Below are 247642 nucleotides of genomic sequence, written 5' to 3'. Positions count from 1 at the left end.
GTTAGCAGAAGGAAAGAAATCATAAAGATCAGGTCGGAAATAAATGAAATAGAAACAAAGAAAACAATAGCAAAGATGAATTAAACTAAAAGCTGGTTCTTTGAGAACATAAACAAAATTGATAAACCATTAACCAGACTCCTCAAGAAAAAGAAGGAGAGGACTCAAATCAATAAAATTAGATATGAAAAAGGAGAAGTTACAACAGACACCTCAGAATACAAAGCATCCTAAGAGACTGCTACAAGCAACTCTATGCCAATAAAACGGACAACCTGGAAGAAATGGATAAATTCTTAGAAAGGTACAACCTTCCAAGACTGAACAAGGAAGAAATAGAAAACATGAACAGACCAATCACAAGTAATGAAATTGAAATTATGATTTAAAATCTTCCAACAAAAGTCCAGGACCAGGTGGCTTCACAGGTGAATTCTATCAAACATTTAGAGAAGAGGTAACACCCATCCTTCTCAAACTCTTCCAAAAAATTGCAGAGGAAGGAACACTCCCAAACTCATTCTACGAGGCCACCATCACCCTGATACCAAAACCAGACAAAAATACTACAAAAAAAAGAAAATTACAGACCAATATCACTGATGAGAATAGATGCAAAAATCCTCAACAAAATACTAGCAAACAGAATCCAACAACACATTAAAAGGATCATATACCATGATCAAGTGGGATTTATCCCAGGGATGCAAGGATTCTTCACTATATGCAAATCAATCAATGTGATACACCATATTAACAAATTGAAGAAGAAAAACCATATGATCATCTCAGTAGATGCAGAAAAAGCTGTTGAGAAAATTCAACACCCATTTATGATAAAAACTCTCCAGAAAGTGGGCACAGAGGGAACGTACCTCAACATAATAAAGGCCATATACGACAAACCCACAGCAAACATCATTCTCAATGGTGAAAAACTGAAAGCATTTCCTCTAAGATCAGGAACAAGACATTGATGTCCACTCTCACCACTATTATTCAACATAGTCTTTGAAGTCCTAGCCATGGCAATCAGAGAAGGAAAAGAAATAAAAGGAATACAAATTGGAAAAGAAGAAGTAAAACTGTCACTGTTTGCAGGTGACAAGATACTATACATAGAGAATCCTAAAGATGCCACCAGAAAACTACTAGAGCAAATCAATGAACTTGGTAATGTTGCAGGAAAAAAAATTAATGCCATAGAAATCTCTTGCATTCCTATACACTAATGATGAAAAATCTGAAAGAGAAATTAAGGAAACACTCCCATGTATCATTGCAATAAAAAAGAATAAAATACCTAGGAATAAACCTACCTGGGGAGACAAAAGACCTGTATGCAGAAAACTATAAGACACTGATGAAAGAAATTAAAGATGATACCAATAGATGGAGAGATGTACCATGTTCTTGGATTGGAAGAATCAATATTGTGAAAATGACTATACTACCCAAAGCAATCTTCAGATTCAATGCAATCCCTATTAAATTACCAATGGCATTTTTTTTACAGAACTAAAACAAAAAATCTTAAAATTTGTTTGTAGACACAAAAGACCCTGAATAGCCACAGTGGTCTTGAGGGAAAAAAATGGAGCTGGAAGAATCAGACTCCCTGACTTCAGACTATACTACAAAGCTATATTAATCAAGACAATATGGTACTGGCACAAAAACAGAAACACAGATCAATGGAACAAGATAGAAAGCCCAGAGATAATCCCACACCCCTATGGTCAACTAATCTATGACAAAGGAGGCAGGGATATACAATGGAGAAAAGACAGTCTCTTCAATAAGTGGTGCTGGGAAAATTGGACAGCTACATGTAAAAGAATGAAATTAGAATACTCCCTAACACCATACACAAAAATAAACTCAAAATGGATTCGAGACCTAAATATAAGACCAGACATCATAAAACTCTTGGAGGAAACCATAGGAATAACACAGCAAGATCTTTTTTGATCCACCTCCTAGAGTAATGGAAATAAAAATAAACAAATGGGACCTAATGAAACTTCAAAGCTTTTGCACAGCAAAGGAAACAATAAACAAGTCGAAAAGACAACCCTCAGAATGGGAGAAAATATTTGCAAACGAATCAGTGTAGAAAGGATTGATCTCCAAAATATATAAACAGCTCATGCAGCTCAATATTAAAGAAACAAACAACTCAATCCAAAAATGGGCAGAAGACCTAAATAGATATTTCTCCAAAGAAGACATACAGATGGCCAAGAAGCACATGAAAAGCTGCTCAACATCACTAATCATTGGAGAAATGCAAATCAAAACTACAATGAGGTATCACTTCACACCAGTTAGAATGGGCATCATCAGAAAATCTACAAACAACAAATGCTGGAGAGGGTGTGGAGAAAAGGGAACCCTCTTGCATTGTTGGTGGGAATGTAAATTGATACAGCCACTATGGAGAACAGTATGGAGGTTCCTTAAAAAACTAAAAATAGAATTACCATATGACCCAGCAATCCCACTACTGGGCATATACCCAAAGAAAACCATAATTTAAAAAGACACATGCACCCCAATGTTCATGTCAGCACTATTTATAATAGCCAGGACATGGAAGCAACCTAAATGCCCATCGACAGACCAATGGATAAAGAAGGTGTGGTACATATATACAATGGAATATTAGTCAGCCATAAAAAGGAACGAAATTGGGTCATTTGTTGAGACATGGATGGATCTAGAGACTGTGATACAGAGTGAAGTAAGTCAGAAAGAGAAAAGCAAATATCATATATTAATGCATTTATGTGGAACCTAGAAAAATGGTACAGATGAACCGGTTTGCATGGCAGAAATTGAGACACAGATGCAGAGAACAAACGTACGGACACCAAGGGGGAAAGTGGTGGGTGTCGAGGGGTGGTCGTGTGATGAATTGGGAGATTGGGATTGAGATATATACACTAATATGTATAAAATGGATAACTAATAAGAGCCCGCTGTATAAAAAAAATCAATAAAATAAAATTCAAAATTTCAAAAAAAGACAGCAATGGTTACTGCACATAAAATAAAATATAATGTCTCCTTACCCACATTAAAAAACAGGCAAAATTAATTTTATGTTTAATCAAATATAAAAAATTTTGTCATTTTAACATGTAATCAATATAAAATTATTAACGACATTTTACATTATATTTTTCATTATAAGTCTTCAAAATCTACTTCAACTATAGCTCAATTTGGGCACTACATTTTCAGTGGTAAAGTGAAATCTAGTCCTTCCCAAACAATAAAGTTTGTGTTTAATGGAAGCATGTTATCCTACTTCAGGTTTTAAATTTAAATTAAACTTACATAAAACAAAAAATTCAGTGCTTCAGCCGCAGTAGACACATTTCAAATGCTCAATAGCCACACGTGACTAGTGGCTACGGGTTTGGACAGAGCATAGTTTTGGGTCTTCTCTAGAATTTTGTTTGCACTTCTAGGAGACTCACGGACCCCATGAACCTTGCTTTACATGTCCCTTGGTTAAGAATTGTCCTTTTCACATTTTATAAGCCAATTCACTGTTTAAAAGAAGCCTACAAGTTACTTTCTGTATGTTCACTGAACATTATTCAAATTTGCTCATGAATAAATTCCTTGGGCTAAATCAAGCAACTTTACAGAAACTGCGAAGTGAACTATTGATCTGGATTTAGAAAAATAAGCTGAGGCTATAATGGTTGAACCACTTTTGGTCGCTGCTGTTTATCACGGTCTTCTGGTTTGATAAGAAGATTTAACTTCTAGATATTAAAGTTACTGATTTTCACTTTCCTGACAAGTAAACTTTAAGCGTCTTCACTTTTCAGGGCACATAAAGCTCACCCAAAAAACCAGGCAGTGGCTGCTGAACTTGCATAGACAGGAATTTATCCAAAGCCCTCTCCTATTTTAGCCAAAGCAACTGCTGGCCAATTCAAAGTTTCTTTAGAGAGAAATGCATCCACTATAAAAAAGGCAGGGGGAGCGGACTTTTGCCAGGTACTGCTCAAAACCCCCTAAGACTACTGCCACCGAAAGTCTGTAGTGCAATTGTTTTACCGCAGGGGCTTCTGCTCGCCGCAGCACCCTTCTCCCAGCGCCTCCCAGCCCTGCTCGGCCCGGGGGCGTGGCCGGGGAGGAGGGGGCGTGCCTTGGCTCGGGGGCGGGGCCTGTGGGGGTTGGGGAGCCAGGAGGCGGAAGTTCCCGGGGGCCGTGGGGACGGCGTACACACCACGAGTCACTTGTCAGCGCTCGTCTGAGGCGGAGGCATCGCCGCGCCGGACCCGAGGTGAGTGGCCGCCCGCCGGCGATGCGCGTCTCGGATCCCCGATAGGGAGGAGGGAAAGAAGGGGTCGCCGTACGCAGAGCGCGTGGAGGGAAGCCCAGCTAGTGGAGAGGAGGGGGCGCGCCTCGCGCCGGGTGGCTGCTCAGGTGTTTGCCGGACGCCGATCAGCGGAGGTGGGAGAGCGGCGTGGGAAGAGGAGCGCCCGGGAAAGGGCGGCGCGGGAGCGGGCCCCAGGCCAGAGGACGGGCACTGGAGCTCGGGCGGATTGGGACGAGAGCGGCGGCGTCGCCGGGCACGCACCTAGGCGTCCCGAGACACTCGCGTCCTGCGCGAGTCTCCCGGGGGTGTGGGGAGGAAGCGGGTCTAAACGGGAACGGCGTGCTGATTTTTTATTTGCTCTCACGCTACTGAGAAGCATTTATTTCCCCCCGAATATTGAGGATTGTGTAACCTGTTAGGGGACAACTTCCATGCGTCCAGAAATAAAGCTTGTTTAAAAACAAATCTGTCATGAACGCCAGATTTATTAGTGCTCGCGTACTTGGTGAGGCTGTTTTTAAAAGACTGTGGTCCCGTTCGTTTGACAGTAAGTGGAAAAAGGAAGGACGTATGGACAGGGCAGTCCTTGGAAAGAAAATTCGTGGCTGCGCTGGGCAGGGTAGGTCTCGGCTGTGATCGCCAGAGCCTCTCCCAAGTCTGCCTTCCTGACCACGGGGACGTTGGAAGCCGCCTGCCTAGGGAGCAGCCGGCTCGGGAACCTTATTTGGCAAACAGGGCTAGGCGTGAACCTCTCTGCTGGAAAACTGTCTCGTCGGCTACTTTCACCCGGTGCCTGTGGCTTTAGTTCTTACACTCTACCTCCACAGTCGCTCAATCTGGGGAAGAAGAGGATCTCAAGATACAGCTTTAATTTCAGACCCTTCTCGGAGAAATTCATCATGAGTTCTTTTCCTTTTCCCACCCACCGAAGAAGCTGGGCTAGGAGTGTGGGAAATGCCAGGCTTCCTGCCTAAGTACTAGAGCGAAGACATTGTTTGGACTTTCCCCTAAAAGACAATCCAGCACGGTACAGAAGTGCCAACATTTTCTACGTGCTTGAAAGCAGAAAGGCTGCTCAATATTTCCTGCCTGCTTGGTATTTAAGGAAGAGTTTGGGCACTAATATTACCAGACCTGGAAAAGGGCAATAGTATTAACAGTTGCTTCGGTTTCAGAATATTTTAAGGCACGTGAAGCTAGCAAAGGGAGAATACTGGAAGGGAAACGACACTAGAAATGAACTGACACTGGTTCTGTAGTGGGGCTGTGACCTTGCCAGTGCTAGAGATTTTAATAACAAATGGGAGAAATCAGGAAGGGAACTCGTAAGTAAAGGGAAGCTGCAGGTACATAGGTTGATATATGAATTAAACACATTTTCTTGTAGGGAACATTGGGATTAGAGGAAGTGGAACCTAACTTTCAAATTCTTCTCTTGACAAAAAGTTAAAGATTAAAAAAGAAGGAGGGGTAGGCTGCCTGTGAAATATCTGTTGGCTTTACACACTTTTGATTTATATTGTGTGCCATTATCCAGTCTTTCTCTACAAGTTCTCTGAAACTTTTATTACAGTGAGAAAGCAATTAGACTATGTGGCTCCTTACTATTTGCGTTTCACATATATCAAATAGCTTGATCTCTGGTTTGGCCTTTTCATCTTTTTAGTGTTTGTTGCATCAGTATTGACGTAATGTATTATTGGCTAGTAGTTCAGTCAACTACTATGCCAGTGGAAAAGCCCATTTTGTTTCTGGGCAGATGCAGGGCAGATTTTCACTGATTTTTCTTTAAGAACTGGACTTATATGAAAGTTTTGCCTCATTTTCCCCATATGAGAAGATGGAATCTGCTTGCTTTTAATATACCCAGTGATTTGCATATCTACATCTGCCACTATTAATTTGGTGTGATGGAATAGAAATTTTCAATGGGTTAAAAAAATGGAATAATATTTTAAGACAGATAATAGGTGATGATTTGGCTGAATAGCACAGATTTTCCAAGGAAGTGTGTCTGAAACAGCTTTTTTTTAAAAAATGTGGTTTTAAAATTATTACACATGTGTCACATTATTTTTAAAGAGGGAAATAATAGGTGTCTTAGTATTACATTTTAGAAGACCTCCATTCCTCCCAGTTTCTCCCACTCACACATAACCACCATAACAACCAACACCAAACTCCGAGTCACACTTTTTTTTCTTTAGCTTTTTTTTGTTATATAGAAGTACTACCATGAGAGTCATTATGAGCGCACTTCCAGCAAAACACAGAAGAAAGAAAGCACTGAAGCGCTGGTTCTTTTCTAAAGCTCTAATTCTTTCATGCATTAAGATTCACCTTTTATTCCTACCATGTTTAGTCAGACTTATACACCGTGTGGTAAATGCTCACTCCACTTTGCCTGATGAGGTGTGTATATAAAACAAAAAGCAGGTTCTGATTGAAATATCATTGTGCTAGAGTATTGCCCATCATTGCCTGTCCGAAGGAAATGTAAATAATTTCTTTGCGTGGAAAATAACATGTCCCCAGAAGAGGAAATACAAGTTGTACTTTATAATTGGAGAGAATAGTTTTATGCATTAAAAAACAACTTCTCGTTTTAAAGAATTTAGAGTTTGGAAAGCATGAATGAGAGTCTACCGATTTGTAGTTCTTTTCATATGTTAGGATAACTTAGAATTTAAGTAAGTGAAATTGAAGGACTCTTGCTAACTGCAGGCAGAAGGACAGGGAAAATCATTTTGAATTAAACCTGAAATAAAGTTTTGTTGTTTTTTTGTATAAAATGAAGTGTTGTAAAGTACTTTGAATTAAAGTTTGTATGCAAGAAGCCACAAATTGTAGTGTAGCAAGTTGTAAAACTGATCAAATGTCTAGAAATATACTCTGATATGGAATTTTTAGACTATGGAAATTGGCATGAGTTTAGAGATTATGTATTAGCTCATAGATTCCTTTTCTTTGACTGAAATGAGAACTTAATATGACTTATTTTGCATATCCCCTCTTCCCCCCAAAACAAAATACTGAAGATAAACATTTTTGTTAACCATCTCATTTTCTTTCACAGTTTCTTTCATTTTTGGGCGTTGGACTTTGAGCCATTAGAACCATGAGCAACTACAGTGTGTCCTTGGTTGGCCCAGCTCCTTGGGGTTTCCGGCTACAAGGTGGCAAGGATTTCAACATGCCTCTGACAATCTCTAGCGTAAGCAAACTTTACAGATTTTATTGTGGATGTTCATTCAATGCATAGTCCTAGAAACATCACGGCCGAGTTGTCGAATTCTCTGGATGACCTGCGCTCTACTTAATAGAATTGCTTATGGAATATGATCTCAGCAAACTTAGTTATGTATAGTAAAGGATGGGCTGGGGAGGGAATTTAGCAAGGATAATTGATTTCAATTAAGCTTATTTTCCCCCATCTTAATAATAAAATTGAAAGCATTTAACTGGGGGGACAGACTCCAAGTCTTTGAACAGTGGCTAATTTGGGGAGTTCTCTGGACCTTAGTTTCTTCATATGTAATAGAAGTTTACACTGGGATTTTCACGGTCCCTTTGAGCTCCAAAAGCTGTTTATTAGAAACTGTTGATCAATATTGAATAAAAGGACTGTTTTTGGTGTTATTTCCTCAGCTCGCTCTCTGGTGAGGGGTTAGTCTACAGTAAAATGGCCAAAAGCTACTTACCTATGAAGAGAAAACGAAGGGCTTGGATGGCCAACCAGATAGTCAGCCTTTGAATGCTTAAGATTTGGCTGTTTACCTCATGGATTTAGTTTGAATGTATTCTGCGTATATATTTTAATGACATGTTTTCATGATGATAATGACACTGATGAAGGGAGTAATTATAGCTTTCATTTATTGAGGTTTGACTGGGTGTCAGGCATTGTTTCACTTTCATCTCCAGTAGATAATTATTGCTGTTAATTACTTGTATAACATTTCATAGGGTTTTTTGTATATTCAAATAAATATGAATATCTATTCACCTTTTACTTACATGGTAGCATCTTAATACACACTGTTCCACACATTGCTTTTTTTCTTAACAATTTACCTTAGAGAGCTTTCCCTGTTACTATTTTTCTTTTTCTTTTTTTTTTTAATAACAGATGTATAGGATTCTTTTGTAGGGAAGTAAAATTTATTTAAGTAATCCCCTATTGAAGGGCATTTATGCTGTTGCCAGTATTGCTATTACAAGTAATGCTTCAGTGGATATCATATATACATAATTATATATGTATAATTTTGATAGGTTATGCCAGTTTGCACTTTTGTGTAATACATAAAAAAATCTATTCCCCCAACAGCATTACCAGCAAAGTTTTGGGCTTTTGCCAAGTTCTTTACTTCATCTCAGTTAATTCTCACACCAACCTGTGAAGTAGTGGTTTTATTCTCATTGTAAAGAACTGTGCTGTGAGCTCCCATGGCTGGTGTGGAAGAACTGGCTTTCAAGCAGTTAATGCTCTGCTTCCTCCCCAATAAGCTTTATCATAAATTTAGGTAGATTGCTTCTCTAGTTAGATATTTAGAGAGTTATCTTTTGGTTTAATTATATAGGTACTTATTATTTAATTATATATGTGTATATATATATATATACACACACACACACACACACACACACACACACACTGCTTCTTACAGTATGTATATCCAACTCGATTTTGAAAGATTAAAAATAAGTTTGTAACAATTACGTATCTCTATTAAAATACTTCAAATCCCAGTTTACTAATGAAGTTTTCCTTGTTTCTTGGCTCTGGATTTTTAAAATAGTTATCTTTATCAAATTCCATCTTGATTCCAGTTACTCAGATTTTACAAGGAAACACATGTATGTAATCCAGCCTGAAAGTTTTAAGACTTTGCCTGGTTGGATGAAATTTTAAATGTAAAGCATCTGTGTGAAAATGTGTCTTGTGATTTATTCCCGTTTGAGGGGGGCAGTATCTTTTTGCCTCCTACTGAAGAGCCATCATGAAGAAAGGAAGAATATTTGAATATTGTCTGTTTTTGCATTCTGTTTACATTATTTTACATTAATTTTGAATATCCTAGTTTATGATAATGGACTAAAGAAAATTATGGTTTAAATGCTTCCATTTTTTGCTGCAAAAAAAGTGTAGAAACAAATTAACACCTCATGCAACACACTTTGTTGTTTGATTGTAGAAGTGCAAATGGAGTATGTAAATGTTGTGGTACCATACCTTTAAAAAAGTTTTCTGTGCTTCAGTTTCCTGGCAGACAATCTGAGTTCCATGTTGTGATGCTGATACAACAGAACACTGTGTACATACATATGTGCCCTCTCCTGGCACAGAAGAAATGCTTTCCTTGTGTAGACAGAGTGTTAATTAAAGGATTTTGAACACACAGATTAAAAGAGACTACGGTAACAAAGCTGCTGAGTTATTTCTGTTCTCTTACAAAAGTCTCTGCCATCTCCTGTGACCTTTTTGGGCCTTGTGCAGTGGGGCATGCAATTCATTCTGGATTGGCGAGGAGAGGGAATGTTGGTGCAACTGTGCAGCTAGGCTGTTGGCCTTTCATTGTAGTTATTTTTAACCCCTTGTGTGGTTCAGTTTAAACAGGCCTAGAAACATTGCCTAATAAAGATGGGTGCCTAATAACTAATCCATATTGTGGTAGTAAGATTATTAATGTTATACCTCATCTTAATTAGTTCTCTGGTTATATTTATTCTGCCTTAATTATGTAAAATTATTGGGATATATTTCAGTGGTCACCAGATTATTTAATTAGTAGTATCAAGAAGCAATTAAAACCTGAAAGCATGCCTTAAAATATGTAATTTAGTGATTCTCTTACTTTAATAATGTATGTGGAATTCTTAACAAGGTCTGGCATGGTATTCTCTCAGTTGTTATCTTTTACAATAATATGAAATTAAAAAGAAAAAATTTAGAGACTTGAAACATCAAATCCCCCATAATTTTAGGGAACATAGCAGTTATGTATTTTTTTACTTACAGTCTGTTGGAATTGATAAAGAAAAATAAACTTACAGGTTTGTGCTTCGCTAGGAACCTGCATCTATATATAGTTCAAACGTATACAGTATTTCCTCCGGTCATGTATTATTATGATGAACTCCAAAGGGCTCTTTACGTTTCCTTATAATATTGGAACTCTGTGATATCAAATGTATTTGAGATAAATAAGCCATTGGCTGGGACTTGAACATTCTGTTTTCTTGAGATTTCGTTACCAGCATAGGAATATATGGATTATGACTTGCTTCGTAAAGCATACAAACTGTAAAATTTTAACATTACTCTCAGATTTTGTTCCCCGTCTCTTCTGTATGAGTTTTGCATACATTTTTAGTAGGTGGGTTTCTAAGATAAGATTGGTGATTGTTGCAGACTTTTTGAAAAGATCATCAAATTGCTGTAATTGCCTGATCCCATGTCATTGTCTTCAATTTCCTATCCTTAAAGTGGTGTGTTGGCTACTGGAGTTTGCAGGCTGTCTTTTTATGACCCTGTATTTATGGAATTGCCTTGAAGCCATGGTATGTGAGGATGGGTTTTATTGTAGCAGTGTGGGTTTGTTGGTCTTTGCCAATATATTTTATAAGAAGAAATAGGAGACTTGTTGCACAATTCAAGGCCGTATTTTGGCAAGTTGCTGACCCTCATGATGGAATTACAAGAAAGATAGTGTATTTGTGAATAACATTTTAAGTACAGCATCCTAAAATTGAAATACTCTCCTTGTGTTATTTTCTGATGTATGACATTAGAATTTTTCCCTTAGCTGTCAGTATTTGGATTTCCTGAAGTTGATCTCCCAATTCTCTATAAACACATCTATGGTGTTTCTTTAGCAGATAAAATCAGGTCAGACATTTTAATACCCAAATAATAGAGATTTTGATTCTCAACAGTTAGGGGCGGATCATTTGTTACCAGGTCAGACAAGATTTTAGTTGGATTTGAAAAGCAGAAGAAATGTACCATTTCCTGGAGTATGGAGTCCCGTTTAGGAGTATTAATAGAACAGAGAAAGAGCCGTGAAAACACTTTGCTGTGAATTCATTCATTCAGTAATTAAAAGGATACTTCCTAGAAGCCATTGAAGAAGAGACAAAGCATTGGGGAGTACAAAGGTTGGGGAGAAAAATAAACACAGTACTAGACAATGTCATAAGACCTGTCACAAGACAATATTTGATGGAATGACAGAGATACAGATAAGTGTTTCTCAGTTTCAGTGGGCACAGACCTTTCATATCTGTTTAGGGGTAGAGGGTTGGCTTCCTACAGGAGAAATTAATTGAACTGGTCCTTGAAGAATGAAATCTGAACACCTCAAAGTCAGTATTTCTCTGTGTTGGTTTTCAGTTCAAAGTGAAGACGAAGACTTTTCTTGCCATTGCTTGAGTCTGAGTGAAGCTGTGAATATAGCTGAGTGATTCTCCAGACAGGCCAGCTGCAGAGTTTCCCTCCTAGAGGTGGGCAGAAAGAGACTTTCAGTCCTCAAGCTGAAATGGGAGAACCATCCTCCCTTGAATAAATGGGCCCATTGTTAATTTTAAGCTGTTGAGTATTTTCTTTTACATTCCCTTCCAACTACCCTGTTATTATGCCAAGTGAGAAAGTTGATAATTTAGCTTGTTTAACTGCATAATGTGCATTTCACATGTATGTTCACCCTCTGCTTTTAAAATATTAATCACCTTTTGTGGGGGGCTCAGAGACCTGTCTTTTCCCACGTGGCAGTTTTCTGTCATTTGTGGTCCCAAGGGTCAAGAATCTCAAGATAATTCTGAAGGTTTTTTTCTGGTTTGTTATTTGTAAAGAAATGAAAATCTTTATCAGTATGTTTTATTGTAAGTTAATAGTTTGAGGAAAAAAAGGCTTTTTTTTTTTTTTTTAGTTTTTAATGAATATTGGGCATTTTGGAAAGTTATTGGTTAAAAGGAATTTTACTGGTATGCAGGATTTTTGTATCTGATGGAAGAAACAATATTGTAGAGATTGGGTGAAGTAAGAATAGCACTTTAGACCTAAGTAAGGGAGATTTTCATACAAGCTATTCAGCTACTCATGAGTTAGGTCTAATATTTGCTTACTTAAACTCAGAATAACCAAAGCCTATAGACTTGTTTTCAGTCATTTTTGAGAACTTTCAATGCAAAGAGCTTGTGATGATTGTTGGTTAGGCTGCAGTGTGAATATATAGTTAATCTGAATATACAGTTACTCTTTGTCTGAAATATCCTGTTTGCAGTAGTTCTTACCCAGGTTCCCATGCACTGCAAGACTGGTCATGGCCTTTTCCCCCAGTTACAACTGCATGGAGGAGAAATACGATATGAGCTAGTTAATCTAGGAGCAAACATTGCTCCAGATAAAAAGGGGTTGTTTCTTTGGCATCTTATTATTATTATTTTTAATTAATTTATTTTATTTTTGGCTGCGTTGGGTTTTTGTTGCTGCGCGGGGCTTTTCTCTAGTTGCGGCGAGCGGGGGCTACTCTTCCTTGCGGTGCACGGGTTTCTCATTGCGGTGTCTTCTCTTATTGCAGAGTATGGGCTGTAGGTGTGCAGGCTCAGTAGTTGTGGCACTCAGGCTCAGCAGTTGTGGCTCGCAGGCTCTAGAGCACAGGCTCAGTAGTTTTGGCTTACGGGCTTAGTTGCTCTGCTGGATGTGGGATCTTCCTGGACCAGGGCTCGAACCCGTGTCTTCTGCATTGGCAGGCGGATTCTTAACCACAGCACCAACAGGGAAGCCCCTCTTTGGCGTCTTATAAGAGATAATTATGTTTCAGCTTTAGGAGGTGAGACTCTAGGCCTTTGTTTGAATTTTTGAAATGTAGAAATATTGAGTATACGATATAAAACTTGACAAAACAAGATCCTCACATGTGAAATGTTAATATATGTATGGATTTGCAAATAAGTGATATAATATTGGGAATGAAAAGAAAACATTAAGAAAGTAATGAGCAGTGACCATGGTGTGGTGACCCCTAATTTAGGTATTCTGGGTGCAGAGCCACTGTATAGCCCTGCTGGGAATTCAGGTTTGTTTTTCAAATTACAGAGTGGGAAAATCACTTTTATAGCATAGATACTCTTTTTTTTAAAGGTAATAAAATATTTAGGTATGGACAGAACAGACAGTATTGAATGAATGTTTAAAGTCAGGCTTGGAAGAATTTTTTATAGTATTAAAATGGAATCTCTCAAATCTTCACTTCCCCATCTTCTATCACCTTATTATCATTTCTTTCTTGTTGCATAAGTGGAGTTATCTATCCTTCTGTAAATACTCAGATTTCTGTTACAGCTGAGTTTGTTACCCATTTTGTATGATAATTACTGGAACAAAGTTCATCAACCTCATTGGCATTTAGTCCACCCGGCAGGGCTAAGCAGTTGCAGCAGATGTCCTTGTCCAGCCTAAATGGAGGAGAGTAAAATGAACCGGGGACTTGATGGGAGGGAAAGAACAAGTTAGATTGAAAGAGAAAAAGAAAGAGGCAGTTTTAAAAAGGTCACAGTGGGAACAGTTATTTACTGGGTCAGATTTGGTACTCAAGAAATCTTCACCCTTCACCCTTTTCCCCCTTCTAAAGTTTGGTTAATTTATGCTTTTCTTTAGGTAAGATATTCATATGCGTTGAAAGCCAAATGACTCAATAGCGTTTAGAGGAAAGAGCCTCCTGTTGTCCCGTCATTCATTTCCTCTGCCTGGAAGCAACCAGTGTTAGCAGTTTCCTGTGTATACTCTCAGGGATAATCTATACAGATGTGTGAAAATACATATATATCCTCATCATCCCCCTTTCCAACACAAATAGTATCCTTAAAAATCTGCTTTTTTTTTGGCATTTTGCTTTTTTCACTTAACCCCAAGTCAGTAAATATATCCTCATTCTTGTACAGCTGCATTGTATTTGGATTTATCATAATTTATTTAACCAGTTCCTATTGATGGACAATTAGGTGGTTAGGTTGTTTCTAATCTTTTCCTTTTAGTAACACTGTAGTGTAATTTTTGCATCAATAACTATATCTATCTGTATATGGCATATATATGAGCATACCTGTGAGATAGATTCCTAGAAATGGAATTGCTGAGTCAAAGAGTTGTATGCAATTGTAATTTTGATTGATATTGCCAAATATCTCTATAGAGACACTCCTACCCACAATGAGAAAGCCAGTTTCCTCATACCTGTGCTAGCACAAGTTTGGACAGACTTTCATCTTTTCCAATCAGATGGGCCTATTTCCATCTTTCTCCTTTTTTACAGGGCTTAATCACAGGTATTCTACAGAGGATTCTGTATGTTTTTAAGTGGCTCTTTTTTTTTTTTTCCATTTTGCATGAGAATGTACAAAATAAAGATGTGCTGACCTTCTTTAAATGATTTTTTAACTTCTGGGGGGATGCTATTTATTTGAATTTTTTCATTTAGAGCTTTGGTTAATAATTATCCTCTATCATTTGTTTCCTATTTCCAAACGGATTTCCTCCCTCTGTTAACATATTACTTCCAATTACATGGTGAAAGGTTTTTTTGTTTTTTGTGGAATAGTTTTTGGCATAGTGCCCTGTCATAAACTTTCTGAAAAATTAAGCAAATCACATTTAATAGATTTCACGTTGTTGCCTTTGGAGTTTCTCCAGCAGCCTGATATATTGTGGAATTTTAAATCCTACTCTTCTCTAGCTCCCCTTACGGATGTGACAAAGAGACTGACCATAATGAGGTATTTGGCCTGGTCCCTGGACATAGTAAAATTCACCCTTAGGAACCTCACTGTTTTCATATCAACTGTTATTAGCCAGTGGAGCATAACAAGTCACAACGGTTTCCAGTGTTTCATAGCATAGTGAGTCAGGCATGTGAAGGCATCCTAACGTGTGGCACGATATATTTCTTCATTTTACCTGGGTGTAAGCAGCAGAGAGTGTAAGTGTTGGTAACCTTGGTGACAAGAAGAGTCAGAATGCCAGGGATGTTTGTTTATGTGCTTAAAGTTGAGGGAAGGAGGAATTTCCCTTTACTATGCTGTAAAATTTTTAATATGATGAGAAGTGTTTGGAACTAGATAAGTTGCACCATTTGTTATTTGAATTCTGTGACTTGTTAAACACTTTTTCCTAGGATTCAAAAAGTGATTTAACAATGACCACTGTTCTTCATTGTAATTATCTTGGGTAAATTTTGATTTACCAAAAGAGGAAGTGTTTTTTTTTTTTTTTAATGACATTAACAACCGAATCCCATTTACGGTTGATTCCTTAGGGGCTTGAGTGTTGTGATTTGGTTCCATTGAGAATCCAGTTACAGTATTAGACCAGTATTTCTCAAATGATTTCTGAGATATTAGCTTTTAGAGATGGTGAAACTTAAAAATTTAGTAAGGTTTTATAATGCTAGCCAGAGGAGATTGTAGATATGTTCTGAAAGTGTTTTCTTCTTGAGAAAACATACTGGAGGACAGATATCCTTTAGAAAGCAAATGCTTTGTTCCTTAACTAGCAACCCTTAGGGATCATCTGGAGAAAGAAGTTTGTAAATAAATACAAGCATTGTTATACATGTAATTTTCATGACTTTGGACATTCTCTTGAAGAATCTCCATGCTACTGACTTCCAAATATTCTATGATTGGTTCTTTTGATCTTTTTATACTAGGCATTTCTGTTTATATGTACCTTTATTCATTCTGGAAGATTCTAGTTCGTATCTAATTCTCAGAGTGACACTTTGATAGCTTAGCAGACAGAGGTGTTTCCAAACTTCATCAATGGCTTGTTCCCTCCTAGGCTGTTTCCTCATCTTCAGGGTGGCACCTTGCCGAGGCAGGAATTCTAAAATCCTGCATTTAATATATTAATCCCGTCAGACCCACTTGGCAGAACTGAGTTTACAGTCCAAAATGCCTGTTTTGAACCCTTAAGTCCTTGGTCTCTCTATTCTTCATGCACAGTACCTTTAGCCCTACCCATCCATCAGGGCACATTCATATACTAGGTGCTCTTTGAAATGTTTGACGGCTCCAACTCACTTGGGTCTCCACTTTCTTTCCTATATTAAATAATAATAATGACAATACACTGACATTTATTGAGCCCCTGTTATTGTCTAGGCCCTGATGTAGATACTTTGCACATGTTCGATTATTTAATTCTCATAGTGACCCTCTGAGGAAGTATGATTTAAAACCTCTGATTTGCAGATGAAGAAACAGAGAGACAGAGCAGTTACATAAGATGCTCAAAGTTACACAGCTAGTAATTGGTTAGGCTTAGGATGTGATACCAGACAAACTGAGTAGTAATACTGTAATGCTTTTAAACCAGTATACTCTGTTTTCTGGGAATAGGTGACAGTTTTTACTACTGACAACCAAGTTTGTTTGTGTTTCTTAAAGAGAGAATCAAAGACTTGTGTAAATGGGAGTAACTGAGATTACTTTTAAAACTATGACTAGTTTCTAAACTAATCATTAGCATCATAAGAGATTTTTAAAATGTACCTTCTAGGCCCAGACTTTGAATTCAGGATGTTTAGGGATTCTCACATGCCTTATGGGTGTTTCTTGTGTACCATCGAATCCCATTTTGTACGCTAATGTTTGCGAACATTATGTAGCTTTTATTTCTTAAAAATATTTTTAGTATGGATCTTTTGTTATTTAGATCACTTCATCAAAAAGATTAAGGCTAAATTGCAGTGGAACTGCCACTGACTAAATAATGTGACAGATCTGCTTTTCTCCGACTACTGGTCTTTTCACTTTTTTCAGGGTTCAGTCAACATAGGTCAAATCCTTTTCGGAAATAAATGTCAGTGTTAATAATATATGATATCAGGCTTCAGTTCTATTTATGATGCTGAAAGTATCTTTAGAACACTTTGAAGTTGGCACATTACTTATAATATTTTAAGACTATAAAATTTAATAATGAATGTTAAATTTACCAAAGACGTCTGGAGGAATCTTTAGTAAATTTAACCAGTATATAACCAAGTATATAACAAGTATAGTTGGTTTTGTTTCATACCTCATTGTTAAGATAAAGTGGTAAAATTTATGTTAAAAGGAACTGCATATAGTCTTTTTAAGGCCACATTTTTGGTCTTCATATTATGTTTCACGGTGGTACAGTTTAAGAACATACAAATAGGTCATATACTTTGTTAAATCATGAACCTCTCTCACCAGGAAAAAAACCGCTACAGCTCTGGGTCTTATTTACTCAAGATAGTACTAAAATTCCCCGTACATGTTCAATAACTGTTGACTGATGATTGTAATGATGATGGGGACAAATGGGAAGCTGGGTTGCAGTTATAGTCGTTTCTTCTAGAATTGTTTCGTTAATGAAAATGATTAATAGTTATAGTTAACTGATGAGACATTTTGGTTTTCTTTGTTTTTAATCCTAGTCAGGGTTGGTTTCTAGGAAACGCCCCCTATGTTACTTAATGTAATAGCCCTCTGCCTCCCTAGGTACGGAGTCTTCCTGTGTGTCAGCCCGAGTTTGTTTTCTGTGTATTTGACCCAGTAGTTCTCTTTCTATCCTTTAGTGTCATGCACAACAAAGGATAGCCCTCGCACACATTACAGCCTTTCCAGTAGGTGACTGACTTGTATTTCCTTTTAAGTCTTGTGGATCTTCTGTTGGAAGCCATTTCTTCAAGTGTTTCTTTCTTGACGGTTGCCTCTCTTCACACCCCTGAGCATTTGCCTTTAAAAGTAGTTCAGTTTTTAAATGTCTCTTTATGTGTGACTCCCAGAACTGAACCTAACACTTCATACATTAAGACCAATGCAGAAATATAGTTACTAAGTAAGGAAACTGATTTTTGTGACCAGACAGTGCAGGATTTAGAACTGCCCTGGGCACTGGGCTTGATAGAATTTTTACTGTTTTCTCTGTATACTATTATACTATTTGCAGTTTTTACAATGTGTGTGTCTTTTGTTTAAAAAGTGAAAGGAAATTAAAACTGCCCTGTGCTTTGTAGACATGCAAACTCAGGCTTGTCTGGACATATATGGAAGTTAGGAGAGCCTGAGAGGGGCAGGTGTTTGTGTATGTGTGTGCTGTTTGCATGAAAGATAAAGGGACTTCATGGGAAGGAATTCAAGAAACACGTAAGTGAGGTGTGTTCAAGCTTAGTCCTTGGAGATTTTATTATTATTATTTATTATCTTTTAGGAGAGATGGGTAAATTCTTGGTACAGCAGAGTACGTCCTCTTGGTATTGTCTTCTGATGCTGCCCTTCTCCTGAATGACTCATGCCAGAGCCCTAAGAGAAGGTGTTAGTTAACATATATTCGTTAGGCTCTTACTGTGTATTAGGCTTGGATAGAGAGGGTGGTTCTCTGTTTTCTGACAAACAGGTACATGGAACATGATGTGGAATATAAGAAGGAGCTTGGAAGTAGGAGAGGACATATATGTAATGAGACTTGGTCAAAAACCACAGTAATATGAGCTTTGATCATACAGCCTAGTTAGGATGGTAGGGAACTTCTCGACTAGTGTCTGTGGAATCCATAGAGGAGATAGAAGTAGCAGCGGTGGACAGAATTTACTATTCCTACATCTGGGCATGGAGCCATTTATTCAGTATCACTATTGAGCACCTACTGTGTGCTCAGTCCTGGTCTAGGCACTGAAAGTACACAAAACTAAGTCATTATTGTTATGAACCTTATATTCCAGTAAGAGGGGCTGTTAACTCACAAGTGTATAGATAAATAAGCAATGTAATTTAATAAGGTGATGTGCCAGGGAATAATTGGGGGAAGGGTATATGGGGGAAGGGTTTTACCTTAAGTCCGGCCGTCAGGACAGGCCCTTCTGACTGAGGAAGCAACATTGACTTAAGGATAAGAAGCCAGTCATGGGAAGAGGAAGGAGAACAGCACTGCAGGCATCAAGAGGCCTGGAGGCAAGAAAGAGCTTGGCGTGTTCAAGGAGGAGAAAAGGAGTGGCAGGAGTGCAGGGAGCGAGGAGGCAAGTGGAATGAGATGGGGGATGGGAGGGAAGCCAAGTGTCAGAATAAGAGATAAGGAGGCTTAAGGGAGTGAGGAGATGTCACTGGGGGTGATGGTGGGACAACTGGGGGTTTGAGAAGGATTCTGATGCCTCTGGATCAGAGCTGAGCTAGGAAGAGTGGGTTACTATTACTGTGATTTTAGCATATCTGCAAGCTGGTGTGTTTTTAAATTGGTTTTGATAGAAATTTCAGGGGAAGAATTCCAAAAATATTTTGAGCAAAGGACTAACCATATAACCTTCCAAGGTGGCTACTTGGAAGTAAGATACTCATTTTAATATGTTTGTTTGGAAAAGTTAATTATAAGTTGTAACACATACATTATTATTTTCTCATTGTTATTTGCACACTGATTACAGTTTTTCTCTTTTGTGTTCTTTTAAGTTTTATTATCACTGTAAGAAGCGGCTTGTTTCCCAGATGGCTTCTGTTTTCAGTTACTTGTGATGTTATGACCTTTTCTACTTTAATAAGGAAATGTTGCATACACCTTCAGGAGTTGTATACAAATTATGCTGGTAACACTTTTTCAAGAGTCTGCCTCAGAGATAAAGTGAGTGTTAGGGTGTTTATTCTAGGTCAGATATGTTGAGCTGGAAAATATTTTAATAGTGTTTATTTTTAAAAAGAATGTTTTAGCCTGTTGGTTAATGTGCCCCATGCCAAAAGTTATGTTTTGTGGCCCCTTTATTATTTCAAGTGGAGGGAGTTTATGAGATTTAATGTTTTTCATTTCTGAACCTTTCAGAGAGGTCACTGGAACAGGATTAACATCTCATAAGAAAAGACTGACAGTTGACACTTCAGTAAATTCAGATTTTCATGCCTTAAATACATTGTTAATGGGTAAAAGTGTTGTCAATATCATGTAGCTCTAGGTCTGTAATAATAAATCATAATGCTTTAGCAAATGATGTAACTTCATACTTCATATTTAAGGTCAACTTTTTATAAATTCAGGGAATGAATGAGTTTCCTATGAGTTTTGGGGTATATTTGCAAAATAACACTTTACAGCCAACTTAGGAATATCTGTGTTACATTAAGTATGACAAAATAATAATACTAGTGTAAAAGAACTGTCAGTCTAGATAAAGTTTTCTGAACAACTTTATCTTAAGATTTAAAGTAATCTAATAGTAATTAATTTCCAGCCTAAAGAAAAACACTGCAGGCAGTTGTGATTATATCATGATGAATGGTCAAACGTCCATGACTGTGTTTTATTACCAAAGCTAATATAGTAGTATTGTATTTTTTATTAATTTTTTTTACCACAGTCCTTGGAGGTTTAGTTTTTCTCCCAATATACCATTTTAAGATTATATTTTTAGTGGACAATATTCTACATGCTGTTTAGTGTAGTTGTTACCAGTGCAAGCTCTGGAGCACAATGTCTGCGTGTGAATCCTGGCTCTGTAATTTACCAGCTATATATATCTGGACAAATTACTCGACTGTGCCCCAGGTCCTTAACTGTCAAATGGGGGAAAAATAATATTTACATCATAGGTTTGTTGCATTGAATAAATAAACACCTGTAAAGTGCCTGGCACATAGTAAGAACTCAGTGAAGTTTACCTCATAAGAACAGAGGTTATCTTATAGTAATAACTATTTACTAGTAATATCTAGTTGAAGCAGTTTTGACACTATATATTTCTAGATCCCTCACTTCTTAGATAGTGTCATCTTCCAAATTAATTCTGGTTTTCTTTTTCATAAGTTTTTATAGAAAATTCTCTAGAAGCATCCTTCTCAGTACACACACAGACATACACATGCACACGCACACACATACACAACATACACACACTGCAGTTTGAATTATTTCATGTAACATCTTTTTAGAAGGTATATAATAAATATTTGTTGAATGAATAGCCCATTTCCTTCTTCCATCTGTCATGATCTGGCATAAACTCTCAAAAAGATCTGAAAGGAGAGTTTGCACCGGTAATAACCTCCAATTCGACATTCTTCCCTTAGTGATTGCCATTCACTATAGTTTTTTGTTTTTTTAATTCTTCTAAAGAGGCATGGTAAGCTGTATTGCTGGTGAGAGACAGTCGCTCTAGGGAACAATTTTCTCCTCCAGTGAAGGATAGATTTGATTATAAGAGAGAATATGTAAGTGGAATGTAGACTAGGCAAACTTAGCAGTGTGTCTGCCATTTGTACCATTTCTTTCCAGTTTTGGTGCATCAGCCTTTGTGTATTGGTCTCTGATCCTTACCTTGCCCTCTTGCTTTTCTGGCCATAGCCAGCTGGACCTGGGATGGGTGCTTGACCGTCTATAGGCAGTGTAGCCACCTATAGACAAAGTTAGCAGATCTCTGTATGTGGTCATACTATTTGCAAGCCTTATGAATTTTATGAAATATAAAATTTAACTACTCTGAACTTTAGCCATACAAATCAGTATAAATAAATCATTGCTGTTTCTTCATTGACTTATTTATACTTACTCCACAGATATTTACTGAATGTTGTTATATGCCAGGCACTGTCCTAGGCCCTGGGGATACAGTGGTGTGAATAAAACAAAGTCTGCCTTCCCAGACTTACACTTTAGGGAAGTGAAGAAGTGACAATAAATAAATAAAAATAGTTGGTGATAAATAGTTTGGGGCAAAGCAAAGGAGTATGGGGAAAGGGAGTGGTAGTTGAATGTGAGTTACTGATTTATAGAAGGTGAGCAAATAAGACCTCATAGATAAGGTGACATTGAACAGAGACTTGGATGAAGTGGGGCGGTGGGGAGAGTATTTTGGGCAAAGGGTAAAGACCATGAGATGAACATTTGCTTTGCATGTTTCAGGAACAGCAAGACTTGAGTGGCTGGAGTAGACTAAGGGGGAAAGTGGTAGAAGATGATTTTAGAACGTTGAAGGTAGTTATTTCCTAAGATTAATTGTATTAAAATCTACAGCAGGTTAGTTGATAGGACAGAAGCATTTTGCCGCTAGTTTAAAATAAGACCTTGTCAACAAATTGATAGGTTTGGGTTTTTTGGGGGGTTTTTTTGGTTTGTTTTTGGAAAACAGTACTGTGGTACACAGAAAATATTTCTCTGAAGTCTGAGAAGTCTGCTGACTGCAGTGTTATTTTATTCAGGATTGATACTAATTGTTAATGTATTTGAGGCTTAAAAGGTTGTAAATATTGGTATTTGTATCCTTAGTACTGTTGTTTATCTGTAGGAAGAGTAACTAGAAATGAGAAGTGGTGTCAGATTTAATATATAGTTCAGTGATGGTAACTTTTGTGGAGTGGTGAGTGCTCACTAATTTCATTGCTGTCACCCTTCCAAGAATATTTAGTTGGAAAGATAAGGTGAAACAAAAAATGATTTTTGTCTTTTCTCCAAGATTTTGGTTTTACCCTAATTTTTCAGTTTTATAATGGAGATCGAGAAATTTTGGTATCTGTTGGGTAATTACTAAAGTAACAGGCAGATTATTAAAGGCATATTAGTATGTAAAATGATTCAGTCTATTTAGGGATTGGTCAAATAATATTTGAAATTGCCTTTTAAGTTTTACTTCCAGAAACATTTCCTGGGAAGCTTTGGTCTCATTACAATGGATGATCATTAAAACATTTCATTTACACCTGGCAGGAATGACCTTTTGAAGTCAACTAGCTTCTCAGGTGGACTGGTAATTATTGTCCAGTTGTCTTCACTTCTGTTACAGTCACAAGACTGTGTTCTGTTGAAATTTAAAATAAAAATAGCTAAATATTTTCTTGGGGAAGGGCAGTTTTCCCAAAGTGTTTATTTTATTATCACCGTTAGCCTTCATCTTTTTTTAAGCTTTAAGTTTTATTATTGCTGGACAATTATCTGTTATCCCAGTGAAAAATTTCGTAATCAGTTGTATTACCTTTTCCGTCAGTGAAGCCCCGCCCTTTGAATTTGCCTGAAGCAGGGACAAGAAGTGTTATAAACAGAAATTTTCTCATCAAAGGAGATTGCTGTGTAAAGGACAGATTTATTCTAATGGAGAGCTACTTTCTAATCTAACTGTAAAGCTCCAAACGTAATCAAGGTAATTTGTTTTTCTAGAGTTGGTAACAATTTAAGACTGATTTTTCAGTGACTTTATGAAGCAAGTGTTTTCCTCAGCAACATTTGGAAGTTGATTTAGCAGGCTGTTTAAATAATTAGGTCTTGTGCTTGTCTGGTTTTGATAATTCACATTTTGGCAAATGCAATAGACTTGAGTTTCACGGTCAAATTCGGCCTTCGCCAGAAATGGTGATTATTATTTGCATTGATGTTAATTTTATTTTAACCTCAACAAAGTCATAGTTTTTCTTTAAAGAGGAAAATAAAAATTAAAAACAATAGCAGAAAAGTAGAATGGTGGTTAAAGGGCCTAGGGGGAGAGGGAGATGGGGAGTTGTTTAATGGGTATAGAGTTTCAGCTTTACAACATGAAAAAGTTCTGGAGATCTGTTGCACAACAGTTTAAATATATTTACCACTACAGGACTACACGAATTGATATGACTTTTATTTGATCAATAGAAAATGACCAGCTTATAAGCCTTTGCTATTTCTTATGTGTTACAAATATACATTCTAAAAGAAAGATTTATTTTTTCTTGAAGTGCCAGAGATATAGTAATAACATTTAGACAGGAATGAGCAGACAGCAAATTACTAACTTTTACTTGAAATTGTGGGAACTAAAATTTAACTTCAGGGATTGGTATAGTTATGGTAACATGATTTCTTAATGAAATTGAACAGATTTACCAGGGAATAGCCTCTATATTTAAAGACAGTGGAAAGTTTGTCAGAATTGGCAAACCATCTCCCAGTTCAGTAACTCTAAGGCAATTCAGTTCTGTTTTCTCTTCAAACACATGTATATATCACAAATATTGTATTTATATATAATATATAAATATATATATGTCTATACTCCCAGGTCTTTTAAACTATTAAATAGTAACTCTTAAATTTGCATCATATCTAAACTAAAAAATGTTGTAAATATGCCTACATATCTCATGAGTATGACGTATGAATGCACTTGACAATTTAGTGTTAACTGATTAACACTCTGAAGCTTGATTCTTCATATATTGGTGCAACGTGCATACAAAGCTTACACATGTGTGAGGAAGCCAGTGTCGTATTTCAGTTCTGATGGTCTAGAATCATTCCCCTTGTTTCCTCTATAGTTTTGTGGCACATGTTATTTCTGATTGGATGTTATTTGTAATTCTGATATTTTGAACATTTTAGTGTAGGTGGCTAAGAGTGTTACTTTGTTTTTTAGGTAACTCAAACCTCTTCCCACTTCTTTCTGCCTAAAAATATAGTCTGTAGAATTGTTTTGAAGAATTGTTATATTTTAATTAAAGGTTGTTCTTTGTCATTGTCATCTTTTTTGTAAGTAGTAATTTATTACAATCTAATTTTCAAGAGGAAAAAATTTTTACTTTCGATTATAAAAATTATATATATATATACACACACACACACATACACATTCTAGTTGAAAATGCATAGGAAACAATGACAAAAAAAGCTGAAACCAAAACAAAACACCTCACCAAACCTGAAATCCAGCTACTCAGAAAACTGTGGACATTTTCCTGAGTATCCTTAAAAGCAGACACTTTACCAACATTCTTCATGTAACAGTTCATCTTGGATCTTCTTCCATCATCAATATATAAAGACTTTTATCATCTCTTTTTTTTGGTTGTATCTTGTTTTACTGTGTGTCTCATACTTAAATATTTTGAGTTTTTATATTGATAGTTTAGAAGAGATATAACAAGTATAGGGATAGAGAGGCAGGATATCATAGTGTGTAAGAGTATGGACTCTGGAGCCAGTCATTGTGTGTTCAAATCCCAGTACTTACACTTTCTTGCTGTGTGACCTTGACCAAATTACAAAGCTTCTCTGGGTCTCTCCTTTCTCATTTGTAAAATGAGATTAATTAGTAGTGTACTTATATTGATTGAGTTCATATTTTTTAAGTACTTGGCATACCTGGCAAAGAGTGCATGCAATATAAATATTAATATAAACTATTTTTGCTGTTATTATGGGTATAATGGTTGCTAAAATTTAGTGAGAGGTAGATACCAAATGATTTTAGGTATTTAGTCCAGGCATCAACACATATCCTTTTGCCAGTTCCCTATCTCTTCAAAAGTTTGTGCATGATATTATTAGGTATTTGTTGGATGGAGGTAGGATGAGGGGTGGGTGGTAGAAAGGAGGTTTCGAGTTTCAGAGACCTGGATAGAAAAGCTGTTGGCAGTTATTCAAGCTTTTCTGGCCATATTGCCTTTGGCATATCTTGGGTGGCCTTTGACTAGAGCTGCTCTAAGTAGAGCCAGCCCTACTTGCTGTATCTTGGAATTTAGGGAATAGTTTTAAAGGTTCTTGATCCAGTAAAAGGCAATTTAAGTTAATATGAGTTAGTGAATTTTGGCATGTAGTCTAGCCTGGAGATGCACTCTGTAACCTTACTGACTATTTACTTTCTTTTTGTGTTTAACTATTCTTAAAGCATTAAAAGTAGCATGCGTTATTTGAGAGACACTTCTTTTTTTGGAATTTGCCTTTTTGACTTCTCCACGTATATAGTTTTCTTTTTTTAAGTTTAAATTTGGAGGAAAAGAACCGTGACTTCTAGTTTTTCATATTAAAGTGGTTTTAAAAAATGGCCTGGAATAGATGAAATGTAACGAAACAAAAAAGTTAAGAAAATTTGGCCTGTGGTTTCATGGATTTGTAAAATTTTATTTTAGTGTAGTCTTCTATGAACCTCCTTAAAATCAATGAAAAGTTATTAATCAAACGATCATTTTTTATGGTAAGTATACATTTAAAATATTTGATTTCTGCTTACTAATTTTTAGGTATATTTCACTTTTGATAGCACGTCAGGCACATAAGAAGTTAAAGAAGCTTACTGTGACCAGTAGAATATGGTTTAGTGTAGTATTTAGTGTACAGTCAGCCCATATATCTGGGGGTTCCATATCTGCAGATTCCGCATCTGTGGATTCAACCGAACCGAAAATATTCGGAAAATTCCAGGAAGTTCCAAAAAGCTAGATTTGAATTTTCTATGCTAGCAGCTATTTACATGGCATTTACATTGTATTTACAACTATTTACATAGCATTTACATTAGATATTATAAGTAGATGATTATTATAGAGGTGACTATTAGAAGTATTATAGAGATGATTTAAAGTATATGGAGGGGCTTCCCTGGTGGCACAGTGGTTGAGAGACCGCCTGCTGATGCAGGGGACACGGGTTCGTGCCCCGGTCCGGGAAGATCCCGCATGCCGCGGAGTGGCTGGGCCCGTGAGCCATGGCTGCTGAGACTGCGTGTCCGGAGCCTGTGCTCCGCAATGGGAGAGGCCACAACAGTGAGAGGCCCGCGTACTGCAAAAAAAAAAAAATAAATAAAATAAAGTATATGGAGGATGTACATAGGTTATATGCAAATACTATGCCATTTTATATAAGGGACTCAAGCATCCCTGAATTTTGGTATCCGCAGGGGGTCCTGGAGCCAATCCTCCTTACTGAGGGTTGATGACTGTACCAGGTGACAGTGAAGTTCAGTCTGGCTATCTGGCTAGAAGTGTTTTTTTTTCACTTCTAGTTCTGTAAAAACATGCCACTGGTAATTTGAGAGGGATTGTATTGAATCTGTAGATTGCTTTGCGTAGTAGAGTCGTTTTCACAATATTGATTCTTCTAATCAAAGAACATGGTATATCTCTCCATCTGTTTATACCATCTTGGATTTCTTTCATCAGTGTCTTATAGTTTCCTGAGTACAGGTCTTTTACCTCCTTAGGTAGGTTTATTCCTAGGTATTTTATTCTTTTTGTTGCCGTGGTGAGTGGGATTGTTTCCTTAATTTCTCTTTCTGATCTTTCATTGTTAGTGTATAGGAGTGCAAGAGATTTCTGTGCATTAATTTTGTATCCTGCAACTTTACCAAATTCATTGATTAGCTCTACTAGTTTTCTGGTGGCATCTTTAGGATTCTCCATGTATAGTATCATGTCATCTGCAAACAGTGACAGTTTTACTTCTTCTTTTCCAATTTGTATTCCTTTTATTTCTTTTCCTTCTCTGATTGCCATGGCTAGGACTTCCAAAACTGTGTTGAATAATAGTGGTGAGAGTGGACATCCTAGTCTTGTTCCTGCTCTTAGAGATAATGCTTTCAGTTTTTCACCATTGAGAATGATGTTTGCTGTGGGTTTGTCATATATGACCTTTGTTATGTTGAGGCAGGTTCCCTCTATGCCCACTTTCTGGAGAGTTTTTACCATAAATGGGTGTTGAATTTTGTCAACAGATTTTCCTGCATCTGTTGAGATGATCATATGGTTTTTCTTCTTCAATTTGTTAATATGGTGTATCACATTGATTGATTTGTGTATATTGAAGAATCCTTACATCCATGGGATAAACCCCACTTGATCATGGTGTATGGTCCTTTTAAAGTGTTGTTGGATTCTGTTTGCTAGTATTTTGTTGAGGATCTTTACATCTGTATTCATCAGTGATATTGGTCTGTAATTCTCTTTTTTTGTAGTATTGTTGTCTGGTTTTCATATCAGGGTGATGGTGGTCTCATAGAATGAGTTTGGGAGTTCCTTCCCCTGCAATTTTTTGGAAGAGTTTTAGAAGGATAGGTGTTAGCTCTTCTCTAAACCTTTGATAGAATTCACCTGTGAAGCCATCTGGTCCTGGGCTTTTGTTTGTTGGAAGTTTTTTTTTTTTTTTTCTTTTTCAGTATGTGGGCCTCTCACTGCTGTGGCCTCTCCCATTGCGGAGCACAGGCTCCGGACGCGCAGGCTCAGCGGCCGTGGCTCATGGGCCCAGCCGCTCCGTGGCATGTGGGATCTTCCCGGACCAGGGCACGAACCCGTGTCCCCTGCAACGGCAGGCAGACTCTCAACCACTGAGCCACCAGGGAAGCCCTGTTGGAAGATTTTTAATCACAGTTTCAATTTCAGTGCTTGCGATTGGTCTGTTCATGTTTTCTATTTCTTCCTGGTTCAGTCTCGGCAGGTTATGCATTTCTAAGAATTTGTCCATTTCTTCCAGGTTGTCCATTTTATTGGCATACAGTTGCTTGTAATAGTCTCTTATGTTGCTTTGTATTTCTGCGGTGTCCACTGTAACTTCTCCTTTTTCATTTCTGATTTTATCGAGTTGGTCCTCTCTTTTTCTTGATGTGTCTGGCTAAAGGTTTATCAATTTTGTTTATCTTCTCAAAGAACCAGCTTTTAGTTTTCTTGATCTTTGCTATTGTTTTCTTTGTTTCTATTTCATTTATTTCTGCTCTGACCTTTATGATTTCTTTCCTTCAACTAACTTTGGGTTTTGTTTTTTCTTCTGTCTCTAGTTCCTTTAGGTGTAAGGTTAGATTGTTTATTTGAGATTGTTCTTGTTTCTTGAGGTAGGATTTTATTGCTATAAACTTCCCTCTTAGAACAGCTTTTGCTGTGTCCCATAGGTTTTGGATCGTTGTGTTTTCGTTATCATTTGTCTCTAGGTATTTTTTTTTTTTTTTTTTTTTTTGCGGTACGCGGGCCCCTCACTGTCGTGGCCTCTCCCGCTGCGGAGCACAGGCTCCGGACGCGCAGGCTCAGCGGCCATGGCCCACGGGCCCAGCCGCTCCGCGGCACGTGGGATCCTCCCGGACCGGAGCACGAACCCGCGTCCCCTGCATCGGCAGGCGGACTCCCAACCACTGCGCCACCAGGGAAGCCCTCTAGGTATTTTTTGATTTCCTCTTTGATTTCTTCAGTGATCTCTTGGTTATTTAGTAACGTATTGTTAGCCTCCATGAGTTTGTGTTTTTTACCTTTTTTTTTCCTGTAATTGATTTCTGATCTCATAGCATTGTGGTCAGAAAAGATGCTTGATAGATTTTGATTTTCTTAAATTTACTGAGGCTTGAATTGTGATCCAAGATGTGATCTATCCTGGAGAATGTTCCTTGTGCACTTGAGAAGAAAGTGTAATCTGCTCTTTTCAGATGAAATGTCCTATAAATATCAGTTAAGTCCATCTTGTTTAATGTGTCATTTAAAGCTTGTGTTTCCTTATTTATTTTCATTTTGGATGATCTGTCCATTGGTGAAAGTGGGGTGTTAAAGTCCCCTACTATTCTTGTGTTACTGTTGATTTCCCCTTTTATGGCTGTTAGCATTTGCCTTATGTACTGAGGTGCTCCTATGTTGGGTGCATAAATATTTATAATTGTTATATCTTCTTCTTGGATTGATCCCTTGATCATTATGTAGTGTCCTTCTTTGTCTCTTATAATAGTCTTTAAAGTCTATTTTGTCTGATACAGAATTGCTACTCCAGCTTTCTTTTGATTTCCATTTGCATGGAATATCATTTTCTATCCCCTCACTTTCAGTCTGTATGTGTCCCTAGGTCTGAAGTGGGTCTCTTGTAAACAGCATATATATATGGGTGTTGTTTTTGTATCCATTCAGCAAGCCTGTGTGTCTTGCTTGGAGCATTTATTCCATTCACTTTTAAGGTAAATATTGATATGTATGTTCCTATGGTCATTTTCTTAATTGTTTTGGGTTTGTTTTTGTGGGTCCTTTTCTTCTTTTGTGTTTCCCACTTAGAGAAGTTCCTTTAGCATTTGTTGTTGTAGAGCTGGTTTTGTGATGCTGAATTCTCTTAGCTTTTGCTTGTCTGTAAAGCTTTTGATTTCTCTGTCAAATCTGAATGAGATCCTTGTCGGGTAGAGTAATCTTGGTTGTCGGTTTTTCCCTTTCATCACTTTAAATATATCGTGCCACTCCCTTCTGGCTTGTAGAGTTTCTGCTAAGAAATCAACTGTTAACCTTACGGGTGTTCCCTTGTATGTTATTTGTCATTTTTCCCTTGTTGCTTTTAATAATTTTTCTTTGTTTTTAATTTTTATCAATTTGATTACTATGTGTCTCTGTGTGTTTCTCTTTGGGTTTATCCTGCCTGGGACTCTTTGCGCTTCCCAGACTTGGGTGGCTATTTCCTTTCCCATGTTAGAGAAGTTTTCGACTATAATCTCGTCAAATATTCTCTTGGGTCCTTTCTCTCTCTCTTCTCCTTTTGGGACCCCTATAATGCGAATGGTGGTGTGTTTAATGTTGTCCCAGAGGTCTCTTAGGATATCTTCATTTCTTTTCATTCTTTTTTCTTTATTCTGCTCTGTGTCAGTAAATTCTACCATTCTGTCTTCCAGGTCACTTATCCATTCTTCTGCCTCAGTTCTTCTGCTATTGATTCCTTCTAGTGTTTTTTCCATTTCAGTTATTATATTGTTGATTTCTGTTTGTTTGTTCTTTAGTGCTTCTAGGTGTTTGTTCTTTAATTCTTCTAGATCTTTGTTACACATTTCTTGCCTCTTCTCAATCTTTGCCTGCATTTTTTTTCTGAGGTCTTGGATCATCTTCACTATCATTCTGAATTCTTTTTCTGGAAGGTTGCCTATCTCCACTTCATTCAGTTGTTTTTCTGGGGTTTTATCTTGTTCCTTCATCTTGTACATAGTCATCTGCCTTTTCATTTTGTCTCCCTTCTGTGAATGTGGTTTTCGTTCCACAGGCTGCAGGATTGTAGTTCTTCTTTCTTCTGCTGTCTGCCCTCTGGTGGATGAGGCTGTCTAAGAGGCTTTTGCAAGCTTCCTTATGGGAGGGACTGGTGGTGGGTAGAGCTTGGTGTTGCTCTGGCAGTCAGAACGTGTGTCTTATGCCATAAGGAAAAGGTACTGGATCTGAAATCAGATGTTCTGGCTTCTCATGCTCTTCATTAGTTATGTAGTATAAACTCGGATAATTTATTTCAAATCACTAAGCAACATTCTCATTATAAATTTGGATAATTTGCTACAGAACTTTCTGGGAATTAAGTTGAAAAATATGTAAATGAAAGGAATGTAATTTATTTTTAATTTGAAGAATAAGTTCTGAGTTCATATTGTCATTTTTTCCATCTTAGTAATATAATCTTTAATAAGTACTTGGAAGTAAGGATTCATTGCCTTTTTAAAAAGTTTTCATAGAATTCTAACTAACAAAACAATAACTGGAAAGCATCTGTATATGTTTTCTAACACAATTTGTTCTCCGTGGAGTTCCTTTTTCTGTAATTGGGAAATTCAGTGTATTTACATTTCATTCATTTGGTGAATTTTGATAGGCTCTGGCAATACAAAAATGCATAAGATGTATTTCATTTCCTTGGAGACATCACAGTCACATGGGGGATACAGACTTAAAAAAAACAAGTGAATTTCAGCAGAGCATGAAAGAGCTTTGTTAGAAGATGAAAGAGTGCCGTTTAAGTTTTGGGGAGAGATTAGTTATAATTGTGTGATATTATGTACAGGACAAGACTCGTATATCTGTTATTTATCTAGACATGAGAAGGTTGTACCCATATGGGGCTGTTGGATGGTAAGTTGTCACGAGTAGCTTTGTGGAAACCACATGTCATTAGTCAGGTGGGGTCTTCCCTCCACCAGAAGTGCCTCTGCTGTTAAAAGGTGGGGTGCTCTGAAGGAAAGGAGTGACAGGGGAAAGAGAAGCTAATGTTTTGAGAACAGAATCACAAGGTGAATACATGCCTTAATGGGCATCTGTTACTTGACAGAAGGACAGAAGAAAGTACAAATCTCTACCTTTATCTCTTTGAATCTGGCCAAACTCTATTTCTCTCTTGTTTGTCCATCTTTGCTAGTTTCCAAGTTTATTTCTCTTAGGCTTATCTGTTTAGTTATAATAGCACTCTAGGATTACAACTGCAATATGTCTTCTTTTGGTTATATATTATTATTGTGCTAGAACTATGTCATCAAGTGATATAATAAAATATTCTACAAATAAAAGCATTTGTTTCACACATTGCGTGACCAATGTAATATATATGCAGTTGGGAAATTATGTGGTTAAAGTGAGGTGAACTAGTGCATACCTCTTATGCTTAAGGAATATTATCACCACCAGTGGCTATTCTATCTCTTAAAAAACATAAATCATGTGACATCTGTGTGGTAAAAGGTGAATGGATTAAAAATCTCTGCTAAGGATTATAGGTGGTCTCAAAGGTTTTCCTCAAGGTCAGGAAGGCAGAACTGGGGAGTCATTGTGCTTCTCAAGATCCCTTAGATTCACCTCTCAGATGAATCGTACACATGTAAGTTCTGCCACCATGATATTAGTTGTATTTCTTATGCTCCAACCACTCAGAGTAGATCTGTAGATTACTACCTGTAAGTATCTACCTTAGCACTAGAATTTCTTTCCTTAAAATAGTCTTTACATTTTTTTGTACTTGGAAATACTACCAAATAATAAAGGATACTATTCAGTAAGGATCCTTTTGCTTTTGATAAATTAGGGTAAGGTTTACATGTAGCTTCCAGATAAAAACGCTATACTCACAGCATTAAGGCTGTAGGAGATAAAAGAAAGATCTTTTGTCAGTAGGATAGCTTGGTATGTTAGACCTCATGGTGAGCTCTCTAGAGGGAAATGCTGACATGACTTTTCTCATAAGAAACTTTTGGGTGACAGACACTGCAATTTGCTTATTTAGTACTTTTGATCAACGCTTTTCCTTACTATAAATTCTTTTGGGGTGGCAGTGTGCCCAGGTAAGAGATTTGCCTTTGTAGACTCACTGCAGTGCAGTCTAAGTGGATGTTTGCTAGGGTATGTTTCTGTTTGCCTGAGTGAGGTGCCCCCCATTCCCTATTGATTGTCTTCTTCTCCTTGTCAGGAAAGTGGACATGGTGCTTGGACTTTCTTGTTACCGTTTGTGACAATTAAAAAGTAGATGAAATCTATGTATGTGGGTGGCTGAGGAGAAAGACTGAGGAGCCTGCGACAAGGATGCGTGGAACTGCCTTGGACTCCTACCTTTACACCTCTCTTTACGTGAAGAAAATAACAATTTCTTTTTTATTAAAACCACCGTAGAAGGATTTTCTGGTATGTGCAGCCGAATATAATCCTAACTTTGCTTCATAAGAAACATTTTGTTTATCTTCACACCAGAGCCTTTGTTACTAAAAGCTATTAGTGCACGCCAGATACAGATTTTGTCAGTGAACTTCAACTATTGTTGAACTTGACTAGCTGGGATGGAGGGATTATGAGAAAAAAGCATATATTTCAATGTAATTTGAAATTAACATTTCATCAGGAATCATGTGATTCAAGACCATTCTCCTCCTGAACGGGAAATTGAAGAAAACATCGAATCCAGATAAGTTCTTACAGTTTGGATTCTGTAAGTTGTTTGCAACTTTCTGATCTCTTGCAGCCTGGCCATTCCTTAAAAGATCCACCCCTTAGACGATGGCACATGCACGTATCCAAAACGTTGCTGGGTTTCTCCTTGCTGAATTTAGCCTGCTGGTACTCCACAGGAGTTATTCCGAGGTGTGGTGGGAGTATTCACTTTCCTTTGAGTACTTGCAGATGGCTGTGTGTGTTTCTTAAGAAACTACAGAGGGTGTAGGGGAGCCTCTGGAACCGTGTTAATTGGCCCACCTGTATCAGAATTACCTGCGGCTCTTAATAACAGTACACTGAATTTCTAGGTTCCCCCAGCCTCTTTCACAAAACCTTCAAGTTGCGTGTTTGTATTAAGATGCTGAATTAACCTGTTCCACCGGTGAGTGCATCCTTCACTGCGGGCATTTGTTGTCGATGGCTTCCAGCTTCCGGAATGGTGGCTTTGTGTGTGAAGTCAACTTTTCCATCGATTTTACATGAGTGTTTAATGTTTGAGGAAAGTATTTTATCATGGAGTAATTGATACTATTCTTGAATTGAAACAATTTTTGTCTACAAATAGCCAGGGAACTGTTTTTTCTTTAATGGTGCTTATTTGACTTGCAAGATTCATATTCGTTCAGGTTTTCCAGAAATTCCTATTACCTTCATTTTATTGAGGCGATCTTTGTTTTCTTTTATAGGTGTTAAGTTTTTAGTCGCTCTTGCCCAAAGTCCTTTAGAAAGGGAGATGTAATTTTTAAAAATCAGTGCCATCCTTAAAAAAAACTTATACCTTTGAAAAAATGCAGTGTCACTTTTAAATCATATCTTTGCCATTAAATGTGTATTATAAGTAGCCATAAAAAAACCTCTTGTTATTTTTTTGGTACAAATATTTCATTTCCAGGTAAAATATATAAGCAAGCAAAACCTTTCTCTGAACCTGAATCTGTACATCTGTAAAATGAAACACTTAACACATTTTACAGTGTTTGTACTTTTTGAGTTAGTTCTTCAGCCATGGCAAGTTCAGCTTAGCTAGTAGGTGTTTTTGAGACCTTCTGGTGAGCACGTGTTTTGCATTCCCCCTTACCACCTCCTTCTTTATTGAGCTGTTTCCGTCATCGTAAAATGCTTTGCCCTTTACTAAAGCGAATGCCATAAAGGATTTGCCTCAGGGGCAGTTATTTCTCCGTGAGTTAAGGTGGAGTAAGAGTACTAAGGAAGTGAGGTCAACACAGAGTACAGCTCATCTCCTTTTATGGAAAGTAGTTTTGCCGCAAGAATTACTTTGCACACCACCCACTGAGAGTGAGGCAGTTCAGTAGATGCCCCTTTTGGAATGGTCATAAACATGTATTTTCTTCTGTTGATGAAATGCAAGTAGTTCTTCCATCTCAGATAGTATGTGGGCTCTTTTTAGTCATGGGGGGGATAGAACGGATGATCGAGGCAAGTAATTATCCTAGGAGCTGTGAACCAGGCACACTTCAGTCTGGGACACTGTGTCCCTGGTTCTAGAATTTGACAGGCTGATTGGGAATGTTTGATCGTCTTAGGTTACATGAGATGCAGTTCCTATGAATGCATATGCATGTAAATTATATATACTTTAGACACACACTTGTATGTGAATGATAAATATCATGTAAATGGTGAAGTCATTCTACAGTTTGATTATCAGGCAGTTAAAATTTGTTGCTTTTATGGTTTTGGTCATAATATGAACCTTACTGATTAGGTGTAGAATGTCAAGAATATTGCCTACTATCTGGTAATATCTTTTAAAACAAGTATCTTTATCTAAAAATTAAAGTTTAATGAACTTGTAAAATATTCAAATAATATAAAGTATACAAAGTATAAAGTAAAATTTCCACAGACTTTTCCAGCCTCCTTTCTTAACCGGATGTATTCTTTCTGACTTTTACTCTTTATTTGTCTATTCCAATGTGCACCACTCTCCCCCACTAATACATGTTGTTCTGCAACTTTCCTTTTGTTCTTTTTTTATATATAAATTTATTTATTTATTTTTGGCTGCGTTGGGTCTTTGTTGCTGCGCGCGGGCTTTCTCTTGTTGCGGTGAGCAGGGGTTACTCTTCGTTGCAGTGCACGGACTTCTCATTGCGGTGGCTTCTCTTGTTGCGGAGCATGGGCTCTAGGTGCCCAGGATTCAGTAGTTGTGGGTCACGGGCTCTAGAGCGCAGGCTCAGTAGTTGTGGCACACTGGCTTAGTTGCTCCGCGGCACGTGGGATCTTCCCGGACCAGGGCATGAACCCGTGTACCCTGCATTGGCAGGCGGATTCTTAACCACTGTGCCACCAGGGAAGCCCTTCCTTTTGTTCTTTAATATGTATCATGGATGTTTCCAGGCCAGTACATATAGGTGTCTATTATTGATGTACATAATTTATGCATCAATGTTTTTGAAATAATTTTATTTATTTATTTATGGCTGTGTTGGGTCTTTGTTTCTGTGCGAGGGCTTTCTCTAGTTGTGGCAAGTGGGGGCCACTCTTCATCGCGGTGCACGGGCCTCTCACTATCGCAGCCTCTCTTGTTGTGGAGCACAGGCTCCAGACGCGCAGGCTCAGTAATTGTGGCTCACGGGCCCAATTGCTCCACGGCATGTGGGATCTTCCCAGACCAGGGCTCGAACCCGTGTCCCCTGCATTGGCAGGCAGATTCTCAACCACTGCGCCACCAGGGAAGCCCTGAAGTAATTATCTTTATATCCAGATTTTTTAAATGAATGTTTGCTTATTTTTGCCCAATACATATCTTTATGTGGCTGTTAATAACAGAAAAAGTTAAATATAAAAGGTAATCTTATTAATGAGTGTTTTGGTGAGTTATATGCAAATTTCCAATTAAAATTAAAAAGAATCTGAAAACAACCTAAACATTTTTGTCAACAAGGACTGTAAAATATTATAAACTCTGTTTATGAATATTTTTCTGTATATTTGATTCTATGTAAAATAAGACTCGAATGATTCTAGATTTTTTTTAAATCTTTGAAATTTTGACATCTGCAAATATGCTTTCCATTCAGTTTTTCTCGAAATTAAAAATGTGTAACTAATACATTATACCTCTAAAAATGTTTATTTAAAGATTTATAAATAAAGTAGCCAGAATTACAATCCCATATGCTATATATTATTTATCTATAGTACTTAAAATTCCTGAACATGTCCTTCCATATAACAGTGGATAAAAAATTAGTGAGATGACCCAAAGGAGTAAATGGTCAAAATTAATTTCTTTTGTATATTGCATGTATTGTCTTTCTAGAATTTCTCTTTAGTTTGATATTTATAATCCTATTTTATGTAAGCTGCTATTAAAATAAGTCAGTGTTTCTGATAATTGTGCAAATGGTAAATGGCAGCAGAAGCCAATTTAGGATTGAAAAAAAATGTGGCTGGTCTGCTTATCATATGATCCAGATATGAAAAACTGAGAGATGATTCAAGAAGTGATGATGCGATTAGGTAAATGATTCTTTTAGACTAGCATTTTACTGAATAGCCAGTGTTGCAGTGTTAAGTAATTCAGTAAATTAATTTGGGTTCTACCCAGAAGAAGGTAAGAGTGGATTCTTAATATACCTTTCAGTTCTATGTTTGGTTCTTTTTGTATTATATGTGAATATAAATTTTGTTCTGAAATATTAAATGACCGTGTACTGTTGTTTTTTATACAGCTTTATCTGTCAGAAGCTCTTTATTCTCTATCTCAGTCACAAAGCAGCACTATTTATTCCCAGTGGGAATTTTTACACGCTAGTGTGACCCTTGTTTGAGTTCACTAACAGAGATCCTTGATATTTTGATTTAGGGGTATGGTCACTTGCTCATTGTAGAAAATGCAGTGATCATCACCTTATTCAGAATAAAAGCCAGAAATGGATTCTGGCATTGATTTAATTGGCCTCTAGCATTTGCATTTGAGACGAGAAACTTAACCCACTTTCAAGCTCTTGAGCTATTCAGGTGTTTGATTAAATCATTTCCTTTCATAACTTCTTAGCTCTGACATTGATTTTGGTATTTTCGAGTTAATATGACTATATTAAATAATGAACCTTTTACTGTTGCTAGTTCATACGTAAATCCTGGGACAATTTCCTTTTCTTTTTGAACTGAGAACAAATTGGATATTGAATAATCTCTTCAGAATGTATCTTCAGTGTTTGGCTAACTTGCGGAATACATTACTTGCATATTATATCGCTATTCCTTTATGCCTTCACAAGTTTTCAGTGACAACCAAGGCTCATAATCTTTACAACTGACATGTATAAACTGAGCTTTATTTTTTCATAGCATTGGTAGGATGAATATCCATTTCATCATCTCTATCTCATTTAAGTTAGAGATTTCTTATGACAGAATCAGATAAGGGAAGGAATATCATTTTTATAGTAACATGGAGATCTTTCACCTACTTTTAAAGTATGCTGCTATAAAAATAATTACATAATTATCAATATAGGTATACTTTTTTCAGCTTTAAGATCCTGAACTAATTCCAGAGGAGCTATTTAGTTTTAAGAGGTGCTTTTTTCCCCCCATTTCCCAGTGGTTGAGAGATAATAGGACCAAATTAAATGTATGAAGCAGAGTCTCCTATATGTATTTTGTAGATTAAAAGGCACTCCAGAGTTTTATAGCACAGTGTGTTGGAATTAACTGATTCTTATGTTGAACTAAGCTTTCTTACCTAGTAGAAGTTTAGGGTTTTTTTGGTTGAATTACAGACAATATTCAAGTACATCTGTTTAAAAAATTTTATTTATTTATTTATTTATTTATATTTGGTCGCACTGGGTCTTAGTTGCAGCCGGCCGTCTCCTTAGTTGCGGCTCGTAGGCTCGTTAGTTGCAGCTTGCTGGCTCCTTAGTTGCAGCTCACTGGCTCCTTAGTTTCGGCATGTGGGCTCCTAGTTGCAGGAGGCTGGCTCCTTAGTTGCAGCAGGCGGGCTCCTTAGTTGTGGCATGCGGACTCTTAGTTGTGGCATGCATGTGAGATCTAGTTCCCTGACCAGGGATTGAACCTGGGGCCCCTGCATTGGGAGCACACAGTCTTAACCACTGCACCATCAGGGAAGTCCCCAAATACATCTGAGTTTCCATGATGGAAATAAAAAATAAAAAATACCTTATAATCCTAGTAGGAAATATATACTACCAAGAAAACTGTTCATATAAATATTTATTTTTAAAATGCAGAAATGGAATCACTATATATGTTTTGTAGCCTAAATTTTTAGCTTTATTGATGTTTAGTTGGCATGCAATATAGTGCTCATATTTAAAGTGTACGATTTGATAACTTTGGACATAATCTATACCCCCCTAAAACTACTCACCACAATCAAGAGAATGAACATATTAATCACCCCCAGAAGTTTCCTGGGAGCTCTTGTAGTCCCTTCCTTCCACTCTCCCACCTCCCCGCTGTCCCTTCATCCCAAGCAACCACTGATATGCTTTCTGTCACTATGTTACTGTAGATTAGTTTGTATTTTCTAGAATTTTATATAAATAGAACTATATCGTATGTACTTTTTTTTTTTTTGGTGTGAGTTTTTTTCACTCAACAATTATTTTGGGATTCATGCATGCTGTAGCTAACAGTAGATCATTACCTTATATTACTGAGTAGTATTCCTTTGTGTAGATATAGCATTGTTTGTTTATTTACCTGTTGATGGGCATGCAGGTTATTTCTCATTTTTGACTATTAATTTATGAAGAAAGCTGCAGTGAACATTCACGTACAAGTCTTTGTAAGGACGTGTGCTGTCATTTTTCTTGGTTAAGTACCTAGGAGTGAAATGGCTAAATTATATGGAAGGTATTTGCCTAACTGTTTTAGAAATTGCCAAACAGTTTTCCTAAGTGGTTGTACCATTTTACATTCCCATTAGCAGTGTATGAGAGTTCAGTTTCTGTGCATCCTCATCAACACTTGGTATGATCAGTATTAATTTTAGCCATTCTAATAGGTGTATAGTATCTTTTTTTTTTAAATCAAGATAAATTACTAGAGTCTTCAACATGTGATGCACTGTTCAAGTTTTCCTTTTTTAATTGAAGTGAAATTCACTTAACAAAAGTAACCATGTTAAGCTGAGCAATTCAGTTGCAGTTTAGTACATTCACAGTGCTGTGTAACTACCACCTTTATCTAGTTTCAAAACATTTCATCACCCCAAGAGGAAATCCCATCCCCATTAAGCAGTTACTCTCCGTTTTCTCTTCCCCTCAGCCTCTGGCAACTACCAATCTGCTTTCTGTCTCTTACATTTACCTATTCTGAATATTTCATATGAATGGAATCATACAATATGTGCTCTTTGGTGTTTGACTTCTTGAACTTACCGTAGTGTATTTTTATTATTATTATTTTTTTGCGATACACGGGCCTCTCACTGTTGTGGCCTCTCCCGTTGCGGAGCACAGGCTCCGGACGCGCAGGCTCAGTGGCCATGGCTCACGGGCCCAGCCACTCCGCGGCATGTGGGATCCTCCCAGACCGGGGAACGAACCCGTGTCCCCTGCATCGGCAGGTGGACTCCCAACCATTGCGCCACCAGGGAAGCCCTGACCATGCTATTTCTTGACTAACTTTCATGTCTCTGGGGGCATTGCAGCTTTTTTTTTTCCTTCTGATACATGTTTCTTACATATTGATAAGATTTTTATAGCTACATTTCTTGGTGCTTTTGAGCTCTGTATATCTGGAAATTCCCACACATCTTTTAAAGTTGAAGCCAGTGTGGCCCTCCTCAATGAAGTCTTTCTCAGTTTTAACCCCAGAGTGTAAATTTATTCTAAGCATGCAGTACATTTTATATATTCATCTTTGAATTTCAGAACCTACCACTGTGCCTGGCATCAATACTGACTAGTTAAACTACGCATAGATCAAATCAGGTTTCTGGTCTATATTATTTATATTCTACAGTGTATCTTTCATATTAATGCTAATTTCAACTTGAAAAGTTTATTGGTGTGATTGTACCCCTAACTTCTAGCATTAAGTGAGAGATCATAGTTAGGTTTGGGAATCTAGATATCATCAACATATATGTAAGAATAATTTTTTGTTTGTTTCAGGGTTTTGTAATCTCAAATGATACAACTGTATGAGCCTGGTCTGGTTTTACTATTTAGAATTACAGAATAAAATGTTTTGTTAAACTTTAGCCTCAGATTTTCCATTAAGTTGCAGTAAACTGTAAATATGGTTCAATTAAGGTTGTGTTCTAAGTTGACCTTGACAACGTCTTCAGTTAGGTAGCATGCCAAAATTAAAATGGAGCTTAGTTATTTTAAAAAAAAGGTTTAGTATTGTAGTTATTTGTCTATCGCCTCTAGGCTTACAGATTTGTCCATCAAGCAGTGAAGACATAAATTTCATATAACCAACTGTCTAGGAAATTTTTAAAAATTAGAATCTTTTGAATGTTAAATTGAAATTAGTAAGTAAATATATTAGTTGCTTTGTATGTAAAAACAGAAAGGACGATTCTATTAGAATTCTTGTAGAAGTCTTACTGACTTGATGAATATGTAAGCGGACATTTTTGTGAAGATCAGTACAAGCTGTTTCCCAAGGTAAGGCTGGGGAGGTATTTCTGCAACTTGAACAGCACTCATGCAGCAGGTTGAGTTAGTGGGGGTTGCTTTGGCCAGCAAGCACACTGGTGCCCAAGAACATGGCCGGGCTGATGGCTTGCTGGATGCACATTTGACCTGATAAAGGAGAAACGAAACTAACTGACCGCTCACTGCCAATTTCAGTTTCCAATTGACTTAATCCTGAAAACTAGAGCATAAATAGATAACAGCCTACACATTCGGGTAGTTCCAGAAAAACCAGATTTATCTAAAATTATATCTCTCACTGTAGTATATAGTTCCTCTGTAAATTTTCATTGATGGTAGTAAATAAAAAGGCATTAACATTTGAGTCTTTCTGATTTCAGAAGATTTATGCCTAGCAGGTGGGACACTTTCAAACTCATACTAAATTAGTGAGCTGTGATTTAAGAATTGCTTAAGACTATCCTCTTGTGTAGGTTTCTTTTTTTGGAAGACTGCTTTATGTATGATTCTTTGTCATATGTATTATTTCCCTCTAAGGAAGGTATTGTCAGTGGATTTAATTTAATTAACACTTTTCTGTTATGTTTTTGTGTTCCTAGTGATACTGCTGAGCATTATGAGGGCATGTCTTACCAATAAAATATTTACTGTCAATAAAATCTTTCTGCGTAGTATTTTAAAATTGAGAAGATAATTTTTTTATCCTGCTAGTAATGACTACGTCTTATTTAAAGAAGTGAAAATAATAATTCAGACACTTAATACCAGTATCCTAATAGAGGTAAAAAAGTAAAGGAAGAGTTTATACCCGATGAACTATATAAAACATGGTATGATCCTGATAGAAATATGGTTACCAATTATATGATCAAAATTCATTTTGGAAAAGTAAATTGACTGTGCTCATTTGTTAATGAGGATTTTGGCATTCCTATTAGAGAGATAAAGTGGGAAAAGCATCTTGGTGAATTATTCTGGAGTTCAGGCTTCAATCTTATTTGTAGTGTAACTTGTCTATGTAGCGTCACAAAGAGTTATGTAGAGATCGTGAAACAGCTTCATTTAATAAAGTGGGCATCTCTTTCATGTTAACTATATATGTTATTGTAACATAGGAGAATGTGTATCTAGTGTGCCATTGTCCAGTTTCAAATCATAGATTTCAGATCACTGTTTGCCACCAATACTTTTCTCTTCAAAGCTGCCAGACTGAGTGTAGAGCTACAAGCTGTAACAGAGTTTTAACTTGCTAGATAGTCTGAGAGGAAAAACTACATTCATTGTTATATCTGTTATTGGAGAATCCTTGGAGAACTGCTTAGCTAAACCTAGATGTTCAGCCAGTAATCCAAATGAGGAGTGACCTGGCCTTTGAGGTCATTGCTAAGCACTGGGAAATCAAATGTGTGTGCTTTAAAAAGCAGGTTCTGAGGTTGCTTCATGTGCTGTTTTCCCATCTAGGTTTTAATTACTCTCGTGTCATTACTTTGTAAAACATCATCTATATAGTTACATACTAATGTTTAATGCACTTTTCTCTGTGTGTGCTTTACTTCAATAAGTATTACATTAAAAAATCAAAAATGGCTGAATGATTAATTGGGTGTGAGGAAACAATGAAAAAATAAATAAAAATAAAAAGCAGGAAACACAAAAGACCCCGAATAGCCAAAGAAGTCTTGAGAAAGAAAAATGGAGCTGGAGGAATCAGGCTCCCTGACTTCAGACTATACTACAAAGCTACAGTAATCAAGACAGTATGGTACTGGCACAAAAACAGAAATATACATCAATGGAACATGATAGAAAGCCCAGAGATAAACCCACGCACACATGGTCACCTTATCTTTGATAAAGGAGGCAAGAATATACGATGGAGAAAAGACAGCCTCTTCAATAAGTGGTGCTGGGAAAACTGGACAGCTACATGTAAAAGAATGAAATTAGGACACTCTCTAACACCATACACAAAAATAAACTCAAATTGGATTAAAGACCTAAATGTAAGGCCAGACACTATCAAACTCTTAGAGGAAAACATAGGCAGAACACTCTATGACATAAATCACAGCAAGATCCTTTTTGACCCACCTCCTAGAGAAATGGAAATAAAAACAAAAATAAACAAATGGGACCTAATGAAACTTAAAAACTTTTGCACAGCAGAGGAAACCATAAAGAAGACCGAAAGACACCCCTCAGAAAGGGAAAAAATATTTGGAAATAAAGCAACTGACAAAGGATTCAATAACAAAAAAACAAACAACGCAATCCAAACATGGGCAGAAGACCTAAACAGACATTTCCCCGAAGAAGATGTACAGATTGCCAACAAACACATGAAAGAATGCTCAACATCATTATCATTAGAGAAATGCAAATCAAAACTACAATGAGATATCATCTCACACCAGTGAGAATGGCCATCATCAAAAAATCTAGAAACAATAAATGCTGGACAGGGTGTGGAGAAAAGGGAACACTCTTGCACCCCTGATGGGAATGTGAATTGGTACAGCCACTATGGAGAACAGTTTGGAGGTTCCTTAAAAAACTACAAATAGAACTACCATATGACCCAGCAATCCCACTACTGGGCATATACCCTGAGAAAACCATAATTCAAAAAGAGTCATGTACCAAAATATTCATTCCAGCTCTATTTACAATAGCCAGGAGATGGAAACAACCTAAGTGTCCATCATTGGATGAATGGATAAAGAAGATGGGACACATATATACAATGGAATATTACTCAGCCATAAGAAGAAGCAAAATTGAGTTATTTGTAGTGAAGTGGATGGACCTAGAGTCTGTCATACAGAGTGAAGTAAGTCAGAAGGAGAAACACAAATACTGTATGCTAACACATATATATGGAATTTAAGGGGAAAAAAAATGTCATGAAGAACCTAGGGGTAGGACAGGAAAAGACAGACCTACTAGAGAATGGACTTGAGGATATGGGTAGGGCAAAGGGTAAGCTGTGACAAAGTGAGAGAGTGGCATGGATATACATACACTACCAAATGTAAAATAGCTAGTGGGAAGCAGCCGCATAGCACAGGGAGATCAGCTCAGTGCTTTGTGACCACCTAGATGAGTTGGATAGGGAGGGTGGGAGGGAGGGAGACGCAAGAGGGAAGAGATATGGGAACATATGTATATGTATAACTGACTCACTTAGTTATAAAGCAGAAACTAACACACCATTATAAAGCAATTATACCCCAATAAAGATGTAAAAAAAAAATATATATATACAGGAGTACTTCATTTTATTGCACTTCACTTTACTGTGGTTTGCAGGTACTTCATTTTTTATAAATTGAAGTTTGTGGCAACCCTGAGTCCAGCAAGTCTATTGGTGCTGTTTTTCCAGCTGCATTTGCTTGCTTTGTGTCTCTGTGTCACATTTCAGTAATTCTCATAATACTTCAAACTTTTTCGTTATTGCTATATTTGTTATGGTGATCTGTGATCATCTTTGATGTTACTATTATAGTGGTTTTGGGGTGTCATAACCTGCGTCCATGCAGAACAGCAGACTTAATCCACAAATGCTGTGTGTGTTCTGTCAGCTCCACCAACCTGCTGTTCCCCCATCTCTTTCCCTCTCCTTGGGCCTCCCTATTCCCTGAGACACAACAATATTGAAATGAGGCCTATCAGGAACCCTACAATGACCTCTAAGTGTTCAAGTACAAGGAAGAGTCAGTCAGTGGGCCAAACATCACTGTGGTCCTATTTCAAGAAGTTGCCACGCCACCGCAGGTCCCAGCAACCACCCCCCAGTCGGTCAGCAGCATCAACACTGAGGCAAGACCTTCCCCCAGCAAAAAGATTACAGCTCACTGAAGGTTCAGATGACGGTTAGCATTCTTTAGCAGTAAAGTATTTTACATAACGGTAACTACACTTTTTAGCCATAAAGCTATTGCACACTTCATAGACTACAGTGTAGTGTAACCATAACTTCTATATGCACTGGGAAACCAAAAAATTCATGCGACTTGCTGTATTGCGATATTTGTTTTCTTGTGGTGGTCTGGAACCGAAACCACAATATCTCCAAGGTTTTGCCTGTATACACATACACACTTGTAATTTTAACACGTATATTGCCAAACTGCCCACCAATATTGTATGAAAGTGTGTATTTCCCCACATCCTGGCAACACACAGTTATCAAATTATAGATCTCTGATAGGTGAAAAATAATTTTAGCATTTATCTACTTTTCATATGTTTTAAGAGCTGTATATATTTTCTTTGGGGGCAGATTCTTTTAATATTAAAACCTTGTACATAGTAGAGAATCCAAACGTGGTATCACTTTGCCAATGGTGACTATTCACACCTGACAGTGTAATTTTTTTCAAAGTATAATTTTTTTTCTGAACAAGTTACTGTGCCTGTCAGCAAAAGCAGCTCCTTTCAGAGCATCTAAAACCTTGTAAGAGTATTTGAAAAGTTGTGAATTTTATTAACATCTGTGAATTCTTTCATTAATTTTTAGCCAAAGGGACAGGTGTAAACACAGTTAACATTTTAATAGATCTTCCAAGCTAGGGGATCCGTACCCATAATCTGCAGCCTCAGGAAATTTTACATAAGTTACGCATACAGTTTTCTTTTTACACTGGGGGATTGAAGGCTGAGTAAAGAGAGGAGGAACACACAAAAAGTCTAAAAAGATAAAAAGGCAGAAATGATGTTTTGGGTATTCAGGCTTTTATGTATCATAAAACAAGTTATAGCAACTGAAATGATATTTGTTTTTTAAAATTTTATTTACTTCTACTAATTTAAAAAATATAGAGTATAAAGAAGAAATATTGTAAAGTTGCCCATAATCACGTTGTCTAATCCCTTCTGGTAATTCCACTTAGAAAAAAATATTTTTCTAAATTTCTAAAAAGAATTTTTTTAACTCTTTTAAAATATCATGATATTTAAGGCACAGAAATTGGTCTTTGATGTTCTAATACAGTGTTATTCGAAGTGTTGTCCAGAGAGTTGTCAGTTTGTGATAACGTAAGTTCAGAAATTGAGAGTATTTAGAAATTTTTATAGCATTTTGACCCAGTAATTTTATTTTATCTTATTTTAAAAAAATTTTTATTGGAGTATAGTTGATTTAAAATGTTGTGTTAGTTTCAGGTGTACAGCAAAGTGAATCAATTATACATATACATATATCCACTATTTTTTAGATTGTTTTCCATATGGGCCATTACAGAGTATTGAGTAGCATTCCCTGTGCTATACAGTAGGTCCTTATTAGTTATCTAATTTGCATATAGTAGTGTGTATATGTCAATCCCAGTCTCCCAGTTTATCCCTCCACCCCTTTCCCCCTGGTGACCCAGTGATTTTATGTCTGTTGAATCTAATAGTAGAAATATGAGACTTTTATTTTATAAACTTTTTAAATTTTTCAGATAATTTTTTTGTTGTATTTTTATTAAGGTATTGGTCTGAAACAGATTGGAGATTTAGAAAAATAACTGGCTCTTCACAGATGCTTTGAGGAGATGTGCTCTGTATTATTTCATTGATCAATTATATTTCATTGATCAATCATACTCGTACCTCACCAGCCTCCTCTGAGAGAGGCTTCTGTCATCATTCATCAGCGGCATCTTAGGGAAGATCCTCCTACCAAAATTAAAATGTTGGGAGGAACTATGGTACTGCCCCATCTTGGAAGGTAGAAACTGGGCGGGCTACCTTGTCTCCCCCCTAGGTGAGCCTATGAGTTGGATTTTGGAGTAAGATTAGCTCAGTAAGAGAACTGATTTTAAAATGAGGAAAGGAGATTGGGTGGAGGGGGTCCTGTCTTTTCTGCCACTTTTCGTCTCTTCCTTTACTTTCTCTATCCTCTCCTTTTCCCTCCTTTCTCATCTTGCTCAGTTTCCCTTCTTTTTTGGTCTGCATGGTTAGAAATTTTGACTGAGGAATTTTTTTTAACTTGTGTGATGTATGGATACCTATTTTTGGATACCTGAGAGTTAATCAGGGTAATGGTTTAGAGCTAAACTTTAAGGGAGAGAGATTTCCTTCCTGCTTTATCCAGCCTAGTTTATCTAAATTGGAGGGACAGATGGATGGGATTTAAGGGAATAAACTGTGAAGAGTAAAACGTGTACATTTGGCTGGAGGGTGCAGTGTGTTATCTCAGGAGGGAGTGACAGATGATGTGCCGGATGGGAGAGCAGCCCAGCTGGGGTCACAGGATGGACCTTGAAATCACACTGCCTGGGTTCCAGCCTCAGCACTGTGACTTCCTAGCTCTGTGACCTTAGACTAGTAACTCTCTGTCTTAGTTTCCTCACTTACAGATTAGGAATGCTAGTGCTTTATCGTGTCTTTCTGAGGTTAAATGAATGAATACCATCTAACTCTCCTCCTCTTCTGTATTATCAGCATCAAGCCTGTACCAGGCAGCATGTGGAAATAGGTATCTGTGTGGATGTTGTCACTGGTGTGAGTACCAGCCAAGTATTTTGCAGGATGGGCACGTAGTCCGATTTCTTCCTTCCTACTTTACCATTTTGAAAGTTTTGTTGTTGATTTTTAAATCAACAAACAGAAGTTTGTGATAGTGGCTATCTTTTTGTTTTCAAGATCAGAGGTATTAGATGTATCAGATGTTGGGTATTTCTGAAATTATTCAATTATTTCCCATCTCCTTATGGAACCAATGGTCACAAACAGGCATAGGAAGTTATATTGTTAGTGGCAAGACACCTTAGATTATATAGTCCAAACTATCTCCCTTCCCCCGCCACTTATTTTCTTAAATAGCTGAACAAGCTCAGGAGAGATGCATTCAGTGTGGGTGTACTTCCTTTTAAAAATAACTTTCTTGAATATTAATTCAGTATTTAAATTATTACTACAAGAGGATTCCTTAACCTTTCTTTAGCTGGTAGAATTTTTAATTAAGATGGGTATTTTTCACTGATCTCTCCCAAAATAGTATTGTTTTATAGTAGCCTTTCATCATGTAGAAAGAAGATGTTTTTGATGGTGCAAGTTCACATTGGGACAAAAATAGCAGTAATATTGTCCAGGTCAGATGTGGATTTATTTTAGACATCTGCCAAGTTTCTCCTGCTAGGTGTTTGTATCTGTCACTTGGCCACCAGAAGAAATTCTTTTCTTACCAATTAAACCATTCAAAATCTGATAATAGTCCTGTTTTAAAAGGCCCAAACATCTTCCTACCTTTACCAGGTTTGCTCTCTGAGACTTGCTTCTTATCTGTCAAACACTCAAGAAATGTCATTAGAACATGTAACTCCAGACCACTCAGAGCTCTACCCCTTTTATGGTTTTACTCTTTTGCTTGTTTCTGTGAGCTCCTAAACTGCAGGTTGTGATTTTGACTGTCTAACATCAGTTATTTAATATGAGAGTTTATATTTATTCTATACCGAATGATAGGGAAATCGACTGCGTTTAGCTCACACAGCATCTTTTTATTCCTGTTTGGAGTGATTACTGTTACATCTTTATGGGACAATTTAAATATTCAGTGTAGAGATAATTTATAGTACCCTGAATAATCAATTCTTTCTGACCTAGGAAACGTCCTCCTCTCTCGTTTCTTCCATTTACCAGTGTCATCACATTTTAACAGAAAGTTACTGTACTTCTTTTTGAAATTATTTTGAAGCTATGCTTATTATTTATTTTAATAATATAAATTCAGTTTCTCTGAACGCTAGCTAGATTGAAACTCAGTTTTCATTTTCTAGCACTTGCTATGGTAAAACAAAAAAATTTTTGCAATCTGATTGAGATGACTGATGTGTAATGAGAATCAGAACTTCATGATTTTATTACTCTCATGGAGAAAGACCATTTACAATGTGTGACTAAAATTATGTAATGGTTTCTTGCATCTGGCTGTTTACTCACCAATAATTTATTGTGTACTTACTCTAGTTTTCATTTTCAGATTCATATATCTCCTGTGCAGTACCCATGGCATGTGGCTGTCTGCCTTCTGCGTAGACATACCCAGGAATAGGAATCTCATTACTTTGCAAGGAAACCATTTCATTTCTGGAATGTTCTGAATGTTTTCAAGCCCTTATCTGTGCTGAGAATTGAAATCTTTCTTTCTGGAACCTGTACCCATGGACCCTCGTTCCTGCCTAGAGGATTATTAGATTCCTGGATTCTCACTCAGACTTTCTAGATGAGAATCTCTTGTAATGAGTCCCCATCACCTATACTTTTAAAAAGTGCCCTGAGAGATTTTGATCAGCTGAGTATGGGAATCACTGCTTTGTAAAACACAGTAATTCTAGTCCACTATCATATACACTCAGTCTTCTCACTTTTCAGCAGTGAACATGGGGGTGCATATATCTTTTCAAATTAGTGTTCCCATTTTCTTTGGATAAATCCTCAAAAATGGAATTACTGGATTATATTATAGTTATATTTTTAATGTTTCGAGAAACCTCCATAGTGGCTGCACCACTTTACATTCCAACCAGCAGTGCAGGAGGGTTACCTTTTCTCTACATCCTTGCTAATAATACCTATCCTTCTCAAATGATTCCAAAAAATTCTTGCTGATTTTTTTTGTGATTGTGGAGTAATTATCAAGTGAAAATCAAGAAAGATTTCATTCATTTACTTAAATACCTAAATATAGTTTTAGATTTTGAGTGAAGAAAATAAATATACTAAAACATCCATTTCAACTGGGGCTGGGTCATGTCTGCCAGTTTTTAAGGTTTTTGTGTATTTTACATTGCCTTAAGGAGACAAGTTTTTGGTTTGCAAATCACCTTGGTAGGGCAAAATGCCTACTGTCTCTGCTTCCTCCCTTGTTGCTTCCAAACAAAATGAAATATAACAACAACAACAACAAAACCCCACAATACTTACTGAAAAAATCTTTACCCTTGAAACTTGCTGTAACTCTTCGGAGAATTCTCAGTAAAAATTTATGTTTCTATTCCATTGGTTTTGTGCCAGAACAGTTTTTAGTCCATGAAGTGTGCCTGTGATTAAAGAATCTGTTGCAAGGAATATGTTTCTTTCCTGAGTGTTTCTGAGCTATTAGACGTTACATGTGAGCACATTGGTCTCTAGTTTATGTCTATAATGTTGAACAGTGTTGCTGGAGAACTTACAGACTAGTTACAGGCTTTTACGTCAGAGTAAGAGTTTTCTAACTCAAATAATATTGTAATATGGTGTGCTATTTTCCATCTTACTTGGAAGTTGGGGAAATGGCTTACAATAATTGTTAGCAGAGAATAATACCTAACCTAACCAGGGGTTTGCCAGATATATTTTCTTGGAAATGTATTCTTAATGTTTAACTTTTTGAATAGATGTTTGCATATATCGAAGAAATTTTAAGGCAAGATGTTAACCCATGAGATGAAGAGCAAATGTGGTATTTTTCATTTGTTATCTGATCTTTGTCGTTTTGCATATGGAAATGGAAGGTTTTGTAAAAAGAGAAAGTCAACAAGTGTCTAGTATAGTGCCTGGCATGTGATGAGTACTCAATAAATGATAGTTAGTCTTATAAATATTATGTTAATTTCACATACTTCTAACAATTAAAAATATAACTCTGTTACCTCCCCTTTCCTGCCCCTCTCCCCCACATTCTCTCTCTCTCTCTCTCTCTCTCTCTCTCTCTCACACACACACACACACACACACACACACACACATACATGCATGCAAGGTACCTTATTCACTGGTATAATCAGGTACTCAATAACCATTCACTGAAAGAATGGAATTTATGTCAACTACTGGGTTGGCCAAAAAAGTTCGTTTGTTTTTTCTGAAAGATGGCTCCCGTAGTGCTTAGTTGCCTTTAACTGTATTCAGAACAATTTTGTTAGATTGTATTGTGACAGCTGTCATATCAGCATGCATTTTTTTTAACATCTTTATTGGAGTATAATTGCTTTACAATAGTGTGTTAGTTTCTGTTAGTTTCTGCTGTATAACAAAGTGAATCAGTTATACATATACATATGTTCCCATATCTCTTCCCTCTTGTGTCTCCCTCCCTCCTACCTTCCCTATCCCACCCCTCTAGGTGGTCAAAAAGCACCGAGCTGATCTCCCTGTGCTATGCGGCTGCTTCCCACTAGCTGTTTTATGTTTGGTAGTATATATATGTCCATGCCACTCTCTCACTTTGTCACAGCTTGCACTTCAACCTCCCCATATCCTCAAGTCCATTCTCCAGTAGGTCTGTGTCTTTATTCCCGTCTTACCCCTAGGAACTTCATGACCTTTTTTTTTTTTCTTAGATTCCATATATATGTGTTAGCATATGGTATTTGTTTTTCTCTTTCTGACTTACTTCACTCTGTATGACAGACTCTAGGTCCATCCATCTCACTACAAATAACTCAATTTCGTTTCTTTTTATGGATGAGTAATATTCCATTGTATATATGTATCACATCTTCTCTATCCATTCGTCTGTCGATGGGCACTTAGGTCACTTGCATATCCTGGCTATTGTAAATAGAGCTTCAATGAACATTTTGGTACATGACTCTTTCTGAATTATGGTTTTCTCAGGGTATATGCCCAGTAGTGGGATTGCTGGGTCGTATGGAAGTTCTATTTGGAGTTTTTTAAGGAACCTCCGTACTGTTCTCCATAGTGGCTGTATCAATTTACATTCCCACCAACATGCAAGAGTGTTCCCTTTTCTCCACACCATCTCCAGCATGTATTGTTTCTAGATTTTTTTATGATGGCCATTCTCACTGGTGTGAGATGATATCTCATTGTAGTTTTGATTTGCATTTCTCTAATGATAATGATGTTGAGCATTCTTTCATGTGTTTTTGGCAGTCTGTATATCTTCTTTGGAGAAATGTCTATTTAGGTCTTCTGCCCATTTTTGGATTGGGTTGTTTGTTTTTTTGTTATTGAGCTGCATGAGCTGCTTGTAAATTTTGGAGATTAATCCTTTGTCAGTTGCTTCATTTGCAAATATTTTCTCCCATTGTGAGGGGTGTCTTTTGGTCTTGTTTATGGTTTCCTTTGCTGAGCAAAAGCTTTTAAGTTTCATTAGGTCCCATTTGTTTATTTTTGTTTTTATTTCCATTTCTCTAGGAGGTGGGTCAAAAAGGATCTTGCTGTGATTTATGTCATAGAGTGTTCTGCCTATGTTTTCCTCTAAGAGTTTGATAGTGTCTGGCCTTACATTTAGGTCTTTAATCCATTTTGAGTTTATTTTTGTGTATGGTGTTAGGGAGTGTTCTAATTTCATACTTTTACATGTACCCTGTCCAGTTTTCCCAGCACCACTTATTCAAGAGACTGTCATTTCTCCACTGTATATTCTTGCCTCCTTTATCAAAGATAAGGTGACCATATGTGCATGCGTTTATCTCTGGGCTTTCTATCCCGTTCCATTGATGTATATTTCTGTTTTTGCGCCAGTACCATACTGTCTTGATTACTGTAGCATCGTAGTATAGTCTGAAGTCAGGGAGCCTGATTCCTCCAGCTGCACTTTTCGTTCTCAAGATTTCTTTGGCTATTCGGGGTCTTGTGTGTTTCCATACAAATTGTGAAATTTTTTGTTCTAGTTCTGTGAAAAATGCCAGTGGTAGTTTGTTAGGGATTACATTGAATCTGTAGATTGCTTTGGGTAGTACAGTCATTTTCACAGTGTTGATTCTTCCAGTCCAAGAACATGGTATATCTCTCCATCTATTTGTATCATCTTTAATTTCTTTCATCAGCGTCTTATAATTTTCTGCATACAGGTCTTTAGTCTCCTTAGGTAGGTTTATTCCTAGATATTTTATTCTTTTTGTTGCAGTGGTAAATGGGAGTGTTTTCTTGATTTCACTTTCAGATTTTTCATCATTAGTGTATAAGAATGCCAGAGATTTTTGTGCATTAATTTTGTATCCTGCAATTTTACCAAATTCATTGATTAGCTCTAGTAGTTTTCTGGTAGCATCTTTAGGATTCTTTATGTATAGTATCATGTCATCTGCAAACAGTGACAGCTTTACTTCTTCTTTTCCAATTTGGATTCCTTTTATTTCTTTTTCTTCTCTGATTGCTGTGGCTAAAACTTCCAAAACTATGTTGAATAAGAGTGGTGAGAGTGGGCAAACTTGTCTTGTTCCTGATCTTAGTGGAAATACTTTCAGTTTTTCACCATTGAGGACGATGTTGGCTGTGGGTTTGTCATATATGGCCTTTATTATGTTGAGGAAAGTTCCCTCTATGCCTACTTTCTGCAGGGTTTTTATCATAAATGGGTGTTGAATTTTGTCGAAAGCTTTCTCTGCATCTATTGAGATGATCATATGGTTTTTCTCCTTCAGTTTGTTAATACAGTATATCATGTTGATTGATTTGCATATATTGAAGAATCCTTGCATTCCTGGAATAAACTCCACTTGATCATGATATATGATCCTTTTAATGTGCTGTTGAATTCTGTTTGCTAGTATTTTGTTGAGGATTTTTGCATCTATGTTCATCAGTGATATTGGCCTGTAGTTTTCTTTCTTTGTGACATCCTTGTCTGGTTTTGGTATCAGGGTGATGGTGGCCTCGTAGAATGAGTTTGGGATTGTTCCTCCCTCTGCTATATTTTGGAAGAGTTTGAGAAGGATAGGTGTTAGCTCTTCTCTAAATGTTTGATAGAATTCACCTGTGAAGCCATCTCATCCTGGGCTTTTGTTTGTTGGAAGGATTTTAATCACAGTTTCAATTTCAGTGCTGGTGATTGGTCTGTTCATATTTTCTATTTCTTCCTGGTTCAGTCTTGGCAGGTTGTGCAGTTCTAAGAACTTGTCCATTTCTTCCAGGTTGTCCATTTTATTGGCATAGAGTTGCTTGTAGTAATCTCTCAGGATCCTTTGTATTTCTGCAGTGTCAGTTGTTACTTCTCCGTTTTCATTTCTAATTCTATTGATTTGAGTCTTCTCCCTTTTTTTCTTGATGAGTCTGGCTAATGGTTTATCAATTTTGTTTATCTTCTCAAAGAACCAGCTTTTAGTTTTATTGTTCTTTGCTATCGTTTCCTTCATTTCTTTTTCATTTATTTCTGATCTGATCTGTATGATTTCTCTCCTTCTGCTAACTTTGGGTTTTTTTTGTTCTTCTTTCTCTAATTGCTTTAGGTGCAAGGTTAGGTTGTTTCTTCGAGATGTTTCCTGTTTCTTAAGGTAGGATTGTATTGCTATAAACTTCCCTCTTAAAACTGCTTTTGCTTCATCCCATAGGTTTTGGGTCGTCATGTCTTCATTGTCATTTGTTTCTAGGTATTTTTTGATTTCCTCTTTGATTTCTTCAGTGGTCACTTCATTATTAAGTAGTGTATTGTTTAGCCTCCATGTGTTTTTATTTTTTACAGATCTTTTCCTGTAATTGATATGTAGTCTCATAGCATTGTGGTCAGAAAAGATACTTGATATGATTTCAGTTTTCTTAAATTTACCAAGGCTTGATTTGTGACCCAAGATATGATCTATCCTGGAGAAGTAACAATTCTCATATCAGACAAAGTAGACGTTAAGATAAAGACTATTACAAGAGACAAAGAGGGACACTACGTAAGGGATCAAGGGATCGATCCAAGAAGAAGATATAACAATTGTAAATATTTATGCACCCAACATAGGAGCACCTCAGTGCATAAGGCAAATGCTAACAGCCATAAAAGGGGAAACACAGTAACACAATCAACAGTAACACAATCATAGTAGGGGACTTTTAACACCCCACTTTCACCAATGGACAGAACATCCAAAATGAAAATAAATAAGGAAACACAAGCTTTAAATGATACATTAAACAAGATGGAGTTAATTGATATTTATAGGATCAAGTGCTCAGCATGCATTTTTTAAAAAAACTTACCAAAACTGGTGAATTTTTGTGTAGCCATTTCCATAGTGAAGATGGAAGAAAAAAAGCAACATTTTTGGCATATTATGCTTTATTATTTCAAGAAAGGTTAAAATTCAAGTGAAACGCAAAAAAAGATTTGTGCAGCTTATGGAGAAGGTGCTGTGACTGGTTGAACGTGTGAAAAGTGGTTTGTGAAGTTTAATGCTGGAGATTTCTCGCTGGACGATCTCCACGGTCGGGTAGACCACTTGAAGTTGATAGCGATCAAATCGAGACATTAATTGAAAATGTTACACCATGTGAGAGATAGCCGACATACTCAAAATATCCAAATCAAGTGTTGAAAATCATTTGCACCAGCTTGGTTATATGAATCACTTTGATGTTTGTGTTCCACGTAAGTTAAGAGGAAAAGGCCTTCTTGACCATATTTCCCCATGCGATTCTCTACTTAAACGTAATGAAAACGTTTTTTTTTTTAAACAAATTGTGATGGGCGATGAAATGTGGAAACTGTACAGTAACGTGGAATGAAAGAGATAGTGGGGCAAGCGAAATGAACCACACCAACCACACCAAAGGCCGGTCTTCATCCAAAGAATGGGATGTTGTGATTGTGGTGGGATTGGAAGGGAGTCCTCTATTCTGAGTTTTTTCTGGAAAACCAAACGATTAATTCCAACAAGTACTGCTCCCAATTAGACCAACTGAAAGCAGCACTAGACGGAAAGCGTCTGGAATTAGTCAACAGAAAATGCATAATCTTCCATCAGGATAACGCAAGACCACATGTTTCTTTGATGACCAGGCAAAAACTGTTACAGCTTGGCTGGGAAGTTCTGATTCATCTGCCATATTCACCAGACATTGCACCTTCATATTTCCATTTATTTTGGTCTTTACAAAATTCTCTCAATGGAAAAAATTTCAACTCCCTGGAAGACTGTAAAAGGCACCTGGAACAGTTCTTTGCTCAAAAAGCTAAACAGTTTTGGGAAGATGGAATTATGAGGTTGCCTGAAAAATGGCAGAAGGTAATGGAACAAAAGGGTGAATACGTTGTTCAATAAACTTCTTGGTGAAAATGAAAAATGTGTCTTTTATTTTTACTTTAAAAACCGAAGGAACTTTTTGGCCAACTCAACACCTTAACTCAAAGACTTAAGTAAGACATTGGTCTTTCATCATTCAAGAGTGATCAACAGCTGGTAGTAGTGATATTTTTGATTTATACAAGAAAAGCTCTGAGACTAGATTTACCTGTAACCTCTGCCAGTAAATGTTTGCTTTCTTTAACAATAATGGCTTTAGTCCTGTCCTTATAGTTAAGTGACCCTGGGCTCTTACTTTGAAGGGAAGAGGTGGTTTGATTCATCGAAGTGCTGGCGTAGTAAGTGGGAAACAGGGTGAAGATGAAACAGCAGACGATATGCTTCAGGCGTATTCTACCAGGGAACCAAAATCTTGGCCCCTTCCACTCCCTCACTCCCACCTCTGTGCAGGCTTTGCGCAACTGGAAACAGTGACATTGCTTAATAGACTTTCCCTGACGGCTGTCAGCACCCTGCCCCCTGCCAAGTCCCATGTTGCCCAGAGCTCAGACACATATGGTACACCAGTCACACTGAAACAAGAATTCTTCAGTGTTGCTCCAGTCTCTTTTAGTTTAAAAAAGGAAAAAAAAAAAAAATAGTGGCACTGACGTAAGAACATTTCCTTTTCATGTCTTGCTGCTGTTTGTGATCACGTGTTTGCTTTCTGTGGAGGGAGTAAAGCCTCTAGGGTAAATCAGTGTTTTGTGACTAGAGACCCGAGTGCTAGACGTGATCTACCAACAATTGGTGCCCTCTCAATGAAAGCCATCTGTGCAGGCTGGATTCCTGGGCTGGAAAAATAAACCTGGGATGGCAGGAAAAGGCATAGGAGACCCATAAAAGGGTATTGGTGGTAGTTCTGACCTAAAGAAAGAGAGCTGGAAGGAAAGGATTCCCAGGGGGTTTTGTTTGTTTGTTTGTTTGTTTTCTTATTCCCCCTCAACAAATCCCAAGCGGGATAAATAAAATAATTCCATGTACAGCAAGTGTTAAATCCTTGGGTCCAAGTTTTGATGAGTCTTAGTTCTTAAAGGCTACAGATGTACAAAGGAAACTGAGATCACACTTCCGGAGATGGGAATGGAGTGAAGACTTACCCATCTTCTTTAAGGGATGAGAGAAAGGGCATGGTAGAAACAGCACTGAAAGGAGCCAGGAATTGACAAGCATGGATTTCTTGGAACAGTATGGTGTCCAGGAGTAATAGTTGTAAATGTAAGCAGTCTGTTCTAAGCAATGGAAACGTGAAGAACACCCACATGAGTTGATGTGGAAGCAACTTGTGGACTTAGATTCTTCTGAAGTTACTTATTGTCACTTACTGTGCCCTTTATTATAGGCCTGACATTTAGTTAGTTATCTGCATGTTTATATGTTGACTTTCTCTTTCCAGTTGATTGAAGTAAAGTTCCATGAGGGCATGGATTCATTTTGTTTGTTGTATCACGGTGTCTAGAATAGCCTGGCACATAATAGACACCTGGCAAGTATTTGTTAAATGATGGAATAAATGAGTATTTGGTTTCCCCATTAGCCTAATAATTTATTCTTATAGTCATTAGCATCTGGTCCATACGTACTCACTCGGTATGAATGAAGGCATAACTCAGCATTAAATGCCAGAGGGTTCAGCTGCTACCAGTGGAAAGGAGAGTCTTGTCATTTAGGCTAATTCATTCTAAAAGAAAAACTCATTTGGGATCTGAAAAAGTAGATAAGCTAGATTCTCTTCTCTCCTAATTAGCTCCAAAATCCGACCTTTTGAGTTTCTAATGTTGACACAGTTTCAGGTTTTTGAAAAGCATGCATGTTTGCCATTTTAGTGTTTTGTAATGAAGAAATAAGTGTAATATGTATGAAGTAATTGGAGAATAATACAAAATTCATTTTAGTGCCTGAGTAACGGATACTGATTGTAATGACTTTAATGAGAGGTTGTAAAGTCTGTGTAAATATTTATTATGGTTTAGAGTTGAAAGGGACCCTAGAACATTTGATCCAACTCTCCTGTACAGCTGAGCAGAATGAGGCCAGAGGGGTAAATGACTTGCCCAAGGTCACAGGATTTGTTAGTGGTGGAGCTAGAATTACCCTCAGGTTTCTTTTATAAAACTAAGGGTCGCAACGGTGTGGATAACGGACATTCTCATACACAGTTTGCAGGATTGTAAATGGCTGCAAATATTCTTGCCGGCAATCTAGTGTCGTGCATCAAAAATTTAAATGTGCATACCTTTTTAGAAATAATTCCTAAAGAAAGTCAGATAAGTGTGCCAAAATAAATGTACAGTATCATTCATCACTTTGTTTAACATAAGAGCAAAAAAAAAAAAAAAGGAAATGGGTTAAATTATTAAATAATAGCCTATTTACTAAATACCTTTAATTTCCAGTGTGGTGATTCATCACATGTTTATTGTGTATTATGTTTAAGTCTTTGTACAATGAACCTAAAGAGAAATAAAAGATGTAGTCCTTGCCTAGAAGGAGCATCCTTGCTGGTCTTCAGATCAGCAAACTGTCAGTTGCAGTTTGAGATGAAATAAGGATAGAAGTGAAGAGTAAGTATCTAGAAACTTTTGTCTTTTGACAGAGTAATTTTATGTCTATTGAATCTGATGATAAAGAATTTGGTCTTATAATTTGAGTGGCTTCTTTAAATTTTGTTTTTTCAGTAATTTATTGTAGATTACAGAAGAATTGGTAAAGGCAAATGGGGGGAAATCTTTCCCCACAGATGGTATCTTCCACCACAGATAGTTTGAGGAGCACTGCTTTCTGAAGAGTTGCAATACAGGTGGGAAAAGCTAAATAGTAGAAAACGGTAGATGAGGGGAAGGGCCATGCCTGTTCTCAGAATTCCATATTGAATGTAGTGCCTCATTGGAATAGAGACCCTTATTAGATGTTAGTGATTTATGCTATGAAGACTTTAAAAGTTTAAAAGCGAGTCCCCGCTTTTTTAAGCTATACTTATCTGCCGTTAGCATGTGAAGTCATGATTTTGCACCACTTTGAATAAATATTAATTCTGTTCTGAGTTCTTAACTTTTCTTGATGCTAACAGATTTTTGTTTTTGTTTTGAAACATCTTTAGCATGTGGGTTTTGAAGGTCTTGTGATTTGTTTCCCCTGTCATTGAAGTATGCTGGCACTGGTGGTTTAGGAACCACACTTTGAGAAACAGTGTTCTAAGATTTCACTAAATCATTAGTTCGTAACATTTCTTTTGGTCATAGATACCTTTGAGAATTTGGGGAAAGCTGTGGACCAACTCAGTGGAAAATACATGTATACTTGCACACAATTTGCATACAATTTTGAGGGGGATTCATCTCATCATTGAAAAGAACCTTAAGAGGAGGGAGGGTTGAAATGTGTGAATTTCAGTGTTAATCTGTTCTCAGGTAAACTAGAGTTGACTAATTCATTTTGAACCTGTATAGCTCTCTGACATTTCTTACCATTTTCCTTATAATTATAGAATGGACTATATAGAAACACTAGTTTCTCTGTAAGGAACAAATTTGTTTGATTTTGAGATGTTTGTGGATGTGCTCTTTTTTTTTTTAGCAAACCGCCATACTTTTCACATTTCTGGTAGAATTATATTCACACATGGACTACAGAGCACATTAAATCTCTGGGCTTAAACACATATGGATTAACTGAAAGAAAATGTTATGTGGCATCTTAATAGTGAATTGCAGTTTAAGAAGGCGTGTTTCTATTTTATTAGGTCACTGGTAGAGAAGAATAAAGATGTTGTTTCAATTAAGTAGGACTCATCAAGGAAATACGTTTAGACTACTAGAACAAACATATTAGCAGAGCAACATATGTTTTGAACTAGGTAGCTCAGTGACTACATAAGGAAAGAGGAGTAATCACCCTCACTTCCGTTTGGTTTTGTAAGGCATAATGACACATACTTTGAGGTATTCTCTTCGTTGCTACCATATAAGGTGTATTCTCAGACTTTTGGGTAAAATTGATTACTGTTTGACTCATAAGCTAAAAAATAAGGCCCATAGTTAAAGTAACCAGTGCCCACGAGTCAGGATTTTACAAACGTACTCACTGAGAGACATCAGTGATTGTTTGTTTTATCTCCCTATTCTGACCTATAGAAAGCCAAGTCAGTTTATTTCACAAAAAAGGTGTTCAAATGAATTCAAAGTAGCCTCCAGGTTTAAAGGGGCACATTCACACTAGACATCCAGGCCAGAGACTGACATTTTGTACGTAGCTGAGTTGCATTTGTAGGCCAGTGGAGGTGCCAACATTATATAACAATAAACAGTGCAAGACAGAACACCTTAAGTGTTGAGTGTAGTAACATAGGGCAGATTAATAAGCACTGGAGCGGTAGTAAATAAATTGGGATTTGAAAAAAAGCCTTGAAGGATATGTTTGGAAAAAATTTAGTACTTCTCAGTGTTCTTCGGCTCATTTTGGTGGCTGAAAACTCTGACCATTTTTCTTCATTTGTGATATTTCTTGGTAATTGAGTAGCATTCATCATTTGGCAGGAAAACAAGTTCTGTGAGTTCTCTCTTTTGGAATAATGCTCATTTAGTCTTAGGTATTTTTGGGGGGTGGTAGTGCAAAAAAATCATATTCACAGTATTCTGGGAAGTATGTGGGAGATAAACACCTAGATACTTTTGACCATAGGCCCCTAACTGGATTCAGATTTTTTATTCTACAGTAGGTACTACTAGAAAATATATTTTAAAGCAAAATTAAAGATTGCCCATTAATTAGGTATTTTTTAAAATGAGATTTTTCTCTGTGCTTTCCTCTGCCTCACGAAGATCCTGTTGGTCAGATGGATATAATTTTTTTAGTATATGTATTTCTCTGAATTTTGGTAACGGCACTGTTAGAAAAACAATAGCTTTTCTTTTCCCATGGTTTAGTTCCCATGGTTTTTGGACATGGGAAATTTCTGTTAGTGTTTCTTTCTGTAGCTGTCATATTTATGTGTTCCTTTTTTTACATTTACTAAGCCTGATGGCATTCCTGTCATACCCATGGCGTTAGGGTCACACATTCCCAAGCATTCCATATTTGTTGAAAATATGCAGGAGGTTGAAAACTGGACGTTGGCAGTGGCCTATTATATAGGTACCTGTCTTCTATTTGTTACCTGTAGCATATAATAGGATTAATACCAATCTTGATCTTATTAATCAGATTAATACCAGTTCTTTTGAACCAGCATAGATTGTTCTCAGTAAACATCTGACTGATACAATGTTATCTGTATTATAAAATGATCTCTAATGTTCTTGGGCACATATATTTTCAAAAAATATTTCTATTGCTGGCACCTGTTTTCTGAGGTTTGGAACTGCTGGCTTATTTCCAAGGGAAGACAGATAGCGGTTTCTATGTGCATACTGAGAGTTCCCTATGATTTGGAAGGATACATTTCATTAGGGAATTCTAAGATAGTGTTGGAGTCACTGCTATGACTAAACATTTTGCCTTTTTATGAAAAGGCTGCAGACAGTATAGCAGCTGTGTTAAATGTTCATTTTAGACAGAAAGCTTAAGCAGTTAGACTTACTTAAAATGATATCTGCCATACTGTGTTCTAACTTTTAAAAATGAAAGCTCTATACTGCTTCCTTTGATTTTGTTTGGTTTTTGCTATGAGTTCAATGATTGGTTTGCTTCTATGATATGCCTCTTAAGAGGTAATAGCTATGGGGCAGGGTTAGTTTAACAGGGATAGCTATAACCCCTTATGAATCCCAAGTAGTTTACTTCTTTATGGATAAGACAGATTTTTCTCTTCAGTGTGTCTTTGAGATCCTCGTCTAAGTGGTATGCTATCTTGAGATAGTATTTTACTTTCAATGCAGTTTTATAAAGACATAGTACTACTTTCCTCTTTTGTTAAAAAGTTTTAAGAAGAAATACTGTTGGATCCGCACATTTGTATAGAGGCTAATAAGCATTTGGGAGTTTAGTTATAAATTTTACTTGAGTCCAATAAAGATAATGACATGTTTGATGACATACATAAATATTACTGTGAGTTAATTGTCTCTACATCATAGTTATAGTCATTTAGGTTATTTTAGTTATTCAATTAAAGTATAAGATCTTCTTGCTTCTATAATTAGTTACTATCTTGATGTTCTGTTAAATATTTCCATTATTTTGTGCACGTGCACGGTGATGTACAACACACCCAGAGAGAAGGCCTGGACCCCAAACCAGGGACATCTCATGACCCTTTCTTTGCTCATGGCCTTGGTTCCCTATTCTGCCTTCTTCCCAGTGCCCTCCCTTGTCATGTATTCTTTTGTTTTCTTTCCTTCCTGCCCTTCCCTGACCCCCAGTTCAAGATTTCTTCACCAATATCACCTTATTGATTCTTTTTTTTTTTTATTTTTTTTTTGCTGTACGCGGGCCTCTCACTGTTGTGGCCTCTCCCGTTGCGGAACACTCCGGACGCGCAGGCTCAGTGGCCATGGTTCACGGGCCCAGCCACTCTGCGGCATGTGGGATCCTCCTGGACCGAGGCACAAACCCATGTCCCCTGCATCAGCAGGCGGACTCTCAACCACTGCACCACCAGGGTAGCCCACCTCATTGATTCTTATCCTTTGGCCTTTTGGCACAGTGGCCAGACTGTCCTGGAAAGTGGTGATCTTGAGGCCACCATTCTGTGGGAATGGAGTTTGGAAAATTCAGACTTGAATAGTGGTAAGCAGGGAAGGAGGACACGGGGAGCCGGGGTTCTGATTCGGTGGCATATCAAGCTCTTTTGGTAAGTGAAGAGAAAGTTGAGGCTTAGAGAAGCAGAGGGAAGAGAAGAGGGGTGTTTGGTCTTCCTTTAAGGAGGGAAGGGAAAAATCAGGTCTGACTGGTCAGTTTGAAAAGTTGTCTTCTCTGCCCTTAGGTGCTTGAGGTAGATGTCCAGCCTATGTGAACTGATGGCGTAGTCTGATAACAGGTGGTTGATATTAGATCCTTTCTTATCTAAGTCAATGGGGAGGCTCAGTAAAGAGACCATTCTCTTGAAGAGCATACAGTTGTCCTGGTTTCTGCATCAGTAAACAGAAGTTCAGAGGTAGTTCTGACATCTGCAGCCATGTCTGCTTGCAACTTAAGTGAGACCACAAAGCAGTGTTTTTAAAGAAGCATACAGCTACAATTAAGTTTATGGAAAACTGGACAACAGTACTGAAAAATGTATTGAAAGATCAAAGGAGAAGCATTTGCCTGTGATTAGTTTGAGTTATAATGAAGCTGACCCAGGAGCCTCCCATGACTGCTTCCTTCCTACACATTGTGCATTTATGAGATACACACGCATTTATGGCTGTCACATAGTATGGACAAGAGTTACTGATGCCAGAAGGTTATTACTGCTTCAAACAAATGCAGACTATTTAGGCTTGAAAAAACAAAGGAAAAAATGAACTATGCAAATAATGAGTGACCTTGTAGTCTTTTCTTAGCTGCTCACAATTCCTAAGAGTGATACATCCTACCCAATTAAGGCAAAAAATTTATCGTTCTATTGAGTGGATGCCTTGAGGAAGTAGTTCTGGGGATAAATGAAAGCTCATAGGAGTTTTCAATGAGATGCCACCTTTAACAAGCTTTACATTTGTTTCTGTGCATTGGGCCTTTCCCACTGGCGTTCGTTTAGGCTCTTTCTGCACTTTAAATAGTGAGTAGAAAGCCTGAGTATTGAATAATAAAGATGGTTAGAGATTTAGAAAAGATGTTAATGTCAGAAATCCAAGATGATTAATATCAGTAAGCTCAAAAAAACTGTAGACACAAAGGAGTTTGTTTGACAGTTTAAATAACATGAAAGATTGTACAGATGGCAATGAGCATTTGTTTACATTTCTGATAACTGATTGAGAAAGGGTTGAGATTAAATACAATTAAACTCTTCTTAATACTTGTTAGATAAAGTACCAGGGGGAGTTGTGACACCTCTTTGGAAATCCTAGGAAAAGTATATTAACTAACTATCCAAAATGGATTTACTTTGTTCTATTGAAAACACAGTTTGATTTTTGACCTTTCTTAGGTTAGCTCAGCCTAATGTTTAACTGAAGATTCTCATTTTCAGATTATCTATTTTTCTCTTTGGTGAATTAAGTATATTTATACCAGAATTTCACATATTAAACTGATGGATAGATTTATTGATTTCTTATTTACTGTGGTTTAATCATCTGTTTTTCTAGTACCTACAATCTTCAAGGCTCTTGAGAACATAGTATAAAATATGATCCCTGACCTTATGGCGCTTGCTTTGAAGTTGGAAACAGCTTGATGACTGGTTATAGATTGCTTCTATTTCAGGCTTCAGCTTTATTCTACACTGTAGGAAGTAGAAGATATTTGAAGTTTTTCACCCTCATTTTATAAATAGTGGACATGATGGAACTCCTCAGTGTGAAGTGGTAGTAGGGTCACCATTATGGAAATACAGTAAGATGGAGGAAAGGGCAAGGAACATGCAGAGTTTGGCAGTAAGGAGGTCTTTAGAAAACTCTACTGTAGGCAGCAGGCAAGATCAAGGTGACAGATGATCAGGGTATGGACTAGCATGGGAGACAAAAGGAAGAATCAGCAAAATTTAGTAATTTCCCTAGATGTGGTGCTCAAGGAAACGGCAGAACACAGGGGCTATATGATTTCTATGCTCCATGTTTTGAAAATAAGGGTGGCAGAGTAAAAGCAAGTCTAAAAAGATAGGTAAGTCTGAGAAGTTGGATTTGAACATCTTGAGATCATAGGCTCTCAGAATCGAGTAGGCAGCTGCAACAAAGGAGTAAGTTTTATCTAGTGTATGACATTTGATTTGATTAGATTATTTTCTTTTTTTAAAACATCTTTATTGGAGTATAATTGCTTTATAATGGTGTATTAGTTTCTGCTTTATAGCAAAGTGAATCAGCTATATGTATACATATATCCCTGTATCCCCTCCCTCTTGCATCTCCCTCCCACCCTCCCTATCCCACCCCTCTAGGTGGTCACAAAGCACCAAGCTGATCTCCCTGTGCTATGCAGCTGCTTCCCACTAGCTATTTATTTTACATTTTGTAGTGTATATATGCCCATGCCACTCTCTCACTTCATCCCAGCTTACCCTTCCCCCTCCCTGTGTCCTCAAGTCCATTCTCTACATCTGCATCTTTATTCCTGTCCTGCCCCTAGGTTCTTCAGAAACTTTTTTTTTTTTTTTAAGATTCCATATATATGTGTTAGCATACGGCATTTGTTTTTCTCTTTCTGACTTACTTCACTCTGTATGACAGACTCTAGGTCCATCCACCTCACTACAAATAACTCAATTTTGTTTTTCTTTTTATGGCTGAGTAATATTAGATTATTTTCTTAATTGCTCATTACCTTTATATTACTGGACTGGGAGTGTTTAAATTGCTTTAGTTGGGTACATTTTGAGCAAATGCCCTTAGGTTTCAGTGTTTCTATTTTAAGGCTGCCTTACGTGAAGAATGGTGAGGTAGGTAATTTAGCTGTGTTCTATTTCTGGTTAAAAAAATTTTTTTGGATGCCCTTCTTGGCTAAAACAAAATGTAGGATAAATTATGTTTATTTTTTGTCTTATTATCAGGATTCAAATTTCCATTCATTTATTTTCGTAGGGAATAGATGTCCCTTTGCCCTACCATTCAGATATGACTCTTATTTTAGGATTAGAGTTATACCTTTGTATAGACAGTTCACAGATAGATAAAACTTTTAAGACTGGAAGGGACCTTAGAAGGCCTTTGACATCATCCAGTACAACCTCCACATTTCTTGGATTAGTAATCTGAGGTCAGGAGAATAATAATAGCTAACATTTATTAAGCTGTTATCTCACATAATCTTTATAAAACCCTACAAGTAAGTCCCATGGAAAATGGGTGGCATTGCTAGATTTAGGAGTTGTTTTCTTTGTAAATGTCCTTCACAGTTTGAACAATTTAGTTCTGTGCAGGAGAGACGAACAGTTATTTGTTATTAAATTAAATTATTTCTTTAATATTTATATTAATAAAAAAGAAATACTAATTATTAAGACAGTCCACACCTATTATTTATTTATTTATTTTTATTTTTTGGCTGCGTTGGGTCTTCGTTGCTGCACGCGGGCTTTCTCTAGTTGTGATGAGTGGGGGCAACTCTTCGTTGCAGTGCGTGGACTTCTCATTGCGGTGGCTTCTCTTGTTGCAGAGCACAGGCTCTAGGCGCGTGGGCTTCAATAGTTGTGGCACATGGGCTCAGTGGTTGTGGCTCGTGCGCTCTAGAGCACAGGCTCAGTAGTTGTGGCGCACGGGCTTCAGTAGTTGTGGCACGCGGGCTCAGTAGTTGTGGCTCGTGGGCTCCAGAGCGCAGGCTCAGTAGTTGTTGTGCACAGGCTTGGTTGCTCCGTGGCATGTGGGATCTTCCCGGACCGGGCTCGAACCTGTGTCCCCTGCACTGGCAGGTGGATTCTTAACCACTGCACCACCAGGGAAGTCCCCACACCTGTTATTTAATACAGTAAAACTGTAATATTTAATGTAGATATTATTATTTTTAAAGACTTTTTTCTTACTCCCACCACACGCATACATTACTTTCATATTTTAATAAATATATCTGTCTATACAGTATTTTAAAATATACTTAATAAAGTTCTATCTTAATTTTTTTCTTCTTGATCCAGTGATCCTGGAATTCAGATTAACTTTATTTAATTTTCATTGAATTTTGGTATTACTTCGTCAGTCATATAATATATAATGAAAAGTGTGTCTATATGTATGTATATACATACACATGTGTGTAATATAGCTATGTTGATAAGTTTGATATGCATTAAATTTTCATCTGTTTTATTACTCTGGAAATTTATTTCTTTATTGTCAACATTTCATTAATTTTTCTTACCTTTAAATATCTGGGCGGCTGAGAGGAGTTGTTTTGTTTGTTCACATTAGTACAAAGATGAAAACAGAATCACTACACTTGACCCTTGAACACTTGGGGATTAGAGGCACTGGCCCTCTGCGAAGTTGAAAATCCGCCTGTAATTTATAGTCTGTCCTCCGTACATATAGTTTGGTTCCTCCGTATACAAACACGCATATCATGTAGTACTATAGCATTCACTGTTGAAAAAAATCCGCATGTGAGTGGACCCACGCAGTTCAAACTCACGTTGCTCAAGGGTCAACTCTATGTACTATGTATATAATAGAGAATATTTCATTTGAAAGGTTTGAAATCTTTTATTTTATACTTTGTATCTGTTAGATTTTACATATTCTTGCTCAAATAGATATTTTTTCTTACTAATTCCAAGAACTATGTCCATCATTTGATAGTTATGTGTTAAATGAGATAAATTTCAAATTATTTAAAATTTTAGTTCTTCCTAATTTTGCACTTTAAAACAAACCATAGATTTTGCCAGTGTTAAATAATAAATACGTGGCATCCATTCATTCAGTATATATTACAATGAAGGTCTATAGTGTCAGGCACACTTCTAGCTTAAGGGTAGTTGGGGAGAATCGCAGACATGGGTGCTGACTGGATGGATCTAGCAGTCAATACTGTTTTCTTGATTTTAGATCCAAAGAGTTGTTCTTGTACACTAGGATTGATCTGCCTTGATCATTATTTTTAAGGAAAGGATTTGACAACTGATGGTAATCAAAACCTATCTGAGCATACAATATCCAGTTGTATTTATTGCTTTGCTTCCAGATTATGAATTCTAGCACTCACCCCTTGTTCAGTTTGCTGAGGGATGTTTTTCTTTTAATCAAAAAGTAATTTTAGTAAAATGTTCTCTAAAATATTTAGTTTTTGTTAGTTTTAAAAAAATTGTGGTAAAATATAAAAATTAGACATTTTGGGCTTCCCTGGTGGCGCAGTGGTTGAGGGTCCGTCTGCCGATGCAGGGGACGCGGGTTCGTGCCCCTGTCTGGGAGGATCCCACATGCTGCTGAAAGGCTGGGCCCGTGAGCCATGGCCGCTGGGCCTGCGCGTCTGGAGCCTGTGCTCCGCAACCGGAGAGGCCGCGGCAGTGAGAGGCTGGCGTACAGCAAAAAAAAAAAAAAAAAATAGACATTTTAACCATTTTTAATTGCACAATTCATTAATTGCATTAAGCACATTTTCATTGTTGTGCAGTCATTACCACTATCCTTTTCCAGATGTTTTTCATCATCCCTGCATAAAATCTACACTTTTAAGTATTAGAGAAATAGTGGTTGTTTTCTTTCTTTCTTTTTTGGGCCTAGTCTCACCTGTCTTCCAACAGCTCAGTATTCATTGTGATCTGCTTGTACTTACTGAATTCTAAGCTTGTCATTTTAATTAGAATGGTTCCTTTTGATTTGTACTTGTTCCATGTTTCTGAGTATCTATTAAAATTGTATCATCTTTCATTTTACTGTCATTTTATATTTGTTTGCTCCTTTTGGAGCAATGAAATAGATACACATGAAGTTTGAAGGAGATCAAACTAAATGTAAACATGTAGAAAATTTTGTAAAAAGGGAAAAAAAGATTGGGGATTAAAGATCGTGGTACACAAAAGAGTCTGACAGTCTCAGACACAACTGGTTTTCGTCCCCTCGTTCTAAATGCCTGGAGCAGGAAGCACAGCCAGCATAAAAGATATTTGGGCCTGTGATCTTAAAGAATTCAGTCCCTCAAACGCTGGATATGAATTGGACTCAACAGGAAGGATAGTTCAGTAGATCCTCCATCTGTATTACTCTTTGTGCTCAAACAAAAATACAGCTGTTTAAAGAGTTTTAAAAGTTATTTCTAAAAGAGTATTAAATACCCTATTCATATTACTTTCTTTTTTTTTCCTGCTAAAATGTAGTTGCCTTGCCTACTTCTCTTCCTTATTTGTAACAATCACACACTACTGTTATACAGTAAAGAAATGGAGGACTTATCAGGGACCTTTTCTCAGACAATTAGTTCAGTTTTTTAGAAAACAAATAAGAATTTAAGGAAATAAGTATGAAAGTCATTTGAATTTTAACTTTACCTGTTAAGCAAGATAATTTGTATTACTTTGTCTAATAGTATATTAATATACTTCTCTTTTGATATAACAAAAGTATAATTTTCGTCTGTGTTTATTTTTAAAGAGTGACAATTCTAATGAAATATATTTTTTACAGCTAAAAGATGGCGGCAAAGCATCCCAGGCAAACGTAAGAATAGGTGATGTGGTTCTCAGCATTGATGGAATAAGTGCACATGGCATGACTCATCTTGAAGCCCAGAACAAGATTAAGGGTTGTACAGGCTCTTTGAATATGACTCTGCAAAGGTAAATTGCTTTTTGTTTGGCTCTGAGAGAAAAGACAACACTGAGGAATGTGTTTTCGTGTGTCTGATTCATGGTGTTAACTAAGAAGCAGTTTCTGTTGCCATTGTTTCAGGTGGGTAAATAAAAAATAGAATGGCTTTTAAATTGGGTAATTGAGCAGTATGAGAATTGGTGAAAGCTTTGGATTATAAGGCATGTATTCACATACGCATAAAGATTGTGTGTGCAGTTTCAGAGAGTTTAAGAATTCCTGAAATTTCTCAATGGAGTGCAGCCTAAGAATTCTTGTTACGGGGTAAAACTCTTGGCCTTAATATTCTGGGCAGTATATTAGGGGTATTCTTTTAAGATATGATTTGGCTTTTCTTAGTATGTCCTTTTCCCTTTCTTTCCCTGGGTAGAAAAACAGAATTTTAATATACTCATTTGAAGTCCAAATTTTCTGAACTCAGTTTGGCTTCAATTTAAAAATAATCATCTCATTGATTGTACTATATCAGATCTTTTCAGCATCCCAACATTTGAACTGTATTGAGATCACCTGGATTGCTTGTTAAAAATAGTGATAGGGCTTCCCTGGTGGCGCAGTGGTTGAGAGTCCGCCTGCCGATGCAGGGGACATGGGTTCGTGCCCCGGTCCGGGAAGATCCCACATGCCGCGTAGCGGCTGGGCCCGTGAGCCATGGCCGCTGAGTGTGCGCGTCTGGAGCCTGTGCTCCGCAGCGGGAGAGGCCACAGCAGTGAGAGGCCCGCGTACCGCAAAAAAAAAAAAAAAAAAAAAAAAAAGTTGTGATAGGAATCAGAATATCTGGAAGTAAGGACCAAGAATTATATATGAATAAGTTTTCTATGATTATTATGAAATATGAAGTTAGAACTACTGCAGTGTCTTGGGTTGAGGGGAAGGGAGGAGAAAGAGGGGATAGAGGGAGGGTGATTGAATGATGGCTCTGAACCTTTAGGTTTATAAGGAAGTAGCTATCATTTACCAGGTGGTCATGGAGGGTTTTAAGCAAGTCTTGCTTTTGATAATTACATAAGTGTTCTCTGGTCTATAAATTTTGGAAAATGCCATTTTCCCCAAAAACGTCTCATAGGCTTCCGTAAATTGTTGTCTTTATTATAAATCTTTAAGAGGGGAACAACATGCCATACCTTCCTAACACTTATAGCTAAGAAACCTTTTTTTTCTTGGAGTCTCTCCTGGGAGTATTTAAAGGATATATACAGGGCAAATTATATGTACTTGTCTGGAAGAGTATCAATTTGGTCTTAAAACTGAATAGGAAAAATTTAGAAAAACTTAGACTTATAGATTTACTTTGTTGTAGCATGACTTTCTGACCAGTTTTCTTTTGGGGGAGTGTGTGTGTGTCTGTGTGTGAAATTGCTTTCAGTGGAACTGTTGAATCAAAGGTCATGTGTATTTAAAATTTGAAAGCTATTAGCTATACATTTTAATTCATAGAAAAGTGATCAATGAGAAAAAATAACCTTGCTAAAAAGTCCTGTTTCGATAGTATCCTTTCTGTTCTATATATTTAGACATGTAACACAAAAATTGTTACTAATTAAGTGAAAATAGTCATTTTTACTCATAGGCATTTTTGCTAAGTATGAATTTTGAAAGGAAACCAAGAAGTCAAGAAGCTTAACTTGTCTGAGATATCAACAAAGCAAAACAAATACAGATGATGTTGGGCTGTTTCTCAAATTCTAAAGTGAAAGTTTATGTAGGGTATAATCTTTCCTTCTGGGCTGTGTATCATTTCTTTCATAGTAGCCTACTTGTTTTCACATTGTGCTCCCTATTTTACAACCTAGGACTCAGTATCTTATTTTCTATTGACAGCACTTCTGGTTCCATAAAAGTAGATGAAAACCAGATGTTACCCTGTTTGGATGAATTTGCAATTTAAGTAATCTGCTACTGACTCTAATACAGATTCTTTTAAGCTACTTGAATACAAAATCTGACAAACCAACTTGTTATAAACATTTGGAGATACTACTTAATCTTATCTTCGTATTTCTGAATATGGATATTCAGAGACTCAAACTATGAGAGAGAATTTTAGAGTCCTGTTGTTATTCATTGTTATTCTCCTTAAGGTTTTGAACACTTCTTGTGTTAGGTAATGTCAGCCTAAAAGAGATTTGCGTTTAAGAGAATTCATGGTATAACATTGACAGTACTACTGAAGAAAGACTTTTTGTTTTTTATGGAAAAAATAAAACTTTGAAGAGTTATCATCAATTCTTCCCTATACCAAAGCCATTTTCTTCTTAAGTTCTCTCTTTCTTATATCAGAGCAAATATTTTTTCTTCCACTTATTTCTGAGTTTGAACAACAGCACCCTTAATTGGCCTCCAGTCACCTTACCCTCTTTATTCCATCTGTCACCAGCCAAACTGCTGAGCATTCTTCTTCCAAATTGAGTGACCCACAACAGTATTTTCTCTGTGTAACTGTTTTCTTCATGAATATCTAGGTATTTTCCTTTACAGACTAGTCTTAGTCCAGTTTCCCTAGAAACAGAATCTGAGATGGTATTCATATGCAAATGATGTATCAAGAGAGTTCTTTCACATGTTACTTAAAAGGGAATAAGTCAAGCGGGATTGGGAAGAAGAAGAAACTGAGATGAGGAAGGGTTTGGTTTCATTGGATGTCTAGCCTCAGCTTGACCCAGGAGGGAACTTTGGAACAAAATTGTACCATAGAGTCTGTCTTGCCTTGAGGCAAGGGAACTGGGCTTTTGTCCCCTCTCCCCTTCATTCGTTACTTATTGACCACCAGCTGTCCTGGAAATATGTGTGTGTGCAGGAGTGCAGAAGAGGTCTAGGAGGTAGCTTCTGTTACTTCCACAGGAAGTTGCTGGTATGAACCATTAGCAATGCAGGGAGCACCTTTGGGACTGGATGTACCAAACCAGTCGAAGGGTTCCAGAGGACCCAAGCTGGGCACCAGTAGCACGTGCTGTGAGATTCCTTCCAGACTGGAGTCCTTTGCTCAGAGGATTAGGCTCTCTGTGACCCAGGCACACTCAGATTGTCCTCCCCCTAGGACTTCCCTGGCAGTCCAATGGTTAAGACTCTGTGCTCCCAGTTCAGGGAGCGATAGTTCGATCCCTAGTCAGGGATATATGCCGCCTGGTGCAGCCAAAAGTTTAAAAAAAAAAGAAAAAAAAGAAAGATTGTCCTCCCCAGATCATCACTACTCGTCAGCAAATACCATTTTTCCATTTAAGGTAGGTTTCTTACTGTCCCTCACATGCCTTTTTTGTCCTCTCATGAAATTTGCTTCATCTGGAATGCCCACCCACCTTTTCACTGCCAATACATACCTCCACCTCCACAAATCCCATATCAAACCTCATCATCTACCCATGGTCTTTTCTTACTATTGCAACTTATTCATTTTTTTCCCCTCTAAACTCTTATGACAAGTTTATACCGCTCGACTCAGCGTTTAATTGTACACTAGGTATAACCAGGAATGACAAGGCAGATTCCATGAATCATATACAAATAAACCTCACTGGTTAATAGTCATACCTAATACTGCCTATGTAATTAACTAATTATTCTGTTTCACCAACTAGACTCCTTGAAAGCAAAGACCTTGTTTTTTGTGCTATTTGTATTTGGCATCTTGTATAGTTTTGTGCTTTTAGTGTCTAATAAATATTTGATGGGCACCAGCATTATTTCTCAAACTTGGCATCATTTATTTATTCCACAAATGCTTTTTGAGCTATTGCTATGTGCCAGGCACTGTTGTAGATGCTGGGGACATTCAGCAGTGAGCAAAACAAACAAAATCCCTGCCTCCTTGGTGCTGACCTTTTAGTGAGCAGAGGCAGACAATAAACAAGTTAAGTAATGGGAATTCCCTGTCTGTCCAGTGGTTAGGTGCTTTCACTACTGAGGCCCAGGTTGGATCCCTGGTCAGGGAACTAAGATCCCACAAGCCGGGCGGCACAGCCATAAATAAATAAATAAACAAACAAGTAAGTAAAAATGTATAGTATATCACATGGAGGTGGTAAGTGCCTTGGGGAAAAATAAAGCATGTAAGGGACATAGGGAATGCAGGGGTAGGAAATTGCAATTTAAAATAGAGTGGTCGGGGGCTTCCCTGGTGGCGCAGTGGTTGAGAGTCCGCCTGCCGATGCAGGGGACACGGGTTCGTGCCCCGGTCCGGGAAGATCCCACATGCCGCGGAGCGGCTGGGCCCGTGAGCCATGGCCGCTGAGCCTGCGCGTCCGGAGCCTGTGCTCCGCAACGGGAGAGGCCACAACAGTGAGAGGCCCGCGTACTGCAAAAAAATAAAATAAGAGTGGTTGGGAGAGCCTCAGTGAGAAGGTTATTGGATATCTGGGTCACGAGTGTCCCCGGCAGAGGGAAGAGCTGGTGCAGTGGTCCTGTCAGGAGGCCAGTGGGCCCGGAGCAGAGGGGGTGAAGGCAGCAAGGTCAGAAGTGAGGTCAGAGAGATAGCAGGAAGTGAGTGGAGATGGGACAGTACTTGTAGGACCCATGCGTCACTGCAGTATTTGTAATCGACTTTAAATTTTCCTGGGCCTGTAGAAAGTTGTGAGAAAGCCTTGAAGAGTTATAGCTGCTTGGCCAGCTCTACAGCAGGATTTGGGAGAGAGGTGGTTTCATTATTGGAAAGGGGCTAGAAGGAAGAGCAGACCAAGCCTCACCCCAGTCTTGATAGCCATGGCACTGCCTTTTTCTTCTAGTGCGGTAGAAATACTGGACGATTACCACTTCTTCTGATCTCCACCCAAGAACCCCCAGCAGGAGACTATGACAGAGAAAACCCATCTTTTTTTAATTAATTAATTAATTAATTAATTAATTTTTGGCTGCGTTGGATCTTCGTTGCTGTGCGTGGGCTTTTTCTAGTTGCGGTGAGCGGGGGCTACTCTTTGTTGCAGTGCATGGGCTTCTCATTGCAGTAGCTTCTCTTGTTGCAGAGTATGGCCTCTAGGTGTGCAGGCTTCAGTAGTTGTGGCACGTGGGCTCAGTAGTTGTGGCTCGTGGGCTCTAGAGCGCAGGCTCAGTAGTTGTTGTGCACGGGCTTAGTTGCTCTATGGCATGTGAGATCTTCCCGGACCAGGGCTCGAACTCGTTTCGCCTGTATTGGCAGGCAGATTCTTAACCACTGTGCCACCAGGGAAGTCCCCCATCTTTGTTTTTGTTTCGTGAATTTTTTTTGTATTAAGTATTATTGTTATATATTTGTTCATTTTATATATATATATATTTAATTGACCTCTTGTTTAAGCCCAACCTCAAAATCCTAAAATAAGGTTTAGATAAGAAAAGGTAAGATAAAGATACTTGCTTGCATAAGGTTATTTTGGAACTTTTTTTTCAATCTTGTCTTATTTGGGGGTATGTAATAAAGCAAACATATGCTCTCTCATTGATATCCTAAAAAAATAAGACTTGACTCACTATATTCTAGTATCTAATGAATATAGAGGTGTGGAAGATTTCATTTTGATTTCTTTTATCGTTGGGAAAGATGGGAAAATATTTTTTTCCCCCTGAAACTGGCACTGATTCTAAGAGTGCTACAACTGGACAATGAAAAATTCTATTTGAAATTATTTTTCCTCTTGGGAGAACAGGCAAATAGTAGTGTGCTTGTTTTTAAATATCAAGTGCTTTTTGCCTATGCTTTTGATCCACGTCAAAGTGGATCATTTTAACAATTACATTATTTCAGCTAATAATAGAAGAAGACTACTTTCTGAAGCTTTGATGTCAAATAAATCTATGAACTATATTAGAGTTGGAGTCTATGAATAAGATTTTTAACTATTTCATTTTATTTCATTAATTCTTTGCATAACATAGATAAACTTGCTACTGACTTACTGTATGAATTGGGGTAAGGTGCTGAACTTCTGGGCCTTAATTTTCTTGACTATAAAATGAGGTCATGAGTGATTTCTAAGTTCTCTTAAATTCTGGTTCTTGTTCTGGTTTTTTAGCTGTAAATGGATAAGTTCCCTAAAGTTTGCTATTAGATCAGACTAATGTCAGTTTGCTTGTTTTGGCTGAGAGAATCAGGAAATTGGACTTTCTTCACTGGAGTTATCTTAAACCATGCCAGGTTAGCAAAGTGACTTGTACTACCCTGCCGACTTCAAGGTGAAAGGTAGGTCAGCTGGATATTCAAACAGAACTTAATCATAAAAAAATACTTTATATACTTGTCCTTATTTTATATTTTAAAATTAATCCTTTCAGAATCACAGAGAATATATATAACTTTCTAATCTTCCTTGTTTTTTACATTATCAGTAGTGGCATATCTGTGGGTTTATTTACTTATTTACTTTGGTTCCTTAAATTTCATTTAGTGTATAACTTGTTATGATTGGAAGTGAAAGATCTAGAAGGATTGAGTTTTGAAAAATATTGATGTACTCTCTGCCTCCCCCTTCTTCCTCATCCTTCAAACAGCAGAAAAATTGTCAGAGGTCCGGTAACTACTACTAATGAATGACAGACTGGAATAATTTAATAGGCACAGTGAGTTACAAAAAGAAAAGAAGTAGCTGTGGTACCAGACTGAAGCTATTAGCCATCTTTTGTTTCATTTTAATGGATTGCTTAACATCCTGTTACTGTTAACTTTAATGAGTTCACCTCTGCTCTTTCTTTCACTATTAGCACAGAGGCAAGATATTAAAAAATACTTTTTAAAATCCAAGTTTTCAGTTCTCTATCTGGGATGTTTCAATTCATGTGAATTAAAAGACATTTAGTTCGATTACCTTTTCATTTAATTGGAGTTGCACATTATCCCACCTCAGGTTCCTTTTTTCCCCCGGTATTTCACATACTTTTTGAATGTGTTTTCTGCAATAGAGGTTTTACTGTTTGTTTGTTTGTTTGATTGTTTGTGTTGGTTTTAGTTTCATTTTTTAATTCTTTTCCAGAAGGACTGTCTGATTAATCCTCCCTCTCCCTCATTAAAATTAGAAGTGCTGCTTAGGAAAGGGGATGAGGACAAGCAGGCATTGACATCTCTTTTGTGCAAGTCTTTTTTTTTTTTTTTTTTTGCGGTATGCAGGCCTCTCACTGTCATGGCCTCTCCCTTTGCGGAGCACAGGCTCCGGACACGCAGGCTCAGCGGCCATGGCTCATGGGCCCAGCCGCTCCGCGGCATGTGGGATCCTCCCGGACCGGGGCACAAACCCGTGTCCCCTGTATCAGCAGGCAGACTCTCAACCACTGCGCCGCCAGGGAAGCCCTGTGCAAGTCTTTTCACATATACATTTAATCCTTCTATCAGTCCATTGAGAAAGGAGTTAACATACCCATTTTTCAGATGATTAATTTATGGTTTTGAGGGTTTATGTGACTTGCATAACAAACCCAGGTCAGTTCAAAGACTATTTCCTTCCCCACTTTCTTATAGCTAGGACTTAGTGACTATAGTCTCCTAATAAAATTTGATAAGACAGGATAGTAATTCAGTAGGGGTAACTCTTTGACTCTTTCACTTGTAGGCAACAGTGTCTCTGTTTTCACACTCACCTGTTGGTATTCTGTAATAAATATTATGCCTAAATTATTTTCTATGTGTTTCGTAGACCCTGTAGGTTAGAATAAAAGTAAAAGAGAAAAAGGAGGCTAAATAGGTTCACGGGTCACTAGATAGGAGCATTCATTTGGATACTGACTTGTATATATGGTTGCCTGTCCTAAGTCATAATATCATCTTTTATTTTTCCCTCCCAAGTTTATAAGCCTGTTGACTATATTTGCTAAATTATTACTGTATTAAAGTTTGAAGACTTTGTTCTTCAGCAGGCTTCTGTGTATGCATCCCATGAGTAACTAAGGATTCAGCAATTTAAAAAAATACGTTTTTAAGACTATTTGCTCAATATGACACTGACTGGAAAAGATACCAAAACTGTCCATCAACAGACATGGAAGAGAAGTATTTCTCTTCTGTGTCTTTTTCTTCAATTCAGTAGGGATAAAGATTGCTGAAAATGAACTTGAAGGCTCAAATTAGTACATCTTGTTTGATAGTCTGTAGCAATTTGAATATCGGTTCATCGGGGTGTATTTTGCATTTTTAAATTCTTCCCTGAACTTTCCCTCTTGAAAGTGCTCAGTTATCTTATATAAATTTATGTATTTAATTTTTGGCTGAGTTGGGTCTTCGTTGCTGCGCGCAGGCTTTCTCTATAGTTGCTGCGAGCCAGGGCTAACTCTTCGTTGCAGTGCACAGGCTTCTCATTGCGGTGGCTTCTCTTGTTGGAGAGAACGGGCTCTAGGCACGCGGGCTTCAGTAGTTGTGGCATGCGGGCTCAGTAGTTGCGGCTTGCGGACTCTAGAGCGCAGGCTCAGTATTTGTGGTACATGGGCTTAGTTGCTCCGCAGCATGTGGGATCTTCCCTGACCAGGGCATGAACCCGTGTCCCCTGCATTGGCAGGTGGATTCTTAACCACTGTGCCACCAGGGAAGTCCCTTTTATTTTTAACTTTTATTTTTTAACATAAAAGTCTTATTTATTTTTCTAAAGGAAAAATTACTTCAGTTATAATCCTTTGGGGAAAAAATCCTAGGAAATAATATATTTAAAGACATGTTTAAAGCTTTATTGTAAAATTTTAATTTGTAGAACATTTCATCTGTGCAGAATTTTTTTTTTTTTTTTTTTTTTTTTGCGGTACTCGGGCCTGTCACTGTTGTGGCCACTCCCATTGCGGAGCACAGGCTCCGGACACACAGGCTCAGCAGCCATGGCTCACGGGCCCAGCTGCTCCGCGGCATGTGGGATCTTCCTGGACCGGGGCACGAACCCATGTCCCCTGCATCGGCAGGCGGACTCTCAATCGCTGCGCCCCAGGAAAGCCCTCATCTGTGCAGAATTTTTAAACGAAACCATGAAATAGAGATATAAAGAAGGGGAAAGGTAATAAAACTGACTTTGAAGTTAAACAAACTTGGTGCAAACCTTGATTCTACCACTTGTCTAGCTTAGGCAAGTTACATAAGTGAGTTTCCGTTAACCATTTGTAAATGGGCATAGTAATAACTTGTAAAGATTATTACAAGTAATAACTTGCAAAGATTAAATAACAAATGTAAAGAACCTAGGATATAACAGAGATAAGTTTTCTCTTCTTTCTTCCTATTTCTCCAGTATAAGTAAGTATTAATATAGTATCCATTGTAAAGTTACTTCCAGGAGGTTATATTTATTTTGTTTCTTAGCAACAAAATGGGTGTGACTGGAGGGAAATAGGGAGAAAATGAGAGAGCAGTCGGGTAGGTAGTTATCTTGGAAAGTCAGAAAGATGATTATGCAAGTGTTAGAAGAAAGGATTGTTTAGTCAAGTGAGTGGTTTTTGATCACACAGTTGTAATTAAAGCTTTTTAAAAGCATGAGGGGATACAAACATTATGCTGAGTGCCAGCTAACTACTGCTTTGGTTAAAAACTCTCAACCAGTAATTTATGGCAGCGAAGAGAAACCAGTACATACCTAGTCTTCTTTTTTCTGCTGATTCCTCTTGTTCTCCTTAGAGGAAAAAATGCAGGTGTAATTCTCCTGTACTGTGGGTTAAGCCAGAAAGACAAACAAACAAAACAAGTGTTTTTTCTGTCACTCTCCCATCCAAAATCATGTGTATTCCCTTTAAAGTAATTTAAATTAGTTAAATTGCTAACTTTTGGACTGTGTTAGGATACTTTTAGAAATAATTTTCTCTTGTAACTTCTCATCAACACTACCATTACTTAATTAGTTGAAAAATCTCATTATGTTCCAAATTTTTGAACATTGGACTTCTCTAGATTTACCTTATGACCAGAAGCCATAAGGGGTAGATATAAAGAGAGTGATTTATGATTTCTGCCTTTAATGAACTTATATCTATTTATTAGGACATTCATTGAGATAAGAAGACACAGAAAGTGTAACAGGGGTTCAAAGAGGACAAGATCTCATTGAAACGGAAAGCCTTCCTGGAGGTGCTGCATCTTGGGCTAGGCTTTGATGAGAAGGCCATCTCAGATGGAGGTGGCCAGTCCCCAGGCACCTGTAGGGAGGAGTATGTGAACCAGTTGGAAATGGAGAGATAAGAATAAGAGTTAGATTCAAATAGTGCTTTGCAGAGTCTTAGACACTGAGATATTAAAAGTTTTGATCAGAAAAGTGACATTTTCTGGATAATATTTAGTGAGATAGCTTGGAAGAAGGTGGAGAGGCGAGGCAGGGAGACTGGTCAGGCAAGTATTACAGTAACGTGGCTATTTGCGGGCTTGGAGTGGAAAACAGAGGAGAAATGGGAGAAATGAGAACTTGTGAACAGGAGTTCTGAAAGCCACAATAATGGTGTGGATATGAGGGAAGAGGGAAAAACCGAAGACAGCTCAGGTGCTCAGCCTGCTGGACCCAGGCTCCGTTCTCCTTTCATCTTCCCCTCGTTCCTCTTCTCACTGGAGCCTGGCTTCTGCCGCTGTCATGTCACTGAAACTGACGCTTGGACGTCTCACAGATTCCTCAAGCTCAACTGGTCAAAACTGAGCTCCACACTGCGTGTCACCAATTTGCATCTCCTGCTGCGCTTATCTTGGTGAAGGGCCCACCATCCACCCTGTTACCAGATCAGAAAGACTCATTCCTTGCTGAACCTCCCACGCCCATCTCTAACCACCTGTTCAGTACAATTTGCATAGATCTCCAAGCACACTATGAATAGAATAGAATAAATTAGCATGGCCTCAGGGTGGGTTGGTGGGGAGAGACACAACTCCTAGCCCTAATGCCTATATCTTAAACAGAAAGGTTTAAGGTCCATCTAATTGAACAGTTGCTGTGCTGGTCGCTGGGGAGGGAAAGGAAGTCCTCACACATGCCCTGTAGGAGCTCACAGGGTAGAGCAGTGGTTGCTGACCTTAAATAAGGACCTTTTTTTTTCAATGTCAAATATTTCATGGGCAACCCTTCCCCCACCATGTTAAGATAACAATTATTTTTAAAGTAACTGCAGATTTTGTAAATATTGTATTGCAGTTTTAAATGAAGAGGAAGTTTTTTTACATTTATGTATAAGAATCTACATTTATTTAAAAATCCAAATATATAATACATGATTTAAGCAGACTTTAGTACATAGATGAATTCATGAATCATTTGTGAAAACTTAGAACTGTGTGCCTGTTACCTCCAGCTGCTTCAAGTGTGGTTCACAGATTGGGAACCACTGGTCAGAAACATTTAAGCCATTTGGAAGTAGAGAGACAGGGGAGCAGAGACATCCACAGGGAAGGCGAGACTGAGGAGAGACCGCATGAGGATGGGGAGGGAAACAAAGACAGAAAGACACAGACTGCAGGACCGTTGAAGGAGTAGAGTAACAGGAGAAGATTCTCCTGGTCACATCGGCTTATAGCAGATTAAAAGGACCCATGGTTCCACAACATCGGGTTCTACCAAATTTACCTTCAGTATCATTTTAAGAAAAAAAGCTAATTTCAGAGTTTAAGAGGAGAAGCATACAGTTATTTCCTTGTATAAAAAGGAATAGCTGAGAAAGATGTAACATGCACCCTAAGTGGAAAGAATATCATGCCCAACTTTTGAAGGGAAGAAATAATATTCTATTTTTACACGCTCCAGTGCCTATCACCGTGGCTTGGACATAGAAGATACTCAGTAAATAGTTATTGCCTTGAGTAGTAGAGACTGCTACTTTTAAAAATACAGTAATTTTTCTACTTTTGCATAACAAATTGAGAAATAATTTATGAGGAGTTATTAGTGAGGTAGAGTGACAGACTGGTCATTCTTGTGTTTTGAATGGCAGCAGTCTCCTTGGAATTCAAAATAAACATGTTGTCCATTGCATTGAGAGCTTTTGAAAGGATTGAAATTCAGGTCACTCCCAACTGTTTCCAGCGGCTGTTGTTGCTATTAGGGTCTCAAAGGCTGAAATAGCTTAGGCTTTATATGAGTTGGAAAGTAAACAAGAGTGAAGGGCTGTGCAGAGCACAAGCAGCAGAGTATTTATACAGTTGAACTTTGCAGCTTACTTTTTCTTTCATGTATTTCAAAGGCTGTATTTTCCTAGTAAACCAGCTTTATAAATAGATTTCTAAATATTACTAGTCCTAATAATTTCTTTTATCAGCTATGATCCCTATTAACATTTGCTCTGAAATTTAAAGCATATGAAAGTCTTTCATTCATCTGTTTGTTGTATGTATGAATTTTAATTTCTTGTATAATACAGCAGGAGTTCATTTCTACATTACAATAAAAATCCATAGATGATAATCTTGAGTTCAGTGACCTCCCTTACAATCGAGTCTGCCTTTATCTTGACTGTTGTGGCTGAAGTTTATGGCACTGTTTTCCTGTGTAATTCATCCTGTTACAATGAATATGAGGGGCTTTCCAGATTCTTTTGTTTTATTGGAATTTTGTCATATAGACTGTGTTTTGAAATAGTGGATTATTTATTAGTCCAGAATGTTTTTGTTATCCTGAGGATATGTCTGGTCACTAAGTTATTCTTAAAATTAAGAAAAGTATTTTTGTATTTGAAAGCTAAACTAGTTAACTGCCTCTTTCAAACTAGGATTCTAATCTCTTTGACATACTGAAATATAGAACATCTCTTTTATAGATTTCATAGATTCTGTAACGTTCACGTAGATTTCATTTTCTAATGAGAACCTCTTTACTTTAGTAAGGCAAAGAGTTATGTCCAAGGGATCAAAGTGAATTGTTCCTTTATTGAAAGTTTGCTGTGATGTTTTTGATTTTTATGTGTAATTTTTATTGCTATATAATATTTACAGTTGAATTATTTTAGTATTATGCAGAAAAGTGTTCATTTTTATTTTCCCTTTATAGAAGCTTATATGGGTTATAGCAATATTCATGTTCCCAAGGACTTTAGATAATAGTTTTTCTTCTGAGATATCTGATGGAAAAAGTGTTAAAGTTGCTAGGGATGTCAGTGTTCATAGCAGCATTATTTACAATTGCCAAGGTATGGAAGCAACCTAAGTGTTCATCGACTGATAACTGGATAAAGAAGATGTGGTATATATACACAATGGAATACTACTCAGTCATAAAGAGGAATGAAATCTTGTCATTTGCAGCAACACGGATGGACTTGGAGGGCATTATGCTAAGTGAAATAAGTCAGACAGAGAAAAACAAATACTGTATGGTATCACTTATATGTGGAATCCAAAAAAATACAATGAAGTAGTGAAAACAAACAAAAAAGAAGTAGACTCACAGATACAGAGAACAAACTTGTAACCACAAGTTTGCCAGTGGGGCGAGGGAAGGGGGAGGGGCAATATAGGGTAGGGGATTTAAAAAAGGGTTATTATGGGATTATATGAAGTCACGTGTGTGAAACTTTTGAAAATTATAAAGCACTCTAGAATTTAAAAATAAAATACCAAACACTTAAAAAAAAAGTTCCTAGGAATGCTATTTCAGTCATGTTTCTTAGTACACAGTAGGAATTTAGCAAGTAAAGCATATTAAAGAAAAAGAAACTGGAATTTTAAAGTTCTACTCCAACAAGTTACTAAGCTAGGAACTTTGTATACTTTAGTCATTTAATCTTCACAGCTGTTATTGTGGCAGATATTGATATTATCACTGTACTTTACAGGAAAGTTAAGTAAATACTTCAAAGTCACACAACTTGTAAGTAAGCCAGAAGTCAAGCTCAGATCTGTTTCCCTCCTAATATAATGATTTTTCTACAATGTTACACTGTCTCTTTAAACAAAGGAATTTAAAAAATATTTTTATTGTACAATCATCGTAATACATGTTGTCTAAAAGTTCATTTTGCTTTTCCAAATACAGCACAAAATAAGCATTTTTGCCATTAACTTTGTTTGATATTCCAGTAAATTTCAAATTCCATGGAAAATACTAGCAAGGAGTCAATGCTCTTTGAAAAATTTGCTTTTTTAGAAACTCACAGAATATTCTAGCGGTAATATTACCTCATTCATTCCTTTAGCAGCTCTAATGTATACATTTTCTGGGTAAATTAGAGCAGCTTTAATAATACCTTCATCTGTGGAACAGTTTTTCAGTTGAATTAAAATGCATGGCTAAGTTCAAGTATAGGGAACAGACTTTGTAGGTTCACAGTATTTTAGAGTTTGAAGCAACTCCAGCTGTCAACCTGTGGAGCCGTTAGTCCACCTACACAATTTGTCTCTTTTTGTATTTCAAAATTTCTTTTTGATGTGTGTAAAAAATACCTACGGTGACCACTCTGTGACAGTCGTGACACTGCGTTGGAGTTGTACAGCAGAGGAGCTGAGGTCAGCCTATGAGCTGAACCTCCGCACCCCAGCACCTTTCACCTGGCTCTGCTCTTTTCTCATGTGTTTTGTGGTCTAATTACAATGTTCTCTTAGGTCTCTCATCGGTATCTTAAGCCGAGAGTGGGAAATAATGCTGGATTTAGTGGTAAATTGGTTTATAGGAAATACCGTAACTGTTAAACAAACCAATATGTTTCCTCTTTTCTCTAATCTTTTCTCCTACTTTCTTTAAGTTGCTTATCTTCCTGCATTTCTTTCTTTCTTTGGAGCCTTAAAATCCCTCCTCTTGACTCTAAGGTGTCAAAATGTCCTCCCCAAATTATACATGTCTGGTGCTTGAATAAACCTTATGTAATTGAGCTACAGAAATAAGTAAAATGTTTATGTTGTTTCAGTGGATATCGAGACCTTAGAGACACTATGATACAGCCACCTTCACCTCACCGCCCCTCCCCCACCGTAACACACACACACACACACACACACACACACACACACACACGTGGGATGAGTGGTGATGGCAGGAAGGAACAGAGTAGCATTGTTCAAGCACCTGAAGTTTCAAATTCTGAAAAGGAAGAATTGTTTAGACTAAGGGCAGTGAGAAAGTTTGCCGGGACCCCAGGGAAGAGAGATCCTAGTTCAGGGTGATTCCATGATTAAAATACAGGGCAAGTTATAAGTTAGTACAAAAAGAACTCTGTTTTCTCAGGAATCAAATGAGATGAGCTGTCCTGGAGGTTAAAAGGACTGTACAAACTTCAGCAAGATGTGCATGAGTGACAAGATGAACTGAGTTTTCTGTAACTTGTGCTTATGCATGTGTATCTATATGTAATACCAAATTCATACCCCCAATTCCTTTGTAGTGTAGAAAACTTTGTAGTGTAGTGAAAGGAACTTTGTAGTGTAGAAAACTTTAGGCTGCTGAGTGAATGTGTTGACTAAAGAGGACATTTATGAGAATGGAGAAATGTCGGGGAATCTTGGGGCCACTGAGGCCATGATGTATGGGAGAGAGAGCGCCCTCTTTTCCTCCCTCCCTTTCCCCCTTTCTTCTGAAAGCGTATGTTTAACTATAGTTAAATATATGGGCAGTGACTATGCTAGGATCAGGGACTAAGTAGAGTAAATGCATCTCTTAGTTCAAGAAGCCCCTAATGGGAAGAAGCAGACATTTTTATAATACAGGTAAGTGATGGTCAGAATGCAGGTGTGTACAAGTAGCATCTGGGACGTAGAGGAAGGAGTCAGAAGGAGGCAGAGAAGATATTCCATGAGCTAAGGCATGAGTCGAAGCTTGAATTTAGAATCGGGGCTTGCCGGGGGGTCAGCAGTAGGAAGAGAGAGGGGCATTCTAGGTAGAGAGGGCGGCACACCCTGCTCTGAGAACTTGCCAGTAGTCCACTATGGCTGAAACGTAGTTTTTTGTTTGTTTGTTTGTTTGTTTTTGCGGTACGCGGACCTCTCACTGTTGTGGCCTCTCCCGTTGCAGAGCACAGGCTCCGGACGCGCAGGCTCAGCGGCCATGGCTCACGGGCCCAGCCGCTCCGCAGCATGTGGGATCTTCCCGGACCGGGGCACGAACCCGTGTTCCCCTGCATTGGCAGGCGGACTCTCAACCACTGTGCTACCAGGGAAGCCCTGAAACGTAGTTTTTGAGAGAACAGGAGGAGTAGGACATGGTTAGAGGGCTCAGAGGGTTCGGGTTATTCTAAAAGGTGCTTAGCTGCCATAAGTCACATTTTGAATTTTGGTTCTTCGTCAGTGGGAAACTGTGGGAGAGTTATTGGCAATAATATGTTTAAAAATAATAGATTATTGAGTAGGTACTGTATGTCAGGCATCCTTTTAAATGCTTTACGCATAACTCATTTAATCCTTTCGAGAACCTGCGAGGCTTAGATGCGGTTCTTCTTCTTCTATCGAAGATAAGGCAAACTGTGCCTGCACTCAGCTGCGGAGTCAGGAGCCCAGGCGTTCGGGCTGCGTGCAGGATGTGTAGGGCCTGGAGAGGAGGATGCCAGTCAGGAGACCGTTCACAGGTGCAGGTGGGAGCTAGTGAAGGCCTGGGCTGGACAGAGGTGGTGAGAGTTCTGCTGCTGGTGAGGAAGAAAGTTCCAAAACTGCTTGGGTAACTTTCTGGTGAGCAGCTATGCTGATTCCGGTCTTCCTGCCTCCTCGCTTATTGCTTCTTTCTCCCATTTAGAACTTGATTCTGTTCCTTCTGTTTAGTTCTCCTCTCTTCTCTCTTCTCTCCTGTTAGTAATGCTTATTTCCTCATTCTTTTAACAAATATTTGTCAGGTTTTTAGTTGGTGTGAGGCTACATTAATTACTGTGCAGTTACAGAAAAGAAAATAAAAGAGAGAGACACACACAGTCCCTGCCTTAACGAGGTGTATGACAGGTCAGATAAGTGCAGAACCTGTAATTCGAGTCACTGTGAGAGGGGCCATCAGAATGATACAGACTTCTGGGAAAGCCATGGTTATTTGTATGGTTCATCTTCTGTTTGTATTTCTTAAGCGATTTGAGGGATTCATCTGGGCTGAGGAGGTCTACAGTTCCCTAGCTTCTCAAAGGTCAGAGCTGGGCCCCTCATTGAGCCATTATGTAGCTATTTTTAGGGGCATAGAAGACTTACTGTCTGTGTCTTCTCCTCTTCTGTCTCTTACATGGAGATTTGTCATTGGCTATAGGGTCTCCTCAGGATGATCTCATCGCCAGATCTTTAACTTAATTATATCTTCAAAGACCCGTTTTCTAAATAGGTAGCATTCACAGGGTCTGGGTATAAGAACATGGACATATCTTTTTGAGGACCACCATTCAATCCACTACAGGTGCATATTCTTATTACCCCAGTTTTCCAGGGAGGCTCTGAGTGAGTGAGGGGTAAATCCATTATGAGCAGAAGCTTTACCTCTCCACAACCTCCGGACGCGCAGGCCCAGCGGCCATGGCTCACAGGCCCAGCCGCTCCGCGGCATGTGGGATCTTCCCGGACCAGGGCACGAACCCGCGTCCCCTGCATCGGTAGACGGACTCTCAACCACTGAGCCACCAGGGAAGCCCTCTGCTCTGTTTTTAGATGATCTGTTTTGAAGTATTACCTGTATGATAGCTAGTCTTTTATTTAATTAGGAATGAATTCACGCTTGGTAAGTTTTTTCTGCTTGTTGCCTAGTATCTGTTTTGGGACATATAAGCGTAAGATTCATTGATGAATTCTCTTGATAAAGACTGGAGTTACTGTGCCATGGGTAACTCCAGCAGAGAAGAGGCAACATAGACTGGTTTTTCTGGTTCAGCGGGACCAATCAGCAACCTCAGAGCTTTAACCCTGACTTCATCACTTACTAGCTCCAGGGCTATGAGCAAGTTACTTCCGCTCTTAAAACCTCAGTTTATTTACCCATAGATTAGGAATCTCTATTTTGTAGAGTAGATAGATTAGTCGAAAAACTAAACCTGAGCATTTAATAAGTAGTTTGCTAAATCAACTGTACTTCAGTTTAAAAAATTAGTTTGCCTAAATTAAGCATATTAATTTTTAAAAACTAATTCCAATGTCCATGAATTTTTACGGCTTGTTTCGCGCTCTTTACTAACAAAAGCTATACTTTTTAAACAGTTCTCTGTATCACAAATGATGGAGCTTGCTGCTTCTTTTTTTTTGGCTGCCCCACGCAGCTTGGGGGATCTTAGTTCTCTGACCAGGGATTGAACCCGGGCCCCCGGCAGTGAAAGTGTGGATTCCTAACCAGTGGACCGCCAGGGAATTCCCGGAGCTTGCTTCTTTAAATTAAAATTTTAATACATGAGCATCGTTCATTATCCATGTACATATATGGTATTTTTTAAAGCCTAGATAATATTTGCTTTACCTGTTTGTGGTATCTCCCTCAGCACACTTTGGTTTTATGGTTTGTTTTTTTTAAAGATCATTTCTCTTACCCAGTGCCTGACGCACATATCAAAAAGGTAGAAATTACAAGAAAGAATGTTGCTTAGGTCACAATATTGGATTATTGTACTCTCAGCATTTTGTGAGCGCTAGCTTCTTCCTGAGGAGACATTCTTGTTAAGGTTGGAGGTCACTGTTTCTTTTTAAGAGCCCTATGTTCCAATTCTAAATAATATTTCCTAGATGGAAAACATGACCATCTTTCATTTTATTGAGATGAATGTGCAGGCTCAGCGGATGCACAGGCTCAGCAGCCATGGCTGACGGGCCCAGCTGCTCCGCGGCATGTGGGATCATCCCGGACCGGGGCACGAACCCGTGTCCCCTGCATCGGCAGGTGGACTCTCAACCACTGCGCCACCAAGGAAGCCCTGCCCTTTTAAAGTAGATGTTTACTGAGAATACTGGATGCCGGATAAAACAAACTGCCCCAGTCTAGTCGTTCTTACTTATTCTTGTTTGTTTTTCACTTACTTATTCTTGTTATTCTTGTTGTGTAAGCCTATTTGATAATAAGGTTATGGTGCTTGGCTATATTTTTCATCTATTTTTCTGGTGAAAGGACTGATTTTTTTTTCAATATTGTCTTCTCTTATCCTATTAAATTCCTGACAACTGAGAAAATTTCAAAAATAGATATTTTAGAAAACAGTATTTTTTGAAACATGTCTTATTTTTTGGTGTTTTATAAAAACTTTTAGACTAGTCTTAACATAATCTGTCTTGAATAGAACTGTTGTTTAGATGATGCGAAACGCTGTGAAGTGGTAGGCCCAACTGAGTAGTATTTGTAAATATTTGTTTTCTACTTTTGTGCAGATAGTACAATAATAGCTGCAAAGTTTTTGACCATTAGCATTTATGATGCTTGCTTCGGGCAGAGTATATTATCACAGAGTTGAATGGAGTGATGGATTTTTAAAAAATTAATTAATTAATTAATTTATTCTTGGCTGCATTGGGTCTTCGTTGCTGCACGCGGGCGTTCTCTAGCTGCGGCGAGCGGGGGCTACTCTTCGTTGCTTTGTGCAGGCTTCTCACTGTGGTGGCTTCTCTTGCTGTGGAGCACGGGCTCTAGGCACGTGGGCGTCAGTAGTTGTGGGACGCGGGCTCAGTAGTTGTGGCTTGAAGGCTCTAGAGTGCAGGCTCAGTAGTTGTGGCGCACGGGCTTAGTTGCTTTGCGGCATGCGGGATCTTCCCAGACCAGGGCTCGAACCCGTGTCCCCCGCATTGGCAGGTGGATTCTTAACCACTGCGCCACCAGGGAAGCCCGAGTGATAGATTTTTTAAAATATTCTGACCCAAATGATATTGCATTACTCATACTGCTCCTGCTATTAATCTTTTCCTGGAGTAGAAAATGGTTTGTTCCTACCGCACCCCATTTAAACATCTTCACCCCCTCCTTCACACATACATAGACACCCATGTGTACACACCCACATTTCTAAGTGGATGTAACAATGTAGAAAAAGAAGATAAACTCCACTTAGAGAAGTATATGTAAGTAACAGTTTTCCTCTCTGCATTTACTTTTTCTTTAAATTGATATCAAACAAAAGCTACAGGCATACCTTGGCGATACTGTCGGTTTGGTTCCAGACCACCGCAATAAAGTGAATATTGCAATAAAGTGAGTCACACAAAATTTTTGGTTTCTCAGTGCATATAAAACTTATGTTTACACTATGCTGTAGTCTGTTACGTGTGTAATAGCATCATGTCCAACAATGTACATACCTTAATTAAAAAATACTTTATTGCTAAAATATGCTAACCATCCTCTGAGCTTTCAGCAAGCCATAGTAGTAAAAGATCATTGGTCGCAGATCACCATGACAAATATAATAATAGTGAAAAAGTTTGAAATGTTGTGAGAAATTACCAAAATGTGATGCAGAGACTCGAAGGGAAAAAGGCACCAATAGATTCACTGTTGGTGCTGTTGGAAAAAGGCACCAATAGATTCACTGGATGCAGGGTTGCGACAAACCTTCCATTTGTAAAAAACAAAGTGCAATAAAGCAAGACGAGGTCTGCCTGTATTTGGAAATCTTTTGGAGTTTGCTCTGAAAAGTTTCCAAATGTGTTGTTTTCTGTACCCTTACTCTTTAGGAAATACATTAATGGGTTTAATATTTAATCTGATATTAAATATAAATAAAAATTTCTGTTATTAATAGAAGATGTTTTGAAACATGTGTAGGTGTTCTTGATTATTTAACATCCCATCTATAATTTGAAGTAACTTTTAAAACATAAAACTAAATTTAATCTATGGTAAGAGATATGAAAGCATCAGGGATGTCAAATTTTTAAACTTGAATATTTTAGGATATTTTACACACACACACACACATTACTTATACTTTTTACTTAATATATTCAACCCTAACATTCCTTTTGGCAACAGGCCATTCCTTTTTCAAATCTAAATATGTAATGGATTTAAAGTATTAGAAATTGCATCTGGGTTTTGATGTGGTTATCTCAATTAGCATCGTAACATCTAGTTTTACGGTTACTGTTAGTGATTTTAGGCTTAAGGAAACAGCATTTATCAAAAGTTAGTGGTAAAACTTCAGTTACCCCCCAAACCTCAGGGCATAGCTAATTCTGAATAACTGAATTTTCTAGATAAATTGACATTAAATACCTCAATTCTTTTAAAATGTTTACTGTAACATTTTCATAGAAGTCTTTCAAAAATGATTTCTTTGTGTATTAGTTTCCTATTGAGGCTGTAACAAATTACCACAGACTTAGTGGCTGAAAAAATCCCACAAATTCATTATCTTACAATTCTGGAGGTCAGAAGTCCAAAATGGGTCTCACTGAGCTAAACTTACGGTGTTGGCAGGGTTGCCAGGGTTCTGGAGGCTCTAGGGGCAAGGATGTTCTCTTGCTTTTTCCACCTTCTAGGGGCTGCCTGCTTTCTTTGGCTCCCATTCTTTCCATCTTCCAAGGCGACAAAGACCACAGACTATATCTCACCTCACATCATTCTAACACTGACTCTTCAGCCTTCCTCTTCCATATTTAAGGACGCTTGTCATTACATTGGGCCCCCTGAATAATCCAGGATAATCTCCTTATTTTGAGATCATCTGATTAGCAGCTTTAATTCCACTTTAAGGGTACCTTAATTCCCCATTGCCACGTAATTTAACATTGTTTACAGGTCTGGAGATTAGGATAGGCACATCTTTGGGATGTCCATTTGGGCCATTATTCTTCCTACCACACTTTGCCTTCTTAAAGTGTCGAACCATATGTACTGAACTGACTGTAATTATGTAGATTGCACAAGATAGGAGGTCCGACTGATTTATTTTATCACCATCTACTGCCCCAAAGTGAAATTAAAAGTCCCTTGCAAGCTTCCTCAGCTTGGTTGCTGGGCCTTCTTTGTGGTTCACTAGTACTTTTTGTAGGTGACTATACTTCTGCAGACACAGTAGAGATTTTCTCTACCAGAGTCACTAAGGGCTATTTTTGTTGGGATACAGATCAGTGTTTTCACACCGCTTCTCACTCCTGGGAGGTACAGTGCTATTCAGTAATCTTTCATTTGTCCACTCTGTTTATTACCGAAAAGCCTGTTCCTGTCCTTATCATCACATCTCTCATCATCACCACGGTTGATGTATCTGCCTTCTGGTCACTTAGGGTGCCAGTTTTTTAAGACGTCTGATCTTTGTCAGATTCTAGTCTTGCCCTGGTCTTTTTGCTGTCTGCTGCACCCTTTGTTCTTCATATTTTTTTTTCCTTTGTGTACCAGAGTACTTTGTGTGTGTGTGTGTGTGTGTGTGTGTGTGTGTGTGTGTGTTAAGGTGAAGAAATGGAATTCTGAGTAATTTGCACAGTTACTCATCAATGGCTGATTCAGGATTTGAACCCAAGGTTACTTAATCCGGGAGAGCCCGGGCTTACCGCTCTATTGAATTGCTATCCAACGTTCATTCTAAACCCTGAGCTTTTTCTTTTGAAATCCGTTTGTCATGACATTTTAATGAAGACGGCTTTGCAACTAGAAGGGAGAAACTTACATTGAACATAATTTCATTTACTAGCAGGAAGATAGGAGTAAGATGGACTGATGCTTTCACTCTGCCTTGCCCCTTTAGAGGGCTGAAATAGGAAATCTGAGGGATGATAACTTTGTTTTAGCAGATTAAGTAGAAACAGTTCATATAAACCGAATTCTCAACTTGGGAAGAGATAAGGAATTGGGCTGTTTTTGTGACAGTCTTCTAAGGGAAGATAAGAGAGGAAATAAAGGGGTGAACTGAAAGACATCAGATATAAAGTGCCTGTTTACTCCCTGTGAGTCACTCACAGTATTCTGCTTTAAAAACATGTTAGGAATTCATCTAATCTCCTTCGAGGCACACCCACTTCCCTCTAAGCCTAGTACAGTTCACAGATAAATTGGTCTTTCTCAGCTCACCACTTTTGCTATGCAGTTACCTTGCCAGCGGTGATTTGATGTCCTCCGGCGGGCCAAACTTCCTATTCTGTCTCAGTTTCTTCCTTATATAAATGAGTACCTGATGACTAACAAATATTTTGCCCAATCCTGAATGTTCCATTGCCTTGGCAATATTTCTGGGAGCTGAAAGTCATCTAAGGTACTAAGTACACAGTGATGGTCACTTTGTCTTCTAATTCATGTTTTGCTTTATTTGGCCACTCTTCTTCGTTTCTACATTCTTGGTTTCCACAAATGATTATTTGCAGAAAACATCCATTTTCTGCATATTTGCTCTCTGTCCTAAAGTTTAGGACACTGTATGCAGAGTTAATTTTCCTTCATTTGCGTGCTTTTGTATTCTGTTTGGGCCAGTATAATGCCTGAACCTTCATATTCTTATGTACAGTGAGGAGATTTTATACGGAGCATATAGTTAGTTGCTAAATGACTTCTATACTCCTTAATTCCTTCCCTTCCCTTCCCTCCCCTCCCCTCCCCTCCCCTCCCTCCATATGCATTCTCATTCTCTTGTTAGGTTACCTGTTTGTATGCGTTCTCAGAAAAGGCCCTTGATGGACATGAGCTCTGACAGTTGGAACTGATACCTTAACATATTTATATTTCTTTAGTTTTAAATTTTTCTTTTAGAAGAAGAGAATGCATAAAAAATATTCTCTATATTAGAAACTGTACTCGAAATCAGGAGTCCTAATTGGAGACTGTACTAGAAACAAGGATTCACGCTCTTTGCTTCTATTGTCAACTTTTTCAGAAAGATCTAGAAATCTTTTATGCCTCATTGATTAAACCATAAGAATGACTGAAGTTACTTAGAGATTTGGCATCTGAATAGTCCAAAATATTGAAGTCGTTATTCTTGAAAGTAACTACTGCCTCTAGCAAAAATGTTTTGAAACTATATATATGATAATTTGGAGCTGGGAAAATTTAGTTAAAACCTGAGAAAATGTCTTGGCTATAGCAAATTATTACTATCTGAATCTCCTGGATAAATGAGTTATTCTCTCTAGCTGAAGGAGACTACATGGTACAACGGAAGGAATATGAACTTCATTGTCAGACAGAGCTGAAGTTTATCTGGGTAACATTTACTTGATTTCTGTATTAGAAAGTGCATGATTAAACATTTCTAGGAGTTCAGAATCTTTTTATAAGCAGCATTTATTATAAGGTGCCAAAGATGCAGTTGTAAGGTAGCGGCATGCTGTAATGAAAAAGTTTTTGATTAAAAAAATTGCTAGCAGAGTAGAAAGCAGGCACCTTCTTGTCCCCCTACTCTTCTGTGTCATTTGCAGTGTCATGGAGTGTGAGAGGCCATCCTTGATGCGCATAAGAATTTAAGCTGACCTTTATTCCAGTGCTTGCAAATTTTCCTCAGGCTTCAGAAGATGCATCCTCTTCTGCTTTTGGCATATGACCATGTCACAGGCATCTTGAGGGTTTTTGTTTTTTTTTTTAATTTTTCTAGTTTGAACTGAATTCTGGGTATTTGGCACATTAACCTTTCGTAATAGTCTGAGAGTTTGGTATTTTATCTATATGATAGATCAGTTCTTGAACGAACTTTTCTAATAACATTCATTGTCTGAGGTACACCTTGCACCTGGGTGCATAGGGAGGTGGTGAAGATCAGGACAAGAGCCAGGTACTGGAACACCTGTCACGTAATTAATAATAGCTAAACCATTGTTCTAACTGATTTATATATATGAACTCATATAACACTCACAGCATCTTTTCTGTGAAGTAAATGATATTCAGTAATTTATATCCAAGCCAAGTAAAGCACAGAAGGATTAGGTAACTTGCCTGAGACCATCCCTTTAGTAAACGGCAGCACCGTGCCTTTGAACCCAGCCAGGCTCTCCCTCTGTGATATCCTACCCTTAGGTTAACAGATGCATCTTTAGTGTGACATTCTGGTGCTCTTAGGGACTGCTGAAATCTAAATGACTGTCAGCTTAGCCCCCTCCTGTCACCTATCTCTACCCACCCGTTCCTTCACACACACCGCCACACACCACACCCTGCACAAATGCCCTGTGGTGGCCAAAGTGCTACTGTGCTACTAAATTTAGATTGTACTTTGACTCACTATTCTATTTTCTGGTTCTCTTCTCTGAAGTTAGCATTGTAGAAAAGTTATAACCTATTGGAGCACCCTCTCTTTCGGCACACTGAACGAAGCAGTCACTTTTCTAAGCCATGTTTACTTGCCCTGGTCGTCAGAGGTGGCTTCTTTATTATTGAAGAAGGGGTGTTTTGCCAGCTGCTTTACTCATTTATTCTTAACCATTTATTAAACATCCCTGGGCCAAGTTCTTTACAACTGTTAGGAAAATGGAGATTGGTAAATTGTAGCATGACCAGAAGGCTTGGAGTCTAGAATACCATGATTCTAAAATTCTTCAGTAAATCTTCAGGAGCATAAATCTTCAGGAAAATGACAGTGATACCAGTACCTCATATCTTTCAAATGGTTTGCAGAATATAAAGCTTCTATTTATATGCTTCCTTGCTGAAGTCAGTGGTACAGTATCCGGCATACACACAAACATACACATATTGATTTTATAATAATATAATATTATATAGTTATCTAATGATTCAATAGGATTATCATCTGAACACATTTTCTTAGTTTACTTATTTATAAGGCTTGATTTAAGACATCTCTGTAGTCTTAAGTACCATTTTTGTCCTAATCTATGATTGCATATGAATTATATTTCTATATGAAATACATTTTATTCTCACTTTTTGGATTCAAAACTAAGACATTTCAGAAAGATTTATGCATTATCTATTTAGTAGAAATCTTTCAATCACTTTCTAATATGTAAAGACTAAATGAATCACAGAAGAGGAGGAATTTACAATAAAAGACTTGTTAGCAAGCGTTTAACATGTACTGCCGTCCTTGTAAAATTATTTTAAGCTCTATCTGTTGTCACACACTGAAGGATGAAGGAAACAATGTGGCTTTGGCTGGAGCTTATCACTTCTCAGAATAACTTTGGTGTATTATCTTCAGTGGCATTTTAGCTTAGTTGGCCCTCTTCAAAATATCCATCAGAGACACTAGAGATTGACTTAAGCATTGATGACTTGCAGCTCCATACATGTCTAATTTTGGAACCCTCAAAGATTGGAATTCTAAAACTCTAATTTTGAAATTCTGCCATGTCCAACAGCAGTTCTCCCTACTTGAGGGGCAAAAGGGAATAATAGTTCTGATATTTGTAATTAATGATTTTTTTTATTATTCTCATATTAAAAATTACCCATTATAATATTTCAGCATTTTATTTGCACAAGCATTACTAGAAAGAAGTCCATGAAGATAGTGTGTAACCTTTTATGAAATTACACTCTACCTGAACTATGAAGTCAGGGTCCTTATCAGAATAAAATTAAATAGGTATAGAAAGAACCAAGAGAAGGAGAAATGCCAAAAAAAAACCCCAAAGAATAGAAGCTTGAACTTTAAACATTGCCTATTTAAAAATTCAAATGGAAGAACAAACACTCAAGAAGAGTTTAGAAAATTTTGAAGAATAAAGTGAGAGGATTGTCCTACAATACATCACAATATAAAGCGAAGGGCAGTGTGGAATCATCGCTATGAGGCTGCGGAATCATTTTAATGCTTCTGCTGGAAAAGATCATTCTCATCTCAGAGTTTTCTGGCTGATCTGTCTCTAGTTAAATCCACAGGTTTCTTTCCTAGTGAAGCTATTTCATTTACTAATTAACATTTATTTGGTAAATTTACTGTGTACCTCTTTCATGCCAACCATTCTGCCAAATGCTTAGGAGAGAAAAATTGGTAATCTGAGTGAAGACTGCTGGATTTACTGTTTATACGGGGCCCCGTAAACTGCTTGTACTAAAACGGGATCCTAGTGAATTTATGAGTGTGCAGTAAATCAAGGGGCATCCCTTAGATCCTCCAAAATCAAGGCCCTGAAACTTTATTGAACTTAAAAAGCTCGAGGCAGATTACTGGGTTCCATCCCAGAGACTGATTCTAGAGTGAAGTCTCTCTCACTCCACAGCCCATGTATTTACTGGCCCTTACTGCTTGTTTATTTCATCTCCCCCAGTAAATGGTAAGATCCTTGAAGGAAGGATTCATTTCTTATTCTGCTCTGTGATATCTCCAAAAACCTATAACAGAGTCTTAACGTGCAAGAGATGCTAAAATATGCGTACACGTGAGGAATTAAATCCAGGTAACACAGTGGTTTACCTAACCAGCCTCTATGGCCAGTATATGACCCGTAAAGGAAAAACTGAAAACAACTGAGGTCAGCTCAGAAGGAAAAGTCTTCTGGTGCAGCTGTATATAAATCGTTCTCTAAGAAGAAATGGAGGAGTGGAAGAAGCTTCCTTTCTTTTTGCTTTAGGAAATGATATTCATTCGCTGAAGAAGGACTGATTGACTTTTTGACTCTTGATGAACTGATTATTTCTTATATGATAAATAGGCAAAGATATTGTATAGTAAAGTTCACTTAAATATGGTAGGATTTTTGGCTCTGCCTAATGATTTTAAAGCTTGCTTAATCAATTCTCAGAAGCTACCTATTGGCTAACAAGAGTGTGCTTCTCTAGCTGAGATGATGTGGACATACATGTGTGTTTTACTGCTGTTGGAAAATGCATACTTTGATGATTCTTTTTTATGTATCATCAGTTAACTATTTTCAGATATGAGGAGCTCAGTCTCCTTTATAAGTCATATATTCCATTTGGTGGCAACTGTTTCTTGACAGTGTAACATATACTCTGGTATAATTTAAAAATATCCTCAAGTTGTCAGGTTGAGTGGCTGAGAGATTTGTTTAAAGAAATGTGGGCAACATTCTTGTGGTTGGAAAAAATAGGGAGAAAATGAAATTATTGTTCAAAAGATGTTTTTAAACTAATATTATGAAGTGGATTATATCTGAGATTTAGGGTCTGTTTTTAAAATAAAAATGAGAACAGACTAAATGCTAACTGTAAATATTGGGTTGGCCAAAAATTTTGTTCGGGTTTTCTGTAGCATCTTATGGAAAACCCGAACGAACTTTTTGGCCAGCCCAGTGTCTTCTAAATAGGAGTTACGTAAAGAGACAGTATTAAAATTAACTTCTGATTATGCATTCTATGACTTCAGTAGAGCATTTGTTGACTAAGTGAATTAAAATAAGGTATAAAAATCTCTTAATATATAGCAAAGTTTACTATAGGTAAAAATCTCATTTTAATGTATACTAGTATTATGTAAGTCAGAATAAGAAACTTTCCCTAAGCAAAAAGATACAAGAACACAGAGAAGGAAAAGATTTTTGTCCCTCAGATTTTGCTTCATAAAATAGTAGTATTTGAAATTGGCTAAAAAGGGACTGATCTAGTTTCATGTAGTGGCAGTTGGAAAAAAAGGCCCATCAGAGATACATCAGGCCCATCTGTGACATGGTTATAGAGCCTGGAAACGGCAAGGCAGGGTTGGGTAACTTTAGGTGGTCTGGTTTGAAGTGCTTCCGGAGCAGGAGGGGAGTGGCGAGAAATGTAGTGAAGTTGTGTGTTGGTAGATATGGGTCTCCTTTGTTTTGCTTTGTTTTTTAGTAAATCTAATTTTCTTATATGATATTTGAAATTATTAGGCATAAATTCTCTCTTTATATATATCCCTCATGTTTCTACCTTATTTTATATTTTGAATCACCAAATGTACTTCTTAAAAGTTGGCTTTGGGCTTCCCTGGTGGCGCAGTGGTTGAGAGTCTGCCTGCCGGTGCAGGGGACATGGGTTCGTGCCCCGGTCCGGGAAGATCCCGCATGCCGCGGAGCGGCTGGGCCCGTGAGCCATGGCCGCTGAGCCTGTGCGTCCGGAGCCTGTGCTCCGCGGCGGGAGAGGCCACAACAGTGAGAGGCCCGTGTACCGCAAAAAAAAAAAAAAAAGTTAGCTTTTTTTTAATCAAAATGTTTTATGCAAATAGTATACGAAATTAAAAGCTTTATATACAGAAAAAGCTCCTCAGCAGTCCCTTTTTTGCACCTCCACTTACCTGGTCTCTTCTATCAGAGGCAACCAATTATTTCTCCTGGTATTTACCTTTGTATTTCTAAATAATAATCATCTGCTAACTCTTGAATCATCAGTTTTAGTTATTATTCACTGACTTCCTCTTTAGGTAGGTGAGAATTTTACCTTACTTCTAGTTCTGTTTCTCTTCCAGTTTTGTCAAGATCATCACTTTAGGACGATTATTTAACAGTAAATTTTAAAAAAAATCTATATTCAATCTTTTCATTGTTAGGACAATATAAGTATTCAGTGCTGAGCCAAAGTTTGGGAAGTTTCAGTGTATCAGAATTCAACAAGAGGGTTGACAGTGTCCCACAGAGACCAATTCCAGGTATTGTGGGCCCTAAAGGAGTGTATGAGCCATGGCCCCCTCACTCTGTGGATTAGCTTAGTGTGCTGGGCCCGTGATTGCAGGCCTTCATTTCCATATATATATGCGTATATATATAGCATCTCAGAGAATATATATAAATTGGTATTGGAGGATGACTGGATTAAGTAAGCTTGTGGGAAATGGGATAATATTTTCCAAAAATACATTTTATGAAAAAACTCTTCTTTCACATTCTTCATATATTTATATTGTTCTACTGTGTTGTCTGTACAGATAATGTCTTTGCTAGGAATGAGACCTGCATCTTCCCTTTTGTTATTGGACTTCTGTCTTATCTTTCTATTGTCTTTATACAGTGTTCATTGTTTTATTACTTAAAGCTACTTAATTGCTTTTCTCTGTCCCTTTATGTGAGTAAAGGGACATGCCTTAATCCCTTTAAGAGGCCATCTTCCATCAAGAGATTACAAAATCATTTGAGTTGAAATGGCTTTCAAATTAATGCTGTTGTGTTCCTTGTTCTTATTATTTTTTATTTCAAGCACTTTTATCTTTAAAAAAATATTTTGTGGCTTCTTCCTATTTGTAAAATAGTTACACCTTTCTTGAAGAATATTTGGAAGATACAGAAAATAAGAAATTCGTATGCCATCCAGAGAAGACAAACATATTTTGGGATGTGCTCTTCTAGTCTGACTATATACATACACGTACACAGATAGTGCATTTTTTTCAGGAATATAGAGGTGAACGAGAGAGATATGGCCCTGCTATCATGGACCTGCTACACTAGCTAATAAAGGAGATAATCAACATATAGTAACATAATTAATTATAATTTGGACAAATGCATGTGGTATAAGAACACAAATAGCTTTTTAAAAAATTAAAGTATAGGGAATTCCCTTTCAGTCTAGTGGTTAGGATTCGGCACTTTCACTGCTGCGACCCCAGGTTTGATCCCTGGTCAGGGAACTAAGATCCTGCAAGCTGCATGGAGCAGCCAAAAAATAAATAAATAAAATAAAATAAAAATTGAATAGTTGATTTACAGTATTATATTAGTTTTGGGTGTACAGCATAGTGATTCAGAGAACACAAACAGTTTTAAGGAGGGGACTAGCATTATCAAATCTGCGAGCAGATTTCATCATTTAAAAAAAAAACATTGTCATAATACATACTAAAATGCCTCTGTAATATATATATATATATATATATATATATATATATATATATATATACACACACACACATACATTCTCCAATGTATGTAAATTTGTCAAAAGTTATTTCTCCTTAGGAGATATTATAGAATCGTGACCTAGTAGAATTGAATACTAACTAATGTGAAGAATCCTTCTGCTTTTAACTTTTATCTTTTGTATATAAACGTTTTCATTTGAATCTTTCATTTCAGCCACTGGTCAAGTGGCAGAGTAGTGGGACCTACTGCTTATACTGAACTTGCCCATAAAAGTACCGTATGATGATTTTAATGTTAAGTAGATTTATTTTATAAATACATGGAAATGCCATACATATTCTAGGCTATTTTTTTGTTCACTACAAGTTAAGGTATAGTGCTAGATAATTTACATATATTACATCATTTAATCCTCAGAATAACCCAGTGAGATAAGTAGTAACCTTTTTTACAGATGAGGAAACAAATTTAGAGAAGTTAATTAACTTGGACTAACTTACTGTTGTGAAGATCTCAACAGTAAGTCTTGCTTGGCTCCAAATAAAATTCATGCTTTTAATTTTCTTGATACTATGCTCTCATCTTGTAATGGTGAGGTAGATGAGTAGGAAGTATTATACCCACTTCTCAAATGAGAAAACTGAAGCAAAGAAAAGACTAAGATTTCAAGTATAATGTAAAAGGCAATGAAATAGTAGTCAGCCTATTCTTCCTGAACTTGACTTTTCCTGTCTCTGTATAAGGGGATTCGTCTGTATCAAACTGTGCTACAGTGGTGGTACCAGGAGGCCAGTGGATGCATTCTGCATTTTCTGCTTATACTTTCAGTTCAACTAGAGAAGCTGTACTTTTAAAATTTGTTTTATATACTGAACCTTGAAACACACTTAAGCATAACGAAGGATTATGTTCCTAACCTAGCTTGGAAATAAAAATTTGGACTTTCAGGTTTGATTTGCTACTTTACTTTTATTCTAGGTGAGATCATAAGTAAATCAGTTCTCTATTTTTCTATTAAATGACCTGTCATGGCCTTTTTTTGGATAGTAAAAAATTTAATGAGAATTAATTTATATAAGTGGATATTGATCTTTATGAGTGTTTTTAATAACAACATGCGTTGGATTTCCTATCCAAGTAGTTATGATGAATTTTTTTTTTTTTGTCTAAAGCATTTCATATATAACAATGATATTGAGTCTGTATATAGATACCCATGCTCCGTATTTTTGGTGAACTAAAGAAAATAAATTTATATTATAGAATGAGAACTTTTGATTAGACTAGTAGGAAATTGTGATAATTTGACATTGACTAAGTTATTATTGTTTGTCTATCAGGCAGCCTGAAAAAATGAAGATTTCATTATGATTTTGATGTTGATATTAAGGAAAGTCAGTCTAGATGACCAGTTAAGATCTGTGTGAGTCTTTGATTTCTCAAGCCTTTTCTGAGAATTTTGTCAAGTTTCAGAAACTGGCCTAGTTTTCTGAATATCCAACTTTATCAAACATAGGCTATACAAATATCTAAGATACAGCAAATATTATTGGTTATTCTGAAATGAAAAACTGTAATGATCTCAACTGGACCTTCTGTCTAGTGCTATTTTTACAAGTCTGCTGTACCTCAACAAACGTTCCTACTAAATAAGTGGTTTCTTACAGCCATACACATCAATATTCCAGCACATTTAACTGCTAGTCTCTTTTTTTTTTTTTTTGCGGTACGCAGGCCTCTCACCGCTGTGGCCTCTCCCGTTGCAGAGCACAGGCTCCGGACGCACAGGCCCAGTGGCCATGGCTAACGGGCCCAGCCGCTCCGCGGCATGTGGGATCCTCCCAGACCGGGGCACGAACCCACATCCCCTGCATCAGCAGGCAGACTCTCAACCAGTGCGCCACCAGGGAAGCCCAACTGCTAGTCTCTTTTTTCAGAACTAACGTAAGACACATAATTCAACCAGAGCACAGTGAGTCGTGCCACGTTTTGTTTTCATAGGAGCGCCAAAGCATAAGCATATGCCAGTGTTTGCTTTGGGGTAGGTTTCCCTAGAAAACAGGAGATCAGTGAGGTGCTAAATTGCAATTTTATGTGACAGACAGCTGAAAGCAAGGCCATGTGTGAAAGCAGCCAAACCCTTAGATGTTGTGCATATCAAAATGGGAACAAAGGTTATAATGCAAGTTTAATTTCCTTAAATATGGATCCCAACGTTAATTGAGGTCTGCAGCTTATCCACAGCCTTGGGTGTGGCCTGTGAACGCAGCTGCTAACTCTGATCTGTAATTTTTATGTATTTTTTTGCCATGTATGACTGGGCCTTTGGGTTGTAACCATTGATGCAAATGAAAATGAAGGAAACATAACATACATATTTCTGGCTTTGGTGTTTGTGTCATCAGAATTTTTTTTGTTCATAGAACTTCAGTACTTGGAAGCACTTTTGGAGAAAGTTTAATATGCTGGATTTCTTTGTGGGGATTGGAAACAGCTTGTTCTCTGGCCAGTCTGTGATAGTTTTTTTCTATGCAAACTCCATTGCTAATCACTGTGATGGTTTCAGAGGCATCCAAGGCCCACACTGTCCCCCATACATGACCTCTGCGGGCAGGTGCACATAACTGCCTGCTTTGGTGAGCCTAGGTGTTGTCCTTGTACCTTGGATTCAGGGAAGTGCCTGAGGGGAATTCAGAAAAGGAGAGTCATTGACCTCACCTTTCTCCTCCATCTAACTTTTCAGAAACAAATGTAGCCAGCACCAAGTCCTGCATTGTTGTTAGGTGAAAGAACTGTCTAGAAAACCAGTTCTGGGAATTTAGGGGTGATTCTGTATCTTATGGATGATTTGTAACTGAGTTATCTCTGCCATTTCCCATTGCCGCCAAAACTCCCCCAGTTACTTTCCCGTGATTACAGTGGCCAAGAACTGACGTTTTCTGAAATGGAACCTGTGAAGTGGCTTTCACAAAACTATATTGTGTTTAATGTTAGACTCTTCTCTTCTCTTACAAAAGCCTAGAGCCTGAAAGATTATAATTGCCATTTATGTTCAGCTTTCATGTCATGGAGAGTGATAAATATCATGGCTGACACTCTAATAGTGTATATTTATGTGGCAAGCACTATTCTGAGCACCTTACATTTTTCCTTTTGTTTTCACAATGGCCCTGTAAGATGGATTAGTGATGGATTAATATTGTTATTATTCTTATCTTACATGTGAAGAAACTAAGAGAGAACGCCTAAGTAACTCTTGTTCTAGGTCGAACAACTAGTGAACGGAGGAACTAGTGTTTCTTGAAAACTGGGTTTGCCTAGTGGTGGGTGTCGAGCCAAAAGACACAACCAAGCCAAAGATCAGAAGGAGGATTTATTACTTGCAGCCAGTAAGGAGAACACTGGGGATCTTTCCCACAGCAGTGTCTCCCAAACAGCAAAATCGGGGACCTTTTAAGCTAAGGATACAGACATATTCATGAAGGGGTTTGAACGGAGAAGAATTCAACATAGAATTGGGGAAGCGGTTCACAGAGTGCAAGCTTTAGTGGATTGAAGTCACAAGGGTCGGAAAAGGTCAACATCATCATTCCTTAGGTTCTGACCAGTCTGCGGTTTTGGCATCCTCCACCTGGGTGGGGGGCCTTAGTGCCTGCAGAGTCCAAAGATATGGATCACATGGTTATGTATATCCCTTGAGGAGGAGCTAGGACTCGGTTTTATCACTGAACTAGTGTTTCTTGACTGCTTTCCCTCTGTTCCTGCATTCCCTCAATTTCCTTAAGATCACTAATTACTGAGACCCTTCAAAGGCAAACATTGTGGCCAGGCTTAGATCACAAAATGGCTTAGGCCAAGATGGCTTCTCTTATGTCAAAAACCATGCCTGGTTCTCTTTCTCTGGGGACTCCCCACACTACCTGCTTACACTAGGATTTGACTCAGAGAAATCTGCTTCTCAACTCTGTGAGATACTGGACATTCTAGGGACTACATTGCTCATCAAAGTGACCAGGCTAAGAATTTCTATTTTTTAAAAAAATATTTATTTTATTTTTGGCTGCATCAGGTCTTAGTTGTGGCACGTGGGATCTTTGTTGCGGCACATGGGATCTTCGTTGCAGCGTGCGGGCTCTTTGTTGCGGCATGTGGGCTCTCAAGTTGTGGTGTGTGGGCTCTCTAGTTGTGGCGCGTGGGCTCTCTAGTTGTGGCTCGTGCTCAGTAGTTGTGGCATGCGGGCTTAGTTGCCCTGTGGCCTGTGGGATCTTAGTTCCCCGACCAGGGATCGAACCTGTGTCCCCTGCATTGGAAGGCGGATTCTTAACCACTGGACCACCAGAGAGATCCCCAGGCAAAGAATTTTTTAAATTTACCTATGGTTTGCTTGTCTTTGAGGCCAGTATTAGTGTCGGGGTTATTTGCCAGTCTGTCCTGAGTCTCACCCCTGTCATATATACCTAAGGGAAATAAAAGAATTAGCTAATATTGACAGATTTTCAGAAAGAACAAGAACACTGTATGATACAAACTGTGTTATAGAGGTGTTTGTGTTCCCCTGAGCTTGAAGGGACCTTGTGGCCAATTGGTCTTGTCTTCTATGAAAGAATCCCTGCAACAGTATATAGGTCCTGTGTGAACATCACCACTGGACAGCCCATTCCAGTTAGACACTTCTCATGGTCGGTGTTCAGCAAGAACATTTTAGAAAAAGCAGCCAAAAGAGTTAAATATCAGAATAGTTATGGAAGAAAAGAAGCATTGTTATCTTGAAAGGAATCAGGAACTTTGGTGTCAGAGTTACATAAATGCATATTCATTTATTGTAAAGAGTTTTTTACGGATCACAGTATAGAGCACACTGTGTGTTTGTCTCTGAACTGGTTCTAATCTTTTGTGAGGTCTCAGGTCCTTCTGTGAATTTTTGAAAAGAGGAAGTAAATAGGACAAGAATCTCCTATTTCTGTTCTCTAGAGATGTTTTAGGGGATGCTTAGCACCAGCTTAAGGGAAACATCACATTAGAGGTTGTGTTTTTCTTTCACTAAAGAATCAAATGCACTTCAGATTATTTGTCTTAAGAGTTAAGTATTAGTGTTTGGCTTCTCTAAATTTTCACACATTTTCAAATAGGGAAAATGTTCATTATCCACTTGAGTTTTTAAGTACTTGCTGGAGGATGTCGTTGTTGGAACAATACGTGTAGTAACCTATGGTCAGCACTTCTGTTCTTCTCAGTAATTATAATTCTGTCAGAAGCAAATTTGGTGAGATGGAGCTTTAAGACATGTACTAGCCAGAACTTTGTGTTAATTATTGTTGTTGCTACATTTGTTTATTTTGTGCCTTTAAGGATATTATTGAATGCAATACTTCTCACAAATTAAAACCAGCTTAATATTGTTTTGTGAATGGGCTGTTTCAGTTCAGTGAGGATTTTTGTGTGACCACTGTTAGGCAGCCATCATGTTTATTATATGACCTATCAAGCTTCCAAACCCTTCTGAGTTCTCTGCCCACCCCCTGCCCCCCATCAAGATTACTCTTTATCAAACTGAGGCTTATTATGCATTCAGTTTATGGAGTCAGGGCCAGCATCTGCCCTAACCTCCTTTTTTTGTTTTGTAAATAAAATAGACTAGAACAAAACATAATAATGGATTGCACGTGAAAATATGTTTTTATTGGTTCAGATTTGTACCATGTAGGTCATGATATAAAATATATCTCTGACTGTGTATTGTGATGAAAACTTTGAAAACAGTAGTCTACTTCGGTGCTACTAAGTTTGCAGTCCCTGAAGTCTGGTGCCAGTTTGAACTGTTTGTCCCTGGTCTACAATGAGATAAGTACTGAAATTGAGAATAAGCATTTAGAAATTTTGTAGCAATTTGACATAGCCACAATTGTCAAGCTTTGGATCAGTGGATTTGTCCCATTGAAAGATGTAGAACAGTTTGGGTGTTGTTGAACGTGCATGATGAGCCACACATGTTTTGAGTTGTGTATTGTTGAGAAGCACTATTCTAGGGTCATTTTCTAATATATTAGATTCACACTGTGGTGGAGGGAATTAATTCTCTCAAGATAACAAGCATGCTTTTTGGTAAAATAGGCAGAATGTGTTTCTAATTTGCTAGTTTCAGATTTTCTTCCTGTAATGACAGAGGTATTAGAGAATATAATGTTTTATATTGTCTCTTTGTTTAAAAAAATATTTTGTTAACATTGGAAAACTTTGGAATTCTAATATAGCTTAAATTTTACAACAAAATCCATTGAATTATCAATCAGAAATATAAGTAATACTGTCATTTTATAAACAAATTTTTGTCTCTATAAACAGAAATAGTTTCTTAAATTAAAGAAACAATTGAATGTGTTTCAGCCCTTTATGTGTGATAGTATAAATGTGAAGTTAATCACAAATAATATAAGAATTTTCTTAAATGACAAATATATGAACACTTGCTTCAAATTTTCTTTTTTCAGATTTAGATATTATTATATAGAATACTTTGAATTAATTTAATAAGACTCAGTGATGAAGATGATTCTACTTCTGAACTGATAAATGTGAAATTTACAGCTCATCTTAAAGTTATTAAACAAGGACAGACCTGGCTTATCTATGGCTAAAATAGCCACATTTGATCACTAATTTTTAAATTCCTAGACTCTGAGTACTCCAGATTTTTAAAAAACCTAAACCCACCCCCAAGTTATTTTTTAAGAGTTAAATAAATAAATGGAAAAACCTAAGTTTAGACTACAAAGAATGAAAAGTTTTCATTTCTGTGCTTTCCACAAGACAGCAGACTGACTTTGTTTTCCTAATAAGGCTGTGCTAAATGTTGGAATGCTTGTCCCCTTGAATTTTATTGAATTACCTAAAAATACCCACTTTACCAAAAAATTTTGCAATTGAATGTGCTTAGCCTAGACAAGAATAGAAAAAGATGTATCTGGAAAAAGTTAGTGCCAAAATTGTGCCTTCAATATTAGCATAGGACAGAGCATATAAAAATGAGCCTCAAAGAGCATTTTCTTACCCTTTGGATGTTTGAAGGACAAATTAGATATTTTGCTATTTTCCATTTGTATTCTATTTGTCTTGATATATTTAAGATTTGGGGCAAGTTTTAGTCCCTCTCTCTTCCCTTCCTTTTGTTAGTAAGTAGGCTTATACAGTTCAAACATATTTATAGGCTAATTTATTGGTCAACACTGTATTTAGATTTACTGTTCTGTAATTTGAGGTTTGGGTTAAACTTTCTTACAAGATGAAGTACCGTATTTAGAAATATGTTTCCGGGGCTTCCCTGGTGGCGCAGTGGTTGAGATGCAGGGGACACGGGTTCGTGCCCCGGTCTGGGAGGATCCCTTATGCCGCGGAGCGGCTGGGCCCGTGAGCCATGGCCGCTGAAGCCTGCGCGTCCGGAGCCTGTGCTCCGCAGCGGGAGGGGCCACAGCAGCGAGAGGCCCGCGTATCGCAAAAAAAAAAGAAAAGAAAGAAATATGTTTCCGTCTCACTTAGAGGAGGGAAAGACAAAGACCGTATAGTGGCATGGAGTAGCTTATGTGTCCTGGCTCCCGGTTAGCTTTCTGGCTTCATCTGTCACTGCTGTTTTTGCTTTTACTCCCATTCTAGCTCGTTGTCACATTCCTGCCTCTGAGACTTCACACTTGCTGTTTGGTCTGCCTGGAATTCTCTTCTTCAGGTCTCTGCTCAGATTTCATATTATAGAGGCCTTCTCTGACTTCTTCATATAAAATAATGTATCCGTGCCCCTGTCTTGCTTTATTATACTCCACTACACTCATTACCATGTGACATTCTTTGCTTGTTTGTTTTTAATCTGCCTCTTCCAAGTAGAATGTAAGCACATTCAAAGTAGAGGTTTTGTCTGTTATTCATTACTGTTGATGAACCTCCTACATCAGAGCCTGTTTCGTTAGGGGCTCAATGAATATTTGTGGAATTAATAAATTAATTTAAGGAAAATGTATAGTACAAGTATTGCCCTTGAACTTGAAGTGGCATTAGGTGTAACACATATTGGTCAGGAATGAGAAGTGCTTGGTTAAAATAATTTATGGTAATAGAGAAGCCCATACTAATTATAATAGATCTGGAGGGTTAACAGGAGTTAGAGTCTGACTATAACGTAAGAGTGTGTGTTTGTTTATAAAAGTATAGGCTGATTCAAAAAGAATTGAACCCTATTAAAATGTATTATTCAGTGACTAGGTATATATGAATGTATGTAGCTAAACCAAATTGAAAAGGAAGCATCATGGTTATTTCTGTAATCTTACATGTGCGGTATACACCCCTGTATCACAGGGCACACATCAGACCAGCAGTCTTACTTATTCTGTGTTATTGGTAACATATCACCATCAATAGCTGTAATGGGGACTACAATGGTCCTTTATTTTCTCAAGATCGTCAGGAAGACGAGATATAAACATGAGGTTCTCGACACATACCCACAAGAAGATCTCATGATGTGGTGTCTTGGGATCTGCATGGCTGCTAACTTCAGAAGCTGGCTGCTATTTTGACCAGAACACCTAGTTTAGCACCATAGGTGATGTTCATTAAGGAACCTCCAGCCCCATCCTGCTGGAAAATGAAGTTATTAAAGAATTCCTATTACTATGGGGAAAAATATTCCTCTTCTCTGGAACAATAAGGAAGAATGGACTTAAGGTGCTTGTTTCTTTGTTTCTGCATGTTTATAAACCTTTAACTGGGAATTTCCTGAAGTACTTAAACTCTTACTTATGTGTATATTGTTCATGCTGTAAAATGTGTACTTTCTATAGATCCGAGAATCAGATAGGTAGATAGATGTCCACATATATATCCTCTCTCTATGTATATCTATATGTTAACTACATATGTACACATATATGTATGTATTACCATGAGTAACTTCAGTTTTTACATGAATTAATCCAAAAATGACATTCTATAAGTAACATGATTGAAAAATGAATAGTTACTAGTTAATAGAAAATTAATAGTCATTCATTGTTTGAAAGCATTTCTAGATCTCTGAAGTTCTTTACCAAAGTTACTTTTATGACTTTCACTTTGATATTATTTTTAGAAGGCAGAGTGTTAGAGTTGCATTTAAAGTATCTGGAGGACTTGTGTTCAAATCTTGCCTCTGCCATTTTCAAATTCTAAGTTGTGGTCAAATTATTTAACCTATTTGAGCTTCTGCTTCCTATAATTAAAATGAGCACAATACTACTTGCTCAGGAAGAATAAATGAGATAATTTACAGAATGGGCCAAATGAAATTATTGCCATTTGGTACGTACTCGATAAGTGATATTTTCTCAATAATTTCTAGTTTGTTGTTGTTTCTGTTGTTTTCTCTTGAAACCTATCCTGGTAGATAATTTGGTTTGGTTATAACAGTATATAATCAGAAACAGAGAATAATTTCCAGAACTCCAGGGTCGTATCTTCTACATAAGGGGTAGAAAAGTAGTCTGTTACTGCTTACTTTGTGCCAGTCACCGTGAGGTGTGTTACATACATGACCTCATTCCATCCTCAAAATAATTCTACAGGGGAAGAATTACTGTCCTCATACTAGCAAAGAAACTGTAGAGTAGCTATTTTATTTTGTTGGTGACCTAGACTTGCAACCTTCATTAGCTATTTCTCCTGTTTGTCAAAGTATTCCTCTATCAAGGAAGAACTTGATAAGAGAAACCCTGAATATGAAAGGTAGGAGGATCTCTCTGTCTCTTTAAGGCTCTAAGCTTTTCCTAAAAGGAAGGAAAAAATAAATAGACAAACATCAGGGTGTGAGTCGTACCTACTTACCTTTTATCCTACTCTTCAGTATCTGACTCTTACCATGCATTGCTAGATATCTGGGAAAAGCCAATTATGCATATGGTTTGTTATTGATGCCTACTCTCTTTTTTTTTTTTTTTTTTGCCGTATGAGGGCCTCTCACTGCCGTGGCCTCTCCCATCGTGGAGCACAGGCTCTGGACGGGCAGGCTCAGCGGCCATGGCTCATGGGCCCAGCCGCTCCGCGGCATGTGGGATCTTCCCGGACTGGGGCACGAACCTGTGTCCCCTGCATTGGCAGGTGGACTCTCAACCACTGCGCCACCAGGGAAGCCCGATGCCTACTCTCTTAATGTGAATTTTAACCACATTTGTTGTTCAAGGGCATTTTAATAATGTCACGAAAGAACCAGAAAAATGTAGATGTATAAATGGAACTCCTAATTTTTCACAGGCAGATTATTTGCTTTGCAAATCTATTAGTTTCTTATTAATAATGAAGTATTATGTTGATAGTACTATGTTGATAATGTTTTTTTCTCTACCGGATGAGTTGGAAGAGAAGATATATTAAATAGAATTATCATCGTGCCCTAAGGAAGGTATAAACGTAGTAGGTTTTGAGAGAATGCAACTCTGTTATAGATTGCTTGTTTATATTAATCCTAAAAGTATTATAATCTATGTCTGTTATGAAATAAAGAATAGGGTTTTAGTGGGAAAGAAGGAAATGATACTTCTCAGTTTCTCTTACAGAATGTATGGTGCGTCCTTTTTAGTTGTTCTTTTAGAATTAAAAAAAATTACTAATAGTTGCATTTATAATATGTAGAAGCAGAAGGTGAGAGAGGTTTTTAGTAGCCTTTATCATGTATTAGTAAAGGAACTGAGGTGCAGAGTTAAAAATACTGCTTAAAATGTCATCCTTAATCCAATAATATTACACCTGTCCCTTTACCAAGCTTCAGTATCAGTGCCCTGTGGTGTGAATTTTATTTGAATGGGTGGTTTGGAAGTTTAGATGGATCATTTAACGGCTAGTATGAAAGTTGGAGTAGAGGAGTTAAGAGGGATTGAAAGGTAGTGTCCTGCAACCACAGAAGGAATAATGGAAGCTCAACTCTCGTTTCTTATGGCAATCAGTGGCTGAACAAATTGTAATCTGAGGTTTTCCGTTATGCAGAATGGTTATGAGGTTTAGACTCCAAAAGAGCCGTGGTCATGTAAGATATTTCCTAGAGTGTTTGTTACAGTCAAAACCATAAAATAATCTAAACGAGGGGTTGGCGAACTATGACCTACAGGACAAATCTATCCCCCTTCTGTATTTATAAATAAAGCTTTATTGGAACACAGTCATGCTCACTCATATTTTGTCTGGATTGTCTTCCTAGCTATAATGGCAGAGCTGAATAGTTGAATCTACAGCCTGTGACCCACAAAGTCTAAAAGATTGACTGTCTGGCCCTTTGCGGTAAAGTTTGCCATTTCTTAACAATGGGGCATACAAAAATAGCCTCCTTGTATAAAACCCTTTATTGAAATGGTATTTTCACTCTAAAAGAATTTTACTTATAATAAGTATGAATTATCCTGAACTTTGAAATTACTTTTATGTAACCTTGAACACATCTAAAATATTATATAATTTCTTCAACAGTCTTCTTTATAGAAATTATTTTATAAATACTAGTTAGAAAAATGCATTTTTTTTTCCTTAAATGAGGCTGAGGTTATTGGGAGTGTGGACATGAGGCACGACAGACAAATGAAACTTTCTTTCCCAATAAAAATGTTCTTTTGGAAATAAACGTAGGGTAAAAAAACATTTCTTGTATCTAGAATCAAGTAGAATAATGGGAAATTTTGGATTTACCACTTTATAAAACTACCTTACTTATTGACTTACTATCTGCCACCTCCATTAAAATGTAGACTCTGGGCAAGGACCTTCTTTGGCTTGTTTTTACCACCGTGTTCCCAAACTTGGAACAGTACTTCAACCATAGAAAATAAAGTAGCATATCATGAGATGAAGAAATATTTGTTAATTTGTTGGCTTCTGCTAAGTGAGATGGATATATTAGAGGGAGGATAATGTAGAAATTGGCATTAAACTTTTTAGTGGTCCAAGTTATTTAACATTTCTAGACTTTATTTCTGAAACTTAAGAATTGTATATAAGGCCTTTAATTCAGTATGACCGACCCCAATAAATGGTAGCTGAATGCTGACACCAATCCTCTCATTGTTCAAATAATGGGAAATATGTTATCATTTTAAGTTTAGCCTAATGCTCCCTTCTCTCCCCTCCCCGCCATCCCCTTTTTTTCCTCCTTGATAATACTGTAACCGTGTGGGTCAGGGAAGCTCAGTAGAAGTCCTTTCCTTCCTTCCTCACCCTCTCTCCCTCTGTGGCTTCATTTAGAACTGGTTGCTGAAAATTTCTTCTCAAGCCCCATCAACTCTTGTGACCACCTGAAAAGGATCTTTACAACAAAAGCCCTTTCCCTTACCTAGGGAGGTAATTATCAAGTGCTAACTGCCTGTTCTGGATTTCTCTGAGCCACACCCAATTTCAAGCCAAGCCCCAGCAGAGGGGGTCCTGGGTACTCAGATGGGCTCCAGCAGTTCCTTTGCTTCTCTCTTTTTACCTTCTTTCTCCCACTCTTCAAAGTCTGTCCAGCTTTGGGTTATTTCTTACTCTCCAGAGGAAAATATATACTTTACTTAGTACCCATAGTAAAATAGAGAAAATGCAAAGAGAGAGAAAGAAAATGAGACTGTGTATGAATGCATGTGTATGTGGTGAATATAATCTTCTATAAGCTAAAAGGTGTTATAACATGCTGATATTAAGTACTATTTTGTTCTTTATGTGTTCTCAGATCATTTGGAAAAAACCACTGATGCATTGCCATAAGTGATTTAAATGTTTAAGGTTTGAGTTTTTAGGAAAGCCAGCTGACTAGAAGTACAATTAAATATAGGGAAATGGTTTAAAGAGACATCCCTCTACACACTTGAGTGCTCACTTTTTTCCCCTCTGGAGTTGCTTTGTTATTGTAAATTGACAACTTTGCAATTAAAGTGATTAATGATGTGCCCTAGTGTTTATGGGTCCTGAGGTCAGTGAGCCCAAAGATGGCCATGCTGTGGGAAACTTAGATAGAGCTCATCTCACGGAAGATGAACTAAAAATCCTCCTCTTTTCTGTATGATTGTTTATGAGTTAAGTGTATTAGATATGGTTGAAGGCTTCACCAAGACATAATGAGTAATGTGAGTAATCTTTATCACTCCAGTTCTGTTGCATAATTCCTCATTCTTAAACACTAATGTGAACATTCATTGGCAACTTTTATTAGCTAAAAACGTATTACTTTATACAGCAGTATTGGAAAATTCATTGAGCGTTCGAACAATGCAGTTTTTCATGATTCCTTTGAATCTAATCTTTAATAGATCTGTCGCTTATTTATGGTATTATTTTTCCTATACATTATTCTAACCAGGGCACCACAATTCCAGTTTTGAATACAACATTGTAATTTAGAACTCCTTTCAACTGTTCAGCCAGAAGTTCTGAAACTGGTTGTAACGCATCAGGGATTTTTATTTTGGATACTGCTCTCACAAAAGTCAATCAGCTTTCAAAATAGATTGCTGTAGCCACACTGACGGCTTTGTTCTTTGAATTCCATGAGCTGAGGATAGTACCGGGCCAGGGCACTAGCCTCCCGCCATCGTGGCTTACTCCCATACAGGGGCTTCGCACTAAGGGAAGAGAGAACAATAAGAAGACTGTTGGACCCGTGGCACCAAGCCATTGCCAGGATCTCTTCTGGTTTGAAACACACCACACTGCACAAAAGTGACTTGTGTCGCTCGCTGCGGTTGAAAGGGAAATCTATTATCCCATTGTGTATTTCCCAGGATTTGAACAGAAAAATGTAGCAATAATTTTTAATAATTATACATCAGGTTTTAAAACTTTATTTTAAAGTCTTTATAAAATTATTTGCTTTTAAGTAATCACATTTCTAAAGTAAAGGAGCAGATGCTCAATCCAATATTGTTCTAAAAAAAAGAAAGACAACTATAAAAATTTTAATTTTGAGAACTAGCTTTCCTTATTCATATATTAGGATTTTCTCCTCAGGAAATATGGGAAATACATATTTCAGTTTGGTGAAGGAAATGAGATTTTCCTCGTTAAACATCGATTAAATTATGCTCAGAGGCTTTGGGTATCTTATTTAACCAAGTCCATGAAAGCACCATCTCAGTAAGAGCGATATTCTGTATGACAAAAGGTTTCCAGGATTTTGTGGACTGTAATGTTTCTCTCCCTTAATTGTAGCCACCTGGAGGAGACTTAAAACTTTTCAGGCTGACAGAGATTTACTCTCTTTACTGTTTCTTTAAAATAGCATTTCTCAGAGGGTTTTTCCCTTTCCTAACTCCAACCTTGAGAAAGGTTTCCTGAGCAAATGAATATTCTGAAAACGAGTTCCATAAATGAGTATTCTAAACTCCAAATGGGTGTGGACCATGATCCACAGTATTTTCTTCCTGGGCATTTAAAGGCTTTGAGTAGTCCCTTTACGTAACTTTAACAATGCTTACGTAACTTTAACTTCAAGTTTTCTAGATATCTTTGATAACAGAACCTTTGTTTTGGGGGGTGGGGCGGGGTTGTGTTTTAGAAAGTAGTTTTCTGTGAAGCATGCTTTGAGAAATAGTCTTACTTATTATAAAAAATAGCACGTGTACAGTGCATAAAATGTGGAAAACACACGAAAGAGAAGAAAACAAATATCATTCATAGAGAGCTTCTACTAAATGTTGGTGTGTTTCCAACCACTTTTTTCCATGCATTGATCATGCTCTATATGCTATTTTATATTTCTCTTTTTTCACTTAATATCGTAAAGTAAGCATGTTATCATGCAATTCAGAATTCTTTCTCAAAATGATTTTTAATCATTGCATAATGTTTCATCATTTGGTTATATTACAGTTAACCATTTCCTCATTGTATATTTAATTGGTTGTTTCCTATTTTTCACTATTATAAGTTATACTGTAGGGAATGAGTATATTTTTACGTAAAGTCTTTTTCCTCTTTTAGGTTATTTCCTTATGATAGACTCCCAGAAATTGATTTAATAAGTCAAAGGGTGTGAGCTTTCTTCAAGCCTTTTATAAATAAATGCCAAATTATTTTCCAAAAGAGCTGTAATAATATATAATTCTTCCAGCAACAGAGTATTCTCACAAACATTATGCATTAATATTTTTTAAAAATCTTGACACTTTGAAAATAAAAGGTGTTGTATCTTTTTATTCTGTTGTTTTGTGATAATTAGTAAAGTTTGATTTTTAAAAAGCTGGTGTGATTGCTGTTCATTATTCAGATTTCAATTGTCATGTATTCTAAATTTCCCAAGCCACAATAGTTTGTGTTGTAAGAATATGTAATCACACTTAAATATGAGATTTATGTACCCTACTGATCTTTTAAAATGTAAATAATGTATGTTATAGATTTGTATATGTATTTTGTGTGTTAAAAATGCTTTTCCAAATATTTTTAATGTGGACCAGTTGACTTCTTCTGTTTATTCCAAAAAAGCAAAATAACATTACAATGAAGGCCATTTTAAACAGGATTCAAAAATTACATGTCTTAAACTGTGAGCTCCTATATATATTCAAACAGAGGTCAGACATGTATCTGATTGGCATGTGATAGAGTAACTCTAAGGAACCTTCTAAGTTTTAATGATTCTAGGACTCATTTGGTAGTTATTTAAATAGTTAAACCAGAACTAATTTTTATTGCATCTAGTGTTCACTCTTCCATTTGACATTTACTTATAAGCCATCTTTTTTTTCTTCTTTCCACCTACAAAATGATGCTTGTGTTTCTAACATGTAGTGGATTCAATCCTGGAATTTTGAGGACAGGTTGTCCCTCTTTGACTGCTTTTCTTATTTCATGTCATTGCACTTACGGGACTTTATCAGAAGGCAAGCAGGGCAGATATTCAAGACCCAGTTTAAAATTTTTTTGTGAATTCATATTTTAAGAAGTATTTTTGTAGAACTTTCATTCCATAAAATATGTTAAGACTCATTACTCTGCGTTCTCAGCAAACTAAGAGGTTGGGCTCTAAAGTTAATGAAAACTAACCATTCTGGGGCTTTTGTTACTGTTGTTGCTAACCTGTTTAAATAAGAACTAACACCTAGAAAAAACTAAGGGGTTTGTTTTCATAGATGTAGGATATGTGCGTTTTCTTCTGTTTGGAAACCTAGTGACTGTTAAACATCCGTCTTTTGTATAAATTGTTTTTGTGTTGCTAGAAGAGCTCCATGTACCTTTAAGTGTCCAGATGAAAAATGAAAAAGAATATTGTCTTCTCTATTATGGCAAGCTTTCTTTTTTTTTTTTTGGCTGCGTTGGGTCTTTGTTGCTGCACGCAGGCTTTTCTCTAGTTGTGGCGAGCGGGGGCTACTCTTAGTTGCGGTGCGCAGGCTTCTCATTGCGGTGGCTTCTCATTGTGGAGCACGGGCTCTAGGCGCACGGGCTTCAGTAGTTGTGGCACGTGGGCTCAGTAGTTGTGGCTCCCGGGCTCTAGAGCACAGGCTCAGTAGTTGTGGTGCACGGGCTTAGCTGCTCTGCGGCATGTGGGATCTTCCCAGACCAGGACTTGAACCCGTGTCCCCTGCATTGGCAGGCGGATTCTTAACTACTGTGCCACCAGGGAAGTCCCATGGCAAACTTTCAATCATGTCTTGGGTAGTTTTAATGAGTAGATCCTTTGTGATTACATCTTACTGTGAAATTTCAATGAAAGGAAGATTCCACTGTTCTGTATTTGAACTTGTTTCCTTTGCTTGTTATAATAACCCTATAAGCTAAAAGAGAAATTGTCTGATTGAGACCACACGTGGAAAGTTGTACAACTGCCAGAGGGTAATTCTACACGGCACTAACCAAATGTTAGCATCCATTGTGGTCTCTCCTATTAGGTTAGCCAATTATTCAGTCTGTGCCTGCCCTGGCTAACCAAATTAGTTGTTATTGGGAAATTCAGTTGCTGCTAAAAATGTTGATCAGAGTTCATTACTAGGTTATGATCATGGAGACCAAATATCCTGTGTTAGCTTCTCTGTAAGTCAAATGATCTCATGGTTTGCATCTTAAAATTATCACTTATTATTTACCTACTATGGTTACATTTCTTGAATTCTGCACTTGCTGTCTTATCCTCAGGCTTATGTGTTGTAAGAGGAGTCAGACTGCTTCTGACATTATTAAACATAACATGTACCTTAATTCTGGGAAAATAGCCTTTAAATCATTAGAAGCTCTCCAATCATTTAGTTACTGTCCTTGACTACAGCCAGTGTATTGTAATATATAAGGACCGTTGGCCTTAGTGCCATCCTAGAAGTAATTTACTTTAATTTTGGAGTTTCTCATGTGAAGCATGGGGATAATGATAGTTGCTACTTTGGTTGTGTCTTGATTATATGACATACTCACTCCAAATCAATTATCGTTATTATTAGTCCATGATAACCAAAGGGACAGTAATAATGCAAAAAAGCATAGATTAAGAATAATATATTTGAATATGAGAATAGTTCTGTGCATGGATTTTTGTCCTTCTTCCCTGTTCTCTCCTTTCTACACTCATTACTGATGACCTATTACACGCCAGGTGCAGTGCTGATACAGACACAAGTGGGGCGCGGTCATTGCATTCACTGAAATTATAGCCTAGTGGAAGAACTTAGTTTGGTTTTAGTAGAACAGATACAGTAATGTGCACTGAAGAATATAAATACAAAATTAGTATGCCTTCAGTGACCCAGTTCAACCAGAATTTATTCAGTATCTTCACAAAAACATCCAATGTCCTCTGGGCATATTCATGGATGATAGGAGAAAAGGCAGATACTATTGGAGATAGAGATGCAGATTATTTGTTTCAGGAGCCATGCAGGGATCAGAAAGTCATGTTTATTTTACCTTACCCTTTTTGGTAGGGAATAGCCTTAATTTAAAGGTTAAACATGGATGCATTAGCAAACAGGACTGGTGTTTGTCTTTCCTCATTCTTGAGTGGGTAGAGTGGATATTCATACACTAATGAATACCTAGTATATGAGGTATTGGATCTTACGGCATTTGAGCTGCATGAACTAATTAGATTGTGAATAGTAAAATCATGAATTATGAAACTGTAAATTCTGATGATTTAGTATATTGAGGTATATAATAATAAAAATTCCATTAGTAAGAAGTTTGCAAAAATTCATGTTTTTTTCCTTTTTCTTTTTTTTCCTCAGAGCATCTGCTACACCCAAGCCTGAGCCGGTTCCTGTTCAAAAGGTGTGTTTCTAATCTAGCATCACTAGGACATTATTTGACTGTCCCTCTTGAACCACTGTAACTTGCGTTCCTGTCTCCAGTCATACTGACAATTTATAGTTTCGATGCAGTTCTCCGCATAGTTCTTCTTTAAAGATGACGAGGGAAAGTGGAAATCAACACATACAGAATTATCATCTGAAATTATTCCTCATCATTTAAACATTATTTCCAATGTCGTATGTTATCAATAACTCATATCCAGATTTCTTACCTTCACTTTTAATTTGCCTATCTCTATTCACATAATCTAAAAAGATGAATATCACAGTAAGTCTTTAATAACATTTTATTAGGAATATTAATGAGTTTTTAAATTACATTTTCAGAGTATTCTTGGATTAGGTTATTGGCAAGTACCCTTTTTTTCTCATATATATCCTGAAATTGTCCTAAGCCATTATTCATATAATCTGGTTTTGCGTTTTGGGGGTTTTCTCCTTAATTTTACTTGTGCCTTTCCATTGAATTTATTTATATTGATTCCCAGAGGCATGAAGGTACTTTATCCCCCGCAGTTAGCTTTATTATTTCTGTAACATTAATTTAGATTACTTTTTTTCCCTTCAAATTAAACATAATAGAGCCACCATTGTATGCTTTTTAAGGAATTTTGATTGTTTTTCTTTGGGGATGGTAGGGACTTATTCTTGAATGTCATAGAAGCTTAAGCTGTTGTTTTTTTTGTTTTTTGTTTTTAACTTCATACTTACTCTGGGATAGGGATTTGCAAACACAAATTCTGTTAATTTTAGGAGGAATTGAGCTTTCTTAGTTGTTTTTTTTCTTTGATGGCAGTGAAGAAACATCTAAGGTCTTTTTTTTCCCCTCATGTAACTACTAAATATTAATTTTAGAAAAGGGAAGAAATTTATTCCATCTTTAGTGATATCTCACAACATTCCAGAGAGAGAAACAACAGGTGGATTACAGGAAAGGGAAAGGATTGATTTTGTTTTGTTGATTTGTTTGCTTTTTTTGTTGAGTTTTTTTTTAAAGGAGCGATTTCTTGATTCAAAATAATTAGAATGTGCACATTTCTGAGTCAGATGAAAATGAACATTCCTTCGGTTGTTTTGTTTTGTTTTGTTTTTAATTGAGTTAGAAATGTGCTGCTGCTTCTGCATGAATCAAATAATTGTACTCTGGAGAGTAATTAAACAGGTTTGAAAGATGGAATTATAATTGAGACTCTGGATATTTTAAAATAAATATTTTGGTTAGTGATGTTTTGTTTACTGTGGGGTATTTAGAAAATTTTCCTTTGGAATATGCCTGAATTGGTACTTATTTTGGCCTTTAGGCTTTTTGATAACTTTTCTAATCTACTTCCTAAATATTTTGAACTCCTTTCATTTTTATTAAAAAAAAATATCTACTCAGTATGTGCATCCACGTTATGCATGTTGGGACCAGTTGGCATGCATACTGTGTTATATCAACTCATTGTTTTTATCTGAAAACGTGTGAAGTTTGGCCTGCTAACATGATTGTGTTTGTCTTTTTACAAACTAGCTGTGTGTTCTTTTCAGTGGATCTATTTTGCATGTCTTTGGCCTGTTTTTGTGTATGTTTATTTTTATTTTACATAGGGAGAACCTAAAGAAGTAGTTAAACCTGTGCCCATTCCATCTCCTGCTGTGTCCAAAGTCACTTCCACAACCAACATGGCCTACAATAAGGCACCACGACCCTTTGGTTCTGTGTCTTCACCAAAAGTCACATCCATCCCATCACCATCGTCCGCCTTCACCCCAGCCCATGCGACCACTTCATCACATGCTTCCCCTGCACCCGGGGCCGCTGTCACTCCTCCCCCATTCGCTGCATCTGGACCGCATGCTAATGCCAGTGTTAGTGCTGACCAGCGGTCATCTGCACTGAGCGCTGGTAAACCTGCAGTTAATGTCCCACGGCAGCCCACAGTCACCAGCGTGTGTGCCGAGACTGCCCAGGAGCTAGCGGAGGGACAGAGAAGAGGATCCCAGGGTGACAGTAAACAGCAAAATGGGTAGGTGGCCAAGGGTGCTTTCTGCTCTTATCAAAACTCTTCTTTCAGGCAATTTCCAAGCAAAACTTAATTTCCATCCCCCCCAAAATCAGCTGTTCTTTGAAGGGAGGGAGATGAAGTTTCATTTGCTTCATTAACATGTAGCGTTATGTTACATACAATACAACACTTTCTGCAAGGCGATTATAGGTTAATCCAGACCTAATTATGCATTTTGACCTGTTATGAACCATGTAACAGACTCTGTAACTCTTTTTCTCCAAGTCCTGGCACAACGTGGAGCAGCTGGCCCTTATAATGCAAGGCAAACCTTGAATCTTTCTTCCTCAATTTTTCCATCCTTTTATGAGCCACCAAAAGTTGAAACAGAGTGGTTGCAGTCGTGTCAGCTTATGTATCTCATGCTAAAGAGAGGAAATGAGAAGTCTGTAAGAAGCTTTTTTTCTAGGAAGTAGTTTTAAGACAGAAAACAAATTTAGTTTTGACTCATGTCTATGTATGATGCATTAGCTTAGGTCAGCTGGCTAAGCAACATTCTTTTCAGATAAACTTATGCTGGAATTTAGTCTTTAAAATCGAACAGTGATGAGAGGACAGTAACATTAAAGGATGCTTAAAAAATATCAGAAGCAAATTAAAGGATATTTCACTGTAAAAATATTTCTAAAATTTAAAGCAGTGGACACTAAATATATAATGTTAGCAGAATTTTTTGAAAATCCATTCCTTATAATTTTCCCCTCTTTATGGTACAGATTTTTTAAAAACTGGTTGAAGTCTGTTTTCAGCAGCCTCCATTTATAGACGGTTATTTTATTCTTTTTGGAATCCAGTGACCGTACTTTAAGCCAAAGTCATTTTTGTAAAATCATTTTGATCAGATTTATTGTGACAAAAGTGTCTTTTAAAAGGAAAACAAAAGGAAATAATCTGCATGCGTGATTGTTTTTACCAATGCCGGTTCCCAGGAAAATATAATTAAAATAATTGTGTAGATAGGTCCTTTCTGAGATAATCCCTTCTGAATGTTAATTCATGTAATGAAGGGGCTGTGCTTTCATAGCACTGCTGCCATGGCAACTTGGGGGCTTTGAAAAAGAAGGTGGCAGGGTTCCAGGCTGTTGCTGAGAGGAAGGGGCAGGTCTGGAAGGACAGCTACTGGGCCCTACATGCGGTTTTGTGGTGGTGGATGGCTTTTGAAAGTTTCGATGTATAAATTGAGGAAAACTAGTGTCCTAAGTTATCTCTTCTTTCATGTGAGGAAGAGAAGTAGTATGTAGTGTTGAGATGCGTTTGGTTATATTTTTTTTGGTATGTCTTTTTTAAGACAATAGATTTTAGAGTAATCAAAGTAGTACCTTGAAAAAACAGATGCTGCCTGTCAAATGCTAGCCCCACAGAAAACTAAAAGCAGAAGTTTATTGTGTTTGTTAAATTCCAGGTTCAGTAGAAAAAAGTCCTTTGAAGGAAGTATTTGAGTTAAAATCTTTTCTCCTTGCTAACATTTCTTGAAATTTTATAAGAAAGCCTTCTTAATGGAAACTTGTAGAGATAAAAGCAAATTGAGGTTACGGAAAGGTACTACATTGAAAACATGTGAAAATACCAAGCTGAAATTGTGTTTTATGAGTACAGCTTTGGTGATCAAAGTTGAAATGATTTAAAGCTTATTATTTTTCAACTGAAGCTGTAGGCAGCAGAGGTATGGTTACAGGGTCTCTACAGTGGCTTCTTAATCAGTCGACATGTGGTTATCGAGCACATGCCTGGTGTTCAGCGCTGCACAAGGTTCAGGACAGAAGGGATTATTACATATTTTGCATCATTAGCAAGCAAATTACTGCTTTGGATTCGTAAATTGATTGCATTTAAAAATAGCTTAATTTCAGATGTTGTCCAGATATGTTAGCACGATGAAAACTTGAAAACAAAGTATCTATGAAGTTCTGAGACATATTTGCAGTGCTCTTTCTCTTACTACATTTAGAGCAGAAAAATCGAAAATACATCACACATTTTACTATTTACTAGTCAGTGATGTGTCATTTTGAAGAGCAGGTGTTTTGTGATATTGATGAATTTCCTGCATCCGGTGTCAAACTATTTTCCTGAAATCACTGTCAGCGTTTTTACTAATTATGTGATTATTGAATTTTCCACATTTTTATAGTGTGACAAAAGATCTTCAGCAAAACTCTTTCACAGTTGAGGGTTGTTCCTTTTTTTTTAAGAGAGAGTTGTTACTTTTTATGAATTACTTTTTATTTTAAAACTAATACATGCCAGTAACCAAAAATTTAGGAGTTTAGGAGGATGTGAAGTTAAATGCATAAGTTATCTTTTTCTTCAAAGCAGGAGGACTATTAGTTTTTAAGTGATTTATAGGCATCCCACCCAAATTTGTCTAGGGTTAATAAACATAAGACAAATAAGTGCTTATGAATTATGCATCATTACTGAGAAATAGTTATTCATCCTAATGGTATGAAATCTAACGATTGTGTTGCTATCTTTATAATATTTCTTAATAATACTACGTTAACATTCCTATTCCTTCTTATAAGTAATAATGAACAAGGTACTTCTAAGAAATTTTTAGTCCATCTTGTACATATATGAATTTTTAGTTTTGGCTCACTGTCTTCTTTATTACTCTCCTTACTCTACTTAGAGCAAAATGGAACTTTATATTCCAAACTGGAAAGGAGTCTATTTTACATGAAGTAGTTTAACTGATTTACCTTTTCCCTTTCCATATGCCCTTGCATTATAATGTGCCACTGCTTTCAAGAGGTAAGTCTCTCATGCATCCTTAATTAATTTTAATTTCATTGGACTGCAGTTTCTTCTAACAGTTCTTATGTGGGATTTTGAAGAACCTGACCTTGGAAGATACAAAACATGATATGACAGTAATATTTTTAAATGCTTTTCTCTTTACAGAAAACAAAAGTGACAGAGTTAGTATCCACATTACTGGAGAGAAAATATGGTGACTTATATATGAGTAAACAGCATGAATGCCCGATTTTTGCAAAATTAGGCTAAATTTTGCGAAATAGCTGTAATTTAGAATAACCACATTTAGCCTTTTCAATAAGTTTGGTTTTGCATTGCTGTGTTGTGGTGAATTCCTTTATGGTAGTAAATAGTAGTGTTTAACTTTTATCATAAAATATATGTGGGGTTTGCTGTGTAATGGTTTAAAAGAGGTAATGTTCGGGGTAATTTGTATCAGTCAAGACTATTAGAATACAAAGATAAAGACAGAATGTAAAGCATAAACATATGTACCACTATTGAATAGTACATATAAAACTGAGTTGTTTTCCAAATTCATATCAAAACCCAATATTTCCCAGGTAAAATCTTTAAGAACCATTTCGATTTTTCAGCCAGTGTTACTGAAAGTTTGAGAACTCTATATATGCAGTTGTGTGTCACTGGATGATAAAAATTCTGTGCACCTTGGAATTTGTTAAGAGAGTTAAGTACCAGTTTGTTAAGTGTCACAGGTAGTTGGCATAGGCATTGAAAATAACTGTGGTATAACTTCAAAACCTTGCTTTTGTGTCTGTTGGTATTGATGATAAACTGGTGATTACTAGCTTTAAAAATAGATAAAAATCACATTAGGTAAGAACTTAAATTAATTTTATGTTATGATTATTCTGAGCATGTGCTGAAATTTCCTTATCATCATACTCTAGAGTAGAATTAGAAATATGGAATATCTATCTTAGACACACTGGAGGGATTAACTATTGAATTATTAGAGCAACTTTCTTCCAGCGTGGCTATGATCTCACTAATTGAAGAGTTTCATGTTATAGACACATAAGAATATTGCATAATGCACTAGAGAAACACCCCCAAGCCCTGATTTATTGTTTGTCTATTTAAAGTTAAATTCTGTACACAAAGATTTCCACTAGTTACTAGATTCCAGTGTAACAATTTGACTTATAAAGGGGAAAAAAATGGGACTTGGAAAAATAAATTTAAGCATTTAGGTTAAATATACATTTTTTAAAATGCAGATTAAGATTCATTAATTTTTTCATTATTACTAAGCATTGTGCTAGATGTTTTTAAATGCAGTATGTGATTGAATTCTCAGGTAATAGAGCTAAGATTCAAACCTAGGGTTTTTTGAAGCCAAATTTTGGTGTGTCTTGCCAAATTTTTGGTTCTGTCACCTGTTTGTGCCCTGGGCTTATTTCTGTTACTTTGAATTAGTATTTGTTTTTCATGATTATAGACTTGAGGATAAATTAAGTGAATTGAGGCTACATGAGTGAATAATGTGCATAAACTACAGTTGAGTTTGATAATACTTTTTCTATGTTGAGTCGCTGGAGGATCTATTCTAACAACAAATCTGTATTTGTATAGTTTTCAGAGTGCTTTCAAATACAAAAACATACACCCTTACAAGAATTCTGAGAGATGAAGACATTGTAATCCATTTCACCATTGAGGAAAAGGAGGCTTCTTGGGGATTGCCGCTTGTCCAGGCACAGAGGAAGTGGGTGGCGTAGCTAGGGTGAAAAGCCACGTCATCTGACTTGTCACGTTGGCACAGATGCCACTGTGGTGTATGATGGGCTATTCCACTTGGGCACATTTTCTAAAATTCATGAAAATATCTGTTCAAAGTATTAAAATTGGCATCTTCAGGTTTTAACTAATCAACCCTCTGCTGGCTACCCCTTACCACATCATAGAATATTTCCCCCCAACTTCATTTTGACATAAAACTTCTTCCCTAAATTTTAAAATGTTTAAATATATATCTAAGATTTTATTCTGAGGTGATTCAGAGGAGGTTATTTTGAAAAACTGTTTCCCTACTATTTAAAATAGCAAGGCAGAGGAGAGAATGCTTTGCATTATGGTTTAGAGAAGACTAAATACCCATAAATTACTGAGATTAACTTAATCCTGCATCTCACCCCCCACTCAGCAAAACTCAGCCCTTTATTGAGTTAATGAAACTGACTTTGACGTGCGGAAATACCGCTTAGCTACAATGCACAGTCTTAGTATTCAAACTGGTAGGCAGCTTTTCTCACTGCGTTTATAATGAGTAATTAGTTACTCTGACCAAACATCATTGCGGTAGGATTGATTCAACAATGCGTAGAGAAGCTGTGTAGCATTTTATACTTTCATCGTCTCTATACATAATAGAATGTGAATATATTTGTTTTTAATGATTTTATGCTTAATAGGCTATATGAATGAATTATGTCTTTCCTCTTTAGGTGCTATTAACCTAGTTCTTTTATCATCTCAAACATGCCTTTCTGGGCAATAATTAGGTTGCTGATAACACAGAACTCTGGAGTTCCTCCAAGTGAGCTCTAAACTTCCTGGAATTTGCTTCTGAATGAGGGCGGTGGTAACGATGGACAGGGGAGAGTATGAAAATTGAGTAATAGACTATTATTTATGACCCACTGCTTCATATATTTTTCATCATAATCACTTCATTTTAAAAAATAAGAGAAAAGTTTCATATAGCATATTATTCCTTTATAATGTATGGCTCAGGATAATTTATGTGAGAAGATTACACTTGCTATTAGTAATGTATACTTCTTATCTTATGTGAGACTGAAAGATTTTCTCTTTGTCTGCTCTGATTTTAAAAGTGATTCTAAAATGATCTGTTTCTATATCTGACATCTTATTTATATTTTAATCTCTGCCTTTTATTAGGAACCATGGTAGGAATTTGGATTCACTCTAAAATAAATTTTGTAAAAACCTAGAAAAAAATTTTAAATAGTGAATCTTTCTTGGTATTAGTAACTTGAGACTTCAACTAGCATTAATATATAAAATATTTTTCAGTGTTTTTTGGAAACAAACAAATACAGATAAAACTGTTCTCCAAATAATAACAGTGTAACAGAATTTTGACTAACACTTGTTCATTTTTGTTTGTCTGCATTTACGTGATTATTTTGAAGCATGATGTTTGGTGTAATGTCTTCATTTTTTCGAATTTTGTTATTTCATTTTTTCTTCTTTTTTTTTTGGCCTCATCTTTGTTGCCCATCATCCTGGGAACATCACTGTCTTCTCTACTCTATCACATCTTTCTGTGTGTGTGTTATTCCTCCTTCAGTAACCCTGGCACTGTGTAAGTACCTCATCAGTGGTTTCTTTTCTAATTTTCATCATTGTCTCTCTGCAACTTTTCATCTGGCTTTCAACTTAACACCATCACCAAATTTTGTTAGTCTCTTCTCATTGCTTAGAATTTTCAAATATATTAGCAGCCTAGGAAACTTGTTTTCCATGCTAGAAAGCTAAACCTTCAGAAAGATAGATTATTATTATAGACAGTATATACTGGAGTTAGAGATATGGTTGGGGCCTCCCGTGTTTAATATTTTTTAAAATTTTGAATAAATTTGCTAATTTTGAATGTATTTTGAAATAAATTGTTTGCTCTTGATAGTTGAATTTATATTCTATCCCAAATACATTTCAAAAAATCAAATTATTGAGATTATTCCCTTCTTTAATCATAGTCATGAGAGTTTCAAAGGCAGTAAACGTTTAGAAACTTTCTATCACTTGACACAGACCTTAAGCTGTGGTGAATGTCACAAAAGAGTCTAAGACGCACTGTACTTTTCACAAGTGTGTTGTGGCTAAAAAATATTCTTAAGTGGTGACATTTTATTAATCTTGGTGTCTTAGCTTAACACTATTTTTTTGTATTTTTGTAGTCCAAACCCTTTGTAGAGGATAAAATAGTCTTATAGCTGAAATTGGCACCATTTAAGAGTAAACACTTACTGATTATAGAGAAATTTAAAACTATAAGTTTAGTAGCTTAAATATAAAGTTTTTCAAGTAATTGCATAAGATAAAGTGTTGTCTGTTTGGGAATCTGCCAGAGACAGTGTATTTATGAAATAGCGTATGTCTATTATTTTGTAATTAAAGAAAATTAGGTCTATTTTAAACAGGGTTAGGAGGTTTTGTTCCATATCAGTAAAAGGTATTTTAGGTATTTCACTCCTGGAATATTAAAATTTTATCATAAATAATAATTTGAATTACTATTAAAATATGCTACTAAATATACCATTAAATACTATTAAAATACTATTATTAGTATTATGTGTAAATACTATTGATTCTGTTCTTTACATATATGATGACGTGTAGTCTTAGAACATGCATTGCAAATAATTTTTCCAATAATCATAAAAGAACACATTATGTTACTTTGTGTTAGTGTGGAAAGCACTTTTACATACTTTACCTACCTTATTTATTCCTCAAAACAACCCTTTAAAGTAGATGCAATCCCCATTTCTCAGGTGGTAAAAATCGAGACTTGGAGAAGTTAAATGACTTGCATAAAATACACACTGAATGGAGGATGTATGCTTAGAACTACTACCTGTCTGACTGCAAAGCTAGTGTTAACGTTAATTCTACCATGTCACTGGGCAAAAACTGTTCTAGTGTACTGCGACAGTTTTTGATGGTATCCCTATTACAATGACACCAGTCACGTGGCATTCTGATAGCAATGTGATTTTTTAGCAGTGAGTTAACCTAGCAGGTGTTGCCACACACATCTGCACTCTTAGGGGACTTTCTCTGCTTGGATCTTGTGCCACTTGTCTGCTAGTCCAGGCTCAGGTTCCTTCTTCTCTTCTGAAACGAAACTCATAATTTAGTTTGCATTTATCCTATTTGGGGGGCGGGGTTGAGAAGGGAGGAGTATTTATAAAGTTACCTAGATCTTAGGTTAACGTGTTAATAAAATAATGTACATTGTAAATTCCGTAATATTGGTATTTATGCTTTCTTAATAGAAAAATGAATAGTCTTAGCAAACTCAAAGTTCTTGAACTCCGTAGTTTACACATCCCTTTCACATATATTATTTCATTTAATCCTGAGAACAGTGCTACTTTATATGTGATATTCTTATAAATGAAAAAACTGAGGCTCAGTGAGATGGACTAGTCAAAAGTCATAGAGCCACAATTCATATCTTGATCTTTTGATGAATATTTCATTGGTTTCTGATAGACCACAGCTCTTTACAGCAGTGATCCTGCACCCAGCTTTATTTAGGGTTAGGGATATCTGTACACATAAATGAGAATACTGTAGAAAATAAGTTCTGACCCTTTTCAAAATTGTGTTTGGAATTGTTGGTTTAGCCTGTACTACACCATTCATGGCTTCTGGGCCCGGTGAAGAAATGATCATTTAATTTTGTGAAAGCCAACGTATTTTAGCAGCATATGGGTATTTAACAGTGGTTGTGGATGTAGTCCATATCTGCTTCGTTAGCCATAAGATGAACAATACCAGTAATTTTGAATTGTTTGATTTTAATTACTGTGGACTTTGCAATTTCTTGTTATTTTCCTTCTTTTCTTATTCTTTTCTTTTTCTTTTCTTCATGTTGAAATCTCTCTTCTGCTGCCTTCTTCTGTCAATTAAAAGGAAAATCCTACCCAAACGGTAACCTTTCTGTTGAATAGCCATCTATACTATTATTTTATATTAGCATATAAGTACCTTTTTTAAGACTAATTTAAAAAAATAACCTAGTCTATTCTATTTTAGAAGGATGCTTTCTTTTTTTAAGAAAAATTGTTACTGAGTATACTTGAAAAAGCAAAATACACAAAAGGAACATTGAGGATTAAATGTATAAGTTATAAATAATATGGGAGAAGTTATTTTGTTCTTAACATAATTATAAATACTTTAATCCTTTTTTTTCCTTTTGAACCCTAGCCCACCAAGAAAACACATTATGGATCGTTATACAGAGTTTTATCACATACCTACTCACAGTGATGCCAGTAAGAAGAGACTGATTGAAGATACTGAAGACTGGCGTCCAAGGACTGGAACGACTCAGTCTCGCTCTTTCCGAATCCTCGCCCAGATCACTGGGACTGAACGTAGTAAGTGAATACCTAGGGATTCTAATGGATGAATATTTCTCTGCCACAGAGAGTGGCATTTAGACTGATGGACAGTTATTGGAAAACAGTAATTTTCCTGAGACAGTTTGCTTTTAAATTATGCCATGCATAGTGGTACTGTAAATAAGCAACCAGCTCAGGAGAGTTATATTGAAAAGTGTAGCAGTAGTAGTAGTCATAGTACTGACTATAGCATATAGCCAATGCCAACGTGATAAGGCACTTTTTTAGCGGCTCTGTGTAACTTGACCATTTGGTATTAATCGATACAGGTAATTGCTTAAGTGATTTTAAAGTTAAAAAAAAAGCAAACTGACATTGGATGTTGCTTATTTTATTTCAGTGAAAGAATCTGAAACTGATAATACAAAGAAGGCAAAGTAAGTTGTCCTTTCTTTTGGTAAATTGAATGCTTTCCTTTTATGAATGGTCTCAATTTGTGGTTTTTCAAGTGAATGGTATGGCATTTTGTCTTTGCACCTAGGAGCTAAGCTTAACTTTGGTGCCTTTTGTGGGACTGAAATGTACAACTTACAGATTTTTAAATTAGTTGATGCTGTCTGGATTTTTTGTCTGTGGCTTGTTTTCTTCAGTATTGAAGTGAGTGGGCAGAAGGGTATATCTGGGGACGCTTCGCTAACACTACAGATGTTTGTGAATGAGTTCGTGTGTTATCTTGCAGTCGCTTTGTTTGGGGAAAAAAAAATGGACGTTTCCAAGAGGGCTCTAGAGATTAATTTCTGTACTTCTAAACATGCTCTACCCTTGAAATCTTCTCTGTTAAACAAAACAGCTCTGTGAAATTAAGCTTTTGGAAGGCACGTTTTCTGCATGGTGATCTAAGTGTAGAAACCTTTTCTTTCTCTTTCTTGTGACTCTTCTATCACTCTCTTTTCTTCTTTCTTTTCTTTTTATTTCCGCAGGGAAAAGACACCCCTTCACGTCTTTAGTCCCAAATACACAAAATTACGTGACTGGCACCATGAAGTTTCAGCACGCGCTCTTAACGTACAGTGATTTATGAACCTTGCCCCAAGAGCAGCCAGCACATGCCTTTTCGTTCCCTTTTTCTTTTCCTCCAACTTCATAGCAAAATCCGTTTTAAATTTGCCTTATGAAAGACAAAATAGAATCTTTTCTATACTTCTCAAACCATTTCCTGCCATTGTGAAAACAAGGAGGATGAACACGTTTTGTGCTAGTTGGTAGCTCACAAATGTTAAACCGAGAGAGCGAAGTAAGGAGCCAGATTGATTCAGTGGATTTACATCTGTTTTTATTGTTATTATAGGAGTAACCTTGGAAAAGGAATTATTTTCGTAAGTGGAATCTGGTTGGTTGGTTGAAGCAGAGGTAGATGAGCAAATAATGTCCTTGTCTAATTTGGAAAATACTTCCTTTATGTTACTGCATTTCCCAAGGTTACTTTATTGTAAAGTTCATTATTACGTGATGTTCAAAGTGGGCTGTAAACGCTTCTAAGTAAGCAAATATGAGGAGGCAAGATAAAAGAGAAATGACTTTGTTAGAATAGAGTTCATTACAGATTTGGGTATTTTTGTAAAGCAGAAACTATTGAGGGTGACTGTCTGAAGAGCAGGAGGGCCCAGATTTGGCTCCCAAAAAAGGAAAGAAGAGAATTCTGCCCCTGTTTGCAATGGGGAAATAATAGTGTTCGTTTGGTTTCATTAGTTTTAAAAATCCTGTTTTCTACCAAAGCAATTATTTCTAAGCTGGTGGATGTGTTTAGGATATAGACAACTTCTAGGTATAAGCTAGTAAGTTGAAGAAAAGATAGCTTTGCTTTATTTCTAAATCAGGGGAAATGAACATAAAATAAATTGCAATATGAATGATTCTTTATGCAACATCAGAGAAATATTTTACTTAGTGATACAAACTATTATGGTTTTTGCTGTTCCAAGGAAGCTCTGTATTGGGCTTTACATGCAAGCTAAATATCTGACCAGAAATGCTTTCTGTCTTGTAATATAATGTATTATATATTAGATTAAATTCAATAATAAATGCATTTTGAAGTTTGGAAAAGTATTGTAATAAAGTTGCCTTTAACTTAGCTTTGTAGTTGTTTTCTGTTTCCTTGAAGCTAGTAACAAGCCTTTCAAGACGTACATTATCACTTTGGTAAAATAAATAATTCTCCTGACATTTAATTTGGACAACGTTTTTAATTTTGTGAGGTTGCTAAAATGTGAGTGTGGAATATGACAAAGATCCATATTTTTTTTCCTGCATTGTTTCATTATTTTACATAACGTCTTATGTGAGTAACAGGTAAGATCAGTTAGACTGGGGCACAACATAGAATGAGGCTTTGTGTGAAAATTATTACTGAAGCATCTTTGCTTGCATTCAAGGTTCCGTTTTTTTTTTTCCAGGTTTTCTTGATTTTAATGTCACTGTAAAGTAGGAAAACTGCCTGATAATTTTGAGAAACTAACATTAATTTCAGTTAGTGATTACTATTTAAAATTTGGCTTGCCAGATGCATTTTTTAAAATAATTCTAGGATTTATCTATGTTCATTTTTACTATATAATATATTACGATGTCTTTCTTTTAATTATATCAGTACTTTTTCAGATGCTTCTTATGATTTTATGTTTCTGACATCAATCCCAGTTACCACTGTGTCTCTGGCCTCTGTAAGAAAATCTATTTACTTACACCAGCTTTTCCTATACCCTTTAATTCTTCATTGATCTCAAAAGATGATTCTTGAAAGAAGAATCAAATTCTCATGAAAATAAATGGTCTGGGTAGAGTAAACATGGTATTTTACACCAAGAACCAAATTTCTAGAATAACTTCAGAGTTGAGAGAAAGAAAGAGCGTTTTAGGTAAATAAAAGAGTTTTTCCTTAATAAAGACAAGAGAATGTATATGCATGTATGTAGAGCTCTATAACTTGAAATAGGTGCAGTTGAAAATAGGAGTTTAATGCCTTGCCTAATTAAAGATAAAATACTTGATGTCTTACTGAAAGCATAGATTTAGGTAAATGGAGTGATCCACATTTGAGCATGAGGGTAAATGTTCAGCCAGGCTCGCAAAGGACATTCCATGTGACCCTGTCAGAGGAGAAATTCCTGTGCTCATTTAGCCTCCTGGGACATCTTATAGTCCAAGCTTAAAAGCTAGCCAAAACTTATAAAAACTTCTTGCAAAAATATTGTTGTAAGTCTAGTGACCTAATTTATAGCTTGTTTTTGTTTGTCTCTCTTATACAGACTTTCTTTATCACAGGCTTGTTTTTCATGTAAAATTAGAAAGTTACTCTTCAGAATTCTCAACAGTTTTTTTCGTGTAATATTTTACCAGCCGGAAGATAGAATGTCTCCCACACAGTCAGTCTTTTTGCTACTTGAAAAACAATTATCTGTGGAAACAGAAACCTACTCCTTTTATACATCATTATGCCCTTTAGGAAGACTCAGGTAAAAAACGTCTTAGCGAGAGTGTTTAATAAAAACTGTGGTGTTAAGAAAGAGAGTAGCAGTCCCTTCTTTTATTCATTTTTTTTTCCTGAAATATAGGATGAATTGGTTTCCCAAGACAAATAATTTTGCAGTAGTTGTGCTGCTGATGTGGATTTAAAACCTTATAAATTGTAAATATTCATTTGTTGCCTGCATTCATTCTTTCACATGAATAATTACTGAATGCTTAAATTCCAGGGACTGATGTGTGCTAGGGATTCAGAAGAATAGCATATCAATATATAAACAAGATAATCTAAGATAATTGTGTTATCAAGATAATAAAATAAGTTAATATAAAGGAAGTTTGGCTTAGGTAGAGTGGGATTACTTAGATTGTGTGGATTTCTGAGGAGATGACCTTAATGCCATCACCTGAGGGAGGAAAAGGGGTCAACCATGTGATGGCTTGGGGTGAGTGCTCAAGGCAGAGGAAACAAACGTGGGAATCCCGAAGTGGAAAGGAGCATGGCGGGTTCACAGAACCAAAAAGACAGCGTGGCCCAAATATGGCATGTGAAGGGAAGCGTTATCCAAAAACACAACGCTTAACGTGTAGAGGCAAATAATATACGTTCCCAGTACTATCCACAGCATTTTAAATGGGAAGTTGTCTAATTATCATATCTAACCACCTTCAAGTAAAATTAGAAAATGAAGAATCGGGGAGGTTATCAACTTGCTAAATAAAGTATACCCACCTAGTTAGTGCCAGCCCTGGGCATAATGATCAACTTAATGCTTTTCCCATTGAGACCCACTGAAGTCCTAGAAATGTAGTAGATGTTGGTAACATATTTGTAGGGAACAGAATGCCCCTTAAACACACATGAAGTCACTCAAAAACAAAACTTTCATGTGTAGAAATGTGACATACAGTGCTCTCTTCATAATTTAGTGATGAATTTGACAATTTAGTCTTCTCTATAAAAACCTGTCTCGGTTTTCACATGTCACCTCAGCTCCAGCCACCCATCCCCTCCTCCAAGGCCGCAGTCTCCGTGAGTAGCTGCCCACATGCAGTGAACTGAGGGTCGGGGGGAGGGTGGAGAGGAAGCCTGGTCGCTGTCAGGCCGGCTGACTGGGGAGGACCTTGCTGGCTCTGTTAGGTCCTGGTTTGGACCTCAGTTGTATCCATTCTCTTCAGCGTGGGCCTTGTCTTCACCTTCTCATCATTCTCTCCGTCTGGGACACTTCTCATCCCTTCTCCTACATTTTGAAACCAGATCACAGACACTATTTAGGGAGATCATTATTAAAGTGAAAGATCAGTTTAGGGTAGCCTGAAACGTGTATGGAAGTCAAAAGAAAGACACTTTTCTTTCTCTCGAGTAAAGGATGTTTGTCCTTTACATCCTTACATCAGAAGCACCCTGGGAGTAATGAGTAGGTAAAGGTATTTCTATTATAAATAACTTTTGTTTCCTACCTTGGTGTTTGTAGGGTTTTGTTCTTTATCCTTGCAATAAAGCAAGTGTACTGGCAAAACAAAAGAAAGAAATCAAATATAATCAGGGCTCTATGAATGAATGAATGAAGGAAGGAAGAAGCTTCAAGACAGAAAATTAAGATTAACTCTGAACAAATGTGATAAGATCTTGGAACTGGTGAGTGGCAGGATAAGTTTTGTAGCAGTAATTTTCCATATGCCATTTTTAGAATCACACGTGTTAATCATTTAATGGGTCATGTAATATGTTTTATTTGAGCACCTCTGCCATTTCCTTCACATCTTTAAAAGTTTACCTCTAGTTCTTCTCTCCTGTGGGAGACGCTGCTGCTGAGCAGCCTTTGGAAATGTGTAAGGGGATATTACAGATCTTACAGGGTCAGGAGGGTGCTACTGGGGGACCAGGGGGACCAGCCGTCTTGCAGTGCTCTGAGTAATCCCATGGGATCGAGCGTCATCTGCCCGAACGGCCAGTGCTGGGCCCCAGAGAATGCGGGCCAAGCGCAGATGCTCCCTCATCCCAGCTCCCCTGCTGCCTCCTGAGCCCGTCGCCTGCACATCCTTTCCCGCAGCACCCCACCCCCAACCCCACCCCAACACCTACCCCAACCCTGCCCCCAGCCCCAGCCCTGCCCCCAGCCCCAGCCCCACGGCGGAAAGAGCCTCACTTCTGAAGTAGCAGTTGTGCCGTTTTTACCACTCCCTGGCACCTCCGTTTCTAATTTGTACTGTGGATACTTGTCTGCATGTCCTAGATCTCCCAACTAGAGTACGAGCTCCTTGAATACCAGAGTCTCCGTGTAATATAAATTGGGAGGAAAAGGCATTCTAACAGGCATGCTACTTCTTTCTAGACATTTATACACAAAGAGATATGTAAATATACCATAAAAATATAAATATTTACGTATGTAAATACAGTTGCCCCCTGAACACAGTGGGGGTTAGGGGCGCCAACCCCCGTACAGTCAAAAATCCACATATAACTTTATAGTCGGCCCTCCCTCTCTGTGGTTCCACACGCGTGGATTCAACCAAGCATGGATTGTGTAATACTATAGTACGCATTTAGTGAAAAAAATCCACGTATGAGTGGACCAGTGCAGTTCAAACCCGTGTTCTTCAAGGGTCAGCTGTATATAAATATACAAATTCAGTTTGAAGGTGGGTGTTAGGAGTGTAAGCTTCATGTCTAGTGAACTACTTCTTAAATTACAAATATTCTATATTAGTCAGCTGAGGCTGCCATAACAAGATACCCAAACTTGATGGCTTAAACAACAGAAATTTATTTTCTCCCAGCCCTAGAAGCTAGACGTCTAAGACCGAGGTGCTCGCAGGGGTAGGTTTCTGGTGAGGCCTGTCTGGCTTGCAGGTGGCCACATTCTCGCTGGGTCCTCACATGACCTTTCCTCCAAGAGCTCTGGTGTCTGTCTGTTCCTCTCCTTCAAGGACACCAGTCATTTTGGATTAGGGCCTCAACTGTTATGACCTCATTTAACCTTGATTACCTCTTTATAAGCCCTGTCTCAAAAATACTATTGCATTAAGGGTTAGGGCTTCAACATGCATCTGGGGGAGGGACACAGTTCAGTCCACAATACACACCAGCTACCGTTCTGTATTAATATTCATTTTGGCTGATGAGCATTTAAGAAAAAGTTATTCTGCAGTAGAGTCACTGACTTAGACCCAGTTGAAAGTAGCATTGTTACCTCTGTTGTGGTGCATCCTCTTCTAATTTGGTGACAGGTATTTGTCTCCATGTCCTGTATACTTAACTAGAGTATAAGCTTTTTTAACACAAGTTGTTGTAGTCTTCACCACCCCCCACCCCCATATTTGGTTCTAATTAGCACTTACTAATGGTACCAACTGTATATAATTGCATATTTCTCCAATTCCCTAATTGTTAAATTTTAGGGAGATTGTTTACAATATGGTCTATGTAACTTTTAATCTAATAAAAAGTCAACATAAGGTCATAAAAATATCAAGGCATTAATATCTATACTGAAGGTAAAGTAGAATCATACCTAAGCTGCTTGAAAGGAGAACTGTGCTCTGGACAATGTAACTGGCAAAAGTTGATGCTTTTCCCTTGGTATTATCTGTTGAGTAGTCGTGCAAGGTATTTTTTTTTTAATTAAATGAACGTTTGTTCCTTAATCCATCTTCCTTTGTGTTTTTGATCTGTTTTGACATGAATAGCTCAGTGACTCCTGTGAGGTGACAATACCTGACTAATTTTAGAAACAGGCAAATGAAATGCTTAGTGCTGTGATTGGAACAACCAACAGAAATTTTTATCATTACTAAGGAAACATTTAAAGTTAAGAGTCTAATCTAAAACATTGATTAAAAAGAAACAGCTGTTCCTGCAGCTTGTAGACCCTCAGGCTTAGAGTCATTTGGAGTTGGCTGGACTATGAAAACACTGAAAGTTACAGCTGCTGACCCATCCAAGAGAAGATAGAACCCCTGGCCTGATTGGATGGATTTTCCTACCAGCATTGATGAGACCCATTCTACAATCTTCTTAACTGGTGAGTCATCCACCAGAGAGCAGAGAGCAGAAGCAAGAAGAACTACAATCCTGCAGCCTGTGGAACAAAAACCACATTCACAGAAAGACAGACAAGATGAAAAGGCAGAGGGCTATGTACCAGATGAAGGAACAAGATAAAACCCCAGAAAAACAACTAAATGAAGTGGAGATAGGCAACCTTCCAGAAAAAGAATTCAGAATAATGAGAGTGAAGATGATCCAGGACCTGGGAAAAAGAATGGAGGCAGAGATCGAGAAGATGCAAGAATGTTTAACAAACATCTAGAAGAATTAAAGAACAAACAAACAGAGATGAACAACACAACAACTGAAATGAAAACTACACGAGAAGGAATCAATAGCAGAATAACTGAGGTAGAAGAATGGATAAGTGACCTGGAAGACAGAATGGTGGAATTCACTACTGCGAAACAAAATAAAGAAAAAAGAATGGAAAGAATTGAAGACAGGGGCTTCCCTGGTGGCGCAGTGGTTGAGAGTCCACCTGCCGATGCAGGGGACACGGGTTTGTGCCCCGGTCTGGGAGGATCCCACATGCCGTGGAGCGGCTGGGCCCGTGAGCCATGGCCGCTGAGCCTGCACGTCCAGAGCCTGTGCTCCGCAACGGGAGAGGCCACAACAGTGAAAGGCCTGCATACCGCAAAAAAAAAAAAAAAAAAAGGAAGACAGCCTAAGAGACCTCTGGGACAACATTAAACGCAACAACATTCACATTATAGGGGTCCCAGAAGGAGAAGAGAGAGAGAAAGGACCAGAGAAAATATTTGAAGAGATGAGAGTCGAAAACTTCCCTAACATGGGAAAGGAAACAGCCACCCAAGTCCAGGAACCGCAGCGAGTCCCGTACAGGATAAACCCAAGGAGAAACACGGCGAGACACATAGCAATCAAATTGGCAAAAATTAAAGAAAAAGAAAAATTACTGAAAGCAGCAAGGGAAAACCGAAAAATAACATACAAAGGAACTCCCATAAGGTTAACAGCTGATTTCTCAGCAGAAACTCTACAAGTCAGAAGGGAATGGCATGATATACTTAAAGTGATAAAAGGGAAGAACCTACAACCAAGATTACTCTACCTGGCAAGGATCTCATTCATATTTCATGGAGAAATCAAAAGCTTTACAGACAAGCAAAAGCTAAGAGAATTCAGCACCACCAAACCAGCTGTACAACAAATGCTAAAGGAACTTCTCTAAGTGGGAAACACAAGAGAAGAAAAGGACCTACAAAAACAAACCCAAAAGAATTAAGAAAATGGTCATAGGAACATACATATCGATAATTAGCTTAAACGTGAATGGATTAAATGCTCCAACCAAAAGACGCAGGCTTGCTGAATGGATACAAAAACAAGATCCATATATATGCTGTCTACAGGAGACCCCCTTCAGACCTAGGGACACATTCAGACTGAAAGTGAGGGGATGGGAAAAGATATTCTATGCAAATGGAAATCAAAAGAAAGCTGGAGTAGCAATACTCGTATCAGATAAAATACACTTTAAAATAGAGAATGTTACAAGAGACAAAGAAGGACACTACATAATGATCAAGGGATCAATCCAAAAAGAAGAGATAACAGTTATAAATATGTATTCACCCAACATAGGAGCATCTCAATACATAAGGCAACTGCTAACAGCTATAAAAGAGGAAATCTACAGTAACACAACAATAGTGGGGGACTTTAACACATCACTTACACCAATGGACAGATCATCCAAACAGAAAATTAATAAGGAAACACAAGCTTTAATGACACAATAGACCAGATAGATTTAATTGATATTTATAGGACATTCCATCCAAAAACAGCAGATTACACTTTCTTCTCTAGGGCGCAAGGAACATTCTCCAGGATAGATCACATCTTGGGTCACAAATCAAGCCTCAGTAAATTTAGGAAAATTGAAATCATATCAAGCATCTTTTCTGACCACAATGCTATGAGATTAGAAATGAATTATAGGGAAAAAAGTGTAAAAAACACACACACGGAGGCTAAACAATACATTCCTAAATAACCAAGAGATCACTGAAGAAATCAAAGAGGAAATCAAAAAATACCTAGAGACAAATGACAGTGAAAACACAACAATCCAAAACCTGTGGGATGCAGCAAAAGCAGTTCTAAGAGGGAAGTTTATTGCTATACAAGCCTACCTCAATAAACAAGAAAAATCTCAAACAATCTAACCTTACACCTAAAGGAACTAGAGAAAGAAGAACAAACAAAACCCAAAGTTAGCAGAAGGAAAGAAATCATAAAGATCAGGTCAGAAATAAATGAAATAGAAACAAAGAAAACAATAGCAAAGATCAATAAAACTAAAAGCTGGTTCTTTGAGAAGATGATCAGAATTGATAAACCTTTAGCCAGACTCATCAAGAAAAAGAAGGAGAGGACTCAAATCAATAAAAATAGAAATGAAAATGGAGAAATTAGAACAGACACCTCAGAAATACAAAGCATCCTAAGAGATTACTACAAGCAACTCTATGCCAATAAAATGGACAACCTGGAAGAAATGGACAAATTCTTAGAAAGGTATAAGCTTCCAAGACTGAATCAGGAAGAAACAGAAAATATGAACAGACCAATCACAAGTAATGAAATTGAAACTGTGATTAAACATCTTCCAACAAACAAAAGTCCAGGACCAGATGGCTTCACAGGTGAATTCTAACAAATATTTAGAGAAGAGCTAACACCCATCCTTCTCAAACTCTTCCAGGGCTTCCCTAGTGGTGCAGTGGTTGGGAGTCCACCTGCCGATGCAGGGGACACAGGTTTGTGCCCCGGTCTGGGAAGATCCCACATGCTGTGGAGCGGCTGGGCCCGTGAGCCACGGCCGCGGAGCCTGTGCTTCCGGACCCTGTGCTCCGCAACGGGAGAGGCCACAACAGTGTGAGGCCTGTGTACTGCCAAAAAAAAAAAAGGAAAAAAACTCTTCCAGAAAATTGCAGAGAAAGGAACACTCCCAAACTCATTCTGTGAGGCCACCAACACCCTGATACCAAAACCAGACAAAGATACTACAAAAAAGAAAATTACAGACCAATATCACTGATGAACATAGATGCAAAAGTCCTCAACAAAATACTAGCAAACAGAATCCAACAACACTTTAAAAGGATCATACACCATGATCCAGTGGGATTTATCCCAGGGATGCAAGGATTCTTCAATATTCGCAAATCATTCAATGTGATACACCATATTAACAAATTGAAGAATAAAAACCATATGATCATCTCAATAGATGCAGAACAAGCTTTTGACAAAATTCAACACCCATTTATACTAAAAACTCTCCAGAAAGTGGGCATAGAGGGAACCTACCTCAACATAATAAAGGCCATATATGACAAATCCACAGCAAACATCGTTCTCAATGGGGAAAAACTGAAAGCATTTCCTCTAAGATCAAGAATGAGACTAGGATGTCCACTCTCACCACTATTATTCAACATAGTTTTGGAAGTCCTAGCCACGGCAATCAGAGAAGTATAAAGAAATAAAAGGAATACAGATTGGAAAAGAAGAAGTAAAACTGTCACTGTTTGCCAATGACATGATACTATACATAGAGAATCCTAAAAATGCCACCAGAAAACTACTAGAGCTAATCAATGAATTTGGTAAAGTTGCAGGATACAAAATTAATGCATAGTAATCTCTTTCATTCCTATACACTAATGATGAAAAATCTGAAAGAAAAATTAAGGAAAGCCTCCCATTTACTATTGCAACAAAAAGAATAAAATACCTAGGAATAAACCTACCTAGGGAGACAAAAGACCTGTATGCAGAAAACAATAAGACACTGATGAAAGAAATTAAAGATGATACAAACAGATGGAGAGATATACCATGTTCTTGGATTGGAATAATCAATATTGTGAAAATGACTGTACTATCCAAAGCAATCTACAGATTCAATGTAATCCCTATCAAATTACCAATGGCATTTTTTACAGAACTAGAACAAATCATCTTAAAACTTGTATGGAGACACAAAAGACCCCGAATAGCCAAAGCAGTCTTGAGGGAAAAAAACGGAGCTGGAGGAATCAGACTCCCTGACTTCACACTATACTACAAAGCTACAGTAATCAAGACAATATGGTACTGGCACAAAAACAGAAACATAGATCAATGGAACAGGATAGAAAGCCCAGAGATAATCCCATGCACCTATGGTCAACTAATCTATGACAAAGGAAGCAAGGATATACAATGGAGAAAAGACAGTCTCTTCAATAAGCGGTGCTGGGAAAACTGGACAGCTACATGTAAAAGAATGAAATTAGAACACTCCCTAACACCATACACAAAAATAAACTCAAAATGGATTAGAGACCTAAATGGACAACTGGACACTATAAAACTCTTAGAGGAAAATATAGGAAGAACACTCTTTGACATAAATCACAGCAAGATCTTTTTTGATCCACCTCCTAGAGTAATGGAAATAAAACCAAAAATAAATGGGACCTAATGAAACTTCAAAGCTTTTGCACAGCAAAGGAAACAATAACCAAGACAAAAAGACAGCCCTCAGAATGGGAGAAAATATTTGCAAATGAATCAACGGACAGAGGATTAATCTCCAAAATATATAAATAGCTCATGCAGCTCAATATTTAAAAAAACAAACAACCCAATGCAAAATGGGCAGAAGACCTAAATAGACATTTCTCCAAAGAAGACATACAGATGGCCAAGAAGCACATGAAAAGTGTCCAACATAACTAATTCTTAGAGAAATGCAAATCAAAACTACAGTGAGGTATCACCTCTCACCAGTTAGAATGGGCATCATCAGAAAATCTACAAAGAACAAATGCTGGAGAGGGTGTGGAGAAAAGGGAACCCTCTTGCACTGTTGGTGGGAATGTAAATTGATACAGCCACTTTGGAGAACAGTATGGAGGTTCCTTAAAAAACTGAAAATAGAATTACCATATGATCCAGCAATCCCACTACTGGGCATATACCCAGAGAAAACCATAATTCAAAAAGACACATGCACCCCAATGTTCATTGCAGCACTATTTACAATAGCCAGGTCATGGAAGCAAGCTAAATGCCCATCGCCAGGCAAATGGATAAAGAAGGTGTGGTACATATATACAATGGAATGTTACTCAGCCATAAAAAGGAACGAAATTGAGTCATTTGTTGAGACGTGGATGGATCTAGAGACTGTCATACAGAGTGAAGTAAGTCAGAAAGAGAAAAACAAATATATTAACGCATGTATGTGGAACCTAGAAAAATGGTGCAGATGAACTGGTTTGCAGGGCAGAAGTTGAGACACAGATGTAGAGAACAAACGTATGGACACCAAGGGGGGAAAAGTGCAGTGGGGTGGGAATGGTGGTGTGCTGTATTGGACGATTGGGATTGACACGTATACACTGATGTGTATAAAACTGATGACTAGGGCTTCCCTGGTGGCGCAGTGGTTGAGAGTCCGTCTGCTGCTGCAGGGAATACAGGTTCGTGTCCCGGTCCGGGAAGATCCCACATGCTGCGGAGCGGCTGGGCTCATGAGCCACGCGTGGTGGCTGAGCCTGCGCGTCTGGAACCTGTGCTCCGCAATGGGAGAGGCCACAACAGTGAGAGGCCCGCGTACCACCAAAAAACAAAACAAAACCTGATGACTATTAAGAACCTGCAGTATAGAAAAACAAACAAACAAACAAATAATACTAAACTTTCTTTGGGTTATTTCTATGGAAATATGTTAATATAAATGTTTCAGACATTACACCAAATTTCTAAAAATCTTAAGAAAAAAAGAAACAGCTGGCATATTATTAGTTAGATATTAGTACTGAAAGCTAATAGTAATACGTGGCCTACCATATAGAGAATTATGGGATGCCAGAGAAAATTTCATTTAAAAATAAGTCTTTTAAAAGCATATATACCTAAAATATATCATTGTGCCAAGCACCATACAATTTATTTTAAGTTAAAGTGTGATTTTCTTGAGCTCACTATTTTCTCAGTTTCTATTTTGTATAGTACAATATTTATCTAATAGGCAGTTTCAAATTTTTTATGCCTGTATAGGCTTATATAAATATATAAAGCAGCATTTTAGTTTAGCAAAAAGATGCCTAAAATTATCATGATGAAAACATACTTTTATTAGTCTTTCTTTTCTCTCGTTCAAGGAATGGTGGGTTCTGATTTTTCACATATTATGATTAAGAATTATAATGTATGATGTGCTTTCCCAGTTTTCAAAGACTTCAAATATAATCCTCAAGGGAGGAGTGACTGCCTCTCCCTTTAGTTGGAAAACAGTACAAACTCCAGTCACAAGTTACATTACCCAAAACTGAAGCAGTTATAGAAAAAAACTATCCTCTTCTAGGCTGTCCACTGGCACTAACTAATGTCCATGCGATTTGCAGCTGAAGGCCATCGGTACAGATGTTAAGTTGCTTCTTGAACAGAATCTTATTGCCTTTGTACATTCATTGAAAGTTTAGAAAGCAGAACCTACGTAAGTGCTTCCAAACACTCTTTTTACAGCAAGGTTTTAAACATTTTAGCTTGTTCACAGATAGTCACAGGATCCACATAAAATAGATGAATGAAGAAACACAGTTTGCTGACCTGCCATGTCTTCATTATTGCTGTTTCACAAATATACTGGACTCGTGTTGCCTATCCTTATTAGGACACATGTCATTTGAGTAAATTACCTAAAGCTCTCCTCTGTAAGCTATGCAGAGAAATCAGGAATCATTCCCTAGGCTCATATTCTCACATATCTTCATGAGGTAGGAATTAACAGTCAGATTTGCCCCCCAACACAGAATACCAAGGCTTTCACAGCATAGTCTAATTTTAAAAAGTAAAAATAAAACATTTACAGCTAGATAGAATCACTTAGCCTATATTATCATATGGATTCCTGCAAAGCATTTCACCAACCTGGAAAAAAGACCACAGGTTCAAAAAAATGGGTATATAACCAAACAATAATTATTGTCTGTTGCAAAATATGGTATTTGTAATTTATCTCCTTTCATTTTCTACTGTTGGATTACACTGTCCTAGGCTAATACTGGTTTGGTAACTATAATGTAAAGGTCGCCATCTATTGAACATTAGTAATTACTACAGTTGAATTTCTTGTGGGAAAAGTACTTATAAAATGATTGAAGCGAGAAACATAGTTCCTATCTACTCTGTATTTTCACACACAAATTGTTTAATTCTCTGTTTAATTATGGAATTACTTGGGTACTTTTCCCAAATTAAACTGGGAAGACTAGCATTTATGAAGTTTTTTTCATAAAAATCAATATTCATAATAAGCAAAAATTGACTTTCATAGTCCAGAATATGCACTGAGTTCTTTGGAAGTTTTATCAGGCCAGCAGTGCTTCTCTTATGATGCTGTTTGAATAAATTCTTTTCTCTTCACCTTTAGAGAGGTACATTTAACAGCAAAATTACTTTATTGAATTAAACGAGAAAAAAAGGAACTTATTTTCTTAACTAATACTCAATATTGCAGATACCTCCTGCAGCTTACTTTTTTAATTCAAAAGAAATTACAGCTTAAAATGATTAATTAGGGGTAATGATAATAGACAGTCTTCCCCATGGTGGAAGGCTTAATTTTCTATCTTTTCCCACTGTTCAGTTTTACGTATTTCAGTCATGTTGAAAATTTCAGAAGCCCAAGTTTTTCTACCTTTATGTGAAGGTGTGTTTATTATGATGGTATGATTTTATAAAAGGAAATTGAAATAGTATATTACATAGTGTAGCATAAAGCATATGACAGGTATGGACATCTAGACGTCCTAATTTTCTTCTTAGTCAAATTAAAGAACTCTATTTTCAAGTTACATTAATCTTAAAAGCGGTCTCAATTGTCCATGTTTTCTCTTTTATATTTCTCTATTTTTATATCTATTAACAGTTGTACATTGAGTGCTGCTTCTTTGTCCAACTTAGATATAGGCGTTCATCTCCCAGGTTCACCTAATCAATTACTTCTGAAGAGTCTGTATTCATTTCTTTGAACAGAAGAATATGTTAAAGCTAGGATAACACCTCATCAATTTTTGAGTTAGTGGTACCTATGTATTTTATCTTTTCACATACTTTATGTATCCCAATATGCTCATAAATATCCTCGTAATTCATGGATAGGAAAAATATTTGAGGATAAATTTCTGAAAGATTCTAATGGCTTCAGGCAGTTGTATATCACTGTTTAGATAATGGGTGAACATGAGGTTTTAATACAAAGAAGTGAAACTTTTAAACAAACTTGGTGTACTCAAACTTATCCTTTGCTTACAGCAATGGAATCAAATATCTCTTGTTAAAATCAGCAAATCTCTTAGCAGTGATACTAGCAGGGATATTGAAGCAGTACCACATGCATGTTCAGAAAATATACGTACACATAACAGTCATTTAAGTGTAAAAGATGAAAACAACCTGGCAACGTTAATTAAAGAGATAAAAAAAAGTTTAAAAAAAAAAGGTATGTCAAGGATTATTAAAATAATAAACGCTGGTTGTTGAAAGATCATAACAAGCAAACAAAAGTCACTCAAACCCAGAGATAAATACCGAAGAAGTTTAGGTTTATTTACCTTCTGGAGGAAATTGAAGCCCCAGGTAGAAAGTTGTTCTTAATGAGCTCCCTGGAGTCTCTTTTTCTCAATGATTTATAGCGTAAGTATTTAGAGAACTTACAGATGAGATTTGTGAAGTAACACAATTTTTCTTTTTTTAAGTCTGGAGAATGGGTAAGTAGAAGACTGGGAACAGGAAATATAGTGCTGATTTTCAAAAAGAAAAAAGGTCAGCTTCTAAACTATAAACTAGTTTGAACTTGAGGTCACCTGAAAAAAAGTCTAGAAGGCATTCTTAAAAGCCAGCTAGTGAGCACTGAGAAAAGGAGGGCAGGATTGCCAAGACCGAGAATTAAGTTCTCAAGAAACAAATCACCCAACTAACACATTTTGGATAGATTGGAGGAAATGTTAATTTTAACAGATTATCAAAGAAAAACTTTTCAGATCCCATTTAATTTAATAATAAAATGAGGCTAATGATTATCAAGTTTTTAGATTCATAACAGATTGAAGGAGTTTTAACCAAAGGCTGTTGTTTAAAGATGAATCAGCGCCTTGGATGAGGACCTCTACGGCTTACTGCCTAAATTTGTGGGTGACATGAAGCAGGGAGGTATATCATTCATGTTTCATAACCAGATCCTCCTTCAAAAATATATTGGGCGTGTAGGAAAATGGACCAAATCTAGTTTAAAGTAAATGAAAGAAATTTCATATGGTTTATGTGCAGTTTGGATCACATCATTTGCTCTTCTGGGACATATGCAGGGGTGGGGTTGGGATACGGTTAACAAATACTTGAAAAACTAGGGCTTTTAGAAGAAAATGAACCCAATATGAGTTTGTCATGTCATATGGCCTCTAAAATTATAAGACAAGTCATAGTTCTGTTCTGTGCTAGTAAACGTTAACGTGGCATATTGTGTTTTATCGGTGGCATTGACCTCTGACAATTGCATAGATAATCCCAAGAAAATCAACTGGAACGTCATGGGACATTGAAGCTGTCTTTGGGTCAGAGGCAGTTATATGAGTGCCTGTTTTTCGCTGATAATATGAGCTAGTTCCTTGACCTGAATCCACAGCTGTGTCTTCTTCCACAAACATTCTCCCTCAGTCTCAGGCCTCATAGATGGCAGTGGAGAGTGACAGGCAAATTGAGTGAAGAAGTAGTCAGGGGGCAGATCACTTATTGCCTTGTAGGTCGTGTTAAGGGGTTTAGATTCTTACCTCAGTTAAATAGGAAGCCAGATATAGGATTTTAATCATGGAAGTAACATCTGATGTATGGTTTTAAAAGATCACTCTGAATACTATGGAAACTTGATTTTAAGGGAGAAATAATGAAAGCAGGAGGCTAGTTCTGTGTATTTTCTTATTTCAGGCAAGAGTTGGTAGTGGCTTAGGCCATGAAGTTCCTAATAGAGATGCAGAGAATTGGACGGGTTTATATTTTAGAGGAAGAACTAACAGGAGTGTAGGAATCGTGGGTGGGGGAGATTGGTGATGGATAATGGAAAATTGCTGAGTCAGTGAGTTTGGTAAGAATTAATTCGGTTGGTAAGAGTCAGTGAAATTGATGAGTCACTTCAGTACAGTAAAAAAGCTAAGGGCATCAAGAGGTAGAGGAGAGAGTGAGTTAGGAAAAAAGGGGCTTAAAATCCAGATTTTAGACATGTTATACTTGTTGATGAAAAAGCAGAGGTTTTGAATGTTGGAGTGCGTGGCTAGTGTATTCCAGGCCTAAGACTTAACTGTAGAGGGATTATCCTTGAAGTGAAGAAGTCAGAGAATTCAGCAGTCGCGTCCTTCAGTGATTCAGCATGAGAACATTGAAGTCATCAAGAAAGATTGTTGGACTGGGGTAAAGAGGAAGACAGTGAGCCGGGGGCTCAAGCAAACGGTGGGCGAGGTCGAGACAAGACAGTGACTGGGTGCAGAGTCAGTGGTGTCGTCTGGTGACACAGGCCTCCAAGGACTTGGCATTTTGCAGGATCAAAGATGATTGAGGGTGTCAGAAACAGTAATGAGAAGGACATCTATCTCCAGGTTTATAAACATATGCAGTGTGAAAGAAAAGGGACTTCTGTTTGAAGGAACTACAAGGAAGGTATAGAGTGGTGTAGAGGGTTTGTGAGGGCTGAGAGGGATGGAAAATGGATCAGATTAGGAGATACACAAAACAGTAAAGAAATGAGTTCAGGAGGTGATGGGCGACTCAAGGGGTCTGTACTTCTGGTTGTGGCAGGTAGACAGGGATGGAAAGTATGATGGGACTGATCCTCGTGGTCTGTTAGAGGGAAGTGGACACCAGACTGTAAGCTTCATGAGAGGAGCTTCAGGTGGGCAATATGCCTGGCGTAAAGTGGGACTTCAAATATTTTGTTGTTGAATGAATGAGTGGACGCAATGAGTGACTGAATGGGAGAGCTCAGCACGTGTGATCCAGAACATTTAGCCAGAGAGCATGTGGCCCTTGACTTTTGTTGTCTAACGTTGGAAGGACATTCTCGCTGCGCATGGGGTGCTGTGGCAGCTTTCTCAAGACACGTGGCTTCTCCAAGGACTCACAATGGTGGCTGTTGAACACTAGGCATTCAGACAGATTTATTTATATTTTCAAATTGGTAACAGATTGACTGAACACTGTTGAATAATACATTCTTTTAATCTGAATTTGGAGAAATACTTTTATCATATATTAATTCTTTTTGTAATGTTAAGATTACATTACTACTAGCAAATGGCAGATTTTTGCCCCATAGAAGAAGCTATTCCTAACTAGTAGAAATCACTGAAATCACTAATAGGAATGATCCAGTGATGAAACTGATGATGCACAGCGAGAGGAGCTAAGGTTAGTGGTAAGGACGCTGCTGTTACTGAGGGACTCATACTTTTATCAGGGGATTGTTACAAGTGATTTTTAAGTTGGTGTTACACCTTAAAATCATTATAGTTTATTGGTATTGTTTATAGACATAGTATAAATATATGCTCATTCTTTACCTATCATATCTTTAGACCCCATACTACATTTTCTCTGAAGAGATCAAGGAATAGTATAGATAACTAAAGAGTTCACATCATATTAAGACTGGACATTTAATAACGTAAGATCCATTACGGGAAGGCAAGAGCAGAGAAATGCGTGAAAGCTAAGGCGGAGTTTGAAAGGCGCTGAAGAAAATGGGGTATAACGACAAAGAGCAAATTCTTTCCGCCTAACAAATAAGTTCCAGTTCCTTCAGGATCTCCCTTTAGGTTTCCCTCTTTTCTTTGCATCGGTAAATTAGAAAGCTCCAAGAGAAGTTTCTCTGAGCCAGTCCTTTTCTTTTGCTCTCACAAAAAATAAACCTCATTTTATTTATTGAGGTGATATTATTATTTACTTCATAATCTTCTTTTAACCTCTGACACTTAGTCCCCTCGTCCCCTCCATGTGCAAATGAAGGAGGCGCCTACTTGCTGATTTTTATATTCTCTTCAAGATGCCATTTATAATACCTGTAGAATTAGCAGGCTCAAATAATGTTTTTAGGCTGCTAAAGAAACAAAGGCTGTCGGAGTTAATTAGTAAATTTAGCTTGTGATTAAGAGCATCAGAAATTTCCCACTGAGGTTTAGTTTTTTTAATTTTCCAAAGGGGAGATTGTAGTTACAAGTGAACACACTCGCCATATTTATTGTCAGGAAGCCAGTGGAAGATACCCATTTTCCCTGACGGCAAGCAGTTTCCTTGGCTAAAATAAATAGCTTTGCTATACCAGTGAACCCCAAAAGCACAAAATACAACCACGATCCTGGTATATCCCACTTTCTGCTTAGCAGTATTATTCCGTGAATGTTTGCTTTGTGGAAGAGTGAAAATACCAACAACAACCTGTTGTCATTTTCCTCCTTTACCTGCTATAAAATACATATTTTAAGATACCTGAATTTCTCTTATTGAAAACCTGCCATGTAGGGATGCAATAAGTCCCTTTCTTTGATTATTTTGTGACATTGCTGTGGAAAGTGACAAAGCACTGAAATTTGTAGCTGGAGACTTGAAGTTTTCATAGTGCAAAGGAAAGTTTCTGCATTCTTTCTCAAGATTAGCCCTTGGGAAGAATTTATCCTTACGTAGGTTGGATGTCATTCCATCAAAATATGGATGAGCCAAATTAACATTTTGAAATTCTATTACTGATGCTGCGTTTTACCATCCTGCCACCAGGAATAGCCAGTGAAATAGTACTAGAAATAGGCAAGTGTAGAGATAGGGTCAGAGCACAGAAGACGGAAGAAGAGAAGGCGTTGTCAGTTGGGTCCTATGTTGAGACTAAGTGAAATGAGGAATGAACCCCAGAAGACGAAACAGTATGTTTCCACCTGTGTGAGGTATCTACAGTGGTCAGATTCATAGAAACAGAAAGCAGAATGGTGGTTACCAGGAGCTGGGGGAAGGAAGGAAGGGGAGTTGTTATTTAATGGGTATAGAGTTTCAGATTTGCAAGATGAAAAAGTTCTGGAGATCTGTTTCACAACAGTGACTATACTTAACACTACTGAACTGTACCTTTAAAATTGGTGAAGATGGTAAGTTTTTTTAAATTGAATTATAGTTGATTTACAATGTTGTATTCAAGTCTCAGGTGTACAACAAAGTGATTCAGTTGTACATATTCTTTTTCAGATTGTTTTTCGTTATAGCTAAGATGATAAATTTTATGTTGTGTTTTTTACCACAATAAAAAGAAAATGAGGAATGCAAATTGTCAATTGAATTTAGCCCCAGAGAGGTCACTTGTGACCTCAGCAAGGATATGGCTTTCTAGGGGTTGGGGAGTGAGCCCCAGTGAGGCAGTGGAAGAGGGGCAGGCAGGTGAGGAAATGGAGACTACGTGAGTAAATGGTTATTTCACAGAGTTTGAATGTTAAGGTGAGTTGGAAAATAGAAGCTGAAGGTACTTTTGTTGTTGTTGTTGTTTTAAGAGCACTTTTGAATGGGGATGCTTTCTATAAAGCCTGCAGTGGGGAACTGGAAAAAGTGAGAGAAACAGAGATTGATTAATTGAGGCCCCTGAGAAAAAGGGAGGAGCTAGAGTCCACAGCATAAGGATGTTGCTCTTTGACAGTTGTCAGGACTGGTGGATAGAGAGTTCCTCACGCTGGTCCTGCAGGATGGTCAGGTTGGTAAGTTAATAAGGTGGGCAGCCTCACGCCTGCTTTGCCTGGGCAGATAGCTAACATGGGTCCCCGATTTCCCCACGGAAAAGCGTACAAAGACTCAGTGCGGAGAAATGCCAAGAAAGGCACAACTGCAGAGAGAGATAATGCACAGGTAGCTTTTTGTTCATTTTTCCTGAGAAAAGCAGGCCAAAAGGCTGCAAGCCCAACTCTCCCGATATATCTGGGAAGTCTTCATACCTCTCTCTGGTGAGAAATGGAAACTCAAGTAATAGACAAAGCAGAAAGTCTGGCTGCTGTAGAGGTGCTATTAATCAGAGCTTCTTCCAACCCTAAAAAGAATAAATATTAAGGAATGACAATGAGAATAGATATTGATGTCTGTTCCATATTAAATGAGGTAATTTTAGATTTTCTTAAGTCTAGTATTGGCTAAGCAAAGGAATAGGTAATCAGTGTGTGTGTAACACATGGGAAACCTCCCAAGTGCATTTGTTTGGAAACTTGGAGATCTGGCTTTCAAAGGTATCTCATGAATTATATGAACTTTATTCTCAAGTGGCATTCACTTTTCCAATCCACCTAGTTTGTGGAGGTGTTGGAAAACTCAAATTCTCCAATTCACTCTTTTTTCTTACCTGTCCTCATTATATATTATTATATAGGTATTGATAATTCTTTATAACTATTTTCTTTTTTCCAAGATACTGATACTTCTTTATATTTTAAAGGACATTTTAAAAGGTATTTTTGGAGTTCTAGTCACTTCTTTGAGGTTGATCTCATATCAATTCTTAAGCAGTAATACCTGTTTCACCTGAATTGGGAAGCAGTCTCTAGAAGGTACAAATATGTTCTGAGAAATACGTGGGTATCGTGAGTGAGTCTGTATTTGAAAACAGTAAGTTTCTTTCATGCATTTATTCACCAAATACTTGTTGTTTACTGTGTGGTAAGCACTTTGTTATACCAGTGAACATAACTGTCCCTGACCTCGGGGGCTTCTACTCTAGCGAGGGAGTCCAGATTCAAACAAATAAGCACACAAATTGTATAATTGTAATAATAACAAATTCTGTGAAGAAAAAGTACAGGGTAGTATGAAAGTGTATGACGTGGGCAACCTTAAGGTGGGGAATCAGGGAAGCCTCCCTGAGGAGGTGATATTTAAGCTGAGGCCAGAAGGATACTTAAGAATTAGCATAGTAAAGGTGTGGCAGAGAGGTGGGTATAGAAAGTGAGAATAGACTCCACAGAGGCCTTGAGGTGAGAAGAAGTTTGGCCTGTTTAAGAAGAGATGGAAGACCAGTTGGACTGGAGCAAGCCAAAGAGAAAGCTCCATAAGAAAGGCTGGCGAGTAGGGAGCCCAGGATCACAGCTGTCCTTAGAGCAGTGCTGGAAGTATCTAAGAACCAGACAGGATCAGATTTGTGTGTTAAAAGTTCACTCTGGTAGCTGTATGGAAACATTATTCTGTATGACAGGAGGCAGCAAACTTTTCCTGTAAAAAAGCCAGATAGTAAATATAATAAATTTTGTGGGTCATATGGTCTGTTGGAACTACCCAACTCTCCATGTTTTATGAAAGTAGCCGAGACATATGTAAGTGAACAAACCTGGCTCTGTTCTATAAAATTTATTTATGGATGCTGAAATTTCAATTTAATACAGATTTTTATGTGTCGTGAAATATTCTTTTTATTTCTTTAAAACCACTTAAGGAACTTCCCTGGTGGCGCAGTGGTTAAGAATCTGCCTGCCAGTGCAGGGGACACGGGTTAGATCCCTGGTCTGGGGAGATCCCACATGCCGCGGAGCAACTAAGCCCGTGCGCCACAACTACTGAGCCTGCGCTCTAGAGCCCACATGCCACAACTGCTGAAGCCCACGAGCCACAACTACTGAAGCCCACGTGCCTAGAGCCCGTGCTCCTCAACAAGAGAAGCCACCACAGTGAGAAGCCCGCACACCGCAACAAAGAGTAGCTCCCGCTCTCCACAACTAGAGAAAGCCCACGCACAGCAACAAAGACCCAATGCAGCCAAAAATAAAAAATAAATTAAATTAATTAATTAAAAAAAAAACACTTAAAAATATGAAAGCCATTTTTAGTTCCCAGGCCATACACAGATAGGAAGCAGGCTGACCTGAGAGCCACAGTTTGCTGACCCCTGTTATAGTACTTATATTTCTTATTTGTTTAACTTTTTTTACTCTGCCTCTTAAATGATGTTTTACTTCTACCTTGACATTTTTCTTAAGTTGTCTACATGGTTTTCAACACTCTGGTAAAGGTATGACCAACGCTAAATAAAAAATGGGAATATAACCCCTTCTTTTCTATTTCTTTATCTTAGTGTTACATTTTCCATTTGAAAATGACATGACTGACCCATTCTATTTTTTTATCCATAGGCTTTTTAAAAAATAATGGGTAGTTTTGTGTTTTTCCTGTTTATTTTTTTCTTCCAAAAGTGTTATACTTGGTGCTTTCTTCTTTCAGACCTAACGCTGAATTTTTCATCTTTTCTTTACCTGGTAATAGTTCTAAAATTTAATTCTGGCATTCAAAACAAAAACTGGTAGAGACATCAGAAGAACAAAGTGAATAATATTCAAACAACACAATTGCATGTAAACATTTGTTGTGTGACTAGATAAAATACTTACATCAAGATAAACAATATCCATATAATATCAGATCTGCAAATACATCATCTGACTTGAGGGGAATTCCTAGTTGCTTCTGTGTATTGCACTATTCAGCCCCACAAGATGCTGGAAAGCATAACGTAGTGGAAATTGTACAGATAGACTTGCTTTAAATTCCATCTGAGTCTTACTAGGTATATGATATTGGGCAATGTAATTAATTTCTTGGAGCCTAAGTTTCCCTGAAGCATGCAAAATACATAGTCAGTGATGGAAATTCCCATCCACCTTTCTTCCCCTGTAAGCATGATCTTTCATCACAAGAAAGTCGCCATGTTAAAAAATTAGGGGGAAAAACAGCCCATATTTGGTGATGGTGAGGGTGTTTGGTATTAGTTTTAATCTTACGCAGATATGAAGTTAAAAAAGAATCTAGCAATGTACTAGATTTTTGTACATTGTACAATGAACCAATGTACTTTTAAGGTAGTATACATGATAAATGTCTATACTTTTCATTAATATTTCCTCTGCCTTTATTTTACTTCTGAAAACTCAGGTTTGACAGTTCTCTGGAAGATCTACCTGAGAGTGGACCTCACCCACCTGCAACTCCTCAGGTTTTACATGTTGGTAGCCAAGTAGCCACACTTTCTAAAGTAACTACATATCCTAGGTAGAGTTTTTTCCTCTTGGTATGTCTAAATTTTAATGCTGGTGGTGAAATTAAAATACTAAAACTGTTTGACTAAAAAGGAAAAAGGGATCATAGATTACAGAACTGACATCACTAATATATAGACAAAGCTTGGCCTCAGCTTTGGAACACTGCTTTACACCGCTTTTACATTTTTAATTTTTTGTTTAGATTCTAAGTTTTAGTGTCAGGAAATCTGTGCCTTTTGTTTATTCACTGTGATTTGGAAAGTCAGCTTCCTTAAGTTTGACATAAGTCTGCTTTACTGAATTAGAGCATTCCCCTCTAAAAAAAGAGTGATAGAGATTATGTGTTCCAGTTGCCCAGATATTCTAAAGGTATTCTGGTTAATTCTTCTTGTGAGATTTTTCTGGACTCTGCTGATACTGAGTCTTTTTATATTATTATTTGTGATACAATATGATAAAAGAAATTCATTAGTTTCCTTTTCTTTTTACAGAAGAAGGATAATTTAGCTGATTTATTTTTTTAGCTGACTTTTTTATAGACTTCAGTTTCTCGTTATTATTCACCATTACTTCCCTCAAATAGTAGCCATTGCCTCAAAGATGCAGAGTAATTGAGAAACTCAAAGTTGTGTCACTGATAACTTTATTCTTCCACTTGGCATGACACTCATATTCCCCTGCTCTGCCACTGATAACATCTTTCTTTTCTCTTTCTCAGCCCCCATTCTTTATCTTCTAGCCATTCACAACAGTTAAAACATAGCCATAGAGTTCAGTTAAATTATAGACTTAACAAAAAATTATACTTAATTCTGTGTGTGTGTGTATATATATAATATATATTATATATGTAATATATATATTATATATATATATATTTAATGGCTTGCCACTGTTTTTTAAATTTGTCTTCTAATGGTTTGTAAAATTGTAGCCAGTGGAACTAGGAATAATGGATTATCAGATTCTTCTGACAGGGAGAAGAGACTTATGTCAACCCTCACAGTTTTAGACATCTGAGCTCTCATTAGCCTGGGTTGAGTTTGGTACATAATTACTTTGTTTTGGAGGTGGCCATTGTCACCAAATTTTGGAAAAGGTGATCGTAGTGTAGTGAGGATGTTCATTAAGAAGTTGCACTCATAAATGAAGGAGACACAGATTTCACCCCATGCATTTTAGACTTTCTTTTTACTTAATAAAAAAGAAATTCTCAAATTCCAATTTGATAACCAGACTTGAAAATCATTACAGTCCTAATGATGGAGTGTTAAGTCCTGTCTAGGTGTACGACCTTTTCTAAAAGACCAAAGGAAACTAATTATTATTTTAAGTAATAAGAATTCTGAAGATAAAATTTCATACCAGCATTTTTGAATCTTTACAGGGCTAACTGAAAATAGAAATGCAGCGTGTCCGCAGAGAAGGTGATCTTTTAGTCATATTCACTGTAATTACTGTTTATTTTACAAAGGTGCTTGCCATCCCCAAATAGTTTTACTCTCAGTATTTTAAAGTTATTTCTTGTCCATATTAATACATATTGCTGCTTTTGAATAGGCAGCTGGTTGTACCTGCTTCTCTTGAAAACACAAGTCTCATTAAAATGTGAGGCTCTGGGTGTATATCATCTCTAAGGTAAAACTCTTTATGTAGAGACTTTTTTGAAAAAATTAACATAACCTTCCTTTCTCTGCTTACAGAAATTCACACTTCATGTTTGGATTCAGTTTCTACTTAGTTGTTGACAAATCAGTCTTCAAATGTGTGTTGTTATACTGATTTCATTATAAATAGGATTAGAGACAGTGAACTTAAAAACATTCAAAGAAAGTTTGTATGTTCAGAACATCAGTTTTACAGAGGATTATGTATCAGATTTGAATTTCTGAGAGAAATCCTAGCAACAGAAAATAAAGGACCCAAGCTCCTTTTACACTTGTGACATGTCACACCTTTATAAAATCTAAATATTAATATAGCATGGCTGCTATCTTATCTTTATTATGCTACCTCTTCTCACTTTCCTTTTTGTTCTTCTCCTCTGTTTTTCTTTCTCTACTGATCAATTTAAGCAGCTCCACAAGAAATGTGGCGACAAGTTCTTTGGAAGGGTCTCGAAACTTGCCTACCTTGTCTTCTCCTGCTAGATATAGTGCTGCCGTTCTGAGCAGCGCAGCCGCTACTGTGTCTGCTGTTCTTGCTGCAAAAACCAGGTAGAACTACATGTACAATGTGCGTCTCATGTGAACCCGGCACTTTTCACTGTCTTACAACTCACCTCCGAGAAAACTTACCCATTTGAAATAGTCACAGCCCTACTGTGAGATCTTCATTGTATTGGGGACATTTTTTCTAGGTTGCGGATATATCCCACAGTGTTTATTACTGATTTTTCTTTAAATTATCCTTTTATCTCTTTTCATTACCACCATTTATCTGTGATATTTCTCAGTTGTGTGGATTGTTGCATTTTGTTTGCCTTATTATCATTTTTAATCTTTATATCTGAAACACAATCCATTATAAATAGGTATTTTAAGTTTCTGTTGGTTTTACCTTCTCCCACTAACTGGTTATGTTTGAGGTTGATCTAAAGCCTAACTATTCTAATATCCCTTTCTCCTATAAAAATAGTAAAAACCTTTTTATTGTTGTGGGGTTTTGTTTTTACATAAGTTATAGTAGTCTTCATAGCTTTAAATGCTTTCCAAAAGATTGCCTTGATCAGTTTTGGTGAAAATTTAATCAATTCTGTATTAATGAGTAGAATAACATAATAGACTTTTCTCTTCGTCCTCTTTCCACTTCTTTGTTCTCTCTGTCTCTGTCCCTGTCTCTCTCTTTCTCTGGAAATGTTTCAAATCATAAACTGTAAAAACTACATACTTTCTTCACTTGGTAGTGTGATTTTTCAACTTAAAACTCTTTCTGAATGCTCACCAGGCTCTCCAGTCCTGAAAAATATCACTCACTCCTGGATGCACTTTGCATCAGCCCTGTTTCCAAGCCTTTAGCTTTTTCGTATCTCCAGCCCTCGAGGAAATCAACTGGCTCTGTCCATGTTAAGAAAACCAGGTACTGGGAGAGCGGATGTCACAAGGGGTGGTTTGCTGTGGAAGGTACTGCTTTCTCTAACGCTGAAGTGTCATATTAACAGCCCAGATGAGAAAATCCTAGAGCTCATTTGTGTCCAGTTTTAAATTAACTGTAATTTCAATGCAGTGATAATGCACAAGCATGTTATTTTGTATGATTATTAACTTGCCTTTTAATCCTTTGTGACATCTTTTGTTAGCACATTTGATATTTGGTATGAAATTACGAGTAATAGTACAAGTATTTAACTTAGAGTAGAACCCTGTTTTTTATTGCATGGATGTTGCTATATGAGAAGAGTTAAATGTTTAATAAAACATACCTTTATACCTTTTGAAAAAATGAAAAAGAATAATAAAATAATTGGTTTTGATTGGCTACTATCTTATAGCTCGTAGATATGAAGGTTTTATGTGGGCAAACAACTTAATTTTCTCCATATCTGGGAAATACTGAAACACAAAAATGAATTTTTCTCCTAAACTTAACAATTATGCTAAAATTATTAGGTATACCATAAAAATAAAAATATCTTAAGTATTTACTAAAGGTATAATCTTAATGAAATGACTGTATTATTTCTGACAAAACATAAAATTAATGACAGAGGGTACAACTATGACTATAATTCGTAAAAGCATGATATGACACAGGCTGCCTGTTGATCATGGGTTTGTGTCCTACCCACTGTTATGGATATTCTCATTATACTTAATTACAAGCATACCTCGGAGATATTACGGGTTTGGTTCCAAACCATTGCAATAAGGTAAATAATGCAATAAAGTGAGTCACAAATTTTTTGGTTTCCCAGTACATTTATATAAAAGTTATGTTCACACTATATTGTATTCTGTTAAGTGTGCAATAGCATTATGTCTAAAGTTAATGTATATATCTTAATTTAAAAATACTTTATTGCTTAAAAATGCTAACCATCATCTGAGCCTTCAGTGAGTCATAATCTTTTTGCAGTAGTAACATGAAAGATCACTGATCACCAATCACCATTAACAAATGTAATAATAATGAAAAAGTTTGAAATATTGTAAGGATTACCAAATTATGGCATAGAGACACTAAGTTAGCAGCAAATGCTTTTGGAAAAATGATGCCAATAGACTTGCTTGTTGCAGGGTTGCCACAAACCTTCAAGTTGTTAAAAAAAAAACTGCAATGTGTGCAAAGCACAGTAAAGTGCAATAAAATGAGGTGTCCCTGTATAATTCTAGATTACTTTTAAGGGAGATTAAATCAGGGGGACAAACAGCAAAATGTACAAGAGGTCATTGTACATTTTGCTCCAAGAAAAAATATACCCGAAATTATTTTATACTTGTGGAATTGTGATTGTTAAATGAGCAGAAATATTACATTGTCAGGGCTAAGTCTGTACAAAGACAGGTTACTAACTACCCTTGGAATAAAAGGTTCCTTTGAGAACCTAATGGAATGCTCTAAGCATTGATTGACATTAAATGGAGATGGGATGGGGAAAGATGCTGATTATGAGAAAATACTCCCTTTCTCCATTAGTACCATGCTCATTCAGCTTTTCGCTTTATATTCCAGTAAGTTATTTTGTTCTCCCTGTTTTAACAGAAAAAGAACAACATAAAAATCCTGGCATACCTTGTTTGATTGGAGAATTTTAATGCTTTTCATTTATCATTGTAAAACTGAGGACAGTTTTATAACTTTTTTGTATGTAGTTGTTACATGTAAGGCAATCTGTAAGCAGGAAAATTTACTCTAAAAGAAATGAATCCTAGATAGTTTTTCCTTCAAGTCAGGTGTCTTATTGTTTAAATAAACTTTTTGTTTTTGAAAAAAAGGTATGCCTGTACTTATGGACTAACTGAATATCCATGCACCCACTTCTAGAGGAAGTGTTAGTAGTCATTTACATTACTTTTTATTAACAGCAATAGGCACAAACTAAATATGTTTCGATATTTGGGAAAGGAAAATGGTTCTCAACAAGGTAAGCTAGTTGGCATTCTGCAAAGCTGCAGTGCAGGGTTTCCTGAGGAGACCTTGCCACTTCAGTGAGAGGAGTACCAAAAGAGCAGTTGGGTTAATGTCAGAGGTATTTTATCCCTGATGTTTGCTTTTGTATAACAGTAATCTTTAAAATAAAATTATAATAAAGTGTAGTATAATACCAGAATTGTGCCTTTCTATTATAGTATATTTAACATGTTGAATTTTGATACAAAACGTCTAACTTAAAGAATTTTGCTTAGGAAAATACAAAAAATTTTCTTGTAAATAGGATTCTGGAACAAAGGAGACTCATGACTGCTCTATACATCTAGGTCCTTTCATAGAGTTCTGACAGGAGAATTCTATTGAAATTAAAAGTTGTTTATAATTATGACCTTCCAAAAATACTCCTTTTCTACTACTACAGAATCTATGTATATCAATTTTTGTAAAAGTTTAGCTAAAAACTATGTAGTTTAAACACTGATAATTAAACTTGCAATGTACAGCTGGCTTTTTAAAAAACATTTAAATGTGTAATTAGAATAAAAGTTACCTCCAGATTATTCTTTGAACAGATTTTCCTTTGAAAATAGACTTGAACTTTCCAACTGTTCCCAATCTGCAGCTGAAATTGATTTGTTGTAATAGTTAAACAAATGTGGGAAAAGAATGTAAACTCAAGATAAATCAGGTTGCTGACACTGAAAGTTAACTTCTCTTCGTTTTTCTTTTGTCCTCATTAGCTCAGTTTTGAAAAGAAACCTTTGCTCTGTCAGTATGTTTTTCTCCATTTTCAGTTTTTTGAATATGAAACAGAATCTTTAGTATTCTTGAGATGGAAGTCATATTAATTTAACATTTTATTTCAGTGCTTGTTTATTTGGCAGACTAGTGAAAATAACCATATTTGATTGTTAGCTTCTGTGGTATTAGCCAACAGTATTTACGGATTTGCTCTGATTTCCTCACTAGAATCTTTCAGAAAGCATTTTAATTTTGTTTAGAATTTAGGTATACCTTAAACAATTTAAATTTAGAAAAAATATATGTGAGTCATTACTTCAGAAATAAGATACCAATCTAAGTATTCATGACATATTATATTAATAAATTAGTTATCAATTTGAAATATTTTGCTGTTAGTGATTACTGATAACATTTTCTTCCCAAATATAAAATTACATAGCCAGTGGCTTTACTAATTTTTTAATCTTTAGTATACGATACCTAATGTTTATGTATTTTCTTTAAATAGTAGCTAACAGTTAAAAATTAGAAAAAAAGACATGGGATATTTAGAGACCTATACATCATATATTCCAATATGTGATTGTCTAGATAAAACCTAATATCTTCCCATTACTACATTAAATATTTTAAGTTGATAGAGCTCTGTTTCCCCAGAGATTAACTTTACTGACCAATCCTGAATATAAATGTAAATGGAAGAACTTTCTTGCTTATAACTTAGATTTTTATAAATTCTTTATAATCTGCACACTCTTTGTATCTGAAGAGTACTGTTTAAGATGTAAACATCTTAGGCCTTTTGGGAGAGAATATATACAAGACTATGTACAAAGGATACAATAAAAAAATGAAAACTTTTTTTGCTTATGAATTATAGTCCATGGGAATTTTAAGAAATATTGTGTTATTTAAAATTGAGGAAGCAGGATTGTGCCTGGTCTCAAAATCCTGGACCAGAACTATCTACAAACTACATTTAGAAGCAGAATTATTAGTACAGATGGAGGATGTTTATTTGATGAATGTATTTATTCCTGGATATCCTAGCTAGATATTACAAGATAATAGCGTTTCTTGAGCATATACTCTGCTCAGCACTGTGCTCAATACCTTACATGTGTTACATGTATTATCTCTACTGCCATACAGTAGGTCCTAGTTGTTTATTTTATATGTAGTAGTGTGTATCTGTTAATCCCAAACTCCTAATTTATCCCCCCTGCCCTTTTCCCCTTTGTTAACCATAAGTTTGTTTTCTATGTCTGTGTAGTCTATTTCTGTTTTGTAAATAAATTCATTTGCAACTTTTTTTTAGATTCCACACGAGTGATAGCATATGATATTTGCCCCTCTCTGTCTGACTTACTTCACTTAGTATGATAATCTCTAGGTCCATTTTTGTTGCTGCAAATGGCATTTTTTCATTCTTTAAAAATTTTTATTTTATATTGGAGTACAGTTGATTAACAATGTGGTAGTTTCAGGTGTACAGCAAAGTGATTCAGTTATACAAATACATGTATCTATTCTATTTCAAATTCTTTTCCCATTTAGGTTATTACAGAGTATTGAGCACCATTCCCTGTGCTATGCAGTAGGTCCTTGTTGGTTATCTGTTTTTAAATATAGCAGTGTGTACATGTCAATCCCAAACTCCCTATCTATCCCTCCCCCAACACACATCCCCCATTGTAACTGTAAGTTCGTTCTCTAAGTCAGTGAGTCTGTTTCTGTTTTGTAAATAAGTTCATTTGCATCTTTTTTTTAGATTCCACATATAAGTGTTATCATATATTTGTATTTCTTTGTCTGACTTACTTCACTTAGCATGATAATCTCCAGGTACATCCATGTTGCCACAAATGGCAGTATTTCATTCTTTTTATGGCTGAGTAGTATTCCAATGTGCGTGTGTGTATGTATGTATGTATACGCCACCTATTTTATCTATTCATCTGTCGATGGACACGTAGGTGTCTTCTGTGTCTTGGCTATTGTAAATAGTGCTGCTATGAACATTGGGGTGCACGTATCTTTAGAGTTTTCGTCTTTTCCAGATATATGCCCAGGAGTGGGATTGCTGGGTCATATGGTAACTGTTTGTAGGAGGCTCCATACTGTTCTCCGTAGTGGCTGCTCCAATTTACATTCCTACCAACAGTGCAGGAGTGTTCCTAAAAGTATTTTAACCTCATTTTACAAATGAGGAAATTTACCAAGTTTAAGTAACATATCAAGGTCACAATAAATGCACCAACCTCAAAGAGTTTATAATGTAGTAGAGGAGCCAAGATACATAAAGAAGTTACTATTAATTAAGAAAAACCGTAGCTATTACAAATTGAAATGTAGCTTTATGCCATGCAGCTAATATCTGCCATGCATTGAAGCAAGGGGTGTCTTTACTTCTAGGAGATTGAGTGATTAAATAAAATATGTTAATTGCTTAGCGTAGTGCACAATGCATGATGGGTATTATTGTGCTACTACTCCTATTGCTAATTATGGATAAGGTTTGGACAGGTGCAGAGGGACAGTGGGGGAGCACCTTCCATGTAGAGCCTGGCAGAGATGTAGAGCTGTGGACAGAAAGGAGCTATGGCAAGAATATAGTTTGTGTAGCAGAGTGGTAGGAGATATGACTGAACAGAGAGATTGTAGCTCTATCTTAGAAGGCTTCAAATGTCAGGCCGACGTGTAACTTAGTCCTCTACTCTCTAAATGGTTGGATCTGGTCGACAGCATCTCCATCTTTTGTGAAGTGCCTTCTGGAAACAAACCTCTCATGGAAAGTGTTTCCTTTGGATGATTTTTCATATTAGGAAATACTTCCTTTTATTGAACCTCGTCTATCTCACCATAGATTTGACTCAACGTTCAGCAAACAGAGAGAGCATAGCCATATAGAGTGAATCCACATGTCAGATATTTGAGCATTAGTCTTATGCTTCTTCTGAGTTTCTTTCATACCATGGGCCAGTTAACCATTTCCCTCAACCTGACTTCACTAGGCTTGGCATTGATTTCCTGTCGTCCTGGTCACTTTCTTCTAAGTAAGTTGGCAACTCTCCTGTAATTAAATTTTAACGATTTCAGGTTATTACACATTAAATGATGATTTGGGTTTTATTATTATTTTCAGATTCTGTGTTTCATCTGTAGATTCCAGTATTGCTTGGTCATGAATTCTCTTTTCAGAATTGTGGCTATATGGATTATTAGTTGTTTTTGTTTTTCAAATCCTCATGAGTAATTAACCCTAGAATTAAAATGGTCTATACTTCTCTGTTACTTTCAAAAATAATTTGTTTGTAATGTGTAAAAATATTGAAAATAAGTCTTTATTATTTGAATACATTAATTATCTTTTTCATATGTTAAGCTCATATTCTGTATCCTAGAGTATGGTTAAGTACTTTGTACATAAATATCTTAATTAAGTCCCCGGAATTCTTATGAGCAAAGCATTATCCCCATTTAAAGTTTAGGTAACTGAGGCTTAGAGAAGTAAAATAACCTGTCCCTCACAAATCTTTTATAAGAACTGACCTATAACATTTAAACCCTGTTTCTATTAATATTATTTAGTGTGTCATCTTTACTGAGAATTGTGTTCAGCACTACCATTAAGTAAACCATCTTTCACTTTTTATTTATGATAAAAATTATTAAAGTGCTTATTTTTTTCATAGTATAGTATGTTTTAACATCAAGCAGATGTGAGGTTTTCATTAAACTGATTAGAAATGTTGGGAGAAGGTGATGGCTCTACTGCACTTGAATTTGAGGGGACAGTAATAGGGAACAGTATTTCAAGAAAGTTAAAATAGCTCTAATATAATTTTTCAAAACTATTTAGTGTCAGAGGTGCCCAGAACCCACCCCAAGGTGTGATGACTCACTAGAGGACTTGACAGAACTCAGTCCATCGTAGTGCTCCTGACGGAGAGTTACTACACTGAAAGAGTACCAAGCAGAATCAGCAAGGAGAAAGGTGCATAGGACCAAGTCCAGAAGAAAGGAGGCTCAGGTTTCCAAAAGTCCTGTCCCAGTGAGGTCATACAGGATGTGTGGATTCCTAGAGCAGTGAGTTATGAGAAGACGTGCAAAGTGTGCTCTACCAGAGAGGCTCTTCAGAAACTAAGTACCTAAGACATATTTAATTGGGGCTTGTCATGTAGGTACGCTGTGCCTTGTTCATACCCAAACTCCAGACTCTCAAAAGGAAAGCAGGGGTTTATCATAAACCACATTGTTGGTATAGTTTAGGCACAATGAGCCACTGTTTATGTGTGTATATATATATATATATATATATATATATATATATATATATATATATATATAGCACAGGCTCCGGACGCGCAGGCTCAGCGGCCATGGCTCACGGGCCCAGCCGCTCCGCGGCATGTGGGATCTTCCTGGACCGGGGCACGAACCGGTGTCCCCTGCATCGGCAGGCGGACTCTCAACCACTGCGCCACCAGGGAAGCCCGGCACCGTTTATCTTTCGGAGAAACTTTTATATGACCATAGGGAACTGTTTACCAGCCAAGTTGCCAAAAGCCAGTCAAAGGGCAGCCTTGCAGCGGGGCTTCCTAAGGATAGGCAGCCTCAGGCCTGCTCTGTTAGGTGTTACCCAGGGTTCAAGAGGCATTGCGAAAATTAGGTAATCTTGGTCATTTGGTAGTATAGTGGGCACGATTGCATTTGAAATTGCATTGAAATTTCCACCTAACAGTATAATTAAGGCTATTTATTTTACTAAAGTCATTTATATAATATCCTATCTTTATTGACCTATTCCTCTAGCTGTTGATTTCAGGTATTGAAGGAATTGAGTTTCTGTGCATGGAATTTTTAGCAAGCGGTAGCTAAATTTCTGTTGAAAACTTAGTAGGATGTATGCATTATTGTTGTCATTGTTGTTACTATTATTATACTTTACCTGAGAGAAACTTATAGTATTGCATCATTCCAAAGAGCATATTTTATAATTTGAACTACCTAAAATTTTTTTTGAAATGATGATATATAAGTATAAATAACAAATGACTGGGATAATAAAAGCCATATGATCTTCTAAATCAAACTGGAACCACCTGTTCCACCTGTTAAGCAAATAGCTCTGATTGAAAGAAGGCAGTGGCAGACTCGTTTCTTGTTTTCCTGTAATCCTGAACACAGAACACTGGATGTTGCGTTAGGCGGTGGATGTTGTCTTTTGTTTACCACTGTGTAACACAATGTCTGGAATATAGTAGGTGCTTAAGTACTTATTGCATGAATGAGTGACTGAGTGTGTGAGTGAAAAGAGTGACTGGTAAGATGTCAGGGAAGCTTGGTTCATAAAATACTAGAAGAATGTGGAGAAGAGGAAAACAGCATCTGTGCCATTTCATAGAAATTATCAGGGAGTCTCCAATAATTAATTGTTTTAATGTAGATGACCCTTCTGAAACGTTGAGATAGAGGCAATTAGCTTCTTATTTAAAAGGATTGGCTGTATAAGTTTTTCAGTGCCTCATTTCTCATGGTAGAACTTTTTAAAGAGAATTTCCAAAGCATTGAAAGAACTGCAGTCTGACTCCTTTCCTTCCCTTTTTCTTTTTTTCTGTTTTAAAAGAGGCAGCCCCTCAGTCATGGTATTAGAGTTTTTCTTTTTAAAATATCAGTTAATTAATTAGTTGTGTTTTTTTTAACATCTTTATTGGAGTATAATTGCTTTACAATGGTGTGTTAGTTTCTGCTGTATAACGAAGTGAATGAGCTATACATATACATATATCCCCATATCCCCTCCCTCTTGCGTCTCCCTCCCTCCCACCCTCCCTATCCCACCCTCCCTATCCCACCCCTCTAGGTGGTCACAAAGCACCAAGCTGATCTCCCTGTGCTATGCGGCTGCTTCCCACTAGCTATCTATTTTACGTTTGGTAGTGTATATATGTATTTTTGTTTTCCTTAGAGATTTAATAAATTGAGGAAAGAACAAATCATTGCTAAGTTAGATCGCTAGCGCATCACCAGAAATGTTTCCTTCTTTTCTCTCCAGCAGCGCCCAGGAGCCCTCTCAGCCACTGGCCGCCGCCGCAGCTGCAGCTGGGAGCACGCCTGAGGGGCCGGGAAGCCCAGGCTCGGCCAGACCAGGGGTGGCCGGGCTCACCACTGCTGCCGCCTTCAAGCCTCTAGGGTCCACCGGTGGCATCAAGTCACCAAGCTGGCAACGGCCCAACCAAGCAGGTACTACGCCCAAGAAATCTCTTGCTTTTTGCCTTTAAGTATAATTATGAAAATGTGTTCTGGGAAACCCATTCTCAACGATCTAAGATTTACAAAGGACTGGGAAAAGTAGGTACAGCACTAGGTACAGTATAAACATTCTCTGTGTGTGTTGCCACTTGCTATTTATAACTATAGAATTGAGAGCGTGGCCTGGTTTCCTGGATTACCCAGGAGGCATGGGTTCCATTGTAAATTTGGGGTCTTATTAACAAACTATGTTGTTGGAAGGTTAGCCCTGGAAATACATTTTAGTTTTCATCACGTATACAAAATAACAACAGAAGCACTTGCTGCCGTCAAACAATTATTGAAGAAAGTTCTTTTACTTCCTGTCCTTGGGCTCCATCTGGAAACCTGAGTTTTCATTCACTTCTACAGATAAAGAGCTTTAAATAAAGTCACTTAACCTTGACCCTCAGTTTTCTGATCTGCAAAGTGGAAGGAGACTAAATGCTTCTCCCAACCTGAATGAAGGTTATGGTCATCGGACAAAAGTACCTCTCTTAAGAGGAAAATGGGACTATACTTAAATGTTGCTGACGCCACCCTCAGTCTTACCTCTTGACACTCTTTACACTCTCCCTGATTGATCTCTCGTCCAGGTTCCTTTTACTACCCAGCCACTGATAATTTACAGTCCTCTCTCTCCTGATCTCCGTACCCTCAAACTTGTTGACCTCCTTACTGTTTCTGGGTGGCACCTCAAATGCAGTGTGTCTGAAAATATCGTACCTGTCTCTGGAGATGTCACAGTCACCCAGGCGCCAAAGCTAGAATGGAAGCTTGAGAGTCCCGCCTCCACCCCCATGTTCCCACAGTAACTAATACCTAATGATTCCACATCTTAGCATTTCTCAAATCTCTTTTCTCCTCTTTGTGGTCACAGCCATTGGTTTGGTTCGGGCCCTGGTCTTTACAAACAGCTCCTAACTAATTTCCCCATCTCCTTCTCACCCTGTCAGTCTGTCCTCCTTAGTGCAAGTGATCTTCTAAAGCTCTCACTTGCCCGTGTCACTCTCCTGCTTCAGGTGCTGGACTGTTTCCCCCTCCTTCACTAATCATTAAGACCTTTGCCACTCTGACCCCTGCTAACTTTTCAAGCTCATTTCCTGCTGCTCCCAATTTATAATCTGTGCTGTGGTTTTAGTAGAGTATCTTCAGTTACTGAGACATGCCATGCTACTCTGCTTTTGAAAGTTCTGGTTCCTTTGCAAAGAAGGAACATTTTTAACCTAATCCCCTATGTATTTCTAGTCTTCCCTCATCAGTTTTGGGATGAGTATTGATTGAATACACAAGGAGCTGCTTGAAAAATATGATAGCTTTAAAAATAGATCATTTATTATTAAAAAAATTTTTTTTTTATTTTGCTTATTTTTGGCTGCATTGGGTCTTTGTTGCTGTGCCCAGGCAGCGAGCGGGGCTACTCTTCGTTGCAGTGTGAGGGCTTCTCATTGCAGTGGCTTCTCTTGTTGCAGAGCATGGGCTCTAGGCACGCGGGCTTCAGTAGTTGCAGCACGCGGGCTCAGTAGTTGTGGCTCACGGGCTTAGTTGCTCCGCGGCATGTGGGATCTTCCGGGACCAGGGATCGAACCCGTGTCCCCTGCATTGGCAGGTGGATTCTTAACCACTGTGCCACCGGGGAAGCCCGGTCATTCATTATTTAAGAACTTTTTTTTTTTTTTTTTACAGTTCGCAAGAGTGGAAAAAGTGAACTTGTAATTAATTAGGAATCCATCTTTGTATTTTCTATAACATTTAAATACATTAACACTAACTTCACTTATTGTAAATTATCTTTAAGAAATCATGAATTTTTTATATAGTTAAAAATACTTCGTAGTGTCATTTTGTATATTCTTGAATTTCCATTACTAATTTTGCAAAGAAGCTCAAAGCTTTGTGCTGTGGGAGAAAGAGGAAAGGCTACTGCATACGATCTAGACTATTTTAAAGAAAAGGCTATTTTATTACTTTTGAAAACTTAAAACTATTTAGACTAATATCATTAGCCTCTGAACTTTCTGGACTATTAATTGACTTAGCACCTGTCCTCTTGGAAAAAATGCTGACACCTTAGCCCCACACATTTTTAATTATTTCCATTTACTTAAAGCTTATCTATGTCGATGGAGAGTTGCTGTAATTATTTAGTATGTGATTAGAATACTGGAAGCAACTTTCATAAAAAAAGTTTTTGGTATGGTAATTGGAAGGGAACAGGAGAATGTTTCCTAAAAGAGCAAGGAAAAGGCTAAATTTCAGAGGTAGAAACTGAAGGGAGGCTACAAAGTATATGTACTGTGAAGGACAGAAAGTATATGTAGTGCCTTTGGAAATTCAGAAACTATGGACAGAAGACCACTCTGACTAGAGTAAAAAGAAAAAATTCCGGTTGACGTGGAACTCCTGGAGGATACACTACAGCAAAATTACCACAAGAGGGCGATCGAATCCTTCTTTCTCTCAGTCTAATTTAATAATCAAAGCAGGTAAATAACTATAATCATGATTCACGTGGTTAGCATTTAAAATACTAATCTTTTTACAGAAGATATAGCTGAATCTAATTTGAGCAAGACTAGAACAGGTTAGAAAATTATACATTATATAACGTAAAGCATTAATTATTGAAAGAAAATGTTTTGCCATTGTGAAGTCTTAGTTGAATTACATCATGATGCTTAGCTCAAATCAGAAAATATTTGCAGAACTCCTGCTGTTTATCTTGCTCTGGGTGCCACAAACTGGCACTTATGTTATTTAAAAGTTACTTATTTTATGCTATTTTGTAAAAATTGTAAAATAAATACAGAATTCCCAGTCACTCAAGTTATTTTATTCTACTCTACCTAACAGTATACCATATTTCAAAAAAAACCCAAAACAAAACAACACCCCAGAATCTACTCTTAGTCTTTGATAAATAGTTTCAAGGGCTTCCTAATGCAAATGGGAAAAGTTCTTTTGATTCAGAAGGTGGTAACTGTCACATGATGGTTCTTATGTTCTTCACAACTCACCCGTGAAAAGGACAGTTCCGACCAAAGGGTGCAAAAGCTACAAAGGCAAGTCACTGCACTAGTGTGGACTCAGATGAAGTGCTAAGCAGGCGGCAGTGCTTCTCTCACATTGAGAACTTCAGGTGTCTTTCTCTTGATAATTCACAGCTGTGCTCTAGTGTGGGTAAAGTAGGAGGAAAAAAAAGATTTTTTATTCCTCCCACCCTTCTACCATCACCCAAGAGTGCCTATCACTAATGATGTCATTTTTATTTTATTTATTTTTAAGGCATTTCTTTCTTTTTTAAAATTTATTTATTTTTGGCTGTGTTGCGTCTTCGTTGCTGTGTGCGGGCTTTCTCTAGTTGCGGCAAGTGGGGGCTTCTCTTGTTGCGGAGTGCGGGCTCTAGGTGCACGGGCTTCAGTAGTTGCAGCACGTGGGCTCAGTAGTTGTGGTGCAAGGCTTAGTTGCTCCGCGGCATGTGGGATCTTCCCAGATCCAGGGATCGAACCTGTGTCCCCTGCATTGGCAGGCAGATTCTCAACCACTGTGCCACCAGGGAAGCCCCACTAATAATGTCATTTTAAAGTAATTCCTACAGTTGAGTGGGCAGGATGGGATTAGAATCACTAAAATGCAGTCTGTGGCCTGCTTAGTTGATTATGAAAGTTTAATGAATCATAGCCAGCATTTTCATTAAAAAATGAAATTGAATAGAAAATATCAGAATATTCTACTATATGAAGTATCTTAACATATTAAGGGTAGGTATCATGTTATGAAAATGTGGCTTTAGATTATATATATGTATGTAAGTGTATATCTATACACACGTACTAACATATATTTTGGATCAGCAGGTAAAATGAACAGCAGGTAAAGTGTATTTCTTATTTTTTATAGTTAAGAAAAAGTTTGAAAGTCACTTACTTAAATAAGTATTTTAGTCATACTTTTGTCTATTTGGGATGACTAATTTAGTTTTGAAATGATAACCGAAAAAAAAAAAGACTGCATTGAAGGGGCTAATTGAAATTTTAAGACCTACTAGAGTATTCTGAACCTGTCGGGGTTTCTATTACCTCCATTGAAATTCTGACTTTAAATCTTAGATCATTTCACTTGTGGTGTAGTATAACCTGTGTATCCAGAAGTCTTTCAAGAAGACAGTAACGTAATGCCAGTTGGTAAACAGGAACTAGGTGAATATGTAACAGCGTTATGGTTTAGACTGGATCCTCTTCTTTTTCTCGGGCATGTGGTTTTAACGTACACCACCACACATGCACAAGCTTGCCGGTGACTGACAAACAGAGAAATATTTTCAGATGCAACGTGTTAAAAAGTTCATAGTCTGCATGAAAGTATCAAGATACAAAAGAAGTGAGAATCCATGCTTGAGTTTTTAAGTAAGCTAGCAATACTACTGCCTACTTGCCCTGTGTTTTGGTAATACTTCCATAATGCAGATGCAGTAGTCCCTTTAGAAATGTTTACTTGTTTACTTGATCTAGAAAAATACACAAAAGGTGAGATTCTTCTTGATATTTTTCAGAATTGAGGATTTGTAATTTTATACTAATATTTTAATTCACTATATTTGTATGTCTAATAGGTTTTTTAATGCTCAAAACCTTCATATTACATACAATAAGTAGTTAGATAGATATTCTTAAAAAGTTCATAAATTTAATCATATAAGTTTAAAAATATGTTCCTGTGTTTATGTAGGTGCCCTAATTTGCTATATAATATTTTTTCTAGATTCTGTTTAGGTTATAGATACCAGTTTAGGTAAATTTAATTCATTTGACACAAGTATATATATAAAATATTACTATCTTACCAAATACAGTCAGATGTTTTTTAACAAATCCAGTCTTAAAGTTATGAAGGACTATATGTTTGATGCACATCAGTTTTCTAACTTTAATTATATAAACTAAATGAGAATGACCAATTCATTAGAATATAAGCAGTGCTTTGCTAGATCAGGCCTACTGTTGTTTTTTTTTTTTTGTCATTTTTATTTTTTTTAACCTTTTATTTATTTTTACTTTTTATTTTCTTTAACATCTTTATTGGAGTATAATTGCTTTACAATGGTGTGTTAGTTTCTGCTTTATAAAAAAGTGAATCAGCTATACATATACATATATCCCCACATCTCTTCCCTCTTGCGTCTCCCTCCCTCCCACCCTCTCTATCCCACCCCTGTAGGTGGTCACAAAGCACTGAGCTGATCTCCCTGTGCTATGCGGCTGCTTCCCACTAGCTATCTATTTTACATTTGGTACTGTATATATGTCCATGCCACTCGCTCACTTTCTCCCAGTGTACCCTTCCCCCTCCCCGAGTCCTCAAGTCCATTCTGTAGTAGGTCTGCGTCTCTATTCCCATCCTGCCCCTAGGTTCTTCATGACCTTTTTTTTTTTTACATTCCTTATACATGTGTTAGCATGCAGTATTTGTTTTTCTCTTTCTGACTGACTTCACTCTGTATGACAGACTCTAGGTCCATCCACCTCACTACAAATAGCTCAATTTCATTTCTTTTTATGGCTGAGTAATATTCCATTGTATATATGTGCCACATCTTCTTTATCCATTCATCTGTCCATGGACACTTAGGTTGCTTCCATGTCCTGGCTATTGTAAATAGAGCTGCAATGAACATTGTGGTACATGACTCTTTTTGAAGTATGGTTTTCTCAGGGTATATGCCCAGTTGTGGGAGTACTGGGTCATATGGTAGTTCTATTTGTAGTTTTTAAAGGAACCTCCATACTGTTCTCCATAGTGGCTATATCAATTTACATTCCCACCAACAGTGTATGAGGGTTCCCTTTTCTCCACACCCTCTCCAGCATTTATTGTTTGTACATTTTTTGATGATGGCCATTCTGACTGGTGTGAGATGATATCTCATTGTAGTTTTGATTTGCATTTCTCTAATGATTAATGATGTTGAGCATTCTTTCATGTGTTTGTCGGCAATGTGTATATCTTCTTTGGAGAAATGTCTATTTAGGTCTTCTGCCCATTTTTGGATTGGGTTGTTTGTTTTTTTGATATTGAGCTGCATGAGTTGCTTGTATGTTTTGGAGATTAATGCTTTGTCAGTTGCTTCATTTGCAAATATTTTCTCCCATTCTGAGAGTTGTCTTTTCGTCTTGTTTATGGTTTCCTTTGCTGTGCAAAAGCTTTGAAGTTTCATTAGGTCCCATTTGTTTATTTTTCTTTTTATTTCCTTTTCTCTAGGAGGTGGGTCAAAAAGGATCTTGCTGTGATTTTGTCATAGAGTGTTCTGCCTATGTTTTCCTCTAAGAGTTTGATAGTGTCTGGCCTTATATTTAGGTCTTTAATCCATTTTCAGTTTATTTTTGTGTATGGTGGTAGGGAGTGTTCTAATGTCATTATTTTACATGTAGCTGTCCAGTTTTCCCAGCACCACTTATTGAAAAGGCTGTCTTTTCTCCATTGTATATTCTTGCCTCTTTTATCAAAGATAAGGTGACCATATGTGCATGGGTTTATCTCTGGGATTTCTATCCTGTTCCATTGCTTTGTATTTCTGTTTTTGTGCCAGTATCATACTGTCATGATTACTGTAGCTTTGTAGTATAGTCTGAAGTCAGGGACCCTGATTCCACCAGCTCTGTTTTTTTCCCTCAAGACTGCTTTGGCTATGCAGGGTCTTTTGTGTTTCCATAAAAATTGTGAAATTTTTTGTTCTACTTCTGTCAAAAAAGCCAGTGGTAGTTTGACAGGGATTGCATTGAATCTGTAGATTGCTTTGGGTAGTATAGTCATTTTCACAATGTTGATTCTTCCAATCCAAGAACATGGTATATCTCTCCATCTGTTTGTATCATCTTTTTTTTTTTTTTTTTTTTTGTGGTACGCGGGCCTCTCACTGTTGTGGCCTCTCCTGTTGCGGAGCACAGGCTCCGGACGCGCAGGTTCAGCGGCCATGGCTCACGGGCCTAGCTGCTCCACGGCATTTGGGATCTTCCTGGACCGGTGCACGAACCCATGTCCCCTGCATCGGCAGGCGGACTCTCAACCACTGCGCCACCAGGGAAGCCCTGTTTGTATCATCCTTAATTTCTTTCATCAGTGTCTTATAATTTTCTGCATACAGGTCTTTTGTCTCCTTAAGTAGGTTTATTCCTAGGTATTTTCTTCTTTTTGTTGCAATGGTAAATGGGAGTGTTTCCTTAATTTCACTTTCAGATTTTTCATAATTAGTGTATAGCAATGCAAGAGATTTCTGTGCATTAATTTTATATCCTACTTTACCAAATTTATTGTTTAGTTCTAGTAGTTTTCTAGTAGCATCTTTAGGATTCTCTATGTGTAGTATCATGTCATCTACAAACAGTGACAGCTTTACTTCTTTTCTTATTTGGATTCCTTTTCTTTCTTTTTCTTCTCTTTGATGTGGCTAAAACTTCCAAAACAATGCTGAATAATAGTGATGAGAGTGGGCAACCTTGTCCTGTTCCTGATCTTAGTGGAAATGCTTTCAGTTTTTCACCATTGAGGACGATGTTGGCTGTGGATTTGTCATATATGGCCTTTATTATGTTGAGGTAAGTTCCTTCTGTGCCTACTTTCTGGAGGGTTTTTATCATAAATGGGTGTTGAATTTTGTCAGGAGCTCTTGCTGCATCTATTGAGTTGATCATACGGCTTTTCTCCTTCAATTTGTTAATGTGGTTTATCACATTGATTGATTTGCATATATTGAAGAATCCTTGCATTCCTGGGATAAACCCCAGTTGATCATGGTGTATGATACTTTAATGTGCTGTTGGATTCTGTTTGCTAGTATTTTGTTGAGGATTTTTACATCTGTGTTCATCAGTGATATTGGCCTGTAGTTTTCTTTCTTTGTGACATCTTTGTCTGGTTTTGGTATCAGGGTGATGGTGGCCGTGTAGAATGAGTTTGGGAGTGTTCCTTCCTCTGCTATATTTTGGAAGAGTTTGAGAAGGATAGGTGTTAGCTCTTCTCTAAATGTTTGATAGAATTAGCCTGTGAAGCCATCTGGTCCTGGGGTTTTGTTTGTTGGGTAATTTTTTAAAAAATTTTAATTTATTTATGGCTGTGTTGGGTCTTCATTTCTGTGAGAGGGCTTTCTCTAGTTGCAGCAAGTGGGGGCCACTCTTCATCGCGGTGCACGGACCTCTCACTATCGCAGCCTCTTGTTGTGGAGCACAGGCTCCAGATGTGCAGGTTCAGTAATTGTGACTCATGGGCCTAGCCGCTCTGCGGCATGTGGGATCTTCCCAGACCGGGGCACAAACCCGTGTCCCCTGCCTTGGCAGGCGGATTCTCAATCACTGCACCACCAGGGAAGCCCTGTTGGATGATTTTTAATCAGTTTCAATTTCAGTGCTTGTGATTGGTCTGTTTATATTTTGTATATTTCTTCCTGGATCAGTCTCGGAGGTTGTGCTTTTCTAAAAATTTGTCCGTTTCTTCCAGCTTGTCCATTTTATTGGTATATAGTTGCTTGTAGTAATCTCTCATGATCCTTTGTATTTCTGCAGTGTCACTTGTTACTTCTCCTTTTTCATTTCTAATTCTATTGATTTGAGTCTTCTCCCTTTTTTCTTGATGAGTCTGGCTAATGGTTTATCAATTTTGTTTATCTTCTCAAAGAACCAGCTTTTAGTTTTATAGATCTTTGCTATTGTTTCCTTCATTTCTTTTTTATTTATTTCTGATCTGATCTTTATGATTTCTTTCCTTCTGCTAACTTTGGGGTTATTTTGTTCTTTCTCTAATTGCTTTAGGTGTAAGGTTAGGTTGTTTATTTGAGATGTTTCTTGTTTCTTAAGGTAGGATTGTATTGCTATAAACTTCCCTCTTAGAACTGCTTTTGCTGCATCCCATAGGTTTTGGGTCATTGTGTTTTCATTGTCATTTGTTTCTAAGTATTTTTTGATTTCCTCAGTGATCTCTTGGTTATTAAGTAGTGTATTGTTTAGCCTCCATGTGTTTGTATTTTTTACAGATTTTTTTCCTGTAATTGATATCTAGTCTCATAGCGTTGTGGTCGGAAAAGATACTTGATACAATTACAATTTTCTTAAATTTACCAAGGCTTGATTTGTGACCCAAGATATGATCTATCCTGGAGAATGTTCCATGATCACTTGAGAAGAAAGTGTATTCTGTTGTTTTTGGATGGAATGTCCTATTAATATCAATTAAGTCCATCTTGTTTAATGTGTCATTTAAAGCTTGTGTTTCCATTTATTTTCATTTTGGATGATTTGTCCATTGCTGAAAGTGGGGTGTTAAAGTCCCCTACTATGATTGCATTACTGTCGATTTCCCCTTTTATGGCTGTTAGTGTTTGCCTTATGTATTGAGGTGCTCATATGTTGGGTGTATAAATATTTACAATTGTTATATCTTCTTCTTGGATTGATCCCTTGATAATTATGTGGTGTTCTTCTTTGTCTCTTATAATAGTCTTTGTTTTAAAGTCTATTTTGTCTGATAGAGAATTGCTACTCCAGCTTTCTTTTGATTTCCATTTGAACGGAATATCTTTTTCCTCCCCTCACTTTCAGTCTGTATGTCTCCCTAGGTCTGAAGTGGGTCTCTTGTAGACAGCATATATATGGGTTTTGTTTTTGTATCCATTCAGCCAGTCTGTGTCTTTTGGTTGGAGCATTTACATTTAAGGTAATTATGGATATGTATGTTCCTATTACCATTTTCTTAATTGTTTTGGGTTTGTTATTGTAGGTCTTTTCCTTCTCTTGTGTTTCCTACCTAGAGAAGTTCCTTTAGCATTTGTTGTAAAGCTGATTTGGTGGTTCTGAATTCTCCTAGCTCTTGCTTGTCTGTAAAGGTTTTAATTTCTCCCTCAAATCTGAATGAAATCCTTGCTTGGTTGAGTAATCTTGGTTGTAGGTTTTTCCCTTTCATCACATTAAATATGTCCTGCCACTCCCTTCTGGCTTGAAGAGTTTCTGCTGAAAGATCAGTTGTTAACCTTATGGGGATTCCCTTGTATGTTATTTGTTGTTTTTCCCTTGCTGCTTTTAATATTTTTTCTTTGTATTTAATTTTTTTTTTTTTTTGTATTTAATTTTTGATAGTTTGATTAACATGTGTCTCGGTGTGTTTCTCCTTGGATTTATCCTGTATGGGACTCTCTGCACTTCCTGGACTTGACTATTTCCTTTTCCATATTAGGGAAGTTTTCAACTATAATCTCTTCAAATATTTTCTCAGTCCCTTTCTTTTTCTCTTCTTCTTCTGGGACCCCAGTAATTCGAATGTTGATGTGTTTAATGTTGTCCCAGAGGTCTCTGAGACTGTCCTCAATTCTTTTCATTCCTTTTTCTTTATTCTACTCTGCAGTCGTTACTTCCACTCTTTTATCTTCTAGGTCACTTATCCGTTCTTCTGCCTCAGTTATTCTGCTATTGATTCCTTCTGGAGTTTTTAAATTTCATTTATTGTGTTGTTTGTCATTGTTTGTTTTCTCTTTAGTTCCTCTAGGTCCTTGTTAAATGTTTCTTGTATTTTCTCGATTCTATTTCCAAGATTTTGTATCATCTTTACTATCATTACTCTGAATTCTTTTTCAGGTAGACTGCCTATTTCCTCTTCATTTCTTTGGTCTGGTGGGTTTTTACCTTGCTCCTTCATCTCTTGTGTGTTTCTCTGTCTTCTCATTTTGTTTAACTTGCTGTGTTTGGGGTCTCCTTTTTGCAGGCTTCAGGTTCGTAGTTCCCATTGTTTTTGGTGTCTGCCCCCAGTGGTTAAGGTTGGTTCAGTGGGTTGTGTAGGCTTCCTGGTGGAGGGGACTAGTGCCTGTGTTCTGGTGGATGTGGTGGATCTTGTCTTTCTGGTGGGCAGGTCCACGTCTGGTGGTGTGTTTTTGGGTGTCTGTGACCTTATGATTTTAAGCATCGTCTCTGCTAATGGGTGGGGTTTTGTTCCTGTCTTGCTAGTTGTTTGGCATAGGGTATGCAGCACTGTAACTTGCTGGTCGTTGAGTGGAGCTGGGTCTTGGCATTGAGATGGAGATCTCTGGGTGATTTTCGCCGTTTGATATTACGTGGAGCTGGGAGGTCTCTGGTGGACCAATGTCCTGAACTTGGCTCTTCCACCTCAGAGGCACAGCCCTGATGCCCAGCCAGAGCACCAAGACGGCTCAGAATAAAAGGGAGAAAGAAAAAGGAAGGGAGGAAGGAAGGAAGGAAGGAAGGATTGAAGTAATTAAAAAAAAAGAAAAGAAAGAACAGAGCAACCAAACCAAAAATCAAATCCACCAATGATAACAAATGCTAAAAACTATACTAAAAAAAAAAAAAACAGGGCTTCCCTGGTGGCGCAGTGGTTGAGAGTCTGCCTGCTAATGCAGGGGACACAGGTTCGAGCCCTGGTCTGGGAGGATCCCACGTGCCACGGAGCAACTAGGCCCCTGAGCCACAACTACTGAGCCTGCATGTCTGGAGCCTGTGCTCCGCAGCAAGAGAGGCCGCGATAGTGAGAGGCCCGCGCGCCACGATGAAGAGTGGCCCCCACTTGCCACAACTAGAGAAAGCCCTCGCACAGAAACGAAGACCCAACACATCCAAAAATAAATAAATTAATTAATAAACTCCTACCCCCAACATCTACTTAAAAAAAAAAACAAAAACAAGAAACAAACCAAAAAAACCAGACAGAACTCTAGGACAAATGGTAAAAGCAAAGCTATACAGACAAAATCACATACAGAAGCATACACATACACACTCACAAAAAGAGAAAAAGGGGAAAAAATACATATATATATCATTGCTCCCAAAGTCCATCTCCTCAATTTAGGATGATTCGTTGTCTATTCAGGTATTCCACAGATGCAGGGTACATCATGTTGATTGTGGAGCTGTAATCCACTGCTTCTGAGGCTGCTGGGAGAGATTTCCCGTTCTCTTCTTTGTTCGCACAGCTCCCGGGGTTCAGCTTTGGATTTGGACCCGCTGCATGTAGGTCACCTGAGGGCGTCTTGTTCTTCTCTCAGACAGGATGGGGTTAAAGGAGCAGGTGATTCGGGGGCTCTGGCTCACTCAGGCTGGGGGGAGGGAGGGGTACGGATGCTGGGCGAGCTTGCGGCAGCAGAGGCCGGTGTGATGTTGCACCAGCCGGAGGCGCGCCGTGCGTTCTCCCGGGGAAGTTGTCCCTGGATCACGGGACCCTGGCAGTGGCGGGCTGCACGGGCTCCCCTGAAGGCGGGTGTGGAGAGTGACCTGTGCTCGCACCCAGGCTTCTTTGTGGCGGCAGCAGCAGCCTTAGCGTCTCCCGCCCGTCTCTGGGGTCTGCGCTTTTAGCCGCGGCTCGCGCCCATCTCTGGAGCTCCTTTAAGCAGCGCTCTTAATCCCCTCTCCTCGCGCACCAGGAAACAAAGAGGTAAGAAAAAGTCTCTTGTCTCTTCGGCAGGTCCAGACTTTTCCCCGGACTCCCTCCCGGCTAGCTGTGGCGCACTAAGCCCTTCTGGCTGTGTTCACGCTGCCAACCCCAGTCCTCTCCCTCCGCTCCCACCAAAGCCCGAGCCTCAGCTCCCAGCCCCCGCCCGCCCCAGCGTGTGAGCAGACAAGCCTCTCGGGCTGGTGAGTGCCGGTCGGTGCCGATCCTCTGTGCGGGAATCTCTCCGCTTTGCCCTCCGCACCCCTGTTGCTGCGCTCTCTTCCGCGGCTCCGAAGCTTTCCCCCCTCCGCCACCCGCAGTCTCCGCCCGCGAAGGGCCTTCGTAGTGTGTGGAAACCTTTCCTCCTTCACAGCTCCCTCCCACTGGTGCAGGTCCTGTCCCTATCCTTTTGTCTCTGTTTTTTCTTTTGCCCTACCCAGGTACGTGGGGGGTTTCTTGCCTTTTGGGAGGTCTGAGGTCTTCTGCCAGCATTCAGTAGGTGTTCTGTAGGAGTTGTTCCACGTGTAGATGTATTTCTGATGTATCTGTGGGGAGGAAGGTGATCTCTGCGTCTTACCATTCTGCCATCTTGAAGCTCCTCCAGGCCCATTGTTCATCACAGTTTGTTGATTGGAGGGGCCTAAAGAATAGGTACCCCTGCCCTCTGGGGTAGGAATTTCAGAAAGCCAGAAATGTTCCCCAGATGGAGGATTTTGAGCCTTCGATTTCTTGATCTATTAAAGTAAGTGTCCAGAAGGTCCACTAGAGCATTGTTGGGAAGCTCAAATGATATAAATATATTGAAGTGCTTTGTCCATAGAGGGTACTCAAGAAAGGTTAAGCTTCTAGCCCTTTATTCCTTTTAATGATAGTATTAATAACTTACACTGTTACCAGCCAATAAAACAGTTCTCCTCATGTGACTTCCCTGCCTGAAAATGTTTTGGGCACTCTGCCGCCCACATATTAAATGTTTGGCTTCTTAACAGGGCTTACCGTCCCCTCACATCCTCGTGCCAGCCTCTCCTCCAGCCACACGTTGTCATGTCGTTCCTCATGGTCCCTCCAGCCCAGCCACACTCAGGCTCATGAGTTCATACCATTCCTCAGGCACACACCTCTGAGCTTTGTACAAGAGGCTCCTTTTATTTGAAATGCTTTCCCACCCTTCCACCCCTGAAATTTTCTCTTCCCTCTTTAAGCCCAGATGTCACGTCCTTTGTGAACCTTGCTTGAGCCTTCATAGTTGCCTGTTCTTCCTCTGTGTTCCTACAGAAATTTGATGATTGCTTTGTTATAACATTCATCATGTTCATTTTGGTCGTTTACATATGTGTATTTTACCACTGTTTTTAGATCCCCGTAAGGACAGGGACCAAGTCTTACTAATCTCTATGGCGCTTACCCGATAGCTGGCACATTTATAGGCCCTCAGTAAATGTCAGTGAGTGAGTGAGTGAGTGGCTGGATAGGTTAGTTTGTCTTATTTTGGACATCTTCACATGATTTGAGGAACTCCCCAGGCTTTGTTCTTTCCTCCTATCAGACCTGAAATTCCCGCAACAGTCCTTGAACAAAGGTGGACGTGCTGTCTGCCAATGGCTGCCGTTAAGAGCTATACACATTGGTAAAGGAGAAGGGGACTCCACTGTCCTTGAAGCATTAAACTCCCAGAAACCTTAAAAGTTGTGAACATTAGCAATACTGTAACTAGTACTCTTATTTTTATTTTCCGGTAATTAAAAAAAATCAGTAATAGGTCCGAAGCTGTATCACAGGAATTTTTTTCTCAGAAAATTTGGAAACTTAATGGCATATAAGGAACCAAGCAGTGGAATGCAGAGGAAATATTAGGGATATTCACCCACCTTGTCACTATGGACAAATTAACTTGGATGCAAAACGCCAGTAACAGAAATCAATTTTTAAAAAAAAGCCCTCAAGGTAAATACAAAGAGTTAAATCCGATAACAAGGTCCAGAGGCGTGGAGGTCTGGATCAATGGAAGGGGGAGAAAGAGGCCAGTAATGTTGCAGTGATACAGTCTCGAGGTGTAGTAAGTATTTGTTTATAGTGGAGTCGTATTTTATGCAATAACACAGTGTTCATGTTTGTGCCTGAAGTAAAATTGTATGAAGTCAGTGTTCCTTGAATATTTTTAGGAAGAGGCCAAGATGGAGAGAGAACAACACATGCAAAAGCTGTCAGAGAACTTGCCTTCTTGGTGGAAGGGCAAGTAGTTCAATATATCCAGGATGGATATATTCCAGTGGCCGGAAAGAAAGCTGGATGGGTTAGTGGGGCTGGTCAGAAGGGGCTTTGAAAGTAACAGAGTGTGGATTGATGCCGAAAGATTCCTAAGTTGGAAAGTGACCCAGTCAGATTTGCATGATTAAGAGATCATGATAGTGTTAATGTGTTTAAAAGATTATGATGACTTCACTGTAGAGATTAAGACTGGAGTCCTGCAGAATATTGAGAGGTTGTTGAGGTTATCCAGTATAGGGGTAATAATAATGAACGTTACCCGGTGCGAACCGAGAGAATTCCAAGAGAATGCAAAGTACTTACACTTAAATCTGCTGGGGAGGCAAGTTCTAACCATTGCTTCCCTAGGGAACTTTATCCCTTATGGAGTATTCACGTATCCTCTGTTAAAACCTGGTAGAGGATTGTACTTGGCTTGAAGAAACTATACTTTGTTCTAAGTCAGACTATGGCACAAAAATTTGGTTGAATACAGCTTTGTTTATGTAATGTGTGTAGTTACAAAATATAAATCTGAGTAGATTGCATTTTGTATTGTACTTGAGAAATAACTTAAAGTTTACTTTTATAACATAGCCTGTTTTTGCAGCATTTCCTCAGGTGAGTGCATTGATTTCCGCTAAGTCAGCATTTTGTAAATGTTGACTCTTTCAGTTCTTTATAGTGGCAGATATGAGACTGGTAGCTTTGGCATGATCCTCACCGAATTGCTTACCTTTTCAGGAAGCACATGTACTATACTACACGTTGTCATGGAAATAAACATTATGAGATGGAAAAGAGGTTTCTTCCAAGACAAAAGAAGAAAAATTCTGTAAAATCTCACTGATCAAAAATTAAATACTCATGTTGTTATTTGTATGTAGTTCTGAAAGCTTTAAGTCCGTAAATAGGCTTTCAGGGTTTTTTTCCATTAATTACAGGCTTTTTCCTTCTTTCCCACTTTCAAAATATGTTGATTTTGAGAGCATTTGTAATAATACTTCAATGTGTTAACATTATGATAAGTTTTTAATAAATAACTTGTAATTTTTTACTCAGAAAATCATGGAGCTATATAGTCTTGGCTAATACTTTAATCACCATTTTCTATAGAAAGCAGTGTGACCTTATTTCATAGGGCCATTGAAAATGAAAAGCTTTGTTATGTTTTCTTTCACAGTAGTTAGTGTTGTCTAGCTGTGCTGAAATTTTTCCTTTTTCTGTTTTCATTAGCAGTTCTTATAGCATTTTAGGACAGTGCCGGGGATACCTGTAATATGTATATAGGCTTTTTATTAGTGAATTGCTTTTTTCTTTATGGAGCAATTTTAATATACGTAGTGAAGACAATGGCTCATAATTGACAGTGAGACTTGTAAAAATTGGTGATTCTTTTTTAAAATATGAATTGTGTTTTGAAGAAGCACAATGCAAGTAAGCTATAAATAGAAAAGTTGGGATCATTGGAAGATCTTTTAGTAACACAGTAAGTTTATTTTGGTCAAATGAAAAAGGGAGTAAGGCACAAACTTGCTTTCAAAATGAATATTTAGTTAATTTTAGTTTCTGTTGCATCCTGTCTTTGTGGAGTACTCATCATTTGGCCATTTGGAACTCAAGACTGTAGTTGGTAGACTCGAAGGGAACAGATATCCTCTTTTAACAGTAAAATGGTGGGTATCATTTATTAGTAGTAAAAAAAATTATGTTTTTGTAATACTTTCAGTTTTTAAAAGTATCTTTTTATTCGGAGTGTACAGTAAGAGAATGTCATTAAAATTTTAAATGGGCATCATTTTCCCAATGAGGTGGCAGAGTCTGAGAAATGTCAAAAGAATTGTTCAGAGTCCTATCGTGATTTGAACCCCTGTTATTTTGACTAAATAGTGCAGTTTTCTGTATGATAGGATAAAATCAGTGAATATACTTAGGGAGAACTAACTCTCTTTGGGATAGTCTAGAAAAGATTGCATAGGGCAGATAAACTAGGTAACTAGCAATTACTAAGATCTGTTTCAAGTAACATTTTCATTGCATCTCAATTACATTTTAAAAATTTAGCTAAGATTCTAGTTAATATGACCCTTTATCATACCCTGCCTCTGGTGTATGCTACATTTTAGCAACAAGCAAAAGCTTCTTTATTCACTATGGACAGAGCTTTGGGGAGATCTGATGTATTCTTTGTTTTTTTCAAGGAAGACTCGAATGTATTTGTGAGATCTGATTAGATCAAAGACTGAGTGATGTGCATCTCAGTTATAAGTGGATATAAATTCTATATTTTATTTGAAGCCTAAAGAAGATAGGGGTGAGAAAGGAAATTACTGTTTCTACAACCATCCCAAATTTCATTGTAGGCTTTAGTCTGCAGTAATAAATCAAGATAACTAGATTTGCTTAGCTAAGATGGATAGATTTATTGGTTCCATTTTTAAATTTTGATATGAATAAGTAAACTGCTACCAGTTGCGTATGTTTCATCTCTTCTAATAATGTTTTATTGCCATCTGCTCCCCTGCATTTTGACATCATTAAACTAAACAGTCCACTTGCCGTAAAGGCCTGACTGGAGCTGTCCATTGTCAAAACCATGGTGTGAAGCATATAAATATGCTCTATCTCTTTATGTAACAAATATATTTTTGTTTAGAATTATGGCCCTGACATAGGAAAAAATAAAAGTAGCAGCCATTAACTGCCCTCTTTTTTTTTTTTTTTAAATGTCCTCTTATTGGAATTTTTTCCCATGTTGGAACCTTCCCAGCTCTGATGCAAGTGCTCTGTGTTGAAAGCTCTTCTTTTCTCCCCATTTTCGTCTCACCCTGAGATTAAAATATTAAATCTTTTGTAAGGGAAGATACCTGGATTTATTCACATATGCTTTTCATAAAGAATTATTACTTCCTTAAGTCAGAAGAGAGAAAGACAAATGCCATATGATATCACTTATATGTGGAATCTAAAATATGACACAAATGAACATATCTATGGAACAGAAATAGTCTCACAGACATAGAGAACAGACTTGTGGTTGCCGAGGGGGAGGGGGCGTGGGGGGAGGAAAGGATTGGGAGTTTGGGATTAGCAGATGCAAACTATTACATATAGGTTGGATAAACAGCAAGGTCCTACTGTATAGCACAGGGAACTATGTTCAATACCCTGTGATAAACCATAATGGAAAAGAATATGAAAAAGAATATATATGCGTAACTGAGTCACTTTGCTATACAGCAGAAATTAACACAACATTGTAAATCAGCTCTACTTTGATAAAATTTTTAAAGAAAGAATTATTACTTCTTATTATTACACACCTGTCTTTGTAAATAAAGTTTTATTAGAGCACAGACATGCTCATTCATTTACGTGTTGTCTGTGGCTCCTTTGGTGCTCCAGTGGCAGAGTTGAGTAGTTGCAACATAAACCATATGGCCCACAAAGCCTAATATATTTACTCTCTAGCCATTTACAGAAAAAAAGTTACCAACCCTAGGTTTAGACCACAGGAATAAGTAAAAGTATGCTTGCTAATTCTGCATAGTAGATGCACACTTTATTGGGGGTCACGAGCAGTCTTGACAGGCACTAATCCTAAAGCACTCTGTTCACTTTGATTGTGAACATCACCCATAAGAAGATAAATTCTTTGGGGGCAGGTATCTTATTCTTGGGTGTATCTTTCCTACCAGAAGAGTTCCTAGACCTAAAACGTTGAATGTGCTCACTAGGTAGCTCTTGAATGAGTGGATACTTTATTTCTTTTAACCATGTTAAGATCTTATGTCAGAGTATAAAATAATTGACATTTATGAAGCATTTCTTACACACTCAAGGAACTATAAGTAAACACTTATAGTACCTTATTTAACCCTCTCACACTTTGAGGTAGTTATTATTTTTGCTGTTTTACAGATGAGGAAACTAAGTCCCCAAATGATGGAACTTCGAAGTTCACACTAGAAATTAGAAGAACGAGGAGCCCAAGTGTCTCTTAACGTCAGTCATTATGCTAGAGATACTGCTCCCTCCAGCATAAAATAGCTGAGCAATGTTCTCTGCTTTTAAAAGATATGAAATTCAAGCATAACTTTGGATAATGATAATATAATTTTGTTTATTTTAGAGATCTAATGACTTTAATTGAGAAAGATACCTTAGAGAATTAATAGTAGTAATGGAAATGTAAGGAGTATCCCAGGTTTTACATTTTCCAGTAACTTGTATTCATCATTAGAGACATGTTTGGTATTGTTTGACATGGGGAGCTCTTCTTAAATTTTCTTTCCCTTTCTGCTTGTTTTGCCTACCTTAAAAGAATCCTTATTTATATGAGCACTCAAGTCTGAGGTCACTTTCTCCTTTACTTCTAAGACTAGGTTGCTTTCTCACTTAAATAAATAGGTGAAAATTGGTGGGAAAATGGTAAAAAGGCAAGCCCATTTGGATTTCATGTTACTTTGGCAATAAAATGTGTGAGAAATCTAGATATAATGTGAGTATAAATAATTTTAATATATGTCCTTATGGTTTTCTCATTCAAATATGAGTAAAATTCTACAAATTTAGTATTTTAAATAAATTCTTAGCTTGCACAGTCTGTATGAGTTTACCAGTGATCCTCTCTAGTACGCCGGAGGTCATGAATCACGTCTCAGATTTGTGGGTTTCTTAACTATTTTATCTGACTTTGTTTCGTTTTCTTTATTTCCCCCCTCCCCTCCCTCTCTCTCCCTCCCCCATGCCTCTCTCTCAGCATGAAGCACATTGAGTGCCCATGATTAGAGCATGGCCTTGTCTTCCCATTATAAAAGTCGAAATTGTAACAGTGGTACTGAGATGATTTAGAAAACTCTGTAAGTGATAAATAATTTGTTGGTTTTTAATAGAATGTTGGCAAAAACAGATATTTTTTTAAGATCTGTTATCTTTATTTACAAGGTACAGACTGGGTTTCTTTTAGTTGTAACTCTGACCAAATGGAAGTTTTCTATGTAAGTAGTTAGTTAAGTTAGTTAGTAGGGTGATAAAGGCAAGTTTTTGTATCCCGAATTTTAATCATGTGTGAAGCAAAAAATTGAAAAAGCAGAGAAAACCTAATCCAAGTCCCCACACTCACTTTAATTAAGACACCCGAGATCCAGTTTAATCTGCGTTCTTAAGAGTTGAAAGGCTGGTTGCTAATGGAAGAAACAAACCTCCTGAAGTTGTGGAAATATTCGATACTTCAAGGCTTGGGTGCACCTGTTCCAATTCTTTATGGTGTACATACCAGCATTCTCCACTGCTTAGGGAAATGATAATAGTTTAATCTGTCCAATTTTGCTTTTAATCATTGAATTAAAAATTTTTTTGATTCCACTTAACAAAAGTTGTACAAACCTCTCTAGAATGTATTTTCCTCTGATCCTAGATCTTGGCTCAACATTAAACCTTTTCTGTTTCTACTGGATATGATTTCATGCCTGGATTATGAAGAGTAGACTGTTGTTTATGCTTTCAACATAAGGGGCTTGACAGACAAAACGCACAGATTCTACGCTTCTCATGGCCACCATCTATTTGAGGCGGCTGGGGACAGGACAGAGAAGAACGCGCTTGCTGCCCGTGATAATATGCAAGTGTGTTGCCATCACCGCTACCCAGTTTAGTATGTGTAAAATTTCTACCATACCTTCGTGAACATATTCTCTGAGATGTTGAATTATAATGTTGTATCTCCCCAAGAGTGCCAGAGTGTCACTGTGATGTAGCCCAGTTATTTATATGAGGACACCATTATCCTCAGTGTTTATAACAGGAATATGCCTTTTGGTAGAGCCAGTTGTTTTTCACACCATAAAACCTCACGTATGACTTCTCGGTCCAGGCTGTAAACATCTGTCCCTTTTCTTTTGAGGGAGAATGTTAAGATTCTTAATTTCAGCCTTATTTTTGACTTAATGAGAATGAAATATTACAGCGTTCTTAAAACATATTTGATGGTTATCCATAGATTTACTGCTATAACTTTCTCTGTTGCTTTCTCTTAATTCAAATATAGTAGTTGAAATATTTACATCCATATAGTTTGTACAACAAAAATGGCTTCAACATTTAATGCTACAGGCCTCTTTGTCTTTAGCAAAAGCATTAGATCTATAATTATATTTCCCTTTCTGAAGCAGTTTATATAAATTCTCTGAAATGTTTCTCAAAACATAAAGAATTAGCTTTATAGCCATATGTTATATTTTAAGAACTTTGAAGCCATTAATTATAATGGCTGAAAAGGATGGACAGCCAGGTCGAGGAGAAGAAAGTTAGATCTCTGTAATAAACTTATCTCTTTTTTTTTTTGCGGTATGCAGGCCTCTCACTGTTGTGGCCTCTCCCATTGCGGAGCACAGGCTCCAGACGCGCAGGCTCAGTGGCCATGGCTCATGGGCCCAGCCGCTCCGTAGCATGTGGGATCAGAATCAGTCCCCGGCATCGGCAGGCAGACTCTCAACCACTGCGCCACCAGGGAAGCCCATAAACTTATCTTTTACAGGTACATGAAGGACTTAAAAGTGATAATCTAAGATGTTAGGCATACCAGGGCAAATAAAAAAATAATGCTTTCATACATTATTCCTAAGTTTACCATAGCAGCCTTATTAAGAAAATTAAAATAGCAGAAGATAATCATCATTATCATTATCCCCTCCTTCTAAACTGGTCTAGAAGTTAGTACTTCCACGTTTAGATCACAGTCAAGAAGATCTGCCTTCATATTTTCTTGGGTCAAGGTAGTGCCTGGCAAAGAGCTTGGCACACAGTAAGCACATAATAAATATTTGGTGAACGAGTGCTTAGGGACATAGGCTTTGGAGTCAGATAGAATTGATTTTGGATCCCATGTTCTCTACTCTGCTTCTCTGGCTTCCATGATGCACTCTCCTGGTTTTTCTCCTACCTCTTTCTCTGTTCCCAAAGTATTTCTGTCATTTGTCTTGTACCTTAGGAGCTTTTCTATTTCATGCCACTCTTTCCCTGAACAATTTCATTTATTCCCACAGCCTCAGTTGTCATCAATGTGCTGATAACTCTTGAATCATTCTTCTAGCTCAGATCTTTTTCCTGAGTTCATATATTCTGTAGACTGTCTATACTTAGATGAACCACGAGCACCTCCAACTCAAAAAAGAAAAAGAAAAGGCTTGAGCTCTATGAGGGAAAGGACGAAACATGTACACCTACTCTACTGGGTACCTGCGTATAACATAGTACCTGCCACACCGTAGGCTGCAGGTATACACTTGACTGAATGGATATCTGTAATTAAACTGATTATCTTTCCATCATCCTAGCACTAGCTCCACTATAACATAATTGACTAATTACTGGTCTGTAACCTTCTTTAAACTCCATGAGGGCAGAAATCCTATCTGTCTTATTTGCAGCAGTTAAGCCTAGCGCATTATTTGGTATATAGTAGTTATTCAAAAAATATTTGCTTCATTTTATTGCTGTACATGTCTTTGGGCAAATCACTTATCCTTTCTGAGCTTTGTATTCCTGACCCATCAAATAGTAATAATATTACCTTATATTGTTGTTGTAAAGATGAAACAATTCAGTTTAATATGTATAAAATTTTTCTTTAACTTTTTACTGTAAAAAAAGTTCAAATACACACAAAAACATGTAACTAGAGACTTAGTTTCTTCTACATGTATATTGCAAGGAGTGGGGAGATGGAAAGGATTACAGACTAAAAGATTTAGGAGACATACACCAACTGTAGTATATGGACCTTCCTTATTTGGATCCTGATTAATATTGTGTTGGGGTGTGTGTGGTAAGCCGAATAATGTCCCCCCAAAGATGTCCATGTCCTAATATCCAGAACCTGTGAATATGTTATATTGCATGTCGAAGGGGAATTAGGGATGCAGATGGAATGACGATTGTTTATCACCTGACCTTAAAATAGGGATATTATCCTGATGGGCCCATTGTAATCACGAGGGCCTTTAAAACTGGAAGAGGGAAGCAAAGAGAGGGTTAGGGTGCTGTAGCGTGAGAAGGACTCAACCTGCTGGCTTTGAGATGGTGGATGAACCATGGAATTTGGGCAGCTCTAGAAGCTGGAAAAAAGCAAGGAAATGGATTTTCCCTAGAGCTTTCAGGAAGAAACTCGGCCCTGCCAACGCCTTGACTTTGGCCCGGTAATATCAGTGTAGGAGAACTGTAAAATAATACACTTGTGCTGTTTTTAAGTCGATGCGGTTTTAGTAATTTGTTACAGCAGCGAGAGAAAACTAATACAGAGGTTAATCAGAAGTAAATTGGAAAATTGGTTATTTGATGATGATAAGGAGATTTTTGTTTTATTTTAGGTGTGATAATGGTATTATGGGTAGATTTTTTAAAAAGAGTACTCTTAGAAATGATGTTGAAATATTATGGATTAAATGATAAATCTTGAATTTGCTTCAGGACAGTTCAGAGACGGCAGGGGAGTGAGCGAATATAGTCGAAACATGATTGGTTATCAGGTGATACGTTGTAAAGCTTGATTTTTTTCCTCTTTATTAAATTTTATGGGTTTTTAAAATAATGAATTGTTTCCGTAGCATCCTCTAAAGATGATCAATGTGGTTTTTTTAAATTCCAGGATCATTGTAAGTTCATGTTAACTTATTTGAAGTATTTCAATCCTTTGTAGTTATTATTATTAATGTTCAGGCTGTCTCATCTGCTTCTTTAAGTCCATTTGATACAACTCTAGTTCTTTGATAGCGTTCTTGCTTTCTACTTCGACAAGATATTCTGGACTTTCCATGTTCATTGTTTGTCCCAATCCTAGAATCAGCAGTTTCTCTAAGGAGTCTGGTTCCTTTCAGTGGGAAGACAATAATTTTGGTGCCAGAGTCATTCATTCTCTAAACAGAGATTTGTTAAGCAACGTGCTGGGGACTGTTCTAGGTGCCAGAGATACAGCAATGAACGAAACAGACAGTGTCCCTGGCCTCAAGGTGTGGAGAGAGAGATAAAAAGCAATAAGAAGAATATAAAATACGTTAGATGGGGATGATAAACCAGTTAAGGAGTATAGAGAATGCTGGTTTGGAGAGAGAGGGTTGCTGTTTTATGTAGGGTGATGAGAGAAAGCCACATGGGTAAAAGGGCCTCTGAGCAGAGAACAGGAAGGAAATGAGGGAGCAAGCCATGCAAGCAGCTGGGGAGAAGATTTCCAGGCAGAGGGACTAGAAACTACAAAGGCCCTGAATTAGAAGCATACTGGCCATTTAGAGAAATAGTAAGGAAGACAGTGTGCCCTGTAGCTCGTGAGCAAAGGAAAAGTGGCAGATCAGGCCAGAGAGGTCGCAGGAGTCAGATTCTATAGGACCTCTGGTTTTAGTTCTGACTTAGAAGGGAGTTGTTGGAGGGTTTTTAGCAGAGGAGCAGCGTGACCTGATTTAGTCTTTCCTGGCCTCTATGTCCTTGGAAGGGTAGAGCAGGATCTTTAGGCAGTCACTGCAATAAGTTATCCAAGCAAGAGGTAATGATGGCTTGAACTGGGACGTACTCTGGACGTTGTAAGAAGTCATCAGGTTATATATTTCTCATATTGTCGTGGGCAGTTCATCTTTCAACACCAACTTGCTCTCCTACTGAGTGATATGTTCAGCAATTCAAAAGCACTACATCTAGTAAGAGTAACCTTCCTTGGAAGACGCTTAGCGACATCTGTTTGTTTAGGGGGATATCATCCCCCAGCCCCATTTGACTTATGTTAAGTTTCCAAGTAAGGTTTGATGTAACGTAGTGTTTTTTCACCTAATATATGCCAGTAATAAGAATATTTTACTGGTAGTTGAGTAATTTGACTTGAACCAGAGAGTTAACTGATGAATTTCATGCCTGTTCAGGTACAGCCTGGCCAGATATTTAAATCTACATTATAATCTTCACTACTCTTTTTTTTTTTTAACAATATTGGTTTAGAGTTAACAGCTGTTTTTGAAAAAATATCATATAACCCACCTTATTCTTATCTTAACACCTCTTTATTTATTTATTTATTTATTTTGCAGCATACGGGAATCTTAGTTCCCTGACCAGGGAGTGAACCCATGCTCCCTGCAGTGGAAGCGCGGAGTCTTAACCACTGGACTGCCAGGGCAGTCCCTAACCCACCTTATTCTTAATATAGTTGGAAAACATCTGTTTTCAGAGAATTCACACATTGTACTACCTGGAATTCTAATGGTCTTAATCTTTGTTTTCTCTCTGGAAACTTTATATATATAAACAAGAGCCTTTTAGTGAGCTCAGCTATATTTGAAGCACATAGTAAATAATTAGATGATTTCTAATTCCTTATATGTTACATAGTCTTTTATAACATAATACTCTACAAATCCCCAGTAATACATTTATGTGGCACATTACTGAGAAGTTACTTGGATAAACTTGAAAATCACATAGTTAGGGCCTTAAAATGGTTAGAAAAGAAAATTAAACCTCAGGATAAGATTGCTTAAAACTTGTGTTAACTAATTTGCTAAATGATGCAAACTTGAATCATCTGCTTGGGGAAAAATGCAATTAAGGTCTTTCTAGAGTAAAGAGTTTTCACTTTATCTTTCCAAGTGATATACCACAAAAATTTCCCCAATATCAGGAGGTACGTGTTCTACTAAATTAATGAATATCACGTGGTTCAATTTTTAAAAATTCTTTATCACCAATTTATAGTCTATAGTCCAAAAGAAATGACCTTATTTCTTTGTAGTAAATTAAATTTCATGGTTAGTAAGTCAGTGGTCTGTTTGCTTTTTTAAAAAGTATTGCCCCTTAGAATTCTCAGATATATCACTATGACAAATATTTTAAAAACTAGCAACTCAACATATTGTGCGTTGGTTAAATTTTACTTGATTAATTTGACAACTTTACATATTATATACTGAGAAGGTATTCTAGTGTGCTGCTAGGTTTCCCACTAATTTATATTAACTTATTTAATGATAATCTTTGTAATCTTAGGTTTGACTATCATAGTGCTAAAAACAAAAGCTTAGAATAAGTATGAATGTATGTCATTCCAAACCTTTAAGACTCATAAATTATCATTCTAAAGTTAATAAAAGATATCTCACTAACACTTACTTTGGAGAGTAGCTACTGGCTTTAAATTTCTCGATGAGTTTTATGATGCTGAAATATATTTAATACAAAAGAAAAAAATTAACTTTTAAACATGGTTCCATTGGGATAGAGATCAGCCATGAAAGAAGCCTAATTTAATGGAAGATGTTCAAGATTAAGATTAAAAAGGAAAACTTGAGTCAAGAACTAAGCTCCGCTTCATGTTCTCATTGTGACACTTTACTGACTTACTCATTATTCAGTTTGAATAAGTCACTTAAATTTTTGTGACTTAGGTTCCTAGATTATGAAATAGGGCTAATTCAATGCTCCCATTTAATACCTCTATTAGAACTTAAAAGAAAAATCTGGTTTTATTACAGATAAGTAGATTGAGGTCTTTAAACTGCTGTCTCTAAAGAGATGTATATTTTTTTTCTACATAAAATTTATTTTTATGGCAGTTTCAATAAATTTGAAGTATTTTGGTCTCTCTACTCCCCGTGGAAGACTGTTTTTGTCTGTGTGGTAGTGCAGTTTTTTTTTTTATTTTGTTTTGTTTTTTTTGCGGTACACGGGCCTCTCACTGTTGTGGCCTCTCCCGTTGCGGAGCACAGGCTCCGGATGCGCAGGCTCAGCGGCCATGGCTCACGGGCCCAGCCGCTCCACGGCATGTGGGATCCTCCCGGACCGGGGCACGAACCCGCGTCCCCTGCATCGGCAGGCGGACTCTCAACCACTGCACCACCAGGGAAGCCGGTAGTGCAGTTTTATACAGAATTATAAAGGAAGCTGGGCTCATTTTGTGGTGCTTCCCCTTTTCCAAAACTTCACCTTTTTACACCTCCCTCTCCCCAATAAGCCAAGGGAGCAGAGGCCAGGGAGTGGGCACTTGACAGCTCAAAAGTTGCCCACTCCTGTGCTAGACTAGTGAGAAATTCAGTCTGAAGAAATGAAACAGCACTTTATTCATAAGGGAAATAACTGTTCCTTGGAAATGTTCAGGGCTTGGTAAAAATTAACAAGGCTTGTGTAGCTTTGTGTGAGGACCAGTGTACCAGCAACACAGCAACAAAACGGAGCTGTGAGAATTTCTATCTTATCCAAAGTGGTTAAAATGAGGCAGTAACAAAAAGCAAGGCTTTTCTTCCCAAGGAAGGAACAGCAGTGAGCTCAGACCCTCTTTATATGTGTTTAAGACACAGTCACATGTTTCATGTTTAAGAATGGCTTCTCGTGTTAAATAAGTTAGTTCCCATGTACCTTCTCCTTGAAGCATGGGCCAGATGGATTCTGTCCCCTTTTACAATGACTGATGGGGAATTACTACACTCTTTTATTGCTGTAAATGTCTCAGTGACTCAGTACTTTAGGGCTTATGCATAGATGTGATGAAATAAAGGCATATGGTAGATGAAAGGGTTTGACTCTCTTTGAGGTCTGATTTTCAGATTTTTCAATTGGTAACTTTCCCACTGTTTGAAATCCTGAACCTAATCCATATTTTAAAAATAGCTATCTCAATTGTGTTCTTTAAAAAGGCAAAATGAAAGTGATTCGGAACCTTTCCTTTTTCATTTACTTGATTAAATATTAATTTTTTGCCTTCTTTTTTTTTTTTTGCGGTACACGGGCCTGTCACTGCTGCGGCCTCTCCCGTTGTGGAGCACAGGCTCCGGACGCGCAGGCTCAGCGACCATGGCTCACGGGCCCAGCCGCTCCGCGGCATGTGGGATCTTCCCGGACCGGGGCACGAACCCGTGTCCCCTGCATCGGCAGGCGGACTCTCAACCACTGCGCCACCAGGGAAGCCCTGCCTTCTATTTTTAAGGCAGTTTTCTGGTAATGGGTAGAAAGAAGTTAATAGAAGGAAGCTGTCATTTTACAAAGTTTATCATTGATTTAGGAAGGAAAAATATTACAGGATATTGATAAATAGCAAATATATTTCATAGGTGGAGGTGTTAAAGATGTTAAGAGGGACAAGAGAACACTTCTGCCTGGGATAATCAGGGAATACTGGGGAAGAAGATGGAATTTCCATGAGCCTTACAGAATGGGAAATCCATGAGTAGTCATGGAGAAAGGGACATTTCATCGACTGTGCCTCATAGAAGCAGGGCCTGTCACGGCATGTCCAGGGGACAGTGAGTAGACGATAGCATAGTGTTTAAGAGCACAGACTCTGGAGCCAGACCGCCTGGCTTTAGGGTTGCCCTTAATTTGCTGTGTGACCTTGGGCCGCTTTCTTAACCTCTCTTTGCCTCAGCTAGAGTAAAAGTGTGGTACTAATCATGCCTAAATCATAAGGCTGTTGTGAGGATTTGAGAATAGTGCCTTCAAATAGGGACGGCACAAGTTAAATGGTAAATAAAGATCACCGAGTTAGATGATAATGGCGGGGATGTGGGTGAACATAAAAAACAAGGTTGTAAAGAAGATTGGAGTGAGCTCATGCAGGGACTGGACTGTCAGGAATGCATAGAGTTTGCAGGGAAGAGTTAGGGAAGCTTTATAAGCAAGAAAATATGATCAGAGTAGTGTATTTGGAAAAATAATCCAGCAGAATAGGCTGAAAAAGAGACTGAAGACAGAGAGACTGGTTAGGAGACTTGGAATTGTCCAGACTTGAGGGGTTCAAGACCAGGACTCAAATGCTGGAGCGTGGGTTTGGATTAAGGGACAGACCTTGGAAACATTTCCAAGGGAACAGTTCTTAGGGTCTGGGGGCTGACAGGGACAGCAGAGCCAGAGGGCCATGCGTGAGTAAGTGGGAGAATGCAGACATGCAGGAATAGTGAGGATGAGCTGGTGATGTGCACAAGCAGATGAAATCCATGTTGCCTGTCTTGAATTTAAAGATAAGAACAAGCTTTGCAGCGGTGAAGATGCATATCTGCCTTTCTCCAAGAGCAGTCGGGCCTGGATCTAGAAATTGAAGGTGCATTGTGCTATGCAAGGCAGTGAGGGAATTAGGGAGAGAGTAGACAAAGCAAACATTACAGTAACTTTCTTTTGCATTTCTGTAAGAGAAAGTGTGAGTCCAAGAGAGTGAAAATGTGTTCCTAATCCAGTTGACTCACTTGAAACATGGGCACTAGTCGAGCTCCCTGGCCTGTCAAGTACCGTTTCACAGCTCACGTGCCAAGCAGAGCTGGAGGAGATGTGCTGCGTGTTTATAAATGCAGGGCTTCTGGATCTGCAGTTGCACATCATTGCAAACAGGCTTTATTCTCCTGAGGGAGAAATAGCCTTTCAAGTATGCTAATTAACCTTATCCAGTTCTAACCACGCCTTTAATGTGAATCCCGTCAGCACACACACACACATACATACGTACCACATACGTACCACACACACATACATACACACACAATTTATATTATTTATATGCTTTTCTTAAAAGTTGTTCCTTGTCAACCATTAGAATATATGCCTTTTCTCTTCCACTACACTTTAATCACCTGTGGGTAAGTAGCAGACCTGTTGGTTTTAATCCTTCGCAGTTTTTGCTGTTGTTCATTTATGTATTGATTCCACTTTACTCATTCATTCATTCATTCATTTATTCATTCCAGACACTGTATTAGTTGCTATGGTGAAGAATAAGACGTAGTTCCTGCCCTCAGGGAGCTTACTCTCTAGTTGGGGAAGAAAAGACACAAATACATGCAGTAGAGACAATAATCTAGTCATTCGGAAAATTACGGAACATGGGAAAAAGACTAATTATGTGGAAGGGGAAGCGGGGAGAGATAGTTCAGGGGGGAGTTGTGGAGCAGCTGACTCCTGGGCTGCATCTTTTTTTTTTTTTAACATCTTTATTGGAGTACAATTGCTTTACAATGGTGTGTTAGTTTCTGCTGTATAATAAAGTGAATCAGATATATGTATATATATATCCTCATATCTCCTCCCTCTTGCGTCTCGCTCCACCCTCCCTATCCCACCCCTCTAGGTGGTCACAGAGCACTGAGCTGATCTCCCTGTGCTATGTGGCTGCTTCCCACTAGCTAGCTATTTTAAATTTGGTAATGTATATATAAGTCCATGCCACTCTCTCACTTCGTCCCAACTTACCCTTCCCCTCCCTGTGTCCTCAAGTCCATTCTCTACGTCTGCGTCTTTATTCCTCTCCTGCCTCTAGGTTCTTCAGAACCACTTTTTTTTTTTTAGATTCCATATATATGTGTTAGCATACGGTACTTGTTTTTCTCTTTCTGACTTACTTCACTCTGTATGACAGACTCTAGGTCCATCCACCTCACTACAAATAACTCAATTTCGTTTCTTTTTATGGCTGAGTAATATTCCATTGTATATATGTGCCACATCTTTTTTATCCATTCATCTGTTGATGGACACTTAGGTTGCTTCCATGTCCTGGCTATTGTAAATAGATCTGCAATGGACATTGTGTTAGATGACTGTTTGAATTATGGTTTTCTCAGGGGATATGCCCAGTAGTGGGATTGCTGGGTGGTATGGTAGTTCTATTTTTAGTTTTTTAAGGAACCTCCATACTGTTCTCCATAGTGGCTGTATCAATTTACATTCCCACCAACAGTGTATGAGGGTTCCCTTTTCTCCACACCCTCTCCAGCATTTATTGTAGAGAAATGCAAATCAAAACTACAATGAGGTATCACCTCACACCAGTCAGACTGGGCTGCATCTTAATGAGTGGTGGTTACTAGGTGAATAGGAAGAATGGTAGAGAAGTGAGGTGAGGACAGGCTGTGAATAGATAGCCCCATTCACAGGGGAAATGAGCCAGTGTTGTATTCACTGTAGCATAAAGAGAAAAGCAGAGGGTGGTGACAGATGAGGCTGTGCGGCAGGCAGAGACCACTGGAGGGACCTGTATGTGGTGCTTAGAAGATTGGACTACACTCAGTGGTCAAAGAAGAATGACATCCTTGAAAGGGTTTATGCAGAGCTGTGATCAGATAAGATTTCAGTCCTCGGTGGCAGTGGGAGTACGAATTTAAGGAGGACAAGGCATTTGGTGGTTAGTCCAGGTGGGAGACTTTGAGGACATGAACCAGGACAGTATTGTAGGAATGGAGACGAGGGGGCGAAATCAAGAACCATGTGTGATGTAAAGTCAGCAGGACCCATTATAACCACAGAGGAGGGAGAGGAAGGCCCTAGGATGAGATGATTCTTACGTATCTGCCTTGTATGACCGGGTGACCGATTTCACAGTCTACTTAGGCAGTACAGGAAGAGACAGAATATAGGGAGTTCATTTTTGCTTTTATCTTCAACACGTTGAAATCTTTAACGTGCTCTGACGTATTTTGAGTTAAATCTAATTAATGGTTCACAGAGATGTCTGGATGACTAGAAATATTTCAACATCAATATTCAACATTAACCATATCTCCTCTTGGAAGCAGAGGTGACTCTGCTTTTCCTACAAAACCCTCTGCAGTCATCTGTCATAACTCTTTCACTGGGTTGTCATCCTTGAATTTTTCTTTTTTAACTCTGTAATCTCAGACCAGTGTTTGGTCTGTAACCTATCCATAAGTGTGAGTGAATGAGTGAAGAAGTGAGTGGATAGATTATTTTTTAAAGTAATGTTATTATTTGATTATTGGGAAAAGTTTATATTTGGCTTGTTGTCATTCTGATTCTTCTGTTTTAACTCCTAGCACCTTCTACCAGAAGAGTCGCAAGCAGCGGGACATCCGCAGGAGCAGTGGCATCAGCCAACTCAGCCGAAAGGCAGCCCCAGCCCAGTGATGAGGACACTTTGGTGCAAAGGGCCGAGCACATTCCCGCAGGGAAACGAACTCCGATGTGTGCCCACTGCAACCAGGTCATCAGGTTGGTTATTTGATTTTAATTTTTTCTTGAAAGGACTTAATACCAATATGGATTTTTTTTTAATATTCTGGAAGATTAGAAATTTTATTAGTGAAAATATTCTTGCTGTATTTCTATATAATAGTATTAAAGTAGACACATAAGAATATATATACATTTGTTAGAATCTATTTTAATAAAAAGTAATTCTGGGCTCTGTGATAATAAAACTAAAAATACCAATCTAGTCAGTTATTAATTCCTGTCAGAACTAAGGGAAAATAATGATTAATGTGGCTTTTCAGAGAATAATAAAATATTAAGACTCAAAGGGACCCCAAAGAACTCCATTATTTCACAAATTGTAAAAGTGAGGACTTTCATTTAGATGAAAAATAACTAATGATGTAAAATAAAGAACTTTGAGTCCTTGAGAAAAGAAGATTGGATTTTTGAATACCTAAGCTCTAAAAGATATAATTACCTTCAGATCTATTCATAAATGCTTTACATTTTAGATTAGGTCATAATCTGCTTCTTTAAAATATTTTTTATCCCAATGTATTTTATTGTTTCTTTAATTCTGATAAGCAGAAAAGGCTAAAAATAAGCTCTTAAGTGAGTGTATTACACTGGCACTTATAAACCTCAGCGTTTCTGAACAAGTGACTTTTAAAACGTTATGACGTGGGGCTTCCTTGGTGGCACAGTGGTTGAGAATCTGCCTGCTAATGCAGGGGACACGGGTTTGAGCCCTGGTCTGGGAGGATCCCACATGCCGCGGAGCAACTAGGCCCGTGAGCCACAACTACTGAGCCTGCACGTCTGGAGCCAGTGCTCCACAACAAGAGAGGCCGCGATAGTGAGAGGCCCGCGCACCGCGATGTAGAGTGGCCCCCGCTTGCCACAACTGGAGAAAGCCCTCGCACAGAAACGAAGACCCAACACAGCAAAAATAAAATAAACTCCTACCGCCAACATCTAAAAAAAAAAAAAAGAAGAATGTTATGAGGTTTAGGTGTGAATGTTAATGCAGGGATCCCACCAGAGGACCCTGTTGCCTCTGTGAGTTGTCTTGTTGGCAGTAACAGATGATTACTTGAAATGACTGCTCAAGCTCTCTCATCATTTTTAATTTACCTTGCTTTGTAATAGTTGAAACAACAGCACCTCTAAAGCTGAAAAAGGTTAAGACTTACTTGCATTTTCCCCTCCTCTCTTACATAATCATTGCTTAGGATAATGTTTCTAGTTACTACTTAAAATGGAGCACAGGGAGTCTCAATATCTTATTTAAGAACCAAATATAAATATTCTTCTCCTTAATTCACTATTAAATAATAAATGTGTCAAGAGCACAGCACAGAGTACATGATTTTGAAAAACAGCTTTTGCCTTTTAAAGGTAGTCTGCGTTCATTGTGACATTTCCAAAATATGGAAAAACAGAAAGCGAAAATGAGAGTTCATGCATAACTCCACATCCCAAGGCAGCCACTATTAGTATTTTAGTTCACACCTTTAAGACACACACATAAGGACAGATGTTGTTTTACAGAAATGAAAGCATGATATTTTGTAAGCTGTTATTTTTCCCTTAGTTTGTATTTTCCACAGTGAGCACCTGCTGTATAAGAATTAGCCAGCAGCAGTGGGAGGGGTAATAACGGTTTATGGGGAGAAGCAGAAAATCAGTAGAAGTTTCCAGAGTCTAGCACAGTATCCGACACACAAAAGCCATTCGGTGAGTGTTTGACCTGAACAGATCATACATGACTCTAGACCCACTCACCCTTCAGATCATAGTATCAATTTGGTTAGAGACATTTTTTTTAAAGTACTACTATAGGGTCTTAACAGAAATATTTAAACTATTATAGAATCTAGTGTGGTACTGCTTTGTCTCCATAAATAAAGCAATGTTTTTAATTACTAACTCTATATAGGGTTATGTTTTTAAGGTTAATATTAATAAAAATAAGTTTTGACTTGTAACATTGTTTCTGTAAGTTATGGTGCTTTGGTTATGTAGACTGGTATGTGGGGATTCTTTAGTCTGGAGAAAAACACCCTTTATGGAGGCAGGAGTCACTGCTGTTTGTGTCCTGTTGTAATAAGCAAGTGATTACTGGATGGATTAACAAAATGTCAAGTCATATCAGTTTCTGGTTCTTGTTGTCTGATTATAAAATTCTGTGATATCCTGCTATCACCACTGCCAGCACATCTGAAAAACTTAGTATGGAGAATATATGAAGATCAAAATAGAAATTACATTCCCCACCCCTAACTGCCATGGTTTCAGTTTTTAATGCTAGCCTAGGATATAATTTTAATGCACAGTCTTCTGCCAAGTAAAATAAATATTACGTTAAAAACATGAATGGCCACCACTTACTGCCCCCTCATCTGTTAAATTTTATACTACTCTGGATTATCTCAGCACTTGTTATCAGTTAAGCATTAGAGCTTCATTTACTGGGGAAGTTAACAGGAACAGGTATTAGCTCATGTCAAGATCCTATAACAGTAATTAACATAGCACATTTGCTTGGTGCTCAAATGCTAAAGCAGCTTGAATAGATTGTGGTCAGTTCAGAGAGCTAGTCAACGCATAATTCTAGTTCTTGGCCTCAGTGTCAGTATCACTTACCAAAGCAAGGAGGCGTTAGGTCAAGTGACATTCTCTTGGACACCTGTTTTAAAAACAAGCTGCAGTTGTAGGCTTGATACTTTCAGTACAGAATATTGTAACCTGGCAGAACCTGAGAAGTTTAAGATTATTTTATAATTTATATTGTTGTTTGGTTTTCCACAGTGTAATTTACATTATTTGTTTATAATTTATATTGTTTTATATTTATTTTCTAAATGTTTAAAATTTTCAAAAATATTTTTAAGTAAAGGCAAACTAAGGCAAATTTTATGTTTTATTTTATTTTTTTTGTAGAAAAGTTCATTGTTTTTGGAAAATCTCAGAAACCTGGGTCACTGAATGTTGGTACTGAACTGATTATCTCTTATTGAACATATTTTTAGCTTAAAACTCCATAGATCATTTTATTTTCATCTAATGTTTATAATTCTTTGGTTTATTTGAATCTTGAAAAGATTATGGATGTTTTGCCTAAATTGTATTATTTAGGCAATACTTTGATTAGTCAGTTGCCTTTTACAGATGGATAGAACGTTACATTTTAGGAAATCCTACTGAAGCTCTGATTAAATTGCTCTAGAACATTTCCAATCCATTTATGATAGAAGTGCCATTTCCTCAACTCATACTCATGAACAGATTGACTGTTTGGAGTGCTGATATAATAGGGAAACAGAAAATCAGGCTACTAATATAGCCAAAGCCATATTTAGTTTCTCTGGTAGAACGGGCTTATGAAAACACTAGCTTATTTCTGAACTGTTACATCTAGTGGCATTAAAATCCACTTGTATTACATAAAGTTAAATGGACCATTCACATTTAGCTTCTTAGCATTTTGGTGAAAGAAGTAAGGGATTCATGGTGCTTGATTTCTTCTTTGATATGAAATGCTTAAAACAAAAAATAGCCACAATGCTATTATCCTGTCTTTGCCTACAGTCCAGCACCAGAACAATCACAAACTCATTGTTTATTCCAGCGACAGAGAAAATTTTAACATTATTGATTTATTTCCTGCTCACTTATTTTCAAACTTTTCTCATAAGGAGGACCATCTCAGTTACCCCAGGAAGAAGCCAGCAGAGTTTTTTTGCCTGTCTCACCATCCAGTTCTATCTCTGAGCACTCCATTATTAATAGGTTTTATTTATTTTCCCTTCTGGTTAAGATTTTACTTGAAAATAAAAGGCTTCTTGTCTTAATGTGTTAGTCCTTCCATTTAAAGAAATAACCAAAGACATAGACCAAGATTTATGAGCAATGCATAGACCAAGAGTTCAGATCTACTGTAGTGAAAAATTGGAAAGAACAAAATGTTCAGCATCTATATGATGTAATATTATGGTGCCATTAGGATGCTGTTTTGGATAATAATTGTTTAATGTATTCTTAGCATATGCCAAATACTGTGCTAAGAATTTTAACTGGCTTCTCATTAAATTCTTATAACCTTGTAAGACAGTTATTATAATTGCCTGATTTCACAGATGAGAAAACTGAGGCACAGAAAAGTTACATATTTGCTGAAGTTACCTAGATAGTAAACGGTAAAACCTGCATTTGAGCTCAGATCTAACTTTAAATTATATTCATGCTTTTAACTTCCACTACTTAGGAAGAAGTTATAGTATTAAGATAGAAAAAGGACTATAGAACTCTAAATAAAATATGATTCTAACTTTGTGTAAAGAAAATACATACCAAGATATATAAATATATAATATATATAAATATTGTGACTCTATATATATGTAATCATATATACTACTATATTAAATCAGGAGAAAAAAACAGCTTAAGCAGACCTGTCATAACTTGAGTGTGGCAAGGTACTCTTCTTCATAATGTTAGAGTGGGTAAGTGAGAAAGGAGAAAGCAATAGGTAGGCCAAACAGTTACAGGTTCTTTCCTCCCCACCAAATGACTTTGTACCCCATACATGCATTCCTAGACTCATAGAGATGACCGAGGGGATGAGAGGTTTACATTTCCAGTTTCTCGTCTAACTATAGATGAGACTATAGGATGAGTATATTTCTATTTCTCCTAGAAATATAGCCATCCTATAAGCAGTGCTCATTGAGTATTTTATGTGCCACCTCCTTTAAATACCAGTGATACAGAAATCAAAGACATATTTACTCCCTTCCCTTAAGGAAGTTACTGTTATAGACTGAATTGTGTCCCCCCAAAATTCATGTTGAAATCCTAACCCCTAATATCTCACTGTGACTGTAACCGGAGATAGGGTCCTTAAGAAGTAAAGTGAGGTCATTAGGATGGGCTCTAATCCAGTATGACTGGTGTCCTTTTAAGAAGAGATTAGGACACACACACATACAGAGGGAAGACCAGGTGAAGGTGACCATCTACAAGCCAAAGAGAGAGGCCTTAGAAGAGTTTAACCCTGCCAACATCTTGGCCTTAGACTTCTAACCTCCAAAACTGTGAAAAAGTTAATTCCTGTTGTTTAAGCCATCCCATCTGTGGCACTTTGTTAAGGCAGTTCTAGCAAATTAATAGTTACACTCTAGTAAAAACTACAGACAAGCAAATCAACAGCCATATCAATGTGGTAAGTCTAATAAAGATACCTCCAGAATCCTGTTGGTGCAAAGAGGAGAGATGGGGATTATCTAGCTTCAACAACCAATTACTTTTATTTGAAAGAAATTGCAAGCAATAAAGTTCAATAGTCTACTCATAAAATGATACTTTTATACAACAAATATCCATCAAAAACTTATAAAGTATTAGCTAATGCTAAGGTGGGTAATCATATTGCAATACATAAACATATCAAACCAACACGTTGTGCACCTTACATTTACACAGTGTTATATGTCAATTACATCTCAATTTTTTTAATATATTAAAAAAAGAAAACAAGTGCAAGTTGCCATACTAGCACCATAGTATATAAATGTTAAGAGGCAGTCCCTGGTTTCATGTATTTTATCACCTGATAAGGAAGCCAGAGACCTGAAATAGATAACCATAATGCAGTAATGTAAGTGTCATGAGCAGTACATAGTACCCTGGTAATATAAGTAATATATATGTACTGCCCTTATAGCCATAGTAAGGAGTCCTGAATCATGGCACTGAGGAAAAGTCATGAGATATCTATAGGGCTCTAAATTGTCATAGTTGTAAAGTTCAAAAATTAATCCTGCCTCAGGAACATCTTTAATAATGGGAATTCATTTTGGTGATTTCAATACTTACATACATATGGATCTGGTATAATATGTCACATCTTCTGCTTCACTGATCCCTGTAGCCAACTATCAGATTCCATATTTATTTTTGAGCATGTGAGTTATTTTTTATGTGGCTTTGTTTTTAACTTTTGTTAATTAACTTATTTTGATTTTTTTTAACTTTCTTGTTGACTTCTTTTGATGCACTTAACTTCTGGTTAAATAAAACATTTTAACCTGTAGTGGCTGGGCCCTGGAGGATTCTAGCTTTCCAGTTCATGATCCACATCATCTCAGAGAAGTTGCCTAACTTCTCTGATGTTTTCTCCATCTATTTATAGAGTTAAGTTCTATCAGTGAGGGTTACTGTTAAGAATTAAATAACAAAGGGAAGCAAGAAGTAAGCCTTTGAATCAACAGTGCTGTATGTTACCTTTGAAAGTTAAGGGAGTAAATCCTGAGAGTTCTCATCACCAGGAAAAATTTTTTTTCTATTTCTTTAATTTTGTATCTGTATGAGAATGGTGGATGTTCAATAAACCTATTGTGGTAGTCAAAGAAAAAAAGAAGTAAGCGTTTGATTTTCAACCTAAATCCCTATTAGCTGTGCCTGTTGAAATTTGCAGTTCTTTTCACCTTTCTGACTAAGCTCTTCTTTTTCTCTGAATTATTCCCTTAGCATCCTTCCCTACCTTTCCTTCCATTATTAATAATTTTTTTTTTTGGCATCAGTCCCACAGAAAATGAACAGGGTGAAAAGTTCCGCGCCATAGCTCTGCTCTCTCAGCCAATCAGTGCTTCAGCTGTCTCCCCTTCCTTCACTTGTCCGTCAGCAGGGATTCAGGGGGGTTCATGGATGCAGAGAGCTCTGAGAGGGAGCTGAATGCTTCATTCCACTGTGCAGTTACGCAAGCCTGCCTTCCAGTTCCCAGACGGAAACCCAATCCTACCTGGGATAAGAAGAACGTATTCTGTTCATCCTGTGTTAATGAATTTGTTAAATTAGTCTCTGCTGACACAGACAAGACAGGACTCTGTTATGTATAGATTTTATTGTTTATACATAACTTCAGTGGCATTGATGGGGAAGATGCTCTTTCAGTTCAGCCGAGGAGTATCTGCACAGAGCCTGTTTATGTAGGAAAGGAAGGCTGGCAGGAGCACAGGTCACTGTCAACTCACTTTTTTACTTTTTTTTTTTTTTTGCGGTACACGGGCCTCTCACTGTTGTGGCCTCTCCTGCTGCGGAGCACAGGCCCCGGACACGCAGGCTCAGCGGCCATGGCTCACGGGCCCAGCCGCTGCGCGGCATGTGGGATCCTCCCGGACCGGTGCACGAACCCGTGTCCCCTGCATCGGCAGGCGGACTCTCAACCACTGTGCCACCAGGGAAGCCCTCAAATCACTTTTTAAAGGTGCAGAGGGAATTTCTTTACTGTCGTTAAGATTGTTCACTATTCAAATTTGACAAAGAAACTTAAGTAAATACCTTAAAATACCCTTTCAGTGGGTCATTTATTTATTTATATATAGTGGACTCTATCCCAGAAAGCTTTCAAAAAGACTTTTTAAGAATATATGAAATATAAGAAAACCTTCTAAATTACAAAAGGGAGCAAAAGAAGAATGAAAATCATGGATGGGACTATTAAAAATGAAGCCTGGAGAAAAATTTGTCATTGTGTCTGGACAGTAATGACATATATACTTGCCTTTGGTTAGACTGAATTTGGCTGTAAGCCTTCTAGCAGCTGACAAAACAAAGAAAATTAATTTTGCAAATTACTGTTCAGTGAGATAAAAAAATAAAATCTCTTGTCCAGAAAAAGCAAAACCGTTCTTGTTACAAAAACCTGAAAGGAACTTCTCCAAGGAATCCATGTAAAAACGGCCATGTGTGATCTAACGAACAGCACTCTCAACAGGAACTTCCAGAAAGAGCAGGGGTGGGTTTCGTGGAGCTGTTTCCTTTCACAAGTGTCAGTGCAGACTGATGGTGTCACACTTAGCACCCATCATTAAAGGAATTATCCTGTGGGAAGGGGCAGGCCCAGTCTGCTCCGATTCACAGAACAGGGTTCTCTGAGTTGATCTCAACACATATTTTAGAAATTCTAGAAAATGCAGTCAGCTGTTCTTAAATGTCTTTTTTTTTTCTCAGATGAAGTTTGTTAAATATTTGGTAGCACTGATGGGCATGTTTCAGGAGGAAAACTCTTTCTTCCAAGTGCATACTAACACTTCTGCTTTAACAGAAAGTGGAAATTGAGGTTGAATTGACTTCTTTTGCAAACTGAAGAGTCAATAAGGATACCGGCCTCAGGGGCTATCCACCCTTCTGGATGAGCTGAAGATGTGCCCTGATAAATTCACCCTCGTAAATAGTTTAGAACCTGCTTTAATGTCCAGGCAAATCATAGCATAAAACCCTAAAGTTCTACCATACTCTAAATTTACACAGTAAATTTAGCCTGGCAGATCTTTCAGGCCTACATAACGAGCTACCTACCTGGTGGAAGAGCTAAGTGCTCTCCTAAAACTTTGTCTGTCTTTGAGCATTGTGACTCTTTGGCTTATCTTTGAAAGTAAACTACTTGCCAGGTATACACTGAGAAAATGAAATGAACTCTTGAGTAGGACTGTAGTTTATAAACCAGTTACAAGTTGAGGGACAGCCTACGAAAATATTTGGTTACAGAATAAGTGATCTGTAGCCCTTTTTTTTTCCTGGCAGGAATTAGTTAACAAAGGCATTCCTTGTTAGTGGTAACAAGAATGGTACCCTAAAGTTTAAAAATAATAATAATAATAAACTACTTTTCTCAAATGTTAAGAGAGTTGCATGCACTAGCTTATACAAAATGGCATCATATTAGTAATAAGAAACAAGTTAACAAAAAGTAGGTAAAAAATACCCTCTTATTCCCACAGAACACATTTTAATCATTCATCAAGGGCCTTTCTACTTACCTGACTCTTGCAGAGTCAGGTAAGTGCTGGTTCTGAGAAAATGACAGTGTATTTGCAAAGAATTTCCCAATGGAAGATAGTTACTGAATATCAAGGTTTCTGTTATTGTCAGAGGCTAAAAAATGTTTCGGCTTTGTGATGCTCGTTACTGTGACTTTTCCCACTAATAATCTATCTAAAAGTCAGATATCCTATGCTTACTAAGAATTAGATACCCTGTGGTTACTCAGTGATGATAATTGATGGTAGTGTGATCAGAGACAGAATATCATTTGACTAGAGCAGTGTAATAGGAATCAGGAAATTCAGCTTCTGGCCTTCATTCAATCAATGATTTTATGATATATGTCATACCTTGTGAACGTTCTGTATCTCAGCTTCTCCATCTGTTAAACTGGGTTCATAATAACTGCCCTGGTCTGTCTCACAGGAATGTTGCATGGACAAATTAGATAACTGTAAAAGTGGCTTGGAGGTAAAGCCATTCTATGAATGAAAATTAGTGTGATGTAGCTACTGAAAAGTATGTTGCAGAGGCTAGAAAGGTTAATGTCCGCAGGCTTCATGACTAGATAAATCTTCATAATGGATTCCTGTCAAGCAAACCAAACCCATCTTATCAGTTCATGGCTGTATAGTATTTAATGGAAAAAAAATCACTTTACAAACATTTCTTACCTTGATACAAATGTACATTAAAAATCAGTCATGTTTGAATTAAATAAAACCTTTTTAAGTAGCTTCAAACCATCTCTAATACCCAGTTTATAATTTCTGTAGTCATTTTGGAGGGGGAGGATTTGGTGTGTTTAACAAAGTTGAGAAATAAGTATAAGAAACAATGTATGGGGAAGAGAAATTGACTAGAATGTTTTTTCCAGTAATAATTGTTACTGTTTTTAAGACGCTGACATTACCAAACTGAGATTTTTTTCCTTTTGTTTATTTTATGGAAATTTCGAACTCTCATTTCTGCCTAGCCCATATATATTTTTCCTGGTTACTTCATTTTCTGTCACAGTTAATATTCTCATTCTCAGTCGTAATCATGACGCACTCACCCATTGCAGCTCAAAAACCCTAACTACCAAATCCCTTGAATACAGAAAACCAGGGGGCAGAGATGGCCTTTCTTGAAGGAATCCCTTCAGTGCTTATTCCTCTCTCCTGTCCTTTTCACTTCAACGAGCAGAGTTCCTATGTAAATTTCCAGCACCCCTGAGAAGGACAATTGAGCAAGTATTTAATTGTTTGGACATTGCGTACAAGAGGTCCTCTTCAGGCTAACTAGAAACCTCTTTCCTAAGCCAACTTGATCTCTTTTGTTTTGGCAGGGGACCATTCCTAGTGGCACTGGGGAAATCTTGGCACCCAGAAGAATTTAACTGTGCTCACTGCAAAAATACGATGGCCTACATTGGATTCGTAGAGGAGCAGGGAGCCCTGTATTGTGAGCTCTGCTATGAGAGATTCTTTGCCCCTGTATGTGGTCGATGCCAGAGGAAGATCCTTGGAGTAAGTATTGGAAACCTTTTCACTCCGAGTGAGTTTTCAAGCAGAACAATTTTTTGGTATGAAACCCTTCTGTCATTTTTGCTCTCTATTTTCTTCTTGCTTGATCCCCTCTCTGCTTTCATCACTATTTATTTTTGCAAAACAAAACTAAATAGACCTCTGTAGAAGTCTATCAGACTCATGGGGTTAAGTTGTCTTTGGTTTTGTCTTACTGAGTGCTGGCTTGTCTGGTGAAAGTCTAGCCACTGTGGGGAAAAAATAATTTACTGTGGGTGTGCTACCTCAACAGGACCCTGTTTGCTCAGGAATGAAGAGGTCGCACAGGACCACACACATCTGAGTTCTCAGAATTGACACCTTCACTGTTTTAAATTAAATTCCATCGCTTTTATGAGAGCAGCACTTCCCCATCTGTCAGGGTTCAAGCTCAGGGCACAGATCTCATGAAATATATAAAACATGAGGCTTATAAATGATATATTTTTCTTGAGTGCATATAATGTTTAAAAATATAACCTCAGTTTTATGAGGTATACATGTGATAGAAAAATAATCAAGCCACACCTTTTTTTTTTTTAAACAAAAAGGGAGTAATGTAGGATTCAGATACATAATAAATAATGATGAATTAATGAATTTCCTACTCTGGAATACCCAATTTGCAGTTGTGAAGTAAGGATAAGGCATTTCCTATGGGTGACCAGGAGTTGAAACCTTACTTTAGAAGCAGCCAAGGTACCTGGACTCATATGAAACTCATGCAAAATTTGGAAATTACATTGCTGAGTTCTAATATTCTCAATATGAAAATACAATAATGAAAGTGTAATTCATACCAATTGAGAGAAACGCTAGTATGAATTACTGAGTAGCCTTAATTTTAGAATACATCTTTAAATGGGTCTAAAACTTTGAAGACACTTTAAAATTATAAATATACTACTGGAATATTCCTATATTATTAATTTGTACAGTATATGAAGAGGAAAAAGAGGAGAATGATTCAGCCCGTACCTTTTCAAATGACAAATAATTAATAAGTAGAATACATTAATACTCTTTTAGTGTATAAATGTATTCCATGAGTTCTAGAATGATTAATAAAGTTAAGTAAGAGTCTTAGCACTAAATGAGGTTCTAGGAAATGGAAATCTTAAACTCATTGCTTTAGACATGGGCCAGAACTTCACTAAAGGGACAGATTTTCTGGACTGTGTTTTAGTTGTTTGATAACCTGTTAAAGAAGGGATAGTAATCTGTCTCAAGGATAGAGAGTTGAATAGATACTAGAAGCCTTGGGAAATGATTTGGTTGAATGTCCACTTGTACATGTTCATGGTGATCTCTTTGGATATAAATAACTTCCATTTCTTCCCATAGCCCTTCAGTAGTGAAATATGGCATTTTCTATGGCCAATAACTTATCTATATCATCTTCTTTTTTTGTTGTCTTTTATTTTGACAATATTTATTATTAGAAAAGAAAATATTTCACTCTACAACAATTAGAAAATACAAAACATGTAAAGAATAAAATTAAAATGATCTATATATTTACCAGTCCCAGAGAGTTCCTCTTAACCTTAGGATGTGTTTTCTTCCAGTTTGCTCCTTATGAGTAATTCGTTTACAAAATTATAACCATACTTTATGTATAGCATCCTCCTTTTTGTGATAAATGTTGTGGAAAGAGTAAATTCCTATAATGTTAACTATTCTTCAAAAATGATTTTTTTTTTGCGGTACGCGGGCCTCTCACTGTTGTGGCCTCTCCCGTTGCGGAGCACAGGCCCCGGACGCGCAGGCTCAGCGGCCATGGCTCATGGGCCCATGTGGGATCTTCCCAGACCGGGGCACGAACCCGTGTCCCTTGCATCGGCAGGCGGACTCTCAACCACTGTGCCACCAAGGAAGCCCCAAAAATGATTTTTAATGACTCCATCTCGTTCTGTCAATTCAAAGAAACAATTCCTTGCAAATCCAACACCCCAGAACTTCTTTTACTAACTAAAATCTGGCCCAGGTCTTTGATACTTGGTATATGTAACCATAGGATTATTGTTGACTAGAATCCATGCTTTATGGTTCAAATTTTAGACACTCATATGAATGTGTGCTTAGTACAGCCATAGCTGATTTCCAAGATCCTAACCATGTGTTAAACATGATTGGGTTACACTGATTAAGTTGTTGCTTCCATCGTGCGACACAGTATAGGCTTGTTTTAGTTTTTAAGTGTTTTGCCATTCCTCCATGACATTTTCAAGATAATACTGTGAAATGTTTACAAGTTAATGTTTCCTGACACCCTTTCAGGGAAAGCAGAATGTAGGGTAGCAAACACTTATGAAATGCTTACTTGGATTCACCACATTTATAATGTTTAAATAACACTACTCATTCTTTAAGTAAGTTTATTGATGTGTATTTGTGAAAATGCGTATTTTATATGATGCATCAGTTTAGATGATTTGTGAGTCTGTCCTTAAATATCTCTAGTTCATTAGATGAAAAGCTTAGGCAAAGACAAAGCATGTGTGTCTACTTTGGGTCAGTTTAAAAGGACTGTATTGGTACAGCTAGTAGAATAATCATCACCTTTCTTTACGTCCATTTCCTTTCTATAACAGGAAGTCATCAATGCTTTGAAACAAACTTGGCATGTTTCCTGTTTTGTGTGTGTGGCCTGTGGGAAACCCATTCGTAATAATGTCTTTCACTTGGAGGACGGCGAGCCCTACTGTGAGACTGGTAAGATCCTAAAGCCAGGAGTTTCTTAAGGTTTGAATGAAGACAAAACATTGTCCCTTATAGTGCTATAAAGCCGAAAGGAAATATTGGGCAAAATAGTTTTGCTGGATGTTCTAGGAGCACTTAATGTTACTTTAAATATATAGCAAAAAAAAATACGTAAGATTTGCATGTGACTTGGTCAAAACATATTCCCAGCTTCATTAAGAGAAATGACCATGTAAGCAATTTAGAAAACTATTATTCTTGAATCCCGAATAACTTCTGGATATAAATCCTACCAAATCGTGTAGCTTAAAGCCACCCCTTACGCTCCACTAGTGAACTTTTAGTGGTTATAAAAATGAGAAATATTCAACTTTTGAATATAGTAGTGATATGCTCTTGAAGACCACTGCTTTGACAACAAATTGGAAATCCTTTATTACTTTTACTGAATGGCAGGGTAATTGTGGTTTGCACTGCTCCCTTGGTTAAGATTATTTTTTTAAAAACAGGCTCTAAAGACCAGTCTACGACATTTGTCCTATTACCTAAACTGTGAACACTTCCTTTTCCTTCCCAAAGACTATAAGTGAGCTTTCTTAGCACTTATTTATTAATATTATCCTTACTTAGATATTACAACTCCACATACATGTTTCAAAAAATAAAATATTTTTCCTTTTTTATGCCTCGACTCAGTCCCCCTGCATTGCCACTCTGGGGTTTTATTGTTGTTCTACCTTGCAATTCAAAGGGTGGTGCTGGACAAAGGGAATAGTCCATAGTAGTCAAGTTAAAGAAGCAGCCAGCTTCTAATTTGAGGCCGGTCAACATGACTTGACGCTTCTTTGCCCAATCTAATTAGTAAATTCTAACAGTTCTACCGCCAGTGGATATGGAATTCATTCATTTCTCTCACCTCCACTGTCCCCATTAACTCCAGTTCACCCTCACTCTTTGCCTGGGCGTTATAATTGCCAGCCAAAATGGTTTCTCTTCTTCCCCCCTACCCTCAGATAGCCACAGTAATACTTGCGTGAAGGTGAATCAGCTTGTGCTTGACACCCTTATGGCTTCCACTAGAGTAAAAACTATACTCCTCCCTAGGTCCAGCTTTGCCAACCTCATCTCCTCCCCCTGATTTTCTGTCACTGGATTCTAGCCATACCTGGCCCCTTGGTTGTTTCTGAACCTGCTGGATACTTCCGGCCTCAGGGCTTTTGTACTCGCTATTTCTTCTGACTGGAATGTCCTTCCCCAGCTTTTCTGAGGTGATTTCTGTCCCCCTTTTTTTCAAGTCACAGCACAACTGTTTTCTCCTCAGGGAAGCCTTTCCTAACCCTCCTCTAGAGTGTAGTGTTATACACCTCCCCCAACTATTCTCTATCGCATCACTCTTTCCTTTCCCTTATGGTCTTTGTCACAATCTGAAGTTGTTTATTATCATTTATTTTTAAAATATAATAAATGATGACATCCTGCTCCCAATGAGACTGTAAAACCCATGAGGTGAACAACCCCGTCTGTCTTCTCCCCTGTGCCCCCAGCCGGTGCCTAGAACAGCGCCTGGCGCACAGTGGGGCTCTGTGGGTGCGTGTTGAACAGCTGGCACTGAGGAGTATTGAGGATTGCTGGAAAGGTGACTCACGCCGCGGGTGGTAGCCTACTTTCTCCTCCAGCCCAGGTGGGATTGGAAGTGTCCAAAGTCACAGAGTGAACCATGAGTGAACACACATAGTAAGAGCAGCTGCAGAAAAGAAAAGAAAATTGCCAGGAGGTTCTAATTTAGTGATAATACAGAGACATCTTGTCAAAACTGCTTTCTTCAGAAGGAAGATATTAATATTTTATGACTCTAATCTGTGTCAAGTAAGAGGTGTTCTCTGGCTAAGGATTTTCAGCATGAAATCATAAAATGGAAAAGAAAATACAGCAAAAGAAATAGTGGCTAATATTGTTGTGATACAGTCCAGCCAGAAACTCAGTCACAGCATTTCTTCATGGAGGTTTCCTGTGACTTGTTTTTCTTCCTTACCAAGTCAGATGTGCTATGAAATTTGCTATTATCGGGTATTTCTTCTTCATTTATGTTCATTAGTCTTATTGTTACTAGTTAGTGGAAGTTCTCTTATATTTTATTGAAACAATCATGGCTATTGATAACGTCAGAGAACAGTGTTCTTCTTCATGCATATTTGGGCATTTAAGAAGTTGGACAGAACTGAGGAGTATTATATGGAAAAATATAATAGAGGATGTTAAGTTGCTTATATAACGTTTACCAGGGGTAACCTGAAATATACTACACGTGTATCTCAAGCCAAATTTTATGCCATCTGAAAATTTTCCAGTTACTAGTAGCTTTATCTTCATCATCTCATTTAATTCCCATTTTGTTGCTATTTTCTAAAACCTATCATTCTAAAGCTTTGGCATGTTTAAATTGTGTCTACCCCTACCCCTGCCCCAATACAGATTATTATGCCCTCTTTGGCACTATATGCCATGGATGTGAGTTTCCCATAGAAGCTGGTGACATGTTCCTGGAAGCTCTGGCCTACACCTGGCACGACACTTGCTTTGTATGCTCAGTAAGTAAACTCTTGTTTCCGAATTGAAGGAGCACAGTATGGCCGGTTCTAGCCTAAGCACTAAATGGGAATGACAGTTTTTATATCTTTCAGTGCTTTAAACCAAGAAATATTTTTACAGTGATTTTGAAAATTGTGTATTAAAATTTTCGGTACTTTTTGAAATTGTTTAGCAATTTCAAAAATAATGTGATGTTTACCCCTTTAGAGAAAATCCTATTTTTGATACATTTTTGTTTATAAGGAGAAGCTATATATTTCTTAAAACAATAAGAGCCTTTTACTTTTTTAAACTATGTTTTATTGGAGTACTTTTAGTAATTTATGAAAACATAGGTACTTCTTAAAATAGAAGTAAACTGTTATAAAAATCTATTACTGACTTAACACTGGAAGTAAACTGTACGTTGATCCATTTCCTTCCTTAGTAATAGTCTATGAATGTTCTTTTCTTTTTGAGACTATAATAAACTTGTAGTAGTATATTTACCTCTTTCATTTGACATTTTAATATTTTTGGCTTTATTTTTAATGATGAGTATAGATTCAGAGATTAACGTGAACCTAAGATATATATTTTTTAAATTTAGAAGTAAATATCTAATAAAGTATTCTGTTCAGATGTTTGGTTTTTTTTAATTATATTTAACATTTCTAATAGTTTTTAAAGCCATTGTAGGAAGGGAGAAAAGGCTTGTTAATTGAAGTCAAATAATTTCCTCAAACATTACCATTGAACCCTGTCTTGTTTACCTCATCCATCTCTTAGACTTCATAAAATCTATAAAAAGCCACAACTGTTAGCAGATTTGCCGCCTCCTATTCTCTGGTAGATCTGCTCAGGAGCATTAAAATTAACAAAGACAGTAGGAAAAATAAGACATAAGTGTGAATAGTTAACTGACGACATAACTTCCAGCAGCCAGATGTTGACTAGGGTTTTCATTTTAAGAAACAAAGAAATGAATTAAAAATAACTGTCAGGTATTCTGTGACTGTATAATAGGGGCTTGGGAATGGGTGACAAAGCAACTGTGCTGGGTTTTTTGGTTTGTTTCTCTGAATGCTTTGTTTCTCTGCAACAAGAGGCAGATTTAAAACATTGACTAGAATCTGAGAAGAGAAATTATATTTAATGTGACCTATTTATGTGTTAATTTTTTCACTAGGGCCAAGTAGTCATTCCCAACAGAGAAAAATAGTGATCAGTGAGTTTAAATAAATTAGAATGCATTCCAGGAAAAAGTCATTCTTCATTGCTTTTGAAAGATTCCATGGAATATAATAGTAATCATGAAATGCTAGGGGGTCTAACACAACCAACTAAAGTGCTTTGTCATGTTATCCATTGGGTAAAAAAATCATTTTCCCCTTGTTAGGCATACTTGATAAAATAATGATATTCTCTCAAATAATGCTTCTTTTTCAGGTATGTTGTGAAAGTTTGGAAGGTCAGACCTTTTTCTCCAAGAAGGACAAGCCACTTTGCAAGAAACATGCTCACTCTGTGAATATTTGAAAGTCAACAGTCCAGGGGAAGAGAAGAAATTTGAAGAGAAAGAGGAGAATTTAAATCACCGATTAATTTTTAGATTTAATATTTATATGGAGTTTTGAAAAATAATAGTGGCCCTGAAGGGATAAATTCCAGGCTTTGGAAACCAAGTCTATGAGGAAATATCTGGCTTCATAAAGTAAAGAGACAGTTTGGCGTTTATTATTACTTTTTTTCCTGCATTTTCTGCCCATAAAATAACTTTTATAAAAGCCAGTTTCCTGGTTGACTATTAAATTCATCTTAGAGTAAATCAGTGAAGAATTAAATTTTAGAATAAAAGCCTTCAACCTCTATGCTGAAATAATTATACCTTCTTTCCTTACTAGGTAGTTGTGAGTAAATCTATAAAAGGCAATAAAAATGCCTTACACTTAATTAATAAGTGAAACATGGTGTTTTTTTTAAAAAAGATAGTGTTTATCTTTAAAACAGTAAATAGGAGTTTAAACAGAATTTTATCAATAGTAGGTGTCAGGGTTTTTTAAACTGTATACTTTTTTTTTTTTTTTTGTCTTTACAGTTGATCATTCCAGTAGGAAAGGCCGATGAGATTTTGATCAAAATGTGTCATGCCCAAAAGAGATGTTATATTTTTCTCGGATCCCCTCCACCTCAGAAGAGCTACCATATAGCTTATAAACTTTAAATTTTTGCCTTTTATTAAAATATGACCATTTCTACTCATTGTGTATGTTTCACCACCTGTATTAGTCAAACTATTTTTTTTCCCTTCCCCATGCTGAGGTAAAGAGCTTGTTGAATAACTTTGGACTCTGAAAGTTTTCTCTGTCTTTAAAGAGAATAAAGAGAAAAGAATGCTGTTGGGAATTATGGTAAATCAGAGGATTAGATCAGAAAATTTTTTAAATTCCCCCTTTTTGGACAATGAATCAATTAGATCAGTTTCAGAGTTATACTACTGACTGATGAAGGTTTGAAATTTCTCTTTGCAGAATAATTTTTTTCTTTAGTTCTACATTGGAAAAATAAAAGATTGGCTTGGGGATGTGATAAAAATTTAGATTTTTTTTTTCTTTTGGTAGTTCTTTCTCAGTAATAAATGAACCACTTCCAAATGTAATCATGAAGTTTGGAATTCACAGAGGTTTGATAGTATAGAGAGGAACGTGATTAATTATTCAGACCAGCCTTTCTTTGTTTTTTTCATTTTAGGGAAAAAATTATGTAGATACCACAGGAAGACAGAGAAGCCATTGTGGTAAAATTGTGGATCCTATAGATATTTGAGAGAAGAGATTATGGCATTTGATAGTTGTTTTTTATTTCTTTGTTACCAAAATGGACAAAAGCCCATGATCACATTGAGTTATCATTTAAGTTTGTTCGGGGAAGGGTGCTTTTATAGTTGAGACTGAGCCCCAAGCCCTGCCTGTCCCATCAGTCACTTGCGACTTCACTTCCATTGTGTGCATGTTTGTTAGAGAGGGCGGTTTTAGGCTATAATATTTGTTTAACCTCCCTAAGAACTTTTCAAGGTATCTGTCCTGAAAGCTGCTAATTTATCGTCTAGCAGACTTAACATGCAGATAATAATTAACTGGGGATAAAAGAGTGAGAAGGGTGACACAAAGCGGCAAACTAAATGGTTCACCAACAGCACCCCCAAACTACCTCCTCACCCTGCATCTGTAGGGAGGCAGGAAGTTTTTTGTTGTTTGTTTTCTAAAAGCTGGAACTGAATTGTGCATTATTTCCCATTGCTGCTGAAACCACCTGTAGAAGACATGCCGGCTGTGTGCATTGTCACGTTATCTTAGTGTCAGTCCTTTGCTTTACACAACATAAAGTAAGTTGGTGGTTTTGTTTTGGTGTGGTAGAGATTTGTTGTTGTTGTTGTTGTTATTTAGTTTTGCCTTTACAGATTATATGCCAAGATAGTATTTGATAAGTCAGTGGCATTGGAATGGCATTTGGGTATTTCCTTCAAAGAATTTTATTTGACCTGGATTTCTTATAAAATTATCTTACATTAAGCACTTCATTTTTATTACACTTTTCTTTCTGCATATTATTCATAGAGCATAATGTTGCATTTCTCTAAATTTTATCCCTAAAAGGATAACGTCGCTTCCTAACTTAACATTTTGTCTTTGTGCTTTGTCCTTCTCTTCTGTGGCAAAGCTTTCTTCTGTCTGTTCCTAAAACAGTTAATCCCGTGAAATAAATATTGCTTATAACCCAGAAGAATCTCTGTATTTTACAGTGGGGAATGCCATATTTAATACACCAGCATTAATCTTTTAATAACTGGCAGCACTTTAATCTTCTGGTGAGCTCCCTGAATATTTATTTTTCTGATTATAAATATGCCATGTCAGTAGCAATTTTTTAATTATTACCTCTTTATTGTAGAGCATTACTTTCAGTCTCTCTAGATGTATATTTTGGAATGTTGTGCTTAGGATAATACAGATTAAGATCACAGTACACGACTCTAAAGCATCCCCTGCTTGAGTTCCCCAGTTTCCAGATGTTAGTGATCGGTTCAGATGTACACCATTTTACAGGGACGGAATGTTGCTCACTGAAGCAGCAGCCTAAAAATAATGCCCTCTGCATATGCTTGTAGCATTCGTATTTCCTGTTGATTCAGATTACAGTTAGAGCCTAAAACTAAAACCTGATCATCTGGTCACTGTATGAAGACAAGTAGAAATAAGAGTTTAATCTTCAAAATATTAGTTCAGCGTTATGTTTACAAATGATCTATAACAAAAAGGCATTCGTGGTACCGTTTTCAAGGACCACTTTTATAGAAAATAATTCCTCTTCCCTGTTCAAGTGTGAATCTAGAGTTATATTAACATTTTTGTGATATTTGGAGTTTAGTCATTCCTATTGAAAGAAGCTTTTCAGACATAAGGGAAGGGAAAACACACTGAATAATTTTACACAAATTTAATGTGGCTTCATTTTGTCCCCCATCACCCCCCAAATGTTTTAAGGTTTTGGGTTTGGATTTTCAATGTGTCATTTGCCTTATGTGTTAATCTCTATCTTCTGTTTCTTTACATTTTTCAATTGGTATATGTCTGTGCTGTTTTGCTTTTGGATAGATTTTCTAATTAAAAACCACATGAGAAATATAATCAGTATAGTAATACCTTCATGTGCACACACTCAGTAAATAAATGGCTGCAGTGATGTAGACAGGCTTTCCTGGTTTTTCTTTTTGGGTGGCAAGTGGTTTCCATTAAGTCATGGGAAAAAAAAAATCATGTTCACAGGATAGGCTGAGATGTGACAATTCTCAGGAGAATTCCTCTTTTATGGTATTTGCCTATCAAAATGTCCCAGAAACAATAGGTTTGAAAATACTGTCACTTTTATTCTATTTTAATCCATATTTATGCTCTGCATGTGGCATGTGCACAATAAATGGTTGTGAATAGATAGTAAGCTCTAATTGTCTTTCTTTTAAAAATATTTATTGCTGAAATCATCGATTGGAGTAACCTGTCCTGTCAAGCATTATATTGTATCATATATCACATTCAAACAACATCAGTTGTCATCCACATTTTCATGTCTTTCATTGACCAGGGTACGCTACTTCATTTTTAACTCATTCTGATCTCATTAGCTAACTTTTCTGTAACTAGGTAGGCTCACCTATTCCTTGTCTGTTCATTGCTTTCAGATTTTTTTCCAACTGTGTAAATTTGAGAGGAATGTTTCTGTTGCAGGCTGTATGTTGGAATAAAAGACAAATTCAAGTGTATTTGCTCACAGTATATGAAACTCCAGAAGCCAAACTTATAAGAACATCAAGTCTGCATCTGACATTTTAATAGCTGCTGTTTGGTTTCTATCAATCATGTCATTGCACATTAAAATGCACCGACAAAATAAGAGATCTGTCATTCCTTCTTTAAGAAACAGTAATCCAGTACCAGATTTATAGGCTTAAGACTCAACAGTGTGTGTTCACAATAAGTCCCCATTCAGTGCTCAAAGCAGAACAAGCCTCCCTGTCATTCAGTGTTTTCTGGCCAAAATGTCCCCCATGTAAGATTATCAAAGGTTTTCTTACAGAACTACCTATAAAATCTTTTTTGCCAGCAAAAGCTTAATTTAGGTTGGTGGTTTCCGTTTCTGAGTCCTCTCAGACAAGATCTTGGTTATATCAGAAACACATAGGACCTAATGTATTATTAGCAGGCCTGGTGTTAATTAGGGAGAATTACCAGAAATAGTGTGCTTCGTGGGAATTTATTACAGAATCACACTTGACTGATGGCAGAATAGGAGTTGCTGAGAGCAGCTCCTACTCATAACCACTAATTAATAAGGTGCCAAAATTCCACAGGGGAGGTTTCATCCCCAGTGTGGGAGCCACCCAGGGAAAGTGGTTCCTTTGCAGTCTTTAAAATTTTAAAGAGGAAAGGGGCTAGGACACATGGCTACCCAACAGAAATCTCAGACTGATATGGTTTTGTGTTGTATTTATGAATGAGAGCATTTAACTCAGGAAACACCAAGTCCAGAAGTTTGTGAAAGAATCCCTTTCCCTCCAAAAGTCAAAGTAGCCTGTCTGTTCGTCATACTAAGCAGATATGGATAGTATTTGGTGGCAAGTGTCTGATCCCCTCAACTGTCCATGTTATGAAGAATATTGTCTGTGGTATTCTATTACTGAACTTTTACTCTTTAGTCCATGATTTAGAAGCTGACTGAGTAGGTAGCAAGATTGCATCAATGATTAATAGGAAGGGTGTGGCTTCCACACCTTAAACACAGAACTGGGGAAAAGCAAGGTGTGTTTAGTGATTGGCACTCATGGCAAAACACTGGAGGAGCCCTATTAAATGAAAGTTTGCCAAGAAGGAATTTTTTTTCCTGTGTCTGTAACTGTGTTAATCATATACAAGAAAGTTTGGAACCATTGCTTAGTGTAAAAGAAGAAAACATTTCCATGTGAGAAAAGCACTGATCACTGACCTCAGGGGAAAAAATAAAACAATTGAGAATTCACAGAGAGTATAATTTGTCAATTTCTCTTGAGCTCCCAAGGAAAATGACTTCTGTGCTAGCTCCATGAATTGATTGACATGGTCTCTAATGCATCCATGTTCCAAAGGGCAAAGTTTCTGTTTAATAATTGGGTTCCAAATTAGTTTTTCAGCTTCATGTTCTAAATTGTCACATTTGCTAAGTTCAAATATACTTTTAAAAAATTTTTTTCTTTTGCTTGTAAAGCACACACAGCTGGTACTATTCTATGCACTTACTCAAAAATAATTCTGTTTGTTTGTTTAAGGTATTTTAGTAGTCTGTAGTATTCTTTAGAGGTGTCTTTTGATTTTTTTTTTTTCCCCTAGTGTATCACTGATATGCCAAACTGTTCCCTTGGTAAGTAGGAAAGTAAACTGAACTCCAGTGACTTCTACCAATATTAATTTTTGCATAAATAATAGCTTTTGCTTAGGTAACCTCCTATTGGTATCATCTGAACCTGGAAATTTTCTCTACCCTGTTTGCTTGAGAACATTGGCAATCCCAAGCGTCCTTAGTTGAATGAAATGAAGAGCAGAAGAATCCATGGTGCTTTTCAAGTATGAAATTTGAAATATAAGTTAAAGTAATTATGGCTTTATCAACTGAAACCTACCGTTTATTCTGCTCTGTTTATTATACTACTTACTAATTTTTCTGGTACTATTATAAATACTTCAAATAAAAATGAACTTAATAAGCAAGATGAGAGGCACTGAAGTGAACCCAGTACTAATGCCTGAAAAGATACAAATCAATGATGTGAATCTATTATAGTTTTCTTATGCCTGAATCAGGGAGTTGTAAATGATCTTTAACAATATATCAACATAATATAGATGTTCAGAGTATAAATTAGAGCTTGCAAGGGAAATGTGTTTGATGAGTCCTGGTGGGTCAGCCTAAGTCCCATCAGGAGTCAGATATTACACAGTAACTTAACAGGAGAAGTTTAGTGCAAAGAATTACTAAGCTATGATAGGAAAATAAGTATGAAAATATAAAGAGAACTCTAAGGGGTAACCTTGGGCTGAGAGAGAGAGGACCCAAGGAAGGCCACCTTTAGAAGGAGGCCCCCTTCCCATGGCTGGAGGTCAGACCTTGTTGAAGAAAGTGTGGTTGCAGCTCACAATGACACAGAAGTTCTCTGCACCAGAGCTGGTCCTTAGTTGCCCAGAACTAGGAAACAACCCTCTGAATACAGGTAAGCTAAGACCGGTAGGTAGGTGTGCAAAGGGCATTGGGGTACTGCTAGGGACACGAGGCGTGGAACAGGCAGTATCCACGTCGAGGGGGCTTTGGCAAGGCAGTCACCAGGCCCAGGCCAGGGACGTGAGGTCATTGAGGGACCGTGCACGGTGGACACGCAGCTGAGGCAGAGCTCCACCAGACGTTCCCACACACCTGCACCGTGATTGAACCATGCAGCTGGAGCAAGACAAAGCCAAGTGCAGCGCCTGGAGCCGGGAAGAGAAGCCCCTGACTTCTGCACTGTTCCTTCAGCTTCCTTGGCTGACAGCTGACAAAGCCTAACGCTGCGCTCACTGTATTGGAGAAATGGTTGAAGAGTCTGGTGCAGTATCACGGAGCAGGTACTGAAGGGTGAATTGGGAACTGAAAATCAGTAAGTTGTTAACTGGCATGTCTGGGTACAAAATAAAACTTTAGATTCTGAACTAAATTGAAACCTCCATTATCGAGAACATCAATGCCTATTCTTTTTTTTTTTTTTTTTTTTTTTTTTTTTTGCGGTACGCGGGCCTCTCACTGTTGTGGCCTCTCCCGTTGCGGAGCACAGGCTCCGGACGCGCAGGCTCAGCGGCCATGGCTCACGGGCCCAGCCGCTCCGCGGCATGTGGGATCTTCCCGGACCGGGGCACGAACCCGATGCAGGGGACTCTCAACCACTGCGCCACCGGGGAAGCCCAATGCCTACTCTTGATGAAGTGGAAAGTAGAACAAGAAATTCTCCTAACTTCTCTCTTCATTGTCAAAATTCTCTGATAATTAGTATACCTTCAATATGTGAAGTAAACATAACGTAGCACTGATTGTTTTTTTTCAAGAGCTACCATCTAAACATACCGTATAATTGAACAGTTCTGAATATTTCAGAGATTTAGTTGGATATATCCTAAGATATAGCCAAAAGGTTCTTTAATGAGTTTATTTTATTGTACTAATGCTTTCCTATGGTTAAAATGAGTAAAACATTCTTAAATGAAAGTTTGTGTTAGTTAATTGGAATTTTAGTTAATAGAAGTTTTTCTGTATAAACCTACACCCCTATCAAATAGAAAAAATGGATTATTTTCATATTAGTATAGAAAGCAAAGAGATTAATAATTTCCCCTTCACAATAAACCATGAAAGATCAAGTCCAGTGGATCTATAATAATAACTTATATTTGTTGTATAGTCATTGTAACTTGTGTGGCATATTATCTCATCTCTCACACTAGGGTACACTAATACACTGTCAGGTTCTAATAAATGGAGAGTCAAGTATTTTTAACCCAAGTATTAGAGATGAGAAAATGAAGACTCAGAGAAATGATTCTCTAACAACATAGTTATTAACTGGCAAATCTGAGACTTAGACTTTTTAAAAGATTAGAGAGAAAATTTAGTATTTCATTCACAGTCCTTTAGAGTTCGTCTTATTAATAAGGGAGAATTCCCATATATTCAGTTAGTAAAGGACAGTTTTAGGAATTAATTTTGATAGAATGTGTAAAACTTAAAGCTGTATCTCTCTGACTTGTACAGTTGCCTGCCACACAGATGTCAATATTTGGGAGGTTTGCAAATGGACCATCTGTTCTTCAAGGGTATTTGTGATGCAGTAGCCCCCTCTGCAATGCACCATTTGCTGTTCTTTGTGTTGCTTCATTTCAAAGAAGCATAGGGATAATGAGAGTAAGTTATGTTAGTTTGAAGTGGAGATAATACCCAATGTGATACCAAACAAATGAGAAAGCTGTAGGAAATGGAATTTCCATTAATTCCACACTCAGAGGTCAATAATAACCTATTTATAACATGTTGGAAAACATGTCAGGGTGGTTGACACCCAGTTCATTGTTACCTTTGCAGTGTGATGAAGTTAGTTCCAGGCCCTGAGTGAACAGTGGAAGGTGGAAAAGGTGAGAAACTGCATATACATCCAATTATGCTGACAAGGTTGCCTAAGATTCTTTCTTTGCTCAATTGAAATAAAATCTCTCTGCTGTTTGGTAATGGCAGGCACCACTGCTAAGTCCACTGAAGCATAGCTGGAAAATCCAGCTGCCCTCACATCTGTTTTACATGACCTTTCAATCATCAGCAAATAATTCTGCCGCTAGGAATGGAAGTCTGGGTAGAATGTGGCTATGTGACTTGCTAAGCTATCACTATGGAAAACATATTGAAACAAAATTCACGCATGCCATGTACTGTGCCCAGAAATTAGAGACTTGTCTTGGTGGTGTTAAGGTTTTGACCTATCAAGAGTGGTCACACCTGCTTCTTACATTCAAGTTGTTAATCCTTTGTTCACAAAATGAGACATATTATGAAATATGTGAACGGACTTCTCTGGCTTAAGTCTTAAGTGTTTAGGCTCTTAAACTGGTTCAAACTAAAAGAACGTTGATGAAATAGCGTCTTTTAGACTTCTAATGATTACAGTTATTATATGCAGAATTCTGTGTGATTTGACTTTACTCTCAGCTTCTTTGAGAGCCCTGACTTGGTTACAGTGCTTGCTTGAGTTCCAGGTTGTAGCAGAATGTTCTGAAAATAAAAAAGATGGAGAAAATGACTGTAGAATCTCTTGAAATGATTGTAATGAAGTTCACGCCTACGCTAATAAATTTCACTCTCACACTAATCTGATGGGGAACCAATGGAACAGGTTCAAGAACACAGTTCAGTTTATCTCAAGACCAACTTTAGCTGTTGTCAGAGTAGAGCGGTTATACTGAATGCAGTAGTTGTATGTAAATATTTGAGTCAAGCATTTAGAGAGGGAACTTTGTTTGGGAGGAATACAGGCGCTGGCATTTGACAAGCCTCTCTGAGTTGAATCTTGATTACACCCAGGTTGAACTTATTTACAGGGTTGCCACAGGCAGGCTAATAATTTGGATCACCCCCCAATCAACGGTGTTGCTTTTTTTATATTTTTATTCAACATTTATGTAAAGGGAAGGCTGAGCACTTTGTTGCGGAGAAAGGGGTAGGCGGAGGATCCCGGGAAGCAGAGATCAACTTCCTAACATGCTCTGATCCACTTGGTTCTGCCCCGTACTCGTCCATCCCCCTCAGCAAAGAAGCCCTCGGCCAGGATTAGCTGGTGTTGTTCCAAAGTCTCCCTTAGGACTCTCAATCCCTGACTCTGTGCTGCTTATTAAAGTATCCCATTCAACCCCATGAAGTTCTCTCCCCAAGAATCACCCTAAGGAATTACAATTTTCTCCATGAGATGTTTAGTGTTTCCAGTGATGTTTAGAGCTTCTCATGTATGGACACCCTGGGCAATTAACCAGCAGACCAGCTTCTCTGGTGTTCCCTCCCTGAGGAACCTTCTGACCTTGGAAAAGCTACAGAATTTGGTTGAGTCTGTGCTTTTTTTTTTTTTTTTACTAGTGTGTCCCTTCACCATCTTGGAGGATAATTCTCCAGTATCTTAGCGAGTTGTTGAGACACAAATAAGACAGTCCATGTGAACATACCAGAGCTATAATCTATTCAGCCTTTTTTCTAGGAGACAATAAGAGATATTACTCAAAAAACAGGTTCAAATTGTTAGTCCTATGTTCAGAAAATGAGACCTATCATGTAATATCTGAATGGACTGCTATAGCTTAAATCTTAAATGTTCCCAAATAAATTTGGGAATTGCCATCAGCTATCTCAGAGATTCACAGTGCACATTTAAACGGAGTAACCTTACCATGAGAAAGAAAAATAACAGTTTTAACTATGCATTTCTTAAATATATTTTTAAAACATCTAGGTATTCTACATAATACAATTTGGGAAATACTAGCTCATCTTTTCTCTTTTAGCGTGAATACCCTTAGTCGTGTCTGCCTTCACATTTTAAACCAGTGGTTTTCAAACTTTGGTGTGTGTCAGAATCTTCTGGAGGGCTTGACAAAACTAGATTTTTTGAGCCTCACCCCCAGTTTCTGATTTAGTAGGTCTGGAGCAGGTGAAAATCTGCATTTCTACCAAGTTCCCAGGTGAGGCTGATACTGATGGTCTGAAGACCACGCTTTGGGAAGCACCTGTTATAGATCTAGACCCTTGCTTCTCACTTTAATATGCAAATAACCTTGGATCTTGTTAAAAGGCGTTCCTGGGCCCACCCTCAGAGACGCTGATTGGGTAGGACTGGGATGGGGTCAATATATTTGCAATTCTGACGAGCCCTGCCTGACACTGCTGGTCCACTGATCACACGCGGAGGTGGGATTCTCTCGCTTAGACGTCCTGAAACAAAATGGTGAGGGGCTTTCAGAGAAACCAACGTTTTCGCTCTTCCTGTTGTGGCTAAAATCAGACTCATGCTTCGATTTCTGAAAATTTTAGACACGTAGGAAAACACGATGTACTCTGGGAATTCTGCAAGTTTCTTTCACCATTTTTTCTTTTCAGGATTTCTATGGCGCTCCTGGAAAGCAGAGCAGATAACAGATCCCGTACAGACCTGCCCGTTGGCTGAGCTGAAGCACTGAATGCCCCAGTCAACGTGCAGCCTGCCAGTAAGTGAGGAGTTAAGTTAAATCTCAAGTGGTAGGGGTTTTCGTCCTCATTCCATATTAGGAGTGTTAATTTCCCCTGAAGTGGGGAGCGAGTGGGTGCGGCAGTGAGTTATAAAAGAGCGTGCACGGAGCCGGGAGTAATGGATTTGGGTGTTTGGTCCGGTTGATTGCGAATTACTTCTTTGATCTCGGAAATGGCCTGGGTCCAATCCTGACCAGACCTTCCTTCTCTATAAAAATTAACTAGATCAGTGGAGTCTACATTTTGGTTGTTTTAGTAACTCTTTCAACACATCTTCAGAAGCTAACACATAGAACATCCCAGAGGTAAGCATTTGGCGCGTTAATTTCCTAGATTTTTTTTTGTTTAAGCAAAAGATACTTCTGACTTGCAAAACCACCAAAGAAACTCTGGGCTTCTCAGGTTCTTATGAACAAGGTTTGGAATTCGCCTAACGGAAAGGCCGCCTAAATTGCTTCCAGTGCGGGCATGCAACCACCTTTGGGGATGGTGGATTTGTTCTGCTGGATACGCATGCATTCACGTTCTCGGCAATGACTTTGACTTCTAAAGAATAGTTCTTTGGTTTAGTTTTTAATCATAATCCTTGTCTTCAATGCTTCCCCACCCACCCCACCCCGGAAACTAACAAGCAGCTGTTATTTGTTGTTTTTTTGTTTTTTTTTCTTTTCAAACGATTGAAAACTACTTGGTCTGGGAGGGGGAGGGAAGAGGAAAGGTTGTCTGCAGCCACTCAGGGAGGTCTGGGAGTTGCTCTGTTTTCTTAGCTGCGCTGTGCAAATGAACTGAAGGTTTAATACTTAAGTGCTGTTTGAAGATATAATACAACAGAGCCCAGAGCAGGGAGTCTGGCCCGCCATTGCTGGCCTTGCCCAAGGTCCCTCGGTACAGCTGCTCTGGGAGCTGCAAAGCTACAATTTGTTGCCGTGGCTTAAACCTAAACAAACCCCTGCCTGTTCAGGTGTAGATTATGTTCTTCGAGGACAGCGCTGCTCACTCACTTCGCATCCACCTGTGGGACATACGGGTTTCAATCATTCCTCCACCCTCTCCCATTTTAAAGCTGCGGTTTGTTATACGATATAGTGCCTCATCATTTAGCAGCAGACGCCACCATGTTGGAATCGGCCTGTTCCTCCAGCTTTTCCCCAGCTATACTGGAACCTCTGTCCTCAGGGACCTTGCTGTGAGACCACCTTGCAGGCGTTAATACTTTTCCCACTAAACCCTCTTGGCCAGAGGCCAAGGTAAATGCAGTTCTCAACGGAGCAATGGAGATTCCAGGTTACATTTAGGTTAGTCTGGAGGCAAGACAGCACGATGTTTCTTCACTGTTGCGTCAGGGTCATCCTCTTTTAATTTCCCGTTTCTCTCTCTGTCTCTGTGTCTTTCTCTCTCTGCCCACCCTCTGGGAAATGACTCGCCTCTTGGTTTATTCCAGTACAATGATATTTGGACTGATTTTTTTATTTCCGTCCATCTCAGAGGGACTTGGAAGCAATTTGAAGAACATGGTCTCCTAGGAAACAGCAAAATAACATTACTTCTAATGCTATGCGACATAGTAGGGAACAAGAAGATACACCTATCAATATAGAGCGTAATAGCAAGGGAAGATCATAAAACTTACAGAAAGCACAGATAATTTTAATTAGAATAGCCCCTTACACGTGTGCACAATTTCCCTGTATTGGTAACAACGGTCGTATTACATTATTATTTTCCTGGCAATTAAGAGAAAGGTGCTCTGTGGTCTGTATATTCAGATTTAAAAGATGCAAGTAAGTGTCATGAGGAAGCCTCCTGGCCCTGGTTTCTTAAAGGAATTTGTGTTTGATCCTTGGGCCATTTTGCTACCCAAGGTCTCTTGCACATGTTTTCAATCTCGGAATGGGTAGGAAAAACCATCATTTGTATAAAGTCATGTTTATATCAGCTCTAAGAGCAAAATATTAAATCTCATCCCAGAAAATACTTCTGCAAGGGAGTTGAAAAAATATGGTCCACATACGTTGGTGCCACACCCATCCTTTCGCACATTCGTTTATGGAACAAACGTGTTGGAGCACTTAGCATGCACCATCTTAGTCACTTGAGATTTAGCACAGGTGTTGTCCCTCCAAAAGCTTCCATTCAATCAGGAGAGGCACAATGAACAAGGTAGCAATTGAATCTATAGAATATCAGCTAGCGAATGAAGCAAAATAAAGAAGGGTTGAGGGAAAGGCAGGGTCGGTGTTGGTGAACCAGACAGGGAGGGAGGGAGCGAGGGGGCCACATGGATATTTGGAAGAAGGTTGTTCCAGGCAAAGGAAAAATCTTGGCACATTGAGAGAACAGCAAAGAGCCAAAGTGGCTAGAGCGAGTGGGAGAGAAAGGGGTCTGGGGAGGGAGAGAAGGGGGTTGGGAAGGCTCCAGCAGGGGGCGCTTGGGCTTTTATTTTAATGGAAAATAGTTAACGAGTCCTTTGGGATGGCATGTTTCTCTCCTCTCCCTCTCTCTGCACATCCCCGCTTGTGAGGTGGATCTTTGGCAACTGGAGGACCACATTCCGATGTCTAAGTGAATGAAGGCCTGAGTGTGTTTGTAGTGTTACTAACCACCTTTGACTTTTACTGTGATTTGCTCACAGGGCCGGGCTTCCTGAACGCTCTATTTTTGGCTTGTAAGAGAAATTATGTAGTTCTCAACTTGATGAAATTTCACAAGTCCGGACTTCCTCTAATTTCCGTAACACAAAATTTAGTAGTCTCCAATTTTCCTTTTCTTCTTTCTTGCCGTTTCTGGGCCTGGAGGAAGCTCATTCTCGCAGGGCTGCCACACTGTGACATGAGCCTTCCATAACTCCCTGCTCAAATAGCCTCTTAGGCACAGAGAAGGGGCTTCCCCTGGAATTCCTCAGGGCCAGGATGAGTGGGAAGTAGACGAAATGACCAGCTGTTACATTGCTGACGGCCCAAGAGGTTAAGTGGATGTACCTGCATCCACAGGTGAAGGAAATACAACCTCTACCTTCTTCCCATAACCCCTCACAAGAGGTGTTGGGGAACTTCACTTGCAATTACAAGTAGGAGACTCCTGTATTTTGTTTTTCATTGATTATCTCTCTTAAAGTGTTGCTAATCACCGTTCTAGAATCCTGCAAAGCTTTGGGGAAATCACACTGTAATCTCCACCCCAGACGTAACTATCAGCAGCTTAAAGGTAAAAGGGAGTCCCCCAAACAAATCATGAATGTGTGCATGTTGACTATGAGGATTTAAACTCGGTCTTGGTGTGGGACTTGGTCGGTCGTGGAGGCTGTGAACTGGTGGTGTGGCTTGTTTAGTAGTGGCAAGAAAAATGCTTCCTTGGCTGCCCTACTCCTCCCTGCCCCTGGCTCCATCACCTCGAGTGACTGTCCAGCTGGATAGCATTTACTTTGTTCTTCAAACTGCTTTCTGGCCAGGCAATAAAGTTTTCACATCTTTACAGATGGTTCCCTCTAAACATGTAGAACAATGTTTTATACTCAGGACAGTATTTGTTCCTTCTGGAATCCAGGTACGTCGTGTGTGTGCCAATTTGTATGACTCATTTTATGAGCTTCAGAAGGTTATGAACCGTTGACAGTTGATCGCTTAGCCCAAGTAGGAAAGGCTCATTGTTGTTGCATTCTCCATTACCAGCCTCCTTGACCAATCAGTCCTCAGAATGATTCCCGCAAACACTCTTCTCTAATTCTGTTTCCAGATCACCACCTCTGTGTGACATCATGGGGACTTAGTGCAAATAAATCTGCAGAGAAACCTGTGCTGGACAGATATTGAAATGGATTGCCGCGGGAGAGCATTACTTATCTCCTTAGAGAGCAGGGTTTATCACTAAAGCAAGGCTTTGACAAAAAACACTCCTGGGGCTTCCACCGTACGTTGGTGTAGCCAGAGCATTTCACCATCAAGTCTGGACATAGCCCAGAGCAGAATTAGAGCAGAATCTTATTAGCAGTTCAGAACTAGGACCATGTTTTGGGGGACAAGAGGAAGCAGCTGTGACAATACATTCTAATTATTGGTGTTTAACCAGCAGAGTAGAACAGGTTCCTAGTTGTGGCTGTTGAAATTTGGTCCTTGTCAGTATCAAAAAAGCACCTGTTAAAAAGATACCTCTCGGGCTTCCCTGGTGGTGCAGTGGTTGAGAGTCCACCTACCGATGCAGGGGACACGGGTTCGTGCCCCGGTCCGGGAAGATCCCACATGTCGCGAAGCAGCTGGGCCCGTGAGCCATGGCCACTGAGCCTGCGCGTCCGGAGCCTGTGCTCCGCAACGGGAGAGGCCACAACAGTGAGAGGCCCGCGTACCGCAAAAAAAAAAAAAAAAAAAAATTTGAAAACTACAATTTCTGAGCATATTCTCTTTTCAAATAATTTAAATCTTTCTGAGGTTATAATTTGAAAGTGGGAATGATTTTCAACACCTTCTCTTAAATCCAGAGTGAGACAGAGGAACAACAGACCAAAAGAAAATATTTGATTGCAAAAAACAAGTGTTTATGGAGAGGATGAGGCCGATAAGTCACTCCAGATGTAGCTGGTCTGCAAGGGCGGCATAGGGGAGTGGTATAGATGGTCAGACCTTAACGTTTGTACAGAATCCCGGAGAATGGCATGCGGAGAATAGGCCCAAGATGTGTCCAAAGATACTTCCAGTCTGGAAGGAATAGGGAAAGGGGTGCGGTGGGGGGGGGGGCATTTAACAACCCAGAAGGGAAGAATTAGTGACTTTATTTTAAAGCTAGGGAAACTGAGGTTCAAAATACTTAAGTATTTTTCACAAGATAGCAAAGGACAGAATCAGACCTTGTATTGTTCTAAGCCCTCGTCTATAAGTCAGAAGTGTTGGACTCACTTGCTGATTTCAAGACATAATGAAGAGAATGTTTGGGGCACCAGTAGAAGTCAGGGCTACATGGCAGAGTCTTGACAATGAGAATTTTTATCCTTTATGTCAGAAATTGGAAACAAGCAGCCTGCCTGCCAGTTGCAATCTCTATATGGCCATTAGGTTAAAAAAAAAAATTTTTTTTAACATAGTTGGCAACTGTTCAAACTCTGAAGATTATATACCCAAAAGTCAGAATTGTGTCTTGGCGCTCTGAAGATGTGGCAGCTTCCAGCCTTCCTGGTGGGGAGGTGCTGGAGCCAAGTGGCTGCTGTCACTTCGTTCTCAGTTTGCTCCTGTGGTCCTGCAGGCTGGCTATCCACTCATCTGCGTCATCTGCCTGGTCCTGCGAACACTCGAGTGCCAGACCTCTGATTTACTAATGAAGAGCTACGGAGGGCTCTCCTCTCAGTGGGAGAGGAACATGGTGAAAGAGTTTTAAGAAGCAAGAAAAAGGACAAAGGGATACATGAAAATAGATCTTTAAATTTGGTGCGCATGGCCCTTATGCAACTGCTCTTAATCCTTAATACTCACCAACGTCCATTCAAATCTCCCCACTAAACAAGCTCTTCTGGGGAGCAGAGAATTATTTGTTAGTGTTGGGAGGTACGTTAGCAACCGAACCCAACCCTTGTTTTACAGTTGAGGACAGAAAGGTCTGTCTAGGAAAAGCGATTTTACCCAAGGTTGCGTGGCATGAGAGCTGTTCTCTGTTGAATATGTGTGAGAAAGTCCATTTATTCGAAATGATAGAAGAGGATGCAAAGTACCAGGTTTTGAGCAAAGGTCTTATTGGAGCTATACATTTCATGAGGAGCCAGATATTTTTTCTTTATCTTTGCATATATGTTTCTTTATAACCCATATATGCATGCATATGTTTCTGTAGAACTCTTCTCAGTGGATTTCATGGTGGGCTGTGGCTCTCCATGCAAACCTGTTTGCCCTGAGGCTGTGACAACATGGAGGAGGTCTAGGCACCCTTCCCCCAACTTTTCCTAAGTAAAGCTTGTTGACAATCTAGCCCTGGCATATATAAATTTATTTATTTACTTTCGGCTGCATTGGGTCTTCGTTGCTGCACGCGGGCTTTCTCCAGCTGCGGTGAGCGGGGGATGCTCTTCACTCGCTGCGGAGCGTGAGCTCTAGGTGCGCGGGCTTCAGTAGTAGTTGTAGCGCATGTGCTCAGTAGTTGTGGCTCATGGGCTCAGTAGTTGCGGCACGCGGGCTCTAGAGCACAGGCTCAGCAGTTTCGGCTCACGGGCTTAGTTGCTCCGCAGCATGCGGGATCTTCCCAGACCAGGGATCAAACCCGTGTCCCCTGCATTGGCAGGCGGATTCCTAACCATTGTGCCACCAGGTAAGTCCCTAGTCCTGACATATACATGTAAAAACAGATGCATATGTGGAAGTGTTACGTATATAAATTTGTCCGATCTTGATCTGAATGAGTGAACATTTTAACATAGTCTGGTATTTGGGAACATTTGTTCTAAACAGCACCCAAATACAAACTGAAATATTTTTATTGCCACTGTGACTGAATTTTGATTATTGCTTTGTTTTCATGTTAAGCCGTCTGCCAAGTTGTTTTTTTTTAAATCTGAAAGAGCCTACAAAAGCCATGCTCCTAGCATATTTCTCTGCTTGTAGAAATTGACACATATTTATAGTCTGAGCTCTGCCACTTCTGAGTATACTCCAAAACCTTGCGGAATAGGAGCCGTCTGCCCTGTGTTCTTGAATTCACAGTTCTGTCTGGTTGTATTTTGATTCCTTTTAATATAAGCTGTGCTGTTGAGGTGAATTTTGCTTGCTGGTGGTCATGGGTAAGGCAATTATGAAGTCTGACATTATTCTTGGAATGATTTTAAGCAAAATATCATAGTTCATCAAAACCTGTCTGCAAAACGCCAAGTTAATAGTCATTTATATACAGAAGGAAAAAATTATGGCTGCCAGACCACCTTCATGTGGGAGATTTGGCCATAAATTTTAAATATCCATTGTGAGAATTATGTGTAAGGAAATCGGCATCCTGCAGTTTTACAAGTAGGCCTAGAAGGGCATGATGCACAATGTAAGCAGGACAGGCAAATAAGAAGGCGTCTCTGAAACTTCTGACACCTCCTACAAGGCATCTCTGAAACTTCTGGCACCTCCTACAAGGCTTTTGGGAAAGGGCACTTTTCCTAAGGCTTTATTTATTTTTACTTATTTTTTTTTTTGCGGTACGTGGGCCTCTCACTGCTGTGGCCTCTCCCGTTGCGGAGCACAGGCTCCAGATGCGCAGGCTCAGCGGCCATGGCTCACGGGCCCAGCCGCTCCGCGGCATGTGGGATCCTCCCAGACCAGGGCACGAACCCGTGTCCCCTGCATTAGCAGGTGGACTCTCAACCACTGTGCCACCAGGGAAGCCCCGTAAGGCTTTTTTTAAACACAAAATGGTGATGTGGGTTCCTGACTGATTTAAACACTTAAAATTGCTACCAGTTTTGAACACTTCTATGTGCTAAGTATCTCATGTGGGTCACCTAACATAAGCTTTGGAAGAGCCCCATGAGCTGTAGATAAGAAGCTGAGGTTTACTGAGATTGGTAACTTGCACAAGTTCTCAACCTGGTAGGCTAGCCTGTATCTGGCCATTGTATCAAATCAAAAGGCAGCATCTAAGGGTAGATGAATTATAGAAAGGTACTCCAGTGAGCAGTGGAGTTATGAAAAGGTGCCTGTCCTATGTCTGTATAGCCCCCCAACAGGGATTCAGCTGACATCTTAGAGTGTGGGCATCATTTTTGTAACAGAGATACTACTTCCTCAAAGCAGACACAGCCCTGCACCAGGGCATAAGCCTTGGGGAGCAGTACGCAGAGTTTTAACTCCAGTTGTGGCCTAGCTTCCCCTGCAGCTTTGACGCCTTACATCGGTTGTCCTAGGCAGACCACGTGGCAAGTAGAGGGCCTGGGACTCAGACCTAGGCAGCATGACTCTAGAGGTACATGCTTAGGCGCAATTTTCCCTTTCTCATCTTTCATACCAAGTTCAGCCCCACGGGCAGATACCTTTACCATCCATGCAGAGGTTCCCAGCATTGTTCTCCTTTCTTCCCATCACCATTCCATTTACCTAAGCCATGCATACGTGTACATCCCCAGTGAATGAGACATGAACACTGCCCTCAAAGAATTCATGTTCAGGAGGCATCACAATTTCACGAGTAATTAAATAAGTTGATGCACCTGGTGGTAGGTGCAGGTAGAGGGAACATAAAAGGAGCCATAAGCACACAGGGCAGGGTATCCGACCGTGACTCAGCATCAGAGAAGACTTCTGGGGGCAGCCGTGGCTAAGCTGCTAACTTGGGGAGAAGAAGAGGAATCAATGGAGAGGAAGGGTACGGGCAGCCGTGTGTGATAGGGCCACACGAGATGGGCTGTGAAAGGAAGCGAGGCACAGCTCTCAGAGGGCTTCGTGGGCCATGTCAAGGAGTGTGCACCGTATTCCAGGGCTAAGGGAAGCCTTTGAATTCTTTCAAGCAGAAACATGTCTTCTAAAATAATAATCCTGTGTGTTCATGTAGTCATGTGTTCAAATGACTTTACAACTTTGCTTTATAATCACATTATATAATAAGATCTCATCTAGTTGTTAATAATTTCAAACTATTTTCAAAACCACTCTCTCATCTTCCCCCACAGGTTAACTGACTTGCTCTGGGTCTCCAGACTAGATTTGGCCCATCACTGTCGTTCTCCATCACAGCATTTAGCATGATTCCATTGACATACTTACTTCTGCAATGCTTTGCCTCCCCAATCTGAATATAAGGTCTCTGTGGACAGGCACCTTGTCTGTCTTGTTCATTCACATAATATATTCAACAAATACTTAATTAATATCCCGTGGCAAGTGGTCATGCTGCTTCCTGATATCTAGTGGCTCCCCAGCATCTTCAGCCCTTGGGAGCAGGTGCCTGAGACATGAACTGTGAACTCCATCATTGAGAGTTTAGAACAGGCTCTCGGGCTGAGCAGTTAAAACTGTCCTAAACAGTTTTAACTGTTGACGTTACATTGTCATTGTAGTTCCTTTTAGGAAGTCTGTGTCCATTCACGGCCTCATTAAGAATAAAGTAGAAGTCACTGGAGCTACTCACCAGCCACTGAAAACTAAGGCTTTGGCTGCTTTGGCAGAGAGGTGCCCAACATCATCCTAAGTTTGGGAGGACGCTAGAACCGAGGTCTTCACAACCCATAGCATCTTAGTGTCTTTTTACATCTCACGTTTTGGGTTTCAAACCAGATTACACATTGAACATTATCAATTCAACAAGCGTTGGCTAAGTGTGTGTGTTTCTAGACGTTGACTCAGGTTCTGAATTAATCAAGAGCGAGCGGATTGTCATTCTGTTTAGCCAACGTATTATTTTCCTTTTCTGCTATAATAAATGATCACAAAATTAGTGGTTTAAAACAGTACAACTTTATTACCTTACATTTCTGAAGGTCGTAAGTGGTTATATTATGATATATAATAAGAAATATATATTTGTCCTTTGTCCCCATTCCTGGCACATGCCTCCTAAAACCTTTGATTTCCTAAGTGAGGAGAGCAGTAGCGATGGCTTTTGTTATGCTAATGAGGTGACTTTTAGAAAGCACTTAAGGGGGAGGGGCTGGTTGACAGGGCAACCAATCTCGTGATTGGAGGGTAGAAACTTTGAGTTCCACCCCCCTTCACCCTAACCTCTGAGGAGGGGAGACGAGCTGGGGATTGAATTCAATCACCAATGGCCAATGATTTAATCAATCATGCCTCTGTCATGGAACCTCCATAAAACCCCCAAAGGATAGGGGTTCTGGGAACTTCTGGTTTGGTGAACACGTAAACATTTGGGGAGAGTGTTGTGCCCAGAGAAGGCATGGAAGCTCCACGCCCTTCCCTCCATACTTTTACTACACATCTCTTCTGTCTGGCTATTCCTGAGGTATATCCTCCTTTAATAAACCTGTAATCTAGTAAGTAAACTGTTTTCTGTGAGCCACTCTAGCAAGTTAATTGAACGCAAGGAGGGGATGGTTGGAGCCTCTGATCTGTAGCTGGTCAGTCAGAAGCACAGATGACAACCTAGACTGCTTCAACATCTAAAGTAGGGGCAGGGGTGCAGTCATTTAGAACTGAGCACTTAACCTCTAGAATCCAATGCTATCTTTAGGTAGTGTTGGAGTCGAGTTGAATTGTAGGATACCCAGTTGGTGATGGAGAATTGCTTGATGCTATGGGGGAAAACAATACACAGGCACAGAATTGATACTGGTATGACAGTTGAAGTCCAAAATGGATCTTAGAAGGCTAAATGCAGGGGTTTGGCAGGGCTATGTTACGCTTCTGGAGAGTCTAGGGAGGAATTCATTTCTTGTGTTGTGCAGCTTCTGGAGTCTGCCTGTATTCCTTGGCTCTCGGCCCCTTCCAACAATCGCATCACTGTGATCTCTGCTTCCAGGACACATCTTCTGACTCTCACACTTCAGCCTCCCTCTCTCATGCATAAGAACCCTTGTGATTACATCAAGCACACCTTCATAATCCAGGCTAATCTCTCCATTTCAAAATCCTTAATTACAGTTTCAGCTTCCCTTTTGCCATGTAGACCCCATGTTCCTGTGTTCTGAGGATGAGGGTGTGGCCATCTTTGGATGACTATTATCTGCCTACCTCAGCTGCTGTATGGTGCATACAACCCAACTGGTATAGAAAAAAAATGGTGTGAGTCAAACTAGACCTAATTCCCGTTCACTTCTACCACTTACTAGAAATACAGTCTTAGGAAAGTTACTTAATTTGTCTAAGCCTCAGTTTCCTCATCTGTCAAGTGGGAAAGATATTATCTCAGGATCATGAAGTTTATTGACAATAGTACAGGTCACTGCCCGTACCTAGTAAACACTTTAAAGTGTTAGATATAGTCCTTGTTAACTTGTTTTTCTTGAGCAGGCATCCTTGATAGCACGTGAGTCTCTTTGACTTGGGGAGATTTTCAGAGGTTTACCGTCGTATGTCACTATTTTCTTAAAGATTTTTGTTAACTTGAAATGTTACAATTCTCATAAACGGAAGTTATAAAATACTCAATAGTAAGTTCAGAAATAGTCACTGAGAGCAATACAAATTCTGAAAAACAGCTTTCAATTCCAACAAGAATTTAAGGGCTGGGTTATGCCCTCAGAAGTATTTTTAAAGTACATCATTCCAATTTCAGTGGGTTCAAGTATCCCATCAGCCTTGTGGTCTTTATCAGAATCTGCTTTCCTCTCTCTTTGAGCCTCAACAGAAATTGCTTCTGGACTCTTACTAGAAATCATCATGACATATTTAGGGCTAGCCTTGTAAATTAGACTGTGCACACCCTACTCACTTCTATTTCTAAACTCCTATAGAATGAGACTCATTTCCTGCTGCTTCTTTCCCAACTGACTTTTGGATCATCAGTTTCCTATAAATTCAAAACGAGATGCCAATTTGCCATAAAAATTTTAAAAAGATCCTGAACGGCCACCTGCACTTGCCTTCAGGCAAAGTTCTATTACATCCTTTCATTTCCTTTCTCCTCATTGAAGAACAGGTCTGCCTGCTGCAGTGAGAGCTCTGTTCTCTGCTGACAGCTGGCACTGTCTCTGCACAGAAAGCTGAGGTCTATGAGCATGTCTTGAAAACTTGAATAGAAAAACAATTTGAGAACGATAAATGCACTCCCCCCAGCGCACACGTTCACACATACATAACCATACACAACACACACATACACATATGCTCAGGAATTGATGAAGAAGAATCCCTTGAACCCCAGTGCAGAAGTGAATTGCCAGAATAAAAGAAATGATGCCTTTGAGGCCATTCCTTGAAGCTCTGAGCTTTGGACAAGGACAGTTCTTGGCTCTCACACCTTTACCTTAGAGTTAGTAATCAAAAGGACAATTATGGAGTAATAAAGTTTTTTCTAAAAAACATGCCAGAAATTCTACATCCAAAGGTTGTCAGTCATCCATTCATTCATTGCACTTAAAGCTATGGAGTGCAATAGATATTGTTAAATAACCAGAGTTTTCACCCGTGAGAAGTGAATGTTAAACCCCGTGATCACACAGTAAATGTACATTATTGCTTTTACAGAATAGATCATTCCTGAAATACGTGAGTTAGATTTTTTACAATTCAGTTGTTAATGCCCTGAAGGATCTAATTATTTTAAGTCTCCTTGCAGTAAATCTTTTTGTATAACCAATATGTTTTAAAACAGTAATTAGAATAGTATTGACACAAGGATAGACAAACAGATTAATAGAAACAAACAGAAGGTCCGTATTCAAATCCATGAACGTGAAAATTGGATCCATATCAGAGGCGGCTTTGCAGATCAGCCAGAGAAAATCATCTTTTCAGTAAATGCTGCTGCTATTAGTTGGCCATGTACAGGGAAAATTGGATTTGTACTTTATATATAACACAGAAATTTATTTCAAGTGTGTAAAGATCTAAATGTGAAAAGTGGACTTTCAAAAGCCCTAGAATAAAATATAGACAAAAATGTTTTACTTGTAGGTAGCATAAGGGTTTTAAAATACCACACGTAAATACACACAAAGGAAAATATTGCTAAATTCTTTTTCATTAAAGTACAAAACCTAGATTTGTCGAAGACCATTTTTTAAAAATGAGAAGATAAGCCACAGTCTTGGAGAAAATATTTGCAAAGCATAAATCAACAAATAGAAACAGTGTATTTTATAGACAGTAGGTATGTAATAGAAAAGAAATACATATACTACTATAAAAATATAAATTTAGGGGCTAAATATTTTTAAAGGAGGTTATAAATGTTAAAGTTCTCTATAAATTCATTTATATATGAACTAAGTGAAAATTAAAGTCTGATATATTGCATTGCACATGAAACATGAATATTGTTGAACTGTGGTTATGAGATGGGTTTTATAATAAGGTTGTTTTTCAAATTTACTACATAGAAAAATCACAAATTAATTTTAATAGTTGCTACCAACCTCCTACTCATTTGATCAGTGTAAGCTCAAATTATTTCTATGGACACAGGGCTTCCTCATCCTTTCCTTCCCACTGATTCCTTCTAAATACAAGGTTGAACAAAACTGATTCAAGAATTGCAAAACCACAATTTTATCATGAATAATTATAACAACGATTTTTAATCACTTCCTATGTGCTTAGCATTGTGCAAGGAACTTTGCATGGATTATCCCTTTTATTTCCTACAAATCTATGAGATAGGTACTATTTTTAACAACGCGATTTTACAGATGAAAAAACTGAAACTGAATGACTATGTAATTTCCAGCCTACTGGCTTGCCCTACAGATTTGAGACTTGATAGCCCCCATAATCGTGTGGGCCAATTCCTTAAAATAAACCTTTTCTGTCTCCAATATGTCCTATTGGTTCTAAATATTTCTCTGGAGAACCTTGACTAATATTTATCCACAGAGAAATTGTTTATTAGAAAAAGATGGTTACTTTCAGAAAACTTTGATTATTTTTTAAGTATGAAGTGTGAAGAACATAATTTTGAGAATATCAATAAGTAGATTTTAGTTTATGAAATGACTTTTCCCTGTTACGAAGGGGCAGGGCTAAACCTGCTAAGCCTATTTAGCAGCACAAAAAAAGCATTAAGCTTCGGGGACAGCCGAAGCTGTTTTTGTGCCAGTACCATATTGTCTTGATTACTGTAGCTTTGTAGTGTAGTCTGAAGTCAGGGAGTCTGATTACTCCAGCTCCGTTTTTTTTCCTCAAGACCACTTTGGCTATTCAGGGTCTTTTGTGTCTCCATACAAATTTTAAGATTTTTTGTTCTAGTTCTGTTAAAAAAAAAAAAAAATGCCATTGGTAACTTGATAGGGATTGCATTGAATCTGTAGATTGCTTTGGGTAGTATAGTCATTTTCACTATATTGATTTTTCCAATCCAAGAACATGGTATATCTCTCCATCTGTTTGTATCATCTTTAATTTCTTTCATCACTGTCTTACAGTTTTCTGCATACAAGTCTTTTGTCTCCCTAAGTAGGTTTATTCCTAGGTATTTTATTCTTTTAGTTGCAATAATAAATGAGAGTGTTTCCTTAATTTCTCTTTCAGATTTTATCATTAGTTACAGGAATGCAAGAGATTTCTGTGCATTAATTTTGTATCCTGCAACTTGACCAAATTCATTGATTAGCTCTAGTAGTTTTCTGGCAGCATCTTTAGGATTCTCTATGTATAGTATCATGTCATCTGCAAACAGTGACAGTTTTACTTCTTTTCCAATTTGTATTCCTTTTATTTCTTCTCTGTTTGCCATGGCTAGGACTTGCAAAACTATGTTGAATAATAGTGGAGAGAGTGGACATCCTTGTCTTGTTCCTGACCTTAGAGGAAATACTTTAAGTTTTTCACCATTGAGAATGATGTTTGCTGTGGGTTTGTCATATGTGGCCTTTATTATGTTGAGGTAGGTTCCCTCTATGCCCACTTTCTGGAGAGTTTTTATCATAAATGGGTGCTGAATTTTGTCAAATGCTTTTTCTGCATCTATTGAGATGATCATATGGTTTTTATTCTTCAGTTTGTTAATATGGTGTATCACATTGATTGATTTGCTTATATTGAAGAATCCTTGCATCCCTGGGATAAATTCCACTTGATCATGGTGTATGATCCTTTTAATGTGTTGTTGGATTCTGTTTGCTAGTATTTTGTTGAGGGTTTTGCATCTGTATTCATCAGTGATATTGGTCTGTAATTTTCTTTTTTTGTAGTATATTTGTTCGGTTTTGGTATCATGGTGATTGTGGCTTCATAGAAAGAGTTCGGGAGTGTTCCTTCCTCTGCAATTTTTTGGAAGAGTTTGAGAAGGATGGGTGTTAGCTCTTCTCTAAATGTTTGATAGAATTCACCTGTGAAGACATGTGGTCCTGGACTTTTGTTTGTTGGAAGATTTTTAATCACAGTTTCAATTTCATTACTTGTGATTGGTCTGTTAATATTTTGTTTCTTCCTGGCTCAGTCTTGGAAGGTTATAACTTTCTAAGAATTTGTCCATTTCTTCCAGGTTGTCCATTTTATTGGCATAGTAGTAGTCTCCTAGGATGCTTTGTATTTCTGAGGTGTCTGTCCTAACTTCTCCTTTTCCATTTCTAATTTTATTGATTTGAGTCCTCTCCCTCTTGATGAGTCTGGCTAATGCTTTATCGATTTTGTTTATCTTTTCAAAGAACCAGCTTTTAGTTTTATTGATCTTTGCTATTGTTTTCTTTGTTTCTATTTCATTTATTTCTGCCCTGATCTTTATGATTTCTTTCCTTCTACTAACTTTGAGTTTTGTTTGATATTCTTTCTCTAGTTCCTTTAGGTGTAAGGTTGGATTGTTTATTTGAGATGTTTCTTGTTTCTTGAGGTAGGCTTGTATAGCTATAATCTTCCCTTTTAGAACTGCTTTTGCTGCATCCCATAGGTTTTGGATCATAGGTTTTGGATCATCGTGTTTTGTTTTGTTTTGCGGTACGTGGGCCTCTCACTGTTGCAGCCTCTCCCGTTGTGGAGCACAGGCTCCAGACGCGCAGGCTCAGCAGCCATGACTCATGGGCCTAGCCACTCTGTGGCATGTGGGATCTTCCCGGACTGGGGCATGAACCCATGTCTCGTGCATCGGCAGGCAGACTATCAACCACTGTGCCACCAGGGAAGCCCGATCATCGTGTTTTCATTGTCATTTGTCTCTAGGTATTTTTTGATTTACTCTTTGATTTCTTCAGTGATCTCTTGGTTATTTAGTAACGTATTGTTTAGCCTCCATGTGTTTGTGTTTTATACGTATTTTTCCCTGTAATTGATTTCTAATCTCATAGCATTGTGGTCAGAAAAGATATGATTTCAATTTTCTTAAATTTACTGGGGCTTGATTTGTGACCCAAGATGTGATCTATCCTGGAGATTGTTCTGTGTGCACTTGAGAAGAAAGTGTAATCTGCTGTTTTTGGATGGAATGTCCTATAAATAACAATTAAATCTATCTGGTCTATTGTGTTATTTAAAGCTTGTGTTTCCTTATTAATTTTCTGTTTGGATGTTCTGTCCTTTGGTGTAAGTGAGGTGTTAAAGCCCCCCACTATTACTGTGTTACTGCCGATTTCCTATTTTATAGCTGTTAGCAGTTGCCTTATGTATTGAGGTGCTCCTATGTTGGGTGCATATATATTTATAATTGTTATATCTTCTTCTTGGATTGATCCCTTGATCATTATGTGGTGTCCTTCCTTGTCTCTTGTAACATTCTTTATTTTAAAGTCTATTTTATCTGATATGAGTATTGCTACTCCAGCTTTCTTTTGATTTCCTTTTGCATGGAATATCTTTTTCCATCCCTTTACTTTCAGTCTGTATGTGTCCCTAGGTCTGAAGTGGGTCTCTTGTAGACAGCATATATATGGGTGTTGTTTTTGTATCCATTCAGTGAGCCTGTGTCTTTTGGTTGTAGCATTTAATCCATTCACGTTTAAGGTAATTATTGATATGTATGTTCCTATTACCATTTTCTTAATTGTTTGGGGTTTTTGTAGTTCCTTTTCTTCTCTTGTGTTTCCCACTTAGAGAAGTTCCTTTAGCATTTGTTGTAAAGCTGGTTTGGTGGTGCTGAATTTTCTTAGCTTTTGCTTGTCTGTAAAGCTTTTGAATTCTCCATAGAATCTGAATGAGAACCTTGATGAGTAGAGTAATCTTGGTTGTACGTTCTTCCCTTTTATCACTTTAAATATGTCCTGCCACTCCCTTCTGGCTTGAAGAGTTTCTGTGGAGAAATCAGCTGTTAACCTTATGGGAGTTCCCTTGTATGTTATTTGTCATTTTTCCCTTGCTGCTTTCAATAATTTTTCTTTGTGTTAGGTTTATCCTGTATGGGACTCACTCTGTGCTTCCTGGACTTCAGTGGCTATTTCCTTTCCCATGTTAAGGAAGTTTTCAACTCTAACTCTTCACATATTTTCTCAGGTCCTTTCTCTCTCTCTTCTTCTGGGACCTGTATAATGCGAATGTTGTTGCATTTAATGTTGTCCCAGAGGTCTCTTAGGCTGTTTTCGTTTCTTCTCATTCTTTTTCCTTCTGTTCCACAGCAGTGAGTTCCACCATTCTGTCTTCCAGGTAACTTATCCGTTCTTCTGCCTCACTTATTCTGCTATTGATTCCTTCTAGTCTATTTTTTGTTTCAGTTATTACATTCATCTCTGTTTGTTTGTTCTTTAATCCTTCTAGGTCTTTGTTAAACATTTCTTGCATCTTCTCGATCTTTGCATCCATTCTTTTAACGAGGTCCTGGATCATCTTCACTCTCATTATTCTGAATTCTTTTTCTGGAAGGTTGCCTATCTCCACTTCATTTAGTTGTTTTTCTGGGGTTTTATCTTGTTCCTTCATCTGATACATAGCCCTTTGCCTTTTCGTCTTGTCTTTCTGTGAATGTGTTTTTTGTTCCACAGGCTGCAGGATTGTAGTTCTTCTTGCTTCTGCTGTCTGCCCTCTGGTGGATGAGGCTATCTAAGAGGCTTGTGCAAGTGTCCTGATGGGAGGGACTCTGTTTTATTGATCAAAATCTCAATTATATACTTCTTGCTATTGAATTGATTTCTGCTCTTGTTTTTATTCTCTTTCTGTGGCTTTTTTTGGATTTATTTAGCTGTTTTTTCTAACTTATTGAGATGCATAGGTACCTCATTAATTTTTACCTCATGTAATTTTTTTCTAAGGTACGTATTTGAAGCCCCATATTTCCTTGTTTTATCTATTTAATCTTTTAACTTTCAAGATTTGAAAGTTAATGTTTTAATGATTGTTCCATTGAAGATAATTTCTTTTTATCCCTATAACTGCATTCTTAAAAAAAATTTTAAGATTCCAACCCACATACCTACAGTCAATTAATCTTTGACGAAGGAGGCATATAGATGGCCAATAGGCACATGAAAAGATGTTCAGCATCACTAATTATCAGAGAAATGCAAATCAAAAGTACAATGAGATATCACCTGACACTGGTCAGAATGGCCATCATGAAAAAGTCTACAAATAATGAATGCTAGGGAGGGTGTGGAGAAAAGGGAACCCTCTTGCACTGTTGGTGGGAATGTAAATTGATACAGCCACTATGGAGAACAGTATGGAGGTTCCTTAAAAAACTAAAAATAGAGCTACCATATGATCCTGCAATCCCACTCATGGGGATATATCCAGAGATAACTTGAATTTGAAAAACATACATGCACCCCAGTGTTCATAGCACTATTTACAATAACCAAGATATGGAAGCAACCTAAGCGTCCATTGATGGATGGATAAAGATGTGGTATATATGAACAGTGCAATACTACTCAGCCATAGGAAAGAATGAAATAATGCCATTTGCAAGAACATGGATGGACCTAAAGATTTTCATACTAAGTGAAGTGAAACAGAAATATCATATGATATCAGTTATATGTGGAATCTAAAATATGGCATGAGTGAACTTATTTATAAAACAGACTCACAAACATAGAAAACAAACTTATAGTTACCAAAAGAAAAAGGAGGTGGAGAGGGATAAATCAGCAGTTTGGGATTAACAGATACACACTCTATATAAAGTAAACAACAGCTCGTATTGTGTAACACAGGGAAGTATATGCAATACCTCGTAATAATATAACACAGGGAACTATATGCAATATCTTGTAATAACTTATAATGGCAAAGGATATGAAAGAATATATATGTAACTGAATCACTTTGCCATCCACCTAAAACTAACACATTGTAAATCAACTATTCTTCAATTAAAAAAATAAAAGATTCCACATATAAGTGATGTCAGAAAGTTTTTCTTTTGCTTTCTGACTTATTTCACTTAGCATAATGCCTTCAAGGTCCATCCATGTTGTCACAAATGGCAGAATTTCTTATTTTTTATGGCTGAATAATATTCCATTGTGTACATATATACCACATTTTCTTCATCAGTGGACACTTAGATTGTTTCAATGTCTTCATTATGGTAAGTAATGCTGCAATGAATGTGGAGGTGCAGATATCTTTCCAAGTTCGTTTTTTTTTTTTTCTTTCAGAGGAATATCCAGAAGTGGGATTCCTGGATCATATGGTAGTTCTAGTTATAATTTTTTGAGGAAACTTTATACTGTTTTGCATAGTGGCTGTACCATTTTATATTCACACCAACAGTGGACAAGGGTCTCCTTTTCTCCATGTCCTCGTCAACACTTGCTGTGTCTTTTTGATGATAACCATTCTAACAGGTGTGAGGTGATATTTCATTGTGGTTTTGATTTGCATTACCCTGATGGTTAGTGGTGTGAACACCGTTTTATACACCAGTTGACCATCTGTATGTCTTCCTTAGAAAAATGTCTATTCTGTTCTTCTGCTCATTTTTTAATTGGATCATTTGGGGATTTTTGCTATTTAGTTTTATAAATTCTTCATATATTTTGGATATTAACCCCCATATCAGATAAATGATTTGCAAGTATTTTCCCCCATTTGGTAGGTTGCCTTTTCATTTTGTTACCTGTTTTCTTTGCTGTGCAGAATCTTTTTAAATTTGATATAGTCCCACTTGTTTGTGTTTTATTTTGTTTCCTTTGCTTTTGATGTCAATCTGAAATACATCATCAAGACTGATGTCAAGGAATTTCCTATGTTTTCTTCTAGGAGTTTTATGGTTTTAGGTATTACATTTGAGTCTTTAATCCATCTTGAGTTCATTTTTGTGTATGGTGTGCACTAGGATCCAGTCTTTCTTTTGCTTATGTTTGTCCATTTCCCAACACCATTTATTGAAGAGACTGTTTTTTCCCAGTGTATATTCTCGGCTTCTTTGTGGTAAATTAATTGACCATGCATATGGAGGTTTACTTCTGGGCAGTCTATTCTGTTACACTGATCTTCATGACTCTTTTTGTGTCAACACCATATTGCTTTGATTATTATTGCTTTGTAATATAGTTTGAAATCGGGAAGCATCATGCTTCCACCTTTGTTCTTTTTCAAGTTTGTTTTGGCTATTTGGAGTCTTCTGTGCTCCCATACAAATTATGGAATTTTTCTGTTTCTTTGAAAAATTCCTTTGGAATTTTGGTAGAGATTGCACTGAATCTATAGACTGTTTTGGGTAGTATGGACATTTTAACAATATTCTTCCAGTTCATGAGCATATTTCCATTTATCTGTGCCATCTTCAATTTCTTTCATCAGTATCTTATAGTTCTCAGTGTACAAGTCTTTTACCTCCTTGGTTAAATTTATTCCTAGGTATTTTACTCTTTTGGATGCAATTGTGAATGGGGCTGTTTCTTCTCTTTCTGCTAGTTATTAGTATACAGAAATGCAACTTTTTTGTATATTGATTTTGCATCCTGCAGCTTTACTGAATTCATCTATTAGTTCTAATGGGTTTTTTAGTGGAGTCTTCAGGGTTTTCTATATATATTTTGTCATCTGCAATAGAGACAATTTATTTCTTCCTTTCTGATTTAGGTGCCTTTTATTTCTTTATCTTGCCTAATTTCTCTGGCTAGGTCTTCCAGTACTATGTTGAATAAAAGTGGTGAGAGTAAGCATCACTGTCTTAATTGTAGAGGAAAAGCTTTTAGTATTTCACTGTTTAGTATGATGTTAGCTCTTGGCTTGAAAGTTACTTTCTAATTTGATTTATTCTTTGACCCTTAAATTATGTAGAGGTAAATTTCTTCCAAACTGTAGAATTCTAGTTTTCTTTTTTGCTCTCTATTTCTAGTGTAATTGCTAGAACTTGTGGTTTGAGAACCACTCTATATGATTTCAATTAATTGAAATTTCTTGAGACTTGATCTATGGCCAAGATATGCTTAACACTTTTAAATGTGCCATATATTCTTAAAATATATATTCAGCAGTTGTTCTTAGTTATATATATGTATATGTATGGCCACAAGATCAAATTAGTTACTGGCTTGTATAATCCCTTAATCTTCATTTCTGGTCCATTTGTTCTATCAAATTACTCATGGAACTCTCCTTTTGACTTTATTTCTCCTTTTAATTCTGTCATTTTACTTTATACATTTTGAAGCTATATTATGAGCTGCATACAAATTTATATTTTCCTAGTGAATTATATATTCTGTCTCTATTAAATGTCTCTACTTCTACTAATTCTTTATTTTTCTGCCTTAAGGTGTAACATAGTCACACTATCCTGGGGACATTGCTAATATAGACACAATTATTTTCCTATACAACCCAGGTTATGTGAACTTGGACTGCAAATCCAGGCAATCTCTGGTTTACCTATGGTTCAACTTTATCCTGGAGGTGTGACTCATTTGCACCTCAGCTTTTTGTGAGGAAGATCTCCTATAAATGATTCCTTATCCTGTATAGACTCAAGTCTGATTTCTGTTCACTTCATCTGGCAAGGCCATTAAGAAAACATTTGTAGATAATGAAACCCTTAAAGGAAGAGGCATCAACCATATTACTACAACTATATAGATGTTGAAGTGCTTTTATTCTTCTATTTAAATAAATTGTGAATTGTATTTTGAAGTAATTAGAAGAATTGCAGACAAAAGCAATAAATATATTTAAGTGTTATATTTTCTAATTGCAGCTAGAAAACAATATTTTAATAAAAAAATGTTACAGCACTAGCATGTGGTGAGCTCAGGATTCAAGTCCAGAGAGCCTGATTCCATAGCTTACATAAGTTGGGTGGATACAAACACAAGTCTATCAAAGTAAGACTTCCCCCTACTGATGGTAGAACCTGGCTCTATTTCTTTTTTTGTTTGTTTGTTTTTAATTG

At 37.6% G+C, this 247642-nt stretch overlaps 1 protein-coding gene across 2 annotated transcripts; it reads left to right on the top strand.

Annotated features, from left to right (window-relative positions):
* The first annotated feature begins 4205 nt into the window (after nt 1–4205).
* Nucleotides 4206–220171, top strand: PDLIM5 (PDZ and LIM domain 5). Of its 2 annotated transcripts, XM_079919693.1 has the most exons (16): nt 4206–4306; nt 7419–7556; nt 69551–69702; nt 118340–118382; nt 120014–120432; nt 129223–129395; nt 129760–129796; nt 153949–154065; nt 156134–156271; nt 157002–157133; nt 165949–166136; nt 197642–197816; nt 207961–208141; nt 210772–210892; nt 213353–213468; nt 214898–220171. In XM_079919693.1, the coding sequence occupies exons 2-16, from the start codon at nt 7461–7463 to the stop codon at nt 214985–214987; spliced, it is 2178 nt and encodes a 725-aa protein (XP_079775819.1). In that variant the 5' UTR covers nt 4206–4306; nt 7419–7460; the 3' UTR covers nt 214988–220171. The 2 variants fall into 2 exon arrangements, with proteins under 2 accessions (XP_079775819.1, XP_079775818.1); XM_079919692.1 differs by lacking the exons at nt 153949–154065; nt 156134–156271; nt 157002–157133 and having other exon boundaries at nt 214898–220170.
* The last annotated feature ends 27471 nt before the right edge of the window (nt 220172–247642 follow it).

The sequence above is a fragment of the Stenella coeruleoalba genome, assembly GCF_951394435.1.
Source record: "Stenella coeruleoalba genome assembly, chromosome: 4".
Taxonomy (NCBI): domain Eukaryota; kingdom Metazoa; phylum Chordata; class Mammalia; order Artiodactyla; family Delphinidae; genus Stenella; species Stenella coeruleoalba.
This window is presented reverse-complemented; position numbering and strand designations above follow the sequence as displayed.

What these genes read in the sequence shown, in the direction of transcription:
- PDLIM5 (XM_079919693.1), top strand. Translation starts at nt 7,461, where the DNA reads ATGAGCAACTACAGTGTGTCCTTGGTTGGCCCAGCTCCTTGGGGTTTC. An exon ending in TGCCTCTGACAATCTCTAGC is followed by an intron (nt 7,557 to 69,550) that starts GTAAGCAAACTT and finishes TATTTTTTACAG; the next exon opens with CTAAAAGATGGCGGCAAAGC. An exon ending in GACAGTAAACAGCAAAATGG is followed by an intron (nt 120,433 to 129,222) that starts GTAGGTGGCCAA and finishes TTTGAACCCTAG; the next exon opens with CCCACCAAGAAAACACATTA.